The sequence below is a fragment of the Panthera leo genome, chromosome C1, assembly GCF_018350215.1.
Source record: "Panthera leo isolate Ple1 chromosome C1, P.leo_Ple1_pat1.1, whole genome shotgun sequence".
NCBI classification, from domain to species: Eukaryota; Metazoa; Chordata; class Mammalia; order Carnivora; family Felidae; genus Panthera; species Panthera leo.
Genome location: NC_056686.1, coordinates 101,905,534 through 102,186,845, shown reverse-complemented (window position 1 = coordinate 102,186,845; position 281,312 = coordinate 101,905,534). Strand labels below are relative to the sequence as shown.

The following is a 281,312-nucleotide window of genomic DNA, read 5'->3' as shown; positions in this document are numbered from 1 at the left end:
GCAAAGTCATGAGTAAAAGAGTGAGGCCCATTTTGGGGATTGTAATTCTGTTGCTTCAACCCAACTCCTTGGGTGAGTTTGGGCACTTGAGCCTTGAGGAAGAACTAGACTGGTCACTGTAATAAAGAGATACATCTACCACGCTTAACGAGTTTATAGTACACTAACGTCAGTGACAAGAGATGGCATCAGATTTAGGGTTTCGGATGATCATTCTGGCCCAAGTACGAGAGAGCTGTTCGGGCTGAGCCTGAAAGTAGGGAGATGAAACTGAGGAGGCAGCAACGGTAGAGTGAGACCTAGGAGACGGGTTTCAAGCCATTTTCAAGAAAAGAGTTCTCCCAGGTACCAAATAAGTAATACAGACAATGTTTTCTTACATCTCACATTCACATTTTGAAGCAAGTACTGTTTACACCGTACGAATGAAGAAACTTTACAAAGGCTGCTTCTCTGACTCACAGAAGAGCTAAGTGATTCGCCCGATGTTGCAGAGCTAGAACGGGACGCAGCTGAGATACGAACCTCGTCAGTTTGGCTCCAGACTCTGTGCTTTTCTCCACTCTGCTGTCCAATCAAGAGATCAAAATAAGTTCCAAAAATGTATTTTGTTTTCCGGAAGGAGATGTTGAATTTTAGAGTTATGGAACTTTGTCATACAGGCAGAGGTCATTCAGAGGAGTGGGGCAGACGTCAGGTCACAGCAGGTTGAGGGTTGTGCGCCCTAGGGACTGAAGGTGGCGGACTACTTTTACAAAGTAGTAGTTAGGGCACTGAACTTCATAACATGCTTTTATTAGGAAATCTCACAAATGTTAAACAGTAGTAGTATTTGGGGCACATTGTACATCTGTTCATTTAAATGTCTAGTGGTTATTAAGCTTTCTGGGAAATCTTGAAAACCTAATGAAAGGTATGTGCCTTTACCCCAGAGAAATGTTCAGTGTATGTGAATTCATGCATTCATACAATGAGTATTCAAGAGCCCCACAAAGCCTGTTTGCGATGTAGTGGTCTATGATCCCCAGTTAAGTACTCAGACACGTAGGAGTGGAATTCAAAGGTAAGTACCCAGAAGCCTTGAAAACTGTCCAGCTATGGTGACTTGGAAGAATTCTACAGTTTGAACTAACTTTGTGAATGAGATGTATTTTTGAAAAATTCTGTAAACCGCCCCCCCCCCCCAATTCTATCGAATATTTTCCTGTAATACATTCAGGGATCTGGTTCTATAGAAAAATTTTAAAACTTTGGTCTTAGTTCCTCAAAATCACATTTAAGGATCTCAAATTTTCTATTCTCTACTTGTCACTAGGAAGTCTTGCAAAAGCAAATTAAAACAAATGGAGAATCTTTTCTCATACACAGTATTTAAGAATCATGTATAAGAAAACATCTCCTAATTTAAATTCCTATCTTGGGAGTTTTCATAACTAAGGGCTTGAATGTTGGTGGCCACACAATTAAGGCTTTTGGTTGGTATATTTAGCAGAACCGAGAGCCCATCGGGTTGTCTGCAGACAGTTCAGCAAAAAGGCAGAGAGCATGGTTGTACAGGTGTACTGTAAAGGTACCCAAAGAAAATTTTGGAGCATGTATGACATAGTTTGAAATAGAATGGACAAATTGAGTCAACATCCTGTTCTTACATGGTTGACCCAACAGTATAAAACTGTCTCAAGCAATTTAATCACTCCTAACTAAGTTGATTTCAAGTACTGTAACTGAATCCATATTTTAGATTAGATTTTTAATTTTTTTTTTAAATTTACTTCTCTGTCTCCCTTTACAACTTTTTGATATTTCTGGCTCTTGTGTTCTTGTTTGCTCTTTTTCATCCTTGTTTTTTATACATCTTTATTTGCTCCTTTTTCACTTGATCTCAATGTTAATTTACCATTTTTCTACATCTGATTTACTTAAAGGTCAGCAAAATGATTTTCAAAAAGCAAACCTCCTCTTTTCTTCTATGTCCTTTACCTGTTCTCTGCCTCCCCCTAGTTTCCCCTCACTTTATATTCCATTTTACTTCACTTCCCTAGATGCTGTTTTTGCTTAGGAGTTAATGTAATGCTCCAACTTTGCTTCTGTAATTGAGAGCTTCAAAATCAACTTCTGTTGACTCTATTTTCAGACCTTATTTTATTTTACCTTTTACTGATTTTTTTTAATTTAATTTTTTTTTAATATTTATTTTTGAAGGAGAGAAACATGAGCTGGGGAAGAGCAGAGAGAGAGGGAGACACAGAATCTGAAGCAGTCTCCAGACTCTGAGCTGTCAGCACAGAGCCTGACGCGGGGCTCAAACTCATGAACCGCAAGATTATGACCTGAGCTGAAGTTGGACGCTTAACTGACTGAGCCACTCAGGTGCCCCGAGTTTTTTATTTTAAGTGTATTTATTTGAGAGATAGAGCATGAGTGGTGGAGGGGCGGAGAGAGAGGAGAGAGAATCCCAAGTAGGCTCTGTGCTGTCAGTGCAGAGCCCAATGTGGGGCTCGAGCCCATGAATCGTGAGATTGTGACCTGAGCCGAAATCGAGTCGGATGCTTAACTGAGCCACCCAGGTGCCCCCCTTTTACTGATCTTATAATATCTGGTATTCTATTATCAGTCAATACAGATATCCCTTTATAAAAAAAAAGCAAAGAAACAAAAAAAACCCCGAAAACTGCAAGAATTTAAGAACAAGCTCCTCTAGTTTGTCTCCTGTATTTAGGGCTTCAACCGTCACTGTATTACAGCTCTAAGGTACACCTGTGTATCCTCAAACTGAAGGTCCAGCCCCAATATTTGCTTCTTATTGGGTATCTGTGTTTGCATATTCCATATACACCTCAGTGCATCTAGAACATTACCTCCATCCCATTACTCTCCAAGGTGAAAGCTGACCTCTGCTTCCAACTGTAGATCTGATTTTTTGGCATCACCTGCCACCTCTACAAGTCATGAATTGCATTTGACTCCTGTTTTCTCCTTTCACCTCAACTGTTACCCAAAATCTGTTTTTCCTAACTGCCAAAATACTCCTTATCCATCACTTCCTTTCCTTTTGGCCTTATATTCAAGCTCTCATTTAACTTGGGCTCTGGCAGTAGACTCCTTACAACTTTCCTTATACATGTTCCTCCTTCGGCTCAGTACTACCATGTTAATACCAGAAATTTTTTTTAAGAGCTAATCATACCCCCGTTTCCTTTGGGGTAAGATCACCAGTTTGCTTTCATGGTCTGGCCCGCTGTACCATTCCAGACTCATCCGCCGCCCCCCATCACCTCTTGTTTCACTCACACCAAATTAGCTAGCCTTCTGTAAATAGTCAAGCACTTTACCTTTGCCTTGGCTCATTCGTGCCTTCTCTCTAGACTTTTTTTGTGTGTATCTTACCCCTAGCCTTTTCACTTTCAACCTACTAAAGTTCAGCTCGCCTTTCAAAGACCCACTTCTGACATCTCCTTCGTAAAGCCTTCCTAACATTCTCACGTCCTCCTTCCCACCAACCTGGGAGAGGCTCTTGTCTCCTCCTCACGGCAGCTTGTTCCTGTTTCCAGTGTGGAACCTACAGGCTTAATGTGCCCTCGTGTCCTTCACTGTACGCTCTGTGATGTCCCTAAGGTAGATACTGGTCATTACTCGTGTGTGTTTCGATCCTTGGCACTCGATCTAATGGCTGACGTGTTGGAGGTACTCAGCAAATATTTGCAGAATGAGTAAACCCACCTACAAAAACGTATGTTCAAGTTTTCTGGAAATGAGCTGCTCTGTAAGTCATGGATATACATGTATTTTGAGTGAAAGGAGAAAACCAAAATGAGATAAAGTGGTGTAGGCCTAATAAGGGATGGGAAGGGGAAAAGGCATGTGAAAAAGTCAGAGCAAAAGAGAGGAACAGGAAGCTTCTAGCAATATATGGTGAGCACATTGGAGAAAAGGGAGGAAGAGAATACAGCAAATGAAATCGATTCTTTAGGGGCAGAAACAGTTGGAAGGCAAGAAGGTGGGGGGGGGGGGGGAGGAAACTAAAACATGGAAACAAATTTGACTTGAGAAAAGTGCAGAAGTCACATAGACTGGTCTGGAAATGTTTTCAGTTGGCCACAGAGGCATCATGCTTTAATGTGAGGATAATATTGAGTGAGCCTTTCACGTCACTGAACCCCTTTTGTCATCGAAAAAGTGACTCCAGATCAATGATAAATACCTTGAACAACATGCCATCTACAGTAAGACGTATTTTAGCATGCTGGTTTAAGACTTAGTTGTGACCAACTGATGGCAGTTTGCATGTGCCAAACTCTCCCAGTGATTCCCTTGCAAGTAGTGTGTAGGTAGGCAGTGAGGTTTGTTGGGCTGGGTATGCAAGGGCAGGTAGTAAGACCTAGAAAAGTCAGGACCGAAGAGGTATCTATTTGTATGCCTCTTGTTTGGCCATTTGCATTAATATGCAGAGTGTGTTATTTGCACACTTACAACTTTGGAATGAAAGTAATTGGACTCTCAAGCTGGTTCTTCTCGATGGTGTTTCATCTTTACACTGCTTTTTCTTGCCTCTTTCTCAAAACTCAGTTTTCCCCAATAGCAAACAATATTAGAAAACTCTGCTTGCTAAAGACTTAAAAAAAAAAAAAAGACACTAAAGAACTTTCGAGCAAAAGTTTAGGAAGTTCCGCAATAACCCATCCACTTGCTTGTGGGATTTATGTAGTATATATGTTTGTTTTTGTCGTTTTGGTTACAATAACAGCATAGCCTTGCTAGAATTAGATACAGAGCAGGATATTTATTTTCATCAGTTAGGTAAACGGTGTAGCATAAAATGGACATTGCTGAAGAAGGATAGAGATTTACATGAAACCACAACAGAGACCAACCACGTCACATGCAGCAGTGGTCTGTGGAGGTGAAAGGGTTCAAAATACTGAACTGAGGGCCAGGAGACTTGGCTTCTAAACCCAGCTTCTCAGTCTTTGGCTGTAAGACTGGAAGCAAGTTACTTTGGCACCGTGTGCCTCAGTTTCCCATGGCTGAAAAATGGGAATGATACCTGCTTCATCTACTTCCCCTGGACTATTCAAGGATGAAAGGAGGTAAAAATGCAATAATGGTTCTGAAGATTTTATGAAGTGACCTGTAAGCATACCGTATCACTATTATAATTACTATTATAACTGTTCCAGGGAAGCATTTGTGACCAGTGCAATTCTGCTCCTTCCTCTGGAAACTACCAGAGTAGGTAACAACCTAGTTCTAGAATAATTTTCCTGCTGATGGGGCAGTTTCTTGGTTGGGTTGCGGTACTTAGGAATGGGCTGCACGGCGCATTTGTGGGGCCATGAGTTAGTGTCCCCAGTAGAGGGCAGCAACGCTCCAGTCCCAGGAAGGCCGCTGCCTCAAAGCGGCTAATGCAGCGGCCGCAAGAGGAAAACTAGACCAGAAAAAGCCTTGGAGAAATAATGGCCTTTAGGTCACAGACAAGGCAAATCTCATTATTATAAATACCGTAACAGAAGTTCACTCATTTAAAACAATGTTTTGCCTTTTCTCTGTCCTCAGAGGAAAATCATTTGGGCTGTTTCTTTAACGTCACTTTAATGATTTGACCTGTGCAACCAAAATCCTCTAGCCGTGGTTTTCCATGTAACCCCAGATTGTTAGATCTCACCTAGCACCGGTTCTTAAATAATCAAAAAAAGTTTTTTAATGTTTATTTTTGAGAGAGACACAGTGTGAGCAGAGGAGGGCAGAGAGAGGGAGACACAGAATCCTAAGACTGACTCAGGGCTCGAACTCACGAGCTGCGAGATTATGACCTGAGCCGAAGTCGGATGCTCAACCGACAGAGCCACACAGGCGCCCTGTTAAGTAATTTTTTTTTTTTTAAACAAGAGGAAAGTAAGTTGTTCAGGTCTAATGCTTTCCATTTAAGATGCCCAGCTAAGTCCAAAGAATGATTCCCCATGGTGTCTGAAACACGTCATGTGGAGTATGTCATCTGCCTCTAATCTTATTCTTTCGTAATTCAAATTTGTTTCAAAAATATCCTTGTGCTTTTATATCCTGTAAGAACATCACCAACTAACATTCGAACTGTTCTTAAGTAGCATGTAAGGTGCCTTCGTACATGTTTTCATGTAAGTTGATAGCCACTATCCCCATCTTACAGATAAATTTTCTCATCTGTGATCAGAATGGCTGTCCTTCACTTGAAGAGAAAAGTGCAGGCGGATGCCCTTATGGCAAGAGAGTCCTGAAGGGTTGGGTGTTTTCTCTCTCCTAATAGGTGGTACAAGAGCCAATTCTGAATCTGATCCCCCTTTTTTGTCTGCTTTACTACAATCAGAGCTGGAGGAGAAAGGCTTTCAGGTATAGTTTTTCAATCCCTCCTGCTTTTGTCAGTTCATTTCTGGCTCTCCGCTTTTGGAAAACAACAACAACAACAACAACAACAACAACAACAACAACAACTGTTTCCCACTCCACTCCCTCTACCACCACCCCCACGTCAGAGTCCCCATCCCAGCTAAACCTCTTCCTGTTCTTAAGAATTGCATCACATTCTTGGCTTAATGTAGACCAACACCCCCACACTGGCACCAGGGAGCGTACGGCCCTTCTTTATTGGTTGAAAGTTCTCCTCTAGTGAGCACGGAATAAGTCACCCACTTCCTGACTTCCAGCCCTGGCTGAATTTGCCTCTGGAAAGGAAAATATTCCTTGGATTTTTGTTTGCTTGTTTATAAATACCCTTCACTTCAGCCCTACCCTGGAATGAGCAAGACTTTACCAAGTAGGAACAGTATGGAAGGGCATTTGAGGGACAGGAAATAGTCTGCACACCTTGCTGTTTCTGATTCTTCACTTCTCTCTCTCTCACTTTTCAACCCGGATTCATCTGGCCTTGACTCCCACTGTACGAAAGGGGCTTTCAATAAGGGCAGTACGTCCCCCCCCACCCCGTCCCGCCCCGCCATTACTAAATGTGGTGGACACATCTCCTGATCTTACCTCACTCTGAGCAGCGTCTGATACCATTAGCCTCCTTGGTAGACTCACTGTCTTCCTGTGTTTTCCACACACTATTTTTTTTTTTCCTACCTTACCCACGGATCTTCCGCATCCAAGCTCTTCTTTCTCTACCAACTCCTTAGGTGTTGGTGTTTCTCAAGACCCTTTCCTATGTCAGCCTGCCTTCCCTCTACACATTCTCTGAGAAATCTCCCATGGCTTTAGCTGAGATTTATATGCCAGTGACTTCCAAATCTCCACCTCCCCTGTACTCCAGACTTACCTAACAGCTGCCTTCTAGAACCTCTCCTATTGCCTATCCCTGAAGCCATATTAATCAGCTCACTTCCTCAAACTACCCCTCTTCTAATGTTCCTTTTCCCAATGGATGCCACAACATCCACCCGGTTGCTGTAGCTGGAAACCTAGGATTCATCTTTGATTTCTCTTTTGCTCGCCCTCTGCATTCAATCAATAACCAAGTCCAAGTACACGCTACTTCTTTGAATCTACCCAGCTATTCTCATCCCTGGTCTAAGCATTCACCTCTGGATTTTTGCAAGTCTTGGCTACTTTCCTGCCTCTAGTTTTTCTCCTCCCCTTGGATCATTTTCCACCAGCTACCAGAAAGTTTTTTTTTTTTTTTTTTTAATATATATAAACGCAATTCTGAAAAAACTCACCTCCTCCATTTCAAATCATTTAGTCGCTTCCCGCTCTCCTTAGGCTAGAGTCCAAACATCCAAACATTATGAGCAGGGCTCGTAACCTGCCTACCTGCCATCAGCCTGCACTCCACTCATGCTGGACTCCAGTATTGCAAACATACCCTACTTTCTCTTGCTTCTGGGCCTTCACAAATGCTCGTTCCTTTGCCTGGAGCAAACACTCTATTTTAGGACCTCAAACATGTCTAGTCTAAGTTCTACCCCCAAAGAGTCATTTATCTTATTCCTGAATCAGAGCTGAATTTGGATACTTAATTTTTAATTAATTCTTGACTTAAAACCCAAGTTAACCTTATCTTATTTCTTATTTCTTTGAAAAATACCTCCAAGGGTATGGTCAAATGAAAATATACTTGAGCTGATTAACTTAGACCAGGATTGACTTTTACCATAGCTGAATGTGAGCTGGAGCATATTTTTTAAATTACTGGAATGTTTTCTGGACTGTTATTCATCATGACATTCTATCTTTGGAATTTTCTGTCCATTTCCAGCTGGCTTGTACCGCTCTTCCTTTCTTACCTCTCAACCCTCCCTTCCCCTCCGGTTGCCCTCCACTTGCCCCTCGATGGATCCAGTTTGCACGCAGTGGTAGCTGCTGTGGGGCTGCGGTTAAATAGAACTGCTCAGACTGCAACAGGAAAGCACTGAATCGAAAGCAAAGGGGAGGAAGCACAAACCGATACCCACCACAAAGCTGCTGAGTGCCCAGCATGACCCAAGCCGCACCCTCTGATGAGGAGCCTTGTGGAGGAGTAAGAAGCCACAGAGTTTAATAAATCATCAGCACAGCCTGTCCTCCACTTCCCCTGATCTACCCTTCCTGGGTCACCCATGAGTGTCCCAGGTCTGGGCTAAGAAGGTGGGTGATGACAGAAAAGCCACCAGAGAGGTAGAGGCTGGGGGAAAGCCCCTGATATGAATGACTGTGGCCCATTCATCTCAGACTCTCCACATGGTCCAGCTCGGTGAGGGATTTTAAGGAGCTTTCTACCTGGGACGATCCCCACACGAAGCTCGCATGTTCCCTAAAAATCCTTTTGCCACCTGCCTGAAAAGCTGTCTCTGGTGTGGCCAAAGCATGTTTATAAGTGAAGATAAAGTCCTTGTGAGATCCGATTCAAAAATTTAAAAAGAATTTTTTTTAAGGGTTACTTATTTTTGAGAGTGGGGGGGAGGGGCAGAGAGAGAGGGGACACAGAATCCCAAGCAGGCTGGAAGGTTCCGAGCTGTCATCCCAGAGCCCGACGCGGGGCTCGAACGCATGAACCGTGAGATCATGACCTGAGCCAAAGGTGGTCGCTTATGAGCCACTCAGGCGCCCCCGATTCAAGAATTTTACATTCACATTAATGTATAAATGACTATTTCCAGGTTCTTTCCTGACTTCAGTAGAGAGGGAAGGAGAAAGGAAAGGGCTGGCAACATCAGAGATCTATCTCACCTACATTCTGATTTTGCCCATGGCCTCCCCTGACTATTTGGGCTTATTTCCTTTGTTGTCAAAGGAGATGCTAACTCTTCAGCAGCCTGAATTATAGGGAAGGGGATGAAGAGTGTGGGGAAATGTGTAGTAACTGTGTCTAGATTTTAAACCCTGGTGAGGTTGGATACTCCTCGGAATTACAGTCTCCCGGCGGCTCATCACCTCTGGATCTGGGGAGGTGAGAGCCGGGCCCTGCTTTCACAGCTGGACAGGCAGAGCACCGAGAAGAGGGGCAGCCATCTTGGTCAGAAGGAGAGACTGCGCTGTGTGGCTGAGAGCGGGCACTGTGTCTTCACAGAGTGCCAGACTCACACTCCGCGTAACAGAACAGGAAATACGGTTAGTGCAGCTGGGAGGGGAGTGAGAACTCACTGTGTGCCCAAGACCATGAAGCCACTCACGGGCTGCTTTCACTGCACTTTCCTATCCTGTAAGTGACCAGGACTGCCTCTGGGGAGCACGGGGTGGGGGGTGGGGGGGAGGGGGCAGGGTAGGTGGAACCTCAGGGACAAGCCCCCTTCCCTCCTACATCTCACCCCTGCTAGCATGCTCAGCTTCTGTGCCTATTCATCCCAGAAAATCTTTCAAGTTCTAGATCACCAGTGAGGTTTAAATGGAGGAATGGTAGGCACTTTGATAGGAGGTGAGGGAAACCAGTTCTCTTACGAGGCCAGATCTACAAGTGGGAGAAATGCGGCCTCTGCTGTAGCCACCTCCACAGCAGCGAGTGGGAACGGACCCTGCTAAAGGAAAAAGGGAATAGAGTTTGTAGTCAGATGACTTTGTTTTGAAACTCTCCCTCCCTCCCTCTCTTCCTTTCTTTCTCTCTTCTTTCCTTCTTTCCTCCCTTCCTTCCAGACAGGAAGGAGGGGAAGTAGCCATTGAGTGGGAAGCTTCTTGAAGCTCGGAGAAATGCTACAAACTTCCCAAGCCTGATGGCCTGCCCGGAGTTTGCCCGCTGTCTTGAGTGGTCAAGGGCACTCCTCTCGTTAACCCCTCAAGTTGTTTTTAATAATTAGGCTTGATTCAAGCTGTAAGAGCAGGGTGACTGCGCTCCCCAGGTGCAACCTTTCAGCGTGTGACCTGCCTTTGTACGTCACATTACTTACACAAAGAAGATCGACAACGTGAGTGCAAAGACGGGGAGACAGTGAGTGTGAGCTACTTTTGAAAAAGCTGACTTAGGAAGAAGAGAGATAAATTGGCTGGAGGACACGTGAAGTGAAGAACGGATTTCATTTTTTTAGCCTGAGAAAGGTTTAGGTATGTTTGCAGAGGTCTCACTTCATTCCTAACTTTTGATTCTCTCATCTGGGGGGGGGGGGGGAGGAGAGATTTCTATGAAGATTAAAATTAAATTAAAATCGAACTCAAGGTGGTGGCATTTACACTGCAAAGCCCTTTACACATGCTAATTACTATAGCTCTCAACATCTAGCGTCCCTATGGATGAGTAAGCCCTGGTCACAGCCATTCTGTCTCTGTCTTTTCTGCACTCTATGACAGACTGTGAGGACACATGGGCTCTTTCTTCAGTGGGCAGGGCCAACACCTACAAGCAATAGGCTGATCGTCGGGTGACTTGTATCTTGCCCTGCTGTGAACTTTTGGGAGATGGTGTGTGTGTCCACACGAGTGTGTGTGTCTTACTAGATACAGCGAGTTACCACTGTATTGTTTACCTTTGCCCTGTGTTCTTATTTTAAAATCCTGATATAAAAAATGGACACATTTCAGACCGAACATCTCTCTAAAAAGCTTTAAGTTGGAGAAAACGGTTTTAGAAATTAAAAATACCCTTTTTGAGATGCAAGAGACTGTACAAATAGGATTATAAACGTGGATTTCTGCTGAGACAAAGAAGCGGTCTCCTTAAAGTTACCTAATGTTAGTCCACAGCTTTGTAAGAACGGGCAACACTTTATTTTTTCTGGCTATTTGCAGAATGGCATTATAATTTTGCTTTGATACAAATTTGGCAACGGCAACTGTGATTCCTTTTCCCAATTGGCTACAGTGCTCACATACTTTAACCAAGGAATCCCCATCAGCCCTACACAGCATGATATACACAGCGAGTCAGTGAAGTCTTCATTCTCTTAATTACTTGCTTTGCAGTTTGGCTTTGAACTATCCCACCTCCTTTCCTTTAAAGATACCCTGCAAATTCCACTCCCACATCTCCTCTCCCTTGCCCACCTGGCTTTCCAACATTAAGATGATTTATATCTTCATTTCTGGATGCATCTCTTAGCCTATTCCTTACCAGCCCTCCTCCATTCCTTACTCTGTCCTCCTCTTCCCCTGACCCCTCTCTGCCTCCAGCTTTTATTACTTAGCAACCCTGCAGGCCAATCCCATAGCATGTTCCTTCATGCATTACATGAACAAATTTTTTGAGGGCACTGAACAGAACACTGTGGTGTCATTTTCCTAGAGCAAGCAGCCACTTTTTAAAAATAGCTGTACTGAGCTAAAATGTATATCCTGTAAAGTTCACACGTTTGAAGTATACAATTCAATGGCTTTTAGGATCTAGTGTTGTGCATCTATCACTGTAATTCACTTGCCAACATTTCGTTATCCCACAAAGAAACCTGTACCACTTAACACTGCCCCACCCCCCTCTTTCTGCTCTCCCTAACCACTAATCTACTTTCTGTTTCTATGGATTTGCCTATACGAATCATTTTCTATAAATGAGATCACACAATAGGTGGTCTTCTGTGGCTGGCTTTTTTCACCTAGCATAATGATTTTGGGGTTCAACCATATTGCAGCATGTATCTGTACCTCGTTCCTTTTTATTACCAAATAGTATCCCATCATATGGCTAGATCACATTTTGTTTATCCATTCATCGGCTGGTGTACATTTGAGTTGTTTCCTTTTTTTTTTTTTTTTTTTGGTGGCTATTATGTGAATAAAGCTATGAACATTCACATACGAGTTTTGGGGTGGACATATGTTTTCATTTCTCTTTGGTTGATATCAAGGGCTGGAACTGCTAGGTCATATGGTAACTCTATTTTTAGCATTTAGAGGGACAGCCAAACCATTTTCCAAAGTGGCTACACCATTTTACTTTCCCATCAGCAGTGTGTGAGGATTTCAATTTCTCCACATCCTCACCAAAAATTACTGTCTGCCTTTTTAATGATAGCCATCCCAGTGAGTAAAACTGCATTTCCCTAATGACTCTCTGTGTGCTTATTAGCCATTCGTAATATTTTCTTTGGAAAAAATGTCTATTGTAATTGCCCGTTTTTAAATTAGGCTTTTTATTATTGACTTGTAAGAGTTTTAAATAGTGTAGATACAAGTCCCTTATCAGATTTATGATTTGCAAATATTTTCTCTCACTCTCTGGTCTGTCTTTTCAGTTTTCTTCATGGCGTCCTCTGAATGCAGTAGTTTTTAATTTTGATGAAATTCAACACATCAATCTTTTATCACTAGTGCTATTGGCGTTTTATCTAAGAAATCATTGTCCAACCCAAGGTCACAAAGACTTACTCTGAAGATTTCTTCTAAAAGTCTTAGTCCAAGCTCCTACATTTAGGTCTATGATCCATTCTGAGTTCATTTTTGTGTATGATATTCATTAGAGGTCCAAATTAAATTTTTTGCGTGTGGATATTCAATTATCCCGGCACCACTTGTTAAAAAGGCTATTCTTTTCCTGTTGAATTTTCTTGGCTTCTTTGTCAAAAATCAATTGGCCGTAACTGTTAGAGTTTTCATTATTTATTAAGTATTCATTATTTATTAAGTATTCATTATGTACTAAGAGTGGAGGTATTCTTATTTTAGGATCAGCAGGAAAAAAAAAACAAAAAAAAAACTGGCCCCGAAATCCCTAAGAATGTCTCCACTCTTAGTAAATAACGGGCACATTTTCTTCCACACTTAGAATGAAATTGGAGAGGGACGACTGAACAAGTACATTTTGGAGTTGTGGAAAGCAAGGGGGTCCTTTGACAGGAGAACCAAACTGATGGGGGGAGGGAATAAAGGAGCCAAAAAGTTTGTGAACTTCCCACCCTGGTGAGAGGAATGTTTGTCCAGGGGAAGCAGTTTGATCTAGCACCGGGGGACATTGTGAAAGATAATTGAAATTGTTAAGTCCATTGATCTCCCCAGAAGGAAAAAAAGAGGGTCTCTAAGTAAGCAGTATTGTTAGTTTGTTGATTCTTACAGAAGATTCTCATCTAACCAAGGGAAGCAGCTGGCCCTTTCTCAGGGCTCTAAGACCTTGAGAAAAAAAAAAAAAAAAATCCCTCCTTGTCTTTTCTTACCTCTGTCCACAGCCAGCAATAAACTTTATCTTTGTTACTCCTCCCCTTTGTGAGTTCCCCAGAAGGAGAGGGAGGAGAGGGAGAAAAAGAAGAAAACCGCAGTGGGAGAGAGGGTGAGAGATGCTGGGGACTGGGGAGGAATTCTGGAGCATTTGACCCGGAAGGCCTTGAAGGTACTGCAGGAGCGCTAAGACAGGAAGTCTTTCAGGAGCAGCTGGTGGCGTCCTGGGGACTGGGATAGTACGGACCTGGTGGGGAGGGGGGGGGGGGCAGAAGGATGATGGCGCTCTTGGATTCAGTAATCCAGCCGCAGTGGCTTATCCCAAGGAGACATGGCACGCCAACACCGAGAGTGGCAATGGCAATGAGAAGAGTGTCTGTGTAGCGCAGCTGGAGCAGCCTGGCCCCCACAGCACGTGTCGTATGACATCAAGGCATACACATGGCACGTTGTCATACCGGTTCCGCTGTCAACACACGCCCTCGGTTACCTCACTCCTCACTGCACTGTCCACCACCCTGGAGCCAGGTCCCCTCATGCGTCCACCACCCCGGGGCCAGGTCCCTCGTCCGTCCACCACCCCCGGGGCCAGATCCCCTCGTCCGTCCACCACCCCCAGGGCCAGGTCCCCTCGTCCGTCCACCACCCCGGGGCCAGGTCCCCTCATGCGTCTACCACCCCGGGGCCAGGTCCCCTCGTCCGTCCACCACCCCCGGGGCCAGGTCCCCTCGTCCGTCCACCACCCCGGGGCCAGGTCCCCTCGTCCGTCCACCACCCCCGGGGCCAGGTCCCCTCGTCCGTCCACCACCCCGGGGCCAGGTCCCCTCGTCCGTCCACCAGCCCGGGGCCAGGTCCCCTCGTCCGTCCACCAGCCCGGGGCCAGGTCCCCTCGTCCGTCCACCACCCCCGGGGCCAGGTCCCCTCGTCCGTCCACCACCCCCGGGGCCAGGTCCCCTCGTCCGTCCACCACCCCCGGGGCCAGGTCCCCTCGTCCGTCCACCACCCCGGGGCCAGGTCCCCTCGTCCGTCCACCACCCCGGGGCCAGGTCCCCTCGTCCGTCCACCACCCCGGGGCCAGGTCCCCTCGTCCGTCTACCACCCCGGGGCCAGGTCCCCTCATGCGTCCACCACCCCGGGGCCAGGTCCCCTCATCTGTCCACCACCCCGGGGCCAGGTCCCCTCATGTGTCCACCAACCCCGGGACCAGGTCCCCTCATGTGTCCACCACCCCAGGGCCAGGTCCCCTTATCCGTCCACCACCCCCGGGGCCAGGTCCCCTCATGTGTCCACCACCCCGGGGCCAGGTCCCCTCATCTCTCACCTGAATTATCGCAGTGGCCTCTGGCAGGTGTTTCTGCTTTCACCTTGCTCCCCGGCCCCTCGTCCACTCTCAACACAGAAGTCACAGGGCCCCTTTAGAAAATGAAAAACGTATCAATCCTCTACTCAAAAGCTTCCACAGCTGCCCTCTCATTCAGATGAAAAGCTGATGTTTTTGCTGGTCTCAGGCCCTCCCTCGCCGGCCCCCATCCCCCTCTGACTTCTTCTGCTGCCACTTTCCTTCCTGCACACTCCACGCTGGCCGTACAGGCCTCCCGACTGGTCTTGAACACACCAGGCCTTCTCCTGCCTCTGTGACTTGGAACTCCCCCTTCCCTCTTCTCCCACAATCCATTTGGCTTGTTTCCCCACCACCCTCAGATCCGCTCAAATGTCACAGACGAGGCTTTCCTTCTCTCACCATCCTATTCAAAATTGCTACCTTCGGGGCACCCCCCTCAAAGTATTGTTGGGAAAAGTCAACGGAAAAAAAGGGAGTGAAGACCTGCCACCTAGTTGGTGCTTTCTGAACACGGAGTCCCCCTCTTCTCCTACACTTGATCTTAGCCAAAAGGCTGAGAAGCGATCCCCTCTTCTCCTGAGGAAGAATACAGAGCCAGTGGATAAAAACAGTGGAAGCATGCAAAAGTGGCGGTGGTTGGTGTGTTAAATAGAGTGCTTAAGAATATTTATAAACAGGGGTGCCTGGGGGATCCGTCGGTTAAGCGTCCGACTTCGGCTCAGGTCATGATCTCACAGCTCCTGGGTTCGAGCCCCGCGTCGGGCTCTGTGCTGACAGCTCGGAGCCTGGAACCTGCTTCGGATTCTGTCTCCCTCTCTGTCTGCTCCTCTCCTGCTCACACTCTATCTCTCTAAAAATTAAATAAAAACATTAAAAAAAATTGTTTTTTAAAAAGACCATTTTGTTTCTGTTTTCTTTCACTGCCAATGTGTGGCTATATGTAAAGAGTGGTGGGTGGGAGCAAGTTTCTTCCAATTGCCTCCTGGGTTCTGGCTTCACCTCTAACACTTTCAAGATGTGATATTAAGCAAATCCTAACCTCTCTCGCCCTGTTTCCTTATCTGTAAAACAAAGACATTAAATTTAGTAACTTTTAGTCCTATAGATGCTTAAAATTCCACAATTCAGATAGGCCATCCACCTGGCTTTGCCCTGCTTCAGCCCAGCCTGACTCAAATGCCATGGCCAGATGTTTCTAATCTTAGGCATAAAAGACTCTATTCTTTGGTTTTAAGAGTCCAAAAGAAACTGGAAAGTTTAGGAAAAGTTCTAAGCAGACGAGATTTCCTTCTCTCTGACTCTTCAACAGCCACATTCATATTGTTCAAACTTAAGAAAACACGAAAAGCAAAGCAAAGCAAATATGCACCTTTGAGTCTGAATCCACCATGTGAAGCTTTAAGCCATGAAGGAAAGTGTGTGGTTTTTGGTGAATGTGTGCGTGTGTGTGTGTGTGTGTGTGTTTTAAAGCAACAACCAGAAAGTAGACATCAGCAGTTCTGGACTTGTAACTGTAACCTTGCACCCGCGTGGCCAGGAGCCGAGCAGGGCCAAGGGAGGGGGGATGGCTGGAGACTCCCTGCTCTGGAAAGCAGGCGGTTTTGTTTTCTTCTGGTGGCCACCCTGAGGCGGAGGAGAGGAGGATGTTTGGGTTTGCAGGCCGCGGGCCACTGTCAGCAAGTTTGCGGCCCTGGCCTCACTTCCCTGAAGCTGGGGTGGAGGGGGGGAGCGGGGGGTCAGCTGCCCTGGCCTCCCTCCAACAACCGAGCCGCAGAGGATTCAAATACCCCATCGGTTGAAGGCTCTGACTTTACCCAGCTGAACACTGAAGATCTCATCTGGGAAGGGTCAGTTAAAAAATGACAGAACTGCCCAAAGTAAACAGAGGGAACAGCCACAACAGAAACTTTCTCTGCGATGTTTCCTTATAATTACTGGCCCGGCCCTCCCGAGCTCTGGCCGGAGTCCCCACCCACCGTCGCTGTTGCCCCCACATGGCCTTGTTTGAGCGAGCCCCCAGCTGACCCCAGCAGTGCCTCCCTGTCCTCTGGCCTCTCCCCGGAGCTGTCCCCAGGGAGCAGGAGGAGGCCAGACTGCAGCGTGTTTTGAGACTGGAGTTTGGGAAGAGTCAACAGCAAGGCCCTGTTGGGCTCATTTATTAGGACCCCCGAGCAATGAGTAAACGCAGCTTAAATGACGTGTCCAAATTCGGAGCGTAAGCGTGGGGTGCAACTGGTCTCCCTATGCTTCACCCAGGGCTCTTTCCAGATTCACACACTGTTGTAGGAGACCCAAGATAAGAAGGTTAACTTGAAAGTTCTCTTTCTCCACCTTTTCTTTCCAACCAAATCCTACTTTGTTGACCTTCAGGGCTGTATAGAAAAGCGTATTTTGAATTTAGACTTGAGGACGATGATGAAATCTTACACTAGGTATAATGATACCTTGTGTGTGCCTCAGTTCCTCTTACCTATTTGCCCCCGCCCCCCGCGGCAGCGTTGTGAGGTCAGCAGCGAGCAGAGGGGGTAGGGCATGGGCTTAGTTTCCACGCCTGCAAAATGGGAACGACCACAGCACCTGCTTCATCCTGTTGTCAGGAGGCTTTCATGAGATGATGCATGCAATACACAGTGAAAAACCCAACAAATGCTAGAAATTGCTAACACCCTAGAAGGCATGTATGATTCCTTTTTACAGATGAGAAAGCTGAGGCTCAGAGCAGCTGAAGGACGGTAGTCATACAATCGGCTGGGAAGAGAGCCGGGATCCAGCTCAGTGGCCTGGCTCCACACCCAGGGCACTTGCTGCTCCACTGTTGACAGTGTAGACGGTTAGAGGTGGCTCTGGGCCGTGTGTCAGACATGTTTGTCTGTAGCATCATGGGGTGATGTGTTTTTATTAAGCCCTCACCTGCCTGGGCTGCAGGGAAATGGATGCTTTGGGGGTGATGGAGGCTGTCATGTGCAGCCTGTTTATTGAGGTGTCTTTGCCCGATCACCAGCCACGGAGCTGAAGCCTGGACTAATCCCTGGCCCAAGCTGGGCTCAGGAGCTACATCAGAAGCCCTTGAATATTCTCAGCTTTTCTTTCCTTTTGCAATGCTTCTGTGATGCGCTAAGAATCCCCTGCTTACTCAGATATCACAGCCCTCTTCACACTCCTGTGTATTGTATCTGTGGATTTTGAGGTGTCTGTCTGGTTCTCCTGCTGGAACAGTGCCCACAGGGGTGCCAAAGATGATATACTGAGGTATGGGAAGAAAACATGTGAATACCTGTTTTTATTATTCTTTAATCTAAGGTACTAAGACAATTAAGATTTACCAGTATTTAAAAATGAGTACAATAGAATTTAAATAATTTATAATGAGGGGCGCCTGGGTGGCTCAGTCGGTTAAGCGTCCGACTTTGGCTCAGGTCACGATCTCGCGGTCCGTGAGTTCGAGCCCCGCGTCGGGCTCTGGGCTGATGGCTCGGAGCCTGGAGCCTGTTTCCGATTCTGTGTCTCCCTCTCTCTCTGCCCCTCCCCCGTTCATGCTCTGTCTCTCTCTGTCTCAAAAATAAATAAACGTTAAAAAAATTAAAAAAAAATTTATAATGAATATGCTATTGTTGGGAATGTGTATTTGACTATTATTATTATTATTATGTTTGATGGAGTGGCATGGTGAAAAGAGTTTGGAGCAACTGTTCTAGAAAGTACGCTTCTAGAGGGCAAGAAATATATCTAGTTCTAATTTGTATCCCACCCTCATCCTCATTATCTAGCGTTAAATGACCATTCCCCAAATAAGTGAATTCGGCATCTATATGAACTTGATTGTCTTTGTTTCTTCCCCTCCTATTGTCATCCATCGAGTACTATGTCTTATTCAATATTTTGCCAAGAAATGAGCAATAATAAGGCCATGTTTGAGAAGTAAAGAGTACAAATTGCCGTAAGAAGATAGGAAAGTACAACACTGGTAGTCCCAAAAAAGAGTTAACGGAATATCACTCAGCCATAAAAAGAATGAAATCTCGCCATTTGCAACGACATGGATGGAACTAGAGAGAGTATAATGCTAAGCAAAATACGTCAGGCAGGGAAAAATAAATACCATATGATTTCACTCATATGTAGAATTTAAGAAACAAAACAAAGGCAAAAAAGAAAAAGAAAAAGAAAAAGAAGAGGCCAACCCAAAAACAGACTCTTAACTATAGTCAATCATCTGACTGCTGGAGGGGAGGTGGGTTGGGGGATGGGTGAAATCGGTGAAGGGGATTAAGGGTGCACTTATCTTGATGAGCACTGGGTGATGTATGGGACTGTTGAATCACTGTATCGTACCCCTGAACCTAACATAGTACTATATGTTAACTACACTGGAATTCAAATTTTAAAAAAAGTTGGAGAGAGTCACCATAAGGCATGCAGCGGGCAGAGGAAGACCTCAGGGCAGAACTCCTAGGCACAAAGTCAGGCATGCAGTTCCAGCACTGCTGTCTGAGAAATCAAGTGTGATCTGAACATCTGAACACTTTCAAAGTGAGCACTGCCCTCCGTCTTAAAGTTGCAGAGAGCAACACAATGCAACGAGCAAAGTCTTAGAGAAAACACCCTCCTGTCTTGGTGATCTCGGCAGAAACCTCGAACAACCTCCTTACCCTCACCCCCAGGAAAACAGTTCTTGACCAACAAATGAGGTCGGACTAGGTGATTTTGGAGGTCCCTTCATACTTGGAAGCAGCCCTGAGTGTGGATGAAGTTGGGAGTTTTCGGTGTCGGAGGTTCTAGAAGCGGAGATGGGCATCTGGACGCGGGGTGTCCGCCGTCTCAGCAGCAGTGCCCGTGCAGTGTCTTCACACGGCTGCCCTGCAGCATAATTCTGGAAGTTGTTTCCGGTGAGCCTCTAAACCTGGGTCTCCAGTCCTCCTGCAGGGCCTGTGAACTACCCAATATCCCTTAATAAATTCATCTTCTGCTTAAATTAATCAGAGCCTGTTTCCTATATTTAAAAGCTTGTTTGTATTTATTTGCCTGGGAATTCTATAGATTTTCTTTGTCCATTGTTCTCAGTTGGATTTTATCTGTCTTTGGGTATTTTGTAAGAACTCCACATTTTAAGAAAACTACCTTTTTCATATTCGCTGCAAATATTTTTTCCCAATTTGTTTCTGGTCTTCTGACATTATTTGATTTCATTTTGTCCTGGGCCTCGCAGAAATCTTGAATTTTCATGGAGACAAATTGGTCCCTATTCTGGCTTATGGCGTCTAAACTTGCTCAGAATGGCTTTCACTCAGGAAGCCTCTCGTGGTCTCATCGCTGAAGATACTAATTTAGAAAACGCTTGAGACTTCTGGTTAAAGAGAACAGAATAGACACATGCATTGTGCTCCACTCCCTCCTAGAACTCAACCCAAGGTTAACGTTTGATGAAGTAATATATTCACGTGGTTCTAAAGCCAAAAAAAGTGTAAAAAGACACAGAGCAAGACGTTTCCCTCATCCATGTCTACCATCAGCCCCGGCCCGGTCTCCTTCCTGTGCGTTAGTAAGCTTTGTCACTAGTTTGCTGTATGTGTTTCCAGAGTTTCTTTGAGCATATGTAAGCAACCAAGAATGTAAGTAAATGGATTTTTCTTTTTTTAAGGCTAACCCCACAAGGACAAAGAGCATATGAAAAGGACAACAGCAGGATAATTTTAAAGGCTGGAACGTAGATGAATGAGTGGTAACTGAATCCAGAGACCCAAGTGAGCTGAATCCTGAGGCAGCAGACGAGAAAGCTAACACCACCCGTTTCGAATCCTCCACATGCTCAGCGATTTGCAGCACCAGGTACTTTGGTATTTTGTGAGTAAAGCTCGTAAAACTGTGGCTGCAAACAGTAAGATGAGTCGAAAGTCAGTTCAAGAAGCAAAGAGGTCCCCAGGCCCCCCTTCCCCTTGTAGTGTCAGCTAGACTGCCCCTTCCCCATGATGGCGGATGGGGCTTTTTCTTCTGCTGGGAGAGTAAGACAGAGGGAGGGCCAGTCCCAGTTGTGTGAAAGGATAACGTCCGGAAGAGAAAAGGACATTACTTACAGCCCCCTTGCCCTTTTCCTTCACACGGATCGTAACCCTGAACGTCCTGCCTGGAGATTAGGAAAGTGTTTTCCGAGAGCCTGACATACTGGAGAGAAAGGCCCTAAAGATCTGGAGGTGGCACCACTTCTGAGAGAGAAAGAAAACAAAAAATTATCAATATCCTCAGAGAGATAAAACATGATAGGACATACATGATAAAAACAAAAAGCTATTTTTTTTTTACAGTTTATTCATTTTGCGAGAGGGAGAAAGCACACACATGTGAGCGGGGGAGGGGCAGAGAGAGAGCGAGGGTGAGGGAGAGTCCCAAGCAGGTTCCGCGCTGTCAGCGCAGAGCCCCATGCAGGGCTCAAATCCATGAACTGCAAGATCATGACCTGAGCTGAAATCAAGAATTCGAATGCTCAACCGACTGAGCCACCCAGGTGCCCCCAAATGCTATTTTTTAAAAGGAACAGAGAACAACAAAAAGATCTTAGGAATTTAAATATGATCCCAGAAAAAAAAACTCACTAGAAGATGTGGAAAGTAGAAAGTATAGCAAAAAGATAAGACACAGAAAATAGAAGTTATAAGAGCAAGAGTAGGGGTGCCTGGGTGGCTTAGTTGGTTAAGCCTCCTAGTCTTGATTTTGGCTTGGGTCATGACCTCATGGTTCATAGGATCGAGGCCTGAGTTTAGCTCCATGCTGAGAGCATGGAGCCTGCTTGGAATTCTCTCTCTCTCTCTCTCTCTCTCTCCCCCTCTCCCCTACTCTCTCACTCTCTCTCAAAACAAAGAAAATTTAAAAAAAAAAAAAAAGGAGCAAAAGTAGTTTATTTGGGAGATGATCCAGGAAACCCTACAGGGTCAGGGGAAGTGAAACAAGGAAGCTAATATATCCATCAAGTTACTGCGAACTGGAACTCGATTCCTTTGGGGAATGCTGGGAGACCCGTGTGGAAATTATGCCTTGAAGTTATCCCCACTCAGGGCTGAGTGAGCTGAGGTACTTATTCTGCTAACTCCCATTGGTCATGGGTTAAGAGGTGCTCCCTGGGAGAAGGGGGTTAATTCCCCGACTCTGGAGCATTTTTTAAAAAATGTTTATTTTTGAAAGACAGAGAGCAAGTGGGGGAGGGGGAGAGAGAGAGGGAGACACAGAATCCAAAGCACGCTCCAGGCTCTGAGCTGTCAGCACTGAGCCCGACCTGGGGCTCAAACCCACAAACTGTGGGATCATGACCCAAGCCGAAGTCCAACACTTAACTCACTGAGCCACGCAGGTGCTCTGGCAAAGAGACATTTGTACCGGTAACTTAGACTGCATGGATGTGGCAGGTCCCGAGAGAATACGGCAGGGCACTCATGGCATCTATTATATGTTCCCTGCTTTCTTTCTTGGGAAACTCCTGGAGGATGTGCGCCACCAAAACAATGGAGTGAATCAAGAAAGAGGAAGAGGTGGAATTCAAGGAACCAGACTATTTGACACAAGAGATGAAGGGATTCCCCAGGATGTGGTGAAAGGGTGGCGTGGGGGAGCGACTGGTTATTAATGTAGAGCTATTCGATTCTGTCAACTATGTGCATATTTAGTTTTGATGTAAATAAAAATCAGTAATTTGTCTTTTTTCTTGTGCTGTATGAAAAAGGGAGGAGGTGAGACAGAGAATGTGTATTATTCCTAGCTGATAAGAAACCTGGGAAGGGAAAATGAAACTTTCTTGTTTTTTGGGTCCATCACCCCAGCAGGGCCATTGTCTTTCCATCTCCTGTGGAGGCAGGAAGAACAATTATGAATGGTTGGGAAATAAAGATTTAAATATTTAAAAGAGCTATTGATGCCACACTGACTTGAAATCTGGGGCTGCCCGAGGAGAGCTCGGACCCAAGGAAATGATCCAAGGTAAATACAAAGAAAGGATGCTATCAAACTAAAAACCAAAACCAAGATTGTATTTAGGGGACTATTAATAGCACTAGAATGCCATTGGAATAAATTCTTAATTGTATCTGGGTATGAATTTCTCGAAATTTTACTTTGAATGCCTATTGCCTTAAAACCTACAGTTAAAAAATATGGTTATTTTATAGTTTTAATAAAAATGCCCCCATCTAAAATAAAAATAAACAGGGGCGCCTGGGTAGCTCAGTCAGTTAAGTGTCCAACTGTTGATCTCGGCTCAGGTCATGATCTCTCAGTTCATGAGATGGAACCCCGAGTCTGGCTCTGCACTGACAGCATGGAGCCTGCTTGGGATTCTCTCTCTCTCTCTCTCTCTCTCTCTCTCTCCATGTCTTTCCCCCTCTGCCTCTCCCCCGCTCATGCCCTCTAGAGAGGCTCATGCCTCTCTCAAAAATAAATAAAAATAAACCTAAAAGAAGTAAAATAAAAATAAACAAAGCAATTCTCCTTTTAGCTCTTGCCCCAGTTTTCTCTTCTCCTTCATCATGATACTTCTGAAAAGAATATATGCTAACTTCCTCCTCTTCCTTACTTCCTCCCTTCATGCTACTCGTTCACCCCAGCTTTCACTCTGTTTTTCACTAGCTTTCACTCTGACCATCTCAGAGGCCTCAGAGGACTTCTTGGCTGCCAAATCCTTTGGTCCTGTCTAGCCCTCACCCTTCTCTCTGCACCCCCCCCCCCCCCCCCCCGCCTCTGGCTGGGTCTCTCTTCTTTCTTGGTGTTCCTACCTCTCTTACCCTCTTTCTGACTGCCCTCTCCCCTGTGCCCCCTTCGACAGGCCTCCACAGAGATCCCTTGACTGTCTAAGAGATCCGGTATCTGCCTAGGCCTCCAGCCTGAGGGGTGCCCTGTCCTGCTTGCTCCCCACACTCCCATTACACCCATGTTCCATTCAGTTCCTCTAAGACATCCAGCTCTTGTTGCCTTGGGGCCTATTCCTGCTACCTGGGACCCTCTTCCCTGCCCCACACCCCAGCCCTCCATCTGGCTATTTGCCACTTGACTTTCAGGTCTCAGCCTACTGTCATTTCCTCAGAGTGCCCCTCCCTAAGCACCTCCCTTCTCATCCCCAGCAAACCAAATCCATTCCCCCACCTTCCATCTTAGATATCATTTGTTTTCTCCTTCGAATGAATTACATAGTTCATAATGATAGGCTTTAGCTGTGTGTTTAGTTCCTTAAATATCTACCTTTCTTTCCAGAATGTAAGTTGCATGAGGACAGGAACCATGTGAGCCCTGCTTACCACTGTAGCCTTGGCATCAGCACGGTCCCAGGAACAGCAGAGGGTGTTTGTTGAATGAATGGATGAATGAATGAAGTGCTTTCTTCATGCCCGGCACCATAGCAAGCATTTACACATGTCACCTCATTTTTATTCTCACAACAACCCTGTGAATAGGTACTATTATCAGGTCCATTTTCAGATAAGGAAACTGAAACTTGACTGAGTAATAATGCTCGAGATCTGACAGAAACACGAGAGTCAGAGCTAGAATTTGAAAATACAGTTCTCTGACTCTATGTGAGACTTAAAAAAATTTTTTTTCATGTTTATTTATTTTTGAGAGAGAGAGAGAGAGAGAGACGGAGGGAGGGGCAGAGCGAGAGGGAGACAAAGAATGTGAAGCAGGCTCCAGGCTCTGAGCTGTCAGAACAGAGCCTGACGTGGGGCTGGAACTCATGAATTGTGAGATAATGACCTGAGCTGAAACCAAGAGTCAGATGCTTAACCGACTGAGCAACTCAGGCTCCCCAAGACTTCTTAATTACCATATCATAGCGCTTCCTGGTTGACAAAATTTCTGCAGTCACTGTCCCAAACTTCCCTCACACTTCCTCCCTCTTGTCTGTTTCTGGGAGGCTCTCTTCCAGGCAGCATGATGGTGTACGCATGGGGAGTTGACCTTGGAGGGGCTGGGTGGTCCTGGCAGCTTTCCCTTGCTAATACCTGTTTCTGAGAAGTACTCAGAAAACCCATGACGTAGGTAAACCTGATGATGGTCAATGTTCTCATAGCTCTCCTGCCCTTTCTAGAAGCTCTTTCTATCTCCTGTCTTCCCCCATGTCTTTGGGTTGCTCCCCAGGGGGTGCCCCACTCACGCCTTCCACCCTGCCTACATATGTCCTAGGCATCTTCCAGTTCCTTTCCCTGACAAAAATGTGCCTGTCCCAGAAAATGATCACCAGAGAAAGGTAAGAGAGAGAGAGAGAGAGAAAAGATGAAATATTGCATAAATAGTTGTTATGGGTTGAACTGTGTTCTTTCTTGTATGTTTGGGTCTTAACTCCCAGTACCCTGGAATGTGATCTTATTTAGAAATAGTGTCTTTGTAAATGTAATTATTCAAGTAAGATGAGATCACGGTGGAGTAGGGTGGGTCCCTAATCCAATACAACCGTTGTCCTTATAAAAAGAATGCCATGTGGAGGGACAGGGATGCACGCAGAGAGAAGAGCATGAAGGCGGACATTGCAGTGATGTGGCAGAAGCCAAGGAACAACCAAGATGGTCAGAAAAAAAACCACCAGAACCTAAGGGAGGGAACAGACTCTCCCTCACAGCCCTCAGAAGGAACAAATCCTCACAACACCTTGATCTTAGACTTCTGGCCTCCAGAACTTGAAGAAACAAATTCCTGTTATTTAAGCCACTCAGTGGTGGTACATTATTGTGTTGTGCATCCCTAGCAAACTAATAAAAGTAGCATAATCCCAATTTTGTAATACAAAACAAACCCCATATATGTTAACAATTATTCTCTCTTCCTCTCCCTCCCTCCCTCCCTCCCTCCCTCCCTCTCTCTCTCTCTCTCTCTCTCACACACACACACACACACACACACAATCAAAGGAAGTATATAAAAAAGTTAACAGTTATTCTATTGGGAGGGTGGGTGATGGGTAATTTTGTTTTGTACCCTTCTCCACACCTTTGGGTATTGTCCCAATTCTCTTACAACTCTACAATATTATATATCATTCCATAGGCAAATTTCTGGGCTTCCATTTCGTCATCTGTAACTTGGGAATAGGCATACCAATCTTCCAGTCTTAAGGTGCCTGACATGCCTGAGTACTAGTCAGTTGGCATCCCTCAAGGAGGGAGAGCAGCTCCAAAGAAGTAAAGCAGGGCATTGTAGCCTGCGCTCTCCTATTTATCATCAGGGGATCACTCAGCTCTTACGAGAAGACATCGGTGTGGCTGCTAAGCAGGGCATGTGGGTGCGGTCAGCGTGGGTGTGGAGGGTGAGCTGGCATGAGGGAGCTGGCTGGACACCTTGGGTTTGGGAGGGTCAGCGAAGGAAAGCAAGAGAGGTTGGAAGGTTGATGGGAGAAAGATTGATTAAAAGAGGACAACTTGGGGTGCCTGGGTGGCTCTGTCAGTTGGGCGTCTAACTCTTGGTTTCAGCTGAGGTCATGATCCTGGGGTTGTGGAATCGAGCCCTGAGTGGGGCTCCATCCTGAGCAGGGAGCCTCCTTGGGATTCTCTCTCTCTCTCTCTCTCTCTCTCTCCTTCTACCCCTCTCCCCTGTTCATGGTCGCTTTCTCTCTCTCTCTCTAAAATAAAACAAAGGTTTTAAAAATGAGGACAACTTGGGGGCACCTGGGTGGGTCTGTTGGCTGAGCATCTGACTTCAGCTCAGGTTATGATCCCACGGATTGTAAGTTTGAGCCCCATGTCGGGCTCTGTGCTGACGGCTCAGAGCCTGGAGCCTGCTTCAGATTCTGTGTCCCTCTCTTGCTCTGCCCCTTTCCTGCTCATGCTCTGTCTGTCTGTCTGTCTCTCTCTCTCAAGAATAAGTAAAACATTAAAAAAAAGATTTTGAAAATGAGGACAACTTAATCTGTTTGGGGTAACATTTCTTAGTTTGGGGTGGGGGTCTGATGGAGCAACTGAAAAGGAAAGAGGAACCATGATAAAGTAGAAAACACAGCCAAGGAAGCCAAATGATTCCCTCTGGTAGGAATAATGCCCTGCTTCTTCATTTCTTCCCTGAAAACCCTCCAGGAACAGAGTGGGTGATGTAACTTACTAGAACTTTCCACAGCCCATGGGAACGTGGTCTCTTCCGAGGAGTGGTGTTCCCCGAATATCCCTTTCCCTGGCTATAGCTGTGATAAGGTGCTCTTTTTTGGAGACTGTTTAGGCAGGTGCTACCAAAACATTTAGCTCTGCCTGTGACTTATCTCAACAGGAGGGTTGTCTTGAATCTTCAATTGGCCATTTGTGACTTCAAATTAATCCTTGGTCTCCACAAATTCTGGGCTGCTTTGCTTCTTTGTGGTCAGTTATGTCTTTTCTATCTGCATTTTATTCATTTTTTTTAATGTTTATTTATTTTTGACAGAGAGAGAGAGAGAGAGAGAGAGAGAGCATGAGCGGGGGAGGGGCAGAGAGGGAAACACAGAATCCGAAGCAGGCTCCAGGCCCTGAGCTGTCAGCACAGAGCCCAACTCGAGGCTCAAACTCACAGACCGCGAGATCATGACCTGAGCCGAAGTCGGACGCTCAACCGACTGAGCCATCCAGGCGCCCCTATCTGCATTTTAAATCCTGGCAACTTAGGGAAGAATTGATATCACAAACGATATTCATGATCCATTCATGATCCATTCATGAGAGGTCACTGATAGCTTTTGGCCCTCTTCTTCACCAATCTATATGTCTCTTTCATTTTATATCTGCTAGCTATGTAGCAACATTTAATATAATTGTAAATAGTGAAAGGAAGAGAATACAAGAATTGCATGTAAATTATGATTCTGGCTATGTAAAAACAAATAAACACACACACACACACAAGTATAAAGAAGATAAGTGTGGAAGAGAAAAAACCAAGTAACTAATAATGGTTATGTTATGAGTACTAGGATTTTGGATTTTTTAAAACTTATTCTCTATTTCCTTAAACATTTTAATATAATGGAAAAATACCTTTATAATTAAGAAACAAACTTACAAAGATAAAGTAAGAGGCAGAACGAGTAATAAAGTTTGGTAAAATAAATAAAACCGGTAAGCTAGTCATAGATAAGGTTTCCTAGAAGTAAATATACATAGCTCTTAGCTCGGTGTGTGTTAATTGATGGAGAACTATGACCACAGAAGGCTTATGGAAGACATTTAACCACATGTCACCCCTGTCTACTCCGAGAATGACCCGAAGGCAGAACCATATGAGACTTCAAATCTATTGGGCATTTGAGGAGATCTGGGGGAGGGGCTGGAAGTCCAGGCATTTTAGAGATTTGGGAGCTTGTAGAAAGACTGTGTAGACTTGACTAAACTTGGGGGTTTCCAGGAAGTGCTTCAAGCATGACATGGTGAGGCTCCGATACTGTTTATTTTTAGAAGTCCCGTTGAGAGGAGTATCTTTCACCTCTCACCAAATTAACTATGCTCCTTGGAACCGTGGACATCTTTCTGCTGTAGCAGCAACAGGATCAAAGCACGTGTTTAGAAAGAGAAGTGAAAAACACCAGATGTGAGCAAAACCACAAGGGGAATTTCAGACAGGCAGCACGCACCGGATTACCCAATTTGGAATGTGGCCCAGGTCCCAGGACAGGCGGACCCTCTGAGGATCAGGCTGGAGAGACAGAGGTTATTGGTCCTGATGTCAGCCAAATGCTGCTAACTTGACCTGTGACCTTGCTCAAGCCAGCGACTTCCTCCAAACCACTTTCACCGTCTGTATGTGGAAGGCGTGGCTCATTTCCTCTCAGGAATAGCTAATGGAAACCATGCTAAAAACTAGAGGTAAGAACGAGGCATGAGCTTGAAGACTGATGGTAAATTACATATGAGTACATAAATACCATGCCATAGAGACACTTACAGTGTGTAGATACAAATATTTTGTGGGAAGGATATGTGTGAAAAAAACCCATGAGATTAAAGATTGGGTCACATCAATTCATAGAGTAAATAATTGGAGGGGGTGTGACAGGATAGATATTTTTTCCCTCACCCATAGCTCTTTAGGTCTCCTGGGGTCACCCCAGATCTAGACTAAAGCATACTACCTAGTGTATGGTTAGTGCTGAATAACTATTAGTATAGAATAGAGCTTAAAAAAGGGTAGCGCTTAAGTTTCAAATTTCAGCTTTCTTTTTTTAAAATTATTTACTTATGTATTTATTTTTAAAATTTTTAAAAAATGTTTATTCATTTTTGAGACAGAGCATGAGCAGGGGAGGGGCAGAGAGACAGGGAGACACAGAATCCAAAGCAGGCTCCAGGCTCCAAGCTGTCGCACAGAGCCCGACGCAGGGCTCGAACCCATGGACTGCGAGATCATGACCTGAGCCGAAGTCGGATGCCCAACTGACTGAGCCACCCAGGTGCCCCTGTTTATTTATTTTTGAGAGAGAGAGACAGAATGTGAGCAGGGGAAGGGAAGAAAGAAAGAGAGGGAGACACAGAATCAAAACAGGCTTTGGGCTCTGAGCTGTTAGCACAGAACGTGGTGCAGGGCTCGAACCCACGAACTGTGAGATCATGACCTGAGTGGAAGTGGGACAGTTAACCAACCGAGCCACCCAGGCACCCCTCAAATTCCAGCTTTCTTGACCACTTAGTTGTATAGTGTATAGTTGTGTAGCCTTGGCTAAGTTACTCCATAGGTTTGCATCTCAGCTTTCCTTGTATGCAAAGTGAAGATAATGCTCTACCTCAAAGACTTGTTGTGTAGATTCAATAAAGTAATATAACAAAAGAGCTTAGAAGAGGGCTGGGTGGGTAATGTGTGTTATTATTAACTCCCAAAACCTCCAGAATGGACTATAAAGCTCTCTGCATTTCTTCATTTTTGTCTCAGTTTTCTCATCCAAATGTTTCCCGCATTCTTTCTCCATTTAAGAATATTTCCTGTCTGTCTTATTCATCGATGTAGTTCACTGCTCCCACCAGACTTCAAACCAGCCTTACTCACTCCCCACAGAAGCCATTAATTTATTCTTATTCCTGCCAGCTTTGAGTCAGTCTCTAAGTTGACCCCCCAGTGAGAAATCTGTGAAGCATCACTGAGTCCTCTGCTCTCCCCCTCTTGGGCTTCTTACATAACAAGATGCTTTCTTAACCAGGGGAGATGTCCCACTAGGGATGACAAAGGATGCTTTAGTCCTCTTTAAGAAGTTGTCAGCCACGGCCATCGCAGGGCAGAACAGGGAATCACCTTGGAATCACTGAGCATGGCTGTCTTCAGGAGTCATGGGTATAGTGAACCCCCTGAGACTCTTCGGTGAAAAGTTGTCACTGGAGAGGAAGGGGGATGTGGTACTGGGTCCAGGAAGGCAGATGCTGGAATTCATCCTAGTGCCACTCAGGAAGTGACTGCATATGAGAATGGAGAAAAGAAAAAATAACCTGACTAGTGAGGGTTATGATATTTTGGGCCATTAGAAGATGATGGGGGCACTGCTGAGTGGAGTGTTGTGTTGGGGAGTCACTTTCGCTAAAGTGCCGATGTGAATGGCCTCTACTTTGGCACACACAGAGTGGCGGAGAACTGAGCTACCATAGCCCTTCCCTGGACAATTCTGTCACCAGCTCTAGCATCATTCCTTCCCATGAGTGTCCTTGCCTCCCACCAAAACCAAGTTTGAGTATGCTATCCCTGTTAACTTTTTATCACTGGCAGCTTCCAGTCACTTAGCCTTTTTTTAAAATCCCTCCACCATATCATTCTCTAGGATGTTTTTACTACACGATCATAGGGGTCCCTAAAGATGACTCAATTCTGGAGAAATGTTTGAGCCCCTATTATACAAGGCTAAATGCTAGGGAACACAAAGGTAAGTAAAACATGGTTACTGTTCTCAAGGAGCTGCTATCACATGATTTAGGTGGGTTTGCTAAGTGACACTTAATCCAGGGATGGCCCATGTTGCCCTAATTATCTTCCCTATTGGCCTGCCTTGTCCCTCTTCATTTATTTAACAAATATTTATTGAGCACTGACCATGTGCTAGGCACTGGGGCTAGCCTTAGGATGCAGCAACAAATAAAACAAACACCATCCTCACTTCTAGAGAGCAAAACTACAATGTAAAAGGATCAGGCTCAACACCTGGTTGACTACCAAAGGAATAGGTAAGACTTAGGGTTCCCATCTCTCCTCTCCTAGAGTGGGGTGTGCTGGGCCATACTTCCCTCTCCCAGCCAGTATGCAGTGAAGTTACAGTTGAGACATGTTAAGTTCTTATTGGAGTCTGACTTCAGGAACACCTGGAATGAGGGAAAAAGTTTAGACTAGCTGGTTACTCCATGCCCTGGGCTCCTTCCTCACCAGCATTCTCATCATCTCTCTTCTCAGCAAGCAAGTACCTTTCACACTACTTCCTGGTAGATATGGGTTAGAGTCTTCCAAATAGATAAATGTGGGCTATCTTTGGTTTGTTAATGAACAGTCTTCAACAACTGAGGGGAAAGTCGATTGTATAAATACTAAGTTTCCAAGGAAGGATAAGTGAAGGGCTTCCAAGGAAATGTTTTTCTTATTTGAAGAGGCATGTAGAATGAAGGCAAGTATCAAATTGCTCCTGATGGCAATAAAACTACTTCTTATAATCTTAGGAGGGACAGCTAATGTAACAGTGACTGAGTAAGGGATGTAGTAAATCTCTTCAGGGCCTCTGACTCCTCAGAATAAGACCCCGAGGAATGACTCACTGTAATAGACTCGGCCAACTATTGATTAACTGTGCTCACAGAAGAGCGTAATATTAGAATAGAATGGAGCATTATAGATTGTGTTGGATTATCAAGACAAGCACAAAGTTTGGAATCAGATGGTCCTGGGTTCAAATTTCAACTCAGGTTCCTCTTTGCCACCTGGGCCTGAGGCAATTTATTTATTATGTTTGCATAATACAGATAAAAGTTCCTATGGAGTAGTTTTTTTTTTTTTTTTTAAAGGACTAAATAAAGTGGCATAATCGAAGGCACTTGGCACAGAGTAGGCACTCTGTAAATGCTCCCTTTTCTTCTCCTTTTACAGATTAGAAGCCAAAGACTGAAGAACTGACCTAAGTGGCCTGAGCGCCCGCGATTAACCAAGGTCATGCCTAGACGGAAGCCCACTGGCTTCCTGACTTCTCATCTAGCTGTCCTTCAGTTGTGTTCATAGTGGGAGTTGTGCAAAGATAATTGAAAACACATTTATCTCTGGTTTTCTAAAGCTTGAGGGGGATGACATTTTTAAAAAGTAGATGGGGTGAGCGGCGTAAAAAGCGGATTTACTTTGGTGAGTTTACGTTGCTTGAGCATACACCCCACGTGGTAGAGGAAAATGAGTATAGCCAACATGGGATTAAAGATTGTGTTACATTAATCCACAAAGTAAAGATTCCACATATTCTTGAGTGAGGGGGGTGTGACAGGGTGTCTTTATTTTTTGTCCTCACCCACATAACCCTTTGGGTCTCCTTCAGGCCACCTCAGATATAGACTAGTTTTCAGAAGGTCCTACATAAACATTTCCTTCAGAGTTCTGAGCTTGCTAATGTGTGGATTTGGCAGACAAGTGCAAATTAAAGTAGTTATGCATGAAAAATCACTTGTAACCTGCAAATTACTTCAGTGTGGGATTGGTGCTCCACATGGTTGAATAGAAAGAGCCCTCAGGGGCGCCTGGGTGGCTCAGTCGGTTGAGCGTCCAACTGTTGGTTTTGGCTCAGGTCATGGTCTAGAGGTTCGTGGGATTGAGCCCTGCACTGGGTTCTGCACTGGGCTTTGCGCTGGCAGCTCAGAGCCTACTCGGGATTCTCTCTCTCCCTCTGTCTCTACTCCTCCCTCACTCGTGCAGGTGCTCTTTCTCTCACCCTCTCTCTCCAAATAAAGAAATGGACATTAGATAGAAAGAAAGAAAGAAAGACAGACAGAAAGACAGAAGAAAGGAAGAAAGCAACCCAGCAAGTGAGCAAGCAAGCTCTGGGCCAGGGATGGGATGCCTAGCTTTCCTGCCACTGCCCTCCTAGTCAGGGGGACCCAGGAGGGGAAGCTAACTTCTCTGGGCATCTGTGTTGTCACCTGTAAAATGCCATGAAGTATTGAATGCAAAACACGGACTACATTTTATTTCCCTTTATCCTTACAAGAACGCCATGTGATAGATAGTACTGTCTCCATGTTATAGGTGAAGAAATAGAGGCATATTGTGATTTGCCCAATATCATTAAGCTAGTGAGTGGCAGAATCTGATAAAGTTGCATATTTGAACTCAGAATGGGCTTTTAACCTCCAAGACAGACTACCTATATTGAGAAGGGTAAAATGGATACTGAAGCTCAAAGCACTTTAATGAAGTATAAACAAATGTTTATTACAACATTTGGAGGGGATATGATCCCTAGGCGGTGCCTGTATTCAAGTCATTTTCAGCTCATTGACTTTCTTATTCATTGCTTCTCATCTGATCTGAGAGCATCAAACCACAGTTCTCCTCTCTCACCTCATTTGCTCTGGTGTCAGTTCTCCCTCCCACACTGGCTGCGCTCAGGGGGAGCCTGGCCACTTCTTGCCAAGTGGGGGAGTGTAAGTGTAGGACGCCACTCTCACACACTCAGAAACACGTGCACAGATACCCGCACACAGAAACACACACATAGGTGCACATACCCACATATTCATACTAGTTTGTTATACACATCCATGGTTTCAGAAACCAACAACTTAAGAATCTGTCATTATGATGGCTGTGCAGACACCAGGAATAAACGATTTCCCAGATTTGAGGTTTGGAGTGAGAAAATGGTGTGATAAAGTGATAGAAAGTGGAGACCCACATCCTAAGGAGAACATCAAAAGACTCAGACCCGTTGGCTTCAGTCCCAACCCTGAATTCTGCAATTTCTCTTAGCTCATTCAGCCTGCTGAAAGATGCTTATTCTCGGTGGGCAGTAAAGTTCAACACAAACTTGGTGTCTCTTCATGAACTGATTCTGAGCTTTCACTCAGTTTTCTGTGTATGTGTTCCAGGCAGTGGTGGTCATCAGACTGTAAACCTGGGAGGTTCAGGGTCACATCGATGGAATTCTCCCTTAAGCGGTTTGGCATTACATGCAATTAGCAATTTCGTGATGACAACACTTTTCATTCTTGCTACTGCTTTTTGTTTGGTTTGCTCAGGAGACAGATACAAATGAATTTATTTATTTATTGCATATGCACTTATTGAACACCCTGGTGATACTCTCTCATTTTTGCATTAACCCTTAATGGTTACAAAGCGTGTTCATGATTAGGATCACACTCAGACTTCCCAAGAATCCTTTGGGATAAAAATATTACCTACTTCATGATGTTTGTGAGGATTAAATGTAACAAACTGCAAAAAGCACTTAGCACTGGGGGCTGGGACACAGTAAACATTATTAAATGTTACTATTCGCATCACTATAGACATTATTAAATATCACTGACCTATATTACTGATGAGGAACCATAGCCCAGAGAAGCTAAGTCACTTGCTCAGGTTGGAGAATTAGGCAGCAGAATTCAGTTAAGAATCTAAAACTCAAAACAAACAAAAACCCCCAAAGAATCCAGATCTCCACTTTCCAAGACCATTTTAGAAAATTATCAGTTGAGATTGCAATCATGGAAGGAAGAAAGCAGGGCCTTAGCATACGTGACAGGTTTTATGGTTGGTGAGTAGGCAGAAGTGTTCAGGGACAAAGCACTGCTCAAGGGGGAGGGGGAGGCCCAGGTCACAGACCACAAGCGGCTGTACGATTCATTTTTGCTCCCACAAACGCTGTCTTCCCTCAGTGCCCTCACATATATTGTTCTCCTTCCCTCGCTGTCTTTCCCCTCTCCCCAATCCTTCACCAGAACGTGGTGAAGTTCATGTTTCAAGGCTCAGCCGAAACATCTCTTCCAGGAGGCTTTCCTGAGCCCGGTCTGGGTTCGCACCTACTGATTTAGTCTTCTAAATCAGCACCCTGTCTCCTTTTAGGAATACTGGTCTAGCATCTGTCTTCCCAGGAAGGATGTAAGCCATGAGAAGTCATCAACTTTATCTTACTTGCTGGCTGATGTATCCTCTGCAGCTTTAAGGTGTATCTGGCAGCTTTGTTACCTGCAGAGCAGGTGCTGGCCAGCACAAAGATGCAGAGGAAGAAGACTAAGTGGAAAGACATGAACATGACCTTGAAATGCTTTTCCATTTTGCCACAGAATCACTGTGAGTGGTGTTGTTGGGAGAAGCGAGGAAGCCTAGAGCAGACAACTGGAAGAAACGAAGAAGGACTCCAACACAGAGAGGCATGGAAATCGTAACAAACGCAGGTGTTCTTCCTGTAAAGCCCAGAGGTAGGCCCAGACTTCTGCAGACAAAGGAAAGGGGGCTGGGAATGAGCCATTTCTCCGAAACTGCCGTCTTTGCTGCCTTTTGCTAGAAAAAAAAATCAGGAATCCCTGCTCTTCACAGATGACTGAGCAGGGAGTAAGTAGTCTAGGGATTACCGTGATAAACCTGCTGAGGGCAACAGGGAGGGAAGAAGGGTTTCCCCGGTTGATTTGGTTGATCTATTCGTGACTCTGTCATGTTGGCAGCAAAAAGCAGCGGTGGGACTTTTGGCAGGAAATGTCCAGCTCCGAGGGAGTCCTGATCATGCTGGGAGGTGGCTCCCCTCCCCCGACACCCCAGAGCCCCAGCCTTTTCCCCTCCGCACCCTCAGCGGCGGTGCCCAGACCATCTCTGGCGCCTCCTCCCGGGTTAGGGCAGCGCGGAGGGAGGATGCGGGGCGCAGCTTCAGCCAGGGCCATTCTGTTTACGTTCCCACCCCTCAGCCCTGGGAAGCCCCGGGTTCCCACACTCATTGAGGCAGGAAGGTCGCTGTGGACACCTCATCTGTCTAACTGCAGATAAGCAGCAGCTGCCGCGAGCACGTTGGGGGTCACCTCCCAGACTGCCCACCCTGGAACCACGCGGGAGGAGACCCCTGCCCGTGGCGCGCACGGCGTCCAGGGCCACCTGCTGCCGCAGAGGCCGCTGCAGAACTGCGGGACCCGGCCGGGAAGACGGGGTCTTGGCACAGCGCATATCTGCCAGGCACAGCGCACAGCGCACATCCCAGGCACAGCGCATATCTGCCCAGAGCTGCTGCTGGCCTGACGTTCGGGGAGCCCCGCGGAGTTGCACGATGCTCCGCTGCATACTGTTCTCACATCGCTCTGACCACCGCCCGTGAAGAACGGAGAGCAGGTGTTTTTGCGTCCATTTTGCAGATGAGTAAACAGCCTCAGGATGTGCGACAGACCCGCCCATGTTCTCACAGCTCGTCAGTGGTAAAGGCCGTCTGTCTGCCTCCGGTTCGGGCGGGTCTTTCTGTTCCTCCCTGCCAACACAGGAGGCCAAGCGGACAAGTGCCAATTTTTATCCCCGAAAGAGAGCTCTTCCTCCCAGGTTTAACCTGGGTTTAATCTGTCTTCCACCCGGGCCTGGGTGTAGTGAGAAACACCGTGGCCTTGGAGTTTGACTCACGATTCCTCTTCTTGCCAGCCAAGCGTCTTAGTAGCTGCGTGATTTTGGACTCGATTGCCCTGAATATTTGCTTCCATACGCATTAAATGGGGATACAGTTGTTCTAATGGTTGACAATAACAGTAAACACTCTTTTCCATGCCCGGGGCTCCGTTCTAAGCAGGTTCTAAGTACATTGACTTGTTGAATTCTCAAACGACCCTATGTTATTTCATATATGTTATTTCATATATCCTATGTTATTTCATTTTACAGATAAAGACTCCATGGCAGAGAAGTAAAGAAACTTACCCCGGGTGACACCGCAAACAAACAGCAGAACCAGGATTCCAACCCAGGCTGTCCCACACCAGAGCCAAGTGCTTAATCTCCAAGCTATATTGACTATGCCAATTGTATTTACCGTCTCCAGTGGGTCCTCAATCAATTGCTGTTACTAGGAATTAGGGCAGGATTGGCTTGATTTATAAGCAACAAATAGTGCTAACCACCTGAATTAATTAGATAAACCAAAAGGCCTGTCCACTCCAAAATATATTCAGTGTAGTTGTGCCATGGTTTCTAACTTTCCACCACTAGAGTCTCTGTTTGTTTAAAATTTAATTTAATTTAGGAGAGAAGGGAGTGAGAGGGGGAGATGGAGAGAGAGAGAGTCTCAAGCAGACTCCAAACTTAGCACAGAGCCCAATGCAGGGCTCGATCCCACCACCCTAGGATCGTGACCTGAGCTGAAATCAAGAGTCGCATGCTCAACTGACTGAGCCACCCAGGTGCCCCTCGAATCTCCTTATATGGCAGGAGGACACTTCAGGGACATTTTGGCAATGTCTGGAGACATTTTTGGCTGTCATAACTGTGGGAGTGCTATGGGTGTCTAATGGGTAAGGCTGCTAAACATTCTATAATGCACAGGATGGCCCTTACAATAAAGAATTATCTATTCCCAAATGTCAATATGCAGAGCTTTAGACACTGCTTTACTACTGAGTAGTAAGTACCTACTTACTTAGTATTGAGTCAAGACTACTTTAGTCTTGGGGCGCCTGAGTGGGCTCAGTTGGTTAAGCATCTGACTCTGTTTTGTCTCAGGTCATGATCCCAGGGTTGTGGGATCGAGCCCCGTGTTGGGCTCTGCGCTGAGTGTGGAGCCTTCTTGGGAATCAATCTCTCTCTCTCTCTCTCTCTCTCTCCCCCCCCCGCCCCTCCTCCCTTAAAAAAAAAAAGACTACTTTAGTCTTGAAGGGCCTTAACAGTCATTTGTCACATAGGACAGCAAAGTAATGCTCTATTTACCATCTATTGATGCGTTAACACAGTTCAGTATATGTAATCATTTGTTCTTACCTATTGCTGTCACCACTGTTGCCAGGCAAAGGAGATGTGCCCTAGAAATGGTCAGGCTTATTTGGGGCTTGTGGTAGAGTTAGAAAATTGAAGCTGTTTTTCTGGCAAGTGATGTTACTAACCCGCAGATTGCTGACATTTCTTCCAATATGTTGAAGTAGGTCATAAATAAGCTCACAGCAATGCCATTTCCCTTCAGCACGTAACTTTATGAATTCCTGATATCTCTCAGTTGAGTCAGCTCTTGTTTTTGTCCGCCCTGCAATTTTATAAGCACCAAAAAGATTTTTTTTTTTACAGTCTGATTTTGTTGGCCCCTTTTGGAAACTCCTTTAGCTACTGACATCTTTGAAATGATAAACATTTACTTTACCAATCAGAACTTTGATCAGAAGAAGAATCTTGGTACCTTATGCGTGTATGAAATATCTGTGATGCTTGGCGGCACATCTAGCTCTCTTATTTTGCTGGAGAACACTGTGCCACACATCATTATGACTCACTGATTTCCATCTCATCATACATTAGCTCCAAAGACTCTATGAATAATCTGGAAAGGAGTTGTGTCAGTTAGTTTAGGCTAGCTTATGATGCAGTAACAAATGACCCCAATATCCTAACTACAAAAAGATTTCTTTCTTTTTTTTTTCCTTTTTTTTAAATTTAAATTTTAGTTATTTAACATATAGTACAATATTGGTTTCAGGAGTAGAATTTGGTGATGCATCACTTACATACAACACCCAGTGCTCATCACAACAAGTGCGCTCTTTAGTACCCATCACCCATCTAGCCCATCTCCCACCCACATCTCTCCATCAACCCGTAGTTTGTTCTCTATCATTAAGAGTCTCTTGTGGTTTGTTTCCCTCTCTTCTATTCCCCCACCCTTCCCATATGCTCATATATGTTTGTTTCTTAAATTCCACACATGAGTGAAATCATATGGTATTTGTCTTTCTCTGATTGACTTGCTTCACGTAGCATAATACATTCTAGCTGCATCCAAAAAGATTTATTTCTTGTTCATGTTGCATGTACAACATAAATTGACTGCTGTCAGGGCACCTGGGTGGCTCAGTCGGTTAAGCATCTGACTTTGGCTCAGGTCATGGTCTCATGGTTTGTGAGTTGGAGCCCTGCATCGGGCTCTGTGCTGACAGCTTAGAGCCTGGAGCCTGCTTTAGATTCTGTGTCTCCCTCTCTCTCTGCGCCTCTCCTACTTGTGCTCTGTCTGTCTGTCTGTCTCTCTCTCTCTTTCAAAAATAAATAAACATTAAATATTTTAAAAAATAAATAAATTGGCTGCTGTCCTATTTCCTCTTTTTCATTCATGATTTAGGCTAAAGGAGCAGGCCCTATTTGGGACATGGTGATGTCATAGCAGGGGAAAAGAGCAATGGTAGAACCATCTGATGACTCTTACAGCTTCCACTTACAATTTCTTACAACTACTCTGAACTGGTGTATGTCATATGTGCTTACATTCCATAGGCCAATGCAAGTCCATAGTCAAGCCCGATGTCAATGAGGCAGAGATGTATATTTCTCCTATAGGCTCCATAGACAGGGGCAATGAATATTCTCAACTATAATATAATCTACCACAGGAGTCTGTCTTTGCTACCAAAGTTATGAACTTCTTCAGAGCCAGGGTCTTGGACTCAAATCACTCCCTTTACAAGAGGTTTCTATTCAATAATTGGAAGAAGAATATGAAGTGAAAGAGTTGAGGCATATAATCTGATAATTTATGATTGACTTGATGAAGATCAGAAGTAGATGGTAAGTGTTAAGGAAAAGACAGTGGTCAAAGATGACTTCTAGGATTCCAGCTTGGATAACTGATGAATGATAGTGCCAAAAATTGAGGTAAAGAATAGAGAAGAAGAGGAGGTTTAGAAGGCAAAAGACCAGTGTTGGTTTTGACCCAGAGAACATGAGGTGTCTTTGGTATAACCATGTAGAAATATATAGTAGACAGACGGATGTGGCTCCTGGGAGAGTACTGAGCTACAAAGATCGAATATTGAACAGTATGTTTATTGAGCACTTACTATGTCAGGTATCTTGCAAAGAAATTTACATGCATTTTCTTATTTAGTTCTTATAATAGTCCTACAAGCTAGTTGGTATTATTTATCCTCATTATATAGATAAGGATATTGAGCCTAAATAAGTTTTTTTTAAAAAACCCAAAACTTCACCCAAGCCTCACGGCTAGGTAAAAAAGGACCTAGGTGCTTTGTCTTCACAAACTACTTTCAACAAGTTATGCTTAGCTGGAACAATGATAGCAAATGAGAACATCCAGGTACCATGAAAAGAAAGGGAAGAGAAGGGCAGCAGGTCAAGGGCAGGACCCTGAGGCATATGAATATTTAAGTATCAGAAAGAGGGAGAGCCCTTGAAGAAGGCAGAGAAGGAGCAGGTAGGAGGAGGTCAGAAGACAAGAAGGCCTCAGAAGCCAAGTGTGTAGAGAGTGACAACAGAAAGAGTTTCTAATAGGGACAGCTAAATACTTGAAGAGCTGGACTGGGAAAGGTCCAGTGGTGTTGATCGGTAGGCCTAGTCCCTGACAATATGTCTAACCTCATGCAAGTATCTGTTACCAGCTATATTCCCCATTGGAATGCCAGGAATGAAAAATGAACCACTGTTGGCTGGTCACATGCTGACTTTGGAAACACCAACCTGTCACTGATTCTCTCTCTGTGAACTCTGCCCAGAGTCTGCCTTGGCCTTTTGACCTGTTTAGGTAGTTCTTTGTTTCTGGGTCTTGGTGACCTGGATTTTGGACTCTGTACCTATGTGTACTTGTCTGAGGTTCTGGACTGTTCTCTCAGCTTAGAAAACCCAACCTTACACCACATCCCTACTCTTGGTTACTATGTACTCCCATCTTGACAGAGTGAGGTTGAACCACTGTTCCTTAATTCATAAGGCTGTGGCTCCTGCTAATTTTCTGCAACTCGGCTTCCCAGAAGGAAATGAGGGGTTGTGGTCTCAGCTGGTGGCCACTATATCTGCTCTGTAGATATATATATCTGCTCACTTTGAGATCATAGGTTATTGGTCAAACCTTGCCAGGCCTTGCAATACCTGTTGTCAGGGCAGGCTTTCTGTCTTAAGGTGAGCTCTCCAGTTGTCATGCTTTTTAATCCAGCTCCAGCTGTTTGTGGAGATATAAGATTTACATGTGGCCACAAGAGGACACTCATTAAATGAGATTTCTCATTTCTGCTTGGAAAGCAGGATGCTGGACAACTGTCCAACTATGGCTGTAAGAAAAGTCCCAGTGGCATCCATAGAGTGGCTCTTGTCCTTAATGTTCACAGAGTAGCCAACTACAACATTAGAGTACATAAGTATCCAAATCTGCCTCACTCCCAGTGACTTGAACTGAATGAGCCTCTCCGAGGGGAGGGCACCCTGAGGGGAAGGCACCAGAATCCTCTAGCATCTCTGTTCTTTGTGTTCACTTGGAGATTGCATATATCCATTACCCTCCCATGACCACACCCCTCAGCAAGTGCTATCAGATTTATTAAATAAAAAATACAGGATACCTGGTTAAATTTGAATTTCAGGTAAACAAATACATTTTTAGTATAAGTATATTCTACACAACATAGGGCCTACGTATACTAAGAAATTATTCATTGTTTGTTGGAAATTTAAAGTTAAGTAGGTGTCCTGTATTTTGCTTGGCAACCCTATGGGCACCACAACATCCATCATCTGAGACTCAATAGGAATTCATAGGTCTTGGGATCCAATGGGTCTCCACTTCTCCCAAGAGGTCACTGGGTACTTTGTGAAGAAGGAAAACAGGAAATAGTCTCTGTTAGGACTACTAGGGTCCTGATCCTCTCTGGTTCCCTCATGCTTTTGGGTCAGGGGTCCACGAAATTAGACGTTCTGAGTGCCTATAACCTTTGTTTGCCTCTTATCAGCTGCATTTGGAAAATGGCTTTCTAGAAGTGTCCAGATAGTTTGAAGAGATCATTATGCCCCTTGACCTGTGACAGTACCAAATGATCAGTATCTTGCATGACTTTCTAGAGGAGGTTTTTTGCAATTCCTGGACACTATCCTAATATATCCTTAAACATCTCCACACATACCCTGCCCAACTGTGCCTCATATAACCCTTTAGTCCAGCAATCCTGGGTTACCTGAAGCATCAGCATCCCCCAAACAATCTCTAGACTATTCCAGTTTTGTGTAGCCAGGTGTCTATGATCCTGGGGTAAGAGATTTCCTGGTTACTTGAGGACATCTAGACATCCCAAAGCATGCTTGACAGCATTTTGTTCTTTTTTTTTGTGCAGCTGACCTACTAACGACCTCCTAAAAAAGGAGAAGGAAGTTGGCCTGATGTGCTTAGTGTGGCACTATTTTTTGGACAACTCAAGACTCCTTTCACCTCTGCTCCAGTATAGCACCAGCAGGCACTTAACTATGTGCCAGATATTTATCCAAGGACTTCACTTATATTAACAAATTTAATGCTTATAATAAAAATAACCCTATGAGGTATGTACTGTTATTTTGCTGTTTTAGAGATGAGGAAACCAGGACAGAGAGATGAAATAATTCCTCTAGGGTCGCATGGGTAAAAAAGTGGCTAAGAAGTAGAAGCTGAGATTTGAATGTGGGCAATCCAGCTCCAGAGTCTGTCCTCATTTGTGTGCCAACTCTAGCCAGCCTGGACCCAGCTTGGTTCATCCTTGGTCCCCTGCTGGGACCGGTGCTGCCAACATGATGGAGGGAGCCATCCTGCTGAGGAGGAGTCCTCTATTACCCCCATTTGGGATGGAGAATGGCTTGCTGTCAAGATGTCTTCAAGGCCTAGAGGGTCTAATGAGTGATATAGTCTGTATAGAGCCGAGTCCACAGAAGCCTGGAGAAGCTAGTACAAGCCTAGAAGCTCAGCTCATGCTATGCAAGGCCTATCATATGAGGCTTGGGTGCTCCATCAGCAACACATCCAGCAACAGAACCCCGGTATATGTCATAAGCCTGGATACAAGGTGGCAGCAGAGAGACACAACTGTGGAAGATTCTGGCTTGAATATTTGAATCATTCAATCCAAATGTCTTTTAGACATCTACTTATGGTCCTAATCCAGATTCAGGTCTTCTTGGGAGCAATTCATAGAGGTGTAACATGCTAGGAAGGCCTCTATATGATTAGAATGGTGCCCATCCCACAGCAAGGCCTGAACATAGCATCAGCTCAGCCACCTATCCATCCTGCTACTAAAACACAACATCCCTGTCCAACATGTGTCCTGGTACACTCCCACAACAATACCTGGACCTCAAGCAAAGATAACATGGGCTTCCCAAAGAGCAGCTGTTATGGTCACCACCACAGACTTTGCTTTCAGAATTTGTTTCTCTTCTTCCAGAATTGCTTCCCTGTGCAACAATAACTTTCATCCTTACCATTTTCTTGTGCCCTTCCTTCCTCACATTAGAGAGAAACTGGGAAGGTGTATACCAACTCAAAGGAAACTTGATGAGCATACAAAGTTCTAACTGGCAGCAGAAGTCAAGAGAAGGTTTTCGTATAGGATGTCATCTGATTTTCCTGTAGCACGTTCATCTTATCTACCTAATGTGAAGGCTAGAGGATTGCTAATAATCATAACAACAGCAACAACAGCTATCACTTATTGAGCACTTACTCTGGGCCAGTACTGTGCTAAATACTTTGCACATATTTCTGACTGAATCCTCACAATAATGCAATGGGGAGGATACTATTTTACCTCCAATTTAGCTGAGAAAATTGCCTTGCCAAAGATCACATAGTGAGTAAGTAGTAGAGCCAAATTTCAAATCCCAGTTAACTGAAATCTTGGGCATTCAGCTGCCATTGTTCTATGTCAGCATCAACTGACTTCCTCCATGCCCAATCTCCCAGCTTCTTCTATTCTTTTCTCTTCTGCTAATTCTCCAGCCACTACCCTGATGACAAGGGAGGATAAACATGAACTATCCCCAAGAGGGAGTAGACTCATTATGACCATGACTGACCTCACTGACTGGACCACGGGAAGAAGTGAGGGCATGAGGAATTGCTTTAATTCGGTCCTTTGAAGCAGAGACTCTACCCAAAGTAATAAAGTGTTTGTTATAACTGCTTTCCTGTTTTGTTCACTGATGGATCCCAAACACCTAGAACCATACCTAGCTAATAGTAGGTGGCCGACAAGCATTAGCTAAGGGGATTCAGGAAGTTGGGGTTGCCTGATGAAGAGCACAGGAGACTTAGTAAAGCTGGGTGGCAGGAAAGTAGCTTTTAGTTGAGCCAGATGACAGGATCTTCCTAACCCTGGTATACATTTCTCAGCTACTCTTTGCAGGCTTGCTTCCTGCTATCCTATTCCAACTAACACATTCTGTTTACCACTCATGTTTTTTTTTTCTTCTACTGCAGGATTGATGCTTATTCATAAATTCCACTTTCTTATCATGCTGTTCTGCTTCCTCATAGATTTGGTTTGTATAACCCTCCACAGCTCTTACTCCATCGTATGACATCCTTTCAACTTCAGCTTAGTTTCCATGACTAATTGCCCTCATTATCTCCATGTTTCCCAATTCAAATCCTACAAGAAGAGAATCTGATAGACCAAATGCATCTTTTCCATTCAAGCCCTGACTTTTGGAGGGACAGCCCTAATGTCAGGGGCCAATCCCTGGTCCAATCAGGAGCCATCCCTGGGTAAAGAACAACCTAGCTCTGCTTCTCAGAGCAGGGGGCTGTGGGTGGGGCAGTTTCATCTCGAAGAGGAAGTTGGGTGTGGCAGGCACTTTGTTGACATATCCAGTATAGGAGTGCTCCTGGGAGCCCATCTCTCATCTCTGAAAGGTGACTTTGTAAGTTAGGACTTTTCATCAGGCCTTACCAGGAAAGCCCAGCCAAATGCAGTGTGACCTGCTGAGTTTGGAATTTCTCTTGGCTGGACACCTTCTTGCACTCTTCCTTCTGGGACTACCTTGGTTTGTCAACTTATTACCTGTTTGGAGTTGGCTTGTTTCTGGACTCTTTTCTTCACTTAGGTGAGTTGGCTTCCAACCAGATTGCTGGACTCTTGAATATGGTAAGTTTTGGGTTTCAACTTTTGTTCTGGATCATGCTTTAGCTTGGATGTAAATCACCTCTCTTGCTCTCTTGCCTCCTCCCTTCTACAAAAATTCACTCTTCTTGAAGTTATCACTTACCTGAGGGTGCCTTTCCTTCCCAGCCCACCAACACATTCCTGAGGGAATGACATTAAGAAATAGGTGATGGCTTCAGTGAGAGCAATTTTAGAGGAATGGTTGGGGCAGCAACCAGACAGAAGCAAGTTGAGGAAGTGGAAATAGTGAGTATAAGACTATTCTTCTGAGAAGTTTAGATGAAAAGGAGAGGAAGAAAACAACTAGGTGCCAAGAGGGTTTTTGTTTAATTATTATTACTTTAAGAATTCTTCTGATTATAGAATACATAATTTTGTAAAACACTTTGAAACATTAAAGTTATAAAGAATAAATTTAGAATTCTCCATAATTTAATAACTGTCTACATAATTATGATAGTTATTCATTTTTGAGCACCTACTACATAGAGGACTTCTGCTAGTCACTTTATAAGTAGTGTTTCTATTTACTGTGCAATACAAAGTCCTAGCTGGGCAAGACTTAAGATGAATATATCTACAATACAGAGTAAGACAATATCCTTTTTCCTAAAGCAATGATTGGTATCCATTGATTTACAAGAGGGCTGAGAAGTTTGCTGAGGGAAAAACTCAAATCCTTCGGTAGGGTTTTAGTAGTGCATGGACATGTCCATGGGGAATTCTCGAGGCAGGCAGATTGCTGGCAGGTATGGTGGGGCCCCCAGTGAGAGCATAGCCTGTTGAGGCAGGAGTCTGCAATGGTAAGTCTGGGCTTTAGTTCTGGAAGGCCATGGCCAGTTTGGCTGTCATGGGGTAGGGCCTAGTTCAGCTTCCCTGTATGTGTCTTCCCAGAAGAAAACAAAGAAGGGCCTCTGTGTAACAGAAAGAGTCATTTTATGAAGCTCTGTAATGCCCTGGGGCCTATCACCCGGTGGGTAACTGTGTGTAGACTCTCCAGGAAGAGAGCTTTTCCTTTCTCACTTTGAAAGACGCTGACAGACATCACAGGGGCTATCCAGCCCCAAGTTTCCCACAAAACTAGCATCACAGGGCCAGTCATGGCAGCAGAGGGTTTTTGTCCAATTTACAGTAAGGTACCAGTACCTGACCTCAGTTAGCTCCGTAACACTTTACCTTGAGCGTTAATGCTGAAATAAAAAATGGACTCTCTTACTTCCTGTTTTTCAAAGCATCATTGCCTAGGGGAACAATGCAGGGCTCTGAAAGAGGCATGCTGTGAGCTTCTAGCTCACTGTGGTACTGCCAGAGCCAGGACCATGGTGTCTGGCTAAGCTGTGACAATAAATGATTCAAGAACATGGGTAACATCTGCCCACTCATGACTCACTCAATGTCTTTGCACAAACACCTTCTTAATAGAGCCACTCTACATAAAACTGAATACCCCCTAACCCCTGCTGTCCCATCCCCTAGAAAGTTGGGATAACTTTCTCTCCACTGCACTCATCATTTTCCATACCATAATTTTTCTTATTTCTTCTTCTTTTTAAAAAATTGCCCCTTTTCCTACCCTAGAATGTAAACTCCACGAAAGTAGTATCCATGTATTTATTGTGTGTCCCCCCAGAGCCCAGATCAGTGACTGGCACAGAATCTTCAATAAATATTCATTGAGTTTGTCCACTTTGTGGGTTTCCCAAAAATATTTGGGGGAGGATGAGAACTATTAAGATTTTTAATTAGCATCTAGATTCATAGCATGGGAGAACCTAGGATATTTGCTTACACTGATAATAACCCTGTAATGTGTGTACTATAATATGCCTATTTTACAGATGAATAATGAATTAGAGCAAAAGCAACTTGCCCAGACCTCATAGATAATAAGGGCCAGGGCCTTATCATAAACTGGTATAATAAGTAAGAAGACCATACAGGAGGTATTCCTATAGCTGAGGCAAGAGTTAACAAAAGCCTTCATCGATATGGTAGAAATGGAATCAGAAAAAAAAGGGGGGGGGATGGAAAGGAAAGAAACTGTGCAGATTGATAAGAAACATGGGAGAGAGTATTTAATACATTTTACGGGCTCTGGAAGCAGCCCATAAAAATAAGATGAGCACAAGAAGACTCTTCTAAGAGGGAAGTAACTTCAATTTCTTTCAGAAAGAGAAGATTGGCTAGTTGAAAAACAAGAAAGAAACAGATTGAGTAAATTCAAGTCCTTGCAATGTCGAGCAAATCCAGGACAAAATTATCTTAATATGGATTTCATATCTGGATTTTAACTGCAAAACAGATGAGAGTGTAATAACTTACGGCAAAAAGAGTTGAAGTTGAGTCATGACATGGAGAAGATTGTGGCAACAGTGTCCAAGGAATGAGTCAGGAAGCAGTGCAAAGCCTTGGGGAGAGGGGATTCTCAACAGTAGGACTTGGGGTTGTTAATTAGCAGGTACCTAGGCAATATGAGAGGCCCTTGAAATAGGCCTTGGTTTAGGATGAAGGAACTGCAGGGCACAGTAAAGAGTAGGTCAGGCCACCTCTGTCGCAGACTTTGAGTCTGTTGTTCTCTCTTGTTCAGCAAGAGAGCGGATGCAGAATTAAATGTGAGAGAGGCTAATGTCTGGAAGGAGACAAGAGCCATGAGTAAGGGTCCTTGCTCCGTTTTTATTAAGATCAGAAGGCTTACAGATGTGATGGATGTGCACAAAGAGACAATGAAATAGTGAACACTAACTCATGTGTGAGAGAGAAAGGGGGTTTCAAAGATATGTGGTGTTAGGGGTTTGGATCAATACAAAACAAAATCCCTGCACCCAGCAGATGGTTGTTTATGGCAGGCATGTAGGCAGGCACGCACGCACTAGGCACTGTGTCTGCTTATCTTAACTTGCCTAGGGGATAAGACAGATGGAGCGTGCTACCTCAGGGTCAACAAGGTACCTTTCTTTTGCTAATTAGCTCCGGTCAGGGAAATTTCACTCTGCTGCTGTGGTCTATAGCCCTGTTTACCTGTTTACCTATTCTGGACCTTCTGTCCTGTGAAAGCAGCTTTCTGCTTTTGTTCTATGCTGGGGGTGCTTTTGCCCTGTTTAACTGTCCTGGATGCTTTCATCCTAAGCCTTGTTAACCCACTGGTGCAAGCTCAGGCAATTCCTAAACTTACTCCCCACACATCCCCACCATCCCACTCATCTCTGGCCCATCAGCTGGTATTGCAGACTATGCTGTGATCCCCCCAGGGGTTTTGGAAGGGGAATGAGGGTCAGAAGACTGGATCAGAAGGGCCAACCAGGATGGTCAGTCACACATGGTGAGAAGCAGGTGGGGAAACTGGATTAATGCCTACAGGAAGCCTCAGGAGGATAAATCCATCCCAAGTCACTGGATACTGGTTATGGGGGTGGCAGCCTATTTATTCATTCAATCAATATTTACTGAGTGTTCTTTATATGCTGGGCACTGTGCCAGACATTGGGCTAGGTGCTGGGAATTGAGGTATGAATAAACTATTTCCTGATTTCTTCCCTCTCTTTAGGAGAAAGAACAGTAACAACATCTGGCTCTCATTGGTACAAGGATTGGGCAGGGCTGCGTCTGAAAGAGGCAGACATCGGCTTGGGCAGAGGGGTCAGGTTGGGGACAGCATGGCCTGGCTGATACAATACTTATATTGTACCATGAATTTGTGTTTATTTTCTACACTTCGCTTGGTACTATTTACTTATATTTGATAAGCAAATTGACTACTTTATGTTTTCTTATAAGGAATTTCTAGATACATAGTTATGAGATTGGATGGAGAGAGGGCTTTTGATTTTCAGCCCTCAAAGCAACAGTGTGCCTAAATTGCTGGCCTTGACAATCACCTAAAATAAGTGTATGTCAAATCATTCAGTAGAAGCAGCAGCAAAGAGGGGAAAGGGCATGATCCATCACTCCTTCATCATAAGCTCAAACCATGAATCACAGTGGAGTGTAAGGATTTTATATCACTGCAAGAGTAGAGGTCAGTGTGCAGATGTCTGGAGAGATGATCCCACCCATAACACTTTAAGACACAACACTCGGGAACAACTTAACTTGTAAGAGCAAGCTGGCAATAAACTTCCCAAGTTGTGTGCATGCCTTATTTTACTCAGTCTGTAAGTAGGCCCATAAGATCAGCCCTGTTTTCCCAGGTAGGATTATTCCTCTCAATTACTGGAAGGTAATGGAAGAAACAGAGCTAGGGTCATCCACAAACCTAGGCCCTTGATTTATTTCATAGAATGGAACGGAATACTCATTTTTTTTTTGTCATGGTGATATGGGGTTTCCCTAGTAACAATGTTGTACATAATTATAAGATTCCTATAATAGCCTATCTAATTCTGAATACAGTATATGTATAATATAGTTGACTTCTACACAGCACCTAGCCCAGCATCTGAAAGGGGACAAGAATAGGACAATAAATAAGAGGAGGGGCCCAAATGAAAGTTCATGTAAAAAAAATTTTTTTTAACGTTTATTTTATTTTTGAAGGAGAGAGAGAGAGAGAGAGAGACAGAGTGTGAGTGGGGGAGGGGCAGAGAGAGAGGGAGACACAGAATCCAAAACAGGCTCCAGGCTCTGAGCGGTCAGCACAGAGCCCGATGCGGGGCTCAAACTCACAAACTGTGAGATCATGACCTGAGCCGAAGTCGGACACTTAACCGACTGAGACACCCAGGAGCCCTGAAAGTTCACTTTTAAACCATTTTTTAAATTTTAGCTATATGACTACAGGTTCTAGCTGAAAAGGTTTCAATCTTTGCCTTAATGTAAACAGTGAAGATTCCAGGAGACAGGATTTTAGGGTCAATTTAAAAATTTCCTAGATCTGTTGTCTGTGTTATTTCAGTCTGAATCCTATACCCCATTTAAAATATAGGCCATTCATTGCTACAAAGAATTTTAAAGCAGAATCAATCAGTGTACTTCAATCTTAACATTTATTAATTGCTTCCTCCAATCATTTTACATGTATACCAACCCATTCAAGCCACATGTCTATGAGATATGTGTCATTATCATTTCCACTTTACAGATGAGGAAATTGAGGCAGAGAGTAAGTAACTTGACCAAGCTGTCACACCTAGTGAGTGACAGAGTTCATGCCCAGGATCCAGGCAGTGTGACTCTGGAGGGCACACTTGTGGCCACCACGCTACATTGGCTCTGTGTACTTGGTTATCCCGTAAAACAACTCTTAGATGTTTACGTGTTTGGTACTCTTGTTTTGGATGATTACCTATTACCCATTGAAAGTTGTCAACTTTGTTTCTAAAACTGGCAAGCTTGGTTTTAAAACTCATCTTTTTCTGCCCTCTTTTCCACAAGAGACAGTTGTATAGTAACCTTTTCAGAAACAAAATAAGTGTAGAGTTACTTTTGCGAGGACAAATGGGGGAGGACCGTCCACACATAAGCTGGGCCAGGGTTCCAGTACCTTGTTCTTAACATGTATCAGTTGCCAGTATGCAAAGGCAGTCTTTTTCAATGAAAACCAGATAAAATGTGTTTATTTCCATGCCTTAAAATCTTCCTATATAACAAAGGATAGCTTTTATTTTTCTTATCTGCCATTTTTCTCATCAGTACATAATTTCCTCTCATTTCTTCCAAGGTTGATGTAAGACTAGCCTTTTTACATTTGATACCCTTAGGAAAATCTAGGAAAGAGAAGTGGATGGGGAAGCATTCAGAAATTATTTATTAACTTAGGATATTTTAACAATTGCAGTAGCTTCTATCACGCTCTTTTCTCCAGCTTCTGGGTCTATGAGGAGGAGGAGAAACTCATCTGCAGTGACATTTCTTCATTCTATTATTACTTCTTGCACAGGGTAGTAGAATTTTTTTTTTTTTTTTGTAAGCATCTTACTTTGGAGATAAAGAAAGGAACAGCGAGTCCAGCCTGTATATTTTCCTACAGAACATTATTTTGACCTTCTGCATGACATAAAAGATAAGCTAAAATTATACTCTGTTTAAGTTTTAGATTAGCATATTTTGGCTCAAAATTTGCTATAAATTTTAGAACTTTCTATTGTGTCACGGTGACCCAGACGGAAGACTTTTTTGATTCGTAAAGACTATTAATCTCATACGTCCAAATATATTTCATATGCAGTTCAACAAATGAAAATTAGGTGTTCTTAATGGGTTTAGGGGTGAATGAGCCAATGAGAACAAGCCCCTTTTTACATGACAGCTTCAGGGAGATGGGCCAGTCAGGGACAGGGAGTGCTGAAGGGTGGAGAAAGGAGCAGTTAAGAAGGCTGGAGCCTAGAGACACTCCATATCTTGTTTGTTGAGATGATGTTTTGAGACCCAAATCCATCCTGTTCACTTATTCTCTAACAACAAACCAAGCAACTGAACACAGTCCACGCTTAGCTAAGTCAAAGCCCAAGGGGTTACTGGCATCACAGGCCTCCCCCGCCCACCTGGAGCATGAGAGTGTCAGCGAAGGAAGGGAAGGGCGGTGCCATCACTTTGTGTCCCCCGAACTAATAAACACACCTCTTTTCCTCTTCTAAAGGCTTGTCAGAAAGGAGGTGCAACTCAGTTGAAGCATCTCCAAACTCCTGTGGCTGGTTTACAAGCCACTCTGTAAAATTATGGCCCTGGCACCAATTTATTAGCTATGTTTCACAGTAAAAAGAAACTTAGGGTCACTGTTTATTATGAGAATGTGGTCAAAGTGAGAATTTTTTTTCTGTTTTATGAATAGATAGCACAGTAAGGAATTAGATAATTTATGTATTTGAGCTTAATTCTAGATAATGCATTATTTCTTAGGAATAGGATAATAAAACATTAAACTTCAAAATTAAAAAATAAAATCTCTGATAAATTAAATTTAAATAATTTTTTAAAATCTTTATTTATTTATTTTTAATTTTTTTTTAACATTTATTTATTTTTGAGATGGAGAGAGAGCATGAATGGGGGAGGGTCAGAGAGAGAGGGAGACACAGAATCCGAAACAGGCTCCAGGCTCTGAACTGTCAGCACCGAGCCCGATGCGGGGCTTGAACTCACAGACCGCGAGATCATGACCTGAGCTGAAGTCGGACGCTTAACTGACTGAGCCACCCAGGTGCCCCAAAATCTTTATTTATTTTTAAGAGAGAGAGACACACACAGTGCGAGCAGGGGAGGAACAGAGAAAGAGGGAGACAGAGGATCCGAAGTGGGCTCTGCACTGACAACAGTGAGCTGAGCCCAGTGTGGGGCTTGAACTCAGAACCATGAGATCATGACCTGAGTTGAAGTTGGATGGTTAACAGATCCAGCCTCCCACAGCCCCTTGTTTTCCAATAAAAACAAAACAAAACAAAACAAAACAAAACAAAACAAAACACCTCTGGGTATATGATAGTAAAATCATATCACACACACACACACACACACACACACACACACACACACACACAAAGATATTTTCTAAGAGACTTGAAGGCCATAGTCTTACCAAGTTAAAAATAAAATAATACGAAGGCTAAGAGAAACCATTGTGTTTTTGTTTTTGTAGTTGTTGTTGTTGTTTTGTCAGTAGAAATTGACTCTGTTGCTAGGATCCTGAATTTTAAATTACAGAAATCAGTATTATACTGATGAATCAGAAATGTCAGCGCATATTCTACTCAGATATAAAAGATATAAAAAGAGATATAAAAATTATGAAAGGAACATGGAAAATCTGATAGAGCTCTGTGTATTTTGTTGGGCTAATAAATACAGAACTCGTTATTTAAGGTGGATAAAACCTTTGTGGTCTCTCAAGCTTCTAATGTTTTCAAAATGTATTTATATTATCACTTAAAAGCTTATAGTAATAATAATTTAAGTTCTGGTCGTTTTCCTTAAATAAAGGAATAAACATTTGAGGACACAATTCTGTCCCTCTACAGCAGGAAGAACCCATCATTTTACCGTGTGAATAATTTAACCAGAATTATTGCCCACCATTCAGAGAGTGGTTTATAGAACCTTTGAGTCAACTTGTGCTTTATGGTGCACTAAGCTCTTGACACTCACCTCTATAAACTGGAGACAGATTTGTTATTTGTATTACCAAATATTGACAGCAAACTTTAAAAAAGGGAACCTCCCTTATAGCATTACAGAATATTAGAGCAAAAGAGAACTGAAAGATGATCTTGAGTAAGCCACCATTTTATAGATGAGGAAACTGAAGCACAGAATGACTTGTGATGTCTCACTGAGCTGGGGCACAGTCTGGCCCAGGGCTCAGTTCCCTGGACTCTCAGACCCATGCTGCAGTACCAACACCATGAAGCCTCTCTTGTATCACTTGGCGAATGAGTGTGTTAGGCGCTGGAAAGATACAAATGAAACAGATACCAAGGAGCTCAAAATCTAATAGGGGGGAGAAAGCATTATACTGCACTCTGTACATTGTTGCTAGAAAGATCTTTCTAAAAATACAAATTGGAACATTTTGTCTGTCCTTGCAGTGGCTCCTCTTTGCCTATAAGGAAAATCCTCTTTTTTGTTCTCCAACCTCTTGTCTAACTGCATCTACACTGATTTTCAAAATCAGCCATAGAGGACCAATTACTTTTCCCTAAACATGACATGCTGTTTCATCCTGCCAGGCCTTTGCTCATGGTATCCTCTGCCTGCAAAGCCCTTCTCTAATCACCCTCCAGGAGGGTTTTCTCCTTTATAACCTATCTCCTTAGGTCACTCTCCTCCAATCTCCAATCTCACAGGTAGAATTGGCCATTCTCCTTTGTGCATGGTCCACTGTGGGCTGCCCATGCTTCTCCTACAGCAACTGTGCTACTTTGTAACACTGACTTCTTCAAAATAAATAATGTATTTGCTACTTACACTTGTGTCTTTCCCTGCTAATTGAAGGTAAGCTTTTGATGGTAGGACCATCTTCTTCATACCTTTAGAACACAGCTCAGCATCTGGCTCATAAAAGCTCTATTGAATGAACCGCCATAGAGGGCCTTGCAAAGTACCATGGCAATGCAATGGAAGGAGCAGAGGGGACTTGGAGGAGTCATCCCAGGAGATGAAGCCTGGGTGCCAAGTCTTAGATGATCAGTACCCCATCAAGGCAGAGGGCAGGGGTTGGTTCATACCTCATGGCAAGAATAGAATGCACAAAGGTACAGAGGCCTGAGAAATGATGGAAAAGGTGGCACATTTGATACATGGTGGGTTTTTTGTTGTTGTTGTTAAACTAGATGAGTCTACAAAAGTCAGTCAGGACCTATGTGTGAAAGTCCTGGTAATCCATTCAAAGAAAGGAATTTTGATTGTACTGCAAGGGGCTAGAGAAGGAAGAGCCGTGAAGGGCAACATTCCAGAGTATGAATGATTGGATTGGCCTGTCAAGAGAAAGGGCAGTGGAGCAACTGAGGAGAGGTGGCTCTGGAAAGGGTAGGACTGGCATCTCTGAGTCCAGGTATGACATTGTTGACCTGAGGGCTCAGAGAACTGAGCCTGGTCCTGGTGAGAAGTGAGAAGGCCTGAAGCAAGACAGTGAATATGGAGACAAAGACAATGATTGGGCAAGCACAGCAGTGTTGGAACGGTGAGTGGAGACTAGTTGAAGATGAAGAATGAGGGAAAGGGGAGAGTCAAGGATACCTTCAAGCACTTATCTTGGATGTTGAAATGGATGGCAGTGTTCTGATACGGAATGCAGGAAGAAGAGGTTTTTGGAAAATAACATGAAGTTGAGTTTGTGAGATGCTTACATGAAGATGTTGAGAAAGCATTTGGAATCATAAGTCTTAATATTTAGGAAAGACTCTAGTCCTGAGGATATCTAGTTGATAACTGAGTCCATAGGAGAGGATGAGATCATGTGGAGATCATGAGAGTGAGGGGAGAAGGTCTTGGATGAGGCCCTTGGGAAAAGGAGGAGAGAGAGAAGGTGATTTTAAGGACTGAACTGGAAGACCAAGAAGTAGGAACAAATCCAATGTGGAGTCATGGAAGCCATAGACAGAGAGAGCTTATTCACAGGGAAGAAAGAGTTAATGGTGTCAAAACTAAAGAAAGGATGAAGATAATGAGGATTGGAAAAGAGTCCTGGAAGAGCTGTAATAGAAGGCTGTAAACACTCACTGGGGGCTGGAGGAAGTCCAGCCTAAGCCAGCATCAGCTTTGGCCCAGTGAATCAGACACAAAGGCTCCTTCTATTTCCTAGTCGCATCCAGTTCATAAGCCTGAATTTGGCTTAAAGTAGGAATTATGCTAAATAGCCTCATCTATTTAGGGTTAGTGAAATTGAGGTGGTTGGGCCATTTCATTCAAGAACTTGAGAAGGAACTGAAGAGCTTTCACGTCAATTTTCTTCTTCCTATGTATGAGTTGGGGTAGATTAAGGAGGTAGCTGATGAAAGAAGTAAAAAAAAAAAAAAAAAGATGAAAAGGAAGGGGAAATAAGTATTTGCTCTTTAAAAAGGTGATGTGCCAAACAGTAGTAGTCCCAGAACTCTCTATTCACCTGCCTCTACATACTCTAGGGTCTATTTCTAGGAAAACTATCATAGTAATGCAATCTCCATATAATTTGTTCCAAATTCCTCAAAGTTGTTTTACTAAGGGATTTAGTAAGTGTAGGGATATGAAGTGTGGCCTACAGGGAGTCTTGAAATTGAGAGTACAGAAATCAAAAGGAAGTGCTTAGACATTTTCAGAGAAAATTAAGAATGCTATGACATACAAGTGCATCATCAGTGGACTCATGTGACCAAGCAGGGTATAGATAAGCTTGGGTATTGTGGAATTCACACAAGGAGTCACATGGGGCATGACCTGTGCACTGGTCATGTACAGGAAGACCAGGTATCAGACCACAACAGTTTAGAAGTTCTTAAGAGACAATCCCCCACCCCAAGAAATGAAAAAATAAACAATCCCCCCAACAACCCACAGATAGTTTGAAAAGCACTATTCGAGATCACAGCCCATTTGTAAGACTTCTTATACTTAGTTTGGGATAAGCTAGTTGACAGCTTGAGCACACACCAAGAAGTTTAGATATAAAGTGAAAGGAAATTAGAAGTCATTGTAGAAGATGTGAATTGCTGCTGAAAATGTCCAAAGTTACCTTCTAAAAAGACCTTCTAGATTAAATGTAGGCTAGTTTATTTTTTACACCATTGTGTTCATTGCAATATCCCCAAGGTCTGTAACAGTCCCTGGCATGTGGTAGGCATTAAGCGTCTCTGTTAAATATTGAATTCGTTGTTCTAATGACAACGTACAAAATGGATTGAGGAGGAGAAAGACTAGCATTAGAAAACGTGGCTAGGAGAATTAAAAACAATTTTTTTAAAATATTTATTCACTTTTGAGAGACAGAGAGAGGCAGAGAATGAGGAGGGGAGGTGGGGAAAGAGTGAGACACAGAATCAGAAGCAGGCTCCAGGCTCTGAGCTGTTTGTTAGCACAGAGCCCGACGCAGGGCTCAAATGTACGAACTGTAAGACCATGACCTGAGCTGAAGTCAGACGCTTAACCGACTGAGCCACCCAGGTGCCTCAGACTAGGAGAATTTGAAGACAGTCTAAATATAGGTCGGTGGACTAATCAGCCTACTGGACACAGGAATAAAGAAAACATAAATCTAAGAGATATTGGGAGGGTCCTCCAGCTTTTCTCATCTCAGGAGGCAGCACGGCCATCCACTAAGGTCCAATTCAAAAATCTGGGGTTATTATTGACTCTTCCATTTGTCTTTGTCCCCAGTATTCTGTCATTCTCTGAATCTTAAATACCTCTTTTTAAAAAAAAAAAGTTAATTTATTTATTTTGAGAGACAGAGAGAGAGAGAGAGAGACAGAGAGAATCCCAAGCAAGCTCTGCACTGTCAGCACAGAGCTCGACTTGGGGCTCAAACCCACAAACTGTGAGCTCATGACCTGAGCAGAAAGCAAGAGTTGGATGCTTAACTGACTGAGCCACCCAGGCACCCCCTTGAATCTCTCTTTATTCTGACTTCTATTCACGCTGCTTTAGTCTGAGTTGTGGCACTTTTCCCAGGACATTTGCAATAGCTTCCTCAATAGTCACCCTGTCCCAGGCTCTTCCCTGTTCAACCTTTCTTTCAAAATGGAAAATCTGGTGTTTTTACTTTTTTGTTTAAAATGCTTGAATGGCTCCTGATTTACCTTCTAAGCTTAAGCACTACCTAAGCTCCATGATAGGGCAGTCCCTTACAAGGCTCTATATCATCTAGCACTTGCCTCACACTCCAGCCTTCTCTTCTGTTCCTTACCTGATGATCCTTGAACCTAAGCAACACTAAACTACTTGCAACCCCTGCCCTTAAGGGTGTACCTGCTGGTTTGTGCCTCTGTGCCTTTGCTTATGCTATTCCATTTGCCTGGAATGCTCTAAACCCCTACATCCTGCTTACTGCCCCATCTGTGGCAGTGTCCTTTCACTGTTGGAACGATTACCACAAACTCAGTGGCTTAAAAATGACACAAATTTATTATCTTACTTTTTTAGAAATCAAAAGTCTGAAATGAGTCTTGTAGAGCTAAAACCCTATAAGAGCTGTCTATCTACTGGAGGTTCTAGGAAAGAATCTGTTCTTTGCTTTTTTGAGGTTCTAGAGGCTGCCCATAGTTTTTGGCTGATAGCCATGTCATTCCTCTGTTCTCAGTGTCACATCTTCTCTGGCTCGGACACTCCTGCCTCCCTTTTATATAAGGACACTTGTGATTACTTCAAGTCTACCTAGATAATCTGTAATCTTCCCATCTTCCCCGAATTTAATCACAACTGCAAAGTCCCTGTCACTAAGCAAGGTAACATCTTCACAGGTTTGGGACATTGGGCATCTTTGGGGAGCCATTATTCTTTCTGCCTACCACACCATCCACCTCTAGTTGATTTCTTAAAGCTCAGCTGTCACTTTTTCTCGGAAGGCATTCTCTGCTAATCCTTCCACTTAGAGCCAGTCGCTCTCTATTTTGTATATACAGGCTACCAGCACTGCATGGATTAGCTTGTATTGCATATATGAATTTTTTGAACATGTCTACACTCTCTCTACTATACTTTGAGCTGTTGAGGGAGTAGCTTATTTATCTTTGTATCAATAGCACTTAGCACAGTGCATGACATATAATAAATATGAGCTATGTTTGTTTTGTAAAAACGAATGTGCCAGGCATTGTGATGGCCTGGCCCCCACTTTCGCACCTACTTCCTCTCACGTCACATGGAGTTTCTAATTAACTGCTCTTGATCATACCATGCCTTTCCCATCCCCATCTCTCTCTCTGTCATGCCCTTCTTTCAACTTTTCTGTTTTATGAATGCTTATTCATTCTTCAAGGCACAAATAAAAAAAAAAATTCCCCTCTGTGATACCTTTTGTGATCTCTTTAAGACAAAATTAATGTCTCCTCAGTTGGGTTGCTGAAATATTTTGTAAATATCTGTATTTCATATCTCACATTGTGATTTGCTTGGTTATACACACATCTGCTCCCCCACAAGAGTGTGCAAGGGCCCTATCCTGTTTATACCAGTGCAAGGTGCATCACAAGGGTCCATTACTGTTTATTAAATGAAATTGCATGTGAGCAAATGAGCATGGAGGGGATGAGCAAGGGAGGCAATAGGAAGGAACCAGACGTAAAGGATGCCCTCGAGAAAAGGTAAGGAGGAAGGAGGAGACTGAGAAGACACTTGTAAAGAGTATTCAGAAGACTTAAGGAAGCAGAGTGTGATGAAGACTGGAGTCAGAATGACTGTTCTCTAATTAAAGAGGACAGTGTGAGCAACAGCACCAAATACCACTGAGAAGCTGACCTGGGAAATCAATGAGAAAGGCTGTTGGACTTGACCTTTAAGAGATCTTAAGGGCTTCAGTAGGCACAGCTTTAAGAGGGCTCAGTCAGGGCCCTGGGTCTGCTCCTGCATTTAGGTCAGGAGAGGAAGCATCTCCAGAAGATAAAGGATGAAAAGGAAAACCAGACTTATTATCCAATCACGCTGTCTGAATGTCTGAGGGCATGAACACCACAGCACAATTCCAAGTCAGGTTGAAAAGCTTGGTTCTTTCATCTGATACAGAGGGTTCAAAGTACCGGGAGATGCCAGTGGTTCTCAAGGAATACAGGGACCAACTTGACACGTTCCCTACAATAACCAGAGATTTTCATCAACAGGGCACAGTCAGCTTGGCAGTCTAAGGACATTTTAGAATTCAAGGCAAATGTCTAGTCTGGCTACAGACCTGAGAGGAATTTCTCTTCCATGGAGATTTTCTGGATACTGCGATTTCTCTTTGTGAAGCATTCTCTGACCCAGTGGACCAATATTCTCCATGCCTCTGCCTGCCTTGAATCATGTTGTCTTATCTTCCACCTAAACTGCCTTTTCCAACGTATGTCCTCTTTGGCTAACCTTTATGGCCAGTTGTCTGTCCTGATCCAGATGAAGATTAATTTAGACAAACTCTTATGCCTGTCATCTTCCTGGATTTTTTTTTTTTTCCAAATCGATTTCATTTAGCATTTAGTTCTGTGATCTGCTTCTGTTGTGTCCTAAATCAATCTACTCTGGTCTGACAGTTTTTGCATTCTCAACAGGAGTAAGAATGGTTTTTAGGGGATGAGAAACAGTTTTTTAAATTTATAAATTATAGGTGTAAACACAGAACATAAACTGATAAAACAATATGTCTCTGGTATCAAAATGTCATAGAGGAGAACAATTTAAAAATGTCTGAAAAGGCTCCTTAGGAGGGCAATAATGAAAAAAAAAAATGTTCAGAAACACCATGTTGGGTAACGAAGCTGAAATTCAAGCTACAAGAGAAACACAAGAGTGAATAGTGAGGAAACAGGCAGTCAAGGTTGGTTACTTGACTGAGTGGATTATGGAGAAGATTCCAACCCAGCAAACAAATTTTGAGCATTTATTATGTGCCATGAGTTCTGTGAAACCCTTCCACGTTTGGTAGCAGAAAGCTTCTCCTTATTTGAGTCTCAACGTATGTTTCTTGTAGGAACAACAGCAACATTTTCCATTGAGCCAGTAGTCTACTGACCTCCTCTCTGCTTCAGCACCTTTTATGCTAATCACACAGTTGGAGGTAACTCCTCATTCACATTTTGCAACATAAGAAAATGAAAAACACAGCCCAGCTTGTGTTTGTAGAAGCTCCTTTCATGGCAGCCTTTCAACGGGTTGCGCAATTTAAAAGATGCAATTGTAATCATGACTAACTCATTAAGATGCTTGAGGGAAATCTGAACATCCTTAACCTACTTTTGAAAAGAGAGGCAAGGAAAATACAGGATTGGGGATAATCCAAGGAAAACAATTTCAAGTCTTTGAACAATAGACAGACTCTAGACCCTCTTTAGCTGGGCTTGAATAGGCTAGGGCACAGAACAAAGTGTTGCTTAAAGGAAGCCCAGCAATCATTTGTCTACTTGCTCTTCTAGAGTATGACCTTTACTTGGTTGGTTGTTTTGGCTTTTAAAGTCCTCTTCTTTGTTCTCTCATAGCATTCATTAGGAATTTACCACTGAGTCTTTGCATTTTATCTTAGTCAGTTTGTCTATGCTGTGTACTCATCTTCTGTACTTGACTCCTGAGTTTTCCTTCTCTTCTGCTTTCCTTCTCTTATCATGAGTGTTGAAGCAGGGATGACACTGTTGGGGTGGAAAGCTGACGGGGTAAGATGGATGAGCCACAGTGTCCACTTAGGATCTAGAGCCAACTCTTGGCAGCTTATCCATGGTAAATCTTGTTTTCAGCTTCTTGTTGACTTTATCACCCACTTTGTGTGCTTAGCTCTCTGATGGATGTTATCATCAGCTCTGTTTATTCTCAATGCCAAGAACACCAGTTGAGCAGGGAAATATTCAGGAGAACCTACTCTTTAAGTGTCAAGTTGACCAGCAAAAAAGAAACATCATTGTTTTATTGAATTTGGCATTGTTTTAAACACAAACAGTCATTTACACTTTGTCAAATTAGTTGTGCCTGTAGTCATGGTCTTATTCCTCCTTTCTGGTCATACTTTGTTCTCCAGAGGGAAAAGAAGAAAGGAAGGGAAGATTTTTAAAACACAGCTTCGAGTGGGAGTCTGAACCACAGGTAAATGTGTGACTTTAAGGGATAGGGAAGCATGTCTGCTTGGGTGCCTGCAACTGAAAAGGACAATTGACTATAAGGAGAATAGAAGCAAGAGACACTGGTGGGTAATTAGACAGCTTTTCCAGAACTGGGTCATTTTCACATCAGAGCCTCAATATATTTTTTGTTTCATAAGTTCTTGAAACATCAAACATACTCATTCAAACAATTCTTTTGATATAGTAGATATTTGTAGGCTGCCCTGAAAATCAGGACACCCTGAACTTAATCCCTACAGTGACATTGACTGACTCTATAACCTGCAGCCTTTTCATTTCTCCAAGATAGCATGAATCATGAAAAACATAGAGACTTTGGAATTATTACAACATGGGTTCATCTGCCCCCACCACTTATTCATCCTACCCCTACCACTTATTAGCTTGTTGACCTTGGATAAGTTGTTTAACTTCTTTGAGCCTCAGTATTTGTATTTGTGTGGCTTAACAGAGTTTTTTTGTTTTTTTGTTTTTGTTTTAATTTGAGTGTAGTTGACATGCAATGTTACATCTTCATTTGTTAAATGGAGATAAAGACACCTACCTTGCAGGAATGCTGTGGGGATCTAACAGGGTCATGTATGCAAAATGCCTAGCATGTGGAAGTCACTCATAGAGATATCTACACCCAGAGATGGGAAAAAGCTAGGTGACAAAAGGCCTGGGGGTTCTGAGCTCATTAGATGCTTTCTTAACATTATGGTATCGTGAGAGAATGAGAAGAATGCAGGCTGGTCACATAGAAATCCAGGCCTGTTTTATTTCTGGTTACCACAGCAATCAGAATATACAGGGGAAAGGTGAAGAGGGAGGGAGGGAGAAAAGGAGGAGGGTGAGAGAGAGTGAGAACAAGAGAAGAATGGAAAGGATGTGTTCTTCCCAAAGGCAGAGAACTCTAGCGACCTTCTGCAGTAGGCCAGGAATAAAAGGTAAATGGTTGCCTGCTGGTAGTATGCCCACCAAGCCAAGCAACCAAAGGGTTTGCTGCTCAGTCTCCACAGATGTTGGTCCTTAGCTTTGGACAAGTCCTTTGGAGACTATTTTGCCAAAAGCAAGAAAGGCAGCTGCCTAACTGCCCAGTCCATGGAGGTGACAAACTGGTATGTCATCAAAGAAAGAGAGAGTCATGGAAAATAAAAGCCTGTGGTTCAACCTCTCAGAGAGTCAGGTGGCTGGGAGGTGGCACGTTTGACTCTTGCTCATTAACAAAGTTTGCCTTTGTGTCCACCTCCGCTTTGCCTACCTACCCGCTGGGTAGTGGTTGGGTTCCACTGGGTAGGCAGTGAGTGCCTACTTAAATCACTAATCAAAATAATCACTGAGTGTGGGCCACATACCCAACATTCATTTAGCACATCTATATTGGATGTTTTATATGAGAATAACAAAAATAATAAATAGACTTTGACTACACACTCAAGAAGGTCCCAATAGCACAGTGATATGTTCAACTAATTGTTAAAAGGCCATTTTCACATCATATACTATGTGCATATACTATGCAGAAGCCAGTGGTAGAGGGACTCAGGGAAAGGCACAACAAATCTGAAAAAGAGTTAAGAGGAGATGGCATTTGACCTAGGCCTTGAGCTAGGATTCCACAGACTAAGGGGAAGATAGGGTGGAGGAGGGAAGGCAGCAAAGATATCCAAGGCAAAGGAAAGTGCGTGTGCAGTGGTGAAGAGCACATAGCATGTCTGGAGACGGACTGGCCTATAGTTTGATGTTCTTGAAACATGGGCTGTGTAACACAGGGGCAGGTAGAGGAGGTAAATGTGGCCAGAATGCTAAGAGCTTTCTGCGTCAGCCTATGGAGTCTGGGTTCTAACTACCATAGGTAATGGGAGCCACTGGTGGGTTTTAAGTACAGAGTGATGGGATTATACTTCTATTTTGGACAGTCCTGTGCGTTGTCGTGTAGTGAATGTACAAAGGAAGGTGAGACTGAAAGCTGGGAGACCATTAAGAAAATCATCAATTGTGTCAGATGCTGAATATGGTCAAGGAGGATGAGGACTGAGATGAAGTTCATTGGATTTGGCACTTGAAGGTCTTTGGTGACCTCTAAAAGTAATTTCAATAAAATAATTTGAGCAGAAACCAAGTTACTAAGCCAGTGGTTCTCAAAGTGTGGTCTCCAGACCAAAGGCATCAGTATCACCTGGGAACTTGCTAGAAATGCAAATTACCCAGCCTCATCCCATACCCCACCTCAAAACTCTGGGAGCGGGGCACCACAATTTGTATTTTCATGCCCTCTGGTGCACACCAAAGTTGGAGAACTACTGGCCTGAACAAATCTTTCTCCGTCTCTTCTCCAAGCGGGCTGCTTAGAGAACCAGGAACCAACTCTTCCAATAACTGAGCTGAAGCCCTAAATACGTGTCAATATCATAGTTTCTCAGCCCTTTGCATAAGCCATTCCCTCTGTCAGTGGTAGGCTCTCCCCAACTCTCTCTCCAAATGTACACATAGATAGTTTCTACCTGGCAATATTGAATGCACTGTTCAAGGCCTAACTCAAAAGCCACCTTCCTAGGAAGTCTTTCCAATTTCCTCCAGGAAGCTCTTCTATGGATCCTGCTGCACATATTTCTACTATGGCATTTATTTTATTGTGTTATTTTGTTTGGTTTACTGTCTTCCCCACTAGCTAGAAGTTCCTCAGGAGCAGGGACTGCCTTGTTCATCTCTATTTCTCCATTGTTTTCACATAGGAGATGCTCAATAAATGTAGAAACAGAAAGCTATAATGGGTTGAGGAAGTAAGAATAGCAAGGGAGAAACTACTCTTTTAAGAGGTTTATGAGTGAAAGGAAAGAGAAATTTGTCTGAGCCAACAATAGAAAGTAATTGTGTGTGTGCACAAGCATGTGCATTATGGCTGGAAGAAAAGTTTTGGCTGAGAGGATTAAGCCAGTAGAGGGCAAGAAATGAATGACAGTGACAGTGGGGGCAGATGGATAATGAATGGCAAGACTGTCTTGGAAAAGTCCAAAGAGGATGAAATTAATGGCCAATGCAGAAGGATTAGCAATGGAATATAGGAAAGACTTTTCTCTGAGATATAAGGGCAGGAAGGAAAGGTGGGAACATAAGAGCTAAGTTGTGAGGTTAAGGGAGAGAGGTTGGGGGAGCGCTTTGATGGTCTGCCAGTACAGAAACGGGGAAGGCTAGGGACAGTTCTACAGGGGAGGGGATATTTGAGCTAAGGGATATGTTTATTGAAGTGGGAAGTGAGGCCTTTTGCTGGGGAGGAAACAGGGAACAGAAAGAGGGAAAGAGGCCTGAGGAGACTGGTAAAGGCCTGCCCATGTTTTAGAGGTGGGGGGTGGGGTAGTGAGGTTAGAGAGCAGCAGTGGGGGTGGTGGGTATTTGGTGCTGATCTATTATAGCTGCTGAAGGGGCCTGCCCATTCACTCCACTGTCTTGGGCAAGGGATGCAGTGTGGGTAGACTGTCGGCAGGGGCTATCTCTGCAGAATGACGGACAACTCTGGATACAGATCCCAATACTGACATAGGAAGCATTCGAGCTCTACATTTCATCAATGCTGGAATATAATGCAGATAGTAACAATATTACATGTGACAACTCTGTAGCAACACAGGAAAAGATCTATGATCTATATGAATTAGCTGAGAAAGCAGGCTAAAAACTGTATGCGTGTCATGATTACAACTATTTGAAAGGTGCATAGGAAGGAAAGCCTGAATAAAATCTACCAAAATTTTATTGGCGATGGCATTATAGGGGGTTTTCCTTTAATTTTTAATTATGTATATATTTAAGTGAAAATATGGAAAGAAATAGAATTGGTTCTTTCCCTACTGCCTTTGTCTTTTATTTGGTACGTTTAGAAGACAGCATTTCAAAATAAAAAGTTGTAGTGTGGAACCAACCTGTAGAATTGTCTGAGCTTCTCTCCTCTAAGTGGCAGAGGCAGGGAAATGAAGCCCTTGAGTTGTCCCAGGATTGGAGGCTGACAAGCGAGAGATTGGGCATCCTGCTGTAGGGGAGCACAAAGGAGGTATGTGATCAAGCTGCTCTTTTAATAAACTTGGGAGACCAGGCTTACAATATATGATCAGTGGACAACTTACTCCATGTTCAGGCAAGTTGTCTAAACAATGGGTGGGACTGAAATGCTGTGGCAGAGACCTGTGGGCAGGCAGATGTAATTTGCAGAAGTCATTTGTTGCCACTGGAGGTGGTCAGAAGGACCTGGGCTGTGCCACTGCATAGCAGCTGTGTGCTCTTGGGCAACTTCTGGATTTCGTTTTCTGCCTGTGAAGTGGGAATGATAACATATACTCATAAGCTGGTGGGGACATTACAAATTATAACGCAGGTGAAGTGCTTAATACAGCGCCTCACAGACGTAAGCACTCTAACATTTCCTGCCATTATCATTATTAATGTGGCCAATATTATTATTATCTATAAATATTTATGATAGAGGGAACTGATTTGCATTGGGGGAGCTTTGAATTCTTTGGAGGGAATTCAGGGAGGTGTCCTCAGGGTGGTTGTCTGTCACCTCTAGAGCAAGGCTATGGGTTCACTCCAGGCCTTCAGGAGGGAAGAGGGAAATGTGCAAGGAGGAACTCCATGTTGCTTCTTCTTTTGCTAGTGTTTGTGTTACTTCCCCCCTTCTAAACAGGTGCATATTACTCCAGAGCGCCCTTTCACCTTCCTCTCCCACTCTTCTCTTTTTCTTCTTTTCAACTCTTCATACTTCTCTTTTCTCCTCAAAACCCCAGGCAGAGGACACATAAGGAACTATACTACTTTTTGCATGTTCCAAGTTTGTTTTTTGAAACTTGAAGGTTGTCTCCTCGTTGCAGCACTTGGAGTTTACATGAGCCAGTCTGTGTTCCTGCTGTCCATTCCTCCCCTTACTTAAGAAAGATCTACGCCCCCAACTGCTGCCTTTAGTAAATGCTTTTAAACGATAGTCATCGGTAGACAGGCAGTATTCCAGACCATAAGAGTTCAATTAAGGAAGGTTCTTTTGAGGTAACTATATCTTGCAAAAGAAGCCAACAGAGGTGTGAACTGTCCACAGGGCCCTTCTAGGCAATGAGGTGTATTTTCCCAGACTCAGATGTAAATCTTAATGTGGGAACCATTCTCTGTCTTGCTAGCATCTGTTCTTTTTTTCTTGCTTAGATGTTTAGTAAGTAGGATAAAAGGGAAAAAGTCAAAGTTTTGAAAGAAAAATGCTTAGACCAGTGGTCTGAGCCAGAGAGCAGAGTGGTCCTATTACATTATTCTTAACAAAAACCAGAATGATTAAAAACCAAGTTGGTGTCCAGATCAAGTACAACCACCACTCACCTTCCGAATTCCAATTTTACATTCTGTCCTGCATTCATGAGTAATAATGATGTACTTTCAGCTTTGTTGGAAACCCTATTTGTATATTTTACAAGGTCATTACCTTCAGCAACAGATACCTGGTCTGAGCCCAGCAATTACCACCTCTGTCTCTGCACACATTAGCACACATACACACCACTGATTTGTACTTTCCTATAAAATTACTCTTTCCCTTTTTAATTAGAATGTTTTCAGAAGCAAACCCTATCGTTAAGGCCATGTACGCTTCCATTATAAATACCTGTTGCCAGCCATTAATTATCTCCTGATGAATTACTTTAGAAGATCTTTTTTAATGCTCACTTTTAAAAGTGAGATTTCTTTTCCTTACTTGTGATGCTTCCATCCTCATACTTACTTAACCGCTTTGAATTCCACATAATAAGAAAATGTTCCCCTTTCTTTTGCTTCAGGGGAGTTCGATGTGATCTGTACTCAGAATGAAGATTTTTTTCATACTTTAAGGTGGAAACTTTCTGTGGGCCTGGACCTCACTGCTCAAGAATGTCTTGGCTAATTGTGAGGGAAGAATATAAGAATGTTAGTGGAAACAATTGAATAGTCTCTGGGAACAAACACCTTAACATTTCATAAATATCTACGGTTGCATAACCATTTTAGTGACAGAAGCACTGTGAGTTATCCAATAATATTGTGGTTTGATAATTACACAGTTGTGGGTTTATGCTGCTTTTGAATTGGGGAGATGTCCTGGTGCATACAGGTCAATCCTTTTTGTGTCATTATATATAAAATATATACATCCACTTAGTAATTGAACTATAATACCTCCCAGCATAAAGTACTTAAAAGAAAATTTTAAGTTAAGTAATGCTAAAGTGAGCATTCCTGTACTAACTTAGCTGCTTATCTCATGGATAGCGGAGAATTTGGGATTCCTAGTTACAGTACCATTCATCGTGTAGTACATACATATGAACATTTCATTATACAAGGACAACCTTAAACTTTCCTCTTCTTGACCATCAATTAAAATTTTTAAAAATGTTTATATATTTATTTATTTTTGAGAGAGAGAAAGAGAGAGAGAGAGACAGAGCACAAGGAGGGGAGGGGCAGAGAGAGACACACACACACACAGAATCTCCAGGCTCCGAGCTGTCAGCACAGAGCCCAATGCGGGGCTCGAACTCACAAGCAGTGAGATCATAACCTAAGCGAAGTCAGATGCTTAACTGACTGAGCCACCCAGGCACCCCTTGACATCAATTAAGTTGAGATACTCATATTCCTAAAAGGGTAAAGATATGTCAAGAAGCCCAGGTTACAGTTTCTTATATTATTTATACCCTTAATCAGAGCAGAGACAATTAGCTGAAGATTCTTGGCTCCTAATTCTCAGAGCTAGTTTGAATCCTTCTGGAACCTGTTCTCTGTTTGACTGAACCTGGTGGACCTCTCAGAATGCAGGTCTTCATTGTGCACTTACTCCATGCTCCCTGCAAGACAAGAACCAACTACTGTGGGGTTTACAAACAAGAATAAGAGATGCTTCCTGTGCTCACAGTGTTTACAGTCCAGCTGTATAGGCCACCTCAGTTCATTCATATCTTGTAGGCTGGGGACAGGATGAAATGAAAGCGGCCTTAGAATTAATCACAGTGCTCTCTACTTTCCCACAGCCCCATGCTTCATCTCTGCTGTAGTTATGTTGTATGTTGGCCTTCCTCGATGCATTGTAATGTCCAGAGAACAGGGGCTGGTTCTGATGCACATCTGTATCACCACAGAGTCAAGGATGTGCTTTGCAGAGGGTAGGCTCTCAAAAGATGTGTTTAAACCAGAGAATGTACTCGCTTGCTTAGGCTTCCTAATTACAATGAGTCAGCTTGTTTTGTCCCATTGTGGTGGACTTCACCAATATGGTGAAGCTGTTGGCCCTCTGCCCAGAGGTACCCAAACTAAAGATGGTCTTGGGTGTGCTTCATAACTGGTGTTATGTTTTAGGAAGAGACAGAATGAGACAGAATAAGAAGTCAGAAATAGCAGGGGTTTTGTCTCAGCTGTCATTAATGACTTGACCTTGGGCAAGGCACTTAAACTCTATCTCAGTTTCTTCATCTGTGAAATGGGGGATAATAATGACTGGCTTGACTGTTTCCCATGGTTGCTTTGCGAATCAAATAAGATAATGTACTTAAAAGTGTTCTGGAAAGCCTAAAGCGCTGCACAAATGCAAGGTATTATTTTGCAGAGATCTTCCTTTTAATTCTTGCTTCCACACACACTTTATCACACAACTCTGGGTTCCTGGGTTATGTGGGGAGATGTGTGGAGTACATGTGTTGAGTAGCTCAACCTAGGCTTGATAAGTTCTCCAGAATCGCTTCTTCAACATCTATAGCGTTTAACTGATTCAGCATATGCTTCTCCAAAAGACCCAGACAATTATGCATCTCTCTCCAATTCACATAGATATATATGCCCCTCATGCAGCATTTATTCAATGCATATACTATGAACACTTTATGTGTACTGCTGTGCTAGGAACTGGTGCAAAATGGACAATGTAAGATCCCTGTCTTTGAGTGGTTTCGTACCCTACTGGATCTGAGAGAACAGACCTAAGAATAAATAAGTGCCTAATTCTGTATTTGTTTTGGGAGGCAATTTTTACTTGAGTTTTAATTAGCAAAGACATTTGTGCATATTTTTAGTTTTGACTAAAATGAAAACTAGTGCTGGCCCTTATTCATGTTTTTCTACTGCTAATGGTGTGTAGATTTTAATTGAGCCCCGGAGGCTGAGGTTTTTTGTTTGCTTATTTGCTTCAGATGAAAGTGTGTGGCATCCCATATTTCTTTGATTCAGTGAAGTTGTGAAACTTTAAGAACTAGCACTGGCTCATTACTTATGGGATCACCTGAATATTTTCCTGCCAATTTCTCCTGTCAAGTAGGATTTGCTTTGACTAGAAGTACTGTCCTAGGGAAGGCCATTCCCAAATCCAGCTGAGTAATCAAACTGTTGAGTACATTTAGGGCTGACATCTCCAGGCAGATTCTGGCATTTTATGTTCTCAGCTGCTACTGGAGCTTTGAGACAGTACCACGTGACCCCTGGCTGCTGACAGGGATTAGGGAAATAGTCACCTAACTGCACACGGTAGAATTTAGGGTTAGCTTTGTGGGGAGGTCGACCACAGAAAGTGTATTTCAGTGCAATTCCATCCTGCTAATCAGTCAGGGTCCTAAAGCAATTAACATCTGCAGGGCCCCGCTACACCTGAACATGGCTTTCCCCTTTTCAGCAACATTGGTCTTTTGCCCATTTATCTACTCTACGAAACCTCCTTTTCCTTCTCTTATATTTCCTATGCCTGGGAATAGCCCATCATGCCTCAAGATACCTGGGTCATTGCTGATTCCTTGACCTACATTTCCTCTCTCATCTAAACCATTACTAGTCTTGGGAGCCCATCTTTTCTGCACCCCCACAGCTCCTGCCTAAGTTCTTATCTTCCCACTTTAGAGAACAGGTTCAGGTCTTTATTGTTTGCCTGCCTCTATACCTGTTCCCTGTGTCTGAAATAGCCTTAGACTTCTAAACATGAGAACTTTTCTTCTTTACCCGATTAATCTTTCGGTCCTTCAATTCTTAGTCTAGCAGTTGACGTCTTCCCGGAAACCTTCCCTGCCCACTCCTGGGCTGGGACAGGACTCATCGTCCCTTCTCTGTGAACCCACAGCATTCTACATGTCATGTTGGATCTTCATTGTTGGTTACTTGTCTGTCTTTATCCCTCAGCTACTCACACAGGATCTGGCCCATGGCAATATTCATCAAAATGATACATGATGGGTTGGACTGATTTGTTTTCCTCTCTGTCTTTGCCAACTCGTCTTCCCCTTGATTTTCAGCTCCCATTTTGTTTTGTTTTGACTACTTTATATCCATAGCTTCTTTCAAAACATGTCTTTTATAATACCTCTTTGGTAATGTCCTTCTCCTACTTTCATTCATAACGTTTATTCTTTATTCCTCTTGTCCTTATGGGAATGTGTGCAATAAGTTTAAAATTATAACAAATCCAGCAAAAGTTATATGTGAACATAATAATTACTTTCCTTAAAACAGTCACCTTGGGGGCCCGGGGTAGCTCAGTCGGTTAAGCGTCCGACTTCAGTTCAGGTTATGATCTCACAGTTCGTGGGTTTGAGCCCCGCATCGGGCTCTGCGCTGACAGCATGGAGCCTGGAGCCTGCTTCGGATTCTGTGTCTCCCCTCTTCTCTGTCATGAAGATTTGATTTTAGGGGCGCCTGGGTGGCTCAGTCGGTTGGGCGTCCGACTTCAGCTCAGGTCATGATCTCACAGTCGGTGAGTTTGAGCCCTGCTCTGTGCTGACAGCTCAGAGACTGGAGCCTGCTTCGGATTCCATGTCTCCCTCTCTCTCTGTCCCTCCTTGTGCTCTCTCTCTCAAAAATTGAATAAACGTTAAAAACAACAACAACAACAACAACAACAACAACAACAACCAGTCACCTTGGGAAACTGCATACCTTTTTAAAATAATGTCATAGCCTCAGCCATTTCCAGAGCTGCTTTTTGGGGATGAGTACCTTCACATTTTTCTGAATATATTTTAATAGTGACAAATCTAGTCTCTGCAGGTGATGTTTAAAATTTCTATAGAGCCAAGACACCATGAACTATATTTAATGGGTAAAGAGAATGCCCTAGCTGGTAACACTATGGGTTAACAACTAAAAAGTAGTGTTATTTTCTTTCTGTGAACATATTTGCACAAGGGAAATTCCAAAGCTATTTTGACTAATTATGTTATTTTTGAAAAGAGTTTCTAGCATCCCAAGGTGACTACTTTCAACAACAGTGCTTGCTTATTTATTATAAAGTGCTTATTCAAATCCAGCCTATAATCATACTGACTTGCATTTGTTTAGTGTTGTTTTACATTATAGTTCAACATCTATTATGTGATAGACACTGGGAATAAATAAGGCCATGGTCTTTGCCCATAAGGACCTCCTAATTAGTTGAGAAGACAGAAATAGCAGCAATCCTGTGTAAAAAATAGACATTGCCTGAAAATAAGGAAGCAGTACAGTGGAGAGACTGTCCGTGAGGAGTAAGAATTTGTTACAGTGTCAGCAAAACCTTCTCAGGCCTGAAGGATTAATGATGACTAGAAGTTCACTAAGAGAAGGAGGGAAGGGGATGGCAGGAGTCCTTCCAAGCCCAGGAACAGAAGGTACAGACACCGAAACAAGAAGATATGTTTGGGGGAATGTCAAATCTTTCAATACTGTTATTGTGTAAAGTTCACAATGGGGGCAGAGAGGGTGAGAGATGGGGCCCAACGAAGTAAAGGCCTTGTATTTTTACCGCCTTTAAAAGTTTGGTGTTTATCCTGTAAGGGACAGGGAGAAGCCCCGTGGGTAGAATTCTCCTTCCCAATGAGATCCTAAATTCCCCCATCCAATTAGTCACATAGTTGCACCCCCCATTCCCCCCCTCCCCCAAGATTGTCTCAATTCCATCTCTTCCTTTCCATTCTGACGTTCACCTCATTAGTTCAGGCCTTCATCACCCCAGGCCTGGAATGTTTCACAAACTCCTGACTGGCCCTTGGACTCCAGTTCACCTTTTGCTCCTGACAATCAATTTTGCACAGGATTATCAGAGCAACTTTTCTTTCCACCAAGTCTCACCCCTGTTCAAAAGCCTTCAGTGGTTTTCTATGATCTGAGGGATAACTGGTCCTCCCCCTTTTCAGCTTGTCATTCAAGATCTTACTAACCTGGTCCCAGCTCCCCCTTCCCTCCTGGACTCCTGTAAATGCAAATAGTGTCAGAACTCATCTACTTATTCCCTTATTTGTACCTTTACTTTTATGGTGGCTGTCCTCTGGAATGCTACAACCACACAAACCTTTCTGTTTGTTTTGTTTTCAGCTTTTTTCTTACAAATAGTAAGCCCATATGTACCCAATGCTTGGTGACATCCCCCACTGTCCTGCCCTGGGAGTAACCACTATTCTGGTTATAGTCTATATATTCTATAGAATATGTTCTATATTCTATTTATATTATATTCTATATATTACGATTATATATATGGTGTGGTATATTCCATTATATATATATTATAGTATAGTATACCATATAGTATACTTTATAGTATATATATATGTATATAATGTGGTATATTCCATTATATATATATTATAATATAGTATACTATATAGTATACTTTATAGTATAGTATATATACGTATATAGAGTGTGGTATACTCCATTATATATATATAGTACAGTATAGTATACTATATAGTACACTTTATAATATAGTATTTATATGTATAGGGTGGTATATTCCATTGTGTGTATATATATATATATATACTATATTATAGCATAGTATACTACATAGTAGTATACTTTATAGTATAGTATATATATAGTATATATAGTGTGGTATGCATCTATAAATAATAGATGGCACAGGTCTGAAAAATATTAAATATACATGAATGATATACTTTATATCTCTTTTTGCACCCAGATTTTCACTGTCATCTTATTCTTGATCTATCCCTGACATATATGAATATAGTCTCTTCGATTGCTGTATTCCATTTCATTTTACAAATATACCATGCATTCTTCATCTATTCATCTATGGGTGGGATTTAGGTTGTTTCCAAGTTTTGGCTTTTACGAACAATGTCACAACGAATATCTTTAGCCAAACCTTCCCTGAATCCTGTAGGATTCTCCTTTAAAGTAGTTTGTGCATCCCGCGTCTGTAGGATCATCCCATTGTGTTGAGCACACTGCTACGCCAAGTATGGCGGTTGGGAAATATTTGCTGACTGAATGAATGAATGAACGGTGCAGCACAACCCGGGTGATGGCCACGTTCCTTTTCAGGGGCCTTTGGCGCCTTGGCCCCCATTTCCTTTGACAGCGCTGGCCCTTCTCTACCGCATTCCTCCAGCTAGCCCGAGAGCGTGTGTAAGTGTGGGTGTGTGGGGGCGATACCTCTCTCTCACTGGAGGGGGCACGTCTCTCCCGGCAAGTTCACGATCTCGGCAACCCTGGCGTCTGAAGTTCAGGGTCCGAACACCCACCTCCTTCGGCAGAGGCCCGGCCCGGGGAGGCAGTCCAGCGCCGAGGGAGTTAAGGCGCGTCCAGACCCGACGCGGGTCGGAGGAGGCTGGCGGGGCCGTCGGAGGACTCGTAGTAGATCCCTCCGCGCGCAGCTCGGGCCGGCGCTTCTTCCTGCGGGAAACCCCTGGGTGCCGAAGGCGGCGGGGCCCGGCCGCGGCGACAGGGGGCGGGGCTTGCGGTGGGAGGAGGCGGCTGAGGCGGAAGGACACACGAGGCTGCTTCTCTGCATAGCCGAGAAAGTTTCAGCCAAACTTCGGGCGGCGGCTGAGGCGGCGGCTGAGGAGCGGCAGCCTTGGGGTGCAGGGAGTGGAGGCATTTACGCCCGGGCTTCGGGGCACAGCGCGAGGCCGTGAGGCGCAGAAGCAGGAGGAGGAGGGGAGAGAGAGTGGGGGGGGACCCTTGGTGGGGACCCCCTCCCCATGTGGATCTGCGCAGGCGGCGGCGGCGGCGGAGGAGGCGACCGAGAAGATGCCCGCCCTGCTCCCCGCTCCCCTGTGGGCGCTGCTGGCGCTCTGGTTGTGCCGCGCGGCCCCCGCGCGTGGTGAGTATCGGGCCGAGGGGCGCTGTCCTTTGCGCCGGGTCCCGCGCACCGCCGGCCCAGCTCGGCCGGCCACCTGGGGCGACCATTCCATCCGCCTCCACCTCCCCCACCCCGCCCTCCTGCGTCCTCCTCTCTGCGAGAAGGCCGTGTTCCGAGCGGGGCCGCTCGGTTCCCGAAAGTTTGGACCCCGTCAGGGCCCCCCTCCCCCGCGCTCCCCGCCGTCTCCGACACCCCCGCGGCCCCAACACACGCCTCCTCGGCTGAAGGGGGGCCGGGCCGCGAGCCTCAGAAACTCGCTTTCCCAAGCGGTCGTGTGCGGAGACTTGGGCTGCGTTGCCCTTCTGGTTCCGCGTTTCCTGGGGTCGAGCGAGAGCCGAGGGCCGGCTGCCCGAGACGAACCCTCGCCGGCCGCGGACCGCAGATGGGCTGAGCGAAGGAATGCCAGATTCCGGCGTGGAGGGAGCGGGGGCAGGGCCTCCGAGCCCAACGGCTTGCACCTTCACGGCCAGACCTCGCTCTGCCCAAGGGAGGCACGCAGGACGGGTGGGCGGCTTTGGGGTGGATGGGGACAGGGCTTCGTGGCGTGCCTAGGTTCGGACACTCGGAATCCGTGGTCCCGAGGAACCCGCGGTGTTTTGCTCGAGCCTTTGAAAGGTGGAGGCAGGAGCAGTAGAGAAACTGGTGTGGCTGCATGAGCCACATGATTTAAAAATCTCGACTGCTGTTATTCTTTCCAAGGCGCTGAGCTCGGGCGCTGTTTCAGAGTCTGTGTCCAGCCCCAGGAATGTGGTGTGACGATCACCAACTCCTCCAACCTGGCAGCGGCGTTTGCTGCTCTTTTGGCATTGTTGGGGGTGGGGCAGGGGCGGGTGAGGAAAAGTGGATACGTTAATTCAAAGTGCTTCCTCGGAAAGCGTCTTTATGGTTGGATATTCGCAACAGTCTTTCTGAACACGGTTGGACCGAGGACATCGAATCACGTCTTATCCATCCCACCCACAGTCTCAGACTCCCAATTTCTTCAGGCTGTTTAGTGGAAAGAGCTTGGGTTTTGGAGCCCAGCTCTGTAATCCTGGGTTCAAATCCCGCTCTGCTGTGTGAACTCACCAATCAAACTGGGAATGAAATTACCCAGCTAATAGGATTAATTAAGAGAATGTATATTAAACCAGTGGCAGTCAGAAGGTATTCAAAAAGTCCTTTCGGGGCAGGGCTGTGTTTTACTTTTTATGAACCCTGCTTCCAGTGGGATGGCAGCTTGGTGCATGTTTGTGAAACTCATAGGGACCTCTTCTTTTCCTAGCCTAATCTGAAGGAAGATTTTATGTTTACCAAAACCAAAACCAAAACAAAACCCCCAAAATAACAAAAAAAAAAAAAAACACCCCAAAACATGAACATGAACAATGTCTTTTTGCAAAGAAAAGGTTAAGAAGATGATGAAAAATTTGCTCTTTGTTCATTGTTAACAGGTAGTTGACAGGCCAATCACAGATGTTTGAAAGAGAACAAGGTTATTTATCCAAGTACTGGATTGTTCAGCACGAACCAGATCCTGCTTGGAAAGCTCAAATTCCATACACCTCCATGTCCCTAAGAATTTCAGAAGTGGACCAGGAGGCTATGTGATTGATGATGAACCAAAATTGTTGTTTTAGAAGCATTTAACAAAACAGTATAGGATTCTTGCCTTTCCTTTTTTTTTGAGCGAAAGCTTTACTGTAAGTGTAGATTTAGGGTAAAAAGGAGTGTAAACGATGGGCTACTTTGAGGATTACAAGCCTTGGTTTCTACCATTGACTTGTGTAGTCTCCTCACCTATGAAAAGAGCCAAATAATCCCCTTTAGAGAGTTGGAGGGAATAATAAATATGATTGCAAACAGATTTGCAAAATTAAGTGTTAGGTGATAAGACTGATGTCAAAAATAGAATTACTCTCACACATAGGGCTTCTCTCATTCTAGGAACTCAGTCCATAGAACGATATCCTCTTTTATACTTCTGTACTGATGAGGTATTGCTATTACCAGCTAGCTTTTAGGTGGACAAGGTGAGTGTTAAGTCAGTAAGTTCAAGGGACTAAATATGGATATTTTGATTTTCAGATGGGTGTTCTTCAGATGCTAAACTACTGCAATAAATGAGATTATAAAACCTGTTTTTGGGTGCAAATTTTAAATCTTTTCAGAGTCTGGCAGTGAAGGTTTCTTGAGTCTCCATCTATAATCATGGCATTTTTTTGTCATGTCAATTATAACACACTCTTCCAAATTTTTGAGTGTTCCTGTATTTGGGATTGTGGCCAATTGTTAATTTAAATGTCACTGAGTTCGTAAGGTGAGAAGCTGTCAACCCATCTGTCTGCTTGTTTAAACAGCTATCCAAGACCACCTCTTGCTCCTTTTCTTTTGCTTTGCAGTGGGAAGTGATTCCCTGGTTTTGGTGCCTGCTAGATAATTTCTTAGCTGAATTCTCTTTAATAAAAATCACAAAGAGCAGTTTTCTTTCAGATGAAGATGAAGTTTATTTTTCTTTTTCTTTCTTCTTGTTCTTTCTATATTATTATTCTTTGGTGGGGGGAGGGGAAAGGAGAGTGATGGTTTCTTATCTTTCGTTTCTTTTTCCTGATGTTTTGATTTTTAAAAATACTTACCCACATCTCCTTGGCATCCCTCTGTGCTATTCCCATTCTGCTGTCTATTCTGTTGGCTTCCTGTGGTATAGAGAAATAACTTTTGGTTTACCTGAATTGTATTTGCTGACTTCAGGACTTTTAGAAAAATGTTTAAATTCAGTGGGATATGCTTGGATGCTTCAGAGCAGCTTTACAATACATTTTAAAAATATCACGCCCACAGAAATTCTATTTTGCCCACAAAATTTGCATCGATCTAGTTCCCACTCTGCCGCCATTCCTAGTGGCTTTCCTCCTTCCCCTGTCCACTGTGATAGAAGAAGGAACTCCAAATCCTGGCTCCACATCAACATCACCTGGGGGGACTCTTAGTGTCAACACCCAGGGATTATGATACAGTAGGTCTGAGAATCTGTAGTTTTCCAGGTTGATAGTAACTTGTTGGAAACACTGATGGTTTATTATTCTGCTTCCAAGTGTGTGTTTGTGTGGTGTGTGTGTGGGGGGGGTCTTCCCTTCTTATTTTTAATAATTTCCAGAATTAATCTAACCTTAGATATTCCAGTGTTTAATCCTCTGTCAAAGATTTTTAAAATTGTAACATAAGAGCTATAGAGTATAATACCATTTCTTCTTGTTCATCTGGACACAGTGGGTCCCCATTGTCCCTTTAGAAGGGCTTTATATATTTGAATGATATAGTATAAATCCTCTATCCAACCGTTTTCTTCTCTGTTGTCTTTTATTCCTCAAGCTTCATTCATACATATATAATTTTGGACCCCCTTTATTTGCCCTTAGTGGTTTTAGAGTAAAACATTCTAAGCCATGACTTTAATGAAAATATAATAGGAGATTTTATATTATCCTTATGTTGTGTTTCCACTCATTTAAGTGCTTCCTTTCTTGACATTTCTATCTGGATGCCAAAACTTGAACCTTTCATTTCCTCTCACTTTTTTCTAATTCTCCTCCTCTCTTCTTCCCTTTCTCTGCAAATGACTTGGAACCAAAAGGTCTTATTTTCTTCTACTCTTCCTTTTTTATTGGTCTGCTGTACAAATGATATGTTGGAAAGATCAGTAGACTAGGAGCCAGAAGACCAGCATTCTCCTCCAGGTCTGTATTTAATTAGTCTTATAATCTTGTGGGAGGGATTTTGGTCCTCCATTTGCCCAGGTATATTGTCCATAGTCACCGAGCCATTACAGAGTTGAGAGTAGAATTTCTCTCTTCGGGTCCTCAGTCTGGTGCCTCCTCCACTCTCCGCACCATTTTTGTCTTTTGTACAAATGAGCTTATATACACGAAAACACTTAGAACATTCTCAAGTGCTTCTGGTTAATGTGTACATCTTGAGGAAGAGAATTGTGTTTTTTCATTTATGCATTTTTTCTAAACTTGGCATCTAACTTTCTGTACTTGGCATTTAATAGGCACTCAATAAATATTTGTTCAATTGGACAATTACTTTTAGTCATTTTCTTATTCTGGACTACTATGGTACTCCAAGACAGTTTTTTTTTTTTTAATAGTATTTGCAAGGGTCATTGCTTACCTTACATTTGGGGCAACACCAAATTTTCCCCTTTCCCAGATGTTTTATTTAAACTTGCTATTTTGAATTTGTGTGTGTGTGTGTGTGTGTGTGTGTGTGTGTGTGCGTGCGCGCGCGCGCGCACATGTGTGTGTGGTTTCTTCTCTATTTGATCACTTCTGCAAATCATTAAAAAAATTTTTTTTAATGTTTATTTTTGAGAGAGAGAGAGAGAGAGAGAGAGAGACATACAGTGTGAGGAGGGGAGGGGCAGAGAGAGAGGGAGACACAGAATCTGAAACAGGTTCCGGGCTCTGAGCTGTCAGCACAGAACCCGATGTGGGGCTCGAACCCACGAACCGTGAGATCATGACCTGGGCCAAGTCAGACTCATAACCAAGTGAGCCACCCAGGCGCCCTCTTTTTTTTTTTTTTTTTTTTTTGATGTTTATTTATTTTTTCGAGAGAGAGTGTGAGCAGGGGAGGGGCAGAGAGAGAGGGAGACACAGAATCCAAAGCAGGCTCCAGGCTCTGAGCTGTCAGCCCTGAGCCCAATGCAGGCTCAACAAACTGTGAGATCGTGACCTAAGCCGAAGTTCGGTACTTAACCGACTGAGCCACCCAGGTGCCCCTGATCACTTCTGCAAATCATAAAGGTCACTTTGACTTTGGAATTTAACCTCAAAGGCGCTGACATCCACCCCCTGCCTCTTACTTGAGCTTCTTCTACTGTTTCCTGTATTACTATATTACTAAACTAGCCATTTTATTATTTTGTTCAGAGTTGCCATATTTTATTGTAATTTTGGTCATTTGGGGGATTATTGGAATAGTGTTTTTAAAATTAGAGTTAACTAAGTTTATGTTTTGATGTTTTTTTTTTGAGATTTTTCATTATAAGCTGGATATTGCAAACTTATATTGCAAACTTTATATTTAGTAAAGTTTTTTTTTTTACCCCATCGAGAGCGTTCCCTAAAAACCACTGCAACTCTAAAAACTCTAAAGATGAGAAATGACGAATAAAACCTTGAGAGAACTATATAGTGTGTGAGCTACCTCTGGAACATACTTGCTCCTTGAGGGCAGGCACTATGTCACACACATCCCTCCATAAAACTTGTCTGGCATATGTCCGATGTGCAGAGTCAGCCAAGCAGCAGGTCAGCTTTGTCACAGCACCTGTAATTCCTGCTCTGTCCTCCCAACCTTTGGGGTATTTTGGAGGAGAGGCCAAAGGTGAGTCAGGGGTGTGTGTTACGCTCTTTTCTCCTTTGAAGAGAAAAGATCAGTTGAAAGCTGACCCCACCTACAGACTTTTATACTGTCTCTTTTTATTAGTTAATGGGTAGCTGAAATTTTCCTCTTTGTTGACTTATATGTTGGCAGAAACTTTAAAATTTAACTAGTCCTTCTATCCTTTCCATGCTGGATGTGCTCCTCTTACAACATCCTGGTCAATAGGTAGCTTACCTTTTTTGTGCTTGGACAACTGTTATGGTAGCTCCCTGCCTCTGCAGGCAGCTTAGTTCATCTCTGGACAACTCTGAGTTTTAGAAAGATCTTCTTATATACAGTTGTAGTCTGTCTCCTTGAGAATTGTGCCCATTGGCATCTTCTCAGGGATTTGCCTTATAAAGTTTTAAGCCCTGTGTAAGTGACAGAGATCCAAAAAGGGGTACCTTTTACTGAACGGATGCCTACTCTGCCATTAAAGGAGTTAGACCTAGTGAGGAGCATGGAGATGATTCCATCTGGGGTGTTTTCCTGGATATTCTGATTCAGTGGGTCTGAAATAGTATCTGGGAATTTGTATATTGAAGAAATAGCCACTTATTTTTTTTTTTAATTTTTAAAAATGGTTATTTAGTTTTGAGAGTGGAGAGAGAGAGAGAGCAGGAGAGGGGCAGAGCCCAGTTAATTTTTATATTAGGGAAATTTGGAATCATTGCAGAGTGGATCTGGGGAAAGTAAGGGTGTTTTGGGTTAGCATTTATTTGTTTGTTGTTCTTTGATAGTACTAGAGACAGGTTGCTTTGCCTGGGTCTTGTGGTCATTTTTTCCCCTTGAGAAGAGTTTGATTCTTGCTCATTAGGGAAGCTGCTCTGTATCCCCATAAGACTAATAAAGTGATTTGTTTTATCTTAAAAAAATAATCTACAAACTATTCAGAATATCAGGGCTGGTGTATGTGTGCTGTGTGTGACTTTGGTGGAAGCCTCCTTATCCCTTCATCAGAATGTTACAAAGATGCCAGGATACATAGGTGTTCCACTGTCTTTTTGGTGTCTGCTAAGGAATTCTGTTCTAGTCCTTGTGAATGACACTGCCTTTTAGCATGTCTGCTTTGTTAACCCATGAACATATAACTTGTGTCAGGGATTCCCCTCAGATGTGTTAGTGCAAAAAGATACATGAAAGTCACTCATTTCAGGCAGTCCTGCCTTTGGGCTGTCTGGGCTCTGCAGCAAATGGAATATGGAAGGGAGAATAAAGGAGGAATCAAGGGTCTTTTTTTAAATAAAAATTTTTAGGTTTATTTATTTTTTTGAGAGAGAAAGTGTGAGCTTAAGTGAGGGAAGGGTAGGGAGGGGAGAGGAAGGATCCCAAGGAGTGGGATGTGGGGCTCGAACTCATGAACTGTGAGATTGTGACCTGAACTGAAATCAAGAGTTGGACACTTAACCGACTGAGTCACCCAGGTGCCCCAGGAATCAAGGGTCTCTTGAGCAGAACAGAGCATTCTGCAAGAAGGGGCCCAGGAGTGTTCCTCTGACAAAGACTTGATGTTGCTGTCCCTTATAGGAACTAGAAAGTGGCTTCAGATCTGAAAGGATAGGCTCCTGGCCTCTGGATGGGACAAACCTGTAGTGTTATTTGTAGTGGTAGGAGGTTTGCTATAGGTCTGTTCTTTCTGTCGTCTCCTTTTTGAGGCAGATACCAGCTGTGTGGCAGAAAATACACTCTGATCTTACAGAAAAGAGCAAAACCAAGAAGGGGAGGCGGGGGGGGGGGGATGATAAAAGCCATAGCTTGGAGTGATAATTACTGTACTAATTTATTTATATGTGTAAGTATATAAGTTTCTACATAAAACTCTGGTAGGATCCCTAGTTATTGGCTCTAAGGTTTATTATCTTTGTAGCTCTGCTGTCTTAGTGGTGTGTTAGAGAGGATTGTGGTGTCTTGTCATCCTTAATTTGTGTATTTCATCATGTGGCAGACAGTACAGGGTATTCTGCTCTTGTAGATGTGTGGGAATCATTGACCAAGTCAAAGATAGGGCCCTGCCCCCAAGGAGCTGACATCATCATGGAGATAAGACAGATGAGCACACAATTAGGAATATGAAATACAAGTCATTTAGTCACTTATCTACAGTCTCTGAAAGCAGTTTCCTGCAGTCAGAGTGACTAAGAGCTATAGGGTCTGGGGGAGTAAACTTCAGGTCTACTAGGGAATAGTGACCCCCAGCTCACTCCGACTGGGCTTGTCTGCTATTCTCCCCTTTCTCTTGTAATTTAGAAGTATCTAAACTTAACTTGGGGGAAAAGATAAAGACCCCTTTGTCTGGTATGGGTCTAAATGTAAATTTGGCACATGTTATGGTATCTGTTGTGTCTATCACTGGGTTTGTGGCAAGAGAGAGAGGGCTGTTTTCTTAGTCCTTGATGAGAAGCCCGATCTAGGACAAGTTAAGGTGGAAATATCTTCTTTGGAAGACCTAGTTCTCAGTGGCAGTAGCTGAAGGAACTTCTTGTCACAGCCAGGCAATGACTGAGGTACGGTATGGACACACCCAGAGTTGCTGCCTCAGGTGGCATTGATTAATCATACTAACATCTCCCTCACCCTCTGTGCTTGTCTTGGCAAAACCCTGTCCTACCAGCTCCTCAAAGTTTGTGTTTTATTAGATACGATTGAACAAAGTCTTGGGGGTCATTTTACTGTCCCTTGCCACCCTTGAACTGCAGGCTAGTTACCTTGGTCCAGCTCTGGTGTCCTTGGTCTTTGATCATTCAGTGAGGGGCCTGGGTCTTTCTTCCCATTGGACTGAAGCACCTTCCCAGAGGCCTGCCTGAGGCAGTTTCTGGTCTTCAAGTCACTTCCTTTCAGAATATTGGCAGCTGGGTAGTGACTCTGGTTCTTTGAATACATCAGCCAGACATCATGCCAAGATGGACTCATTGCTTCACAAAGACACGTTGGGTCTATGGGTGTTGCAGAACCTGTTTCTGGGTTAAGAGTAGCTCCCCCACCCTTCTATATATTTAATCATATGAAGAAAGCTTGTGTGTATTTTGTGAGGTAAGGAAAACATGACGATAATATTTTGATTGGAGTCAGATATTGCCTCCTTAATAATATGTTGTCTTTTAACAAATAGCATCATTTTAAACTACAATTTTGCTTGCTGAATAAAGTATTGCGCAAGACGCTGTGGTTACATTCTAAAGTATAGTAGCTTGTTCAGAAGCAGGTGCATTTAAAATGGTTGTTGTTTGCTTCTTTTTCATCTCTTTTTATTCTCATCTGTCTTTTGTGAGGAGATTCTGGGAAGCTTTTTTAAGCCTTGAAGATTAAATAGTCTATTTTAACTAGACCCTAAGAAGGAGAGGTTGCTATGCTGACATATTTATCTAACATTCAAATAATAATCGAATAGTGTTTACTCACTAATGTCTTTTGTTAAGTTTCTGAATATAAATAGTCAGAAAACTAGATCGTGCTAATGTGTTAATTTCTCTAAATCGAAATGTGGTAAGCTGCAAAGAAACTGCCATTTAATTCTCTGCTTTCACATGCCTTGGTCCATCCAGAAAGTGTCGAGACTCGTTGAACTTTGAGGATGTGTATATTTTGATTATTATTTTTAATGTCTTTCTTTGCTCTGAACATGCCTTTATTTATTTGTTAGATCTTTTTTAATTGGAAATGTTAAGGACATTCACTTTATTGCAACATTTAAAACACTTTCTAATCTTTATGAGGATTATTAGAGGAAAAACATATCTTGTGAATCATGCAAGTCCTTGGTAGTATGTTACTATTTAAAGTAAGTGACAATATTTCATGACTCCTGTGACATATACTTCCTAAGAGATTTAAAGAAAATGGTTGTAACTAAAAACAAGCATTGTAATATTTTAAGGTAGGTTTACAAAGTAACAGAGTTATACTTCGTGTTTACACATAATTAACTCGTATTTATACTTTGTTGATTTTCTCTGGCACCTTTACAAGGTTTTTTTAATTAAAAAAATTAAAAAAAAATTTTTTTTAAATCTTTATTTATTTTTGAGAAAGAGACGAGGGTGAGCAGGGGAGAAGCAGATAGAGAGGGATACACAAAATCCAAAGCAGGCTCCAGGCCCTGAGCTGTCAGCACAGAGCCCAACGCGGGGCTTGAACCCACAAACCGCAAGATCATGACCTGAGCCGAAGTTGGACACTCAACTGACTGAGCCACCCAGGTGCCCCCTAATTAAAATTTTTAAAAATTGTTTACTTATTTTTGAGAGAGAGAGAGCCCGAGTGTGAGTGGGGGAGGGGCAGAGAGCGAGGGAGATACAGAATCCGAAGCAGGCTCCAGGTTCTAAGCTGTCAGCATGGAGCCCGAGGCGGGGCTCAAATTCATGAATTGGATCATGACCTGAGCCAAAGTCGGACGCTTAACTGACCAAGCCACCCAGGTGCCCCTACAAGATTTTTTTTGGAGAGGGAGGTTATTTAAAAAGTAATTACATTTAAAAGTAGTTAAGGACATTGAAAAATCTAGAAAACTATGAGATAAAAATATTCATAATCATACTACTGTTAATATTTTAGTGTACTCTTTTGGTTTCTTTTTTCTACCCTTAGTTTTATTTATTTATTTATTTATTTAATTTTTAAAAATGTTTATTTTTGACAGGGGTGGGGGGAAACAGGATCCGAAGCAGGCTCCATCTGACAGCAAAGAGCCTGATGCGGGGCTCAAACTCATGAACTGTGAGATCATGTCTTGAGCCAAAGTCGGACACTTAACTGACTGAGCCACCCAGACATCCCACTACCTTTAGTTTTAAAAAGTTATGGATTAATGATGTATATGCACAGTTTTCTGTACTGCCTTTCTTTGATGGTTATAAATGTTTTTCATATTTTCAAGCATTTTCCATAAATGGATGTTTTTTGGTTAAATAATATTCTTGTTAAAGGGGTTACTAGTTTTGACCATTTTTTGATTGGATATTTAGTTGGTTCCACTTTTTTTTCTATATAAATGATGCTGATCACCTTCATACATAAAAAAAATTCCTCATTAGGATTTTTCCCCATTAAACTAGTTTTGCAGAAGAAAAATTACCGCGTCAAAGGGTAATTTTTTAAAATTGGGAAACAATTTAAAAATAAAGAGGAAAGCATAAGAGAAAATTAAAATCTCCAATAAGTCTATCACTTCCATCCAAAACCCACAGTTAATATTTTGATAGATTCTAGACAGTTTTTTTCTGTGTCTGTTATTGCAGTTGGCATTTTAGCATATGTATAGTTTTATCATTTGCTTCTGCACTACTTAAGATATTGTGAACATTTTCCTATATGTAAATGTTCTTTAAGAATATTAAAGGGTGTATACTGTTCTATCTTAAGGATCTGTTACATATAATTTAAACTGAAACCAATTCTCAGTTGCCAACTTTCATAATTGTGAATAATGCTATAATGAACATTCGTACATTTAAATCTTGGTAGGAATATTTATTTTGTTAACATAAGCTCTCAGAAGTCAGTATTTTGTTTCAGAGTATGGACTTTCCTGTGACTTTGATACACACTGCCAAATTCCGTTCCACATAGTTTGACCAAGTTGTATTTCCATTGGCAGAATATGAAACTGTGTTCCCACCTGTACTCAACCCTAGTTTTTATTTTTAAAACTCTTAACCAATTTGATAAGTGGTAAAGGCTACCTCATCTTAACTTGCCTCCCTGATTATACAGTGATACTGAGTGGTTTTTCATATGGTTGGTGGCCACTTCTTATTTACTTATTTTGATAAATTGTGTCTTTTACCCCTCAAGGTATTCATTTTTTGGTTACTGATTTGAAAATGCTGTTTATATTAAGTGTATTAGTCCTTTGTCTTAAATGTGTTGCAACATGCATGGACAGGTTAAACTGCATAATATCAAATTGCTACCAATATTGATTTCAAAAATTGTTTATCTGATAGGTTTTCAATCCTTTGATTTGCAATGAGCTTCATCAATTTTCTTTTTATTTGTTAACTGGTATTTTCTATAGCTACTTTAAAATTCTAATCTGACTGTATCATAAAACAAAAAGCTGTCAGTTGTATGTGCTCAGGAAATGCACATATAACATTTTATAAATATATACTGGAGGGAAACTGTATATTCTGGAACTAAATATGTGATTTTGGTAGGTTGAGGATAAGCTGCTTATGTCCTGTTTTCCTGGACATCCAAGATCTTTGAAGTATGTAACATCCCTGAAAGGCAGGACTAATGCACTACTAAATCTGACATTTTGACCTAATTGATAATTGTACTGTGGTTTAGCCAGTCCGTTTGGTCAGACAACAGGATGACTAAGATTCCCTCCCCTCTCTCCTCACCAAATTGATTAGTTGTGGGACAGAACTGACTCAATCAACCTGTTGTTTTGGCACCCTGTGGACACCACCTGTTTCTTCCATTTCTCCCTCCAGCCTCCCACTGCCCTAGTGCAGTGCTGTGTGCACAGTGGGTAGGAGATCAATGTTGTTGCTGAAGAATGTTGCAATAAAGAAGAGTAGACTGCTTTTTTTTTCAAGCTTGTATGTTCTTAAGGTACCCTGCTGCTTTTGACATTAAGAGCTCCAGCTGAACTGTTGTATGTGGAAGCCCTGCAGGTCTTAAGTGTTTGATTCAGAGTAATTTCAGGCAATATGAATGCTTTCTTAAGTATCATTGGAATTTACTGGGCTGGTTGTTTGCCAGCTATTACCATATTTAGCAGGAAGAGACCTGGGGAACAAGGACATTTCTGACCAACCAAAGAAGGAAACCTCTCTGAAGAGGATTGTGACTATTTTTTAAAATGGTGTGGTTAAGAGAATGCCAGTTAGAGAGATTCCGGTTTGTGTCCAGTTGTCTTTGTTTCTATGCCCCATCCACAAAATTAATTTATGGGTGGGAAAAGAGATTTGATAGTGAAGCTCTTTCTCACTCTGAAGTCTAATACTGTTTCTGGGAGGAAATTAGAGAATTCTTACACCTAGACTGTGCATTGAGAGGCTTAATTAACAGGTGAAGCTGCTGATTAAAAACAGGTTGAGGGGTGTTTATTTTCATCTTTCTTTTTGAAGGCTTACTTATTTTCTGCTTTGTCATGGTCTGAATTTATTTTGGCCTAGTCCTTTTCTCCATCCTACTTTTGGAACTGCCAGCCTTCCCTCTATGGCTTAAAATTTCTCTGCCTGTTTTTCCATTTTAAAGATGAAGATACTATTTGGAAGGATCATTCAATATAACTGACATACAACTTATTTTCATAAAGTAAAACAACCCCAACGTTTACATAGCAATGTAGAGTTTACAGAGCCTTCTTATAATTGCTTCGTTTATTCTTCATAAAACCTTAGTGGAAACTGAGCCTCAGAGGGGTTATTTGGCTTGTATACCATTGTTTAACCCTAGATAATAAGTGACAGGGCTGGGGATATAAACTTGTGGTTTGACTTTTTAAAGTTCAGCTTTTAAAAAAAAAAACATTTTGTTGAATTCTTACTATGTGTCTCATTCTGCTAGGGCTTTACGTATATTTCCTCACTTAATTTACATGGCTATCCTTTAGGGTAGACAGTATTTAACTGTTTTACAGACAAGGAAATTGGAACTGAGATTCACAGCTTTGGATGATGGGGTGAATAATGTGGTTAATTAAGAATGGAGACAGAATTCAAGCATCTGCAGTCAACGATGGAGCTTTATGTATGTTCATAAAATTACGCCTACAACAACCCTACAAGATGGGGAATAGGTTAAGTGGGGAAACTGAGGGATATAGTAAAGGTGCATTTTTTTTTAGAATTTTGTTTTATTTACATGCCATATACATTTTCTTTCTTAAAAAAAATTTTTTTTATGTTCATTTATTTTTGAGAGAGAGCACAAGCCAGGGAGGGAGGGGTAGAGAGAAAGAGAGACAGAATCCCAAGCAGGCTCCGCACTGTCAGTGCAGAGCCCGATTATAGGTCTTGAACTCATGAACTGTGAGATCATGACCTGAGTTGAGATCAAGAGTCAGGTGCTTTACTGACTGTGCCACCCAGGTGCCCCTAAAGATGCATATTTTTATGATATGTATAACTAAAAATTAATTCATAAGACTGGCAGTTCTTTGTTTTTTTTTAAATTTTTTTATGTTTGTTTATTTTTGATAGAGAGAGAGAGTGAATGAGAGAGTGCAAGCGGGGGGGGGGGGGGGTGGGCAGAGAGAGAGGGAGACACTGAATCCAAAGCAGGCACCAGGCTCCGAGCTGTCAGCACAGAGCCCGACACAGGGCTCGAACTCACAGATTGCGAGATCATGACCTGAGCCAAAATCAGATGCTTAACCAACTGAGCCACCCAGGCACCCCTGGCAGTTTTTTGAATTGTAGAGGTCAGCTATTAGGAATTTTTTGTATCTTCTAATAAACAAGAAATGGATGGACATTAATTGACCAATGGCCCTTGACTTCCTTTAGTTCATTTCTGTCACCAGGAGAAACAAAATGAATTTGGGCTGAGAGGAGGGGAGTTGCCATTAAGGATGAGTCTTTAAGCCAAAATGGGCCACAGCTATGAGATCTTCAGAGGGCTGCCCTTAGCAATGACCTGACTCCTGAGGGCTCTGCTTGGGGACATTCCTGCCTGTGTTTATGGAGACTTCTCTTTGAGAGGGAGTTATTGGCTTATGGGGAGAGAAGATGGGGATACTTTTTAGTCTGGCTCTGAACATACTAGCTCTGTGTCTTTGGGCAAGTTTCTTAAGCACTCTGTGCCTCATATTTGTTAGTAATAAAAGGATTATAACAGCATGTAATTGTTAGGGTTATTATGAGAATTAAATAAGTGTATAATGTGATAATAATTCATAGTGCAGTGCCTGGCACATACTAAGAGTGAGGTAAATAGTGTTATTTTATGTTGCAGTATGGACTTTTTGTTGCTTTCACTTTAATCAAAAGTGGATGAGTGATTCGGCCCTTTGGTGAGAAACAGGAGCTTCATCTTTGCAGCAAGTACATTGTTCACTGCTTTTCAGTGACTGTATACATATTTAGGGGTCTTGTCTTTGAGTTTGTTCCCTTAATGGTGTGTACTTCCAATTTGGAGGAATTTTGTCTATTACACAAATTGCACTGATAGGTGTTAACTCATTTCCCCATTATTTATTAACCAGACATTTGTGGTTGGATGTTATGCATACTACAAAAACTCTGATTTTTTGAAGTGTATCTTTAAGGATAATATCAGATCCATTTCAGTTGTTCCCCAATTTCATATGATATGACAAACATCATCATGTGCCATTCGGTGTCACCATGTGGAATACTAGTCTAAAGCCAAAATATTCAATGTTTTAATTAGCCTTGTAGCACTTAATGGACTATCTCTGTTAGACATTTTGAAATAATAAAAATATCCTATGGTCTGTTAATACGTCTTTAGGGGCTCCTGGAGATTTGGGAATTTAAGGTGGGTGATTACCCATTTAGTCCATCCTTGTTTTACAGATGAGGAAACTAAAGCCCAAAGAAGTGACTGGTGGGGACCCAGCACTAGGTGAAGGTTGGGCCAGAACCCAAGCACTTGTTTTCTGGCCACGTGATCTTTCCTCAAATGATCTATCAGTACATCAACTGGCTTTTTTTTTTTCTTTTTTTTTTTTTTTTTGAGATCTGAAGAAGGAAACAGAGAAGGAGTGGAAAAGTGGGGGAGAAATGTAGCCATATTGGAAATGTCAGTGAGAGTAGAGGAAATATTTGCCTGTGAGCCCCTGCCTGTCCCTTTGGACTTCTCTGTAGTGGTTAAGACAAGCCGGTGGGGCAGTAGCATTAGTGATTCAGAATTGGATAAGCCAGGACTGGTGGAGTTACTTTCTCAGAAAACTGTTTTGTATTTTAACATTTGTTTCCCATGACAGTTTGCTTATTCTCAAGTTTTGGCAGCGTTGAGCAAATGGTTGTCAGGTTTTTGTTTTGTTTTAAGACAAAACTCCACTTCTTATTTTGCTGATTTAGTAAACTGTCTTCTACCTACCACTCCCTTCTGCTCCCTCTATAATTATTTCTAAGACTTTGTTTTTCAGTTGTGGGAATACTATGAAAGGTTTTCTTTTATAGTCTGAGATATTTATAATTATGTGTAAGCACACTGTTTACAGAAAATGTAAGTGGTGCATATGGTAACTCAAATACTCTTAAAATGCTTAAAGTATTTTCCAATATTTAAATCTTTCCAAAAAAGCAGCTGAAACCACTTATAGTAAAAGAGAGGAGGTATACACTACGGATAGCAGCATTTGAATGTAATTAATACAGATAAAAGTGAATGTCACTTTGGAGGAACTGGGAATATTTCATGAAAGCTGACCAAGGCATGCCTCCTTAGTAATAGAGTGAACCAAACTGACAAAAATCTCTGTCCTTATGGAGCTTATATGCAGCAACAATAGCCATCATATACTGAGGGTTTATTATGCGACAGATGCTTGACAGTACTTAGTAAAAGTACTTTACCTGTTTCCTTTGGTCCTTACAGTAGGTGTTCGATTCCTGTTTACTGAAAGGTTAAGGGATGGTCATCTAGGTCAATCAGCTAATCATCGGTATATGCCAACAATTGGTACTCCTTTTGTCCAGCTCCAGAGCTCACACAGTTAACCCATTGTAAGTAATGCCATTTATTTGGTGGAATCCGGTAGTCCCACAGGCAGTGTAACTTTGGATTTAATGATATTTTGTGTACTAAAATGACTTAAGTTTTACCATTCTTAACATCTTACCTCTGAGTGAACATTTGCATTATATAGGAATTATACTTCAAAATTGCAGTTTGAGGATTTGCAGTCCTTTCTAAATCTTTTTTTTTTTTTAAGTGGGAAGAATGGATTTATGTTTGTTGTAATCCAAGGAAAGTTTTTAGCATTTCTTTGCCTTTTATATTTTGATCCTAAAAGAAATTCTTTAGTAGATTAGATCAGGAATGAATGGGTAGCTTTTTTTTTTCTTAATAAAGAACATTTTGGAAGATTGAAAATGGCCATCCAGAATTATATTTGTGGCAGCCTTTTTAGTTACACATAGCTTTTTCTTGACTGTGCACATGCACATGTATTCTTACTTAATTTTGAAAGAGATGTAAGAAACCATGTAAAATGATTGGAATGCCTCAGCACATGAACAATGGACATAGCCAACTACTGAAAGTACCCAGTACTAACCTATCTTGGCCTGGGAAGTTTGAAATTAACTGTGTGCAGCATTTCTACACATGTCATTATAGAAAAAGCACACAGTTTTTCTTCTTTTCTGTGAACTTTTTCCTTATTATTGTCTCCTTTGTTACTGAAAATCAATAGTCATCTGTACCAATAGATAAGAGAATGTGTTTGACATCAACAGATAATCCCAGATAATCCTGTTTTAAAATACAGCCCTTCACATGCATGCTCACACATGTGAGTCCTCTCAAACATACTGGGCTTTCTCCTTAAGGTTTAGTTGTGTTAGCTGCCACTTGAATGGTGAAGGAGAGAATAGAATGCTCGGGGATATTAAGGGTAATGAAAGAGATAAATGACAGTATAGGTTGATTGTTTATTTTTAATTATCTCTTGGAATGACTTTAGATACCCTTTCCCACTACATTGTGATTTTTTGCTTTAGCACAGCTGTTGAGTTTTGGGAACCAGCTAAACCTGGCTCTGATTCTTAGTTAAGAATATTGGGTAAGCCACTTCTCTAAGTCTCAGTTCCCTTATTTATGTAGTGGGAATAATAGTAATACCTAACTTGCAGGATTATTTGCAGATATTAAAAACATCATATTTAATCGCATGGTCCTGGGCACAAAGTAGGCACTCAAGTGTGGGGGGCTCATAGTTTAAACTTCATTAGCCGCATGGTAATTCCCTGCTTTGGAAGATAGGATCTGGACATAACTTGTCTGGCCCTTCTTGTTTCAGTTTCTTTCAAGGATTCCCTTTAGACTCTGTTCCATTGCCAAAGCAAGATTATGGATCACTTAAAGAACAGACTAAAAGCACCACCGTCCAGTAATTTCAAATTTGTAAATTAACTGCATGAATTAAAAGCCTTTCTAACCTTTTGTCTGCGCAAGTTTGCAGTGTCTTGCACCCGTCACCTCAGAAGCAATTGATTCATAGAAAAAAAAATTATTTAGTATTTCAAATTAAAGCTGGAGAACTCTTTTAATAAGGAGGATCTACTTGGTACTTATTCCCATCATTCACCCCTGAGTCTTAATGGAAATCAGGTTTGAAATGTTAGAAGCAGTTGGTTTTCAGCATTGGGAAAGCTTATCTAATCAGGCATGTGAAGTGGCCTATGTTGGATTTCTGTGCCAGAGAAGGCTGGGGGAGGCCGAGGAGATTATCGTTCTTGCTTGTAATTCCTGAGCATTGTTGAGGCACTGGGAGAGCAGTGGGGAAATTTTAAAAAATGTCAAAGTTGGTTATACCAGTCCAGCACACATCCCACCCCATTTGGACTGGTCTCGTAACATACGTGTATGTGAGCTCATTTGAATAATGTAATACTTTGTCATTTCTGGGCTAGATGGTGAGGATTTCCTGTTTCACAGGATTTTGGATTGGGAATTTTACATTAAATAGTGCTTTCTGGTTTATAGTCACTTTTATCTTAAAATTATTTTAAAATTATTTTTTAATGTTTATTTTTGAGAGGGAGAGAGAATGCAAGCAGGGGAGGGGCAGAGAGAGAGAGGGAGACACAGAATCTGAAGCAGGCTCCAGGCTCCGAGCTGTCAGCACAGAGCCCGATGCGGGGCTGGAACCCACCAACCGTGAGATCGTGACCTGAGCCAAAGTTGGGCGCTTAACTGACTGAGCCACCCAGGCACACCTATAGTCACTTTTATAAACATGATCTCACTTGAGCCATAAATGAAGTCTTCTAAGGAAGGAGGGCTGGTGGTATTATTTTAGTTTTACAGATGAGAATAGTAAGTCTCAGATAGCTCAGAGGAATTCTTTAGATCACATGGTGAGTGTAGATCACATGGCAAAGCCAGGATTAGAACTCAGGTTCTGATTTCTAGGGCAGTTCTTGTTTCATTACACCACAGTGCTTCCTGCATAATGTAGCTAAATCTGAATTCTGTTCACCAAGATAGGAAAGGATTCTCTTCCTTTCTGTTTGATGAGCTGTGTCAGAGCATGACAACAACGAAGCAGGAGCTGAGAATTCTTTCCCCAGATGGATCAGTTAGGTTTTATTAAAGCTATTCTGTGCCTGCAGTCACCAGTTGTTGCTGTTACCTATACAGGATGTTGATCCAAAGTGAAATAGGCAGGAGAGTGTGGCTGACTCAGCTGAGCCCATCACAACTGCCATATGTTCTGCCAGTGGGTCCATAATGTCATGTTAATTTACATGCATTTCATGTGCTCTGATGTCTGTTTCTCAGTATTTTTCCTCAGCTGTTTTTAATGTCTCAAGCCTTAGCTCTTCCTGAGTGGCCCGAAGTGACTTTCCTGTTCCTTAAAGTTTCCCTAAATTGTCTCAAGAGCACAAAGCCTGGCCTTCTCAATGTAATTTTATTTCATAGCTCTGGGCAGTTCTCTCCTTAACTTGAGCAGAATGTGAATCGTGAATACAGATAGGTGTGTCAGTATTGCACCGTCACTTATGTAAGTGCCTTTTAGCATTTCTTCTTTCTTTTTAATCAAAATGAGGAAATAGAGAATGTTTTGTTATGGTAGTTTTACACGTACACCCATGAGGAAATGCGTAGTTGGCTTCTGTGGGAAGTGTAACTGATATATTTCGGGGAACAAAATGCATGATGGCTAAAATTTTAAGTCTGTCAAATGTTCATAGGGAAGGAAAGAAAAATGATCAAACTCTCATATGGCACTTCAGTTTAGCTTATTAATCTAAGGTTAATAATTTATATGAGTCTCTGCCTTGTTTACATCTCTTAGTATATGAAAGTATACTTGCCTTTCCACAGAATGCGTTTCACAAGTTGTGCTTTTTATTGAGGGGAGCCATCTCACCAAATATTCCTTCAGGTGTACAGTGTAGGAAAGCTTTCCACCAAATTGGCCAACTGGTTGAAGGTTTGACACCTCTGTATCAAGAAAATGTCAAGTGGACCATTTTGGCCCAGGAGTCCAGCTTTGGCCATGCCCTGTGGCCAGCTGGGAGCTTCCTTGGTGAAGGCCACTGTCATCTAGCCACATCAGCGCCATGTACCTTTCTCATGAGGGAGAATTTGGCAGTTGTATATCCTGAGACCTAGGATTCCCCATTCTCCCATCACCTGAGGAGAGCTTTGATAGCACTGATAGCAGTCTTGCTTCTGAGGTACATAGCTTATCCAAAATGCATATAATTTGTTCATAGAAAATTGGGGATTGATTACAGTTTTTCTTCATGACTGTTTGAAATTAATGGACTTGTAATGTTCACTGCAGTAAAGGAACATTCATGGTTTTCGTAAAGTGTTAAATTTCAAATTTGATAGCTTGGAATTTGAATTAAACAAACATCCCTACTGTGTGTGTGTGTGTGTGTGTGTGTGTGCGCGCGTGCGTGTGTGTGTGCTTTTCAGGAGGGAGAATAGACCTTGGAACTGTTCATAAATTTTTTTTTTTTTTACAATAGGGCCTATTCCCAGTTGGCAAGGAATAGCTATCTAAATGTTGCTCAGGTCTAGTGAAAAGATTTAGGGAAGTTGTAACTAGTTTAATAACCATCTGTGGAGTGACATAGATCGACACACCCAATTACACAAGACCTGAGTCTGAGAACTGTTGATGTGCAATCATCCCATCAGCATCTGCTCGTCATTATCAACAACAATCATGGCTCAACTATTTCTTTGGGGCCACATGAAAAGACAGTGTACCCATAGCAAAGGATAAGTCAAACCTGACAGAAACATAGCCCTCCCTAGCTCTTTGTTCCCAAACTTCTCTTTAAATATATCCTTTTGTGAGCTTTTGGAATATCTTACGTTATTTGTTGTTTGTCATTCATTTTCTGTCTTAAATGGCATGTCTTTCTAGCTCTAATTTTTGCCGAAACCATTAAAGGCCAATGTATGACGGGTCATTTTTCTAACCCATTTCTTTGCATTTGAAAGCCTTCATGTCTCTGGCTTCATGCTACTGTATGTATACACAGAAGTGTTCAGTATCTTTTCTAGTTTACATTTTTTGTTACAATTGCTGTCAAACCACTTATGAGCACTTTCTAATATAAATCATTTTGGTGAATGAGTGAGGGAAGGAATCGGTTCACAGGAATAAATTTGCATGTTGAGAAGATAATATCTAATAGTTTGCAAAGCACTTTCAAGGGCATCATATCTTTTATAAGACCATGTGTTCATTTCTGGAGACTGCGACAGAGACTGTCTCTGAGACCTAATCATTAGCCGCGCTGTCAAGTACCAGGGCTGGCTGGAGCACCAAGGCCAGGTCTTCTTTCTGTCCCGTGTGTATAACTGCATCATTATTTTATTGGCAGAAATATGGAATCTTCCTGATATTAAAAGGTACTTCCTTGCCTTTGGAAGGTATGTTAGCAGTCCTTTCAGAGTGGAAAAAAAATTGTTATGTTTTCCTGCCTTTTGATAAAAATCATTGGTTATCCGTAAATCTAGTTGTTTCTAACTAGAGTCTGATGGCACTGCAGAGCTTCTGACTAAGGTGGCTTTTGGAAAATTAAGGTTTTATAGAAATTAGTGAGCTTTTCTATGACTTTCTGAAGGAACAGACTCAATCTAGTGATACAGTTGTATTCTTGGATCTATTAACATCACAAACTTTAATTTTGGATATTAATATTTGATTATCTTTCTGAAGCATGTGTTTGTGTACAAGATGGATGCTTCACTGGTTCTCATTGATTTTGGCAAGTGGTCAAATGCGAGGTAGGTATTGGTAGAGCAGTGCCATACAGTTTCAGTGCCAGGGTTGCTGTGTGCAGACTGGCTGTGAGGCCTAGCTTACTTCTTGGGAACAAACGTAGATTTTCAGAAAGCGTCCTGAGCCTGTGGCACACAAGTGTTGGTATGGGACAGTGTGAGCCCAGGGAATGTACTTAGCTAAGAGGCCATTTAAGAAATAGGTTTTGTGGGGCGCCTGGGTGGCTCAGTTGTGTCCAACTCTTGACTTTGGCTCAGGTCACAATCTCACGGGTGAGATTGAGCCCCATATTGGGCTCCGTGCTGGGGGTGGAGCCTGCTTGGGGTGTTCTCTCTCTCTCTGTCTCTCTCTGTCTTTTTCTCCCCCCTCTCCCATCCCATGCTCATGCTCTCTGTCTCTCAAAAAAAAAAAAAAAAAAAAAAGTAGGTTTTGTATTCCTTCTAAGAGTTAGGCCTTGTGCTGAATGTTAGAGTAGTTGTTCCAAAGGGTTTTTGTTTTTGTTTTGTTTTGTCCAGTTTAGGCTCTAGTGGTGAGCTAAGGAGAAGCAAAAGAGGAGAAGCCATTCTTGGGAACTTCCTTGGAGGTTGTAGCTGGCTCTGAAGAGTCTTGGTTGAACTAGATGAGTAACTAGTTCCTATGACTAATGAATTTTGCAGGAGTCCCTTTGGTTGTACATACAGCCCCCTGGGATTGCTGTAAGGTTCCAAGCCATCACAGTTTGGAATCGTGGTTTTCAAACTTGAGTATGCATCAAGTTTGGAGGGCTTATTAGAATACAGATTGCTGGGCCCAGGGCCCATCCCTTGAGTTTATGATTCTGTAGGCCTGGATTGGGACCTGATAATTCACATTTCTGACAAGTTCCCAGATGCTCCTGCTGTTTTGGAAATTACACTTTGAGAACGACTGGCTTAAAGCAACATTAGGTGTTTTGAGTTTGGGGGCAGAGGGAACTATGCAGGCTGGCTGGGATCTTTTCACTGCTCTTCCAGTGCACAGAGGTGAGCTTCCAGATATATTAATTAATTCATCCAACAAGTATGTGAGTGTCCACTATGTGCCAGCCACTGTTATAGTTGTTAGGGGATACTGTGAAGAAAGCACACAAAAATCCCTTTGTGGAATTTCAATGAGCACAGGCTGGGATTAACTTGATATCAGTTCTGCTGTTTCTTGATGCTTGCAGGTGAACCTGCCCCTTCTCCTAGCTCCCTTCCACTTATTTTACTTTCTTTTGGAATCTTTGAATTTCATAATAATAGCACTGATGTTATTAATCATCTCGACAACTTAAAAAATTTTTTTTAATGTTTATTTTTGAGAGAGAGACAGAACGACAGAGCGTGAGCTCTGAACAGAGAGAGAGGGAGACACAGAATCCAAAGCAGGCTCCAGGCTCTGAGCTGTCAGCACAGAGCCGGACGTGGGGCTCAAACTCACAAACTGTGAGATCATGACCTGAGCCGAAGTTGGACGCTTAACCGACTGAGCCACCCAGGTGCCCCTCATCACAACTTTTTATTGAGTACTTGTTCTATGTCAGAAATAATGTAGCTAAGTGCTTTACATTTATTATCCCATGTTATAACAACCCTGGTGTTTTCATCTTGATCTAAAAGATGAATTTTGAAGAGGTTGGTGACTTACCCAAGATGATACAGCTAGTTGGAGCTAGGTCTGTCTTATTGCAAGTCTGTACTTTACTTCAGTGCTCTAGTCCAAGGTTTTTAAACTGCACATTATGACCACTAGTGGGGCATGATTTGGTAGGTCTCAAACAGCACTTTTTGGGGAAAATTGGAACTGAATAGAAAATATCACATAGGATAAGCATTGTTTCTTGAAATTTTTTTTCCTGTGTATGTGTGAATATTGAGTTCTGACTTAAAATATGTTTCTTACTGTAGATAACAGTAAAAAAAAGTTTGCAAACTACTGCTTCATTGGCTATGGGACCATAGGTCATCTAATCATCATTTTTGAAAAAGAGATTAGAAAATTTAAGCCTTAGAAAAGTAAGTGATTTTTCAAGGGCACAGAATAGTCAGTGGAGTACAAAGACCAGATATCTGAGTTTTTAGCCCCTGGTCCACTGCTTCCTTTCTCACATCATGCTGCTTCCTTAAAAGTGCACTCTATTGCCTGGGAATTGAGTCTTATCTTTTCACGTGATGGAAATATGCCATGGAACCTTTAGAGATGTTGACAAAACCTGAAAAGGGAAGTTGAATGTCCTTCTGTTCTGGGTAGGTGGAAATTGTGCCACGAAACCCCCAAAGCCTGCAGATGAAGATGTAGCATTTGTCCGGTTAGTTTCTGGTATACTTGACCGGATGAGGATAATAATATGAACTAACAGTCCAAGCTCCACACAAGTTGCTTATATTCACTTGTGTGATTACTAATTATTTGGACAGGGTAGCCATGGCTGGGCCATGAACCCGGTGGTTTGGAGTGAGAGGGGGCATCCTACCAGCATGAGTTAACACTTCTCTATGCTGTCCCCAGTTCCTCATTTTGTTCTTGCCGAGTTCAGAGCTATTTTCCTCATAGCCTAGCTTGTCTAGGCATGGTTTCAGATCGCTCTCTTTCTTTTCTTTTTTCTTTCCTTTCCTTTCCTTTTTTTTCCTTTTCTTTCTTTCTTCTCTAGACCATATACCTTCATTATGTGGGTAATTTAGGTTCCTAATGCTTTCCCCCCTAAATCAGTACATTGCTGATTTGCATGAGGGCAGGGCTCTGGATTCTCGGCATGATCAGGTGGTGATCTATGGTAGGTCCTCCTATAGAATGCTGCCCCAACACTTTATACCAAGGGACTTACAGTCTGTCCAGGAGTAATGGGAGACACTTGAAAATAACTTGAGAATGCTTACAGACCCTTCCAGCAAGTGCCTTTTAGCATCCTACTAATGGTTGATGGAAGCTGAGGAAATGCAAAGTCAAGGCCTCATTGGGGAGGGAGGCAGGGATGGAGATTGATGGGGAGGAGAGGCTAATACATAAGGATAGGATGAAAACCTTAACTTGTGAATCATAAAATTTGAGTGAGAAGGAGCCTAAAAAGGCCTGGAGTAGTGAGGTGGTTGGCCTTCAGTCAGATGGCTGGATGATAGAGAGCAGACAGAGTACCTAGGTCATCAGTCTGTGGCCCCTTTCATTCTAAGATGTGTTCACCAGAGTTGTCTTCCAAAGCATCTCATTACAGAAAAGAATGACTGTCACTAACTCTAGAGTGAATGAAATAGAGGCACCAGGAACATGTACCAGGTTTATCTGCATTTCCCCTCAAATGCTATGTACCCGCTGGGCTATGTGTGTCCTAGTTTGTGAAATGTGGGGGTAAAACAAGAACCTCCAAACTTTTAATAAAATTTATGGCCTGAGAAAAACTTTTTTTTTTTTTTTTTTTTTTAGCATGGACCTGCTCCTCCAAGTAGGTAAATAAATATTTTCAAATTATATGTATGTACAGCTATTAAACCATACATGCATAAGTTAACTCCTAGTAAAGCTTAATTATATGGGTTTTAGACTGTACATGTGTAGATTAAAGTGCTTATGATGCCCCAAGGGATGGCCTTACACCCCTCCACTTCTGGGATACACACGTCTCAGTTTGCAGACTACTGGTCCAGAATGAAAATTGAAGAGTTTAATGTCGAAGCTATTGGTTCTTTCATTAAGCATATTATTTTTCACTCCCAATATTTCTTATTTTTAAAGTTTATTTATTTATTTTGGGAGAGAGAGAGTGTGTTGGAGGGGAAGAGAAAGAGAGAGAGAATATGAATGAATCCCAAGCAGGGGGATCAGTCCCCACACGGGGCTCAGTCTCATGGACCATGAGATCATGACCTGAGCCAAAATCAAGAGTTGGATGCTTAACCAACTGAACTACTCCCAATATTTCTAATGTCCCTCTGCAAAATAGTTTTTGAATGTAAGTTTTGAATTAAAAAGTGATCTTTCCAGAGTTGATTATGTAAGAATGGAGGATGTATGTGAATTAAGTTGAATCCTTTTTTTGAGAAAAAATGGTGTTTTTGATTTAAGGAAAATGGACCCCCTCCCCCCTTGTTTTCAATTAAAAAAGAATTTTTTTTTAAAGTAAACCCTACCCTCAGCCTGGGGCTTGAACTCAGGACTGAGATCAAGAGTCTCATGCTCCATGGACTGAGCCAGCCTGGCACCCCACAACTTTCCCTTTCTTGGTCTGTGTTGGTGCAAAACCCCTGTTTGATGTCTTTAAGACTTCTCTCCCGGGGCTCTTGGGTGGCTCAATCGGTTAAGCGTCCGACTTCAGCTCAGGTCATGATCTCACAGTCTGTGAGTTTGAGCCCTGTGTCAGGCTCTGTGCTGACAGCTCAGAGCCTGGAGCCTGCTTTGGATTCTGTGTCTCCCTCCCTCTCTGCCCCTCCCCTGCTCATGCTCTGTCTCTCTCTGTCTCAAAAATAAACACATTAAAAAAAAATTTTTTTTTTTTTAATAAAAAGACTTCTCTCCCTACCATTGTAGTGATTAACCTCATAATTCACATTAGGGCTTGTTAACGTTTGCTGATTTTTAAAAAAATTCCTTCAGTCTTAACTGGAGAACAAGTTTATTGCTCTGTTGGCCGCAAGAGAATGGACAGTATGCCATACTTTGCTATGGAGTGCTGGTGAATGGTATTGGTACTATGTGAGGGTTGTTGTGTGGTAGGCCTTCTGCAGTATCCCCCAAGGTTGAGCAAGACTTGCAATCAGAAGTAAAGGAAATGAATTTGGTCATTTCAGAATTTGGAAGCCCAGGACTGTGGGGATTAGCTGAGACAGAGATATACTGAGTAAATGCAGTGAAAGATTATTTTGGTAATTAGAAGAAGTTCCATTTTTGTAATGAAGTAAAAAGGAGTAACACTGGTCATCATTTGTGGAGAGACTGGAGAGCAAATTAGAGAGGGATAAAACTCACTTTGGCCACACAGCAGAGCCAGACAAACTCAGGGACATGTATTCTATATTTGTAGGTATTTCCAAATATTTTTTTAGTCATAAGGATGAAAATCATTTCGATATAAGAGCAGCTCATTTCATTATTCTTACTGGAAAAACGAGTTAAACCAAGCACATGTCCTATTGAGGGTGAGTCAACAGTGTCATTTTAACATAAGGAGGGACAGTACTTTAAGTGAGTTATTCCAAGTCCTGTGGTTTTCCTCCAGCTGAGCAGAGACAACTCTTATTTCAGAAGTGAGGCTTACATGCAAAAAAAGAAGTTGCCTTTCATTTCTTTTTCAATTATAGCTAGTTTTCCTTTTGCTCCATACTTTTCAAAAATCCATTTTCTCCTTAGATTTGTATCAGATTTTCTGAATTTTGACGGAGTATTTATTTGTGGAAAGTATATTATTCATTGTAGACCAACTGTATTTTAAAGTTTTATTTTGAATTCATCTACCAATTCATGGGTCAGAGTTGGTATATGGTGTCAGATATCCTTTAAAAAAAAGTTGTAAGAGAAACAGGAAAGCAGTCTATTTTAACGTGTCATTATTTTTGTAAGTTTTTTAGTGGTGTGGACATGAAGTAGGGTAGTATTTTGTGGAACATTATACCAAACTGTAATGATGAAATTTATCCTTCTGACTTTGGAAGACAAGAGTCTGGTGTTTTGAGATGTGTGGAAAAACAGTGCCGCGAGCTGTTTAAGGTTTCCTTAAGTGGGATCCAGTATGATTAAGGGTATGTGTCTGGATAGTTTATTCCTTGGTTTGTGAAGGTGAGTTTTTGTCTTTTTTCCCCTCTCAGTTGATTCCTTTAATTGGAGAGAAGCAGACCAGATGAAGAAAATATTCTGTCTCTTATGGCATTCTTGGTTTGCCACATTAGTTATTACATGCCTTCTCTGACTAGCAGGCCACACTTTTTCTGTTTTAAAGGTTCAGTTTCACTAGCTTAACTGTAGGTGTGTTCTCTGAAGGAATTTATTTCTGATAAATTGAATTTGGGTAACTTGATCAAATGATGATGGGTCACCTACTTTTAATAGAGTTCCACCCTTCTTAAGAGTAAAATCTTGTCAACGTATAAGATGTGATCATTTTTATGATCTGGTTCCATAATTTCCTTTTGCTTCTTGATACTACTCTGTGCTTGAGGAAAGATGGTATGTAGTTACAATTTTACAAAGGAAGAACTCGGTACAATTTCACCCATTCTTTTACCTCATAGGGTAGTTTGTTTTTATGTTTGTCTTGAGAAATAATACATAGCAGTGTATTGAATCCTACAGTTGGCAGGTTCCAAACTGGGGTTCTTTTGTTGTGGAGGTGGGAGTGATACTAATGAATGTATGTCAGTCCTTGTTAGGGCATGTCCATGAAGAGTGGTTCTGAAATAAAGCATTGGTGGCCCCTGTTATCCTAGGAACTTAGTCTTAGTTTTATTTTTGATAAGCATATGGTCATTAGCTGGTCTTTGGCATAAATGTTTTTCATGTACATAGCTGGTATGTGGGTGCTTATCTACATGGGGATGTTATATTATAGAGGTTTGCAGGTTTGGGTAGATATCAGGCTTCACTGACTGCATCTCAACAGATGTAGTGAGTGGAAGGATGCTGGACTGCTAGATAAAAGACTTGTTCTGGTGCAGGCTTGGCCATCTTGACTTGAATGACTTTGGTCAGGTTCCTTATTTCTTTGAGTTGCAGTTTTCCTCTTCTGTAAATGGTGCTATTTCCAATTTGCATGCCTTACAGGGTTGTTGTAGGGATCAAATGAGGTCATTTGTATGAAAATGTTTTGTAAACTAGGAAGGTATTTTTATTGTAGCATTGTCTTAAGTCAGACGTAGCAGGGGCGAGAAAGCAAGAGTTGGGAGCTGACATTCTGATTTGTTTGGCCAGTGTTCACATTGGTCTTAGAATACTTGTAGGTTTGGGCGAGGGAACATGGATGGAAATCAGCTAAAAAATCCCTGCCCTTTGGAAGTTGAGATGTTAATCCTAAATGCATGTTGCCAAGTCAGTACCAACTCCCATCTGTAGGGAGAGCAGATGTTTGTTACTCTCATTTTACTGGAAGGACACTGGCCAGCCAACTAACTTAGGCTATGACTGGCTACTTTCTGAAATTCACATCATTAGAGTTACATAAGATATTGTATTGTAGGAAGGTTGCTGATTTGGGGTTTTTGTGTGTGTGTGTGTGTGTGGTGTTGGAAGGGCACATATAGAAGCCCATTCTGTGCAGATTTATGAACTTTTTCTACTTAATTCAAAAGTCATATCACAAAGAGAGGGAGGATACTTGATTCACTTGACGTTTGTTTTTAATATAATTTACTGTCAAATTGGTTTCCATACAACACCCAGTGCTCCTCCCAACAAGTGCCCTCCTCAATGCCCATCACCCACTTTCCCCTCTCCCCCACTCACTTGACATTTTTAATATAAAACATAAAGTATTTGAGACTTTCTATGGTAATTTATATTCAGGCTTATAGTCAAAGTGATTACAATGCTTTGGTTTTCATATTCTCGATGAGGTCATGTGTACTTTGGTAGGGAGGAGGAGAAATGTTATTTAATCACTAGCACTACCCTAATAACCACATTTGCTTAAATCCTTTGTCCCTTTGCTTGAACTCAGGGTTACTTGCTTTAATACTGGTTTTCCAAAGGACTTAATCCTGTTAATGTGATGAGGTGGCGGTGGGAAGGACATTCCCACTGGGCCTAGAGTGGTGTAACTGGTAAAACTCCCTTTTTAAATCCCTCTTGTTCTACATGAATATCACTCCCATGTCCCCAAAGTGGAATGAATTTTTACTAAGGAGAGTATTTTAAGAGAGATAAACAAAAGAGATGAAAATATCTCCTCTGCCAGGTCTTCTTGACCTTAGAAAGCTAGAATAAACTATCATTTTGCAGATTTTATTTTTGTCTTCTTTTGTGGGAAATTAGGGACTTGTTTATGTTCTCTTGGAGGGAGATAGAAAACTGGCCTGCTCCTTCAACAGTTTGGCTTTGAAAGCATTTTTCGAACATTTACCATATGCCTAACATCGTAGCTGGGTTGAAACTAGGTAGAACAGACATGGCATGGGTATTGTTCAGTCCAAAATCCATCTTTTCCTGGAACCCCCCTGGGCTGCCAGGCAGGAGAAAGGCGGCAAAGCAGATGGAATGGGTGGTGGGTTAGGATATCTGCCTTTTTTTTTTTTAAATTCCTCTAGGAAGTTGTGATTCATTCATAGGAGTTGAGGAAGATTGGGCTCCAGAAAGTCAACACCCCTAATAGGATTTATCCCCTCAATTTTAATTTAATATATTGAGGTTTACATTATTTCTGTAGCTCTTTCTGAGAACTCTGGACTAAAGCTGAAACAAGAGAAGTCTCTTGGCCTCTCTAGAACTAAGAAGACCTTCATGAAGGCAACATAAATTTTGGGTTTGCCAAGCCAGGTGTTGCTGCAAATGGAGAAACCTAGGTTTCCTTCCTTCTTAAAAAATAAACATGGAAATTTCAAGTTCTGGTATGGTCATTTATTAGTGTAGACAAAATTTTCTGCCTTTACTGCCTTTCTTTGGGCATCCACAGCAACAACTGGATGAGCAAGGAGGGCCATGTCCATTTGCACACCAGATTGTGACTGTCAGTGTGTGGGGCTGTTTTTGCTCCATAGAAACCTAAGTAGTCTTAGAGGTAAATTCTTACACTCACAGTAAAGCAGAATATGAGTAGTTGAAAGGTTTGTGTGTCAGAGGAGAGGGGTTTAAAGAGGACCTGATTGAACATTGAAATTATCAGCTCTTCATCAGACACCTTTAAGTGTACATTATTGTTACTTTTTTTCTGTTGACCCTGGGGCCCAAGTTATGTTGGTGTGAGTTGACATTGATCTGTGTTTGAAGAAACAAGTGAAAAGAAGGGAGTGATTGAAAATAAAACTAAATAAAAATTAAAGTTTGATGCTATATTACATGTTTTTTTCTTCCCTCAGTAGTTAATAAAGATTTGATATTTTCCTAGTGTCTACCTTCCTCTGTTCCAAGGTTGTTATCCCAGACATGTTCCTGGAAATGGGAATGGTATACATTTACCATCTCCACATTTAGACATTTTCCTCACAATGAAGGTTTCTGTGCTTATCTGGAATATTCTGGGTAGGACCTTTTGAGCTCTTGGGTTTAGACAATTCTCAGTGATATGTGCAGGAGTTTTGAGTTGAATATTGTCCACAGGTGAGTAGTGGTTTTGGATGAAGATGTGGAACCTCTGTCACCCAGATAATAATGTAGAAATAACCCAAGTGTTGCGATCTTAGCTTCTTCAGGCCCTGGCTTCAGAACAGTTAGCTTAACACGTAGAGGTGCTTTATGCTGGACTCGGACTTTCTGTCATACGGTGACAGTTTACGGTGTTCTGGTGACTTGATTCTTGGGAGTAGCCTTCATTGCTACAACCAAAGCAATGTTTTAAAAAGGCTGCAGAAGAGATACCCATGAAGAAATCTAGGGTGTTCTCTGGATTTACCCCATTTGGTTTTGGGAATTCTCCATGATTTTATAAAATGTAACAGTCTCCGGTTTTTTCATTTTTATTTTTAACATAATTTTGTTCTCTACCTCTAAATTAACAAACAATAGAAATTGTCTGCTCCTTTTAAAAAGCTTTCTGAACAATTTAAGCTAAAAGAGCACTTTTGTTTCTCTTGGGTGGGTAGCAAGAAGATTATATATATTTATAAAATTCTTTTCCAGCAAGGGTACTTAAAAGCATGTATTTAAAATTAAGAGCTTTTAAAAAAAATGAAGCTGTATTTAACAAAATAGTCTTTAAAAAGCTTTAAAAAGGGAGCTTTTACTAAAAGCACAGGAAATTGGTGACAGGCTGAGTTTGTTTCTGATAACAGAACAGATATACATCATAGAACAGAGGAGGTAATAGAAGATATAAGACAATGGAATAACTCCTCAGATTGGCCTTTTTTGACCACTATATATCACTATATATATATTTGTATAGAGAATAATTTAACTTCTAGATCTGATACAGCTTCTTCCTCCCTTGGGTTTTATTTTATTTATTTTGTATTTATTAAAAAAAAAAAATTGAACGTTTATTTGTTATTGAGAGACCAAGAGAGAGACATAGAGAGACAGAGCATGAGCATGGGAGGGGCGGAGAGAGGGGGAGACACAGAATCCGAAGCAGGCTGTCAGCACAGAGCCTGACGTGGGGCTCGAACTAAAAAACCGCGAGATCATGACCTGAGCCAAAGTCAGACACTTAACTGAATGAGCCACCCAGGCGCCCTGCACCCCCTGCACTTGGGTTTTATTATACTGAGATCCTGAATGAACCTTTTAGATATATAAATCCTGTAATTATTTTGATCAGTGTCATTTTCCAAAGGGTTAGATGCTCATAGTGAAGAAATACATCAGGTCTACTTTGGATCAGATTGGTGCTTATTTTTCTGTGGATGTGTGTTAGTGAATCTACTTGGGGAAAATGGTACTATATAATGAAAACATATGATCTTAGCTTACCATTCACTTGGAATTTTTATTATTATGTTTTCTGTATTTGCTGTTTAGATGTAAATTACTTTGGCTTTTGTTCAACTCATTTAAATTAATTCATTTTTTAAAAACTTTATTTATTTATTTATTTTGGGAGGGAGGGGGACATAAAGGGAGAGAGACAGAATCCCAAGCAAGCCCTGCACTGTCAGCACAGAGCCTGACGTGGGGCTTGGCTCACACTCAAGAACCTGTGAGATCATGACCTGAGCTGACACCAAGAGTCGGACGTTCAACTGACTGAACCACCCAGGCACCCCTTAAATCAATTCTTCACCATAATACACATAGCTTAAGATTCATGGGGAAGAGTGGGGGAAGCTGCATCTTTAATTCATGCAAATGTTAAGGCAGGAACTTCCAAATATGTTTAGTTTTGTGAAGATTAGAAAAATAAGGTTCCACTTCCTCAACTTCTCTTCCCTGTTAAAGGCCAGGAAATTTGCACCATTATTTCCTTCTCATTTTACTTTTCTACTGCTTATACAAAATGATATCAGAATTAGGCACAGTCACATTTGGGATCACTATGCTTGTTAAAATTGAGGCCTTAGAACATTTTAAACACAAGTTGGGTGTTGACTTGTTGGCTTTGTTAATAGGTTTTGTGTTAAAGATAGTTCATTGAATAACTTGAGTATTGACTATACCTGCTTACGGTTCTAGCACTGGGCTAGGTCCCAGGTAGACAAAGATGAGCTAATTGTATCTTAGGGAATTTGCACAGAGATGAGGGAGAGAGACAGGTGAGCCAGCACTTAAAAAAAAAAAAAATCTACCTAGGATGTAATGGGAGCACAGAGGGTGAACATCTAAATCAGACTGGAGGGTCTCTGAGGGCTTCTTAAGGAAGGTATTGTTTTATCTATGATTTGAAATATAGGTAGGAGTAAGCTAGATGGATAAGGAAGAAAGGGAGGGGAAGTATTTTCCAAGTGAAAGAATGCACATGTGTGGAGAAGTGATTATTAACAAATTGGCCACATCTGATTTATAAATATATTTTTATAATTATTCATTTTATTTACCTCATAAATGAAAATTTTTCTGCAGTCTTTAAGAAGACAAAAATAAAAAAGTAAATAACAATGCATAGTATATGTCAATATAGCACAGCAAATATTGATGGATTTTGTTTTTTGCAGTGAATCTAATAGTATAAAATAGACAAAATTGGCATTTTTAAAATAAAAGATTATTCTAGATTCATCAACTCATTAGGATGGTTATCTTTATAAAATGAATATTACATTAGTAATGTCAAAAACACCCTTATGTAATTTATTTACTTATTTATTTTTATTAAAAAATTTTTTTTAACGTTTATTCATTTTTTAAAAAAATTTTTTTTAACGTTTATTTATTTTTGAGGCAGAGAGAGACAGAGCATGAACGGGGGAGGGGCAGAGAGAGAGGGAGACACAGAATCTGAAACAGGCTCCAGGCTCTGAGCTGTCAGCACAGAGCCTGACGCGGGGCTCGAACTCACGGACCGTGAGATCATGACCTGAGCCGAAGTCAGACGCTTAACTGACCAAGCCACCCAGGCGCCCCTAACGTTTATTCATTTTTGAGAGAGAGAGTGACAGAGACAGAGACAGAGACAGAGACAGAGACAGAGAGACAGAGACAGAGCATGAGTGGGGAAGGGGCAGAGAGAGAGGGAGATACAGAATCTGAAGCAGGCTCCAGGCTCTGAGTTTTCAGCACAGAGCCGGATGCGGGGCTCAAACTCAAGACGCAAGATCATGACCTAAGCTGAATTCGGATGCTTACCCGACTGAGCCACCTAGGCGCCCCCCCTTATGTAATTTATAACTTCAGTTTCTGTTGGTTATATTTTCTTAAATCAAGGTATACCTCTTTTTGAAAAGTAATACTATTTTGCTATGAACTCTATAGCCTAAGCCTCAATCTTTATGGGTCTGGTATTAGCATCTCTTAAATAGGAAACACATTTTCTATTAGATGATACCTGTAAAGGACATAGAAATCCTTGTAACACTATCAGGAAAATAAAAACTGGTATCTTCCTTGTTGTATTTATTTGCCTTTTAATCAAGACGAATTTCAAAGAGGAAGACAGATGTTTCTCTACTTTGTTTTTATTTAAATGTACCACTTGGGATTTGAAGCTTCTGCACTTCTGTTTGTTTGGATTTTTTTTTTTTTCATGGCTTGATCCCAAAAAATGGAATAAAAAGTTTAGTGGAAGTTTGTTGTTTGAAATCACAGGGTGCTATGAGAATTATTGCAAATCCCTGATGTCTGTCTGTCTGCCCTCAATTCTCCTACTTTTGGTAATAATGCAAGCAGTCATTTTGGAAAACTTTGCTTTGTTCATTTTACCGGGTCTCTTCTAGACACCATGTGCCTGAAGCAGCAGCAGCAGCTAGCTGTAGCCAAGGTCCTAGGGCATAAACTCAGAGGACTTGTCTCTCAAATGCTGGTACTCAAAATTTGCATAAACGTTAAAGAGAAAATTCAAAAGGCCCTGTATACCTTCTCTTCACATATTTTAGGAACCCCACCCATTTAAGATATTAAAACGGCTTTTGAGTGAGCAGTGGATATAAACACAAACAGATACCACACTGCAGACCAGTGGAGCAGGATATGGAAAAAAAAAATCATGTGAGATAGACAACAGAGGCTTATTTGAAGAGGCTACAAAGCAACAAGTAATGCCAATTCACAGCGATTACATGTTAATGCAACAAGTGAAACACACTGAAGGCTGCTCAGATTACAACTGGCTGGGGTGCAGACTTAATTACTCATGTTAGAGATTCGTAAAACAAAGGGAGGCTTTTAAACCAATGATATGTAGCTGGCATGATACCGAAAAGCCCTGGAAAACTAGGCAGACGCCTAGACGAAATCTTAAGGAAGATTTCATCAAGTCAGGATACCTTGGGCCAGTCCCTAAATGGGCAGATTCCTGAAGCCCTGGACCTGGTCAAAATCAATGACAGCTTATTCTGTTTTTTTGTAGTATTTATAGACAAATAAGGCCAATAAACTTGAATCGATTCTAGAACCTTGTCTGGACTGAGTTACACAGTGCTAAACAACAAGGGTTTGGGTTGTATTTCTTAGCGGCTCTTTTTAGGGTGGTCCTGAGATTGATATGAAGAGGGTTTGCTAAAGATATAAAAACAAGTTTTATTTTGTTTGTATTTATCTCAGAGTCATTTGGGTAGATCACATTCTCTTTGCCCCTACCCCTAACTTCCCTTCATTAGATTGTATGGACTGTGAGGATAGGAATTGTTTCATTTGTTTGATTTCCATGCAATGCCTAGTAAAAGGCCATGCTCACAGTAAGTTCTTCAAACAATAGTAATAGAACCATGTTAAAATTGAAAGACATTTTTGCTCATATATAGTGTGTACCTTTAGTGAGTGGCTTCTTATTCCTGCAGTACTATTGCAGTACTATACCTTTTTTTTTTTTTTTTTTTTTTTTTAAGCAGTGACCTCTGCTTTTTCTTTCTTTTCTTTTTTTTTGGTGGTAGTAGTAGTAGTTCAGTATGTCTTTTATTAGATTGTTATCGATGGCAACTGGGAAGAATTTATTTCACCTAATGATATTACATCCTAAATTGCCTGGGGCTCTTCTATTTTTCTAGATTTCTCAGTATGTTTAAACTAGGGTTTGATTGATATAACAAGTTTCCCTAAAGGCACCATTTATCATGCATTTAGTTACCAAGAATTTAAGTACCTACTATGTGAGCTAGGTTTTTTTTGAGTTCTTACTTATGTATCAGGCATTGTTCGAGGCTGTTTAAGTGGTTAATTTATTTATTTCTTACCAGGGTTCTGAGAGATGATTTTACAGGTGAAGAAACTGAAGCACAAAGTGGATACAGAGACAGATAGTAAATGGTGGAGCCAGAATCCAAGCTCAGATGCTGGTGCGTTAAACTATATTGCCTCAAATAGATAGAAAAGAAGAAAGGTCTTCTATCCTCTGGGAACTTAAACATGGACAAGCAGAGAGAGAAGACCGTATAGAATTAAGGGCTAAACTGTGAGTGAGTTATCAATGTCGTAAGACTCGGAGGCTATGAGGGGGAGGCAGGAGGTGGGCTGGGCCTCCAAAGAGTGAGTAGAGTGTAGATGGTGGAGGGAAGTGGCAGCAGAGGAAGCTGAGAAGCAGGTAGAGGCCTGGAGGGCAGTGGTGATCCGTCCCAGGGAGAGACTGCATTTACTGTGGTGGGAGGGCACTGGGCAGGGAAGGTGGGCTGCAGTCTTGAAGGCGAGCCTGAAGGTGTAGACTGGAAGACGTAAGAAAAGGCCTGTCCCTGGAAGAAGTGTGAACCATGGCATTGTGTGAAGGTACTGCATAGACCTCTTGTCTGGTTCTTCTGAAGCCAAACTGAGAGTAAGTTCTGAGAATTGAGTAGAACTGAAAGTCAATGTAGATTATAGAGTGCTGGACCAACACTTTGCAAGTGGGGCTTCTGGGAGATTGGATGAGGTTAGAGTAAAATTCTTACCATTTTGGGGGAGCTAAGAGAATGGATATCTTCAACCTGTTCTAAAAAGGGAAGACTTGAATACATTTATATACACATATGTAAAAAAGAAACCTTTCACTCACTGGAACATTTTACAATCGTCACTGTTTTCAAACACAAATCTGATGGTGTCATTGTCCTTGCTTAAAGCCAAGCAGTACTTACCTTCACACTTAGACCAGAAGTGGGAGTCTAATCCCTGCCTGCCTCTTACCACTCTCTGCCTTGCTAAATAGTCGCTAGCCACGTGCACCTGGAATACCAGTCTCATTCCCATCTCACGGCCTTTACACTTGCTCTTTCTCTGTTTGGGATTACTCTTTCCCACATCTTCATGGTTCTTTTTCATTTAAATCTTGGCTCAAAGATACCTTCCGAGAGAGGCCTTTCCTAGTCACCCTATCCAGCCTTTGTAGTTACTCTGTCTCCCAAATCCAGGTTCTGTTTCCAACAGAATCTATCACTTACCACTGTCTGAAATGACATTATTTATTTATTCATTTATAATCTCTCTTTCCCTTTTCACGGGGACAGGGACTTTATTCTGTTAACCGTGGAATCCCTGAATTTGGGCTTGTACCTCATGGAGTAGATGCTTTGTAAGTGTGTTCTCAGCATTAGAAGCGTAGTCCCCAAATACATTGCCCAGGAAATGTGTGAAAATTAGAAATTGGTGTCTAGATTTTGTATCACATTGCCAAGTGATGGAATGATAAAAATGAAATCTGCTTCTCCTGTTTTCACCCCTTTTTGGCGGGGAGGAAGGCATGCATGCACACACATACAGTATATGAGATTGATTTAAGTCAGCAGTATTTATTGAGTGATCACTGTGGCTTAAGATGAAAATTTTGGAAAAAGTTACCCTTTTTGTGAGTGACTCATTTCTCTGAGTCTACTAAGACATTAGTTTAAGCATCTGTTCTGTAAATGGGGTATGATTGAGCAGTTTGTTTTTTACTCTACAAATACAAAGGTGCTTTCAATTTCACTGTTAAATTTAAATGTTTTACATTGGAAGAAGAGCAAATTGAATTTTGAAATGAGATCTTTCCTGGTCTCACTGCAGTTTTTTCAAATTACCAAAGTTTTAACTTCTCTTTGAATGGCACATAATTACACTATTCATTTACAGATTACTCCTAAGCCAAGTCATGAGTCTCAAATTTTACTTTATTTTTCTTTTGTCTATTCAGGCAACATCTTACTGTCTAGATTACCTGAGACCTCCAGTGGATTGTATAGCCTTAGAGGATTCCTTAAAGTTCTCAAAGTATGGTTCCTCAGACTTTAACATCACTATTACCTGGGAACTTGTTAGGAATGCAAGTGCCCAGGCCCCTTCTAGACCTCCTTCATCAGAAACTGTGGGGCTGGGGTCCAGCAGGCCCTCCAGTTGACTCTGATGCGCACTTTGAGCACCATGGCTTAGTAAACGTTAAAGGGTCAAGGTAGTGTGATCCTAAAGATTAGCCAAATGGCATTAATTTTTAGCCCTGTAAGCCCACCTCCTTTTTGGTGACTGAATTTGATTGGTTCACTAAGGCTAGGCTGTAAAGTTATTTGCTAGATGGATTGCCACATACTGACTTTGGGTTGTTTGTGTTTCTCTGAACTTGTCACTGTAATGATTTGCCAGGACACTTAATAGGAACAGACTGTAATTTTTTTTTTGCACCCGTGGCTTTCTGAGTCATGGGTGGCTAGGTCCTTAATGTCCTTCTGCATAGATTTCTTCAGGCACCAGGTATGCCATTCACATACTTTTGACGAGGGAGGTGTCACTGTTGGATCGCAGGAGACCTTCAGAAGCATTTAGTCCATGCCAGTGTAGTTTACAGGTAGGGAAATTGAGCCCCCGTGAGGTTGTGCTGTACTTGCAGTAGTACAGTAGGCGAGTGCTGGAGGCAGGATTTCAAGTCTCCCCTGCGCCAGGACTCCTGCAGGGGGAGGACAGGGCTGCAGCTTAGCCCGCTCCCTGCCTGCAGGACATTCCTTTCCTACTGACAGGTTTCTTTTTTATTTAAAGAAAAAAAGCAAATAGAAAAAAGTCAGGAAGTTCTCATTGAAACTAATAAAAGTGTCTAAAGAGAATGAAAAAAACAGTTTGAGAACTTTGGTATGGAGGAAATAACCTGACATTAACTGTTTTAATTATAGTTGTAGCATTGGCCTTATCAGTGTGGGAAGAGGGAGCATTTGAGCCCTACAGGGAAGTGGGATATGGACAACAAGATGACCCTCTTCCTGAATCTGTCTCTTCAGGCTGCAGCTTAGTGACTGTGTGATCCCAACGGCTGCCATAGAGATGGGGCTGGACTCACTAAGAGACCTGGGTCCCGGGCCCAGCACTGGCACAGCTAGTGTGGTGTGATGCTCCACGAGGAGGTCACCTCACCTCCTTGGCCTCCACTTTCTAGTCAATGGGTCTAATAATACCTGTTCTGCCTATCCTGAGAAGAAAAATGCCAGAGGTTGGGAAGCAGTGTATCACAGAAGTTAAGAGCACAGACTCTCTTGTAGGATCTAGACTCGCTAGGTTCAAATTCTGCCTCTTTAACTCACTGGTGTGGCGGTAGGCAGGTCACTTACCTTTTTTGCGGAACTGTTATAATGAAACTAACTTCTTCATAGGGTCGTAGGGAGCATTGAATTAGTCTGTGCAAAGTGTTTAAAATAGTATCTGATATTTAGTAAGTACAGTGTGTTAGCTGCTATGGTTATTACTATTTTTAAAATATTATTATTTTAAGGGATGAGATTTCTGTAAACATGTCCTCAAATGGTTCCATCCATTGGTCACAGTACTGGGAAAATAGAGGGTTCTTACTCAGTAATTGTTAATGGAGTTGTTGTAACATGCAGCTTGTGCCTGCCCGCACCATGAAAAGAAGCTGATTTTGATGCCCAAGCAGGGCAGGCCTACAGCCTCTGATATTGAGCAGTTTATTCAGAGAGTAGTATGGCTGGAGGAAACTCAAAGGTGGAGACTTCTCAGTTTTGCTTTCAGGTTTATAACCATCCTAGGAAATGGACATCTTAATAATCTTCCAGAAAAATTAATTAACTTCAATTTTGATTTTTATTGTTTGGCTAGGTTGCTTTCTGACTTGCCTTTCCAGTTGTTATTAGGATTCATGATAAGGATTTTGGGGATGAAAATTCCAACTTTGAAAGCTAAACAATCAAGGTATTGTAGTTAACCAGCAAGTGAGTAGTAGACTTTGGGTAGCCTCCCTTCTCTTCGGGCTGAAATCAATGAAAGTTTCTACTATTACTGTTTATTTCTGAGTAGTCTGTTTTGGGGAGGGATTGTGGTGGTGAAACGCCTTTTTGTTGCCTTATAAAAGGACTGGAGTTTAAGAATTTGAAAGTTATTGTTTTATCTGCATGTATAAAACTTTAACTTTTTATTTTCCTTACTTTGACCCCCCGCCTCCTCTATAATCTGTATTTGTGGTCTACTCCCCATCTTTGTGTGAGCCCTTTAAGGCTAGAGATTATGTCTTATTCATTTCTTATGTATTCCACTTCCCCTTTCACTCTGGATCCTAGTACTGTGCCTCATACATACTAGGCTCTCAATTACAGTTTGTTCAATGAGTTTTGTTGATATTTCTGTTACATATTAAAGTGGCCTGTTTTAAAACTTCACTCGAAGCCTTAGGTAATTCATTAATATCATGGTGACCTGATATCTACCCAGGTCTTCCTAAATATTCATTGATGAATCCTTATGTTTCCAAACTTAAAGGTGCTCATGGCATATCATGGATGTTAGAGCTTTAATTTTCTTAGTATCATTGGGAGATAGGGATGCAATAGCTGAAGAGATAGAGGCACAGATAATTAAGGGCATCGTTCAAGACTACAAAACAGTTATTATAGGAAGAGACTCCTAGGATGAACTTCCATGCTCCTATGACCCCAGAAGCCAAAGGACGAAAACAAAACAAAGCAAGCAAACAAGAAAACCTGATTGAACCTCTAAAGGGAAACCCAGATCAGGTCGGATATAGGAATGGATGTTGACCTAGATTGGGTAACATTTCTTTGCTGTCTGAGGGTTATGATTAGTGACTTATTTCTAATATGCATTTGTTTTTATTTTTAGCATTGCAGTGTCGGGACAGCTATGAGCCCTGTGTAAATGAAGGAATATGTGTTACCTACCACAATGGTACAGGATACTGCAAGTAAGTTTTTCTCTGTTTGTTTTTTTCCCTGTTTATATATTTTATTTTTCCTCAATAGCACACTGGACAAGATTTGGTCCTACTAATTCTATTTTTTTTTTTATTAAAAAAATTTTTTTTTAACGTTTATTTTTTAAGGAGCGAGAGACAGAGTGAGAGTGGGGGAGGGGCAGAGAGAGAGGGAGACACAGAATCCGAAGCAGGCTCCAGGCTCTGAGCCGTCAGCACAGAGCCTGACGTGGGGCTCAAACTCACGGACTGTGAGATCATGACCTGGGCTGAAGTCAGATGCTTAACCGACTGAGCCACCCAGGCACCCCACTAATTCTGTTTTTAATACTTCTGTGAATGTTACTGGTTCTCTAACTTTTCTGGTGTAATTTTGTGAGCAATGAGGATGGAAGGATGTGGATGTCAGATAAATGGTTAACAAGAACTTCTTATCTCATCGTTATCTTCTTAATTATGAAAAAGACTTTTCAGTGAGTGACTAGTTAATGTATATTGGGTACATTCCTAGAATCGCTCCTCAACACGTTAGTTATGATCTTGTTTTTAAGTCAAACCACAATTGATACTAGCTTTAATTCTGCCTAGTGTAAGTGAATATTATAGCCATGCAAAACTATTTTTTCTGGTGTAAAAAAATCCAGTTCAGAAAGAGAGACTGTGAGAAGGATGCATACACCTGCAGGGATGGGACAGAAAGCAGGTGCCGTGGAGAATGTCACTATAGGGGTTTAAAAGAGTAAGAGTCAGGAACAGTACTAGGGAGTGTAGGCTAGTTTCTTAGGAGCAGTTTTTCTTTTTTCTCCAACCACCTAGTTTATGCTTTTCGTTGATTTGAGGAGGCCTGTGAGATTATCTCATAAATAGCTCCTCTTTTCCATCCAGCTCATTTGAAAATTTTTAACAGGAGAATGTATTCGTTCTATTTATATCATGGAAAATAAGATTTGATAATAGGACTTTTATTTTCTTTAACACTTGTATGGGCTGTATCTTTGTTCTGTGCTTTGGTAGCAGTACTTGCTTTATAAGCATTTTAAATGACCTTATCCAACATGTTTTTATTTCTTCTCTGGATATTTAATTGAATACCATAAAAATAATAATGACAATTGTTCCAATCAAGTCCATTCTGACCCTCGGATCCAAGTTCTTTAATGTCATAAAAAAAGAATTTTTGCAGGTCAGGAAACATACTCTTCACCTGAGCGACAATATTTTAAGTGGTGATGATGGTAAAGTTTAACCATAGGTTGTTTGGATTGGAATAAAGACAATACTGGAAATGAAATTTTTTATGTAATTGATAATGAGCTGCTCACCTAGTTTTTCTAGCTTGAAAACAAAAAACAAAAACAAAAATGTGATGTAGTCTCCTCTCAGAATGGTGACACAACTAGAGATAATGACGGGGAGGAACTTAATACCTTAGAACTGGCTACCAAAATCTTCAGGCCCTTTTTGGCACCTGGTGTCTCGGTTACTTGCTTTATTTTATTATTCACCCCTCTTGTGGTAGTTGCCCCATTACATTATGATCATTTGTGGATGTGTTTGTTTCTCCTACTAGACTGAAGGTCCTTGCCTTGTGCATTTTTGTATAGTTACTGCCTGGTGGAGTAGCTGGTAATGCAGCTAGAGCTTAACAATGTATTTCGTGAACTAAAAGATGCTCAATAGATACCATCGTTCGTGTATTTTTTTTTAAATTTTTAAAAAATGTTTATCTTTATTTTTGAGACAGAGAGAGACAGAGCACAAGCAGGGGAGAGGCAGAGAGGGAGGGAGACACAGAATCAGAAGCAGGCTCCAGGCTCTGAGCTGTCAGCACAGAGCCTGACGCGGGGCTCGAACTCGTCAACTGTGAGATCATGACCTGAGCTGAAGTCGGATGCTCAACCGAGTGAGCCACCCAGGCGCCCCAACGTTCACATATTTTTTAAATCCATGTCTTAAATAAGAAGATACTGGTCCTCCCCTCTGAGAATTTTATTTGCTTCACCCAGCATCCAGGATGGTAGTACTATATTGAGAGGCACTTCAGTTCTATTTGGACATAACTCAACTTGGTGACTTATGTAGGGAGAATTTCAAATAGATTCTAAGTGTTGGCCTATGTATTTGTGGTCTGACATGGGAGAGACTAGTCTCTGAGCACTTACCAGGAGAGGACACTAAGGGTCACTTTTGGGAGACAGATTTGTGGGCTGTTAGTCTCAAACTCTCCAACCAAGGTGAGAGAGACAAAGTTGCCCCCAGTTTCTAGAAGAAGCACTTCTAGGGAACAGGGAACTCACTTTGTGGTTGACAAAAATGGGGCTGCATACATTCTGCCCCTAGATGCTTGGTAATTGTTGATGGGTTAGGCTGCTTATGGATATAGTTCTGGGGGGTCCCTCAGCTGTCCTCCAACCCTGAGGTTGTGAGGGAAACAAGCCCCCTGAGAAGGGGGAGTAAGAAAAGAAATGCATGAGGCTGTTCTTTTGGGACACCAATATGAACAATAAAACTTGTAAGAAGAGAGTGCTTCTCTACATCGGGAGATATTATAGATAGAGAGTAGAGAGTATTTCTCTACCTTTTGGCATCATCAGGACTGGCAGTGTCAACATAAGTGGACATAGGAAAAGCAAGGACAACATCAGGGAGGCCAAGTCAGTCATCTCTGCAAATGCCACAGAATGATAAGCAACATTTTAAGCAAAAATAACATCTGGGGCACCTGGGTAGCTCAGTTGGTTATGTGTCCAAGTCTTGATTTTGGCTCAGGTCATGATCTCACGGTTCGTGAGTTCAAGCCCTGCATTGGGCTCCATGCTGACAGTGCAGAGCCTGTTTGGGATTCTCTCTCTCTCTCCCTCTGCCCCTCCCCTGCTCGTGCGTTCTGTCTGTCTCTCTCTGTCTCTCTCTCTCTCAAAATAAATCAACTTAAAAAAAATAACATCTACTTAGCAGACCTTTCATTGTATCTTCACCAACTTTGCCTTTTTCCTTGGGGAAAGAAGGTAATCTAGCTTGTTCAGTAAATATTATTTTCCCAAAATGGTAAATGGATATTAGAACACTTAGAAGTTCTATAAAAATGACGTCAGACATGCAAGGCATATGATTATCTTTTTATTCATGAGATTGCTTAGTGGATTAGGAAAAGAAAGTTGAAGCCAAATTCTTTTTACAAGGGGATGGGGAACGAGAATTAATGGAAATGTTTTAAAGTAGAAGGTATCTGACTATCTGTTTAAAGAGCATAATGCTACTGATTCAGCTAAAATATAATGGTTGTTTATAGAAATTATAGAAATCCTTGATAAGATCACATTGACAGATGAGGATAAGTACTTTTAAAGGTTAGTTTTGTACACAGCTCAACAGTTTTTTTCTCACTGTTAGGAGCCTAAGTACTCTATCATAGTCTATGATGCCAGACAAGGAAAACCTGTGTAATCTTGCATAAAACTCAATTATTGCTCCTAAATAGTTGTTGTCAGATCTTAATAAAGCCCTCTCACTACAGAGAGATAAGACATTTTATTCTCTCCCTTGTCCTACTGGGAGGTATAAATATATAATTAAGTTTGGCTGTCATTAATCACTTTCAAGTTGTTTGTCTCAGGCTTTCAAATATAAACCATTCCAAATCCCAATTTGATTGAAAATCATGGGTAACTCAAATTTGCTAGAATGTTGGGGGAGGAGGGTATGGTTATGATTTGTAAAATTTACAAAGTGTACATTTTTAAAGGCATATTTATCATAGTTATTTGCAGTCCTTATCTGTCAGTTCTTAACATCTGGATTGTCTTTGGGTATGTTTGTATCAACAGCTCTTTCTCTTGACTTTGGGTACAATTTCCCTTTAGTTCTCATTTATGGTAGTATTTGTTATTTACTAGGCATTGTCAGTGATGCACTTTAAAGTTTATCTTCCACCAAAGAGTGGTGAGTTTTGTTTTACCAGGCAGTTACATTACTGGAAGATCACCTTGATCCTATGAAGGCTTGGTTTTAGACCTTGTTTTGCCAGTTCTGTTTTGCCTTTAGTCTGACTAAAGTCTTAGTACTGGGATGTGGTCCTTACTCCAAAGGTATGACTCCTCAAGGGGATCAGTGGGAAGTGTGAGGTGCTTGGTAAGCCTAGTGTTTCCCAAACCTTTCTAATTTAGTAGGACTTGAATTCAAGCTTCTGACTCCCCAGAACCAAGCTCAGCCTTTCAAGCCTTTCAGCCTTTCAGCCTTCCAGCTCTTGCTTTCCTTTGGGTTCCAAAGTACCTTGTTCATGCACAGCCAGGATTTAAGTGGGAGTCGTATGCATATTTTAGGGCCACCCGCTCTGTGGTTCTGTCTTTTCCAGGATTTCTCCTCCTCAAATTCTAGTTTCTTAGACAGTTCCAAATAGCTTTGACTCCTCAGCTCAGTAAGACTTCCATTTTCTGCTTGCATTCTGTTCCTCTTGTGCTGTGTGGACTGAGGAATACCTTCAGGGAAAAAGCTATATAAATGTAGGTTTCATATAGTTTGCTTTTCTTCTTTTGAGGCTCATATCCCTTCCAGTTTCTGCCTGCTTTTGATTACTCCCCGGTACCTTTAATATATTGTCCACAGTGTCTAATTATTGTGAGCAAGAGAGTTGATCTGATATAATTACTCTGCCATTATTTTTAATGATAAAAATTATCATTATAAAGGACTCTTTCAAAAATTTCTACATACCACTTAGGAGGTAACTAGCATAGTGTTTATTAAACACTGGAAAGTCACCATGAGTTACATAGGTACCTGTGGATGGGTGATTGCATTTGAGAATCTCTACTTTTTGCCAAAATACCTAACTAGGTATTTAAAACTACATTTTAAAGTAAATCATTATAAATATAAAATGTTATAAAGTACAACTTTGTTTCACAATTTACCTAAAATTGGTCTACTAGCTGTAAGAAACATTTCAACATTAACAACTAACAGTTTTCCTTGCCAGGATTAGGGCTAATGGTGTAGACCTCCTAAAGCCATTCCAGGAAAACTGGAGCCACTGCCTTCTTTGTCCTCTTGATATGTTTCTATGTAGTCAGGAGAGAATAGAGACACTTGGAATCTTCCAGAGCCTGGCTTATAGTAGAGGAGGTGCTATCAATATTTGTGGTGGTGGTGTTCTCCTAGAAAGGCATTTTCACAAGTCATGGCTGACTCAACATTTTCCCATTTCACTCACCTTGTTAGTGCATTCAGTGCTGTTCAAGGCAACGTCAGATCCAACAGATACACTGGGAAAAATGTCAACTGTTAAATCACTTTCTCTTTCTTCTCTGCTGAACCCGGTTCTGCCAAGAAGATTCCTTCAAGTGGGATGCCCTATTTAGCAGAATATCATATGGACAGTTTTTCTAGCAGATGCTAGCAGAAGCCTGGCCACATTTCTGTAGTTCTTTTATCTTTACCACAAAATGAAAAATACTGTCTTTTGCTTACTAAATACCTTTCACAGAGTAATATTTTTTCAGTGTGATGCTTAAGGAGCTATTAATTCAAGAATTACTTCTTTATTGTATGCTGTTTATATATATCAGTATAACAGATAACTGAAGCCTGTGGTAGTGGTTGCAAGTAATCGATAGTGTTATCACATTGTTTCACACTCTTTGGGAAGTCATAAAGTAATTATCAATTCATTAACCTGGACTTCTTAAAGAGGTTCACAGTGAGTCTTACCAGCCTGTTGCAAAGTGAGTTGTGAAGTGACGGACTGTAATGTCCTTCAGAACAGAAACTGCCAGTAACTGGTAGGGCTAAGGCCAGGGAAAGGTGAGTGAGGGATTCATCTCAGGTATAAAATTAAAGAGGGTATCAGAAAACCCAGTTACCAAGATCAATAACATTTAATGCAATAATTCAGAATGTCAGCATTAATGCAAATAGTTGTGGGTTCATTTCTGGGCTTCCTGTTCTGTTCCATTGATCTACACGTCTATTTTTGTGCCAGTACTGTACTGTTTTGATGACTACAGCTTTGTAATATAACTGGAAGTCTGGAATCATGATACCTCCAGGTTTGCTTTTCTTTTTCAAGATTACTTTGGCCTTTTGGGGTCTTTTGTGGTTCTATACAAATTTTAGAATTGTTTGTTTTAGTTCTGTAAAAAATGCTGTTGGTATTTTGATAGGGATTGCATTAAATGTGTAGATTGCTTTGGGTAGTATAGACATTTTAACAATATTTGTTCTTCCAGTCCATGAGCATGGGGTGTCTTTCCATGTCTTTGTGTCAACTGCAGTTTCTTTCATCAGTATTTATAGTTCAGAGTACATTGGTACTCTTTGGTAAGGTTTATTCCTAAGTATTGTATTATTTTTGGTGCAGTTGTAAATGGGATTATTTTCTTCATTTCTCTTTCTGCTGCTTCATTATTGGTGTATAGAAATGCAACAGATTTATGTACATTGATTTCATATCCTGAGACTTTACTGAATTTGTTTATCAGTTCTCACAGTTTTTTTGGTAGAGTCTTTTGGGTTTTCTATATGTAGTATCATGTCATCTGCATATAGTGAAAGTTTTACTTCTTCCTTACCAATTTGGATGCCTTTTATTTCCTTTTCTTGTCTCATTGCTGTGGCTGTGACTTTCCAGTACAGTGTTGAATAAAAGTGGTGAGAGTGGGACACCCTTTTCTTGTTACTGAATTTAAGGGAAAAGCTCTCAGTTTTTCCCCCTTACGGATGATGTTAGTTGTGGGTTTTTCTTAGATGGCCGTTATTATGTTGAAGTATGTTCGCTCTAAACCGACTTTGTTTAGGACTTTTATCACGAATAGATGCTGTACTTTGTCAAATGCCTTTTCTGCATCTAATGAAATGATCATACGGTTCTTATCCTTTCTCTTATTGATATGATGTATTATATAGATTGATTTGTGGATATTGAGCCATCCTTGCAACCCAGGAATAAATCCCAGTTGATCATGGTAAATGATTTTTTTAAATGTATTGTTGGATTCGGTTTGTTAGTACAGTATTTTGTTGAGAATTTTTGTACATAATCCTAGAGTATTGTATCTGCTTGTAGCTCTGTGAGTATACATGGGCCAGGCTTGGCTAATGCTGCATTTCTGAGAAGTGGCCTTTGACTTGAAAGTTCAGTGCAGTTACTGCAGATGAAATAGAAGAAGACAGTGAAGGTGGGGATAGAGGGTAGTATCCATTAAAATGCTCTTTAGTAGAGAAAACTGAATTGAAAAACTTGAAACTTCTCTCTTCTTTTGCCTAATGGAAAATGAACAAGTCCAGATGGACTAATAAAATACTTAGGAATAAACCTTACCAAAGAGTACCAATGTACTCTGAACTATAAAATACTGAAAACGAGACAGGTCAAATTCAACGACTTCTGATAAATGTTGCTGCCAGCTCAGAAGTCACAAGTTGTTAAACATAGCGCCTTACATTTGCATAGTGAGTTACAGATGATAGAGGTATGTCCCGTGAGGCTGTCTTTATTTAGGACTTGAGATCTGGACCCTTCAACAGTACCATTCTTAAGTGATTCTTCTTATTAACATTATATGTTTGAAAAATCCTTTAGCAAATATATTAGGTGGCCCTGAAGAATTTTTTATAAAGGAAGTCTTGATTATCAGCTTCTTACAATACAGAACAACAGTTCTCATACTCATTTCAACTGATGTTTATTCTTTATGCTGGAACCTTTATAAACTTTGGTGTTAGATAAAGAAGTAAGAGAAGGTGGTTCTTAGACTCTGCCTGTGTCCTTTTGCCTGTTTTGGGTAACTGCCAAAGTTAAATCAACTAATTTTGGCCTACAACCTGGCATGAATAGATGGGAGAGTAGCTAGGCTTCTTTCAGTACAGTTCCTAAGTTGACCATAATCCTCTGTAAAGTTTCTTTCTTATTGTTCCATTGTGTCACGTCAGCACCATTAATTTCATGTAGGAATTCTTTTCTCCCTTTTTTTCTTGTGACTAAGCAGGATGAGAAATATTTTTCTTCCAGCATCTGGAGTAGCTTAATTAAATCCTTCATTTAAAATTTTGGCTGTCTGTCTTTCATCGAGGCTAGCAAGATTGAATACAGAGAGGTAGGGATATCAGAATGTGATAAAAAATTTAATTATCTAAAAATTCCCAAATACTTTTTTCCTCATTGAGCTAGCATAAATGTGTGGGCATGAAGGAGGTTTGCATTTACGTGCCCTTCTCAACATCTTGTAGCTAGGAATAAAATTTGGTGTCTCCTCCACCCCCACTGTCGTGTTTTGTGAGTTTTGTGAGTTTTTTGTTTTCATATTTGTCTTAGTTGTGTTTTACTTTACATTTTGATGTGAGGTAAATTACAGTTTCTCTGGGGGCTTCCCAAAGTTTCCTATATTCTATTTATCCATTGTCAGTAATCTTTACTAGCACTTCATCCTCAGTGTCCAAAAATGTCTTACTGATTTTTATACTGATGCCTTCAGCTTTCCCATATTAATGCAATTACCTTCTGTTTAAAATGGTCCTCTCCTATGCAAATGATTACTTAGATCTTTATGAAAAGGATTTTATGAAAGAAAAGTGAAAACAAAGACTAATAAAGGCACTATTTCAGTGACAGGTGGTATTACATAGTGAACACATCCAACTAGAGCATCGTACCCCATTTTTTTCTCCACATAAGTATGAGGAGAAAGTAGGTGGTAATGAGAAAATAACCTGACTAGGACTTATGTAGGATAGTAGCATTTAGAGTCCTGAACCTGTATAGATTCAGGCCACTTTCCTGTACCCACTGTATCTATCTGTAATCCTGTATCCTGAACACTGAAAATCAGATAGACTGAAGCACTGCAGGATTCTTACTCTTTGTCTCAGTCAGCTCAGGCTCCTGTAACAAACTACCACAGACTGGGTGGCTTAAATAACAGATGTTTATTTCACACAGTTCTGGAGGCTGAGATGTCTAAGATCAAGGTGCTGACAGACTCTGTTCCCTGTGAGGACCTTCTTCCTGGTTTGCAGATGGCTACCTTCTCTATATTTTCATTTGGTGGGGAAAGAAAGCTCCAGTCCCTTCATCCCCTATGTGGGCACTAATCCCATCACAAGGACCCCACCCTCATGATTTTATCACCTAATAACCTCTCAAAGGCCCCACCTACCAGCCATCATATTGAGGATCAGAGTTTCATTATATGAATTTGGGGAGATGCAAACATTCAGTCCATAGCACTCTTCAAAGAAAAGTTTAATTTTCACCAAATTAGTATTTATTGAGCTGGCTACTCTGAGCACTGTGCTAGGTATTGTGAATAGACATAAAGGTCCAAGAGGCCTGTGTTCTCTGACTTACTTTATAAGTATAAAATATCTTTATACTTTATAAGTATAAAATATCTCAGGAGTGTCTGCTAATGAATGTTATGTTTCTCTCACATAAAACATGGTGGCAGTCCTTGCCATCTTGTTAGGGAGATGAGGCACATGTATATGTATAAAATACAATAGTCTGTAACTGCCCTATGTGTCAGCACAGATTAGAAGAACTATGGAGATTCATACAAGGGAGCAACTACTATAGGACAGAAAATTAAAATCAGAGGATTTTTAGTAGATCACTTAGATTATAGATCTGAGAATATTGATGGTACCTCAGGAGGTGGGTAGTAGAAAGATTAAGTGGAGAAAATGAGGGGACCTGAGGGGTTATTGGTTCTTGGAATAATCATTACCGATATCTTCATCATTTTGTTCTTTTTAAAAAAAATTTTTTTTTAAGTTTATTTATTTTGAGAGAGAGAGAGAGCACGAGCAGGTGAGGGGCAGAGAGAGAGAGGGGGAAAGAGAGAATCCCAAGCAAGCTCCATGCTTTCAGCACAGAGCCCGACATAGGGCTTAAACCAACAAACCGTGAGATCATGACCAGAGCCAAAATGAAGAGTTGATGCTTAACTGACTGAGCCTTCCAGGTGCCCCTGAAAATTTCCTTATTTTAGAGAGAGGGAGGGAGAGCATGAGCAGGGGAGAGGAGCAGAGGGAGGGGAGGGGAGAGAGACAGAGAGAGAGAGAGAGAAAACGAACGAACCTTAAGTAGGCTCCATGCTCAGCACGGAGCCCAACGTGGGGCTTGGTCCTATGACACTGAAATCCTGACCTGAGCCAAAATCAAGAGTCGGACGCTCAACCAGTTGAGCTACCAGGCACCCCCATCATTTTGTTCTAATGACATAATTTAAAACTTTTCTACTTCTTGGTTGGTCTTTTCTGTCTATATTTTGTGTGAGGTTTTACTAAACCAGCATGTGGATTCATCTGGTTTCACAGTGACATAACTGATTTAAAAAATCATTCCTGTAACACGTGTTGGCATGAATGCTTGAAGAGTGCCTAGAGTGAGGGGTAGAGGGGAAGACCAGGGGACAGCAATGGAGGGCAGCTGGGAGCAATCACCTCTCTTCCCCCCTGAACTTTTGGGTCTTGACTTGATTTTTTAGCTTCTTCCAGAACAATCAGGTTAGCTGTTTGTGAACACCATTTGCAAGGAAATTCAGAATCTAAGAATCTCTGAAGCAAGAAAAGTTAGGTGAGGGATAGAAAAGCAGACATTAAGAACAGGATCAGTTTTCATATATGGCATAGGGCATTCTTCTAGTTGAAAATTCAGGTGTCCCAGTGTCCGACCTCTCCTGTCCAGCATATCATCGGCCTGATCTAGTTCATTTCGGGGATCCAGAGTAAGCAAGCATCTGTTAGCCAAATCTTTGGTTAGCCCAAATTAGCTCATGTCCTTTACTGCTTGTTTCTTCTGATTATATAGTACATATCCAAACCCTCAATTATCCAGAATAAACCAGAGCTGCCTATTCTGTGTGGAAAACATTTGACAATGGTTATGATTCTCTTGCCTAGACCATAGCCATTTAACTGCCTAGCCCTTTAAGATTTTGAAATGTCTGTTCTTGTGTAAGCCAGATGCATCTCCTTGATGAATTATTTTATTGGGCCCCTCTTGAAACCTCAGTCATCCTGAAAAATACTTCAGGAAATACTTTGACTTTAATTTTTTGTCTTAGTCCTATTTGTATATAATACTTGTGGTATCTGATTCTCTGTTTCATATTGTTAAAACTCATGGCCTTGAATTTCTGGGTCACTCTTAAAAAATGGGCAGAACTTGATTACTAATGAAAAGTTGACTCATTTCCTTCTAGGCGAAGGCTGACACTGACTGTCAGAGTTCATAATTAGTCTCCACAGAAGCAGTCTCTTTAATTATGGGCTATCACTTATTCTTTCTGAAATTTTATAAGAATTAATGAGATTATCGTGAGCTAGGAAAATGATTAAGATAGGCATTTATGTTGTGTTGAGAGGATATATAAAAACGATATCTGGAAAAAGGTCCTACATAAATGTAAGTGGTTTTATTCACTACAAGTTTAAATTTGGAGCAGATCTTCCCAGACCATTGTTTATATACACATCAGTCAGTTTTAGCCTTGTTGAATTTATCAGCAGGTCAGATTCCGTAAAGAGACTTGCAATGTCTGCCACCATTCTCGTCTGAAGAAAACAGGCTCTTAGGTTTTGGAGACTTGTTTTGGAGAACATGGTAAGAAGTTCCTTTCCCTTTTAGGTTCAGGATTCTTTATTCTTTGTATCTTGTTTAAATATATTGTTCTTTGCTTCTCTGCGCTTCCTGTGAAGGGTTAGCTGAAATTTCAGTGTGAGTTGTGCACCAGTTCACTTACACCAGTGAGTATTGAACCATCCGTACGCTTGGAAGGGTGATTGGTAGGCAGTGGGGAGGATGTAAGAGTCAAAGGCACGACACCTGCACCAGGAGCCCCTGCTCAGAGTGGGTCAATGGTCAAGACACACACAAGCACTGACTCTACACACTAACTTCAGCAAGGATTGTTACGTCCTTGGGTGGTATTGCTGAGGGAATTCAGAGTCAAAATTGTAGTGTTATCCTAGTTAGGAGGTTAAAAGGACTTTGGCAAGCACCTCTCTATTCACCTTGTTTCATGTGTGAGGAGCCCAGGGCTTAATGTGGCCAAGTGACTTACCCTGGATTACTTAACTGATTAGAATGTAGACTGGGACTAAAAATTGTTTCTCAGACCCCACTAGGCAATCTAAAAAGATTCAGCACTATTTCTTTTCATTCTTGGTACCAGCCCTCAAGGAACTCATGTGGGTAATCATGTATATGTATATGTGTACATATAGGTGTATGCATGTGTGTGTGTGTGTGTGTGTGTGTAGATGTATCTATATCTCTAGACATATGCATATCTCTCTCTCTATATATCTATCTAACTATATATAGAGAGATAGAAGCAGAATTAAAAACAAAACCTTTAGTACTTTTGTGAGGAAATCTTAAAGACGAAGAATTTTAACTCTAGCTATTCATTATACTTTTTAACACTTCATTAAATGAAACAGTGTGGAAATTCTTTTGAGTTCCTCGTAAGGGAGGTGTAGCCTATATTAATATCCAAGGGGCTATGGAACATTCCTAAAATTGAATCATACAATTTTAGAGCTAAAGGGAATATTAGAGGTTTTTTTGGCCTAGCATCTTGTTTTAATACATGAGGAGATAGAAGCTCAGAGAAGTTAAGTGACTGACACAGGTCAATATCTAGTGGCAGAGCCAGAGCTGATGGAGAGGAAAGGTCTATGAGGTGCCATCCTGGCAAGATCTGGGAACATGATAATGTCTTGGGTGAGAGATACATAAAACAATATAATAGTTATATTTTTATTCTTATTCAGATAAATAAGCTCATGACTTCTTATGTACATATGTAATACATATATATTTCATATATATATATTTGCTCAAGCATGCCCTGAATCTCACCTGCCTCTAGACAACGGTTTTTTAAGCAGTGTGATACAGAAGGATGTAGCCATATCGGATATGGCTTTGCCCCGACTCAGTTTAATAATAAAGTGCTTCCCCAGAGTTAGTGTGAAAACATGGGTTGTGATTCATTTTATGGTGTCTACTGTAGTGTTTTATTGTTGTTGTTGTTTAGATTTGGTAGATTTTATCGAGAACTTCAGCTTGGTTGCTAAGTACACATCCAGCCTGGGCTATTTCAGGTTTCATAATGTCTCTTTTGCCTGTTACTCTTATCTTTTTGGGGTAATGCATTTATCTTCAAGTGTAAACTTGAGTGTACACTTTCAGAATGCTTGTTTGATACTCAGTTTCTCTGGTTTGGAAGGTTATAAATCATTGTAATATCAGATTTTTTTTTTTTTTTTTTTTTTTATTCCCTGGGCCATGGTCCTCCTAAGGCAAGTGGTGGTTTTTGTCTTGAGTCACCACATTAGGGCTATAGGTCATTATAGGTAATTTTTTTTCCATGATGTCCATTATTATTTTTATTTTTTAAATAGGCTCCACAGTGGGCGTGGAGCCTGAAGTAGGGCTTGAACTCACAACCCTGAGAACAAGACCTGAGCTGAGACCAAGAGTCGGATCTCAACCGACTGAGACACCTAGGTGCCCCAATGTCCGTTATTTATTATTATCTTTGGTTCTAATTATGCATAGGTGTGGCAGTTGACAATGATGATCTTTTGACCACTTGACAGCCTTTCTGAAGTTAAACATAGTTCATTACAGTGCTTCTAAAGTAACCTGACTTCTAGTAGACAAAAAAGTTACCTAAATTTCAAGCATGTGTTAAGTGTTTTTGCCTACATTGACTTTAATGCTGTCATGTCCTTAGAGCAGGGATTAGTGAATTTTTCTTAAAGTGCTAGATAGTAAATGTTTTAGGATTTGTTGGCCAAGAGGCAAATTGAAGATATTATGTAGGTACTAGTGTACCCCTTTAAAATGTAACCAGTTAAAAAATGTAAGACCCAGCTCCTGGGCTGGAGGTGTAAAAACAGCTGATCTCCCGGGCAATATTTGCTTGACCTTTACCTTAGAACATAATAGCCACTTGAAATACTTCATGTCTTCCAAGTGCGTGTGGTATAAACTGGAAGAACCATTCTTTGTGGTCAGTTTTTTTTTTTTTAATCATACAAAAGAAATTCTTGAAGCAAATGTTGCTGAAGTTAGAACAAAGGGTTATATCTGAATTCTTCTGTCAGTTTTTGGTTGATGCTGCTTTTTTAGTTGAAATGGTCTGTACTGGCGGTCTGCACAGAAGTGAGATCCTGTTAAATTAATGAGTGGTATTAATAGAATACATGAAAACATGACATTTTTTTCTTTGACAATAACTGTTTTCTTACTGCCATAAAAGTAATAAATGTTGAGATGTCTTTAACTTCATGAAAGTTATCCTTTGTGTGAGAAAGAGTTTTGGGTGATTATTGTAATGGTGATGGTTTTAATAATTATGTTTGTCCTCAGAAGCTTATAATCTAGAAAAAAACATAAATAAACCAAATTCAGTCCTGGCAGTGTAGTCAGTGGTGGAGTGGAGTATGCTTCCAAGTATAGGTGCCAGTGGGCTAGGACGCATGTGCCCAGCTAGTATCATCCATATGAAGAGGGTTTGTGGATTTTGCTCTTGTTTTTGTTGTTACAAGACTGCAAGAATATGTAAGATAATAATAGTGTTGTATTGTTTAAAAAAATGTTTTTTAATGTTTATTTTTGAGAGAAGAGAGACAGAGTGTGAGCTGGGGAGGGACAGAGAGAGAGACAGAGAATCCAAAGCGGGTTCCAGGCTCCAAGCTGTCAGCACAGAGACCGACGCAGGGCTCGAACTCACGAACCGTGAGATCATGACCTGAGCCAAAGACGGAAGCTCAATTGACTGAGCCACCCAGGCACCCCTAGTGTTGTATTTTTAAAAGAAATCATCTTTCTGGTGTCTAGATGTATGTCAGATAAACTTTCTCATTAGACCACTATGTAGCTTTGCAGTTTTTCACTTTGTTCCTATGGAGGCACAGACTTTGATTTCATATAGCAAACCAAGTACAGATGAAGGAATTTCCAAAACTGAGGAACACTATTTTCAAAACACTTGAATTTGATTATATAGTTGACCCTTGAGCAACACAGTTGAAGATCCACATACAACTTTTGACTCCCCAGTAAACTACTAATAGCCTACTATTGGCCAGAAGCCTTACTGATAACATAAACAGTTGATCAACACATACTTTGTATGTTATATGTATTATATACTGTATTCTTATAATAAAGTAGGTTGAAGAAGAGAAAGTGTTGTGAAGAAACTCATAAGGAGAAACTACATTTATAGTACTGCACTGTATTGGAAAAAATCCACACATGTATAAGTGGACCTGTGCAGTTCATCTCATGCTGTTCAAGGATCAAGTGTGTACCAATATAGGCAATGTTTGTGGGGAACTTTCTATCCAGTTCAACCAACATTTATGAGCATTATGAAGTGCCAGATAATAGGCTAAGAATTATTTTATTTGTATGTGCTGTCTCAGAGTTTTTCAGTCTTTTCATCATTACAACTCTGCCCAAAAGGAGCCTTTTTTAGACTTTTTATCCTAATTCCTGCATACTCCCAATACAGTTTTAATACCATAGATATACTGTATATTTATTTATCTACTGTGGCTCTTTGGAAGGTCACAAACAATTGTAATATCTAAGAATGACCCCCAAGAACCAATTTTTTATCCCTTGGGCCATGAACTTAGTTTAAGGAAAGTTTTTGTTTTGAAGTAGGGTTAGACACTGTTAATTTCTTTTCCCATGATGTCCATTATTTTTATTATCTGTGGTTCTAATTAAGGAAATTTAAGTGGGATTTTGCAGTGTTTCAGAGCATTCTGAAATTATTTTGTTTTCCAATTATCCATGGAACAGTTTTGCATACTGTGTGATTCCCACCCCCCCCTCCTTTTTTTGGGGAGAATAATTTGTTTAGAACCTACAAAGAAATATTTTTTATCCTTTTAAAGTGTAAAGAAATGCAGATTTTTCTCCAGCCTTCTCTTACATTTGGGTTTGGCTTGATAGGATTTGGGTACAATTATTTTTGAACTAGGAGTCTTTTCACACCAAGCCATACGCTTTTGGAACTCTTTCACTTTCAGACATTTTTTGGACTTCAGAACTTTGAAAGCAGTCATCCACTCATGCTGGAGAACAGAAAGCAGGCACCCGTATTCACTTTTCTTCTCCAAAATCTTGTTTAATTTTTACTGCTCAATCTCTTAAGAATCTAGCAGTTCATGCTACTGAGGCTACTTTGTAGGATATTCTGTTCCTCAGGACTCCAGGTTCCTGGTGGTTCATATGATCAATGTTTTCTCAAAGATTAATAAAAGATTTAAAGTGCAAGAGAGAAAAAAAAAAAAAGACTGTGTGTATGTGTGTGTGTGTGTGCGCACGCATATGCATGTATTAGTTAACTTCATATTTGGGGGGAAAATGTGATTAAAAAATCCACTCTGTATGGGGTTGGCTAGCCCACTTTGAATGATTTACGGGTAAATAAGGGTTAAGAAGTCCCCTATATATTAGGAATCCTAATTAGGTTTGATAATCCTTTGGATAAATAGTTTAACTTGATGGTTCCCAAACTTTGAGTGTAATTAAAGAACTTTTTTAGGATTCTGTGGATCCTTGCATTTTGTCTTTTTACTTCTATTAAGAATGTGAGTGCTGCATAGTTGAAAGCCTCTATGTACCAGTTACTGTGTTAGTATGGTGGTGAACAATTCTTTGTCTGTTTGAAAGACAAATAATCAAAATAAAGGATAATGAGTGATATGTTAGGGTTATGGGAGTGTGCAGTGGGGAAATCAAGACTGTTTCTCAGAGGAAATAACATTTAAGCAGAAGTTTGAAGGAATTTTAGGGCTTAGCCCTGAGAAGAGGGTCAGAAAAAGTGTTTTGGGCTGAGTGACCAGCATGTATAAAGGTCTGGATGTGAGAAGCGGTGCACTGTGGCATCGTCTGGGAACTGAAGGAAGAGTATAATGCATAAAGGAGAGATGATCTTGAGTTGAAACCATTTTTCTGTCTCTTGTGAAATACAATGCATAATATCAAAATCCACTAAAAAATCAATAGCCACTTTATAATACCTTTACATTTTAATAATCATAGCAGTATCTACAGTCCATTTAGATATAGACAGGGCGTTCTTTAGTAGTCTGGAGAGCGCTTTCAGTGTTTGCAGACTCCTTGCAGTAATTGTACAGTGCATAGCTTGGGAACCATTGGCTTAAGTCATTCACTTTTGCCTATTACTGTGGAAGGTGCTTTTTGTAAACTCATATGTTTAGAGTATATTTGCCATGTTGTAATCAGAAGTAGATGTTTTCTCGGGGTCCAGTGCCACAGAATACAGTAGGGTAGTGAGTAGGTGCTAGAAGACAGAGGGAAGACCAGCTTCCATTAGAGCAGCAGTGCAAGTCTTTCAACACTGTTTGTGTGCCCTTGCCCCATCTTTCAAGTGATGATTGAAGAGCCTGGGTGCTCGGTTCAGCTTTTGAGTTCTGATAAATGAGCCCCGACTGTAAACTGGAAGATAAGGGTGTTTGCAAATTCTTGTGTAAATAAAGCATGGTTTCTCATTGCAGTGGTTACTGACTTCATAGTCTCTGATGAACGATGATGTGAGTTAACAGCTTTAAAACTAGTACCACTGCAGCTTCTTTTTGGTTTGGATTTATTAAGATACGCGTGTGTTTATTGTTTTATTTGAATGGGGGAGGGGGTGAAAAACCTGAACACATGGAAACCAAGTGAGGTGGGGTTTGAGAAGATAATTCCCAGCCTCACAATTCCCTGTAAAATTCTTTTCCTGTGGGAAACTTTTAATTTGGAAGCATTCAGCCTAATGTGGGAACCAAGATTAACATTTTCTGAAATACTTCTACAAGAAAAGCAGAAATGTACTGTTCAGGAAGCTGAATTTACATAGTAGAAAAATGGCCTGTCTTGTAGTATTTGGTAGTCTTTGTTTATTAGTTGTGGCAAAAAGTTGTGTGCGTGTGTGTGTGTGTGTGTGTTTGAGAGAGAGAGAGAGAGAGAGAGAAAGATAGAGATATATTGATTGTGTATTTGTCTTTGTTTCCTTTACATCAAACCAGCAAAGCCCTAGAAAGTGTGTTTTACCACAAACCAGCCCAGTACTGGGCTCTAACTATATACAAATACTTTTTTTTTTTTTTTTTTTAGCTCTTTGTTTTCTTGCTGAGTAAGCTGTAGTGTTTCCTTTTTCTTTCTTTCTTTCTTTCTGTTCTAGGGGAGGGGAGTGAGTGTGGGAGTAGGAATGGCAAGAAGTCAACATGACAGAGAGCTTCTTCCCTTTTCTTCCCTCTTGACCAGGAAGTTAACTAGGAGTCTTCATGTGTTGTTTTTTATACTGAGTCAGTAATTAGCACAACCCAGTTAGTTATCTTTACACAGAGTTACAGAATTAAAAAATTGACAGTCTGATGAGCTATCAAACTGGAGGTATGGGAGGAGGGGGGCAGTGAGGTTAGACCAGTGGGATGGTCCTGTTGAATGCCAATCTGTAGGCTCTGGGACATCTAGAAGTTTGTAGCTGGAGCCTTGGGAATTAAATGTTATGGAGGAACTTTCACTGGTTACAGTTAGCCTTGGCTGTTAGCAATTATTTTTATCTACTTTAACATGGGGAGAGGGGGAAGGGGCAGGAAACTAAGCTGGCATTATGGTCACAGGAAAGAACAGACTGATTTGGGCCCTTTTCAAACTGCAGACCTTTGTTACTGACCAATGCTTAATTTGGTTTCTGGGTTTTGTTATTTTCTCCCCCTGCCTTTACCTCATTTACCTTAACGACAGCTCCCCCCTCTAGAGCCCAGCGAGGGCAGGCTGCCACTGCGGATTGGGGGGCCGAAAGGTCCAGAGCAAGAAGAAAGTGGGTTGAAAGCAGAGTTCTGTTTAAAGAATTTTCTGCTGGAAACTAGCCCAGAGGGAGTAAAGAGGCGCTTTAATGAGGAGCAGCTGCGGGGCCGACGCAACCCACATGAGACATTTTTTTCCCCTCCATTCCACATTCTGTATAGTTTTTTTTTTTTTTAAATCATGATTTTGAAATAGCTGTTTTGTAAAGCATGCCTCTCTTTTTCTTCTTCTTGTATGTGATGGGGTTTTGCTTTGTTGTTTTATTTTTTTAATGACCAAATCCTCACTAAAAAAAGCTAAAGGCAGAGCTGCAGCAAAGCCCTGGATGCAATTTGGGCTCACCCTGCTGATACAGAACATTCAGTGGAGAAAACAAGGAGAGAGAACACTGGCCTTTATTTGGAAAAGGGGGCTTATTTCCTGCTCAGACTTCAGTCATCTTGGAGCTGACACAAGCTGCTACAGTGTTTTAAGCTTTTCTCTAGACGAGTGGCTATTCACTTAGGAAACTTGAAAGAACAAAATTTTCTGTCCTGTATTACTAGGGAGACCGATGCTGAACGGCAGCCATTGCCAGATAGATTGGAATTGCTATTCAGACCCCAGCTTCGTTGAACTCTGTAAAGTGGCTACATGCAAACGCATCCAGGCTGCTGGTGACATGTGAGAGTTGGGGGTCTGTTTTTCATCTGTTTTATTGAAGGGGGACGACATGGGCATCCTTCCAGTTGGAATGTTTCCTGGTTCCATGAGGAGGAATTCCTTGTTTTGTTTTGTTTTTTTTTTTCCCTCTTTTCCTCGCCTTCCCCATTCCCCATGTGTGTTCGAACATTAACAGTGGAAGAGTGGACTTCATGTCAGGATTGGTAGACTTTGTCAGAAAAAAGGCATGCATATATCTGTATGGGCCTGATAAGTTTAGTTCGTGGAATTATTCATATTAGTTCATGGAATTATTTTATAGGGAAAAAGCCCCCAAAACTTTTCCTGTATTCACAGCCTCCTCTTGTGACTATATTCTTTTAGAGTTCCAAAACTAGAGTCACTGAGAAAACTACTAAAATAAGTGATAAAGTCCCTTCAGGAGGAAGGCATTCATACAGTTTTGGGAACAAGAGGCAGCTGTTAGATTTATTAGGTTATTTTTAAGAAAAATTTTAACACATACCTCTAGTTCAAGATGTAGGCTATTTTCAAAAAATTGTACTGAGGTAATAACATAATAGAACTACAGATTTCTGAGAGAATTTGGACGATTAGCCCATGTTTCTGGCCTCTGACCAAACTCAACTTGAGCCATCTCAAGAAGGGAGCTATTGAAACTCTTATTTTTAGGCAGTGAGTCTTAATTTCCACTCAGGCTAATAGGGTATATGGTATACTTGTATTACAGTTGAACAGGGATTTGCAAAATTGAAAGGTCTCCTGCCTTAGGAAACAGGGCTCCTTTATTTCTGTCTGTCTCACTTACCCATTTATTTACCCCTTTTCTTCCCATGTCCATAATTCTCCTTAGCCTCCTGGGGCATGAGGGATAATCTGTACCTCAGGATGATTATTTGGGTTGATTTGGCCTGTGTTCTACCAGGCAGAATGCAGTGTGGGGTTAGTAGGGGATTTGGGAACCTATTTGGATTGGGAGACTGACTTTATCCATCACATTAAATTTAGCCTTTTTTGGAACCAGTTGCTTAATGGAATATAGGTAGATGTTCATGGTATTCAAGGTACCTGTACCAGTGTCTCAAGACATGTCCTTCCCCACAACAAGATACCAAATTGGAGAGGCACAGGAAGGACGTAACAATGGCTTAAACAAAGTAGTGCCATACTGGTAGAAATAATGTAGTGCTTAACACGGCATTGCATCTGCTGTTGGAGGGACCAGAGATGGGTGAAATGGTGTGGAGGAGGCTTAATGGAAGATCTCTGAAGCAAGGATGGAAGAAAAGAGCAAAATAGAGACATATCAGATGGAAAAGTATTAGAAGATTTTTACACAGGGAGCAGTAGACAAGAAGTAATTATTTGCGAAGGAGTAAGATAGTTGATGATAGTGGGGCAAACAAGTAGGCCATAGATTCTGAGAAACTTGGATTTGAAGGGCTGGATGCTAATGCTAGTTTCTGAGCAGAAAAGTGACATGATCAAAATTATCCTTGAAAAGTATTATTCTTTAAGTAGTGTGTTTAGTTTTAGCAAGGGATTTCCTGGCTATCCTTCGGAGAGGTGTGGATAGGATGCAGGTGCAGCTGAGATGATAGAGTTGACTGAATAGGTGCCAGGGTTAGGGCAAGACCTAGTAGAGTACTTTCAGTTAAGTACTGTTTTATCTTTTGATAAAAGATCTAGGTAAAGGTAGAGATACAGTTGTAGATGGTACAAAACTGGGGATACAGATTACAGACAGCAAATTTGGGTCAGATCAGAACAATAGGGGTTTTGGACCCATTGACTTCTGAGATATTGTGTGGTGCTGAAATTCTGCGATTATGTGAATAGAGTGTAAAAGTTATCTCAATCAAAGAAACTTGGAGAGAAGATTCAGCATGGTGAATTTAAAAGGAGCAAATGACAGGTCCAATTATTGGGTTCAAAAGTGTGTTCTAGAAGCATAGAGTGACTAGTTCATTTGAAAAAAAAGATCTGGCATTTTAACTGTGTGTTCAGTAGCTCATTCAGTAGTAGTATTTTGTAGCTTCTGAAAAAGTGAACACAGCTTTACGCTGCAGTAGTAAAAATACAGTATCCACGTAGTTCAAGCTCTGTGCTGTGCTGGTAGGATCACGTGTGTTATGTTTGTTTTTTGTTTTGTTTTGTTTTGTTTTGTTTTCATTTCAGGCCCTGTGTTTTAAAGAGGTTTTTGATGAACTAGAATCATCTAGTAGGAGGAGGCCAGATAGCCCAGTGTTGGGATACATGGGCTCTGGAGTCATATGTGGGTTTGAATCCTGCCTTTGCCATCTCCTAGGTGTGAAATCTTAATCTTTCTAAGCTTCAAAGTCCTCATATACAGGATGTGGATCATAATATACCAATACTGTTATACAGAGTAATAAAAGAGATAATAGCTATAAAGTGCTTAGCAAATACATAATCCACAGTAAGTGCTTTGAAAATGTTGGTCACTATTATTACTATTATTATCTTAAGTATAGAAGAGCCACTGAAATGGTGAGAAAGTCTGGAGATAATTTTATATTGAGGAATAGTCCAAAGTACTGAATCCTGTAAAAAAGAAAACAAAAGGGTCAGCACAACCATCTTTAAGTTCTTGAATGGCTACATGTTAGAAAAGTAGAAGACTTGTTCCTTTTTATTCCAGAGAACAGGACAGCCAGTAAGTGGAAATTTTAGGGAGGCCAAAAAAGTTTTTTTAATGAGATATAATATTAAATTTGCCCTTTGAAGTGTACGATTCAGTGGTGTTCAGTGTGTTCACAGATATGTGTGAACCATAACACTATCCAGTTTCAAAAACATTTTTGTTATCCTCCAGCTCCCAAGAAGCTCTCTACTCCTTAGCAGTCACTCTGTTTTCCCCTCTTCCCAGCCCCCTGGCAGCAATAATCTCTTTTCTATCTCTATGGATTTGCCTAGTCTGGACATTTCATAAAAATGAAATACACTATCTGGCCTTCTGTATCTGGCTTCGTTCACTTAGCATGATGTTTTCAAGGTTCGTCCGTGTCATAGCATGTTTCAGATCTTCATTCCTTTTTATGACCAAATAATATTTCATTGTATGGATATACCACATTTTACTTCTATCTGTTCATCAGCTTATGGACATTTGGGTTGTTTCTACTTTTTGCCATTATAGATAATACTGCTATGAACATTCTTTACAAATTTTGTGTGGACTTATATTTTCACTTATTTTGGATATATATACCAAGAAGGGGAGGCAGAATTTAAGACATCAGAAAGAAGGAGCTTTCTGATCTTGGGATCCACCCACACTGAAGACTGTTCTGTTATTGAAGTAGTGAGCCATTAATTTTATTTTACTTAACAAGTGCATGGTGTTTATGCGCCAGATACTGTTCTAAGTGCTTTACAGTTATTAAAAAACCCTATGAGGTAAGCACTATTACTAAATTCATTGTTACAATGAGTTTAGTAACTTGCTCAAGGTCACCTATCAAGTAAATGGGGAGCCAGAATTGAAATCCATGTGGTTTGGTTCTAGGGTCTGTACTCTTAATAGCAAGAACAATAAGAACTTCAAGCATTTATTAAATTCTTACTACTACTCAGGCACTGTGCTTAACTGCTTAGATTCAAGTAGAGACTGGTGATCATCTTTTAAGGATATTTCAGAAAGAACTATCTCATTGGGTAGAAATTGCCTTAGGGTGTCTTAAATCCCAAGATTTATTTTATTCCAAGGGTGCTATCTGGCCTAAGGCTTTTAAGATGATCAGAATTTGTATCAAGAAGGAAACTGTGAGTGTGAATGATAAGTATTATAGGAATTCAGTTAATAAGACTTGTCAGAACATGGTAATTAGTTATATATAATTTAAGAGCATTAACTAAAAGTGACTTTTGAGATTATGAGTGGAAACCTTGGAAAAATTGAAGAATTAAAGTTCCATGGGAAAATGATCCCACTTTTCAAATGTTCAGTATCAAGTACTGCAGAGTAGATTAGAGTAAGTAGACGACTTTTAGTAAACTGAGCATATGCAGGTGGAACTGTTTATGGGGGCACATGAAGGTAGTTGTTCAAAATCAGATGAAGAATGACAACAGTAACACATGTACATGAGAGAAAAGAGCAGTGCAGCTCAAACTTAAACTTTAAGCTGTCTGTGATTGATGGGGAGGAAGGAGAAGAGGAGTCAGCAATCTAGACTAAGAATTTACCAAGCTCTGAGATGGAGTCCTAGAAACCAAATGTAAAAGGATTAAAATGATAGAAGGTCTGGTCAGAGACACTTCTACAGGAAAGAGAATTTCTTTATGATGAAATTTCAGACTGAACTTGACAAGGGGAAAGAAAGTCATTGTTCTTAGAGCATAGTTTCTGGGCGATAATTGGGATGCAAATTTTGTTACTAAGGGACAAGTAAGAAGTAGATGGAAGAGAAAGGGAAAGTATCTGTGAAATTAGGCCACAGTTAAAGAAGTTTGTGACCGAAGAAGAATTTGGAAAGGGAAATGGGGCTTAGTGAAAAATGTAGGTTAAGAGAGATTTGTATGTGTTTTAAGGTAAAGAAATAGACTGATTGATATCTAGCCCTCTAGAACATTTTAAATAAGAAATTAAGTCTTTATTAACAGTATGTCTAGTTTCACATAAAAATAAGATGTAGTTCTATATATGGACTTTAGGAGAGTAAGTCAGTTGTATATCATATTATCTCACCTAGAGTAAAAACCTCAAGCCTTCTTCATGGTGGTCTGCAGGCCCCTCAAGATCTGCGTCCCAGTTAACGGCTCTCATCTATTTTCTGCTACTCTTTTTCTTAATCCCTTTGGTAGAGCCACAGAGGTCTCCTTGCTGTTCCTCAAACATGCCGTGACTGTTTCCTATTTTAGGTCCATTGCATTTGCTGTTCCCTCTGCCTTGAACACACTTCCCTAAGTTACCTGCATGGCTAGTCCCTCACTGCATCAAGGTCTTGACTCAAATGTGCCCTCTAAGTGAGGCCCTCCCCAATTTTCCTATTTAAAACCAAAATACTTCATTTTATCTACCCGCTACCATTCCCAATTCCATCCCTTCCCATCCCCCTTTCCAATTTTATTATTTTTTTCATAGCACTTAACTTGACTGAACAAATTATGTATTTGTCTTTGTCTTCCCTTTCGAGAATTTAAACTCCACAAGTTCAAGGACTTCCCTAGCATTAAGACAATGTCTGGCATATAATAGGCACTTATAAATGTTTGTTGGATGAATGAATGAGTGCAGTATTCTTTGCAGAAACTGATGTGAGAATATTTTTCTTCATCATCATTAACATCGTTATTAATAAGCATGTTGGATGCCATATATAGAATTGGGTTTCATACATTTTCTTACCCAGGAGTTGGCAGATTTTCTATAAAGCACCAGATAGTAAATATTTTTGTGAGCTAAATGGTCTCATCACAGGTGCTTAGCCCAGTTATTGTAATGCAGAAGTAGCCATAGACAATCCATAAATGAATGAGTGTTGCTGTGTTCTAATACGACTTAATTTATGGACACTGAAATTTGAATTCTCGTGATTTTCAAATGTCACAAAATATTAATCTTTTTTTTGACATTTTTCTAGCTATTTAAAAATGTAAAAACTATTTTCAGCTCATAGGCCATACAAAAACAGGCAGTGGGCCATAGTAGGCCTGCAAGCTGTATTTGCCAGCCTCTGCTTTCACCGGTTTCTTAGACATATCTTAGTTGAAACTTATTTTTCTGTACTTGCTAGGGAGCAAACAATGCAGATTAAACCCTAGTCTCACGTAATTCGGGAATACTCTTGGTTGGCTCCAGAAATGTTCATATTGTTTCATTTTTGTTTTCCTGGGAGCCTTATGTTTTCTTTATATGTTTATGATACTAATATTTAAATGAATCTGCATTCTCTGAGCAGATGCCACATGATAGTGTTGGGGAGGCGGTGGTGGTGCAATAGTCCAGGAACAAAGATGGGCAAAGCCCACCCAGGTTTAACAGTTTTCCATTATTTACAAGGTAAATAATTCCCATATGGGTAAATCAAGAGTTGTCAGCCAGGCATAACGCCCATAGGACTACCATTATGAATGAGAATTGTGTTCCAGTTTTGAACATCATCCATAACAGACTTCTTAAATAAGTTACAAATGCTTTTAATAATATAGCTCAGGGTTAATTTTAGCTATGCTACATTTGCAGTTTTTGTTCTTCCACTTAAAAAAAATCAGAAAATAACGTATTCTATTATCACATCAAGCTGTGATTTGCATAAAGCACCATATTTTCCTCAATAAGTACAAAGGGAAAAAAAATGGTTTTCATTTGCAAAGCTTTTTAACATAACCCATAACCTTAACATTAGGCTTTCACATACTTGATTTTGTAAGTTTCTTACACCTGTCCCGCAATGTGGGTACCCTTTTCAACTATTTAAAATGTGAGAGAACTAACAGTGAAGTTTAGCAACGTGTCCAAGGTCGCCACATCAGGACTCACCCCAAACAGGTCTTCTGACCATATAAAGTGCAGACTCCTTTACAGAAACTTCAGCCAGTCTTTGGTTTTAGTGCTGTGCCCTCCCCTTACTACCTCTCCATCTCCTAGCTTCACCCGCTCATGATGATGCTCAAAACTCTAGCTGCTTCTGGCTCTGCCCTGCTTACTGTACACAGATCTGGGAAGAGGAGAGGAGGCTGTCACTAGTTACATGACTACCACTGGAGCTACCCACCAGCTCTGTTTCCTCCTCCAGGTGTGTTAGCTACTGCATACTTCTTCTGGGCAGGTTCGATCTCAGTTCCTTAACATCTGGTCCTCCTCCTTTTCTTAATAACTGGGACCTCTGAAGACCTCACCTTGCCAACTACTGGCTAATGAGACATGTTGGGTATGATTGAACAAAGGCAGGAAGGAGGAAAACACAACCCCAGTGCTTCACGTCTGGGCGATAGGGAGAATCAGGACCCAGAATCTGCACATTGCGAGCTGTGTTGGGAGCTGGTTTTGAGGGGAAAGATTTCGAGTTTGGTTTGTTTGTTTACTTATTTTTCCTTAGAGTTTGGTTTAAATGTGTCATCTTTAAGGTAATGATGGAGCAGCCTTGTAGACTTAGTTTTCTATCCTCCAAAAAGTAAAATAATGTAGAAATAGGTTTATTCAAATATCTGGGGCAATGGCCAAATGGTAAAATTTACAGTTAGAATCAAAGTCTTTGTGTTACTTTTAAACACTTCTTAAAAGCCTGTGTGGCTCAGACCATGTTGGGGAAAGCCTTTTTTAATGCTGTTTAGAGAATGTAGTATTGTCATAAATACTACACACAATTTGGGATGGTTGTATATCTTATGATTCAGTGGGTGGCATATAAAAAGCTCCCTCAACACACCATGTGGAGAATGTTACAGAATGTTATTCTTAAGTTGTTGTGCTTTCTTCACTTTGGTGTTCGTATGGTACCTTAGATATTTTTTATGTCATTTTAATTATATTTTGTGCTTTTTTAAAAATTTGGTTAAAAGAGCTGCCTCCTGTTTATATCTTAACAGATTTAAGTTAAACAGAGAAAAAAGCCCCTTTGAACCCTTTCCTATTCCTGTACCTCTTTTTTCTTTCTCCATCACAGGGAAATGTAACTCCACAACATAACCCAGAAATCTAGGTATAGGCCAGTCGATGTCTCAGTGGAAACACGAAAAGAAGAACTTACTATTTCTCAGTGCCTAATTGAGAGAAATCACATGGTATTTTATGTATTTTGAACTGGAGAGGGTAAGAAAGTCAGTCCATGCATTATCATGTGAATCTTACCTTAATCCTATCAGATGGCTTAGTCAAAGTGAGAAAGCTAATGAATTTGAACAGGCAGGAATCAACAGTGGTGCACAAAAAAGTGGTGCACAACAGTTACGCCAATACCAGCCTGTATCTATGTGAAAAAAGCTGTGGCTCATTTTGCCTTTGATAAGGGTTATGCTGACTGGCCATGGCAGACCATGCTGGGTAACCCACCTGGTATTCTGTCACCTACCAAGACTCAAAAGGACGTGAGAGTGTGTGGTTAAGTTCTCTAAGCGCTTCTGAAGTAGGGCAGTTTTTTAGGTTGTACCTTTAGATCTCTCAATTCATGATCTAGTGTTTCTTGAATGGACTGCACTATCTTGTTAAGCTTTTGGACTTACAAGAAGTCAAGTGTTTTCATGGACTCTTTTCTTTTCCATGCAGATGTCTGGAGGGCTTCTTGGGAGAATATTGTCAACATCGAGACCCCTGTGAGAAGAACCGCTGCCAGAATGGGGGGACGTGTGTGGCCCAGGCCATGTTGGGGAAAGCCACATGCCGATGTGCCCTGGGGTTCACAGGTGATGACTGTCAGTACTCAACTGCTCACCCCTGCTTTGTGTCTCACCCCTGCCTGAATGGAGGCACCTGCCATGTGCGTAGCCGGGACGACTATGAGTGTACCTGCCAAGTTGGTTTTACAGGTAATGATGTGACCCAGGGCCACGTTTTCCTATTCTCAGCAGATACCTTTCTTTATCGTCTTTTAGATCTTGACATGTTGCTCTTAAGGATCCTCTAACTCTGGTGCCTGTTTAACGTTATGGTAAGGAACTCGAGTGTTCCAGACAACTATCTTTAACTTCCTTTTGAGAGTTCTAAGAGGGGAGAAAGAGAAAGTGTCCAATACTCAGAAGTATTTGACTGCCTAAAGTGTATATATGTCAAGATGGGGGATCAGAACCGTACTTCACTGTCACTAGAAGAAAAGCCATCTGCACTATTGATTACTTGCTTCTTGAAATCTCTACCTAGACATTCAGGCCACTGGCTTTTCTGGTTTTCTGTGCTCTGTTCCGTTATGATTCTGCATTGCCTTGTCCTCATCCATTAAATTTTTGTGTTCCTTGGAACTCTGTGGTGAGGCCTCTTTTGAGCCATATCACAGCTTCCCCCCCCCCCCCCCCCCCCCCCCCCCCGGGAACCTCCCTGTCTCCAGTGGCCTCAGCTGTCATTGTCTTCATCAGTTGCTGGTGACTCTTACAGTCATCCTTTTCACTCCACCCCCTCCCTGACATTCAGGCTCATACTTCTGACTATCTGTTGCATATTATCCTTGGAAATTTGACAGGTACCTCATACTCAACATGTTGATATAAATGGGTCGTAGTCAGATGAGGGACATGTAAAAAAATACTCCAAACTAGACTCCCCCTTTCCCTTATAACACTTAGACTCAGGCACCTGACCCAGTCCTTGAATCACCTCTCACCTGACTACTCCTCTCCATTCCTTCTGCTCTGTAGTTGAGGTCTACCCCGTCCATGTTGGTGATAGGTTAGCTCTCCACCTGGGCTCCTGCAGTCATTTCCTAACCGGTTTTCTTGCCTTTAGTTTCTCCCCATCTTGTTCACCTGTCACATTGCCACATCTTTGACCATAAATGCAAATCTTCTCACAAACTCACCTGCTTACAGTGCCTAATGACTTTTTATCATCCGCAGAATAAACTGCAAACTCTTTTATATGGCTTCCTTAGCCCATCATAGTCTAGGCCTTACATCTTTTTTTTTTTTTTTTAAGTTTATTTATTTTGAGAGAGAGAAAGAGCACGAGGGCAGGTAAGGGGCAGAGAGAGAGGGAGAGAGAGAATCCCAGGCAGGCTCCCTGCTGTCAGCACAGAGCCAGTGCAGGGCTCAAACTCATGAACTGTTGAGATCATGACCTGAGCTGAAATCAAGAGTTGGATGCTTACCCAACTGAGCCACCCAGGAGCCCCAGCCTTACGTCTTTTTATAGCTTCACTTCCCACAAGCATCTAGCTCTAGTCACACCAACAACATTCTCATCATTTCCTGAAAATGTCGTACTTACTGTTGCTTCTATGCTGTTGCACACCCCTTTGCCAGGAATACCCTTTTCTGCAGTTGGTGATTGCCCAATGTTGTTTAAAATTCTGTCTTAGTGACTTTTTCCTATTCCTTTAGGCAGTTAGTCTCTATGTTCCATTATTTGATGTGTCACATTTTATTGTAATAATTTTTTTACATGTCTCTCATCTGCCTAGATCATGAGTTCTCCACATGAGCTTTATTCAAAATGAACTGTAGATATTAATTAAGTTAGATGAGGAAAGCGGAACCATTCACCAGTTTGTCCCCCCCGACACCAGCAATTATGTAAATCTTATAAGCAAAAGTTAAAAACATACTCAGTAAACCAGATTGGGTAGGTTAGTTTGGAATACTTTTTCTACTGATTTGTTATTAAAAGGTGTTGGTAAGGGTAGAGGATAGTTAGGATGATCTGTTATCTTCATCATGACCATGACAGCATCGATGCTATGATTCATTAAAGAGATTTGGTGGTTAAGAGAACATTTTTTTCCTGATTGTCAGTTTGGAATTGTTTTGCTCTGCAAGCAAAGGGAAGGCATACCTGTTTAAAACATTTTAATCCTCACTAGTGGTAATGGCAATAATGTCTTCTTAATAATTAAGATGTTAACTCTGAAATGATCCCCAAATTAAAGCTTCTTCTTTTGCCATTAAAAGGATCCTTTCTTGGTGTTCTGCAGGGCTCTGATCATTTTTACACATCTGCCACTTTTGTCTGTCTTCAGGAATCACCACAGGTTAAGTTACCCTTTTCTTTTTGTGGTAGCCCTATACCCCACCTAATCAGACCTTCTTAGCTTATCTGCACTTATAGTTGAAAAAACAGAGGTAGGAACTTAGTGCCTGTAGGTATCATATATGGGAAGCCAGGTTCAAGGACCTTTCTGTTTTAGTTATAGGCAAATATTCTCATATACACAGTTGCTAAAAGGAACCATTTTTATCTCTTCTCCACTGTAGATGTTCCTCTCAGAGGAATGAAGAAAAAATAGGAAGAGAAATTTCAGTTCCTCCTTTTTCTCTCTGCTTAGCACCCTGAGATACATGTGCTATGCCCAAAATTATACTGCACCTCTCCTGTTTGATTTGACATTCCTTGACAGACAGCGAGCACTTCTCTGTGCTTGTGTGTCACCTCCCTCTTCTTTTAGAAAAGCTGTCATGGCTCTTGTTTGTTTTAGGTTTTTTTTTTTTTTTTTTTTGGTTTATTTTAAATTAAAAAAAAAAATTTTGTTTTTATGAGAGAGCACACGCGCACTAGAAGTCTATATGAATACCAAATTTACTAATAGCATGGGAATATTTTTTTTTCTCTGTCTTTCTACCTCAGAGAATTTGCTTTGCTTTCTTGGAGTCATGCTTTAGGATCCAGCATATCAGTCTTCTGACCTCCTCTCATATTTTCCTATTTGAGAGTCCACAAGACTTACCTTTCTAGACCCTTTATTCTCACGATAACTTACAGCTTTTTTCATATATAAGTAGCTAGAGATTTTTCATCCTCTTCAAACACATCAAGCAATAATGTAGCAAGACCACAATTAAAATATTTCCCAGAATATGTATGTGGGTTTTATTTAAAGGAAATAGAAGTAGCACTGACTTGGTTCTGTCATATAAGAGATCTGTTTAGTAACTATGTATTATGGAAAAGATCAATGCATTTTATTCGCTCAAAGGACATGATTTGAGAGCCTCCTGTGGGGATCCAGCCCCTGCCCGTGTGGTAGGTGATATAGTAAAAGGAAACAGCAAATTTGGGGGGTGTGTATACATGTGCAGATCCGTGTGAGAGAATGAGAGAGAACAATTTAGGGAGCTGAGAAGGGCAATAAGGTAACTTATGAGTAGAGTTGTCAAGTGGGAGTTTACTAGATGAACAAAAAGGAAGATGGCATTCCAAACAGAGGAGCAGCCTATGCAAAGGCAAGGTGTGAGACAGTAGATAGATCCAGACCTTCTTTGCCACCAAAGGGACTGATGGGCTCCTGTGAGGATGGGCTTCATATGACTAGCCTACAGTCCCCTCCATGTGCTCCACTGAGGCTTTGTGTCTTGGTTGAGGGCCCGAGGGAGTGCCTGTGTCACATGATCTTGAGGAAGCTCTGATTTGGGCTTCCTGTGAATTTCAAAGAGCTTAGGACATTCTGTACACAATAAATGATGTTGGATGGGTGGGAGATGTGGGATGTTGAGGATGAGACTGGCTCCCACTTCAGTGGGCAGCACTGAGTCTGTTCTGTTTCCTTAGGTAAGCTGTGCCAATGGACCGATGCCTGCCTATCTCATCCCTGTGCAAATGGAAGTACCTGCACCACTGTAGCCAACCAGTTCTCCTGCAGATGCCTCGCAGGCTTCACAGGACAGAAGTGTGAGACTGATGTCAATGAGTGTGACATCCCAGGACAGTGTCAGCATGGTGGCACCTGCCTCAATCTACTGGGTTCCTATCAGTGCCAATGCCCCCAGGGCTTCACAGGCCAGCACTGTGACAGCCCCTATGTGCCCTGTGCACCCTCCCCCTGTGTTAATGGAGGCACCTGCCGGCAGACTGGTGACTTCACATTTGAATGCAACTGCCTTCCAGGTAAGGAGAGCCTCCAGTGTCCTGGGATTGGGGGATACACCTCCAGCACAGAAGGAGGGTGGTGGGTGTGGCTCAGTTGCTGCTTTAGGAAATACCCTTCTCAGCAGGGAAAAGGGGAAATAAGAATTTTGTGTGGAGTGGGTTGCTGGCGAGGGAAGAGTTTTATGGGCCAATGTGGTCCATAAACTGAGTAGGGGGTAATTTAACATGTCAGAGTTTATGATGATGAGTGGCTAGGAAATTGTTTATTGTCCTTTTCGGAGGAACAGTAAGAAATAAAAGAAACAGTTCTGAGAAAGAAATAGATAGGCCTGTGGAATGGAAGGGAACAAATGAGAATTAGATGTTGAAAAATATGTCTGATTAATAAAGTACTGTAAACTGAATTGACAGTAATAGTAGGTGAGCAACTTTCCTATATGCTTTCACTTCTGAAGGAATAATAGATTATTTTCCTACCTACCTAGATGCACCTGCCTGTCCTTTTGTAATGTTCCCTGGGCTCCTGGCCCTCTCCATATGCTCTCTGTGACTTGGGGTAACCTTGCCCTGACTTGAAGCTAGAAAATTTTGGAACTGGGGTGGCGCTCTCTTACTCAATGGGCACTTTTTGATGAATGCTGATGAATAAGGTATGGCACAACCATACATAACTCCAAGATAGAAGCCAAAAAAGGAGCAATGTATGGAAGGAAGCTTGGAGCCCAGCGTTCCATAGAGATGGAGAAGGGAGCAAGCCTGGCCAATTCACTAACCCCTTATAAAATGATGAGGAGGCTGAAAACAGAATTTTGATTGGGAACAGAACACAAGCAGCTGGAGCAGATGAGCAACAAAGCTCTGTTGCAACTAAGCAACAAAGATTCTGTTTTCATACAAATATCCTTAGTACAAAAACAAAAGAAGGAAAACTGTAGGGGGGAGTAATGTGCTAAGTAAGCAGAATTGCCTCAAAAAGAAGTTGTTCTAGCCACTATTTCAGAATGGGAATCTTAGAATCTGGTGTTGTGGATATGGTTCACATATCATGGGATTGTGTGTTTTATCTTTTGGGGATTAAAGGTCATATGTTGGTCCTTGGTACAAAGCCAAATGGCAGTTTATTAATTTCATTCAGTAAAAATCTATTAACTGCCCCTGTTTTCTAGGCACTTGTACTGTGTGCTTGGGATAGGGCGATATAAGACACTGTCACATAATAAAAAACTTTATACCATTTAACTGTAAGCCACAAGAACAAGTTTTTAAATGTATTGCTTTCAGTTTCACTTTCAATGAAGAATAGATAAAGCAGTCATTCTAGACACTAAATAAATTTAATTGATAGAGTATTAATGTCATCCATATTGTCTTGTAGAAGAAATAACTGAAAGATATCTTTCTCCACTCCCATATTTGTTGGCTCTATTTTAAGGGTTAAAGAAGGAAACAGAAATGTAAACAATTTAACTTTATACATATTTTAATAAATAGTCCAAATGGTTAATAATTGAGGTGAGCACAATTTATTGTTGAAGGCTAAATGTGTTTTTTCAGTTTCAAGAAAATTACTTTTAATAGTTGCCCAGAACAAAAAGGTTGATTTGGCAGCGGAATACTGACGGGAAGTTAGAGAAGTCAATAAAGGAAGTTTTTAGCTAGGAGAGAGTGATTATTCACTCCCATAGTCTCTGCATTGTTATCCATTAGCCATGATAAGAACCTTAGGGAATTCTGAGAGTGTGTCCAGGAAAGGATCTGTCAAACGAGAATAGTATCTCCTCCTTGAGAAAGGAAATAACCAGGGATTCCACAGCTGAGAGGCTGCCAGGGCTCGTGGGATGGAGTAAGGAGATCTTGGCTATCTTTTATGCTCTGCTTGTAATTTAAAGCAAGACATTTGTTTACTCACTGATGAAGTGTGTGTGTGTGTGTGTGTGTGTGTGTGTGTGTGTGTGTGTGTGTGTGGGTTGGGTTTTGGGATGAGGATGCAGGGGCGGGGAGAAGAGTTGGCAAAGAGAAAACTAACATTTATTCAATGCCTTTTATGAGTCAGGCACTGTGCCAGGTACTTCTGCATCCATTAGCTCAATTACACAAAAACCTTGGGAATAGGTATTATTTTCTAGTTTTCCCAGGTGAAATAGCTCAAGTTTGGAGATGTTAAGTCATTTACCCAAAGTTGCACAGCTGACATGTGGTCGGGCTGAGTCTTAAAACCCAGACAGGTTATTTCCAAAGCCTGTGCATTTTACTGAATCACAGTGCACTGCTTGTCTATCCCTGAAGGTGCTTTGAAAATGTGTGAAACTTTTTGTTAAATGCTTTTGAGATGTTTGGGTTAAAAAAAAAAGTAGAAACTACTTCGAATTATGATCAAATAGTTTTTGTTACATTCCAGCCTATGTATGGCACCATGCAGACATTTATAATAGTTAAGTAGGCTAGTTCTTGCCTTTCAGGGTCCCATGATCCAAAACAGATGACATTAGCTTAGACAATGGATAAAAAGAAATTTAAAAAGAATTCAAAACAATAGATGATGCAGTAACACTGTGAATAAATATGTATTTACACAATTTGTAAGATTTTATGCTCACTGTTTTTATGTCCCAGGTAGAGTTTGGAGAGTATTAACCTTATTTCCATACAGAGAAATCGTGTCTGGAGATTATTTTTTCTTAGCAAGTCCTTTCCATAATGCAATATCATTCTCTTTGCCCCACCTTCCATTATGCTCCACACTATTTGAGAGACTAAAATGTTACTTAAAATAGTAATCAGTCTCTTGGGGCGCCTGGGTGGCTCAGTCGGTTAAGTGTCCAACTTTAGCTCAGGTCAGATCTCATGGTTTGTGAGTTCGAGCCCCATGTCGGGCTCTGTGCTGACAGCTCAGAGCCTGGAGCCTGTGTCTGTCTGTCTGTCTCTCTCTCTACCTCTACCCTGCTCGTGCTCTGTCTCTGTCAAAAATAAATAAACATTAAAAAATAATAAAAAATAATAATCACTCAATGTAAATAACACCCTTATTTGAGGAGAATCATTATTTCAAATGAGAAATATTGAATTGAATTGAATTGAATTGAAAATATTCCTCTTCAAAGGAGAAATCAAGTCAGCAGGAGGGGAAAAGGTTTGGTAAGGTATTCTGCAGCTCCTGTGTGTGCTTCCTGCCACATTTCAAGTCTTTGCACTTTTAATTGAGGCCTACCCTGATCACCCTATTTCAGATTGTAACCAACCCCTATCCCCTTAATTATTGGCCCTGGTCTACTTTTTCTTTTCTTTTTCTGTAACACTTATCATCTGCTTAGTATATAATTTGTGCTATATAATTTACCTCATTATGTCTATTGTTTATTGTCTGTCTTCTCTAAATTCTGCTGCTTCTTTCTCTCTTCAGAGTAAAAGCTAGGATCTTTGTTTTTGTTCAGTGATGTACCCCAAGCACCCCAAAACAGTGCCGGGTTCATAATAGGCATTCAAATATTTATTGACCAACTGAGTTTTAGTATAATATCATAGTGTTTTGTTGTTGTTGTTTCAAGTTTTTATTTAAATTCTAGTTAGTTAACATATAGGGTAATACTGGTTTCAGGAGTAGAATTTAGTGATTCATCACTTGCGTATGACACCCAGTGCTCATCACAACAAGTGCCCCTCTTAATACCCATCACCTGTTTAGCCCATCCCCCACCTACCTCCTTCCATCGAAGGAAACAATCAACAAAAATATAGTACTGAGAATGTAATTTTGATCTCCTCATTTTCTTCCTGGAATCATATTCTCCTTTTGTTCTTGTGTGATATGATACTGGATAAGAAGAATTTTAGAGTACTTTTCAGCTCTGAAAGTCAGTGAACCAAGTTGGTGATTATATTCAAATGGTCAAGTTACAGTTCTTTTCCTGCAAAGGACAGACACTATGATTTCTGTGAGTTGATTTTTAAATTTTTATTATTGAAGTATAGTTGACATACAATGTTATATTAGTTTCAGGTGTACAACATAGTGATTTGACAATTTTGTGCATTACACACTACTCACCATGGTAAATGTAGTCACCATCTGTTGCCATACAACATTATGACAGTATCACAGGCTACATTCCCTGTGCTGTACTTTTCACCTCCATGACCTTATTTATTTTATTATTGGAAGTTTGTATGTCTTCATCCATTTCACCTATTTTGCCCACCCCAACCCCACTTTCTTTCTGGCAATTACCAGTTTGTTCTCTGTATTTAAGAGTCTGTTTTGTTTTTTAGGTCCCACATATAAATGAAATGATATGGTTTTGGTGTTTCTCTGTCTGACTTATTTCACTTAGCGTATACTACCCTCTAGGTCCATCCACGTTGTCACAAATAGCAAGATTTAATTCCTTTTTATGGTTGAGGAATATGAGTTTAGTATTTTAGTATCATTGTAAGACTCAGAGGGAATTAAAACTGCAAAAACAACTCCTCTTATGTGACAGAGGAAGAAGTGTTTCTCCACAGAGGAAAGAAAAAAGGAATATATTCAAGAGGGAACTAATAGAATCAAACCAAGGAACCATGTTTTCGTCTTCTTGGATGATCAGCTGTTAATAATCCAAATCCTTCATGGGCTACCATTAAGTAAGTCTTTAGCAGAAGCCCCGAGGAGGGGCACTTAGCCAGAATAATTTTAACATAACAACAAAATAGAAAATAAATTATTGAATCATTGATTCCCAATACTTTTGGGTTAGGACCAGTTAGTGGGGAGAGAATGAGTTAGGCTGGTTTTGGGAAGCAGTACAAGTAATCAGAGAACAGTGGGTTGTTTGAATTTATTGGCCATGCCTTGTGAATTTACAGTTGGATTGGCCGGTCCCCAATGTACTTTCCCTTTTTCGTTCTCTCCCACACCTCTCTATTCCTCTATGATTTTTAAAAAAATTCATAAAAAGCTGTCTGATCTGTCTACTCCAAACAACGGAGGTTTATTCCTTATAAACTACCTCTGGACTGCACAGGGTGATCATATGTGATAGCCCTGTATCATTAAAATAAAGCTTAAACACATTTTGTGGTTTTTGTGTCTTCTTCGTTCTTGGTGAGCTTTAAAACTGTTAGAATTAATTCCCTCTTGCATTCTCATACGCCAGGGGCATGTGACTTTCTCTTGGGTATTATACTAATCATACTTTGGCAGGTTTCTCTGGAGCAGATGCAGAAATGATCATACCACTTTCCAGGGTGCATTATTTCAGTTCCAGTTTTAGTTGATGTTCCTGGAAGTCTTTCCTATTCTCCTGTGCTCAGTAGTTTGGACCATACTATCTCCTCAGCTTTCTATCACTTTCTTCCCCCTGTCCACCCCACCTTTTATGTAGAACACCTTTTTATATAGAACTCATGATGTGTCAAAGGCACCTATTTCACTGAAATTCTTTCTATGTTCCCAGTCCCCACAGGGATTAAAGACCTCCCTAAGGTCTTTTGGCAATCCATATACCTCTGGCACAGCACTTACCAAACTGATTATTTGTTCATCTTTCCCGTAGACACTCTCATTTTAACTCTTCCTGCCAGTACCCAACTTATTTGTGCCTGGCACAAAATTGAGACCCAATGAATAGTTTTCAAATGACTGAATTGAATGTGATAGAAGAGAGAATTCTTGTATTCCAGAATTAAAAAAATTAAACATATATACTGAATTTATTTCTCTTGAATTACCTTATTAATTTCTCTTTTTTGGTGATCAAGTTTGAAGAGTGGAGATCATTAGGGAGATATCGAGGGAGGCGTGTTGGACCAGCAGCCTGGGAGGGTGGTGGGGCTGGGGGATCCATGGGCTGGTCATGAGCATCAGCTAGCTCATCTTGGCTCATTCTGAGCACGGAAGATGTGTGCCAAGAAAACCCATTGGACAGAGATGGGACCAGTTTGTTTTTGTGACAAATTTCTTCTTGGGAGGTTGGGGTGGGGGGTGGGGGGGAGGTAGCCCTATAGAACGTTTTTGCCTTTGTCCAGGTTTAGATATTCCTGGTTTTTTTCCTCACTCTTTCATCCCTATGGACTGAAGCTGTTCCTGCGGACTTTTAGCCTGGTCTGAGAGAATGCTAGTTGTGTCCTCTTCTCTTCTTTGTGCTCTCTTCTTTGTGCCTCTCCACAAGCCTTTCCACCCTCACACATCCCGGGCTCTGAAAATGGAAAGATATGGATGCTTTCTTGAGAGATGCTATTCTCTGTGTGGGATGACAAATTCAGAAGATTCTTTTCTGCTCCCCACCCTTACTGTCATCATTTATCAGTTACGTGGGCCATGGTTTTATAACAGCACAGTCTTAAAATGTTCCTTCTAAGTTTAATTTGTCTTCTTTTGGCCTTTTAAGGATGTGAATTGGCTTTAAGCAGTAGACTCCTTTTAGTACGGTCATGTGAGCCTCTTTGTAAGTCTGTTACACCCATCCCACCCACAGGTCTGGAGACTTGTCTGTTTCCCTTTCCTTTAAAACTTTAAAATATATTTTTAAGAAGTGATTGCACTGTAACTTATTCATATAAGCCTTTCGACTGCCTCCCCTTCTTGGGTAGACTTTCTTACAAGAATTTGCTAGCTGTTTCCAAAAAGAGGTCTGTATCTCTATTTTTAAAGCATAAATCCTCTCTTAACTCTGAAGGAGAACTAATTTGGCTTGAGTTTTCTCAGACATGGGAACTTTTAACCTTAGGTCAGTTTTTCACATTTTTGTAAGGGAACTCTGGGGTCCGCAGACAGCATACTGATTGAAACTGGTTCAGTACTGACTCCTACCTATTAGGCATGTAAACTTGGATAAGTCAGCCATGTGGCCCTCAATTTCTTCATCTGTAACGTAAGAGGATTAGAGTAGGTAAGTTCTAAGGGCTGCTTTGATTCTATACATATATAGTAGTATTAATATGTGTAGATTACTTATTTTGCATCAAGCACTGTTTTAAGTGCTTTCCGCCTAATATAATAGCTTTATTGAGATATAATTTGTATACAATATAATTTACTGTCTAAAAGTGTAAAATTGAGTGGTTTTCAGTGTATTCACAGATGTGTAACCATCACCACAAGTTTAGAGCATCTTTATCACTCCAAAAGAAACCCTGTACCGTTAGCACTCACATTGCACTGGCCCCTGATTCTCCCCCAGCACTGGGCAAGTACTAATCTACTTTGTCTCTATCGATTGGTCTGTTCTAGACATTTCATGGGTGATGATTGCATGGTTGGCTTCTTTCACCTAATGTTTTCATGATGTTTTCAGAGTTCACTCATGTCACAGGAGGTATCAGTACTTCATTCCATTCATGGCTGAAAAATTTTCCATTGTACATACAGATTTACCACATTGTTTCCCACTTTTTAAAAATTGAAGTATAATTAACATACAGTGTTGTATTAGTTCAGGTGTAAAGCATTGATTCAACAATTCTACACATTACTCAGTGCTCACCACATTTTATTTATCCATTCATCGGTTAATTCACATTTGGGTGACTTCTGCTTTTTTGACTATTATGAATAAGGCCACTGTGAACATTGTTGTACAAGCTTTTGTGTGGACATGTTTTTCTTTCTCTTGGGTCTATACTTGCTGGGTGATATGGTAACTCTGTTTAACCTTTTCAGAAACTGCCAGACTATTCCAAAGTGGCTACACTATTTTCCATCCCAACCAGCAGTATATGAGGTTGTTACTGTCTGTCAATAACACTTATTATTGTCTGTCTTTTTTATTACAGCCATCCTAGTTGGTGTGAAATGATATCTCATTGTTGTTTTGATTGGCATTTCTGTGATGGCTGATGATGTTGAGCATCTTTTCATGTGCTCATTGGCCATTTGTGTATCATATTTGGAGAAATGTCTATTTAGGTCCTTTACCCATTCTATAATGGGCTATTTGCCTTTTTATTATTATATTATTTATATTGTATTTTTATTATTGCTGTAAGAGTTCTTTATATATCCTGGACACAAGTGTCTTATTAGATACATGATTCACAAATATTCTTTCTCATTCTGTGGTCTGTCTTTTTACTTTCTTGATGGTTTCTGTTGAAGCCCAAATGTTTTTAAAGTTTGGTGAACTCCAAACTTTTTATGTTTTCTTTTGTTGCTTGTGCTTTTAGTCATATTTAAGAAAGCTTTGCCTAGCCTGAGTTATAGAGATTCACTCCTGTGTTTTCTTTTGAGAGTCTTAACAGCTTTAACTCTTAAGAGTTTGAGTTGGTGTGGGAAAGGGGTTCAATTTATTCTTTTGTCTGTAGGTATTCAGTTGTCCCTGCACATTTACTGAATTTAGAGCAATATATATCTAACTTGTTTACTCTTTATAGTAACCCTTTGAGGTAGGTCCTGTTAATTCCCCCAGGGAGGAAAGAAAGGTCACGTATCTTACCCATGTTCACTCACCTACTGCATGGGCAAACTAGGCAGTTTGTCCTCAGAGGCCATGCTCTAATTACAAATTGACTCTCACTAACCTGCCTTCTTACCTACTTACCTTTGACAGGGAAGAATAACCTTGAAAATAGTCATAAAAAGAAAACATTTTATTTCTTATATGTTGTGGTTTACTGAAATGCTTCTGCTTTCTTAACCTGTCTGTGGTTGGTGAATTCGGTTAGTTGTAGCACTGGCTAATACAAATTCAGGGTCACAGTTTCAATTCCTAATAGTTTGACGACAAGGGCTTTATCACCTCTCTGACACTGTAGTCAACCGTATTAGTCTTAGTCACCAGACAGATCAACTTAGAGGGAGGATAGCCATTACTAGTTCTAGAATACCACTGGACCACACAGGTTCTAGCAGTGGTGGGCCAGGAGCCCTACTTCCCTCTCACACTCTAAAACTGTATTTTTAAGTTTTCTAAAGAATGTTTCCATTAAGGGCATGAGAGTAGGAGCAAAGACCTCAGGTCTTGTTCAGACACTGCTACTTGGTGGCTCTGCAGATTTGCCCTCACTTTATCTTAATTAGGGGTGGGCTTAAACCAGCATTGTCTGACCTAGTTCATTTGTAGGACTTTCATATGATTAAACAGATGTGAGTAATATGATAAATTTTTAAAAGTTGGAGTCTATAAAAATTTTCATAGTCTTTCTCAAGCTTGCTTAGTGATTCATCTGCTTGAATGGACTGAGTACCAAATGCCTGGAGAAATAGAATTCTCTTTAGTCAAGCTTTCAATTATCCCCATCTTCTATGAAGTAATTTCCTTTGGTCTCTCGGTAAATTTTTTTTTTTTTTTTTTTTTTTTTTTTTTACCATTTGGTTTATACCCATTTACATGACTGTCACTTTATTCAGAGAAATCAGCCATGTTGCAGTGTAACAGAACAAATGTAGAATATCACAGTAGCTCGTGGTAGGGATGCATAAAGCAAGATGTGATTGATGTCTGTCCCGCTCACCAGGCTGTAAATAACCCAGAAGCAGGGACACTCTGTCTCTTTTTACTCACAGCTATATCCCCAGTGCCTAGTTTAAGACCCAATAAGTGTTTTGAGTGAGGAAGAGGAACCTTAAGGGACATTTTGAAGAGGCAAATAGTTAGTCATACTATATTTCAAACAGGAGACTGTTCAGTTGAACATTCAGTTTTAAGGCTGGTAGTCTTCTATTTTAATAGCTAAGGGATTTGGCAGCAAGGAGAAAGAAAAGAAAAAGCTCAATATATAAACTACAGAGAAACACACTGTGGGCAGTTAGGATGAAGCTTGGTGTGCTGGTTTCACTTTTCATAAAAGAGAAAAATCAAGAGAAAGGAAATAATGCTATAAATGTGCAGAGCAGGAGGAAGAATTTGAGAGGCTGGTAAGTTTAATTAGTAATAATGCCATCCCATTTTCAGACAGCTTTTTACATATATAATGTACTCGTGATACGACACTCATAACAACCTAGGAAGACAGGTTGCTCAAGTGGAATCAGCCTCATTTTACAGATGAGGAAGCAAATTCAGAGTTTGTAATTTACCGTGTTCAAAAGCTTGTAGGTAGTGAGATTGGAACTTGACCCATATCTTTAGACTGTGAGCTTAGTATTTTTCTTATGTTCCTCACCCCAACCTCAAGAAAAAAGTAACTGAATTTAAATTTAATTAGGTGATCTTTTATCTGTTCTCCCTATTAATCCAGCATCGAGCAGGGGAAAATCTACTCCCCTCCCCCGCTTTTTTTAAGAACCAGTGAATAGTTGTCCAAGTAGACATTTATCTTCAGTGGGATTTTATTTCATAAAAATACTTTGAAGTACTTGTGAGGTAACTGTGAAGGCATGTCATGTCATTGGCATAATGAGTCACTTTAACCGTCTAGCTATTCTTGAGGTAAGAGAAGACAGAAGATTGGGGGATTTTCTGTTTGGTGAGTCTGTATGGTGAGCAGATACATAGTTGGCCAGCTGCTGGCTGTTGAACTGAAATAATGAAGTAGGTCTGTTCTGATGACCGTGTTCTGTGGAAGAGCTGATCACTTCTGCCTGAGAATTCATTATTTTTTCTTGTTCTTCTGTAACCAGGTTTTGAAGGGATCACCTGTGAGCGGAATATTGATGACTGCCCTAACCACAAGTGTCAGAATGGAGGAGTTTGTGTGGACGGGGTTAATACTTACAACTGCCGCTGCCCCCCTCAGTGGACAGGTATGCACGCTGTGGTGACTCAGTCAGAAGGGGAGGTGGGTTGGTGACCAGAGGCAGGCTGCTAGTGAAGTGAGCATCTTTTACAAGGCTCTCTGTGCTACATCATTGGGTATAGTGCTAACCCCATATGTTCTCTTATTATGTTCATTTAAAGAAAAATCTTTTTACAGGTATTTATTGGGCAGCTGCTCTGAACTCAGCACCATGCTGAGGTGTTCTGGCAGGTATGAGGGAAGGGCATGACTGACAGACTCTGAGGTCTGGGAAAAGCAGCACATTGCCTGGAACATAGCAGATACTTAATAAATATTTGAGAGGAAGAGAACATAATTAACTATGAAAATATAAATGTTCTTACCACACTTACAAACAAATGGTTACTATCTGAAGTAATGGATGTGTTAACTCACACATATATCAAATCATCACATTGTATACTCTAAACTTCTACGATGTTATATGTCAACTATATCTCAGTAAAGCTGGGATAAAACCTACAACTCGTTAAGTTTTGGTGTAGTATCAAAGAATAATCATAATTGTATGAAAAAGCTATTGAAATACTCTTCCTTCTTCCAACTAAAAAGTGAAAATAAGTTATACACACTACAAGAGTTCAGAGCTTATTCATGGACAGAAATCTGTTTCATCTTATTGTCATGTCCTGTAATTATGCAAAGGATAATTGCAGGGCAGGTACTGTTGATGACATTATTATTTAAAAAAAATTTTTTATTTTTAAGCTTATTTATTTTTGACACAGAGAGAGAGTGCAAGCGTGAGCAGGGGAGGGGCAGAGAGAGGGGGAGACACAGAATCCGAAGCAGGCTCCAGGCTCTGAGCTGTCAGCACAGAGCTCGCCGCGGGGCTCGAACTCACGAGCTGTGAGATCATGACCTGAGCCGAAGTTGGACATTTAACCAACTGAGCCACCCAGGCTTGATGACATTATTTTTATGACACCCGTCTACATTTCTAATTTTTTTCCTTTTTTGTATCCCCTTTTGCACATACGATAGATTTTTCGGCCTCTGACATTAGAAGAGTAGTCTTGCTTAATTTTACAGCCTCTTGGAAGTGTCTGATGTTGTCTCAGGCAGATTTTCCACTTATTTTTGAAAGTTAAGTGATTTTATGCAGACATTTGGTTCTAATTTCTGTTTACATCTGTTTATCTAACTGAAAGTGGAAACAATTAAGAGCTGATTAAGTGACTAAGAACTGAGCCCTTTTGAGAGAACTTGATGATTTAATGTGGAAACCCAAGAATAAGCTAATGTTATAAGGAAGAAACTCCAGCACCAGGGAGGGATTTTGCCCAGCAAAGAAGTCTTAATGTTGGATTGCCGCCATTACTACCTGGTATTCTTTAGTCTCCAAATTGCTTTCCCTTATCTGTAGCAGCTAATTATTTAGAGTACTCTTTAGATCTGTACACTATGAATAGAAAAAGATTAAAAGGGTTTAAAACTTTAATAACATGATTTCCTGGAAGGGCACACATTTTTGCTTTTAATCCCCAGATTGTTCTTTTTAATACTTTTCTACTGGGTTTCCCTAGTATTGGACTTCCTCTAGAATTTCTTCTTGGTGTCTTGATCCTAGGACCTCACTCTCAACCCTCTGCTCTTTCTGTCATATTCTCTCTCCTCTTTAGCTTTTGCCATTTCTCTGGTAGGTTTTTTCAGAGACCATTTTTTTCAATTCAAAAAAATTACTGCGAAGTAATGATAATAATAACTGGAAAAATTAAAATTTTTCTCTTTTTAATGATCCTTACAGTGATATTGGACAGGATGAGATGCTTGTTGGGAATTTGACCCCATTCTAATAATCTCCTTGCCCTGTGGGAGAGTGTCTCTTTGTTATATTAGGTACTAAGGCTTCTGATGCCAATAAAGATTAAATGCTATCGTGATTTCATTGCTGAATTTTCTTTGATACTACACTCAGTTTTCTGCTTTGATATTAACTAGGAAGGTGCACTCTTGGGGAAAGCTCTGCCAGTGAAATGATATTTTAATACAATTTCATACCCCAGGATTTTTAAGAAGTACCTCTTTATATGAACATCCTTATAGGATGTTTCTTTCTCCATGTGTGTGTGCATTTTTTTAGAAAGGTTGGCAGAAATGCTGGATAAGTTCACTGTGGCAATATTTATTTCTTTTGATGTGCTGTCATTTAATGTGACTCTCAGTCTTCGGTTTCCCACCACAGATTTCCTTCCTCTTTTTTCACTCATGCCAATTCTTTGATTTCTAGTGGCAGCCTTGTTTGTTTTTTTTTTTTAATTTTTTTTAACACTTATTTATTTTTGAGAGACAGAGGCAGTGTGAGCAGGAGAGGGGCAGAGAGAGAGAGAGAGAGAGAGAGAGAGAGAGAGAGAGAGAGAATCTGAAGCAGGTTCCGGACTCTGAGCTGTCAGCACAGAGTCTGACGCAGGGCTAGAACTCATGAACCGGGAGATCATGACCTGAGCTGAAGCCAGACACTTAACCGACTGAGCCATCCAGGCGCCCCCAGTGGCAGCCTTGTTGTTTGCTATCCCCATCACTGACAGGGTCAAGTCCAAGGTCCTTCCTCTGTTATATGAATTCCTTCCTGGCCCCAGCCCTGTTTGCTTCTCCATTCTTCTCATGTATCCAACAGCGCTTCATACTCCAGCGATAAGAACTGCTTCCAGTTCTCCCACATCTAACCACATCCTATGTCTTCACTCACACAGTTCTTTTTCTACAGCTTTCCCTTCTCCGCTCCTTTCCCTGTAGTCCTCACCAGTTTTGCCTGCCTGGTTTAGTTCAGGTGACTGCCTCCTTCGGGGAATTTTCCATGACCTCCCTCCAGGTTGAGCTAGGTATTCTCTGGGTTCTCTTACTACCCCATACATTCATCGGTGACAGTGCTCGCCACATTCGTATTGGCTTTATTAAATGGTTGAGGTGAGGAAGATACTGAGTTATGGGGTGACTGAACTATTGTTGAGGACACCACTTTCTAGAACTCTTTACAGACCTTTGTTCTCAGTAGCATACAGCTGAGCTGTTCACCATCCCAGCCCTCACCTCATTCTGAGAAGAATAAAAAGAAAATTGGGCATCACAGTGTTCCTATTTCTATTGATATCAGAGCTATAAATTCAGATTAATATTTTCTGTTTTATACAAATTAAAGAAATGAATGGGACTGGGCTGGGAGTTAACTAATGTTTGTTAGTAACCAGATAATGTGCTAATTACAGTGTTTTATTTTGTGTGTTCTTTGTGATAACTGTATTAGGGGTAGTGTTTATTAAATATGATGATGGATATTTAGAAGGGTTAAACAGTTTACTCAAGGCACATAGTGGTTGGGTTAGGGTTTGAATCTAGACTTGTTGAACTCCAAGTCTGTGCTCAAATCTGTGGTCTTTTTTCTATACAAATTGACTCTATGGGTTGTTTTTTAAAATTTTTTAAAGATTTTGAGCCTTTTTATTTTATTTATTTAAAAAAATTTAATGTTTTTATTTAGTTTTGAGAGAGAGACAGACAGACAAACAGAGCGTGAGCAGGGGAGGGGCAGAGAGAGAGGGAGACACAGAATCCAAAGCAGGCTCCAGGCTCTGAGCTGTCAGCACGGAGCCCAACGTGGGGCTCAAACTCATGAACTGTGAGATCATGACCTGAGCCTGAAGTCAGACGCTCAACTGACTGAGCCACCCAGGTGCTCCTGAGTCTGTTTAATAGACTAAGTTCAATTTACAGTTCTATTATTTTAGAAAATGGTGATTCATTCTTTGATTTTTTTTCCATTTTAGAAATTTTCCTGGTTACTTTGAAATTAGAAGTCAATATTGAGTTAATATTTTATTCAGTCTGGTGATTTTTTTTTTTTTTTTTTTTTTTTTTTACTATATCCAAGAGCCTTATTGCAGCTTTGTTCAGAACTCCTCCTATAATTTGTAGCTGTAGAGTTGAAGTATGAACTGTTATTTGATCTGGCTTTTGATGCAATAGTAAAGAAGGGTTGGAGTTATCTACTAGGAGAGGAAATGAAGTTCTAGGTATCTGAAAAAGAATGGATGGGATTAGGGGCGCCTGGGTGGCTCAGTTGCTTATGCATCTGACTCTTGATTTTGGCTCAGGATGAGGTCAGGATCTCATGATTTGTGGGTTCGAGCCCCATATCACACTCTGTGCTGACAGTGCAGAGCCTGCTTTGAAATTCTTCCCTGTCCTGCATGGCACTGTCTCTCAAAATAAATAAATAAATAAACTTAAAAAAAGAATGGATGGGATTACATAGTTGAAGAAATTAGGTATCACTTTGAAATAAAGGAGATTTGTAAATTTGCCATGTTTTTTTAATTATGTTTTTTATTTTAATTCCAGTGCTGTTAACATACAGCATATTAGTTTTAAAATTTTTTTTAAATGTTTATTTATTTTTGAAATAGAGACAGAGCATGAGCGGGGGAGGGGCAGAGAGAGAGGGAGACACAGAATCCTAAGACGGCTCCAGGCTCCGAGCTGTCAGCACAGAGCCTGACGCGGGGCTCGAACTCATGAACTATGAGATCACGACCTGAGCCTAAGTCGGATGCTTAACTGACTGAGCCACCCAGGTGCCCAGCATTATATTAGTTTTTAATGACAGGAGCCCGATAGGTACTGTGTTGTTTTATAACTGCACAGATGCAGAAGGTTTGGTCTTTTGTAGCAAGTTCTGGGCTTCAAGATGACCAGAAATGTTTTCCAAGTCTTTTCATGGTTTGATTTGGGATAAATGAGTCAGCTTCCTTTTCTTCAGAAGGCTTTATTTGCTATCCATGGAGCTAATATCTCTTAGTTACTTTATTGGGGTATTGGGAGAATAAATGGCTCAATGAAAAGCTTTTTGAGCCTTTCATTTATCATGTAAATTAAATTTCATTTAAATGTAATGGTAAATTACAATTACAACTGTGAATTGTACTTTTCATGTAAAAAACATTGTAGATCCATGCTGTTTGATACGGTAATCATTAGCCATATTTTGCTGTTGAGTATCTGAAGTGTGGCAGGTTGAATTGAGATGTGCTACAGCTGTAAAATACCTGATTTTGAATTTTTTAAATAGTTTACTTATTTTAGGGAGAGAGACAGAGACAGAGTGTGGGTGGGGGGAGGGGCAGAGAGCTAGGGAGACACAGAATCCGAAGCAGGCTCCAGGCTCTCAGCTGTCAGCACAGAGCCCGACGTGGGGCTTGAACTCATGAACCATGAGATCATGACCTGAACCGAAGTCGGATGGTTAACTGACTGAGCCACCCAGGTGCCCCTAAATACCTGATTTTGAAAATTTAGCATGCAAGATAAATGTAAAATGTCTTGCTAATAATGTTTTAAATATTGGTTAGATACCAAAATGATAGTGTTTGGGATATATTGAACTAGATAAAATAAGATATGAAAGTTGGTTTCATTGGTTTCTTTTTCCTTTTTTTTTTTTTTTTGACAGGAGACAAAGCAGGTTTATTAGGGTTCTGGGGCCAAGGATGCCTAAGGCCTGAGTTAAGGCAGCTCAGCTGGTTCTCATGGCCCAAGGGGCAGGTCAGGGCAGTGAGAAGGGGTGTCTTTTTCCTTTTTTTAAGTGCTAGCAGAAAATTTTAAATTATATCTGTGTGTTTCATGATACTCCTGTCAGACAGCACTACGTCAGGTGGAAGGGTGTTCTGTAGGCATTACCATTGCTGCTACTGTGCTGGAGCATCATCTCTGATCCGGGGGAGTAGAAGGATAGACTTGCAACTGTCTGCACAGGGGGGGTTGGGTTGGCCTCATCAGAAGAAAGCATGTCGGCCTTGTTCTGGTGTGATTTCCACATCAGTTTGGGACAGAACTGTGTTCTGATCTAGTCTTTTCACCTGACATGGCCGTCTAGAATAGTATCAGTTTGTACCTTCAAAAGCTACCACTCTTCTGGATGAACTAAAGCCCAGGTGAAAGAAAGAAATTGGTGTTGGGGGTTGGGCAAATGGTTTCCTTTTTTATAGGGATTTTATTGTAGAGAGAAGTCTGAGTAGTTGGATATTCCTTTAGGAAATGGAAATAAACCTAAGGATTTGATGAAGCCTGAGCACAAATGTCTCTACTATTACTGTATTTGGCCCCAAGATATCTTATGAGAGAAGTTCTGCTCTGGCAGATATCCACTTAAGAGAAAACAAAGTTATAAAAGGCCCCCAAATTAATTAAAGCAGCGTAGATTAATGTTTTGTCTACATGGATAGCTATTTGGATTTTCTTTTTAAAGGTTCATTTCCTTCAGAATTAAAGTTGCCTCTAGACTCAACTCACAAATTCCTCTCTGGCAACTCTTGGTTTGGGTTCACTCCTAGGGCAGACGTGATTTATTTTCCTGTGCTTGTTATTAACCCAGAAATGTAATTTCAGCTTGGGCTTGGAATAGTGCTCTGGGACGCTAAGCAGAAGTGAACAATGGAAGTTAGGTGGACATGAGTCAAATAAAACCAACCACATTTTCTCTCCACTCTCCTTTTATAACATGATGAGCCCGAAGAGTTGGTTACAATTCCCTTTATTGTTAGTTGCTCCAATTTCAGTAAAAACTTTTGGCATGAATCAGCAAGTACATATTGCCAAAGGTGGTGCGTGAGCTCCTGTGTCTGGGAATGGAGTCTTTTCGTGGCAGTATTTTGATTTTGAATTAGATGTCTCATTTCAGTCTCACCTCTGGTTGGTGACAAGCTGCTCCCTAGGATGAGACTTTTGTCACAACCACTTCTCTGTTTGTTAAATATTGTAGGATTGGAGGGTTTTGGTTGAGAGTGGAAACTATTCGTATCTGGGACTACACAAGTGTTCTCATTTGTATTTTGCATGAGGGAACGGGAACGTAAATCTCCCATTTCAATTTCTCTGCTGTGAACTTGATTGTGAGGACTTGATGAAAGCCTGTTTTCTGGAATTCTCCTTCCCCACCCAATTTCAGTTTTCTGTCAGCTGGGCAGACTGTCAGGGTGCTGACCTGAATCACCCTCGTCCCAAAGGTCTCAGAGTTGATGAGTGGTCATGTTGGTGTGAACAGGGGTGAGTAGTTAGGATAGCTCCCCACAAAATGCAGGAGGCGAGAATGAGGGATTTTTTGTGCCCCGGTGGTCCATGACTCCATGTCCGGCATTGGCTGTCTCCAAGGCTAGATCCATTTTCACTCCATGGCTTTTCAAGCTCCCACAGAATGGTTGTAAGATAGCTTCTATAACATATTTATTGAATATACTGTTATATCCAGTATACTATGCTGGATGCTATAAGAGACACAGAGAAGAAAGAAATCAATTCTTTTAAGAGTGGTCAAATTCGCTAGGAAGAAAGAAGAAAGTCTATATGTAACCACAGTAGGAGGTAGAAACTATGAATCAACATGAGTTTGAAAGAAGAGATGGATAGGAATTGGGGGCCATCTAAGTAGTTGGTTGGATGAAGGGGGAAACAGAGCAGAGTTAGCTTCTGTTTTGAATCTGCATAATGGGAGAATGTGGATTCTACTGACAGAGACAGAAATGGACTAGAGATGCTGGTGAGTTTTCCAAGAGGAAAACACTTAACAGTAAGACCCAGGAGGTCAAAATTAGAGGCAGGGGCTCTAGACTCAGATTTTGAATGTTGCTTTTGTTTGCCCTGGGAATGTTTCAGGTCTGTAAGGGAAGTGTGTGGTGTGAGAACAGAAAGTTTGGATCTAAATTGTGAAAAATGTTCACATTTCAGAAAATGGAGGAGGAAAGGGATCCAAAGAAGGAAGGTGGGGGAAGGGGATGTGTGCCTGTTGGGAAAAGCTTTGCCATGACAGCATCCCTGAGCCAGGGGCTGCATTTTAAGACTGTGCCCTTGACTCAGCTCTGCATGCTTCTGTGGTGGCATCTGTGATATTTTACCACTGTTACTGGTTTATATGCTTACCTCACCTGAGAGACTCTCAGCCTCTGGAGGATGGGGGTGGTCTTACTTATTTTGGCATTCTCAGGACCAATGGTAACAAATAGTAGTTTTTGAATGAATGACCACCAAGACACTGAGATAAGAATGATAACTGCAAAGTTAGTAAGCATTTTTGAGGTCATTGGAAATCTTCTAAAATGTAGTTTCAGTATAAAGGAGAGAAGGAAGCCAAATTGCAAGGGGTTAAATTGGGAGGGGGGGAAGGTGGGTGTGGAGGAAGGGGGAAGAGTGGGTGTAGATCACTTACTCAAGAGTTTTGTGAGCTAAAAAGGGGAGAAATGCAGGGCAGTAGCTGTAGGGGACAGAAACTTCATTCATTCATTCATTCACTAATTCATTCATCATGCATTCATATGATAGACCATAGAACCTAGGCTAGATGAAGTAAGGCAGCTAGAAGGGGGTTGGCTAATGAACTGGGTTATTTAGGAGGGCTTGACTCTTACAAGTGTTAGTAGGGGATAATTAGGTGAAATGGTTGTTGGGAATGGGAAAGGAGGGAAATGGGAAGTTATCATCAGAGTTGAAGTACCAAATTTGAGAACTTAGGGTTGGAACAATGAGTGTCTCATAATTAGATCCAAAATGTGAATGTGCTTGTGATATGGAGCAGATATGGAGGCTGTTGGGTTGAGAAAAATAAGAACTCTTGGCTTAGATGACCTTATTAGTCCTCAACTCAGGTATTTAATTTAATGGGAGATGGGAAGGGAAGGGGTAAGATTTTAAGTCACATGTGTAAGTCATTCAGGGAGGTGGAGATTGGTCTATGAGGACAACAGAAAGATGTGAGATGATTTAAACTATTAGTATTTAGGGGCACCTGGGCTTCCGACTTCAGCTTAGGTCATGATCTCGCTGTTCATGGGTTCGAGCCCCACATTGGGCTCTGGGCTTGGAGCCTAGAGCCTGCTTCAGATTCTGTGTCTCTCTGTCCCTATCCCCAGCTCATGCTCTGTCTCTCTCTCTCAAAAATAAATAAACATTAAAAAAATTTTTAATAAAAATAAATTATTGGTATTAGTTTTTTTTAAATATGCCTGTATAGAAAAATTTGCATATGAATCCATCTCTACTTTTTAGTGTCAAAAGTGAAACTTTTGCGTATACTAACTGACTCTTCTGTAAGATGAGGAATAAGCATACTTTTAGTTTTATTATATCTTTTTTTCATTCTCCAGATTTTGTTTATATGATCTGGGATTTAAAAATTCATACTAGGGGCGCCTGGGTGGCTCAGTTGGTTGAGCGGCCGACTTTGGCTCAGGTCACGATCTCGCGGTCTATGAGTCCGAGCCCTGCGTCAGGCTCTGTGCTGACAGCTCAGAGCCTGGAGTCTGCTTCGGATTCTGTGTCTCCCTCTCTCTCTGCCCCTCCCCTGCTCAAGCTCTGTGTGTGTCTCTCTCTCTCAAAAATAAATAAACATTAAAAAAAATTTTTTTAATTCATACCATAGTATTGCTGTTGAATTTTAAAATCTTATGCCTTTTCTTTTTTTATTTAAACTCAAATTAGTTAACATACAGTATAGTCTTGGCTTCAGGAGTAGAACCCAGTGATTCATCTCTTACATATGACACCCAGTGCTCATCACAGAAAGTGCCTTCCTTAATGTCCACCACCCATTTAACTCATCCCCCCACTTACCTCACCTCCCGCAACCCTCAGTTTGTTCTCTGTATTTAAGAGTCTCTTATGGTTTGCTTCCTTCCCTGTTTTTATCTTATTTTTTCTTCAATTAAAAATAGAACCACCCTATGACCCAGCAATTTCACTACTAGGAATTTATCCAGAGGATACAAAAATGCTGATTTGAAGGGGCACGTGCACCCCGAAGTTTATAGCAGCACTATCAACAATAGCCAAATTATGGAAAGAGCCTAAATGCCTATCGACTGATGAATGGATAAAGATGTTGTGTGTGTGTGTGTGTGTGTGTGTACACATACACACACAGATACACACACACACACACACACACACATACATACAATGGAATACTACTTGGCAATGAAAAAGAATGAAATCTTGCCATTTGCAACAATGTCGGTGGAGCTAGAGTGTATTATTATGCTAAAGGCAGAGAAACAGATATATGATTTCACTCATACGGAATTTGAGAAACAACAGCTAATCATAGGGGAAGGGAAGGAAAAATAACTTACACATTTTCTTTTAAAATTATTCTTGATATTTACATTGTTTTATAATCTACTTTATAATATTTTAGACTTAATTTTATATGTAACTTGTTTTTTGTTAACTACCAGTACATTTATGTAACAGCCTTTTCATTCCTGGATTCTTTATTTTGGTTTATTTTTTCAGTCAAATGAATACATCTTTGAGTAATTTTTTCCAAATGTTGCATGTTGGCATGTCTTCAGAGCTCTTAGATATTTTAAAAATACCATTTAATTTAGTTGCCTTCATACACAAATGGCATGTATTCTAGATATTGAATTCTTGGGTCACAAATCAATCTTAACAGGTTCCTAGACATTGTTCCTTTGCATTTTGCGAACATTATAGGGATGTCCAATGTCAGACAAGTCATTCTCTCTCCTTCCCCCCTCCTCTCCTTTCCCTTTAAAATAAAATCTTTAACCAGCATGGGTCTAGATATACCCCTATTATTTTTTCTCCTAGTACTTTTGCCCTTTGGATCTGCAGACTTAGGGGTATTCTCCCCTCAGAAAAGATTATCTTTTTCATTTTTTTTCCATTTGTTTCGTGTCTTCTATTATCTTTAATTAGGTCTTCATTCTTTCTCGTAGCTATGATCTTCTCTCTTGATATTTTAATTTTCTTGTCTTTCCTTTGCATTTGATGAGCGCTTCTTAAGCATTTCCTTCATAACATTAATTTATTTTTCTTCATTGTCAGTTTGTCCTTCATAGCTTCCGACTATGATATTTATTTGAATTGCATTTTTATATTCTTACAATATTAACTCGTTGTATCTAGGTCTTCTCTATTTCTCCCTTTTTCTCAGCCTGTCCTTCTTCATCAGAGTCCAGTGTCCTGTATTATTTTTCATCTCTTTTTAAAACCTACATTTGTCTACATTTATTGCGAATGTAGAGCCAACTCTTTCTAAGATGTATTAATTTCTGGAAGTGAACTTTTTCACAAGTACGCATCTTCCTCTACATTTACATTCTCCGTCTTTCGGATTGCAGAATGTTTCAATAGGCCCCATGTTGGTTTTTTCCATTTTACTCATTCTGCTCACAGTCACTGCTGCCCATAGAGTTGGTTGATTCTCTTTGGAAGCCCCGCTGCAGTGAGGTGAGGGGCTCTTTATGTAAACTGGTTTAACAGCCCAGCAACCCAAGAAGGTGGTGAGAGAGCTGGAGTGTGGGCCTCCTAGCAGGGGGACTGAAGCTTGGCACCATTCTCCTCTTCTTGTGTGGAGAAGCCTTTGTGCCAGGGGTCAGCTTTCTGAACATCCAGCATTGGCACAGCATCGATTGCTCTCCATACAGGGGCTAACCCTGGGTGCTCTTTGGTGCTGCTGCATCCGGAATTTGCCCCAGATGTACTGCAGACTCTCTTGTTGCTATAGCGGCCACAGGAACCCCAGGACTCCCCAGTGCTTTAAATTGCTATTGACCTGGAGGGGTGAGGTGGAGTTCAGTCCATTCTCCTCACAGCAGCCGAGTGGGCTTTCTGAAACACAAATTGGATCGTGTTGTTTCTTTGCTTAAAATGCTTCAGTGGGTCCTCCTTGTCTTTGGATAGAGCTCCAAGGCTCTGTATGTAGCTCCCTCTCCAGCCATACCTCGCCTGATCCATGCCTTGTAAGTGAACCACACTGACTTTTTTTTCATTCACTCAAATGAGGCATGCTTTCTCTTCTATTCAGACCCATATACATACACTTACTTCTGCCTGAAATACTCCTCACTCTACCCTCTTTCTACACACGCTTCCACACACATTCACACTCACAACCCGGTTAACATATAAAATCTCTTTCTTTCCTGTTAACACAATTTAAAGTTTATTCAACTGTATTGCAAGTGTGACCTTAAGGTAGCATCACATGGCATACTTCTGAGTTTATTCCCGAGATATTCTGTTGTACTTATCTCTGTCTGTTTTATAGATCCATGTAGTCTCTGGAGCTAGGGTCATCTGGGTTTGGGTCACAAAGCAGTGAACAAATGGGTAAAAGAACTTTAGAAATAGTTAAAGCAGGAGATCACTGATCTTCAAATACCAAGAAAACTACTGCCATTGCTGTTAATATTTAGATATAAATTCTTGTTGTAGATGCAACCTTACTTAGGTGGTTCGAAGGGGTAGTTTGTAGGAAAATAGAATGTCAAAAAACATTACACTGCTTTTACATGGGCTGTCATTAAGTCCCACGATTGTAGCTTGCCAATGAAACATACTATCCCCAACTGGACCTTCAAAACATAGTTCTTCTCTATTCTCCTACTTTATGCTCCCAAGGCAACCTCTATCCGTTAGAACATTTAGCACTCTCTATTATAATTGTGTTTGGTTGTAAAACCCCTATTTGCAGGGTAGAAGCCCCAACTGTTTTGTTTACCAGTATAACCTCAGTGTATATAGGGTCAGGGCCTGGCACATGGTATATACGTATTTATTGAATGAATGAATGAATGAATGAACAAGAACATTAAAAATTTCAGTTGTTGTTGGCCCAATCTTATCTTTCCAAATTCAGGGCTGTTACTGGGTTCTGTCAGAGCCTCTTCTCCCTACTTCCTGAGATACTTTAGTATTTTTCTTTGGTGTAGACCAGGTCTGTACTACATCTGTGAAACCAGTCTAATTGTATGAGAAGATTACATTTGACAACAATATACGTATGTATCACAGAATCTGGTACCTAGAAATTACTTAATAAATATATTTTTACTATTTGAAGTCAGTAGCAGCGTTAAGGAATAAAGAAAACATGGATTCTTTGTCTACTTACCTTCATGCAGATGGAGGTAATTAGAAGAGGAGGGGGGGCATCTACTGAAGAGGGCTGACTGGGGTATAGTCTTTAGGGAAATCTTAGGTTTCAGTTGAAGAGGGAAGGTATCTGCCATAGTGTAGAATTACTTTTGAGACAGTTGAAGGATTAGGATCAAAAGGCAAGATGAATTGGGTGTGTCATAAATGGAATGGAGTTCAGCAAATAAGGAGGGGATAGAATGAGAAGCTTGGGTATTGACTGGTTAATGTCAATACAGGGTAATGGAAACTTTGGGAGTATGAATAAAGGTGCAAGGGAGATGATTGGAAAGATGGTTATTATTTTGGCATTAGAATGACCTAAGTAAAATAAGACAGGTCCAGATAAACTTTTGCTTAACAAATACTTTTGAATACTTCTCAAGAAGTATTATTAGCTGGCCACTATGCTAAGTGATGGGGATTCACTGATGAAGTTAATAGCTACCACCCATTTCTTCAGGGAACTTATAGTCTAGTGAGGAACACAGACATAAATCATATACTTAACTATAAAATTTTGAACTGTAATAAATGCTTTCACAAAAAGCAGGGGTTATTAGGAGAGCATATTAACAGGCAGAACTAGTTGATTTGGGGGTAGCCCTGTAATGTCTTTTTGAGCAGGTGACATTTTAGCTATGGACAGTGAGTAAGAATTAGTCTGGGAAAGGTAGAGATGAGAGTGTTCCAGACATGGGGAACACCATGTGCAAAGACCCTGAGGAAAGACTGTGATCATTTTGAGAAATGAAAAAAAGCCAGAGTGGCTAGAGCTAGTGGTGTTCCCAAAGGAGAGACTAGAGAGATTGGCAGAAAAAAATGGATAGCATTTAGAATTTCATCCTAACTATAATGAAGTCATCAAACCCTTTGTCATCAAAGGATTTGATCAGGCAAATAGTATACATTGAGATCATTCTGGTGATTCTTTAGGAAATATATTGGTCAGGATACAGGGAAACCAGGCTTTTGAGGAGTCCTAGAAAAGCTGATGGTGTCTCGGATTGGGGCAACATTCACTGAGATTCTTGCATTTATCTGTATGTATATCCCCTCCTCCCACATTATCCCCTTAGCCACTTGCATACCCCCAGGCCTCTTATACACATTTATGTTGTTTGTGCATTAGTGCACATGTTTTCTCAGGCAGAACCTGTAGATTCCAGAGTTTATACAGAATGTTTCAACCAGCTCTAGACCCAGCCAGGACTAGGACAGTCAAGCTTATCCTCTGATCTTACACTTCTGCAGTGGAATAGAGCATCTGTGCATAGAGAAGCTTCTGTAGGACAAGGTTATGGGTGTGCTCTGCTATGATATGGAAAGATGGAACCTCCACACTTAGGAGCTTGGGTGATCGCTGGCTGGAAGGAGATACTGGAGACTGAATTCTCTTGATTTAACCACAACAGAGGAGGTAGCAGGTCCAGAGCAAGGGCCTGCCAAACTCATTTTTTATATTATTCTTCATGTGCTGATTGTTGTTGCAATGAGAGTTGACCCTTAACAGGGCCACTGATGTGATAAAAGTTTTTCCCACGCACTTCACAGTTGAGAGATGACTAGGCAGGGAAAGGACTTTATCCTGAAGTGCTAAGGGTCAGTGATCATTTCTTTTCTGTTTTTCCTTTCCTCTCACTTCACAGTCACTTGTAACTCCAAGTCAGATTGGTGGTTTGTTTGTGGTACCTTGAAAGAGCCATAATGAGCTGTTTGTATCCCAGTGTGTTGTAACTCATAAGTGGTGTCTGTTTAGAGGTCCATGGCTCACTGGGCTAGAGCTTGATGCTGATGAAGCCTCAGTCATGGTTTCCATTTCAGTACAGCTCTCTTGGGTTCACTCTCTTATATTAACTTCCAGAGGCTGTGCCCACAATCTAACTCATTCATCCTTTGATTTTAAGACCATAGGATGAGGCAGTAAGAAACGATCGACATGAAGGTGACCTACTCCAACAAAACTAATGCAGCAGACATATTTTCTGATGGTGGGTCTTTAGTATTGTCTTCCTTAGTAGCACTACTGAAGTGCCTCGCTTTTCCCCTGTGTTTCTCAATCCTGCTCTGTCTCTCAACAGCCAGCTCAGAGTCCCCTTCCTTATTCAGACGACTAACTTGATCTGCTATGACCTCACACCCCCAACATCCTTTTCAGCACTTGATGATTTCCATTTTTTAATTTTGTCTATTTCTAACATTCCTCCAACTCGTTGTGCAAATGTGGACAAGTCACCGCACCTTTCTGGCCCTAGTTTCCCTGTGTGTAAAATGAGCACATTACATTAAATCTGAAGTCTAAGGTCTGTTTTACCCAGTGCCTGGTAAAGTGCCAGATACATAAACTGAGGTGAATGGCAGCCACAGTTCCTGTCCTCAAGGAGCATATAGTCTAATAGGGGCAGAGAAAAGAATAAATAAATATATTCTTTATTCTATAAAGAATAAATATATGTATTTATTCTGTAAAGAATAAATAAATACAAAAGTTCAACTTTTGATGGTGGCAGGATAGAGTGAATTAAATAGATGCATATGGAGAAAATTGGGAAGATGTGAATTTGGATATCTAGTTAAGTTATAAGAGAAGTCAAAGAATGGGAAGTTACTAGCCATATAAATAAGAGGGAGAAGAATATTTTGAGGTGGTGAGAATAGGATATGCAGAGGTTCTTTGGTAAGAAAGAACTTAATGTTTGAGCCAACAGTAAGTCATTGTGTCTGGAGTAAAATATAGCAAGGGAAGGTGTAGATTTGAGATATATTTAAGAGGCAAAAGTGATCAGCCAGAAAATTATCAGGAGCTACGGGTGGCCCTAAGTGTTTAAGGTATCAGCCAAGGATTTGGTACTGTGACATTTCATACCAAGTTAGCCGAGACTCATGGTGGCAGTAGAGAAGGTAGTTGCTAATAACAAGTTACTTCTTTTGTCTTTTGCTGATGGGAAATGGGAAGGGCCTAGTAGCCCAGTTCCTTAGCCTCAACATTAAATAGCAGTAGCTTGCAATATCTGGCAGGTGGAAATTACTAAGAGGGATAATTGATGCCCTCAAAAACTTGCCTAACAGAGCTTTGTGCAACATATTTTGGGAGTCACCAGCCAAGTGTGTGTGTTGACACAGATGATCTCCATGCTGAGACTTGTTTGAGTCGAACATTTAGTAGCTTGGTAGGGCATGGATACAACATAGCTCTCCCTTTTCACCAGATGCGTTTGTATGCTGGGTAGCTCATAACTTAGTTCTGTCTCCTTCTCTCCCTACTAACAGAGAGCCATTTGTTTTAGTCCCTCCTATACCCTAGACGAATCTTCAAATGCAGTTTTGATCATGTCTTCCCCCATGTGTGAGCCTATAATAACTCCCCCTTGCTTGTTGTATCACATTCAGAATTCATACTAGAATTCAAAGCCTTAAATGATCTCCAACCTTTCCTCTTTTTAAACCCCAGCCAAAGAATACCCTTCAGTCATTTTGATGTCTTCAGGACCTAGTCCTACCACCCTCAGTGAGCCTTCTGCCTCCAGCTCAGGTTAATGCTTTCTTGCCATGGAGTAGTGGGGAGAGCCAAATGACCTCAGACCATGCACCAACCCCTCCAGATGACCACCGTAAACTCTTCCTATTTCAATATTCAGTGACTTTCCGCCTTTATTCTCATCTGTACCAAGGGTGTTCTTTAATTATCACATGCTTCCTGCCTTCTCAGTGTGCTTTATGATCCTAGGATCAGAGATCTAGCCTGCAGATCTTGTTGATTGAAAGCAAGGCTGGAAACTGCTGTAGTGAGAAGGGCAGTAGATTTGGAGCCAGACTGATCTGGATTTGAATGGCAGTGCTCTCACTTACTAGTTTATGACCTTTCTGACCCTCATGTTTCTTATTCTTAGGCTTCTGCATTGATTTCCTCCTGTGCCAAGAAGTGGTGGCCTGAAGGAGGGGCAGTATCTTAGCAGGCATTCCAATGGGAATTTTGGAGCAAGCACTTGTAGTGGCCTCCCAGCTTACCATTTTCCTCATTCTGGTTTGTAGAATTGGAATGAAGAGTAAAAAAATTCTGGCAGAAATGAGTCTGAGAGGGAATGTTTTTCTGGAGAAATGTTCCTGAATCTTAGAGAAAAATGACCCATTTTGTAGAAAGTAATTTATAAGCCAGTGCGCTTTTGGCTCTCTACATTTGGTTACTCTGACAAACATTATCTAACAGATAGATATACAGTTCTCAGGTGTTCTAATCTTCAACAACAATCCCATTCAAAAAATAGCAAACTGTACCTAAAAGTACATTTGATTTTTGGATAATAATTTGAGTGTTGAATTTTTCCAGTAATCTGATCATGTGAGTAATGATTTGAGTCCTTCCAATCCTTCTTCACCCTCTTCACTTCCTCGTGCCTTCATGAACTTGGGAAACTGAGGCACACAAAGACAGTTTTGATACGGTCAGACTCACACCTCAAATCTTCATTAAAAGTTTTAGGGGTGCCTGGGTGGCTCAGTCAGCTAAGCATCTGACTTCGGCTCAGGTCATGGTCTCATGGTTCCTGAGTTCAAGCCCCGTGTCAGGCTCTGTGCTGACAGCTTGGAGCCTGGAGCCTGCTTCGGATTCTGCATCTCCCTCTCTCTCTCTCTGCCCCTCCCCTGCTTGCACTCTGTCTCTCTCTCAGAAATAAATAATAAACATTAAAAAAAGAAAAGAGTTTTAGAGGTAGGCAGCTCTGGTTTAAATCCTGCTTCCCCTGCTCTCCCTGCCTGACACCAGTTATTTTACCTCTCTGAGCCTATTTCCTCGACTCTAAATGAGATAAATTTTGTGACAGCTCAGCACAATGCCTGGTTCAAAGCAGGGAAACAATGACTCTTGGTTTCCTTTCCCAGGGGTACCAAATATCCATTCCAAGCATTGTTTTATTTACCTAGTCTGTCTTACTATAATATTTAAGTGTCTGAATATTATGTTACGTAAGAAATACATACGAGATATTTTTAAACGTACAGTGTCCTATACTCAGAACTATCACAGAGCCAGTCAGAAAGAAAAAGAACATCCAAATTGCTCAGATTCACCACATAAGTTTGGTTTGAGGGTACCCTAGATATTTGAGTTAGCTTAAGAGACAAGACTCTCAGTAATCTCCAGGTTACAGTACCTCTTTACCTACTTCTTAGTCATGTTTTCATTTCTAAATCCCACCTGTATCCTAATTACATGTCTGTCTTTACTCTGATGCAGCATTTCTGCCTGTAGAGTAAGGGAGCAGCGCTTTCTGCAATAAATGACATCATGTGCCCTGGGGGAAGTGATTGCCTGTGCGTGTATGCAGACTCACTCACTCACTCACTCAGTTCGTATTAGTTAATACTGGGGGGTGCAGTTGACAGATCCCCATCTGAAATTAGGGAAACCTACTGAAAGGGCCATCTCTCATTATGAGCATTTGGGCTTCAGGAACAACTGGAACCAACAACTTGAATGCCACCATGATTCTGTTTTTCTCTTTGCACTTCTGATTCACCCCTATCACTTTGTAGACCAGCCACTTTATCCTTTTGGTCCATGTGGCAAAGGGTCCCTAGTCCAAAAATTTAGAAAAGGGACATAGTGATAACAGCTTGTGTCAGATGCCCATCCTGGGTCAGTCAGCTAGATTAGGAGGTCATGATCGTGTAAAGATATGGTGACTCCTTCAAGAATTATATGGATGAAGTGGGGTGAGGAGAAGCACACAGAATGGGGGTGATGAGCACAGAGTTCCAGAGATGCCCACACACCCATCCTGCCATCCTGGTCAGTGAGATTTTAGCTAGGGATACAAAAAAATATTCCGAACTGAGGTTGTTTACAGCCAAGTGATGGGAGATGGATGTAGAATCAAGTAAGTGCAATAGAGTAATGCTAGTTCTTTTTTTTTTTTTTTTTTTTTTTTGAGAGAGAGACAGAGTAGGAGTAGGGGAGGGGCAGAGAGAGAGGGAGACACAGAATCCGAAGCAGGCTCTAGGTCTGAGCTGTTAGCACAGAGCCCGACACAGGGCTCAGGCCCACGAACCATGAGATCACGACCTGAGCTGAAGTCAGTCGCTTAACCGACTGAGCCACCCTGGTGCCTCAGATGGTAGTTCTGTAATAATGGGTGTACAGGTTAGATTAGGGTAAAGAATAGACAGTCAGTTAGGTTAGATCAGATACAACTAACTTCTGTTAGCAGTGATGGCTACACAGCTGGGCACATTGAAGGCTTTCTGAAAAGAGCCACTTGAGTTATTGTTAGGAATTCTAGGGACTAGGGATAGCCTTGGCATTTTCTGAGTATAAACATCATGTGCTTTTTTATTGAGAGGCCTCTTCACCAGCAGGCCTTTTTAAATTATTCATCGAATTCTTTAACAAAGATAGAATTAAAGGACACCTTGAGGGTTTGTTTTTTTTTTTTTTTTTTTTTTTGAGTTTCAGCCACTTGTGTTGTGTTTTGGAGAATTCAGATGATCTGAACATGAGTTCCCTTTGATAGCTGTCTAAACTGATATTCATTAATTTGTTTCATAATCCATGTGGTCTGGCACTAAATTGCTTGTTAATCACAGATTCCTTGCTTGTAAGCTGAAGACATGCTTTTGTTCCTTATCACAGAGCCCGAGAGCTTTTGTCATAGGCCCCATCCTTTGCTGTTATAGTGACCTGCCTTATATCCATAAGTGGTCTCGCATATTGTCCTTCAGTTTGGTCTTTTTCAGACAGATCAAACCAATCCTTTTTCCGTCTTCTATATCACTGGGTCACTTTTCTGCATCTTATTCCACAAATCCACATCCTTGAAGGTTGGGTGCCACAGGCTGTGCACAGTTTGCTCCAATTTCGTCCGTCATCTTGGTGTTGCCTTTCACCTCTACAGTTTACCAAAGCTTTTCATGTCCTTCATCTCTGCTGCCTACCTTCTCTCATCCTTTCTTTTATTTCTTAATTAAACTTTTTGTTTTGAGATTATCATAGTTTCACATGCAGTATGAGAATTAATACAGAGAGATACCCTATATTGTTTACCAAGGCTCCCCCAATGATAACATCATCATGCAAATCTGTTGTACAGTATCATAACCAGGATGTTGACGTTGATACAATCAGGATATAGAACAACTGCCTTGACATTTTGACATTTAGATTCCTTCTAATCATTCACTCCTGTTTTTCACTCCTCTCCTATATTCTTCTTCCCACTTCTCAGTTACATATTCATTGCCCCAGGGATTTAACTGAGTTAAGGATGCTGCAAGACTAATTTTTTCTTTAATAGGTTGGCTAAATTCTCACGTCAGAATTTCTAGGAATGGCAGTTTCCATTCCTCTTTATTTGTCTGGAATAGATATCATGTGGATTGTCTATGGTAGCCCTAAAATTCACATGAAGACCTGGTCCGCTGTGAGTTCCACTTGCCTGAATTTCAGGCAGGTCACATGAGGATGAGGCATGTGCGGGAGCTGGTGTGGTACTAATTCTTTGGGACTTCAGAGCCCTAATCAAAGGCACTTTCTTCCCCCAAAGGACAGTTCTGCACAGAGGATGTAGACGAGTGTCTGCTGCAACCTAACGCTTGTCAGAACGGAGGCACCTGCACCAACCGCAACGGCGGCTATGGCTGCGTGTGTGTCAATGGCTGGAGTGGAGACGACTGCAGTGAGAACATCGATGACTGCGCCTTCGCCTCCTGCACTCCCGGCTCCACGTGCATTGACCGCGTGGCCTCCTTCTCTTGCATGTGCCCTGAAGGAAAGGCAGGTGAGGCCAGCAGGACAGAACTGGAGTTCACGGAAGGGGCCGGGGAGCATTCAGGATCTTTTAATGAGCATCTGTAGGAACATGTTAGTCAAGTGTCAATTCTGGAAGTGTAATTGCTAGCTCAAGTGCTATGAAAGTAGTCTTCTTTAGGGCTTTTGGCTCTCATCTTAAATCTTCATACCTCAGTTTTTCATCCCCCTAAAATGAAAGTTAGTAACTATTGCCTTGGGAACTTCTGTTGACCTCCTTAAGATTTGAGGCTGAAAAGCACCTCAGGAATTAAGGTTAATTTCTCAGAAATGAAGACCAAATTACCAATAAATGGATTTAGGAACTTCATTTTGAGAAGAACTCTTTTACTCAGAAGGAGTTGGGAGGAGAGAAATATTTGAATGCATTCCAACTCTCAGTGTCTATGGAAATATTCCTCTAAGGGAAGAATTTTACTAACTGCAAAGTTAGTTGCTCTAGTCTCTGAAGGTAACAGCTCCCAGTCCTAGGGGTAGATAGCAGTGAAGGGAGGAATGTGACAGAAGAAGATAGCTTAACTGAGAATTTTGTACCCAGCACTTCTGAAATGTTCTCATTTCGGCTTTTGGAAAGGCCCCACCTCTAGCTTTGTAGACGAAGCATTAGTTACCTGTTCTTAAGCTAATTGCAGACTGGAAAATCCAGTTCCCATGTGAATTACATGGAACATGGGACCTAGTAATACCTTTAGAGTCCTGGGGGCACTTGAGCCAGGAATGTTGACACTATTAAAAAGCTACTCTAGTATAGGCTTATGATGTTCAGCTGTTTTTTGTTTTTGTTTTTGTTTTGTCTTCTGAGGCTAGTCAAATCCTGGTGGCCCCATGATCGTCAGGTAGCAAGCATAATTTTAGGAAAGTAGTTGCTAAATAAAATATAATAAAATATAAGAGACATGCAGTATTTGGAATATGTAGTAAAAAATTATTTGTTGTTTATTTGAAATTCAAGTTGAACTGGACATCCTCTATTTTTATTTGCTAATCTGGCAGCCCTCTCAGAAGGCTCTCTCCATTTTCATGTCACCATCCTCTGACCATCTCACTTTATGGCCTAGGATGCCTGTACCCTTGAGGAGAGGTCTACCTGGGGGCTTAGGGTCAGAGCACGAAGGTTGTCCACAGAAGCTCCTTGCTTGCTGCTGGCTGCAGCATGTCCCTAAGGTAGGATTAGGCAAAGGGGAAGTTGCCTCTAAATCTCCATGTTGGACTTTGGTGAGGTGAGCATAAGATTTTCCCAACTCCATGAAAGAGAAAACTCTTCCTCAAGTAAGGGACATTTTTTCTTTGTTCTCCTTGCCCCACCCTGTGTGACAGGTCTCTTGTGTCATTTGGATGATGCATGCATCAGCAATCCTTGCCATAAGGGGGCACTGTGTGATACCAACCCCCTGAACGGGCAGTATATTTGCACCTGCCCCCAAGGCTACAAAGGCGCTGACTGCACAGAAGATGTGGATGAATGTGCCATGGGTAAGTACATGGAACCTTCCCTATGCCTCATGGTGTCTGTCGAGCTCAGTGAGCATTCAGACAGAAGCACATTTTACTCTAGGAGCATGTTACACCCAAACCTCCGATCTCTCCTGTTACATGCTTACTGTTTATAACCCCCCAATGTAAACATATATTCTCTTCTAAGAACTGAGTAAATGGAAAGTCTGTACCTGATTCCTAACAGGAAGCCCTACCCAAGTGACAGTTCGGGCAAAAGAACAGAGATGCACAAGAGTTGAAATTGCTTTAGTCTTGCCTTGCCTTGGCTTCTTCCTTTCTTCTTTGTATTTTAAGGAAGAAAATAGTAAATTGAGAACCGGATTATTAAAGGCCTAGCCCTAATGCTATCATTATGCAGAGTCAGATCCACTTCTGCAATCCATATTTGTGGAAATTCTATCAAAGTACTTTGATTCCAGTAATTGGTGCTTGTGTTTTCTAGCCAATAGCAATCCTTGTGAGCATGCAGGAAAATGTGTGAATACAGATGGTGCCTTCCACTGTGAATGTCTGAGGGGCTATACAGGGCCTCGTTGCGAGTTGGATATCAATGAGTGCCATTCCGACCCCTGCCAGAACGATGCGACCTGTCTGGATAAGATTGGAGGCTTCACGTGTCTGTGCATGCCAGGTACATGGGCCCGTCAGTATGTGGGATCTAGACAAGAGACAGTGCCCTGCAGTTCTCTTAGGCGGAGCACTCAGTACAGGGTGGCAATCCCATGAGCTCTGTCAGCATTGAATTCCCAATAATGACAGGGTTCCTAGCCAAGGGGACCCTTAAGGAGTAAGGCAGTGCTAGAATTCTTAGAGTGATGGACACTAAATTAAACAAGTCCATATATCAACATCAGTTACATGTAAGAGAAAAATTCAGAAGTGATTGTTTTTATGCAAGTATTCTTTGGTTTAACAAAGGATTTACCATAACAGTCCTATAAATAGCAAGGTTTCCTAATCTCTTGATACATTATAAATACCATACTATTCCATTTATAAAAATTATTTTACCCGTAATTGTTTAGGAACTTGCTATTTATCCGTAGTAATGTGCATATTGTTAGTTGTACTCTGGAGTGCTTCTACAGAAACCATTTCTTGAATTCTCAGAGAGCACAGGTAAGTCCAGTTTAAAATGACGTTTGAGGGGCGCCTGGGTGGCTCAGTCAGTTGAGTACTGATCCCAGTATTGTGGGATCAAGCCCCTTGTCGGGCTCCACGCTGAGCATGGAGCCTGCTTAAGATTCTGTCTTCCCCTGCCCCTCTGCCCCTCTCCCCCACTTGTGTTCTCTCTCTCTAAAAAAAAAATAATAATAATTTAAAAAATGAAAAAATGACATATGATAGTGGCTGCTTTACTTGATTAAACCTGCTAGCCAGTCTAGCACTGGAAGGCCCTCCTGACCTTGACTTGTACCCTGAGAGCAACAGGATCGCCAGGTCAGCGGGTCTGTGTGAACATTGACTGGGGACCCTATGGGCCTGGCACTGCTCTGAAAGTGAAGCAGGGCCTGGTCAGAGAATGTGGGAGTGTCTTTGCTGGCATGCTATATTTTACCAGTGTCTTTGGAGGTAACCTTTTCTCCCTCTTCACAGTGATGTGCGTTTCTCACCGTATGCTCCTATCTCACTGATACTTGCAGTGACTATTTCCCATCAGGGGAGACTCCGCTTTGCCTTCTGCAGAAATGTTCATGCTCATAGAGGATGTAGTCATCTGCAAATTTGTGCTTTCTTGGCTAGAATATGCCTTTCTTTCTAAGCCACTTGTGTGGTCTAATTTGTTCAGGTTTCAAAGGTGTGCATTGTGAATTGGAGATAAACGAATGTCAGAGCAACCCTTGTGTGAACAATGGTCAGTGTGTAGATAAAGTCAATCGCTTCCAGTGTCTGTGTCCGCCTGGTAAGTGCCCACCACCTGCCCCTGTTTTCTTTGAAAGCACAAAGCTGACTGACCACAGGGAAGGGAGGAGGAGAGAATGTGTGTGGGCTGTACATGAGGAAGTCATTAAAGTGAGCACTTCGGAATCGGAGTGTGTACAGAAACGGGGAGTTTGTTTCAGCTAGTGTATCATCCAAATCCTTTGTGGCCAGAAGTCCAAGTCTATTCTGAATGGCCCATGACCTCTCTGTCTGTGTATATATTTCAGAAAGTTCATACCTCACAGAAGCCTTAGTTGTAGGCTATTCAGGGATTTTCCCCCGCCATGGGTCATATTCTTCAAGCCCCTCTGTGAGACTTTTATTGTTAGATATTTCACCCTAGGTCCAGAAACAGACAACACAAGTCAGTTTTTTCCAAAGAATGCTCTGTGTCTCCTTTTGCCCCCCAAAGCTACTGTTGAAGACATGCCAAATTTTCTGCCACAGACAATAGCCTCTCCTTGTTATTTCTCCAGAGAGAAGGTCCCGGTCCTCTGAAGCTACCCTCACTTGTTTGAGGGCTCCATGTATAACCATTCTGTCCCTACTTCAGCTGCAAGTGAAATCTGTACTGGGAATAAACAGAGGTTGAGACACACACAGTTGTCTCTGATGCCCTGAGCTTCACCCGGTTATCCCAGTTACCTGCTGGGGAGAATAATTTTATGTTTGCTGAGCCACTGGTTTAAGCCCTTTGTAGACCTTAGATGGATAGACATAGGGGAATCCTTTGACTCGTGTCATCACTCTGCCCTTTTAAGGTTTCACTGGGCCAGTTTGCCAGATTGATATTGATGACTGTTCCAGTACTCCGTGTCTGAATGGGGCAAAGTGTATTGATCACCCAAATGGCTATGAATGCCAGTGTGCCACAGGTAAGATTGTTCTCACTTTCTGTTCACCTGATATGTCTGTCCGAACAAAATAGGAGGCTGTCCTCTACTCGCTGCCCTACCAGGCCAGTCCACTAATGAGCTGCTCTGTGTTTAAAGAGAGCTGCTTCCAGCATAGTTTTTGCTTCTCTCACGGTTTTCTCCTACAACACCTGCCTCCTTCTCCACCACAATAGTGGCCTAGCTTGGACATTTCCATTTGGTGTCCAGGTCTTTCTGGGATAGATTTTGGCAGCGGTGAGTTTCCAGCTGGCTTGACTTACTCCTTTGGGAAAGGGAAGAATTCCAGCTGAAAGCTATTTTTCACTAGGGCTTCTCAGCAGGAGACCTGTCTCTGTGTTTTTTGAGGCAAGTGATTGAACAAAGGCCCAGAAGTCTAAGGGCCATTGTGTGCAAGTGCAGAGGTTTTCCGAGTAAAAGACTGCCCAGCCCGAGAGTCAGGTGTGTTATCTGAATGGGAGAGAGAACTCTGGGAAAGTTTAGGTCCTCTTTCCTGACTTCTGCTACTACAGTGAAAAAGAATCTGTTTACACATATTCTGCATTTCTGATCTGTGGCCACATTTCTCATTTGGGAGTGGATTTGATTAAGTCAAACGTCCCTTATTACACATTTGCTTTTACACAGACCAGTATTATAGAGAAGGACTAGAAATTATTAGAAAAGATGATTTCTCAATTTATTTTTTATATGACCGCATAAGGGAAAAAGAAGTTATGAATGTAATTCCAGACCTGTTTCTTATTTTGGAAGATTGATTCTTAAAGGATTTTAAACATCATGTGCATGATTTCTTTCTGATGACAGAAAAGCAAACTAAGTCACAAAAATAAACACAGAGAATTAGTGTTTCAGTAGTACTGGAACATTACCATTTACTGGGCCTCTTTAGATTAGGTCCCGTCAGATGAACCAGTTCACTTCTTTCTCTTTTTGCAAACTGTTGTTTTTGATTGGAGGAGTTCCAGATTTTGTCCTCCTCTGGCCAGATTATCCTCATGGACAATAACCTCTGGAGAGAGTTTAAAAATCTTGAACTCATGTTTGAAAGGAAGAGATCCCACCCCACCCCTCGCCTTTCTTTAAAATCCTTTAAAAGGGATTTAAAGTTGAATGAAGTCTTATTTTCCCTTTTTCTTTTAATGCTCATAAACTTTCATTCATTTTAATTAACAGGTACTTACTAAAAACTTAGTATATATGTAAGCACAGTACTCTGGGAGCGTTTAAGAGGGATAAAGAAAAGTTCTCTGTATACTAAGGTCAGAATTGGGAAGATAAGATACACGTAACCATTAATACAGTATCTGTATGTTGGGTTTTGGAAGAAAGGGATAGAGAGGTAAAAATATAATGGAAAAATATTGAGAGCTAGTCCCCACTGAAGCCCAGTATGAAATGATGATGCAGTTAAAGTATCTCTGCAGTGAAACCCACTGATCATTTTGAGAAAGGTATTTGAATTCTACAAATTTTATTTGAAAAACTTTGTTTTAAACACAACTCTCTAGGATTGCCTTATAAATGGTTTGTTTCAGCTGCTCGTTGGCTGCAGTAGAAATGTTAGGACATGAGGTCTATAGTGGATGTGGCCGCACTTATATTCAGGTGTGGAGTCTGCCTTGGTTTTTAAGCCTTCTTGGTAAAATTCCTTTCAAGGATTCACTGGTGTGTTGTGCGAGGAGAACATCGACAACTGTGACCCTGATCCTTGCCACCATGGCCAGTGTCAGGATGGGATTGATTCCTACACCTGCATCTGCAACCCGGGGTACATGGGTGCCATCTGCAGTGACCAGATAGATGAATGTTACAGCAGCCCTTGCCTGAATGATGGTCGCTGCATTGACCTTGTAAATGGCTACCAGTGCAACTGCCAGCCGGGCACGTCAGGTAAGCCTGCTCTCTTTATGTCTCCTCTGGAGTTTTCACTCTTTCTCAAAAACAATTTGCACAGATATCTCAGACTTTCTTGGCATATGCTTCGATACCTGAAAAACAGTCCTGATTCTGAAAAGCACAGCCAAAGCTTCAGCCAGAAACATCTCAGTCTCTAGTCAGTGGAGAAATTAGAGACAATAGTTTTGCAAAACTGATGACTCTGTGTGTGTGTGTGTGTGTGTGTGTGTGTGTGTGTGTGTGTGTGTGTGTGTGTGTGTGTGTGTTTTATTAGAAGAAGACACCCCACCTCAAAAAATAGAAATTATTATTTAAAATTGGAAACCCTCTTGCCTTTGTGTCTTGATTTGATTGTCCTTTTCCCTTGAACTTCCACCCCACTCAGAGTAATGAAGCTGGCCCTTTTCCTTCTTGCTCCCTCCTGTCCTTCCAGTTGTGTTTTTCTCTGTTTCAGAGTCCAGTATCTTTAATGTGACACTTTTCTTCTGCCGTGTTTCGGGTGGACCTTGGGCATTTGGGGGAATTCTCAGGGAGAGCAGAGACTTCACAGCACGGTCCAGTCATTGTAAATTAGAATGCACAGCCACCGTTTCCCACCCCTGAGTTCAGTGCTGTTTCCCCGACTCTGGTTGAGTGACTGCTCGTTAGTTGGGAGGGCATGCTGCTCCTTGCTGGGGGAATGTTGAGTTATTTTCTCAGGCGGCAGCATTTCGCAGGTCTCACTGGAGTCTGTTTTACTTATTTGAGGAATAATTATGGTCACAACTGTGGTTAATGGACAGAGAAGTACTATGTCTCAGATCAAAGAAAATGTATTAGTGGAAGATTAACTAGTGTGTGCCTTTGTTAGAAGGGAACCTGCCAATACAAGAGAGTGATTTATTGAGAACTCATTCTTGATTTAAGGAAAATGGCCTACATAGGGGGCAAAGGTGGGGGAGGTGGTTAACTGCCCTCATTTTATTTTGTTATTTCCAAATCCATTTCTTCAAACTTGTCAAAGGCCCTGGTCTTCGTCCAGGACCTCATACATGCCAAGTTTGAAAACAAAGTCCTTTTTGAGTTGCTCAAGCATACGAAAAACATCCCATGCCTTCACAGTTGAAAGTGCCTTCCCCCTCCCCACGTTTAGATAACTCACTAAAAGGGCTGAATAGATCTTTGTGAAGCCTTCCAAAAGCAATTTGCTTCCGGGCTGGTCCCCAGACATGAGAAATTGCAGTACGAAAAGAAATTTGAGAGATTTACAAGCAATTGAATGGACGCCTTTAGAATGGTGGGGCTGTTTTAGGCTTTGCTATCATTCCCATTATAACAAACATACTAGAAACCTGGGTGAGTGGTGGGTTGGCAAGCACTTTGTTTTCTCTGGGATTATATCATTATGCCAGGATGTATCAGGTGTATTCCCTGGGGAGGACAGAGAAGGCAAGGTGTAAGTAGCTGTCACTGAGAAATGCAAGAAGTAAATATGAGTGGTGTGCAGGCAGCATAGAGTGAAGGCCCCAAAACCTCTCAGAAAACTGCCAAATCTCTTCCTGTGGCTGTTGGGAGAATTAAAGCAAAGAGATGTAGGCGTTATAAAACAAATCTTGGTCTATAATGGGTGGAGAAAGACCTGACATGTACTGCGGGCCTAGATGGACGGGTCTCTTTTAATTAATCATTCTGAATAGACTTTTGAGTTCTAGAGTGAGAATCCATAACCCATTCATAACTTGGTCCTAAGTTGGTAGGTTGGATTTTGGATGAGTATAAACAGAAGGGGTACTTTACCATGTGCTAGTTAGAATTGTGGTTTCTCACTTACTGGGTACTTAAAGTGAGATAAATAACCCAGAATCACTTCTGAGGCTTCTTTCACCCATGGTCTTATGATGGGAAACTGTTTTAAGTAAGTTTCTTAAGGTTTTAAGTCACAGAAACCAACCTGACTAGTTTAAGGATTCCTTAGCAAACAAGCAAACGATAACTACAGAATAGACAAAAGATCTAGTGAAAGCACACAGAAGTATCTTACAGATTCCAAGTGAGAATTGATTGGTAAAGCTTTGCAGAGATTATCAGGAAACAGAGCAATTTATAGACCACAGTTCATATAGTCCCACAGTTCATATTCCAGTGTCCCAATGAGAAAATTACATTGGCTCATCTTGGGCATGGTGTCTGGTCCTACTCAAATAAAATATAGCCTCCTGCGGCCTGCCATGGTTGATTGTAGGTGAATGGGGGTTATCAGTCAAGGCTAGACACATCTCCTAAAAGTATCCAGGAGTATGGAAACTCTTGCCTCATTTGTGGCTAGTGAGGCAGCATGGCCTCGTTCATCACAGAGTGACTAGTATGGTGTGGTGAAGGGGACAGAATCCAAAGTGCCTGGTTCACATCCTGGCTGTACTGCCGTAGTTGTGCAAGTCCACGATACGGTGGGTGTATTACAACTTGATGTACCAGTTGAGTGAGAAAACTAAAGAAAACTTATGTGAAGTGGGAGGCAGAGTACTTGCACATAATAATGGCTCAATAAATTTTAACGTAATTATTATTAATAAATATTAATACAAAATATGAGTGAATCAAAATTTTTACAACTTTCAATGGAAATTTTGTTAGTTTAAAGCCTAGTTTTACTGGGCTTTAGTTTTAGAATTTTTAAACTACCAAAGCGTTTTTCTATGAATGGGAAATAAGACATCACTAAATTCATGTTAAGTACATAACAAAGTATCATGAGTATTTTTATAAGATGATGGTAAAAATTATGACTGCTATATCCTTGCTGTTTAGTTACCCATATCTACAATTACACCTTTATTAATATAGCTCTATCTAGGGTTGGCTGTATACTCTTTAGATTTCTTAACACCTAGCATCACATGCTATTTTTGTGGTAATACTGCATGGTTTCTTTTCTACTTTTATCTTTGCAGGTGTTAATTGTGAAATCAATTTTGATGACTGTGCAAGTAACCCTTGTGTCCACGGAGTCTGTATGGATGGCATTAATCGTTATAGTTGTGTCTGCTCACCGGGATTCACAGGTAACACCTTTTTTGTTGGGAGGTCCCTTCTTCAGCCCCATCACTTTGGGAAAGGGGCATATGAAGGAAAATCACTTTTCAAATGTTTCCTATTTCTTTGTCTCTTTGAAGGTTAGAAATGTGTTTCTGTACTTCTCTGGCCTAGTTTTCTACTAATAGGCCTTCCATAAATCATAACATGAAACTTTTCCTCAGTTAGGGTTTTTAGACCACATGTTTTTGGTGTTTTTTTTTTTTTACATTTTATTTATTTTTGAGAGAGAGAGGGAGACAGAGCACAAGTTGGGGAGAGGCAGAGAGAGAGAGGGAGACAGAATCTGAAGCAGGCTCCAGGCTCTGAGCTGTCAGCACAGAGCCCAACGCGGGGCTTAAACTCACAAGCCGTGAGATCATGACCTGAGCCAAAGTTGGATGCTTAACCGACTGAGCCACCAGGTGCCCCTTTAGACCACATGTTATAGCTACCTGAAAAGCATTTCTAGTCAGACCATGAGTTTCTGTCACTGTGCTTGAGTTATATAGCTTTTACTGCCACCTTTAATTTGCTACACTTAGTGAATGCCTTCCACAAAAGTATAGCCAAGATAAAATTCTATGAAAACACTAAATGCTTTTTTCTGAGTACTTCCTCTTATGGGAGATTGTTGGATGAGGCCAGAACTTGGGAGGACCAATGTAATTATTAAAAGTAGCCAGAACATTTACACATGCACGCTTGTGTGCACACACACAAACACAAATCTCTTTCTCTCTTTTTTGTTGTAAGATTGCCTTTATCTTTTACCCTTCCGATCCAAAAATTGCTAGAGGCTATTGAGAAATCTGAGGCACCTTACTGAGACACCTGTTTGTTAATGACACCATCAGAGGGCATATACCGTGCCTATCCTATTCTTTCTAGACGGTCCCACACGCAAGCAGGCACTTACATAATAATGTTACCATTTAATAAGTACCATGTGATCATTTGCAACCAATGTGAGAAATTTCCCTCAGAGCTTTTTAAACTATGACCTCCAAAGGCATTCAGGGCCAACTGAAGTGAATGTCTGCCTCTTGCTTGCCGGGAACTTACTTTCCGCTGTATTTCACAAACCTTTTTCCTGTTTGGGTATGATCGCGGATGCTAGGGAGTAATGTTTTCGGCCCACATGGGTCACCGTAATGTCTTCTCAGTGGAAGATCACTCAGAAGACAAGTATGATGACAGCCGTCGTATCTAGTGCCTAGCAGTGCTGGTAGTAGCCAGCTGTACTTCTGGTCCTGAAACTTGATACTACAAGATGAAGTGACAGCCAACTGAATACACAAAAATTCCTGCTAGGTAGGATAGTAGGTGCATTTTTGTTAAATAGGTAAGAAGAGAATAGCTACCATTTATTAAGAGCTTATTTTGAGCTAGGCGTTAGGTACCTAATCTCATTTAATTATCCACAGCTATTATCATTCCTATGGTATTGATGAAAAATCCAGAGCTTGGAGAGGTTAAGTAACATTACCAGTGCACTGTGGCCAGGATTCCAGGCCAGGTGGTCCTACTCTAGAGCCTATGCCCGTTCTCACCTCACTGGGCAGCCTAAGTGGGTGCCTGTTGTGACTTCTTTTTAGACATGTAAGCCTTACACTGGAACTTTTTTTTTTTTTCTGAAATGCCAGTAAGTCATATTCTCTCTCTTTTTAACATTCAGCAAACCAAGAAGGTCAAGGAGGGAGGACATAAGCTAAAATATTCTAAAATAAACCTAAGGTGTAGCATGAAATTACATAACCAAGAAGTGGAATGTTTTGGTTACTGGGTGGTACTCTGTTCTTGGAACAATTTTCTATGTCTATTTTTTTTTCAGTTGTTTTTTGCTTTTTTAATCAGCTGCCCAAAATACCACAGACAACTGTGGTATTATATATACATGAGCTTAGATGTGAGATGTTTTATTCTTTCTTTTGTTTTATTTTAGCACTACTACTTTTTTTTTTTTTTTTTACAATTCTCATAACAGCTTTGACAGATTTAAATGAGTTTTTCTTTTTAAGACTAAATTCTGTATTCTCTGCAGACCTCTTGTTTTTAATGTTTATTTATTTGAGAGAGAGAGTGCACATGTGTGTGCATGCATGCAAGCAGGGGAGGGGCAGAGAGAGAGAGAGAGAGAGAGGGAGAGAGAATCCCAAGAATGCTCTGTGATAACAGCCTAGAAGCCTGATGAGGGACTTGATCTCAGGAACCAGAAGATCATTCTTGAGCCAAAATCAAGAATCGGACGTTAAACCAACTGAGCCACCCAGGATCTCTTTATACTTACTGATTGAATGGGAAATGTAAGAAATCAAGTGATACTTCTAGAAGCTACTTCTCAGTTTACAAACTACTTTTTCAGTTTTGTCTTCATATTTATTATTTTGCTGACTTCTCATAACAGTCCATAAAAGCAAATAGGTTGAATAAGAAACCAAAAGCACAGGTAACAAAAACCAAACTAAACAAGCAGGACTCCATTAAACTAAAGTGCTTCTGCACAGCAAGGAACAATAAACTGAAAAGGCAGCCTATAGAACAGGAGAAAATATTTGTAAACAATATATCTGAAAAAGGGTTAATATCAAAAATATATAAAGAGCTCATACAACTCAATAGCAAGGAAGCAAATAATCCAATTTAAAAATGGGCAAAGAGCAAGAAAAAAAATTTTGAAACTATGTATGTTGATGGATATTAGCTAGACTTACCATAGTGATCCTTTTGCAGTATATACAAATATCAAATCATTACGTTGCACACCTGGGACTAATATGTTATATGTCAGTTATAGCTCAATCTTTAAAAAACACAGGCAGAAGTAGCTAAACACAACTTTAGAAACTGTTATTGGAAAATTCCCAGGAATTTCCAGATAGAGGATACTGGAAGTATCTACTGTAATTCTCAGAGCTACATGATTTAACCAGAGACTGATTGTATTTTTAAGTTATAAATCATTATTTGTACTTAGAAACCCAACATCATCTGAAACAGGTAAAGTTTTGAAAGCCTCATAGTCTGCCACACCGTAGTGATTTTCAAAAAGCATTTGAAAGGCTAATCATGAGTAACAAGTCTACCAAAATAGCTAATCCTCACTATAATGTCATTATAAAACTAATCACGAAAATACCATAAGAAAACATATATATGAGTTTTGTAATCTCTTCTCTCTCTAAATTTCTTTCTTTTTTAAATTTTTTAATGTTTATTTTATTTTTGAGAGAGAGAGAGTGACAGAGTGAGAGCAGGGGAGGGGCACAGGGAGAGGGGGACACAGAATCCGAAGCAGGCTCCAGGCTCCAAGCTGTCAGCACAGAGCCCGACGCAGGTCTCGAACTCACGAACCAAACCATGAGATCATGACCTGAGTTGAAGTTGGACGCTTAACCAACTGAGCCACCCAGACGCCCCTCTAAATTTCTTATAGTAGTTTCTCATCAGTAGTGAAGTGTATAAATGTTTATAAAGTATAAATTTATAATATAATTACGTTTATAAGTTATAAATTATTTAAATATAGAATCACTAGTCTAGATTAAGAGACCCTGAATTGTTTTCTCAGTTACCAGAAGACAATAAAGTTATGCTTAGAATACTCTTCTTTCTGAGGCAGAAAATGGATTAATACAACTCTAAGAATGAAAGCAAAATGGCTTTCTTTTTAACCAATATAATCATTAAGTTAAATTATATATTTATAATTTGTAAACGTTGAGCATGCAATTGCTTTTTGGTTCTTTGGCCCTCAGTTAACCTAATAATGTCATATCCTGAACAGGCACACTGCTAAGAACAAGGAGTCTTGCAGTAATACTAAAATCAATTCATACTACTCAGCCACAAAAAAGAATGAAATCTTGCCATTTGAGACAACATGAATGGGCTTTATGCTCAGGGAGATAAGTCAGAGAAAGACAAATACTGTATGATACCACTTGTATGCAGAATATTAACAAGCAAAACTCATAAAAATAGAAGAAAATGGTGGCTAGGAGGGGCAAGGCTAATTGGGGAGATGTATTTAAGGGTGCAAACTTGAAACTAGTAGGTAAATAAGGTCTGGAGATCTGTTGTACCAGCACAGTGATTATAGTCAGCAATACTGTATAATAAACTTCAAAGTTGCTAAGAGAGTGAGTCTTAATTGTTCTCACCACAAAAAAGAAATGATAATTATGTGACATAATGTTAGGTAACATTAAAGTGGTAATCTATTGCAATATATAAATGTATTAAATCAGTACGCCATATACCTTAAACTTATACAGTGTTATACATCAATTCTATCTCAATCAAAATATTAACAAAACACAAAAAGTAGATAAGGAAGTTTTATTATTCCCATTAAACAACTAAGACAACTGAGAGAGAGAACTTGATGTGTCCATGCAACGTATACAAATATATTTTGTATATTTTGAGCCCCCCAGCTAGTGAGTCATACAGCTAGGATTGTGAGTTCCCAGAAGGCAGGAACCTCCCTAATCATCTTTTTAGCCGGTGTCTAAACACAGTGTCTAGCACGGAAGAAACACTCAATAAATGCTTCAGAATGAATGACTAGAACTCAAACATGGGACTTCTGACAGCCAACTCCAGACTCTCCAGTCTGGACTGTAGCATGCTTTCATTTATTAAACACTAATTTGTTGAGTACCTACAAGGTGAGAAACATTGATTAACTTCTCATTCAGTAGTTTCTGAGTCCAATAAGGTCCATAGCCTTGTGCTGGGCATTTCTGATGCTGGGTGGAAACTCCCTAGGGGTAGGACCTTGCTAGTGAAGCAGCGGTCAGTCCACATGGTAGACTGCAAAAGGAGGCACTTAACCCTCCTCATTAAAGATGGCTGGAACATTGATTCTGGGAAGGGTTTTTAAAGCAAATGAGGAAAACGTGAGAAGAGTGGCTTCTGAGAAAATGCTTCCTAAAAAGGATAGAAAAAGAAGGCTTTTTCCTCTTATTTTCCACTGAAGAGCAGGCTAAGGATAGCTGTGTAAAGAGTTCTGGCTCATATCTTGGTGCCAGTGGCAAATGTCTAAAAAAAATTCTGAGGTTGAGGCTAAGAAAATAGTACTTTAAAATAAGTTATTAATAAAACACTTAAGAGGAAAACAGCAACCACTACCAGATTATGGGACTTTACCACAAGAACCACCAATAATGGTTTAGAGAGCAACAGAGAGTGAAAAAAATGTTAATACCCATACTTTAAAGGGGTGTGGATCTATTTCATTTGGAATTTCCTGTTCTAAATGCAGGGTTGCTCTTTCTTAAATAAAAGTGCATGTTTTTATCTGAATCAGAAAATTGTATTCTTTGAAACTTATAAATTCCTTCACAGCAGTTGCTTGTTGCCACTCATTTACAGAATTATGGGTTATTTCAAAATTTTATATCATTTTAGAATATATAGTTAAATCTCAATTGTTCAAAATTTAACAAAGCTAAACTCTTATAAGTGGCACGCTTTCTTCAGCTTAAAGCATCAAATGTCAAGGTTATAGCAGACATCTTTTCAAAGCGCAGTCTTGGGTAGGTTTTAGAGGAAGAATATATTCACTTAATTTCATATATTCTGAGCATTTACATTATTACATGATGATAAAGTAATAATTGTCTATGTTATAGTTTTTCAAAATAGAATATTTGAACCATCTGCATTATTTAAAATTGGTTTTCTGGACTCCATGCATCATAATCTGTGGTGAGAGGGCCTAAGAATCTCCTTTTAAAACAAGTATTTTAGGGGCACCTGGGTAGCTAAGTCCGTTAAGCATCCAACTTCAGCGCAGGTCATGATCTCACAGTTCGTGAGTTCAAGCCCTGCATCAGGCTCTCAGCTGTCAGCGCAGAGCCTGCCAAGTATCCTCTGTCTCCCTCTCTCTCTCTGCCCCTCCCCTGCTCACATACGCTCTCTCCCTCTCTCTCTCTCTCAGAAATAAACAAACATCAAAGAAGAATATAAAATAAAAATAATAAAACAAGTATTTTAAATGATTCTTTTTGCACATTAAGGTTGAGAACCACTGGTCTAGATTAAGAGACTCTGAATTGTTCTCTCAATTATCAGAAGACAATAAAATTATGCTTAGAATACTCTTGTTTCTGAGGTGGGAAATGGATTAATACAACTCTGAGAATGAAAGCAAAATGGCTTTTTATCTACTATAACATTAAATTAAGTTGGTAGCTTATTCACTAAGTATTCCAGGCGATTGAGCTATCCCATATGTGGAAATGTAAGAGGTTGACTAACTGAAAAAATTAATGCGCAGTAAACCGGTGATAAAAGCTTCTTCGAGAGTACTCAGAACAGCAGCAAGAGGAACAGCCAACTTTGGTAACATTTGATGTTCTCTTTTTGAATCCTTGTGGAGTTTCCGTTTCTAAGATGGAGTAAAGAAGAAATACATATCAAAACAGTGCAGTGCTGTTCCAGCATTTCGTTAACTTGGCTGCATTATCAAGACTGTGCTGTTTACTACTTCCTCACATGGTGCTAAGTGCTCTTGGGTGTCTTATTACTTAAATCCTGACATTTGGTGCCCAAGGCATCTTACAGCCTGTGCAGAGGAAGTTGTCAACACAACATCTCCCATAGTTCTGGGTCTATTCCCTAAACATTTTGGATTTGACAAATACTGTTTCCGTCCTCTTCAGGGCAGAGATGTAACATCGACATTGATGAGTGTGCCTCCAATCCCTGTCGCAAGGGTGCGACGTGCATCAACGACGTGAATGGTTTCCGCTGTCTATGCCCCGAGGGGCCCCATCACCCCAGCTGCTACTCGCAGGTGAACGAGTGCCTGAGCAGTCCCTGCATCCACGGGAACTGTACCGGAGGCCTCAGCGGGTAGGTGGCTGCCATGTATGAACAGTTCCTTATTGACTTGTGTCAAGCTGGTTGGGTTTCGGAATGGGCCATGCCCTGTGGAAGTCTGTCAGGGACCTGAGCTGAGACTGAGTCGCAGATTTTGGTAGTCTCCTTGAGTCTTCCAAACCACCACTTGTGCTCTGCCTTCCATTGCTGAATAGGTAGAAAATAGGGTGGGGCGGGGAGGTAGTCAGTTCATGGGAGAAGTCCAGCGTTATTTTGTGAGCCTTTGGCAATTGTGCTTTTAGTAGTTATTATAAGATTGAGTTCTGAGGGAGGTTCTATTTGATTTTTCCCCTGCTTAAAAAAAAGCTCCTTTCTGTTCTATCATGGTACCAACGTGTGCCACTGAAGTGGGGCTGGTCTCACCTGACTTTAGACGTGACCCTGATAAGACATCCATGGTTTGCAAGCCTCTGAGATTGTGTGATGTGTTGGTAGGTACTTTTCTAGAAACTCAGAGTGTGATGTTAGGTCACAAGAGATAGATCTGTACTCTTGTATGCTGGCCGGAAGATAGGGCTCTGGGCATTGCCATTTGCCATACTTAACAACAGGTGAAAGAACAAAGAGTGTATTTAGAGGTAAAGGAAAATCAAATTATTTCCAGATGAATTACCTCGGTATTCCTGTTTCAGACTATGGTAGCCTGCAAAGCATCGCAACCCATGTACCTTTTTCCTAAAGATCTCCAGACAAGAGAGGCTTTTATTTCCTGGTAACATAGTATAAGTGTTAATAATGTTCAGATTGTGAACAATGTATATATATTTTGCATACCTTCATTTTTGTTCCTTTTCCTGCTCAGTTTACCTTAGGTGCTTTCTGGGGCAGGGTTTTAGGAGAGAACAGCAAAGCATGTCTTGGAAGTCAGACATCCCAGGAGCTCTCAGAGAGGCTTAGAGTCTCTGATACTAACCTACTTCTTGGGTGTCTGTTTTGCATTAGAAACAGATGATCCTAAGGTTTGCTTTATTTTAGTTTTATATATAATAAAAGTGCAGATTTATCCATGTTAATGTGCCTTTCAAAAATTTTTTTTTTTTTAACGTTTATTTATTTTTGGGACAGAGAGAGACAGAGCATGAACGGGGGAGGGGCAGAGAGAGAGGGAGACACAGAATTGGAAGCAGGCTCCAGGCTCTGAGCCATCAGCCCAGAGCCCGATGCGGGGCTCGAACTCACGGACCGCGAGATCGTGACCTGAGCTGAAGTCGGACGCTTAACCGACTGAGCCACCCAGGTGCCCCTTGTTAATGTGCCTTTCAGATTGACCCAATGTATTGTACCAAACACTGTTTACACATGAAAGCTCACTATAATTAATTAATTTCTCCAGCATCTTTGTGAGCTGGGAAGCACCAGAAAAGTCTGTTTACTGAGTAGTCCAGGTGGGACCACATAATTCATACTGTGTCCATGGCAATCCAAGTATAGGTTCAAAGAAGAGTAGAAATGAGATTAGCTTACCCATGAGCTCCTCTGTCCCTCATTTCTTCACCAAGTCTTGGATTTCATCTAAGACTCAATTGTACATTCATCCTCCACAGTCAAGAATATTATCTGTCTCCTTTCAGATACAAGTGTCTCTGTGATGCAGGCTGGGTTGGCATCAACTGCGAAGTGGACAAAAATGAATGTCTTTCTAACCCATGCCAGAATGGAGGAACTTGTGACAATCTGGTGAACGGATACAGGTGTACTTGCAAGAAGGGCTTTAAAGGTGAAAGCCGTAGTGCATATTTCTATCTCCCTTCATACAGTTTTCTTATTGCATATTCTTTGACTTACCTCTTCCTTTCCCTTTCTCTATTCCTATTCGCTCATATAGCAAACATAACTTGAGAAGTTAATATTTATAAGGCACTTGGGGAGTAAAAACATAAAGATACATAGATTCTACTAGCAGAGAGGTGAACTACAGGACTATTTAAGCTGAGCAGCTAGGACTCCACTAATACAACTTTGGAAAGATGTTCTAATTGTAAGCTTCATGGTGCTGGTTTGATTCTGTTGGAATTCACAAGAGATCTGGGGAGTAGCATGAGAATATTGCCTTACTATAATTATGATAGCAATAATGCCATGGAAGAATCCATGCATTCCAAACTCTTCCAACAAATTATCTTACACATTGAGATAAAATATATAGCCAACTAGGGCCTTCTGGAAACATGTATTATAATGGGTGTTGTATAAAATCATTTTCTGAGTTGTTATTGTTGTATTTCCACCATAAATTTTCACTTAAAAACTCATGAGAGTGAAATCTGTGGGTAAATCATTTATCTTGTACTCCTCTATCCACTTAGTCATTGATTTCCCCACTCAAAAATTGTGCCAGGCTACCAAGATACATCAGTATGTTTCAGAGTCAATTTACTTATTTGAAAGCTTTCTGAGAGTATATATATTTTAGTCATTAATTTTCTGATATATTACATTTGCAAAGAAATTTAAAAGCACTTTTACTTCTTTGTTTCCTTGAGACTTGCTGATCAATGAACTAAATAAAACTCAAAATGTAAAATCCCAAATTGTACGGCTGGTGAGTAGAAGAGTACAGTGTGAGCCCAGACCTCTGTGCTCCCAGACCACCGTTTTTTTACAGTGCTGTAGTTGCTCTATCTTGAGGCTCTGTGTCAGGCTCTATTGAAGATGCAAAGGTGTGTAATATTTGGGTACTGGTCTATCCCATTAATGCTTCCTTACTTTTGTCTTTTTCACAGTAGGAGTAGATTCCATGTCTTGGATCAGGGGAAAACAGTTTTATGGCTTCAGAAAGTACTACCACATCAATGGTAGAGACTGTGCATATGAAAGAGTGGGCATAAATCAGAGGCTTTGATTATGCATTAAAAAAATATTGTCCCTTGATAAATTATACCCCCTTTTTAGGCCCTGACAGCCACTTTGTATAGAAACAGCTGATAGATCAGCAGATTTTTAACCTCAATGAGCTTCTTAGTCCATTGTTGAGAAATTACTTATATTTGGAGGTATATTCAACCTTTCAGCTATTAGAATATACTTACTCCATTCATCCTTTTAACTGTCTTTTACTGACAGACTATATGTCAGGGACTTGTCACTGAAATGAACGAAGAGGTATTCCAGGAGCCTAAAGAAATTCAATTTCTAAGGTAGTTAATATTTGCCATGAAGAGGATTGCTTAGTAATTGTTAAAAAAAATTTTTTTAATGTGTATTTATTTTTGACAGAGAGAGAGACAGAACATGAGTGGGGAGGGGCAGAGAGAGAAGGAGACACAGAATCTGAAGCAGGCTTCAGGCTCTGAGCTGTCAGCACAGAGCCCAACATGGGGCTCGAACCCACGAACCACGAGATCATGCCCTGAGCCGAAGTCGGACACTCAACCGACTAAGCCACCCAGGCACCCCGCTTAGTAATTTAAATAATGAGGAGGCTAACAGAAAGTTTCACTGTTTTGGGGTTTTCTCCCTTTCTGTCTATAGGCTATAACTGTCAGGTGAATATTGATGAATGTGCTTCAAATCCCTGCCTGAACCAAGGAACCTGCTTTGATGACATAAGTGGCTACACTTGCCACTGTGTGCTGCCATACACAGGTGAGTTCTGCAAGTGAAGGGACCAGAGGGGACCTGTGTTCTTGCCTTGTCATTCTAAACCTCTGAGTCTCAGAGACAAGAGTCTGTGGCCCAGTGACGCTTCTCTGAGGAATCACTCCCTGGTCACCATCCTGCTCTCACTGACTAGATCTTGAGCTCTGAGAAAACACTGTGGCTTCCCTAGATGCAACTGGTAGGGAAACTCACATGCCTTCTTTGTACTTGAGGGTTTAAATGTTTTTTGTTTTGTTTTTTTTAATTCTGTCTGACTGCTGGTTTCATTCATTATTTGACTGGACCCAGTGTTGTCATGGCCTGTGCTCTTAGTCATAGTTCAATAATAACAACAACCACCACTTATTGATAACTTACTATATGCCAGACACTTTGCATATTTTGGATTTCTTAATCCAGTGCTCAAAATAATTCTGTAAAGTAGAAGTTCCTATGACCATTTTATGCTGAGGCAAAGAAAAGTTACTTGCTGAAGGTCACAGAGGTAAGTGGTAGATCTAGGATTTGCCTCTAAGCCTCTCTCAGTCCAAAGTGTGTCTTCTTAACTGCCCTTCTTCTCCTTACATTCAGTACCACTACCTCTCATTCAGAGAGGTATTGCCCCTTGGATGACGATGACACACACAGAAGACAAGGGTGTGACTTCATTTCGTATCAGGTGTTCTTTGTTTCAGGTGGTATTTTAGGAGTGTGCTTGGACGTTTCTTCTTTGTGTTCTCCTGCCTCATTACTGCCGTCTTGTGATTGGTTGTATTTGTGTGGCTTATTTACCTCCTTATCATCCATTTTCTTCATCTGTGGAGAACAAAACAGAAACATGGATGGTGGCTTTGCATGTTTCTCTAGTATGCAGCATGCAGGCAGGAGCATGGCTGAATTCATACTCCCGTGATGGGCTGGTTGTAGTAGCTGTTACCAGTGACTGCGGCTGTTTAGAGTGACAGAGTGGCCAAAACCAGAACTCTGTTACCTGAAAGACTTGATGTGATGTTGTTACCTTGGCCCCTCTTGGGAAGAAATGTTCATGTAGGCAAATAGCGTTTAGTCAGCCTCACAGATAAAAAATCAAAGTTATTGGAGATCCTTAGCTATTCTCAGACAAAGGAAGTCTAAATGATGCAATTCATAATGACAGTGCTGATCACATTTGCTAATAGTAAGAGCATCTCCCAGCCATAAAGACTGAGACTTGATGGCTGCAGAGAGATATAAGCAGGTCATATCATTATGCTCAGTCATATCATAGTCTTACCTGAGTATAATTTAGGTGTTCAGCTCATCTTGAAAATACTTATTTTATCTTCTTGCTATCCAGATCTCTTAAGAATATTTGGCTGTATGCTGGCTGTTGGTTTTTCTTCAGATTAAGATCCCGATAAAAGAATTTACTATTATATTATATTAGACTGAAAGCCTATGCATATTAAAATTTTAGTGCTGAGTGTGGCTAAAGGTTCTATCATTGAGCTTTGCCACTATGAAGGGAACTAAGCAACATTGCCTTCCCTAGTGAGCCACTCTTCTGACCCAGATACCTTAAAAATGGGTTGGGTATGTTGGTGAACATCTGTGGTAATTTTTTTTTCTTCCTGAATATGAAATTTTAGGATAGAATTTTAAATTGAGTTAGCTGTAACTTGACTTTAAAAACACCCTCATCTTCTTTTAATAAAAGCATTCCTTTCCTTGTTTGCCTGTGCTGGAAGCTTATATTCCATATGCTAAGGCAGGAAATATTGATGTGCAAATTTCAATGTCATGTTGTTGATGTTGGTATGAGGAGGTATGTTACTAGCTGATCAGAATAACTTCACTGTTTCCTACCTCCCATGGCCTTCTGATCAACTCCATTGCCTCTGGAACAGGCCAGCAGAGGTGGTGGGGAGTAGAAGGCTGTATTGTTGCCTCTTCCTGGCCCACATGAAGGAGGATCTGTGTGGCTGAGCCTCTGAGCCACACAGACTCTTAGCTGTGGAGATGCAGAAAGTATTGCACCAGATGGACACAGGTGTCCAAACCCATGTAACCACACATGATAATATGGATGAGAGCAGCCCAGCAGTTGTTGAGTGCTCACTCTATATGCTAGGCTCTGTGCTAGTGAAGACTTCATGAACATTTTGTTTTTCATTTAATCCTCCAAAAGCCTCTGTGAGTTACATACCATCCTATTTCTCATTTTACTTATGTGTAAGGCTCAGAGCAGAGTAATAACTTGCCTGTTGTTAATATACCAAGTTAGAGCTAAGACTCAGAAGACCCTAAGTCTCTCAGATTCCAAAGCTCTTAACTGCTACCTTAGTCTTGAGTTCAGAGAGCATCCTTTGGTTTAGAATTTGCAAAATTTCAGTTTCCTTGGCTATTTCTCTAAATTCTGTCATTTGCTTTACAGGCAAGAATTGTCAGACTGTGTTGGCTCCCTGTTCCCCAAACCCATGTGAGAATGCTGCTGTTTGCAAAGAGGCACCAAATTTTGAGAGCTACACCTGCCTGTGTGCCCCTGGCTGGCAAGGTAACAACATGAGAGTTAGAGAAACCAGAAGCTTTAAACAGAGTGGTCAGATCATCAGATTAACATGGAAGGCCCAGGTCTTCTGAGGCCTGCTTGTTGTCATGAGCACTGGCTTTGTACAGGAATGACCCAGAAAGCCTTTTCATTTTCATGTCTTTGGGGCCCTCTAGTGGCTGGAAGCCTCCAGCCTGAGTCTGAAACCATGATGTTCTCACAGTCCCTGGGCCCTTTGTGCCAAGGGCACAAAGCCTTATGGGACTTCCCAAAGTGGGAGACAAACCAGAATATCCCCATCTATCCCAGCTGAAGCTTGGATCTCCCCATGCATTTCTGTGGGACTCACTTTCCAAAGACAGGACCATTCATCGCCCCTGTGTTTCTAGGTCAGCGGTGTACAGTTGACATTGATGAGTGTGTCTCCAAGCCTTGCATGAACCACGGTCTCTGCCATAACACCCAGGGCAGCTACATGTGTGAGTGTCCTCCAGGCTTCAGCGGTATGGACTGTGAGGAGGACATCGATGACTGCCTTGCCAGTGAGTATGCCGGCCAGCTCCTAAGCCCCCTGAGGCACTTAGGGAGCAGAATAGAGCCCAGTCGAGGCAGCTGCCTCTCAGTGCTGAGACTGGCCATCCCAATAGCTTATCACATGTTTTTAATATTAGTATTTTTTATTTTTTTAAATGTTTATTTATTCCGGGGTGGGGGGGGAGCTGCACACATGTGCACATACGTGGGGGAGGGGCAGCGAAAGAGGGAGACAGAAAGACTCCCAAGCAGGCTCTGTGCTGTCAGCGCAGAGCCGGATGCGGGGCTCAGTTCTGTGAACTGTGAGATCATGACCTGAGCTGAAATCAAGAGTTGGACACTTCACTGACTGAGCCACCCAGGCGCCCCAATATTAGCATTTTTTAAATCTTCTTTGCAAAGCCAGTGGCTTTAGGAGTTGAGGCAGTAGAATCTCTTTAAGAGGTTCCTAACTGATTTTTGTATACTGACAAATTGGGGACAATGCTATGATAGCTTTTTTTTTTTAAAACAGATCCACTGAGGTATAATTAGTATATAGAAGTATACTACCAATATTTTAAATGCACAGTGTTGACATTTAAACCATAAGTAAACATAATGAACATATCCATCCCCCTAAAAATATTTTATTTTGTAATTTCCTTCTTCCCCCTTCCCTGTCCCAGGCAACAAGGGATCTACCTCTGTCATGACAGACTTACTTGCATTTTTAATAATTTTATATAAATGGAATCATCTAATGCAAACTCTTTTTGGGGGAGAGGGAGTATGACTTATCATTTAGCATATTATTTGAGACTCATCTATGTTATGTGTATTAGTAATTCATTCTGTTTTATTGCTAGGTCATATTCCATTATTTGGATATACTTGAATTCACTAGTAGGACATTCAGCTTGTTTTTAAGTTTTGAGATACTATAAATAAAGTTATACTCTCTTGAGTAAATATCTAGGAGTGGAATAGCTGAATTATGTAGTAGGTATATGTTTCACTTTTCACCAAATTGTCAAAATGTTCTCCATGGTGGTTCACCATTTTCATTCCCACAAGCACTGTTTGAGAGTTCCAGTTGAACCACATCCTCAAGAACACTTGGGTGTGATTGCTCTGAATTTTAGCCTTTGTAGTGGCTGTATATGGTATTTCACAGTGGTTTCAACTTGAATTTCCCTACCTATTAAAAATTTTGAGCATCTTTTCATGTGCTTCTTGGTCAGCCATATATATTACTTGGTATAGTATCTATTCAAAACTTCTGCCCACATGAAAAATTGTATTATTTGTCTTATTATTGAATTGAAAGAGTTCTTTATATTCTAAATACAAATTCTTTGTCAGATATTTGCCTTACAACTATCTTCTCCCAATTGTACCTTCTGTTTTTTCTTTTGAAGAGGAAGTTTAATTTTGATGAATTTCAGTATATCCATAATCTTCATTCAGAGTTCATCTTATCTTATTTAACAAACCTTTACCTAACCCAAGGTCACTGAGGTTTATCTTCTTTGATTTCTTCTAAATGTTTTATACTTTAAGGGGCACCTGGGGGGCTCAATGGGTTAAGTGTCTGACTCTTGATTTTGGCTTAGGTCATGATTTACTGGTTTGTGGGATCGAGGTCTGCATCAGGCTCCTCGCTGATAGCATGGAGCCTGCTTTGGATTCTCTCTTTCACTCTCTGTCTGTCCCCCACCCCGCCCTGCTCCTCCCCCCACCCCCCCAGCTGGCTTACTCTCTGTCTGTCTCTCTCAAAATAAATAAATAAATAAACTTTAAAAAATAAACAATAAAAGTTGTATACTTTTAGCACTGACCTTTAGGTCCACAATCTATTTAGAGTTAATTTTACATGTAGTGTGAGTTTTAAAGATTTTTCTTTTTAGACTTTAAAGAGTAATTTTGTGTTGTAATCTTGCTAACCTCACTTATTAATTCTAGATTAGTTTAGCTTCTAAGTTTAGTTTAGATTTCTGGAATTAAAAAAAAATTTTTTTTAAGTTTATTTTTATTTCTTTTTAGAGAGAGATAGAGAGCAAGCAGGGGAGGGGCAGAGAGAGAGAGAGAGAGAGAGAGAAAGAGAGAGAGAGGGAGACAGAATCCAAGCAGACTTCGCATTGTCAGCACAGACCCCGATGTGGGGCTCAAACTCAACAAACGATGAGATCATGACCTGAGCAGAGGTCAAGCATCTGATGCTTTACCAACTGAGCACCCAGGCACCCCAGGAATTTTTTTTTTAACAAATAATCGTGTAATCTCTAAATAAGTATAGCCATTCTACATTTTAATTCTTTTTAAATCTATATACATTTTCTTTTTCGTACATTGTTGCACTGGCTAAGACTTTTAGTAAATGCAAAATAGAAGTAGTAAGAGAAGCAAATCTTTCTTTGTTCTTGATTCTGGTGGGGGAAGCATGTATGTAGTTTCTTGCCACTAAGTATGATGTTACTTTGTTGCCACTAAGTATGATTTTGGGGTTTTTTTGTTGTTCTTCTATCAAGTTGAGGAATTTACCATATACTCCTAGTTTGCTGAAAGTTTTTTTCTTTTTATGATGAATGAATGTTGATTTTTTTCAAATGATTTTTCTGTATCTGTTGAGGTGATAATATATTTTTTAATATATAAGTGAATTATGTTAATTAATTTTCAAATGTTAAACCTTAAATTCCTGGGGTAAATTCTGCTTGGTCATGATATATTCTCTCTCTCATATGTTATTGGATATGATTTCCTAAAGTTTTGTTACAAATTTTTGTGGGTATATACATTCATTAGGGATATTGTTCCCCAATTTCTTGTACTGTATTTGTATGGTTTTGATACAAAGGCAATGCCAGCCTCAGAACCACTTGGGAATTGATTCCTTTCTATTTACTGAAAGAGTTTGTATACAATTGGTATTACATCTACTAAACATCTAGGTCTGGAACTTTCTTTCTGGGAAAGTTTTAATTGTAAATTTAATTTCTTTAATAGATATAGTTATTCAGGGTATCTATTTCTTTTTTATTGAGCATTGGTAATTTGTATCTTTCAAAGAATGAGTTTTACTCTAAGTTGTCAGAATTATTGGCATTCATAATATTCCCTTATTGTGCTTTTAATGTCTGTAAGATCTGTGATGATTTCCCTTCACTGATTTCAGATATTGGTAATTTACATCTTCTCTCTTTTCTTTGTGATTGCTACTGGTAGAAGGTTACAGATTTTAGTAACCTTTTCAGTTTCATGATTTTTCTCAATTATTTTACTATTTTCAATTTCATTGATTTCTGCTCTTTATTCTTTCTATTTTGGATCTAGTTTGCCCTTCTTTTCCTAGTTTAAGATGGAAGCTTAGACCATAGACATAGTAGGCATTTAGTGCTTTTTTTTTTTCTCAAAACACTGCTTTAGCTGTATTTCACAAATTTTGATATATCATGGTTTTTTTTTCCCCCAACTCAGAAAATACTTTTCTAATTTCCATTTTGATTTGTTTTTTGACTCATAGATTATTTACAAGTGTGTTCTTTAATTCCAAATATCTTTTTTAATTAAGTTTCTAATTTTAATTCCAGTGTAGTTAACATGAAGCATTCTATTAGTTTCAGGTGTACAATATAGTGATTGAACACTTCCATACATTACTCAGTGCTCATCATGATAAGTGTACTGTTTAATCCCCATCACCTATTTTACCCATCCTCCCACCCACCTCCCCTCTGGTAACCATCAGTTTGTTCTCTATAGTTAAGAGTCTGGTTCTTGGTTTCTCTCTCTCTTTTCCCTTTGTGCATTTGTTTTCTTAAATTCCACATATGAGTGAAATCATATGGTATTTATCTTTCTCGGACTGACTTATTTTGCTTACTTAGCATTATACTCTAACTCCATCTATGTTGTTGCTAATTCCAAATATCTTTTGTTGCTGATTCCTTCCAGATAGTTTTTGTTATTGACATCTAGTTTAATTCCATTGTGATCAGAGAACATACTTTTTTCATCTATTGATTGGATTATTTAAAATGCATTAAAGCATGTCTTATGGCCTAGTCTTATGGTCTGTTTTGGTAAGTGTTCTGTATGCACTTGAAAAGAATGTTTATTGGGGCGCCTGAGTGGCTCAGTTGGTTAAGGGTCGGACTTCAACTCAGATCATGATCTCACAGTTCGCGAGTTCAAGCCCCGCATCGGGCTCTGTGCTGCCAGCATGGAGCCTGGAGCCTGCTTCAGTATCTGTGTCTCCCCCTCTCTCTGCCCCTCCCCTGCTCATGCTCTGTCTCTCTGTCTCTCAATAATAAATAAATGTTAAAAATTAAAAAAAAAAAAAATGTTTATTTTATGTTTTTTTTTTTTTTTTTTTGGTGGAGTGTTCTATAAATGCTATTAATTCAAATTGGTTAATAGTATTTTTAGGTCTTCCCTGATTTTCTGTCTGCTTATTCTATAAATTATTGACAGAGTGATATTGAAATCTGCCACAATTATTTGTCTATTTCTCCTTGTAATTCTATCAGTTTTTGCTTAATGTATTTTGAAGCCCTGATATTAAGTATATAAACATTTAAGATTATTATGTCCTCTTGAAGAATTAGTCCTTTGTCATGAAATGACCTTGTTTAACCCTTGTAACTGATATTTCGTACTCTGAAACCTCCTTTACCAGATATTAATATACCTACTTAACTTTTCTTTTGTTTATTGTTAGAGTATGCATTTTTTCCATCCTTTTAGTTTTGGCCTATGTGTGTCTTTAAAGTATGGGTTTTTTTTGAGAGCATATATTGAGTCTTGCTTTTTCTCTTCGCTCTGATACCCTCTGTCTTCTAAGTGAGGTGTTCATGCCATTTAAATTTAATGGTTGATGGCGATATGGCTGAGTTAAATATTTGCCATCTTACATTTTACTTTATCTTTTTCCTTCTTTTTTGCCTTCTTCCTCCCCCCCCCCTTTTTTTTGGCCTTCTTTTGGAATAATTGAGCACTTTTATAATTACATTTTATTTCTTCACTGGCATATCTTTTTTTTGGGGGGGGTGGTTTTGAGTTTGCAGTATGCAACTCTAACTCATTAAAATTTACCTCAACTATACTACTTTGTATAGCACATAAAAGCCTTACAACAGTATACTTAAATTTACACTACTGCCCTCTGTTCTATTGTTGTCATATAACATATATATCATAAACCCCCCAAAATATTATCTTTGCTTCAAATGGTCAACTAATTTTTCAAGAAATTTAAAAAATAAATTAACAGCCCTTATACTTACAACATATTTACAGCTTCTGGTGTTTTTCATTCTTATGCATAGATATGCATTTCCACCAAGTGTCATTTTCCTTCTGCCTGAAGAAATTCCTTCAATATTTCTGGTAGTGCTTATCTCCTGGTGATTAATTCTTTCTGCTTTTGTGTTTTTGAAAAGGTTTTTATTTTGCCATAGTTTTCAAAGATATTTTCATAGGGAGTAGAGTCCAAGTTGACTTTTCCCTCCAGCACTTTCCAGTCATCCTTTCATTGTTTTCTGCCATGCATTGTTTCTGAGGAGAAATCTGCAATACTTTTTACATTTGTTTTTCTATATGTTATTTTCTCTCCCATGGCTATTTTTAAGATATTTTCTTTCCACTGAGTTTTAGCAATTTGATTATGATGCCCTTCATTAGTCTTCATGTTTCTTTTGTTTGGGGTTCATCGACCTTTTTGGATAGATGGATCCAAATTCAAAAAATATTGAACTACTATTTTTTCAAGACCTTTTTGCTTCCCCTTTACAACTTTTATATCATACATCTTTTAGGTTGCTTGAAATTGTCTCCCTACTCACCAACATGCTATTTTACTTATTTTTTAGAGTTTTTTCCTCAGTGTTTCATTTTAGATAATTTTATTATTTGAAGATATCATGATCTATCTTCAGGTCGCATAAACATTTCCTCTTTAGTGTTTTGTTTGCTGTTAATCCCATCCAATATATATTTTTCTCTTCGTTGTATTTTTATCTCTAGAAGTTTGATTTGAGTCTTTCTCATAACTTTTTTCTCCTTGTCATGTTCATGCTTTCTTCTTCTTGAACATACAGAGTATATTTATCATAGTTGTTTTATTGTCCCCACACTTATTCTACCATATGGGAAATTCCTGGGTATGTTTCTGTTGTTGATTTTTATCCTCATCGTGAATTATGTTTCTTCTTTGCCTGCCTGGTAATTTTTTATTGGATACTAGACTTTAAAATAATCTTTAGAATATATTGAAGCTTTGTTTAAGGATCATTTGGAAACAGTTTGATCATTTTGGGTCTTTTCTTCAGGATTTGTTAGGTCCAGAACAGCCTTTAGTTTAGGGCTAAAATAACTTGCTACTGAAACGGTACTCTCTGAGGATCCTACTTAGTGCTTAGTTAGGAGGTCTTTTCATTTTGCCTGTCATGGACATGAGCTATTCTCAGCCTAGTATAAACTCTTGGGATTGTTCTGCCTACTTTTTTCTGGCTCTTTCCTCAGCTCTAATAGTTTCATCCTATGCATGTGATATACTCAGTTACTTATCAGTACTCACTGCTTAATCCGCGCTCAGTTATCTGTGTGGTGATTAAATCATTAAGCTTCAAACAAGGTTATCACAGTGAGTTAAGAATAATGGCACCTGGGGCGCCTGGGTGGCTCAGTTGGTTGAGCGTCTGACTTCGGCTCAGGTCATGATCTCACAGTTCATGAGTTCCAGCCCCACATCGGGCTCTGTGCTGACAGCTCAGAGCCTGGAGCCCGCTTTGGATTTTTTGTCTCCCCCTCTCTACCCTTCCCTGCTCATGCGCTGTCTCTCTGTCTCTCAAAAATGAATAAACGTTAAAAAAAAAAAAAAGAATTTAAAGATTAATGGCACCTAATTCACAGCAAACATAATTTCAGACCATCATATGGATGGCACTAAACTAGGTCCTGGCAGTGCTAAAATAGATAAAAACCCAGTGCTTACATTCATGAAATTCATAGTATATTAGCAAAAAAAAAAAAAAAAAAAAAGATACATAGACAAATTCAACATTGTGTAACAAATAGTGAAGAAAATTAAGTCCATGGCACAGTCGATGGAGAAATTTAAGGGACTGAAATCAAATTATTTGGAACCCTTTTCCACATTAATTGTTACATCAGTCAAAACTTTCAGTACTTAAAAATTTTCCTATTTGAAGTAAAACTAGCAATATTTACAGTTAGCTTAAAATAATCCAGTAAATTATGGTGAGTTCCCTGAAAGATATTATGGAAATTACAGTAGCTGTGTGCTATGTACTGTGGATAAGAAGGGATAATGTGATTTTTGCAATTTTTCCACTAAAGATCACAGATGGGCCTTAGAGTAGAATTAGCATAATAGATGAATAAGGTAATAAATATCCCTCGTATAAAAAGGGGCTACATTACCCACCTGATGTTTAGTTCTCCTTTTATGTAAGTGACCTGTCTTTGCAGTTTGATTTTAAAGTCCTCAAGAATAGGATCTACCTCTTATTTTTCTTGTTCTGATTTATATGCCATCTGTATTTCAGAGGACCATGCCATGATAGTAGCTCAAAATTCGTTGATTAATTGCTGTGAATCTAAACTGTTCTAAGATTGAGCTATGTGTTATTTAAAATTTTTTTAATGTTTCCTAATTCTACCTAAATCTAGAAAATAAAACAAGAGAAAGAAGAGAGAAGGAAAGGAAAGGAAAGCTGAAGGGAGGGAAGGAGAGAGGGAAAAGATAGGAAAGATCGAGAGATCGGCACAGGGGGCTGATTAGTATATATCCTGTCCTACCCCACCCACTCCATCACCACATGGACCTTTTGAAAATTTGTACTGATAGTTTTGAGATTCTGTGTATTGGGGGCACATATTTGATTAGCAAGTATGTGGGGGACCAATGTAAGTTTTAGGACTGTTAATTTTGCAAAACTGTTAGTGGTGTATGTTTAGTTCAGTCCAGTTGTCAAACAGGTTAAGAATCTCAGGCAAGTGTTAACTGCATTCATTTTTGTAAATGGAGAAGTCAGGGCAAAATAGATGTAAAGAAAAGTCCAGATAGAGACAAGGCAGAATTGTTACTGTTATTAGTGTGATTCAGTTCAGGTCGCTCATCTTTATAGGTCTAAGATGAAATTGATGCTGTAGTTCACAGCTCTAATTCTTGTGTGTAATGACTTAGATCCTTGCCAGAATGGAGGTTCCTGTGTAGATGGAGTAAATACTTTCTCCTGTCTGTGCCACGCTGGCTTTATTGGGGATAAGTGTCAGACAGACATGAATGAGTGTCTGAGTGAACCGTGTAAGAATGGAGGGACCTGCTCCGACTATGTCAACAGTTACACTTGCAAGTGCCAGGCGGGATTTGATGGAGTCCACTGTGAGAACAACATCGATGAGTGCACTGAGAGGTGAGCAAGCCATATGCTGAGACACCAGTGTCTTATGGGGAAAAGGGAGAAAGGAGCACAGTAATGGGATTGCAGGAATAAGGTGTCCATTTGGGTCCAATTCCATAGTCCTCTCCTGTTGCCCCGTTCCTGATTCCCTTTGGATGTGTAGTTAGCAGGTCAAAGGTCAGAGGTTGAAAAGCTTAGTGGGATGGGTCTTCATTTGTTTCTAATGCTTGGGAACAGAAAGAGTTATAATTCTGTTCCATTCTCCTCTTGGTCTCTTGTTCATTTCAGCTGACAATTTAAAAATTCCTGTTTCTTCGCAGATTTTTCATCACTCTTTAGTAATTTCTGAGTGGTTTCTTTCTATCTTTCTTTTTTTATTCCAACAAGTTTATTCAGTTTCTCTTTCAGAAAGAAATCTGGAGTCAAGAGCTATTTATGTAGCACTTTTCTTATAAGTTAAATTGACTTAGGGATAAAATGAAATGTGATACATGGAAAACCACAGAAGGACTGGGTAAAACCTGGAAACCTTCGCTTTCTCTAGGAATCTCTAATAAACTCAGCCTTTTAAATACTCTGAGCTTTTGGGGTGTAGAAAGGAAGCCAGGAAGCTGACTGGCACTCGGTGTAATTTGGAAAAAGAAAATTTACTAGATCTAGGAGTTTAAGATGCTTAGGAGCATTGGCCTCTGTAACTTGTTAGCTTCTAGGAACCTTACTTTTTGAGGAGCAGGTGTGAGGAACCACATTACATAGCTGGAATTGCTCTCTCTGCTTCTTAGCTCCTGTTTCAATGGTGGCACGTGTGTCGACGGGATTAACTCCTTCTCTTGCTTGTGCCCTGTGGGCTTCACTGGCCCCTTCTGCCTCCATGAGATCAATGAATGCAACTCTCATCCATGCCTAAATGAAGGAGTATGTGTTGATGGCCTGGGTACCTACCGCTGCACCTGCCCCTTGGGCTACACTGGCAAAAACTGTCAGGTAATTACATTTCATCCCACTCTGCTGAATATTACAGTTCTCTTCTAAGCAGAATAAACCCCTCCTAAAAAAGAAAATTTTGTCTTGGGGGATGTCTCTGAGATAAATCTAATAGCTGGTAGATTCCAAAATGGTGACATTGGCAAGATTATACAGATTAACAAGCGTAAGACTGTTGTAACAGGCTAACCAAGAACTACAGAAAAACACATGTGGGAAATAAGCACATAGATGTTTTTTATGTTGGAAATACAAAAAGGGAAGTAAAGAATAATTAAAATAGTCTTTAAAGGTCAGATACAGTTTCTAGGGGGATAATGATAATAATTACCATGTCTTGCAGTGTTATTCTCAAAACCAAGTTAGTCACATGTCTTTTAAATTCAAATATATAAATATACATTTTCATATACTGTTAGGATGGAAGGACCCCTCAGAGCCAACTAGGGCAGCTTTTCATTTCATGGAAGAGGAAACTGAGTCCCCAAGGAGCAAAGTAACCTTTCCGAGGTTTCATACCAAACAGCATTATGTTTAATTTTATGCTGTTTTTACCTCTTAAACAATGATGGGATGATAGAATAACAGAACTCCAAAGAATTTAGGATTAAGTGGCCAAATTTAACTAGCCTTACAGGGTACGCTTCCATAAGGCTTTGGCTGTATTGGTCATGCAAATAACCACCACTGCATATTAAACAGCTTGATGCTGATTCTGTGGATCAGAAGGACATTCTTCCTCGGGCTTTTGTTCATTCTCACAGTGTGAGGTTACATGTGCCAAGAGAACTCTCCACCCATACCCACTGGCACCTTCTTTCATGAACACTCCATGTTGTGAGTGTGACCTTGCTCTGCCCGGGGGTCAGGTCACCACATGTGAGCTAGGGAGAAAGGGACTAGTCTGCTCATATTCTTTGCCTCATTTTTCATAAGCTCGATTTTCTCCCTCCAGGTAAGCTCTGTGGCAGCTTTTAGGTTTAACAGGCTTTAAGTCCTTTTACTCATATCCACCATGGACAGATTTGATTGAGACCCATGTAGATTTGTCCCACAGGATTAGCACAGGTGTCACGGACCTGTCTGTTAGCTGTAACTTTCTTTCTTTCTGGCCCTACGGGGAGGGGGTGGGTCACAGATCTGGACATAATCATAACATTAGGAAATAACTTAACCTATTAAATATTAGACTACCTCAAATTCTTAAGCTTCTGTCGTAACAATTTTTTTTAAGTAGAGCCAGAGGAATTAGACTATATAAAATGATGAGATTACCTGGGAACACTGGACTATTTTAAGGCTTGGGTGAGGGATATATATATATATATATATATATATATATATATATATATATATATAAATTTTTTAAATTAGTGTGCTTTCCTTTGATTCTTAAAATGCAGTAATGCAGTGTGACATTTTCTTCATTTCTGGTATTTGGATATTGATGTACATGTATGCTTCCGTTTTCAGACCCTGGTGAACCTCTGTAGTCGGTCTCCATGTAAAAACAAAGGTACTTGCGTTCAGGAAAAAGCAGAGTCCCGGTGTCTGTGTCCGTCTGGATGGGCTGGTGCTTACTGTGATGTGCCCAATGTATCCTGTGAGGTGGCGGCTTTCCACAGAGGTGAGCTCTGCCCCCTTGGGCCCTGGGGTCACTCCCTGAAGTATCAGCCAACTAGCAGTGTTTTAGAGCAGGTATTGTTATCGTGGGATGAGAGGGAAGAGCGGACAGGGGTGGGTGGGCAAGGCTCTACAGACAGGGTCTGAGACGGAAGGTGAAAGGGCAGAGGCACAAGCTTAGAGGTTTCAAAAAGAAATGTATTTAAAATGAGACAAAGGCATATTCCACTTTCAGAGCTTATTTATTTTTAATATAAATCTGGTGCTAAGTGTCATAAACTATACAATAGTACAGTTAGTTGGTCTGAACCTGATGTGTTGTGTGCTCTTCTGTGATATCTGTCCTGTACTGGGCTTCCTAGGGGTGTCCATTGACCACCTGTGCCAGCACTCTGGCATCTGCATCAATGCTGGAAACTCGCATCACTGCCAGTGCCCCCTGGGCTACACTGGGAGCTACTGTGAGGAGCAGCTCGATGAGTGCTCATCCAACCCCTGCCAGCACGGAGCCACTTGCAGGGACTTCATCGGCGGGTATAGATGTGAGGTAAGATGCGCTGAGCAGGCAGAGGTCAGAGACCTCCCAAAGATGGCTCAACTATTGTGAGCCCTAGCATACTGAATTTAGCTGCTTATGACTTATTTTTACAGTTTATAATTTTTTTTTAACTGATCATCATTACATTGTTTACTGATCACCATTTCTTTCAGTTCTCTTGTGTAATAAGTTAGCATAGAGATCTGCAACCGTCTCATTCCACAGAGTTGCCTTAGGATTCAGAGCCAACATTCACTGCCAGAGTGCATTTCACAGGCCAGCAGCTCAGTGGCCCCTGGCACTTCCCTGAATAGCAGCTGAGATAGGAAAAGCCACTTTGAGGTGTGTCCCAAGTTGCTTAGCCCGTTCCATGTAGCATCACACTAAGTATTACATGTATATATTTGAGGAAGTGTGTGTCTTAAGGAACATGTCGCCATCTTCCTATTGGCTGGGCTGATAATGGTTACAGCAAGATGTTAACAGAACACCAGAGACTTGAATTTGATACCAGTTCAGGCCACCTAGGAACACCAAGAAAAGCGTTACTTCTCGTAAATGAACCAAAGATGGCCTCTTTATATTGGCCCTGCAGTTATTTCCTCCCGTTAGTTCAAAAGCCACCAATGCCAAACTCAAATTTTTACACATCCAGTTGTTTTAAAAATAGCCCTAATGAGCAGATTTTTAGCCATTCAGAGCCTTCCTGTTTTGTGTATTCTGCAAAACTGTACCCAATATCCGTAAGCCATAGGTAAGCCCCAGGGCATAAGGACCCCCCACCAAGCCAGTGTTGCCCTTCAGAGCTTTCTGACCAGATACTCTGGCTTGGCTGTAGAGTGACATCACCAAACATGTAAGCCCCCTCTCTGTTACCCCCTTCCCTTGGAATTCACTTGCCCTCCTCTCCCTACCGTCCTTCCTGCTCTGGACAGTCTTGTGCTGTGAGGGAAGCCCTCACATGCAAACCTGTCAAAGCACTAGCCAGTAAAGCCACTTCATGGTCAAGGTCTTTTTCCCTCAATCAGCCCTGAAATCGCTCAAACCCCATATTAGCTAGCACTGCACACCCCATCCCTGTCTCAGCCAGTTTCTCACACATACATGCGGTTTCCTGAATCTAGAGGTCAATAAATGCAGTGTGTTAACTACATACCATTGGACTGAGTTATAGGGTCCTCATCACATAGCAAGGAATGTGTATTTTAAAGATGGAAAAACCTGCACAGAGGAGCAATGAAAGTTTTGTGCAGGGGCAACTCTTGAAATATCCCTCAGAATATTCAGTCCTTGCCTTTGCTATAAAGTGGCCTTTCAGCTGGAAGATGTAAATGCCAGTAAGCTGCAAGTTGGCCCGGCATAGGATGATTGGTAGGACGTGTGATAGTGCCAGAGAAACGTGTAAGAGCTGGGTGGGGGCCGGGGGGTGAGCAAAGGTATGCAGCAACCTTTGAGATCTCATTTGCTCTGGTGGTCTGTTTCCAACAATGCTCCAGTGTTTCTTCCTTTTTGCTTGTTCCTGTCAGTGTGTCCCAGGATATCAGGGTGTCAATTGTGAGTATGAAGTGGATGAGTGCCAGAATCAGCCATGCCAGAATGGAGGCACCTGTGTCGACCTTGTGAACCATTTCAAGTGCTCCTGTCCACCAGGCACTCGAGGTATGAAGTCAGCCCTACCTGTCCTCCATCTAGGACATTTTCTTAAGTTATAAGTCCATTTTTGTGTGGAAGACGTTTTTAAAAATTAACTATTTAGTTCTGGATTCTGGTCATTCAAGCCATTTCCTTCTCTCGTCTCTTGCCTAGTTGTGATGTTCTGACTCATGTTCTCAGTTCTGTCTGGTGGTTGTTGCCATCTGATGTTCCGTGAAACACAGAATGTGGAAATGATACAGTGTTGCAGCAAGATTAGCCTGGTTAGCAGGATTTCTTGGTGCTTCAAGGGAAAATAACTAGTGGTCTCTTGAATAAATAATTCACATTTACTAGTTTATGTATTTGTTTAAACCTGCCAAGTTTTGCCTCCATAAGGTGGGGGAATGAATGAAATGAAAACATTTGCTTATTTCCATAAGCCCAGGGGAGGAAGTTGATGGACTACAGCTGCAACTAAGAATTGCAGTCAAGCCTGTGGAGTCCAGCCCTAGACTGAATGATGGAGCATCGGCCCTGCCTCCAAACAGTCTTCTGGAGAGAGCTCGGAGTATTGTTTGCTAGAAGAGGTGTACTTATAACCCTACCTGTTCTGAGCAGCCTGTAAAAAAAATTAAAAAAAAAAAAAATGCTGCTGAAGCCATCCACGATGGTGAAATTCATTCTCAGTGTCAAAGAGAATAGAATGTCAGGGAAGTATTTACACTTAGACCTTTATGTTCATGAATTTTGACAGTTTACCTTCCTTGAGTTCAGAATTTGGCTAAATTAAAATAGGAGAGCACCCCCACTAATAGGCTAGTCACTGAGCAATGAGGTTAAAGAGGAAGAGAAAACTCAAGAGAAATGGGTTTTTAATATCTGAAATTTGTCCTGTGAAAAGGTGAGTTGTTCTCTGCTCTAGAAATCAGTAGTTCAAAGGGAAGTAGAAGTGATTTTGATTCATTATTAGTTTGTTCCTTTTAGTAATTTTACCGTTTAGGACAAGCTCTGATTCTGGTGGTGGTAGATCAAATCTCAGATCTCATTGGCTTAACACAACAATGTTTTTCGTTTGTTTGTTTTTGTTTTTGTTTTTTTTGGTCACTCAAAGTCTGAGTGTGTTGAGCTACCTCTCTCTCTATTTTAGATATGCAGTTGCAAGCCCTTGGCCTCCAGGGCCTGCAGGGCAGAGGAGGAGAGACACTTGTAGGGCCATGCAGCAGCTCTCACTACCTCAGTCTGAAGGTGACGCACATCATTACTGCTCACAGCACACCAGCCAGAATTAGCAAAATGGTCTCTGCCTAACTCCAAGGGAGACTGGGAATGTGGGAGAGTACATGGATATTTGCTGCACACTAAGATTTGTCCTATACCATAATCATTTTATAAATTACAGATGTCAGTCTTAGAATGGACCATTTCATAAAGCAAAAAAGTTCTCTCTTCTGTTTGTTAAGGATAGCTTAAACATAGTTTTGCTATTATTATTGACAATCTGTTTCTTTCCGTACTTTGTACCTGTCATCCAACTGCTTTTGACCTCCAGGTTTTTGTTTTTTCATGTGAAATCCTTATTAAGGATCCCTTGTGCAGGGCAAGTTGCTTCTCTCTTGGTACTTTCAGAATCCTGTCTTACGACCTTTTGGTTATGATGTGTGTAGGTATGGATCTCTTTGAGTTTATCATCAGAATTCATTGCGTTATCATACTATGTGTGCTTGCTTAGGTATGTAGAGTGGTATTTACTTCTCCCGGCTTGACTTCTCTGTCCATTGGTAAACACTCAGGACCCTGTCAAATCCTAGAAGCTCATTGTGAGAGTTATCACAAAGATTGTTTTTATTTCAGTATTCCTGACCTTTGGATCCTGGCCTGGGGAGCACCTCCAGTTGCAGGTCGAGGGCTGACTATTCTTCCTGTCTCTGCTATTTTCCTCCAGGCCGAGGTTGAGCTCATTGCCACTTGACAGGTCTGTCCACTACTGCTGGTTCCCTCCTGACGGGAGGCATCAGCGTCCATTTTACTAGCAGTCCCTAATTACCAGATATTCTGTGAGAGTGGAATCACAAACTGGTTTTGTTCTTTACTCTTGTGTTTTTGATTTAGTTTGTGAATAGGCAATATATGCACATGGTCCAAAATTTTATATGTAGATGCACACGCAACAAATATATACACATGTAGCAAAAGCGTGAGGTGAAATCTCCTTCTGTTCTCCTTCCCCATACCTAGTTCTTCCTCTCCCACCACCAAGTAACCTCCACTTTATTTTACTTTCTTGTGTATCTTTCTAGAGTTTTTTATGTGTCCTTCAGAATTTCTTTATGTGTGTAGTAGTCAAACACAAAGATATTTTTACTTACCCACTTCTTACTCTGAAGATAGTGTATTATTAGTTACCCTCTTGCACTTGATTTTTTTTTTTTCTTTACTTAATTGGAGATGTTTCCATATCAATTTGTAGAACTTCCTTAATCTTTTTCATCCTACAGAATTCCCTATTAGCATACCATAGTTTATTTAACCAGTGCCCTAGTGACAGGAATTTGGGGTTTCTTGCATGTGTACATTTGTAGATAAATCTTCAGAAATGGAATTGCTGGATTAGAGAATATGTGCATTTTGATTCATACTACTGAATTGCCGTGTATCAGCATACTGGCTTCTCCACAGTGTGTGAGGTTGGACGTCTTCTCATCTACAAATCATTTGGTTTTCCTCTTTCAGTGGTTTCTGTTTGTCTCTATATCCTTTTTTCCTGTTACATTATTCATCTTAATATTTAACAGAGATTATCTATGATACAAAATATTATCAATATGTTATTTTTTGTCTTTGATTTTCTTTATGATTTTTTTCATGCAGAGCTTTTTCTTTTTTCTTTGAAAGATTTTTTTTTAAGTTTACTTATTGATTTTGAGAGAGTGTGTGTGTGTGTGTGAGCAGAGGAGGGCAGAGAGAGGGAGAGAGAGAGAGACTGCCAAGCAGCTCTGCACTGTCAATGCAGAGCCTGATGTGTGGCTTGATCCCACAAACCATGAGTTCATGACCTGAGCTGAAACCAAGCCTCCCAGGCACCCCCAGAGCTCTTTATTTTTAATCAGATTGGAATTATCAGTCTCTTTTTATGGCTTCTGGATTTTGAATCCTAATCAGCAACACCTTCTACACTCTAAGACTGTAAAGGAATTCTCCCATATTTTCTTCAAGTACTATAATACTGGAGCATTTTTCCATGTGGCTGCTGATTTGTCCCAACACAATTTACTGAATATTTGATCTTTTATACAATAATTTGAGATGGCACCTTTATCAAATTATAAATTCCCATGTGTTTTTGGGTGTTTTTCTGGAAGTTCTTATTTGCTTTATTGTTCCATTAATTTATCAATACCACTCTGGTTTAATTATTAAGGATCTTTGTTTTCAAGGTTTTCCAGGCTATGGTTATAGTTTATTTTTTCATATAATTTTAGAATCAGATTGTCTGTTAAAAAATCCTTATGGCATTTTTTTTTATTGTGGTCACATTAAATTTATGAATTTGTGTAGAGAAAAGTAGCATCTTTACAAGGAGGAGTCTTCCTAACCAAATCATAACATCTTTTCATTTATTCACATCTCTTTTGTGTCTTTCAGGACTATTCTAAAGTTTTCATATAGGTGTAGTACATTTCTTTTTAAGATAATTCCTATAATTAGAACGCTCACTCTCAGTCTCTCAAGTAAATATTTTAAAAAAAGAATATTCCTATAATTTATGTTTTGCTATTGCTATTGAAAATGAGGTATTTTCTTCCATTTTTCTTTCTTCTTTTTAATAGTCTTGCTTGTATTAGTGTATGCTACAAATGCAAGTGGCGGGAATACAGAACTGTTCTCCTTTATTTTGTAATTTTTTTTTAAGTTTACTTATGTATTTTGAGAGAGAGAGAGTGGGACAGGGTCAGAGGGAGAGAGAGTCCTCAGCAGGCTCCACACTGACTCAAGACTCAATCTCACAAAACTGTGAGATCACTCCCTGAGCTGAGATCAAGAGTCAGACACTTGGGGCACCTGGGTGGCTCAGTCGGTTAGCCGCTGACTTCAGTTCAGGTTATGATCTTGCACTCCGTGAGTTCGAGCCCCACATCGGGCTCTGTGCTGACAGCTCAGAGCCTGGAGCCTGCTTCAGATTCTGTGTCTCCTTCTCTCTCTGCCCCTCTGCCTCTCATGCGCTCTGTCTCTCTCAAAAATAAATAAACATTTTTAAAAAATTAAAAAAAAAGAGAGTCGGACACTTAAACTACTGAGCCACCCAGGCACCCCTCTTTTGTAATTTTTTTGAATCATTCATGGAACCAGCTCTAGAATTTTCATTGATTTCTTTTGTAGTTTCTCAAAAATATTTACAGATATTCATACTAGACGGCTCATTTACATCTATAGCACATTAAATGAGTTCTGTTTTAAATGGAATAACCTTTGAGCTCTCAACAGGATATTTTCCCTATATTTTTTAAAAATAAGAAACTAGTACACATTACTTTATAGAAAAAGTCAGTGGTCTAAAACTTAAAACATATCACTCCAAAGTTAGTTCCATTCTTACCAATGTTTTTCCATACTCCTAATTTATGTATTTATTGTTATAGTCTCTTTTGAACTGTTTTTATAGTTAGAATCAAAGGAGTAAATTAATGAAAACTCCTGGGTTTCTCTTGAGCTCCAGATTCCTGGTCTCTCAGGTGGGACAAATAATGCCAGCGACCCCACAGGTGACCGCTTGGGTGGGTTGTGGCAGAGAGTATGCATGAAACACCGAGTGGGTTCTTTCCTTCACTCTTTCTGGTCACTGGGAGCATGGCAGCTGTCATGGATCAAGCGTGTGCTTCGCCTTGCCCAACCTAAAATGTCCCGTCACAGATGGAGCCGTGTAACCTGAATAACTATAAAGTGCCAACAAGGGTGGCTGTCTTTTTGCTGGAAAGCAGCTTTCCGAGGTTGTCATCATCCTTTGTCTCTTCCCTTTCCTCCAGGCCTGCTCTGCGAAGAGAACGTTGACGACTGTGCCGGCGGTCCCCACTGCCTTAATGGTGGTCAGTGTGTGGATAGGATTGGGGGCTACAGTTGCCGCTGCTTGCCCGGCTTTGCAGGAGAACGGTGTGAGGGGGACATCAATGAGTGCCTCTCCAACCCCTGCAGCTCTGAGGGCAGCCTGGACTGCATACAGCTGACCAACGACTACCTGTGTGTCTGCCGCAGTGCCTTCACTGGTGAGAGCCTCCCCGCCGCCCCCCGTGCTCTGAGGCCCTCTCCGAGGGCCTTTGAGTGAGGAAATTGGGCTCTTAGGTCATGACCTAGACCCAAGTGAAGCTTTTCCTACGTCTGAAAAACTAGACCAGGTTAATTCAGAAGCTCAATTTTGCCTTAGGTCTGTGCTTCATGAATGTTATAGTCTACCTCTGCCTTTTTTTTTTTCCCCCTAAGAGATGCTTTCTCTTTTGTTATACATTGATTATATCATACTGTAGCAGAAATATAAAAAAAGAAATAGAATGTTAGGAGTGGTTGAGCAAAAATCCATTTTTTAATTGGGGCAAAAAACGTATAACATGAAGTGTATCATCTTCACCATTTTTATGTGCACAGTTGAGTGCTATTAAATACATTCACGCCGCCATGCTGCCATCACCAGATCCATCCACAGAACTCTTTTCATCTGAGGAAAATAACGTCTCGTGTTCAGAAACCTTACATCTACTCTGGTTTCATCACGCTGCCTCCCTTGGCATGTGATGACCTGGGTTACTGGTAGTCACTGCCACAGTGACCTTCTTTCCATCTCTGGAACCCAGAGAGGCTCCGGATCTTCTAGGTCACCTAAGGGGAGTAGGTCCACATGGGGATGTGTTTAAGCACAGATCAGTTCACGAGAGTACGTACTGGAAAGCTTCAGGGAATGATCTGCACAGCTGAGAGCTGACCAGGTCTCTTCTCAGGCTCTTCTCCAGAGAGAAGCCTTCTCAGACTTCTCCAGGTCTCTTCTCAGGCTTCTTTTCTTCACACATTGTAAAGATGGCCAAGCTCTGCCTCAGAATAGGGGCTTGTCATAGGCATGCGTTAGTTACTTCTGAAGATGGGCAGCTTGGTGACTTTGGGGGGAGTAAAATAGTTTCTAACTGTGGCAGTGTCATCAGATACTCAGAAGTCTGCCTGGCATTTGTGGAGTCATTCTAAACCTTATGCTGTAGTAGTGTTCCTTGGGAGTCGGATAATAGGCTATAGCAGTCTGCTTAGTAATAATTTGGCAAGTTGGACTCTGCTACATTCAGAACCCATCTCTAGACTTTTAATTTTCAAGATATGTTACCTTTAAGAACTTTGGTAATTTATGAAGAATGGAGGGATTTTGCCTGGATGCAATATCAAAAGAGAAACCATCCATTATGAACATCATACGTATTGAGGCAATGCTGGACAGAAAGAGTATGAGCAGTCTCTCCACAGCCTCATATTAGCCACGATGTGCTTTGGAAGCCAGAGATGCAAAACTGGCTGCTGTTTCTTTCATTGTCTCTGGGGCTTCCTTTATCTGGAAACACTGAAAACACTTACAAAGAAAGGGGAAACAGATAAAGGAAGGACTGGAGACCACCTTGAATTAGGATCCCACCACCAGGAAGTAGGGTTAATGCATTTTCCACACTTGTGATTGAAAAGAATCCCTCAAGCTCATTGCTTGTAATTATTGTGGGATGCTGTTGCTGAGATGAGCACTGAGGGGCCGTCTGTCCCTGAGCCCCATGTCCATGTGATGGCTGCTCTCGGATAATGGCTGCTGCTGTGATTTGAAGAGACAAACACCCGTAATCCTTGCCTCTTAATTCTGGCTGGCCAAAATTGTTACTATTTTAATTTCCTTTTATTTATTTTTTTAATGTTTATTCATTTATTTTGAGAGCACACACAGGCACGTGAACAAGGAAAGGAAGAGAGAGAGAGACAGAGAGAGAGAGAGAGAGAGAGAGAGAGAGAGAGAGAATCCCAGGCAGGCTCTGCACTGTCAGCATGGAGCCCTATCTGCAGCTCTGCCCCCCACGAACCGTGAGATCATGACCTGAGCTGAAATCAAGGGTCGGACGCTTAACTGACCGAGCCACCCAGGTGCCCCTAATTTCCTTTTAGAAGCCCCTCTTTGTAAGTGACTTCAGGCCACGTGGGGCCCACTTCCTGCTGGGCCTCCAGGTGTCCCCCCCGCCTTTGATTTCAGTTGCTTAGTTCACTTTATCATACAGCAGTGGTCTCGAGATGCCATCTGTTTTAGAACTGTTTCTAGAAGAAATGAACTCTAGAAATATTAAGCTGTATTTTAAAGCAGTGCTGATCAAATTCCAGAAAGGCTAGGAAGTGATTGAAAAGACATATTATGGATGAAAATTCTCTTAAGCCACAAATCAGCACTTGAATGCATTGGTCTGGTGTAGCCTCTTCTGTGAAGTTGACAGTTTTAACAAAATGCAGTGAACAGTTTTGGTAAATATTTCTTTTGGCTTGTGAAAGCTAAAGTTATCTTCAAAGGAAAAAAAAAAAAGCTGAGGTGTCCTTTTCTGTTTCTTTTGGTCAGATTAGAGAGATTTTTCACGACTATGCCCATCTTGTTTTGTGAGTCTCTTTGGGAATCTGTGCCTTGTGTACCTATTGTATAGGCAAGACAGAAGGGGTACTGGCTTGCGCCAGGGGTGAGCCAGTCGCATGGGGGTCCAGGGAGTGTTTCCCTCATCTTCTGTTCCTTTGGCCTTAGGACTGAGCTCACACCTCTTGCCCCATCCCTCACCCTTCGGCTAGCTCCCATCCCAGCAGCACTCTGCTCAGTATATTGCCTTTTAAAATCCTTTTCATTTTCTGCTTTGAGGTCGTCACTGTGAAACTTTCGTCGATGTGTGTCCACATATGCCTTGCCTGAATGGGGGGACTTGTGCTGTGGCCAGCAACATGCCCGATGGTTTCATTTGTCGTTGTCCCCCGGTAAGTGCCACGTTGCCTATCGAAGGGGCCTGCTCTCTTTCACACAGTATGGACAAAGCTGAGATTAAACCTCGTTTTTCCAAGCTCCTTCTGGAACTTTCTTGGTGGGGAGATTTCTTAATTTTAGCTCCTTCACCAAAAAGTGCTGGGGTTTCCCGTGTAAAAGCTATTAAGAAACTCCCGGAAATAGTGAACTCCCTGATCTATGACTCAGTCTTCAGAAGCACTTAGAGAAATCCACAGGAAGTGGTGGAACGTTCCCATGAAAACAAGACTTGTGTCTCTGACCTCTGGGTCCTGTGCTGGGGGGTAGTCTTGCCCCCAGATTGGGGCAGAGTTGGTTGGGAATGCTGCTCCTTAGCAGGGACTATTTGGGAGCAAGCTGCCTATTACACTAGGAGGAAGCCTATTTTTAGCCGTTTGCTGTGCAAACTCTTTTGCCACTGCCAGAGGCTGAAACCCTCCCTAAAACAGAGATCACTATGTGTGAGGACAAACCAAAAGGAAACCTGTGCTGTCCCCTTGGCCTCACTGAACAGGAAGTATAGGAACAAAATGGCACGGATAGCCTGTGAGACTCCCCAGACTCCTGAAGTAACTTCTTCCACCATAAAGCCATTATATGAGTGGTCTAATGACGTTAAGGAAGGTGCTTATAGGTACAGTGCCACCTCAGTGCCCCCCCATGCCCAGTTGACTTATTTTCTAGAAGTGAGCTCTTAAAGTGAGAGAAGTCTTCACTCATCCCGTGGGACCTCTTGAAGAGGCCTCTTCCTAGGACGCGGTACAAGAGGCTACGTGGAGGGATCTTAGCCGTGTGCCTAGTCTTTATCTTTCTAGAGGTGGGGCAGAGAAGGGATTGGGAGGGAACACCGGGCCTGCTGTCCTTATCTGTTCACTAATCTCAACAGGGATTCTCCGGGGCAAGATGCCAGAGCAGCTGTGGACAAGTGAAGTGCAGGAGAGGGGAGCAGTGTGTGCACACGGCCTCAGGACCCCGCTGCTTCTGCCCCAACCCCCAGGACTGCGAGTCAGGCTGTGCCAGTAGCCCCTGCCAGCATGGGGGTAGCTGCTACCCTCAGCGCCAGCCTCCTTATTACTTCTGCCAGTGTTCTCCACCATTCTGGGGCAGCCACTGTGAGCTTTACACGGCCCCCACCAGCACCCCTCCTGCCACCTGTCTGAGCCAGTATTGTGCCGACAAAGCTCGGGACGGCGTCTGCGATGAGGCATGCAACAGCCATGCCTGCCAGTGGGATGGGGGTGACTGTTCCCTGACCATGAAGAACCCCTGGGCCAACTGCTCTTCCCCACTTCCCTGCTGGGATTACATCAACAACCAGTGTGATGAGCTGTGTAACACAGCCGAGTGCCTTTTTGACAACTTTGAATGCCAAGGGAACAGCAAGACGTGCAAGTAAGGGTCCAGGGGCCCCAGAAGCTGAGGGAGACTGTCACTAACACACCTCGGTTCCTCGTTCTTGCTCCTAACCACTCCAGGGCTTCAGCCCAAGCTGCCTCTGCTTTTCAGACTGGCGCCCCGAGGCCCTCTTCCGGGTGTCAGCCTTGCCCCGTCGCACGCTGCCCTGTGTTCTCCCTTGCTGACAGAGGTCCAGGAATGCTCATGCACAGCCACCCTCTCTCTGCCTCTCTCTGCCTTCTCACCTGCTGCTCTCACGACCTCCTAGGGGAAATAACTTTTGGAAGTGGTGTTACCCCACTCTCAGGCAGCCTCTCACATAACCTGCCTGCAGGATGGATGGAAAGGTCTGTACCTCTATCTGTTCACCCCATTCCTTTCCCTCAGACAGAGTTTCCCCTTTTAGACTTATGAGGAAGCATAAGCTAGACCAGGCCACTTAACCGTCCTCGTCGTCTCTGTGGCAGTTACAAGTTGCTTTATAATTTACATAGCAACGTTTCTTTTAGCAATCCCATTTAATTTAACCCCAGTGAACTCTCAACAACCTTAATGAGGTGTAGGTACTGTTAACAGGTCTTTCACAGGTGAGGAAACTGAGACCTGGGAGGTTAGAGAATGTGCCAGAGCACATACAGCTGTTGCTGACTCCCAAGCTCTTTGTTGAGCCAGTGTGGCAGGTGATACCAATGGCATAACCACTATCAAGGGGTGAGAGTGGGGAGGAGAGTGAGGATGAAATAGTTTGTGTATCATTTAGGTTTGGGGACTCGATTTCCTTTTCCCAGTATTTGAAAGAGGCTGTACAGTTTAAATCTGGTATCTTGTCTGGGACACACCTCTTCCCCACCTGCCTTCCAGAGCTAGGATTCAGTCTTGTTTGGGGAGGAAATGGGCCATATCGACAGGGTCCTCTGTGGAGCCCTGATGGCTCAGGGCTCTGTACCCGGTTCCTGGAGGCCCCTTTTATTTCCAAAAGCTCATTCTTACCGCAGCAGGGACAGCGGATTAAAAAAAAAAAAAAAAAAAAAAAAGAGGAAGCATGCACCTGGTTAATTTGTTTCAGGCATGCAGCTTTGCTTACAAAGCTGACTTATGAAGATTACCAGCTGCCTGGGTGGCTGTAAGCCCGTGCAGCATAGCGAGCACAGTGTTGTTTCTCCTTTAGAGGGTGCTCACATTGAGTGGCATAGATGGGATATGTACTTTGTGCTGTCAGAATGGGAGACTCAATGAGGGGACCCAATCTGGGCTACAGAAGATAGGCGGGAAAAGCCACAGTAGTTCCAGGCAGAAAACCAAATAGTACTGCAGTCTATTCTGAGCCCTGCCCTTGTTCTCCTCCTCTTCTGCCTCCCCCTGCCTAGGTATGACAAATACTGTGCAGACCACTTCAAAGACAACCACTGTGACCAGGGATGCAACAGTGAGGAGTGTGGCTGGGATGGGTTGGACTGTGCTGCTGACCGGCCGGAGAACCTGGCGGAGGGGACCCTGGTTATAGTGGTGCTCATGCCCCCGGAGCAGCTTCTCCAGGATGCCCGCAGCTTTTTGCGGGCACTGGGCACCCTGCTCCGTACCAACCTGCAGATTAAACGGGACTCCCAGGGGGCATTCATGGTCTACCCCTATTATGGTGAGAAGTCGGCTGCCATGAAGAAGCAGAGGATGATACGCAGGTCCCTTCCTGGTGACCAAGAACAGGAGGTGGTTGGGTAGGTTTTTGGTTTCTGAACTTCTTAAAGTTTATAAAGCTAAGTACTCTGACACACAGAGGAAGTCATAACTGAACCTATAAGAATGCAGAGCTCAGGCAAGTAGAACAGCCACCAAGTACAGTAAATCCGTGATGCCAGTACGTATGTTTAAGGTTAAGGTTTTCCTTGGGCTTGGTATCCTGAAAGGCGGGCTGGAGCAAGCAGAAGGCGGGATGTCAGGACGGCCTCCTCAGATGCCAGAATGTGTAACCTTTTGCCAGGGTTGCCTCAAATCCCTTTACTCCTGACCATTCTTTTTATGTTAATCATTGCATTCTGTTCAAGGCCATGCATTTATAACAGAAGGCTCTCTGTAATAATCTTGAATTGTTCTGTCATTGCACCCCACTATTTGTTGCTGTATCCCACAAGTTTCAACTGTATAGCTACCTCAGATGCAGATGCAGAGACCACGGAGAATAGGGACCCGCTTTACCCAGTGTCCTCCCTTTGACTTGGGTTGCCTAAGTCAGAAGGCGCAAACTCAGCCAGACCAAGGAAGGTGAGACATAGTCCGGTGGGAACTCGTATTTAGGATCTAATTTCTGAGATCTTTTGATGGCCCCATCACAGAGATAGGAGAGCCCAGTGCTGATGTGAGGAAGGAAGGCTCATGCAGTCCTTTCTAACTTCACTTGCTTGACTGGCACCCTGTTTTACTCACCATTTCCCCTTGGCATCCTACAGCTCTAAGGTGTTTCTGGAAATTGACAACCGCCAATGTGTTCAAGATTCAGACCAGTGTTTCAAGAACACGGATGCAGCAGCAGCTCTTCTGGCCTCTCACGCCATCCAGGGGACCTTATCCTACCCTCTTGTGTCCGTCGTCAGTGAGTAGCACTGGTGTTAAAGGAAGAGTTTGGGGCAGGAGAGACGTCACTTGGGGCCAGTGAGAAAAGGGCACACTTTTCAGTGTGCAGCTCTGTTTTTCAGTGCCAGTGAGGTCAATCAGTCAATGCCCTCTAAATGAATTTTATGCTAAGATTGAGAGGTTTATTCAGCACATTCCCTGTCTCCTTGTACTTCCAGGTGAATCTCTGGCTCCAAAAGGTACCCAGCTTCTCTATCTACTTGCTGTTGCCGTTGTCATTATCCTGTTTATTATCTTGCTGGGAGTTATCATGGCGAAACGAAAGCGTAAGCATGGCTCCCTCTGGCTGCCTGAAGGTTTCACCCTTCGCCGAGACTCCAGCAATCACAAGCGCCGTGAGCCAGTGGGACAGGATGCCGTGGGGCTGAAGTAAGACAGTTTGCCAACAAGCCACTATTCACAGTAGTAATAACAGGGATAGAGGAGAAAGGAAATCTTGTTGCATTATGATTTTAAATTTCAAGCTCTGGCCACACCACATTGTCACACCTAACCATGATTCTGAGTGCCTGCTGAGCGACTATGAACTAACAGAGTCTGGATGCTTCTATTCTGTATATATTAAAGCAGTGGTGCTTGGCTTATATGTTGAGGCACCCTTTTGTTGTAAGCTCTTGATCCACAGGAAAGGAAAAGATGTTTACTCGGGCAGTGGGATGGAAAATACTGCCCATCCTTTGTGGGCCAAGGCTCCTGAAAGTCTTTGAGGATAGCCATGGAAAAAGTATTGAAAACCACTATATGAGTTTATGACATAACCTCTGCTCTTGTTTTTCCCCTTCATAATCTTGTCCTATCAGAAATCTCTCAGTGCAAGTCTCAGAGGCTAACCTAATTGGTTCTGGAACAAGTGAACATTGGGTTGATGATGAAGGGCCCCAGCCAAAGAAAGCCAAGGTAAGCTGGCCATGGTAGATCCACTATTATCAGCCACTATCTGGTCACATCAAATTTCTGTCCTTTGCTATCTAGAGTGTCCTGAATGGGTGAAAAGGGTGATAGTCTTTATGTGCTGCCCAGGCAATGACTACCCCAAGTTGTCATGAAAGGCAAGAATCATTAGGTCATTGATGGCCTTGGGTTACCTCCATATGCGCTTCAGTAAGAACTCTTTAGAGGCGCCTGGGTGGCTCAGTCAGTTAAGCATCTGACTCTTGATTTCAGCTCAGGTCATGATCTCATGGAGTTTGAGCCCCACATTGGGCTCTATGCTGGCGGTGTGGAGTCTGCTTGGGAATCTCTCTCTCACTTTCTCTCTGCCCTTGCCCCATTTGCACGCGCTCTCTCTCTCTCTCTCTCTCTCTAAATAAAAAAATAAATAAACCTAAAAAAATAACTCTTTATTAAAAATAATAAAACAAACATGATTCCTTCCTTAAGAATCATGCTGATGGTAGCTGAATAAGGAATGATGTGTGTAAGTAGCAGTTTCCTTTATGACTAGCTCTCCCCCTTATCTTCTCTGGATACTCCCCCTTCAGGAAGGAAGAAAGCCAATGACCATTGAGTTTGGAGGTTCTGCATCTTGAGCGCAGGAAACTAGAACCATAAAGTAAGAGGTAGATTGGGCTGAAGCTGATGTGAAAAGGGAGACAGTCCATCCATAGCTATACATGGCTGGGATATGCATATATCCATGAGTATTCTAAAGCAGCTTGAGGGGATGAATGCTTGAGGAATATAGACATGCAGTACAGCATGATGGTTTAGAACATTGCTTAGTTACAATCAGAACTGGATTCAAGTCCAAAACTCTGCTACTTAGTAGCTGGAAAACTTAACCTCTTTGTACCTCATTATCCTTATCTGTAAAATAGGGAGTTGTTTCAAAGATTAAATATATATGTGTGAAGCATCTTACCCATTTTCTATCATGTAGTAAATATTCAATAAAAGGTAGCTGCCTTTTAAATTATAGTAATAGTTATTGCCCAGCAAATATTTTCTTGGGTGTTTGCTATGTGCTGGGCATTGTATTAAGTACAGGGAGGTGGTATTGAACAAGGCTTGTTTCCTGTTCTCATGAACCTTACCTTCTCGTGGTAGAGACTGTTACATAGTGCCTTGTGAGCACTTAACACAGAGTCAGTTAAATAGAGGTAAGCAGAGGGTATTTTCGAACCCACAAGAGGAATTAAAGTCCCGTTGTATTTGAATGGTAGGTAGGAGTTAGTCAGACAAAGAATTGGGAAAAGATACGGCAGGCACAGGGGACAATCCAGGCAGAAGTCCAGAAGCAAGGAAATGGTGTTTTGGGGATCTGTATCTAGATAGCGTATTTGGTAGATGAAATAGATGGTATATTAAGGCTGAAGCCTGGAGTTTGGAATGGGGAGGTCGGGAGAGTGGTACAGATGGCACAGGAGAGGGTGACAGGAATCACATCCGGCAGCAGCAGGAAGGCAGTGTGGATGACACCCTGGCAGGTAGAATAGGAGGAGACTACAACTGCCTCCTTGTCCGCAGCTCCTAATGGTGGGCCAGGTCAACAGAGCCTTGTTTTCTTGTCAGGCTGAAGATGAGGCTTTGCTCTCAGAAGAAGATGATGCCATTGATCGACGTCCATGGACACAGCAGCACCTTGAGGCTGCAGATATCCGCAGGACGCCATCGCTGGCACTCACTCCTCCACAGGCGGAGCAGGAGGTGGATGTGTTGGACGTGAATGTCCGTGGCCCAGGTCAGCACACACCCACTTTCCAAACCTGCCCTGCCTGCCCTTGGTTCTGTGATGTGCCTCGGTGATCTGCCCCCTGCCAGTTGCACAGACTAAATTAGCATGAGGAAATGAACACTTAGGGAATACAGACATGCAGAACATGTAAACTTCTGTAAGAAGAGGGAAGGATTTTATATTGCCTCACCTACAGCATGCTTGGGAATAGATAGGCTGATTACATGGGAAAGAGTTTAGTGGGATAGAGAAATAATATCCCAAAGCAGAAGGATAGAAAATTACTTTAATTGATACCTTAGTGCATATTATTGTTAATACTGGATATTTTTAAATGTTGCCCAATTTAAAATAACATAGCACTTAGGAACTCAAACAGGAAGGCTTGTTTAACTTAGAGAAGAGCCCTAGCTTAAAAACACTCTTATTTTCCCATAAAGGGCATTATCAGGGGAAAAACAGGTGGCAAATGTAAAACGAATTGCCCATTACCACAAGAAGCTCAGAGGGTTTTTTCCCCATAAGAATAACTTTATTCAAACAGAACGCTTCCAGCCATTGGGTTCATTGAACATTAATGTCCTTCTCCTCCTTAAATATTTTTTGGAAAATTCCATTCTTATAGATGGGTGCACCCCACTGATGCTGGCTTCCCTCCGAGGAGGCAGCTCAGATATGAGTGATGAAGATGAAGATGGAGAGGACTCTTCTGCCAACATCATCACAGACTTGGTCTACCAGGGTGCCAGCCTGCAGGCCCAGACAGACCGGACTGGTGAGATGGCTCTGCACCTTGCAGCGCGCTACTCAAGGGCTGATGCTGCCAAGCGTCTCCTGGATGCAGGTGCAGACGCCAACGCCCAGGACAACATGGGCCGCTGCCCTCTCCATGCTGCAGTGGCAGCTGATGCCCAGGGGGTCTTCCAGGTAAAGAACAGAGCTGATTCCCTATAGATCTATAATGGTTTCTCTTTGCTAAGGCACTTAATACCCAATTATGCTCATTCAGTAGTTCTCTGAGAAAATAGGGCGGATGGTGGATCTGGTGGATCCAGGATGGTGGAGTCCTGCTTGTCGGATGCGAAAGCAGGAAAAGAGCAGCAGAAAACTGACCTAACCAGAACAGCCAGATAGCGATAGAGCTTACAGCAGATCCCACCAGTTTCCTGATTCTTCATCACTGTTCATTTTGATGTGCCAAAATGCCTCCCAAATGAATAGATCAGACGGCAGTGATACCTGTTACGAAGTTTTTGACTAGTATCAGCTTCTCCCTGTAGATTTATCTGGCCATATGGGCTCCCAGCTGTTCCTTGGTGGTTTCTTTGACATGAATTCACTGTGTATTCCTTTTATTTTACCCTTGTGAGGAAACTGGAAGCATTCTGATTAATCTTAAACTCTATACACCATAACTGAGGTTATGATATTTTCCCACTTACTCCTTTCTTTAGAAAGCAGAAGACATCACTCTCCATGAGATGGCGTCCCCTAGCACCCTTTGTTCCTTCATTCACTCATGCGTTCATTCAGCATTTATTGATTGAGGATGATAGAATCATGGACACAAAGACAACAAGCATTCCCTGCCCTCCAGGAACTTACAGCATTGCCTCAGCTCTGATGCTCTTGTTTCTTCTTTTAACTTCATTATTTTCTTTTATCTAGTTGACTATCTTTTCTGTACTTTCTCATCTTGTAGATTCTGATCCGCAACCGAGTAACTGATCTGGACGCCAGGATGAACGATGGCACTACACCACTGATCCTGGCTGCCCGCCTGGCTGTGGAGGGAATGGTGGCAGAACTGATCAACTGCCAAGCAGATGTGAATGCAGTAGACGACCATGGTAGGGCCGAGAGGCAGGGAGCCAGATTCTTGCCTGCAAAGCATGCCTCTAAGGGAGAAAGTCATTATGTGATCTTTAAAGAACCATCTCAGATTTGAATCCAATGAAGATTCTATCATTCATTTATTCTTCTTTCAACATTTTAAGTCCAGAGAACTAAGCCAGTGGGAAGTCCATAGGCGAAGATAGGAAGGGATTTTTAGTGAGGGTTTTTGGAACCCAAAGCCAGTCTATGAAAGGCTTGCCTCTGTAGGTTCCACTCTGGATATGAGGACTAGTGAGCTTGTCCTCACTAGGGAGGGATTATGAGCAACATCTTAAATAGACATTCTGGTGTGATAAGTAGATAGATTATTGTCCTCAGTATGGGATTCTACCATGTGGAGGACGTGGGTACCCTAGACAAATGATCTTTTTACCTACATGTCTTTCTAATGCTAGGCAGCCTGTATTAAAGTATTTCTAGAACAGGAAAAGGAAGATAATACTTTGGTTTTTTTCCACAGGCTGTCACTGACAACTGGCTTGCTTCTCTCTGGGAAGTTCAAGGTTTCCTTATATAAGTCATGATGCTTCCTTATACTGGGAAGAGGACATGTTCCTCTACTCTGTCTGCTTATAAAAATGTTTCTCCCTGCAGGAAAATCCGCCCTTCACTGGGCAGCTGCTGTCAATAACGTGGAGGCAACCCTTTTGCTGTTGAAAAACGGGGCCAACCGAGACATGCAAGACAACAAGGTACAGTCTGGGCAGACCTAGCAGTGCCTCAGATTACGAAGCCTTCCCTTTTCTCCTATAGCTCCTCTTGTGATGAGTATAGACAAAGAGGGAGGCAGCGTGGACAACAGCTGGATCCAAAGAGTTTGAGGGGAAGGTATTGGGTTATGCAGGGATGTGTCAGGAGGTGAGTCCTCTGCCTACGCAGTACTCAGTCTGGATCAGGCTGTCCTGTAAATAACTTCAGTGTAGCCTTTTCTGCCTTTCTCTTTGACATCGTCCTTTCTCCTGTTCTCTGTTCTCTTCATGCTCACTTGCTTTTCTCTTGTTCTTGTTCATTTTCTTTGTTGTGGCTCTTGTTTTCTGTTCTTGGACACCATGGTATTTTCCTGGTTGCTTTTCTTCCTCTGGGTTTTGGGTCATACTTCTCTTCTCTTGTGTATTTCCTCTTTTCTCTAATTTTAATTCTTTCTTAAACATGTTTTGTTTCCTAGTGCTTCTGCTTCCCCTTATTTTTCTGCTTTAGGTTCTTGCCCTCCTACTTCTCTTATTTCTAAGAAGTCCTTTTCCTCTTAGAACCCTATTTTGATAAGCTCAGTGCTCTTTTAAGCAAATCTCTGGCTCAGGAGAATGCTTTATTTCACACATTCCCAACTAAGGAGACATCACCCTCAATGGGGCAAAATTGACTGTTGAGGAAGGGTAGAATGATCTTACTCTTTTTATGTATAAAACTACAGATATATGGGGCACCTGGGTGGTTCGATCAGGTAAGCGTCCCAACTCTTGGTTTCAGCTCAGGTCATGAACTCACCGTTCATGAGTTTGAGCACTACGTTGAGCTCCATGCTGACAGCACACAGCCTGCTTGGGATTCTCTGTCTCCCTCTCTCTCTGCCCTCCCCCCCACCCAATCTTTCAAAAGAAATAAATACATTTTTATTTATTTATATTTTTTTAAATTTTCTCTTTTACATTTATTTATTTTTGAGAGACAGAGAGACAGAGCACTAGTCGGGGAGGGATAGAGAGAGGAAGACACAGAATCCTAAGCAGGCTTCAGGCTCTGAGCTGTCAGCACAGAGCCCGACGCAGGGCCCAAACTCATAAACCGTGAGATCATGACCTGAGCCGAAGTCAGACACTTAACTGACTGACCCACTCAGGCGCCCCATAAAAAAAATTTTTTTTTAAGCTACAGATATACATTCAGTACCTAGGTAGATAGACATTTTATCTGTGCTAGTAAAATTTCATATGGGGAGGCAGTTAGGGAAATAATGTCTAAGGGGTTGATAATAACAAAAAGTTTGAGAAACACTGACGTATGATCAAGGGTGTTACTAATTTTCATGTGCTATGTGGGTCTTTTCTGTAGGAAGAGACACCTCTGTTTCTTGCTGCCCGGGAGGGAAGCTATGAAGCAGCCAAGATCCTGTTAGACCATTTTGCCAATCGGGATATCACAGACCACATGGATCGTCTTCCCCGGGATGTGGCTCGGGACCGCATGCACCATGACATCGTGCGCCTCCTAGACGAGTACAATGTGACACCGAGCCCTCCAGGCACTGTGCTGACTTCGGCCCTCTCACCTGTCATCTGTGGGCCCAACAGATCTTTCCTCAGCCTAAAGCACACCCCAATGGGCAAGAAGCCTAGACGGCCCAATACCAAGAGTGCCATGCCCACTAGCCTCCCTAACCTTGCCAAGGAGGCCAAGGATGCCAAGGGTAATAGGAGGAAGAAGTCTCTGAGTGACAAGGGTCAGCTGTCTGAGAGTTCAGTGACTTTATCCCCAGTTGATTCCTTAGAGTCTCCTCACACATATGTTTCTGACACCACATCCTCTCCAATGATTACATCCCCTGGAATCTTACAGGCCTCACCCAACCCTATGTTGGCCACTGCTGCACCCCCTGCCCCAGTCCATGCACAGCATGCACTGTCTTTCTCTAACCTGCATGAAATGCAGCCTTTGGCTCACGGGGCCAACCCTGTGCTTCCCTCAGTGAGCCAGCTGCTATCCCACCACCACATTGTTCCCCCAGGCAGTAGCAGTACGGGGAGCTTGGGTAGGCTCCATCCAGTCACTGTTCCAGCAGATTGGATGAACCGCATGGAGATGAATGAGACCCAGTACAATGAGATGTTTAGTATGGTTCTGGCTCCAGCTGAGGGCACGCACCCTGGCATAGCTCCCCAGAGCAGACCACCTGAAGGGAAGCATATAACTACCCCTCGGGAGCCCTTGCCCCCCATTGTGACTTTCCAGCTAATCCCCAAAGGCAGTATTTCCCAACCAGCAGGGACTCCCCAGCCTCAGTCCAACTGCCCCCCACCTGTTACAGGCCCTGTGCCCACCATGTACCAGATTCCAGAAATGGCTCGTTTGCCTAATATGGCTTTTCCCACTGCCATGATGCCCCAGCAGGATGGGCAGGTTGCTCAGACCATTCTCCCAGCCTATCATCCTTTCCCAGCCTCTGTGGGCAAGTATCCCACACCACCTTCACAGCATAGTTATGCTTCCTCAAATGCTGCTGAGCGAACACCCAGTCACAGTGGTCACCTCCAGGGTGAGCATCCCTACCTGACACCATCCCCAGAGTCTCCTGACCAGTGGTCAAGTTCATCACCCCACTCTGCTTCTGACTGGTCAGATGTGACCACCAGCCCTACCCCTGGGGGTGCTGGAGGAGGTCAACGGGGACCTGGAACACACATGTCTGAGCCACCGCGCAGCAACATGCAGGTGTATGCATGAAAGAGTCTGCCTCCAGTGTAGGGACAGAACTGCCTATTGTAAATGCTGCTGAGGAACAAATGAAGGTCATCCGGGAGAGAAATGAAGAAATCTCTGGAATCAGCTTCTGGAAGCAGGAGGAAGAAGATGCTTTTATCTTTTAGATAATGCAAGAAGCAATTTTGTCAGCTTCACTGGGTATCTGCAGGATTTGGGGTGTGAGGAACATGGTTCCTTTCAGTCTCTTACCCATCAAGCCAAGTTTGTGGAAACTCAAGATGAATACAAGACTTGGGGCCACGTTTACTCTTTTCTCTTTGGAGAAAAGAATGGATGCCTGTTGTAGCCCAGACATTCTTGCAGCCTGGACTGCATTTTAAGCCCTGGGGGCTTCTGCCATATCCATGAGAAGATTTTACGTACAGTCCTGTTGGGAATTGTACCTTGGAATTCTGCCCAAGTTGACTTATCTCATCTTCTCTTACTTGGAAATTCTTCTGACTTCATTTGGTGCTTTAATTTTTGCACCTCTCTGTGGTTGTACTCCCCCCACACCCCCAGCATGGTATAGGGCAACGTGCTTTTAATCATTCCTGCTCTGAAAAGCAATTTCAGCCTCCTTTCCCCTCTTCTCCCAGTGTCCCCAGGAATATCACAGGGTTTGCTTCAGTCATGGTTCTCAGCATACACCTTTCAAGTATGTTTCTTTAGAAAACGGATTCATTGCAGTCTCCTACATAATGTCATTCCTAGAAGAGGAAGGGGAGCAAGACATTTTTCTTTGAACCCATTTTGGAGACAGAAGTCCTTTTCAAGAGACTGCACCTTAGTTCTCTTGCCTGCATGCAGGGCTTTACGTAAACCTTACCAGGAAGAAGGATGAGAATTGGTTGTTTTCCCATTTGTGGGCCTAGTCAGTGGGAAGTTTCATCATTGGCAGTGCAGGTACTATGAGCCCCTTGAAACAAATAAACAAACAAACAAGAAACACAAAGATGTGGAATGTTGGAATGACCAAGAGATAAGCTAACTCATGTGAGAAGTGGTTATCCACTAACAAGTCCCTTTCCTTCTCTCCCAGCATTCCATTGACGGCCTGTGCAAAACACATTTGTTCCCAGATCTCAGAACCCCTGGCCTACTTCACTCACTCATCCAGCAGGGAAAGCTAGCCTTAGTTGTTGAGACTTTCCTTCCATAGAAGAAAATGTCTCAAACGATGCTTCCTCGCCACTCAGAGCTGAACTCTGTTTGGGTCGAGGGACCCCGTGCCAGCTGGGTTCCTTTTGCAGAGGGATTGCAGTCTCTGCTTCCTGAGGCTGTTTCTGACCGCAGGCCTGCTCACCAGCCCTTCACTGTGCGTGCAGTCTGAGTTATCAGTGCACCCAAGTAGGTTCTCACCGAACGCATGGATTTTTCTGTGTTCAAGTGCAGGAAATAGAAAGCTAACCTAGTTTTCTGGGATCCAAGCCAGCCCTGTACAAAGGTTGGAACTATGAGGCAGCCTTTGCTATTTTTTGCTACCATTCCTTTTGTTTTGAGGCAGTCGTGGCGTTCCCTTTTAGGCAACTAACATAGAAACTTACTGGGGACATTTTCCTTTCCCAGAGTTGCCTTGTAGATAATGATGGACAATTAAAGACTGTCTTTGTCATTCTCATGCTCAGATTATGGTTCTATTTTACTTGAGTCGGCTCTCTGTATTTGTGGTCTTGGCACCTTCTGTGACACTCTGTCAAGGGCAGAAGTATTCTAGTCAACACTAGAAATAGGAGGAATATCGTTTTCTTCCTCTTGTCCCTGAGTCATCCAATAGTGGATCCTGTGGCCACACTGTCATCTCTGCCCGGTGCTGTGATGTCATGACACCTGGGAAATTAGTTCTGCTGGGGCATTTTGTAGATAATAACCAGTGAATTGCCTACTCTGTTTGAATGGTAGTCTTCATTCCTGCCTTGGCTAGGAGTACCCGTCAGAGCATTCCACTTAACGTGATTTATCTGTTTGTGGCCCCGTATGGAACCCCTGAGTGTCTGTTAGCATGGCAGTCTACAAATTTTTTTTTTTAGTCCTGCCCAAGCTCATCAACAGAAATAATTAGTACTGCCCCAGCAAACTGTATTCTCTCACGTGGCAACTCTTACCAGCCCTTTCATAGCAGGTAACGTTTTATCTTCTGAAGAGTGACTCTCTGTCCTTGGGCCCATTTGTTAATTCACAGATGGGGAGAACCTGTGTGGGCCACTGTGGACCTCACCACGTCTGCCCCTGTCATCCTGTTTCATCCCCACTTCCTGAAAGTATCAGCCTCTGACCCAACAGCTTGGATCCTCTATTGCCTCCTCCTTCCCCAACCACAATTTAGGCCTAACTTGCTTCTTTTTCCTTCTTGGGATCCTTTGGGTTTTGGGAAAGGGAATGTGAAAGCTGCCATTACAGACTACGGGCTTCAGTGATGAGGAGGAAAACACTGCCTTTCAAGCATTTATCAATCCCTTAGATTTTAAGAACCCTTCAGTTGTATAGTACCTAATAAAAGTGAAGGTGAGATGGAGAATCACTTTCTTATTTGGGTTCTGAATTAGAGACTAAGTTTTATAGGACACGTCTTTTATGCCATGTATAGGTCACCCTCTCCCCAATTCTGGTTTGTTTTTATTTTTATAAATTTTTCTTTTGACTCCTCTTCTGTCTGCCTTTGGGGATAGATTCTTCTGTTTGTTTCTTCTGTTTTGTGTTAAGCATCATTTTCTGACTTACATGATGGTGAGGGAGAGAAACGTGTAAAAGAGAGTTAAAGACTTTGATGTAAGCAGTCAGCCATGATGCTCAAGCCTGCTATGCCATCTTATTACGTTCGCTGGTACACAGTTCTGGCACAGAAAAGAACCAAAGGTATAATATTTTGTGGGCAGGCAGTTTGGATTTTAACCAACACATTGAATGTATGATGACTATTTGAGAGAACACAACTATATGACCTGACGCTCCCACTTGTAACTGGTACTACGGCTCCTTCCTTGTGTACATTTCTCTCAAAAGTGATACTATATGTTTGTATGAGAAACCCAGTAACCAGAAAAATGACTGCATATTCCTAACTATACATAGTAAGGAAAATGCAAACTGTTTTTACTTTTCAAATTTTCATTCTAAAGTAGTTAAGATGAAATTTATATGAAAGCATTTTTATCACAAAATAAAAAAAGATTACATGTCAAGCTCTGTGACATTGCAGTTTTTATTTTCCATTTTCCATTCCAGCGTCCCTGGTCTTGCAGTGACCTCCTTTGTGATGTCATGATAGGCTGAGAATGAAATAATTTTCTCTTCATTCTGAATCCCACAAAGCCAAGCACTAGGCTTCTTTTTTTCATTCTCCCAAGCAGATTGCAAATAAATGCTTTTGAGGAAAAACTTCTGTCAAATAGGAAGCACCACAAGACAATCACTTTTCTGTGCACTAGTTAGTGGCAAACAGACACTGAGGACAAGGTACCTTCCAGTGGGAATGGGGAGTGTTTGCTAAGGCCAGAATTGAAAAGTGGGATGTAACTGATAATATTGATAGTGCTGTTACCTAAACCATGAGTTTTCAATATTATTCCCCAAATTAAATTTGTATAGAACTTTGTTGCAGGGAGTATGGCTGGAGTCGCAAAAGATGAGTCCACAAACAAAATGCAGTTAAGTGAAGGTCCTCATACTTGAGTCAGAATGAGGCCCTGACTCCAGAATGAAGCTTCTTTTTATTAGGATAATTGCTAAAGACTATGTGCATAAAGTCAGCTGAGCAAGTGTGTTAATCAATCTAATGGTTTAGCTTTTCAAGGTTGAATTTCGAGTTAATTGGTTTCTGTAACACTACGAAGGGTCAGGTGTGAAGGAGGATCCAGCCCTGGACTATGTTAATGGCTCTAGGTGTCCCTTACCAGCCGCAGCCTCATTCAGCTGTGTAAACATGTCCTAAGGCCTTGCACCTTCTCCAGCCCTTCCCTTTTGAAGTCTCTTCCTTGGATGCTTCTCTCCTGCATCTCCCACAGAACTTTATACAATTCTAAAGTAGTATTTTGCCTATAAATATGTTACCAAGTTCCTTTATACATTTACTTGTGAAAGTCCATCAGGGAGACGTTTGAACACAAATATTTGACATTGGTGATGCTTATGTCATGACCAGTCTTGTGTCAACTTCAGCATTGAGTTTATTTCCATATTCTGTTAGTTTTGCAGAAACTTTTTTTTTTTTTTAGTTTATTTCTTTTTGAGAGAGAGAGGGAGAGGGAGACACAGAATCCAAAGCAGTCTCCAGGCTCTGACCTGTCAGCACAGAGCCCAAGGCAAGGCCCAACCTCATGAACCGCGAGATCATGACCTGAGCTGAAGTCAGATGCTTAACGGACAGCCACCCAGGCACCCCTGCTTTGCAGAAACTTTGAATCATACATATATAATTCTAAATGGTAGAAATACTTGCTTAAATGACTGGAAATCTTAGGATATGCTTCAATTGAATAGATGAAGGAGTTTTATTCAAAATCTGCACAAATATATTTTAACACAACTGACAGCACATATTGGTTAGCCTGACAGCTTTCTAATTTCATATAAAACACATTTGAGTCTTCATGTTAGGCTTTGTAATGGCATAACAGGAAAATGAATTTGAGAGCTAAGGAATGATTTGCCTAAGTCTGGTCCTCTGCAGGCTGGCATCTCAGAGCTGGACTGGCCTCTTCAGACTATTTAGGAGCTAACTTGCTGGAAACCTGCTTTCTGGATCTGAGCTGCAGGCCACTAGCTTGCTCTCCACATCCTACCACTGCAATCGCAAGCCTAAAAACCTCACCCTTGATTGTGGCGGGGGGATCCGGGGCTCTCCCAACTATGATCTCCAAAGAGGGAGGGCAGGGCTGGAGGCCAAGGCCTGCCACATCACACAGCTGGGACAGTAGACTTGGACACCAGGCCACAGTCAGGCCAGGGGTGAGACTGGGGCTTCCCTCAGTCCCACAGCTAAGAAGCCTCATAGCCCAAGGAGAGGGGGCTGAGTTCCCCTTTCAGAGCATGATGAATACAACAACCATCCTTAATGCCTGCACACAGTCCAGGATGTGATGGGCAATGGGAGAACTGAGCTCCTTTACTGCCTCTGCTTCTGCAAGCTCTCCCAATACGCACTGCCCTGGGCCAGCAGGGCTCGATCTCCTCATCTGCCTGACCGTATTTTAAAAATGAAATGACCCCTTTCACGAAGATGGCGCCGAAGGTGAAAAAGGAAGCCCCTGCCCCTCCCAAAGCCAAAGCCAAAGCTTTGAAGGCCAAGAAAGTAGTGCTGAAAGGCGTCCATAGTCATAAAAAAAAAAGATCTGCACGTCACCTACATTCCGACAGCCCAAGGTACTGCATCTCCGAAGGCAGCCCAAATATCCTCAAAAGAGTGCCTCTCGGAGAAACAAGCTTGACCACTATGCCATCATCAAGTTCCCCCTGACTGCAGAGTCAGCCATGAAGAGAACAGAAGACAACAACACACTTGGGTTCATTGTGGATGCCAAGGCCAATAAGCACCAGATCAAACAGGCTGTGAAGAAGCTCTATGACATTGACATGGCCAAGGTCAACACTCTGATCAGGCCCGATGGAGGAAAGAAAGCATATGTTTGATTGGCTCCCGACTATGATGCTTTGGATGTTGCCAACAAAATTGGGATCATCTAAACTGAGTCCAGCTGGCTAAATCTAAATATAAAAGTTTTCACCATAAAAAAATAAAAAATCATAAATAAAAATAAACATGAAATGTGAATCAGGTGCTTGCAAAAGCCCTGAAGAGGGAGAGGGTGTATGTGAAGTATGTGAGTAGGTGAGGAAGTGTAGGCATATGAATGTGTGTGAAACAGAGAAAATACAACTTTTCTTTCTTTGCCTTAGGCTTAGCAAAACACGTCGAGAACAATGACAGCAGTCAAATCTGCCTGCCAAGTAGGAGCAAACCCAAATGAGGATAACTCAAGAGGGGCTTATTTACAAAAGGACTACTGAGGAAGTGTGCATGTGTGAGGTGTAGGGGAACTCTAAGGAGCGGTGCAGAAAGCACTGGCTAGTCCCAGCAGAGCTATGACTGCTGGATACAAAGGGATGAGACCAGAGGAGGCTACCAGAACCTGGAAAGAGTGTAGAGCAAGTTACCTCAAGAAGAGCTATGCTTCAGTTAGGGAGTCAGTGAGCCCCAAAGCTCCTTGACAACAAGGACGCCAGGGAATGAGTACTCTGACCTCATTCCCCACCCCATTTCTGCCCAGACTTCCTTCCTCCCTTCCTTCCTTCCTTCCCTCCTTCCTTCCTCCCTTCCTTCTTCCCTCCCTCCCTTCCTTCCTTCCTTCCTCCCTCCCTCCCTCCTTCCCTCCCTTCCTTCCTCCTTTCCTTCCTACCTTCCTTTCTTTCCTCCCTCCCTCCCTTCCTTACTTCCTTCTTTCCTTTCCTCCTTCCCTCCCTCCCTTCCTTTCCTTCCTCCCTCCCTTCCTTCATTTCCCCCTTCCCTCCTTTCCTTCATCCCTTCCTTCCTTTCCTCCCTCCCTCCCTTCCTTCCTTCTTTCCTTTCCTCCCTCCCTTCCTTTCCTCCTTCCTCCCTCCCTTCCTTCCTTCATTTCCTCCTTCCCTCCCTTCCTTCATCCCTTCCTTCATTTCCTCCCTCCCTTCCTTACCTCCCTCCCTCCCTCTCTCCTTTCCTTCCCTCCTTCCTCCCTCCCTCCCTCCCTCGCTCCCTTCCTTCCTTCCTTTTTTCTCCTTCCTTCTTCTTCCTCCTTCCTTCCTTCTTTCCCTCCTTCCTTCTTTCCTTCCTTCCCTCTTTCCTTCTTTCCCTCCTTCCTTCTTTCCCTTCTTCCCTCCTTTCTTCCCTCCTTCCTTCTTTCCTTCCTTTCTTCCCTCCTTCCTTCCTTCCTTCCCTCCTTCCTCCCTCTCCCTCTTTCAAGAGTGCACAGTGGGGTGGGGGCAGAGAGAGAGAGAGAGCGAGCAAGCCCTAAGGGGCTCCATGCCCAGCACAGAGCCTGACCCAGGGCTCAATTCCATGACTGTGAGATTACAGCCTGAACCAAAAACAAGAATTGGACACCCAACTGACTGAGCCACCCAGGTGCCCCACCACCCAGACTTTCTATCTGCTGGAGCCAAATGGAAGTCTGAAAATACAGGAGGCTGTTGAATTTGATCCATTGATACATGTCAGCTTTCTGGGGTGGGGAAGTTGGTAGAGAAAGGAAGAGAGTACCTGCAGGTGTGAACACATCCTTATCCAAAACATTCTCTCTACACCTCTAACGTTTCTAAGAAAGTTCTACTGGCAGCCTGCTATTGATGTGTCAAGGCAGGAAACACAAAGTAAAAGGAATTATGTATTGGTAATCCTGACTTAATTTATTTTCCTGATCTACTGGTGTGTTTCTTCACCACCTTGGCTTTGAGCACCCAAAATTAAGACGAGCATCAGCAGTAGGATGGACAAATTATGGTACCTCCTTTCAATGGAATACTACACAGAAATTTTTAAAAAGAAAACCATGCAACAATATGGAGAATTGTTGCTGACATAATGTTGAGGAAATTAAGCCAGACAAAAGAATACATTCTGTATGATTCCATTATAGAATTTCACGAAAAATAAACCAGTGGCAAATGGGGATCAGAAGAGTGAATATTTTTCTTGGAGAAGGGTCTTGACTGAGAAGAGGGCAAGAAAAATCTTTCTGGAGTCTTAAAACATCTTGACTTGGGTGGTGATCACATGAACGTATACATATGTAAAATTCTGTTTAGAATATGCTTAAGATTTGTGCATTTTACTTAGGTAAATTGTACTTCAATAAAATGTATAATAACTGACAGAAATGTATAAACACCTAATATAAAAGTTATAGCATATAATTATATATAATTTTATATTATAAAATGTAAATTTTTATATTTGTTTCAGATGCTTAAAGATGACAAGATACATATAGCAAAGACTCCTGTATTTCCCTTTCCTTTCACTCCCCTCCCTTTCTTCCCTCCTTCCCTCCTTCCTTTCCCAGTTACTTGTTTTCATAACTTTGGTTCATGGGGATTATTTTATTCTTAAAAACATTATTTGCAATACTTAACCCACGAAGGAAATATATTTTCAATGCAATTGTATAAAATGTGGGATTGCATAGTTGCAAGCCTCACTATGTGAGTGAGGTGAACCAGCTATTGGCTAGCTGGATAAGCCATCTCCGTCAGGGTCCTGGCTGCCATTTGGCACTATCTGGTGGCACTTGTCTGCCTCAGCACAAGTATGTTTGAGGATTCTAGGTTCTGTAGTCTGGCTGGGATTTGCAAGAACATCACTGCAAGTCATCCTCTGCTTCATATGCCTACTACAGAAACTTTGGGTCAGCTAAATGCAGAAACTTTGGGTCAGCTAAATGCACGCATAACCACTCTCTCTGTACTCCCAGAGGTTTAAGAACATGGACCTGGCAGAGGCTGGACACCAATCACCAATCCTGTTATATCAGAATCTGTGGTTATTATGGGGTTTTACATATAAGAATTGGAAAGGAGGAAGAGAAGCTATCTACACCTGAGGTTAATAAGACAACTTACTGAAAAACTACACCATTAGGAATTTAGTAAGTCAAACGATGTAAATTTAGTTCATAGAAAAACCTCTGTTATGGGGCGCCTGGGTGGCTCAGTCAGTTAAGCGTCAGGCTTTGGCTCAGGTCATGATCTTGTGGTTCGTGGGTTTGAGCCCCACATCAGGCTCTGTGCTGACAGTAGGAACCTGCTTCGGACTCTGTCTCTCCATCTCTCTCTGTCCCTCCCCAACTCACGCACGCGCTCTCTCTCTCAAAAAAGAATAAACATTAAACAATTTTTTAAAAAAAGAAAAACATTCTGTTATCAACAAAACCGACTGAGGGATGAAATGGAAGAGAAGATCACATCTACAGTAGCAAACACACACACACACACACACACACACACACACACACACACATCAATAACCTTTTAAAAATTACTAACTGCAAATATTACCAAACATCCAGGACTCCTGAAAACTTGAATGACCACTGCCTCTTTATAAGTTGCAGTTTTAGCTCTGCTCTATTCTTCCACCTGCTAGATAAAAATCATAACTCTATCTGGTCATCCCCGCAATTGGGACAAAATTCACGAAGATACTCAATTCTTTCAACCCATCTCAGTATCACCTAACACAAGTCCTAACACCTAACACAAGTCCAAATCTATAGTAAACCCACCCACTTCCTGACACACCCACATTTCCCGCCTGTGTGCAGTTTTCCCCGCAGCAAAGAGCAGTGATAAATCCATCTTTGGTTGATTCCCAGGCTTGCCCCTGATGGCCTTAGACTGACAGACATCAGGGGCGCCTGGGTGGCTCAGTCGGTTAAGCGTCTGACTTCAGCTCAGGTCATGATCTCGTGGTCCATGAGTTCGAGCCCCGCGTCGGGCTCTGTGCTGACAGCTCAGAGCCTGGAGCCTGTTTCAGATTCTGTGTCTCCCTCTCTCTGACCCTCCCCTGTTCATGCTCTGTCTCTCCCTGTCTCAAAAATAAATAAAACGTTAAAAAAATTAAAAAAAAAAAAAGATTCTCTCTCTCTCTCTCTCTCTTTAAAAAAAAAAAAAAAAAAGACTGACAGACATCAACAGAGGCCTGTGTCTCTCCAAGACAGAGAGAATCCCATTTTAACACCCTGTTATACACAGAGCGCTGACTGTGACAGTGGGAGTTCATGAATTTATTTTAAGAATATCTGGAACATTCACAAAAATTAAACACAGGTGAAGCCATGTCAAGATCTCAGAGTTTCAAAGAATCAGTATTATATAGACAGTTATCTCTGAACACAATAGTTTCAAACTAGAAACAAAATAGGAGCTCCTGGGTGGCTCAGCTGGTTGAGTGTCTGACCCTTGGTTTTGACTCAGGTCATGACCCAAGGATTGTGGGATCAAGTCCTGTGTTGGGCTCCATGCTGAGCATGGAGCCTGCTTGGGATTCTCTCTTCCTCTCTCTCTCTGCCCCTCACTGCTGCCTGTGTTCTCAAATAAAAAAGATTTTTTTTAACTAAAAAAAGAAGGAAAATAAAACTGTAACCAACAGCCCTATGTGTATGAAAAATTAATACAAATATAAGTTAGAAGATATTTAGAAACTGCACAAAAATATTTATCAACTAGTACCACTACTTTTGAAATACCAATTAAAAAAAACTTATGGAAAGCAACTAAAGCTTTAAACAGAGAAACTTCAACCTAAATACTTATAGGACAGCAGAAAGGCTGAATCAATAATCTAAGCATTTTATTCAAGAAATTAGACAAAGAACCATAATCTAAATCTAAAGAAATAGAAGGTAGGAAATAAGACAAACAAAAGTTAATGAGCTAACTGGAAAAAAAAAAGTAATAGAGATAATTAAATTAACTAAAATCTGCTTTGCTGAAAGACATAGAATACTCTCTGGCAAGAATCAACAATATAAAGAAAGCACAATTAACAGTACTAGGGAGATAAAGGATTTGAGGCAGACACGGCAGGTTAAAAATCATGACTATAAACAAATATATTCTAATATATTTGGGAAAAAATGAGGCCTAGGTTCTATAATGGGTAATATGTATTGAACCTTTTTTTTTCTACTGAACTTTAAAAGCACAGATAGTCCTTATCATAAACCTTCCAGAGAATTAAAAATAAAATACTCCTCAGCTCATTTTGTGAATCTATTTCTTTGACAGTAAAGCCCTACAAAGATGATACAAGTAAGGAAAATTATAGAACTATCTTACTTATAAACACAAGTGCAAAAATTATAAATCAACTATTACCAAACTGAAACAAGCAGTAAATAATATATAAAGCCATCAAGACTAAGAATTTTTTTTTCCTCAGGAAAGAAAGGATGGTTAACATTAATTAATAGATGTCACCACATCCAGAAGACAACTTGTGCAACCATTTCAATAGACTAAATAAAGTGGTCAAATTAAATCTTTAAAAAAAATTTTTTTTTTAAACATTTATTCATTTTTGAGAGACAGAGAGAAACAGAGCATGAGCAGGGGAGGGGCAAAGAGAGAGGGAGACACAGAATCTGAAGCAGGCTCCAGGCTCTGAGCTGTCAGCACAGAGCCCGACGCGGGGCTCGAACTCACAGACCGTGAGATCGTGACCTGAGCCGAAGTCGGATGCTCAACCTAATGAGCCACCCAGGCGCCCCTAAAATCAAATCTTCATGACAGAAATTATAAAAGATAACATCAAATTAGAAGCCAAGAGGAACTTCCTAAAACTAACAAAAGGTATCTACTACAACCTACAGCTATCACATTTAATGATGAATTTACAGATTTGTTACCTTTGAGGTTAGGTCTACCTCAGATGCCAGCTCTCACATGTTCTATTCAACTCGGTCTGGAAGTCCTTAGTTCTGGCCAGGAACACTGGAAAGTCATTACTTATAGACCATTTCATAAAAAGTCCAAGAAGAAATATAAACTATTAGAACCTGTTGCCATTAAACAGGACGAGAGAGTTGTTAAAAACAAACAAACAAATGAAGGAACAATCCTTTCCTGTTAGTGATTATTGGCTCTAACCAAATGGTAAAAGAAATCAGATGCATTCTGGCTGTGGGATACAGGAGTCTATGAAGCCAAGTCAGCTGAGAAAAACTGGGATGTTGGGGACTATGGATTTAGAGGCCTCTGTTAACCTCATAGAGAACCCTGGAGAGAAAAAATGGCTCGAGCAATTCCCTCTGTGCCTCAGAATCACCCTGTAAGGAGGTAGCCCTCATTCCTTGTCCCAGCCTCAGACACCTGTGTGACAGCGAAGCGAATGCTGACTAGAATTCTGTAATCTTGCCTCTCCCGACTGGCAGATCTGATTCCTTAGAGCAGACTTGCTGATTTTCAGTTCATCGCCTCTTAGCTCTGAAATCATCCTCACTGCCAACTCTGCCAAAATGGGTCTTGGTCCTCTAAGTATGTTTGCTTTGCCAGCTGGCACTGTTTAGCTTTATCAGGAGAGGGTGCTGGAGAGATCTTGGAGGAGGAGTAAGAGGTTTTCCTTCCTGGTTCCAGGCTTCCTTCTGGCGTCACCCTCTCTTCCCTCCCCACCCCCAGCCTTAGTGTAAGTAGCTTCCCAAGTGCCAGGCTCCTAAAGTGCAGGCAGCTTCTCCAGCATCCAGCATCTGCAGTGTATGGCAGCCAGAGGCAGCTAGCAGCCGGTGGCAATGCCAGGCAGCCTCTGTTCCCAGATGGTTTTGTAGCAGAGTGTATTCGAGTGCCCAGTGAGATGCCTTTTCTTGAACAGCTTTCCCCAAGTGCCCTAGAGTGCCTGAGTGAGACACCTTCCTGTGAACAGCTTCCCCGGTACATTAGAGGTTGGATTTCTGGCAAGATCCACCAGAGTGGATCACTCTGACACCACACTGACTTCTCTGCCATTCAGTGTCCAAGGCTGTGGCATCTGACAATATCTGATCTCAGCCCTAGGAGGAGGATAGCTCCTCCTGGGTGGCCTGTTTCACCCCTAGGGTTGGAACGTATACTACATTATATAATACACATATTATATTTTATTTTAGACCATATCTCATATTTCTGCATGTCTGTCGTATTAAGTATTATAGCCACAATTCCAATATTCTTTAGAATTCCCTTTGCAGTTTACCAGCAAATCTCTTATTCCTCCAATTCCCTGTTGAGATTAATCATTATATTACCTTTCCCTCTTCACCTCTGATATGGATTCTTTCTCCTGACTGAACCCAGACTGATACAAAAAGTAACTTTTGTAGAGAAATAAACATTGCTCTGTGTTGTGCTTAGGTTTATGTTAATGCCAAGTCAGAAGCTCTTTATAAAATTTTCTCTTAATAATTCTCTTCCAAAAGGGACATTATGAATGAATGATGGCCCTCTCAAAACCTTGGGGATATTCTTAAAAAAAAAAAAACATAGGAAGGGACAAAATATATCAGTGATATAAAATCTTACGATGTAAGTTAAAAAAATATATTGGTCATATTTAATCTACTGGCACTATCCTTTCAACAGTATCTTTATGACTCCAAGCTAATCTGTCAGCCTAAAGATTAAGGATCCCAAAGCATGTTTGTTTCATCTCGGAAAGTAGACACAAATTTCTACATTATTAAAACATTGTTTTCATTGTGAAATATACACAGAAATAAGCATAAATGTTTAGGCACGGTTTAACAAATATGTACAGCAAACCCCAGTGTATGGTAGACATACACTACCAACAGGCTAGCACTCTAGAAGCTACCTGAACCACACCGGCCCCTCCCTCATCCACTCCTGAATACAGCCCCTTCTGTTCACCCTAGTCTTAGGGTGACGGTCGTCGTCACAGCTCTGGTAATTATTTCCTTGATTTATTTTACCAACAGTGCATGTCCGTTACCGCGGTTACCCCTGACGGAAATTTGAATTGTTTCCAATTTGGGGAATATTGCTGCTTCCAAATACCCGGGCGAATTTATGCACACATTTCTGTAGGGTATCCATCTAGGAGTGGAATTGCTCCATCATATGGTCTGCATGTTTTCAACCATGTGAGATACTGCTAACCAGCTTTCTAACGTGGTTTAGCCTATTAAATGATTTCTGCAGAGTTACCATTCTACGCCCTCATCAAAATTTGGTATCTTCAGTCGTTTCGGGATCCTCTCGATCCGTGGCCCTTTTTGGTCTCCTCCCTCCCCCTGCACGCATACTACAAACATAACCACCTATTTGCCTTTCTCGGAGAACTCTGGGGGATCTGCTGTCGCAAGTGTTTTTCTCTTCCTAGATTCTTCCACTCCCGCACACCTCTCCCCACTAGTCGCCCCAATCCCGCTAGTCCCCGGGTCCCAAGGACGCACGACAAAAAGAGCCACCTGGAAACTTTTTCTGGCCTGCAGCCCGGCGCTGGGTGCCCCGCGTGGGGGCGGGGATCAGACCCTACCCTGAGGTTCTCCTGCTGCGCAAGCGAACGCAGCGGAAACTGGGAATGGCGTTGACTGTGAGGCACGCATAGTGGCCTAGAAAACATCAGATTCCCTCCGACGGAAAATACCAGATGTGTCCTAGGGCGTCTGGAAACGGGCGACTTGGCGCAGGACGTAGTGACCCTTTAACAAGATCTCTTTTGTTCCTATTTCTCTATTCCTTCTCCTTTCCCCAAGCTGTGCTCGGCCCTTCCCCACCCCTCGTGCCGGTCGCCCCTCTTCCCAGTTTTCTCCTCGCGCACCTTTCCCTCCGTCCTCCCGCGCGCGCCCAACGGCGGCACCGCCCGGAAAACCGAACTGGAGACTCCCTGGGAATGTCAACAGACCCGACCGAGCCCGGGAGGCCGGAGATCCCGCCGCGCCTGCTCCTGCCCCGGGAGCTCCGCGCTGTGAGCTCTCACGCCCCTAGCGGCCGCCCCTGGAACCTGACTCGCAGGCCGGCCGTCGGGACTGACTCCCTGGGGCTGCTATGAGGTCAGCGAGGACCTTACGCTCCCCAGGCCGCTCGCTCCCGGTGCTAGTCCTCGTGGGGCTTCTGGCTGAGGCTCTTGGCGAGGATTTAATTTTTCACCCTGAGTGGGGATTTGAGTCGTATGAAATCATCATTCCCAAGCAGTTGAGCTTCCGGGGAGGGCAGCAAGGCCCGGTCAAGCAAGTGTCCTACCTCCTGCAGGTTAAAGGCCAGAAGTACGTCCTCCACTTGTGGCCCCGGAGGCTTCTGTTGCCCCGAAATCTGAAGGTTTTCTCCTTCATGGAACAGGGGAAGCTCCTGGAGGATCACCCTTATATACCCAGGGATTGCTACTATATAGGCTTGATCGAAGGAAATCAGGATTCCGAAGCTACTTTCAGTACGTGCACTGGGGGTCTCCGAGGCATACTGAAAATTTATGACGAACGTCACCAAATGGAGCCCCTCAAAGCCTCTTCCAGTTTTGAACATGTCATGTATCTCCTGAAGAAAGAGAACACATTTCAGAATGAGGCCTGTGGCTTAACTAATGACGAACTAGAAAAACAGATGGCCCAGGGTGAGAATATGGCTAGGCTTAGGGACTTTGCTGAATCCTATTCCCATCAGAGGTATGTGGAAACAGTCATGGTCTTTGATCACAGTAGATATATTTTTTTGCAATCCAATGCTACTCAGATTGTACATGATGCCATTCCTTTGGCTGGGATTATGGATGCCTTGTTTAGGGATGTCAGTCTGAGGGTACATCTAAAAGGTATTGAAATATGGACCAGTGGAGATAGAATAAATATTCGCCAAATGAACACAAGCCAAATTCTAGAAGCGTTTTTAAAATATCTTAGAATACACGTCTCTCCTCAAATTCTAGCAGATTGGACACATTTGTTTGTCACAACTGTTTTTATTCATTCTCTTGGGTGGGCCTATATCGGAGGTGCATGTTCAACGAACTCTAGTGGATCAGTCAGTAGTTTTAGGAATCTAAATATCCTTGAAGCCAGCCTATGGTCTGCGCATGAACTGGGCCATGGATTGGAATGCAACATGATACAAAAGACTGTCGTCGTAAGGGTAAGAAAACTTGTATCCTGGGCACTGGGATTGACGGGTTTAGTAATTGTAGTTACATCAATTATCATAGTTACATACATTCAAACGGCGACTGTCTAATACCCCGGGACTGGGTTATGTGATTACCAGATGTGGGAACAGAATTGTGGAAGAGGATGAAGAATGTGATGGGGGTTCAATAGAGGACTGCAGGAATGACAAGTGTTGCAAATCAGATTGTAAACTCACACCTGGTGCCAGCTGTAGCGCCGGACTTTGCTGTCCTAATTGTCAGTTTCGTCCACTTGGGTACACTTGTCGGAAGAACGAAAATGATTGTGACCTTCCGGAGTACTGCAGTGGCATCTCCGCTTACTGCCCAGAAGACACGTAGAAGCAGGATGGAAGCCCTTGCAAGCATGAGTCCCAATGTTACAGGGAAGGGGTGCCATTCCAGACACAGGCAGTGCCAAAGCATTTTTGGACCTGGTGCCAAGGAGGCTCCCAATCAGTGCTATGAAGTAGTTAATATGATGGGTGACCAGTATGGGAACTGTGGGATTGTGGGAGTCAATGCCTATAAAACCTGTACTACGCAAAATGCAATGTGTGGCATTGCACAAAGTGCAATGTGTGTATAAGTGTCGAAATCGTCCCTGATCTGCCACATCATACTACTAGTATCTCTACTTCCCTGCAAGATGAAAGCCTCATTTGCTGGGGGACAGGCTACCAGAAATCCATGATGCCCATGGGAATACCCGACATAGGTGTAGTAAATGACGGTACCCTGTGTGGCGTGGGCCGAATATGTATGAACGGTACTTGTATACCTAGCTCAGTCTTTGAGTTTGACTGTCAGCCTGAGAAGTGCAACCACTGAGGCACTTGCAACAATAAAAAAAACTGCCACTGCCTTTATGGCTGGGCCCCACCCTTCTGTGAGGAGACAGGGTATGGAGGAAGCACTGACAGCGGGCCAGCGAGAGCGCTGGGAGAGGAGGTGTCCGCCCCAGTTCAGATTGTGTCCATTATGTTAACCCGCCTTATTTTCTTAGCCCTCTCCGTGATCGTTGTGTTTTTCAGGAGAGTGATAGGAGAATGTTTAATACCCAGACAGGGAGAAACAGCACCAGTTACCACTGGAGCTCAATAATCCAAGGCGAAAAATGTCAAGAACCCAAACAGGTAATCAGGCAACCCACAGTCATTTTACAACACAGAGCCATACACTCAACAAACTTATTCATGTAGCCAGACAGCACTTTGTTCTCCTTCCAGCTCCTTTTTTACATAATTTTCCTTCAAGTTTGGATCAGCAGATAAACGATATTCTTGTTTGGGAAACGAATCAGTGTTTTTTGCTTTTTTGGTATTCACCTGCTCCTTCATTTGTGATCAAGTCTTGGATATCCTGAAAAGTCTGCCCCAGTGTTTTCTGAACACTAGAGCTCTGACTATTGTTTTCACAGGATTACACTGGTTTTCACAGTAGAGTCCTCTGTCACTCAGAATCACGGTAAACAAAGCCATTCTCTCTGCCTCTCTCAACGTGCTCAGTGAGGGCTCTGTACGAGGGCCCCATGCTGACTGATAGATTTTAGAAATTGACTACCACGTTTTAAAGAAATAGAAAGCGATACTTTATAAGGGGTGTCCCTCAGGTAATTCTTTTCCCCTGTCGTGGTCATTTTATGGGTCCCCGCGGCTTTGTAGATGTATGGTCTCTGACGGGCGTTTGGGGCAATCTCAGCTGGGTGAAGGACACTAATCTGCCATAACTCTTGCATTTCACCCCAGTCTATAAATGATGAGAAACACTGGCAGCATCCTGGGGGCAAGACTTTCAACAAAGTTCAGTGCTTTGGGCTTTTTCTTGCAGGAGCAGGTCTTTTGTGAATGGGTGGCCCTAAGTTTGTTACACCCGTAAGTAGAGCAGAAGTAAGGAACGCCTTTCACCATGTACCCCCATATCTGCCTCCAAATATTGTCTCCCCTTTGCCCAGTGCTGAGGGTGGGAGGAGAGGAGGTCTGAGCAGCAGCTTTGGAAGAGTCAGTGCCCACCTCTCAGGCCCAGGGAGGATCTCACGCCTCCCAGACCTGTGTCAGCCCAAGAGTTCACCGGCTGCTCTAGGTCAAGCCTTCCTGCTGTTGTCTCGCCTCACCCCTGTGCTCCTCCCTCCCCTAGAACCACTGCAGGCTCACCAGACCCGCTTTTTCTCAGCCACTTTGTTTTTCTAATGGAGGAAGTTGCAGGAAGTTCGTTGTAAAGAGTTGTCCCCTTGGACTTTGGGGGGACTGTTTTTACTCAGAGGAGAACAAGAAAACACTGACCTTGTGATGATCATAATTCTAACATTTTTCAGGCTCTGCCATCACCAGGAAACATCCTGCGAAAGCGAGGGCATTTAATTATAGCTGCAACACTGCTAATGATGGCTACCATATCGAGAGCTCGCACTGCACTAAGCAATGTTCTAAATGCTTCATGTGTATTTAGGTATTTTCACTCCTGAAAATAACTCTGTATGGTATGTGTTATTATTATCGCCCTTTCCAATAGAGAAATTAAAGCACAGTGAGGTCAAATAATCTGTTCAAGATTAATGACAGTATAACAAGAAGTAATGGCAGTATTACAAGAAGCATCATGTATGTGTGGTCTTAAGAAGACTGCTGTTGCTGGGTGGAGTATTCTATAAACGTTAATCAGGTAAAGTTTGTTGATCGTGTTGTTCAAGGCTACTGTATCCTTGCTGTATTCTATCTGCTTGTTCTAGATGTGAATTTGTCTATTTCTCTTTGCAGTTCTATCAGTTTGCATCATGTGCTTTGGAGCTGCCCTCAGGTGTGGAAACTTGTGGGATTATTATGTCCTCTTGATGAACTCACCTCTTTATTAATATGAAATGACTATCTTATTCTAGTGATAGATCTTGCTCTGAAATCTATTATAGTTGATATTACTAAAGCTACTCCAACTTCCTTCTGACTATTGTTCAAACAGCATATCTTTCTCCACCCTTTTATTTTAATATATTAGTATCTCCATATTTAAAGTGCTTTCCTTGTAGGCAACATATAGTTGAGGATTTTAAAAAATCAAGTCTGACGATCTCTGCCTTTTAATTAATGTGTTTTGACCATTAACATTTATTTAAAAAAATTTTTTTTCAGTGTTGATTTATGTTTGAGAGAGAGAGAGACAGAGCATGAGTGGGGTAGGGACAGAAAGAGAGGGAGACACAGAATCTGAAGCAGGCTCCAGGCTCTGAGCTGTCAGCACAGAGCCCGATGTGGGGCTCAAACCTATGAACTGTGAGATCATGACCTGAGCCGAAGTCGGATGCTTAACCGACTGAGCCACCCAGATGCCCCTTGACCATTAACATTTAATGTGATTATTGAAAAAGCTAGGTTTGAGTCTATTAGGTTGCTATTAGTTTTTGGCCTGTCCCTTTTTTCCTTCTTTTTCTTCCATCTTTTGTATTAAGCGAATATTTTTTTTGTTTTATAATTCCACTTACCACTATTTATCAAATCTACCTTCTAGTGATGTTACACCACTGCATACATAGTGCAAGAATCTTAGGCGAATGTACTTCCATATTTCCCCTCCCGGCCTTTATGTTATTGCTGCGGTCATTTTATTTTCACAAATGCCATAAACCTCATAATAAATTGTTATTATTATTTAAATGTTCAGTCATCTTTTAAAGAGATTTAAATAAAAAGAAGTCTATGTATGTGCCCATTTAGTAACCATTTATGGTGCTCTTTCTTCTTTCATGCAGATCCAGAAATCTATCTGGTATTATTTACCTTCTGCCCAAAGACTGTCCTTAAGTTCTTATAGTGCAGACCTGCTGGTAATAAATCATTCCAGCTTTTGTATATGTGAATACATCTTTATTTCACCTTTTTTTTTTTTAAAAGGAGTTGTGCCAGGTATAGATATCAATCATCTTCTTGCTTGCACTGTTTTTGGCAAGAAAGCTCTTATTATCCTCCCGCCCCACCCCCCCTTTTTTTTCTTAGTAGGTAGTATGTCTTTGGCTGCTTTTAAAATGTGCTCTTCATCATTATTTTTAGTAGTCTGATTATGATGTTCCTTCGTATAATTTTTTCATGTTTCTAGTGATTGAGTATGTTCAGATTCTTGGATCTGTGTGTTTATAGTTTTTATTATGCTTAGACAGTATTCAGCTATTATTTCTTTAAGTGGTTTTGTGTCCTCCCCACCCCTTTGTGGATTCTCATTATCCATGTATTAGCCCAGCTGAAGTTATCTCACAGCTCACTGATGCTTTTTTCCCTGTACTTGCTTTCTCTCAGTGTTTCCTTTTGGATATCTTTTGCTAGGCCTCACATTCACTAATAGTTTTCTTCTGCATTGTCTAATCTGCTATTAAGCTTAGCTGGTGGATTTTCCATCTCAGATACTGTAGTATTCATTCCTAAAAGTTGGATTTAGGTCTTTTTTATACCTTCCATTTGTGTATTTAACTTTTTGAACTTATAGAATATAGTTATAATAACAGTTTTAATGCCCTTCTCTGCTAATTCTGACATCTGTATCAGTCTGGGTCAGTTTCAAATGATTGGTTTCTATCCTCATTATTGGTTCTTTTTTTTTTTTAATTTTTTTTCACGTTTATTTATTTTTGAGACAGAGAGAGAGCATGAACGGGGGAGGGTCAGAGAGAGAGGGAGAGATAGAATCTGAAACAGGCTCCAGGCTCTGAGCAGTCAGCACAGAGCCCGACGCGGGGCTCGAACTCACAGACAGTGAGATCATGACCTGAGCCGAAATCGGACGCTTAACCGACTGAGCCACCCAGGAGCCCCTCCTCATTATTGGTTCTATCTTCCTTCTTCTTCAAATGTCAATGGTCAAGTATATTTGAATGGTGCATTTACTTTTCTGGTTGCTGAATAGTTTTATCTGCTATAAATTTTGAGTTTTGTTCAAGGATGCTGGTAAGTTACCTAGAAACAATTTGATCCTTTCAGGTCTTGGTTTAATTATTTGTTCAACGGTCCAGAACAATGAGCAGTCTACTGCTTTATTTCCAGCTACCTTCCTGAGTATTCTTCCCCATTTTCTGTTAATTGTAAGATGCTCCACTCTGGTTGTGGGGAATAGATAGGCCTATTAGTCCCCTAATATCCTATTTTATCTTGACCTTTGGGTAGTTTTCTTACCTGGATGTGTTAATCAGTACTCTACTGAGTAGTAGAGGTAATTCCTCTGGGATTTTTCATTATTTTCTCTTTGTAGATCTCTCCTTCTGGGACTCTGCCTTATGGATTATACCTGCTTTGACCTCCCTAAACTGTCAGCTCAATCTCCTCAACTCAAAAGAGTCCACTGAGCTCCTATTCATTTTTCCTCCCTGTGGCTGGCTTGAAAACTCTCTTAAGGCAGTAGGTTTGGGACAGTAGTGGGACTCATGGATGACTGTTCTCCTTTGCCTGATGTCCAGTATCATGGAGAGAGTCATTTCGTGTATTTTATCTGCTTTTTTTTAGTTATTTCAAAAAGTAGAGCATATCTAACCATTGTTAGTTATTCTTGGCCACAGGATCATCTTTTAAAGAAATCAAAGCTGGGGGCACCTGAGTGGCTCGATCGGTTAAGCGGCCGACTTGGCTCAGGGCATGATCTCGCAGTCCGTGGGTTCGAGCCCCGCGTCCAGCTCTGTGCTGACAGCCGAGAGCTGGAGCCTGCTTCGGGTTCTGTGTCTCCCTCTCTCTCTGCCCCTCCCCGCTCACGCTCTGTCTCTCTCTGTGTCTCAAAAATGAATAAACCTTAAAAAAATTTAAAAAAAAATAAAGAAATCAAAGCTGGAAAATATAAGTCTAGATTTTGAATATATAAACTTACAAAAATACAGAGAGAGAAAGAGCCACAATCAGGTTGAAACCACAAATTAAAGAACTCTTTAAATCTTCCTTTAAAAAGCACCATACCAGTTGTAAAGACAGTTTCTGTTTGACCCATGACAGAGAGCATACAAACTCCATTATCCCTCCCTGCCCAAAAACTGAGTGGATGTTTCTGTGCAGACTGTAGTGACTTTAAGGGGATGTCTTGGTAATGTCTGCTATCTCAAAGGTCCTCCAAAGAAAATCTGAGCAATGATTACAAAGCGGCCTCATATGGAGTACCGTCTTCCTCTGCACTTACTGTGAGTCGAGTCCATTTTTGAAGCTCTCTACTGAATTCTTCAGTTTTTTTCATTGTATTTTTCAGCTCTAGACTTTCTAAGGTTGTTTTTTGTTCAAAGGTGATTTCTATGTCTTTGTTGAAGTTCTCATTTTGTTCATGTATTGTTTTCCAAATTCTGTAAAGTTGTGTGTCTGTGTGTTCTCGTAGTCTACTAAACTCCTTTAAGAAGATTATTCTGAATTCCTTGACTGACACTTCATAGAGCTCCGTTTTTAGGGTTAGCTAAATGGTGTCCTATTTACCTGATTTTGAGTGTGAGTGATCCTTGAGTCCCTATGTTGGTATTTGTTAATGTGAGTAAATGGTCTCCTTTTTCAGACTTTGCAGATTCGCTTGGGCAGACACAGTTCTTCAGCAGTCAGCTTACTCTGGGTATTCAGACATGTCTACTGGTAACATCCTTGGGGCCTGCTATCAGGGTCTATTTTGGGACAAGGTTAATGCCCAGGCTCTGATGTCAGCTCGTGGGGGATGTACTGCTGGCCTGAGAACATTTTAGATGAGATTGTTCCTTGTTTCTCTGCCCCAGCAAGGCTAAAGAATGGTGGCCTTGATTCTCTGGTCAGGTTTACTAGATGGCTGGGAATGAGTACTCGGGAGTAGGTGGGAATATGAGTTAACTTCTCAGCCCTGGTGAGGCAGCAGAACGAGACCCAGGGCCTGCATAGCTTGTTTGAGTGCCCAGATCAGGCAAGAGTATGACCTGAATTCCCTGGCCCAGCAAGGCCACTGATTTTGTTCAGCAGATGGGGGAAGCCAGGGGCTGTGTTCTCCGTTCAAGTGTCACTGGAAGCTGCACTCTTGGACGGGCTACATAGCTTTCTGTGTATTCTGGTTTGGTTCCCTGATCAGGCAGGCTGAAGGCTGTATTCAGCAATGAGTGAGGCTATGAATCAGTTTCCCTGCCCAGGTGCAGCAGGAGAACCACCTCTAAGAATGGTAAGGCTCTTTTTTTGTTTGTGGTCTTGACTCAAGCCAATCTTTGCCTACGTTCCCTGGTCAAACAAGTCCACTGGTTTTGATCTGCACACTATCAGCTCTGCCTGTGCAACTCTTGGCTTGAGCTCACTGGACTACATAGCCTCCAGACAGTCCTGCCAGCCCCTCTGGCCAGATAGGCCAGGAGCCACACTAAGCAGGTGGGGCTATGGCCCAGCTCCTATGCTTGGGTAGGACAGGAGGGTCCACTCCAAGCTTTCTGTCTGGAGAAGACAAGAGTTATACTCAGCAGTGGGGGGAGCTATAAATTAACTCTTGTTGCCTGGGTGCAGTAGGGAAGCCCTCTATGGCCCATCCTGGCTTTGTTTTGGGGGTGATTAGTTCTGCTTGCCCACCTCTCAGCCTGAGCATGGCTGGTCTATGTAGCTTCCATATGTTCACACCAGCCCTGCTGGTCAGATGGGGCCAGAAGCCATACTTTGGAGCAGGTGGGGCTGTGACAGCCTGTCTGGGTTGGGGTAGATCAGGCTCCAGGTTTGGTGAAACCCCTCATTCAAGGGCCTGAATCCAGTGGATCTTCCCTCCACCAAGTTCCCTGGTCAGATTGCACCACTGACTTGGTTCTACAGGTGAGTAAAGCCGCTGGTTGGGACCACCACTTGAGCGCTGCAGGTTGGAATTCAAACTGTCAAGATCCCAGTGCAGATTCTTGCAAGCCCCTCCCTCTTCTCTGTCACAATCAGATTTCTAGTGGTTGAGCCCTAAAGATTCCCCTGCAATCCCTATAGGGCAAGACCTGAGCAGGGACTCCCACAAAGTGACCCAAAGTGGTAGGGGGACTGGATGTCCCCACTGGGCTCTCTTTTCCCACTGGAAACCATAGGCTGGGTTTAGCATATTATATGGTACACACAGAAAGCTATGTAGCCCATTCAAGAGTGCAGCTTCCAGTGACACTTGAACGGAGAACACAGCCCCTGGCTTCCCCCATCTTCTGAACATAATCAGTGGCCTTGCTGGGCCAGGGAATCCAGGGTTTAGTATAGCCACCTCCGCTCTCTTTTGGTTAATATTTGCATGGAATATTTTTCTCTGTCACTTTCAGCCTATCTGAATCCTTAGAGCTAAACTGAATCTCTTCTAGACAGTAGGTAGCTGGATCCTTTATTTTAAATACAATCTGACAGTCTATGTCTTTTGATTGAGTACTTTATTTGCATTTAAAGTAATTACTAATGGGGAAGGATTTATTTTTGGCATTTTGTGATTTGTTTTCTGTGTGCCTTGTAACTTTTTTTTTTTGTCCACTTCCTCCATTAGTATCTTCCTTCATGTTTAGATGTGTTTTTTTTTTGTAGTTTATTTTCTCATTTCCTTTTGTGTATATTCCATATATAGTTTCTTTCCATATCCAGTTATTGTAATTTCAATAGATACATCCACAAGATTTCCTGTAAACTTAGAACAAGGCAAGCTGACTTTTTAAATGCATAATAAAACAATAAATAAATAAATAGTATTAACTCTGAACTGTCTGAAAAGGTTTGAAGGTGCCTAGCTTACTGTATATTATTTACAAAATAATTAAAATAAGAGTCAACAGTTATTTAACATTTAGGTACAAAAATAATCCAAGTATTTATGCATATGTCAACTCATTCAAAACCAAGAAAACATCTTTTTGTAATGTTTATTTTTGAAAGATAGAGCACGCGAGAGCAAGGGGGAGCAGAGAGTGGGACAGAAGATCTGAAGCAGGCTTTGCACTGACAACAGCAAACTCAGTGCAGGGCTCGAACTCACAAAACATGAGGACATGACCTGAGCCAAAGTCAGATGCTTAACCAACTGAGCCACCCAGGTGCCCCAATACCAAGAAAACATTTTAAAGTGATGATAAATAAATGTAATCTTCCTATGGAATAAAATACTGAAAAAATCAGTAGATCAGAATGAAAGTCCAGAAACAGGCCCAAAGAATTTAGTAGACAATGAGAGCATCTTTGGAGTAAATAAGAAAAAGACACAGTAGAGAAAGAGTGACGTTGAAAAAAAGTGAGCAACATTTGAAAAAAACGATTCACTGAACGGTGTATTGTTGGCAATAAAGGCTAAGACACTGCAACAAAGAGACCTCCAAGTATAGTGACTGAGAACATATCACATCTTAGAGTTAACTATTTATATACCCTGTCACCGAGCAATCCCACACCCAGAATATTTACCAGGAGACATGCACAGTTCACGATAGGAAATAACCTGGAAATCGCTCAGATGCTCACCAGCGAGGGAGTGGATGAACCCGCTTGCTATGTTCTCACAATAGAATACTAGACAGCAGTGCAAATGAATGAGCCATGGTGGTGTCCTACAGGGCATGGCTCTTAGCAATCTAATGTTAAGTGGAAATTTAAGTGTCGACATTCACTAACACATCCAAAAGAGAGCCACACTTCGAGGAGTTAATGTCTGTGTGTATATCAGCCATGTGCATAAAGGTGAGGGATGAGGGCATTCCCCATAGCATCTTTTTCCAGAACCAAACAAAAAAGGAAACAACGTAAATATTCATGACTTGATAAATAAAAAATGGTACTTCCATGCTACTGAATACCTGCTGTTTAAAGAAACAGAGTTGATGGGTACATCAAAGGTACTCCAACTGTGGTCCCCAGAAAGGCCCCATCGACATCACCTGGGAACTTGTTACCAGTGCAAAGTCTTGGGCCTTATCCCACCAGACCTACTTGAATCAGAGAGTCTGGGGAGTAGAGCCCAGCAACCTGCATGTGACCAAGCCTTCAGGTGATTTGCAGGCACACTAAAGCGTGGCGCACCTCAGGTACATCTGCTGGGGTAAATCTGAAAGATTTACAGAGGTTATCAATGAGAAGGTAAGTCATGCAATAATTTGTAAAGTATGAATCAATTCATATTTGCACAAGAAGCAGATATTTCTGGAAAAGAAAATTTGCCATATAAATGTACAGTAAAGAGACTTAAAAGATGAGAACCAAAGGTTGCTAATGGGCCACTCGGTACTTTGAGTTTATTGGGAGAGGGGGCAACGTTACTACATTTCTTTTTCTTTGTTATGCCAGTATTTCTGTGTGAATGGAATATTCTCAGTAAGGACATGTTCACCCGTCACACAGGTAATTTAAGTGTAATAAAAAAGCAAAAGTGGAACCAAAAGAGATTTCTGCCTCATTTTAGTTACTACATGGTAAGCTTGCCAGAAAAATTGGGTCGCATCAGGATAACATTTTGCTTCCCCAGTAGACCGAAAGTCTTACAAAGGCAAGGATGTGTCTCTTTAAGTCATGGGTATATCCCTAAGAACTTATATGGGTCCACTCACACAAAAAAGGAACTTAATAAACATTTGTGGAGTTTAATTGTACATTTCCATATCTAGAAGTCTTCTTAGAGATAACCTAGTCTAATTACCACAAAATATAGATGAAGAAACTGAGGTCTAATGTTGAGATACCCAGCCAATGAGGTCACACAGCTCATTCATAATAAGGTAACAAAAAGCTCATTAGCAATAAAGTAATAAGTAACAACCTCCCAACCCCCAACCGGACTCTTTCTATCATAATGACAACTTTGTTTTACAGCTGGGTGGATCTTGATTTCAGGAACAGCAGACTCAGGTACAGTTTAAAGTTAAATGATCTGAATAAGAAAGCACTATTCTCTAGTGGACAAAAGTCTTTCACTGCAAACAAATAACCTAAAAGGAGAAGGCCATCTCATACGTGTTAAATTGAGTATACAATCACTTCTCCAAGACAAGACAAAAATCAGTAAACTACCTACATTCTCAATATTTGCATTCCTTATTTGACCACTCAGTCTTCCTTGGGTTTGGAATTTGGAAAATGGAAAATCTGGGTTTCGGTGTAAACCAGTGACCATGACAATACAGGGACTGTTCTAAGAGCTTTATTCTGTTATGTAACTTACAGGAATGTTCCGCTACAATAGGGTTGAGTGTGGGCTGGACATTTGGCGTGAGAATGGTATATAACAAAGAGAGTTTCCCTGAGATTTGATAGACTAAGAGGAGTGAAAAGCCAAGAGTGGAGTCACAGTGAGGGATGGGAGGAGGCACAAGAGAGGACATGTGGTAGTGATTCATCATCCTGGGGTCCCCAGGAATGAAATAGATGGGAAGCCTTCTACGACCTGCGGTGACCATGAAAATAACCACTCCCATCTCCAGCGGCAGGAAGCATAACTGGTCAACAGCCCCAGCTAGTGTCCACTGAGTCCAGGCCTCTCTGACATCTCCCCACATTCTGTTCCAGCCTGTGAAGAAGAAAGACTCACACTGGGCCCTCCAACAGGACACTTACGATGAATCATGAGGATATCAACTGTTTTCCTGTCCTAACTCTGACTTTTCTTTCTCCACAGTCTGGTTTATTTCTACACATTAACTTATTTGTGGGAAGAAGAGAAGAAATCATTAGACCCGCCTCAGTCTCTTTTATTGAATTTTGCAGTCCGATAGAGTGATACCAAATTCAAGGTGTTCTTGTCTGCTCTGTGCCTTCTTCCACAGGATCCATTCTGCTGCCATATCTGTGTACAACTGCTCACCTTCAGAGCTCATACTAACTAGACGAGGAAGGAATAGGCCCAATTTAGCCTCGTCAGTACACAGGCATCCCTGCTCCAAAGTCTCGTGCTTGTCACCCCTCCAAGGTTTTTTCCATTTCATATTTGCTTTGCTTCCAGCTGCTGTATAACAAATCACCACCAACTTAAAGGCTTGAAACAACACCTATTCATTATCTCATCATTATTATCTCTTGTAGCTCAGAAGCCCAGGCACGGGTTAGCCGGGTCTTCTGCTGAGGGTCTCACAGGCTGAGAGTAGGTTGTCATTCAGCTATTTCTTTCTGGATGTTGTGAGCAAGAATTCATCTCCAAGTTCGTTTAGTGGTCAGCTGAGTCCAGTGTCATGTGTCTTTAAGACCCAGGTCTCTATTTTATGCTGGCCATGAGCCAGGGACCTCTCCCAGCTCCTAGAGGCCTCCCACATTCTTTGCCACATGCCAACTCCACCCAGCAGGGAAGGGACAGCTTGGCCAAGGGTGGCTTCAAATTCTATGTGGCTGTTTCATAGAAGTACTTTACCAGGGACTGCGCTGCCCCTGTGCCAGAGACTAACTGAGATGGAGCAAAGAGTGGCTGCTACAGGGCTGAGTGAAGACCAGAGATATTTGAATTCCAGCAGTGTGGGGAACTAGATGATTAGTTCCTGCCCATCCAGGGTGAAGAGACCTCACTGACACCTCATTAGCAACCCAGGTATCCAGCTGAGACACCAGAAAGGCCGAACTTCAGGGCTAAGTGCCATGCTTTAGAATAAGAGCTATTCTACAGCACACCTGACAAAGTCTAGAAACATCCTGCTACATACTACAGGAGTCAAAGAAGAAATCACAAAAGAAATGGAAAAATAGTTCAAACTTAATGAAAATAAAAGCACAACATACTCAAATTTGTGGGATGCAGTTAAAGTGGTACATAGAGGAAAATGTGTAGCTTTGAATGTCTGTATTAGAGAAGAAGAAAGTTTTAAAAACAGTGATCTACATTTCCATTTTAGGAATCTAGGAAAAGACAACCAAATTAATTAAACCTAAAGTAAGTAGAACAAAAGAAGTAATAAAGAGCAAAAATCAATGAAATAGAAAATAGGTAAACAATAGAAAAATTAACAAAGCCAGAAGTTGGTTTTTGGAAAAGTTGAATAAAACTTATAAACACCTACTAAGATGAATCCGGAAAAAGAAACATAAAAGAGAAAACATAAATTATCATTATCAAGAATTTAAAAGGTGATAACCATCAATTCTATAGACATTCAAAGAATAATGAAAAATTATGATGAACCTTATGCCCATAAAAGCAATAACTTAGATAAAACCCACAAATCTCTTGAAAAAGACAATTCACCAACATTGACCAGAAGAAATTGAAAACAAGAATATTTCTCTACCAATGACTGAAATTGGATCTATAAAAAATAAATAAGCAAAAAAACCCAAAACCAAGCAAAATCCAAGCCCATATTATTTCTTACTGAATTCTTTCATTTATTTAAAGAAAGAATATAAATATTACACACATTCTTCGAGAAAATAGAAGAGGAAGAAACCTCCCCATTTGTTTTTGAAGCAAGCATAATTCCTATGCCAGAAACTGACGCTTTAATAACACAAAAATTATATGCAATCATTACTCCTAAACATAGGTGCAAGAAATTCTCTATAAAACACGAGCACATCAAATCCAGACATATGTACCTGGTAAAAGACATCCTGACCAAGTCTGGTTTACGCAGGAATACAAAGTATGTTCAACATTTGAAAATCAGTTAACGTATATCACTCTATTAAGAGAATGAAGAAAACATTATAGAAATTCTTTCAACAGATGCAGAAAAAGCATTCAACAAAACTGAAACTTATTCATGATTAAAAATCAAAAACCTCATGGCAAACAAGAAATAGAAGGAACTTTCTTCAAACTGTCAAAATGCATCTATGAAGAACATAGTTCATGATTAATGGTAAAATGCTGAATGCTTTCTACCGGAGACAGAGAACAAGGTAAGGATGCTCTCATCACATCCGATCAATATTATTCTGGAGATCTTAGCCAATGCAGTGAAAAGAGAGGGAGAGACAGAGAGGAGACAGAAACAGGGAGACAGAGAGAAACAAGATGAAATAAAGTGGGGAAAAAAAATAAACAGTCTCTGCAGAAAACATGTAGGAGATTCTAAGAAATCTTAGACTCACTGTAGTATTAATCTGTGAGTGTAGTAAGGTCACAGGGTTCATAGGCAATGTACAAAACCAAAAGTTCTCTACAAATGAAGAGCTAGAATATGCAGAGGAAGTGGAAGACTTTGATGTCATCAAATATACCATCGTTTTCTTGATATCTCCTGGATTTCCAAGATTAGTTGAAAATTTTCTCCCCATACCAAAATTAGACACATACTGAAAAAAAATTTTATTATTATATTTTTATTAAAGTTTTTAATTTTTAAATTAAATCTTTATGTTTAAGGTTTAAATCTGTTTAGAAATTACATTTTTGAGGGACACCTGGGGGGCTCAGTCAGTTAAGTGACAGGTCAGTTAAGTCTTAACCAAGGTTAAGACTCTTGGTTTTAGTGCAGGTCATGATCTCATGGTCTTGTGAGTCTGAGACCCCCATCGGGTCTGCGCTGGCAGTGCAGAGCCTGCTTGGGATTTTCTCTCCCTTTCTGCCCCTCTCCCACTTGTGCTGTCTCTGTTTCTCTCAAAATAAATACATAAACTTAAAAAGAAGAAATTACATTTTTGAGTATGAAGAGACAGAGGTCCAACATTATCTCCTTCCAAAATGACAGACAACCTAATTGTGCCAGCATCGATTCTTTTTTTTTCAATTTTTAAAAAATGTTTATTTATTTTTGAGAGAGAGAGACAGAGAGCGAGTGGGGGAAGAACAGAAAGAGAGGGAGACACGGAATCTGAAGCAGGCCCCAGGCTCTGAACTGTCAGCACAGAGCCCGACACGGAACTCAAACTCACGAAGTCAACCACAAGATCCTGACCTGAGCTGAAGTCAGATGCTTAACCAACTGAACCACCCAGGTGCCCCCAGCATTGATTCTTTTTAAAAAATTATCATTTTCCTACTGATTTGGTATATCATTACCATATATTAATTTTTTATAGACTGTGATCTGTTTCTGAGTTCTCTATACTCTTCCACTTACCTGTTATCTATCTATCTAGCTATCTACCTGCCAATACCACATATTATTCTTAATTGACCTCATGATCTATAATTTTAGCATTAAAAATGTACCTTTTAAGTGTATAGTTTAATGCATTTTGACAAATGTATGCACTGGTGTAACCACAACCTCAGTCAAGACCTAGACATTTCCATCATCTAAAGAGTTCTCTCATGCCTGTTGGCAGACAATTTTTCACCCAAGCAAACAGTGATCTGGTTTCTGTCATGGCTGATTAGCTTAATCTACTCTAACACTTCATAGAAACGGACTCATATGCTATACACGCTTTGTTATCTGTCCTCTTTCACTCAGCTGAACATTTTTGAGATTCTTCATTGTTATTGTTAGTATCAATAGTTTCTTCCTTTTATTGCTTTGTAGTATTCTACTGTATGAACATAGAGCACTTAGTTTATCTGTTCACAGGTCAATGGATGCTTGTGTGGAGGTATAACAGATATTTAACATCATATTAGTTTCAGGTGTACCACAGAATGATTTGATACTTGTATACACTGTGAAATGATAGTAGCCTAATAGTAATCATTCTTTTGCATGTGGCTGTCCAGTTTTCCCAACACCATTCATTAAAGAGACAGTCAATTCCCCATTGTATATTCTTTGCTCTCCTGTCATAAATTCATTGACTATATATGCACGGGTTTATTTCTGAGCTCTCCATTCGTCTATTGATTGTGTGTTTGTTTTTATGCAATACCATACCGTTTTGATTGTGATAGCTTTGTAATATAGTTTGAAGTCAGGGGGTGTGATGCCTTCAGCTTTGTTCTTCTGCGAATGGACATTTTGATTGCTGCCATTTGGAGCCACTGTGAGTGATGCAACTGAGAACATTGTGCACACGTCCTTTTGTAGCTTGATGTCCTTATACATCTTGAGTAGCATTGATGGTTCACACAATAAGCATATATCTACCTTTATCAGCAACTGCCAAGCTGCTTTCTAAAAGGGTCATAGGGGCGCCTGGGTGGCTCAGTCGGTTAAGCGGCCGACTTCGGCTCAGGTCATGATCTCGCGGTCGTGAGTTCGAGCCCCGCGTCGGGCTCTGTGCTGACAGCTCAGAGCCTGGAGCCTGTTTCAGATTCTGTGTCTCCCTCTCTCTGACCCTCCCCCGTTCATGCTCTGTCTCTCTGTCTCAAAAATAAAATAAACGTTAAAAAAAAAAAAATTTTAAAGGGTCATAGGATGTTACCTTCTCCTCGACAATGACCAGAAAGTCATTTGTTCCACATCTTCTCCAACATCGTCAGTCTTTTTAATTGTCGCCTTTTTAGCTGATGTGAAGTGTCTCACTATGGTTTTCACTCTAATTTTCCTGATGGCGAATGGTTTCCAGCATCTTTACATGTGATCACTTTTTCTATATCTTTTGTGTAGTATTGGTTGAAATATATGGACCATCTTTAATTGAGTCATTTGCCTTCTTATCACTGATTTTTTATGATTATGATACAAATTCCTTTTCAGATATTTGTATTGTGGATATTATCTATGGCTTACCTTTTCGTTTTCTTGAAGGAATCTCCAAACATCAGAAGTTTTAACTTCTGATGATGTTCAATTTATCAATCAATGAAATTTTTTAATGTTTATTTTTGAGAGAGAGAGATAGAGTGCAAGTGGGGGAGGGGCAGAGAGAGAGGGAGACACAGAATCTGAAGCAGCCTCCAGGCTCCGAGCTGTCAGCACAGAGCCCAACATGGGGCTCAAACCCACGAACTGTGAGATCATGACCTGAGCCAAAGTCAGATGCTTAACCAACTGAGCCACCCAGGCACCCCTATCAGTTCTGTTTTATTTCAATGGCTTGTCTTTTTTGTTCCCGATATAAGATATCATTGCTTATTTCCAGTCATAATGATTTTCTCTTTAGTTTTCCTTTAGGAGTTTATAGACACAACTAAACAATAAATGAGTGAACTGAGAGGTCAAGGGTGAGATCTTTGTCTAAACGCAGGACAGATAACAGCTCCTGTTCCGAGGATAAAATAATAAGAGGTATAGAAGGAAGGCCCAGGAATTAAATGAGGAGTAATATGAGTCAAAGGAAGGAATAAAGACGTTGGAGGAATACAGACAACATTACATTATATTACATTACATAGCATATTACATAAACACAGCAAAATTTCCCTGACTTGTCTTCAGATACAAAGGATCTATCAAAACTTCCAAGGAAAACTACATTTATGTATTATGTTCTGGTGCTGGCCACTGTGGTTCATGCTGGACCTTGGGCCTGTGCTCCAGCTGGAAGCCAATGGGGACTTCCCTGATCCAGGACCACTCCATTCTGTCACTCACCTGCTGGCCATCCACATTGTCCCAGGTGCCTGGGGCAGGCTTTTAATGCCCGTCCCGAGTGGGGCTTTGACTACTATGAGATCACTGTCTCCAGGAAGCTGAACCCCAGAATGGAGAAACAGGCTGGGCCAGGGAGGGTATCCTACCTCCTGAACTCTTTGGGTGGGAAGTAGGTCCTCTCCCTGATGCCCCATAGACTCCTGAACCCCGCACCTGTGACTGTGCTCCCTCACCGAGGAGGAAGGCCTTCTGGAGGACAGGCAGTATGGACCAAAGAGACTGCAACTAGAGGGGCTTTGTGGAAGGCTCCCAGGAGGCCAAAGTCATACTGAGTACATGCCTGGGGGCCTCTGTGGTGTGCTGACCATGGGAGACCTGCTTTTCCAAACTGAGACCCTCAAAGCCTCCTCCAGCTTTGAGCACATCTGTTATCTCCTAAAAGACGGGGAGGTGAGCACTAAGGCCTGTGCTGTAACTCATGAAGGACCAGAAGAGCACATCTGTGAACAACGATAGCGGCTGGAACATTCTGACACCCCTATCTACAGAAAGTATATGGAATCGCTTCTGGTATTTGATCATAAGAAGTTGGTATTACATTGTAGGGAGCACAATGTAACCCATATCACTTGTGAAGGACTTGTCCCATCAGGTTTTACGGACTCTCCATTTCAGGCACTGAATATACAGACACATCTAGCAGCCATTGGAATCTGGATCAGCAGTGGTAAAATAAATCCTAGTAAAAAGCAGTTACTTAATGGTCTCTGTTTCTTTTCAAAGTATAGAAGAGATGTCCAATATCCTCAAACTCGAACAGATTGGTCACACATCTCTGTAAAAGAGTCCGTTGGTAATGCATGCAAGAGGGGCTGGATCCGAGAAGTTTGTGATAAATATCACAGTGCATCAACTTGCACTTGGAACAGAAAACATGGTGTCTTCTGCTTATGTGTCTACTGGGACATGCTGTAGGGATGATGGGTGATTCTGCACTCTGTCAACGTAAAGGAGGCAGTCCTAGGTGTATCATGGGTTTTGGGCAGAATGGGTTTAGTAGTTGTAGTTTGGTCAGTTATTTTAACTTAATATGCCAAATACTTGATTGTCTCAATAATATATCAGACATGACATTTTCAGTGAAGGGATGTAGACACAAAGTAGTGGGGGAAGGAGAGGAATGTGACTGTGGCTCAGAAGAGGCCTGTCAAAACAATGAGTGTTGCCAACCAGACTGTAAATTCAAGCGTGGTGCAACCACAGCATGGGACTCTGCTGTTCGAAGTGTCACCTACATCCATCTGGACACATATGTAAGCAGGAAAAAAATGAATATGACCTTGCAGAATACTGTGATGGGAACTCAAGTCTCTGCCCAGTTGATTCTTATAAGCATGATGCAACCCCTTGCAAATGTGTTCCCCTTTGCTACAAAAAGGGGTGCTACATTCAATGTCTATTGGTGTAAAGACATATTTGGAGAAGAAGCCACGGAGGGGTGGCTAGGCTATATAACATGTACAACTGAGAGTATGTTCTATAGAAACCTGCAGTGTATCCGTGTCAAGGCCATCCCCAGCATTCCTGAGCACACTACTCTAATTTCCACTCATATGCAGAAGGTACATCTCTTCTGCAGGTGCACGGTAGGATGCATCTTTAATAGCCAGCGGATTGCCAGATTTAGGCATGGCAAGGGATAGCACTTCCTGTGGTGAGGATGTGGTATGCTTCACAGACAAGGTGTCAAAATCACAGCCCTGCGAAGGGCTGTTGGCTTGAGAAGTGCCACGACCTGGGTGTTTACAACAATAGAAACAACTGCCACTGTTTGTATGGTTAGGCCCTCCTTTCCGTGAGGAGGCTGGGTTTGGAGGCAGCAGGGACAGCGAGGCTCCAGGTGAGATCAGGGATCAAAGATCACCCATCCAAGAAAAAGCATCCTCTGCTGTTTCTGTTAATGTGCCTCTTCCTCCTCCTACTGGCTGCGATTCTGATGTTGTCTGGGATAGTGGTCGCAAAATGTCTTCAACCAAAAAGGAAGAGAATCAGTAAACACAACCCAAGCCGGTAGGAAAACCAGGTCAAAGAGATATGACAAATAAACGAGATCTCCATATGCACTCAGTGACACCAGATTTTTAAAATGTTTTTTATTTATTTTTGAGAGACAGAGCATGAGCATGAGCAGGGGCAGGGACAGAGAGAGAGGGAGACACAGAATCTGAAGCAGGCTCCAGGCTCTGAGCTGTCAGTACAGAGCCGGACACGGGACTCAAACTCACGAACTGCAAGATCATGACCTGAGCCGAAGTCGGATGATTAACTGACCGAGCCACCGAGGCATCCCAACCAGATTCTTTTTTGAATGGCTTAACCTAAAGATAAGGATAATGAAATAGATTTAGAAAACTCAAAAGAAAAATACGCTAAATACACCAACCACGACAGTCATTGTTTTTTGAGAATACCATTCTACAGTAACTCAATGAAAAATGACTATGCTTGGAGCCCCTCCTTTTATTTTTTTATTTTATTTTGGGGAGGGCGCGAACGGGGAAAGGGCAGAGAAAGAGGGACACAGAGGATCCCAAGCTGGCTCTGAGCCCAAGTCAGACACTCAACTGACTGAGCTACCCAGGTGCCTCCAAGGCACCTTCTTTTAAACGATGCTCCCGTAGGTTAGTGCTTGATCAAAGGTGCTGATTGTATGGCTATCATTCTAATTTACTTTGGTCTGTCAGGTCTATGTAATATGAGTTTCCCTTGGGTTTTCATTAGCAAATAACTTTTCTTTTCCCTAGAGTCCCGTATCATTTATCTGAGCACTGAACCTCAGAATGGCATATGCTGTTAAGAAAGTACATTCTCTGAATACAAGTGTCTGTCCCAGAGCCTTCACTGGTATAAAGTATGTAAAAGGGCCTTAACTTCCGCGGCCATCTGCTATGAATATCTCACGTGTATCTCTCCTCCTTCCATTTGATCCATGGGACTTCCCAGTTCTAAGCCCAGAAAATGAAAGCTGGCTACATTCATTTCAGAAAGGAAGAAATTATAAGAGGAACCACAGAACTGACTACCTCACCATTGCATCCTGGCAACTCCAGGGGACTTCAGACAAAACAGTGAAACTAAGCCAAAGTGGCCAATGTGGTGCACCCGGCCAAGGGCCTGATGGTCCCTTATAGCTCTGTCTACAGCAAGTCACATTTTGGGTGTGAGTTCAGCAGGATCTTGATATTTATACGTTCCTTGTGGGGCTGGGGGTCATGACTAATGCCCCCCTTTGCCAATGACAAGGAGAATTACGCAGGGGCCTCATTCCCTTCTCCTTTGGTCCCCACATCTTCTTTTTCTCTGCCTGTCCTAGTGGATGCAGGAAGGGTACGCAGAGCAGTTCAGCTTAAACGTTTCTTCCCCTATGTTCAGGCGCAGGTGAGAAATGTGTGTATCTTCCATTGTCATGTGATCCAGGGGGTGCATAGGTCTTGTTCCAAAAATGTTTTTGGAACACGAAGCCCCATTGCTCTCCAGCTGAGCATGGAGCCTCTCCTCTCCTGTCCCTCCCCCAAGGCAATTGCTCAGGTCTTTTCTCCAGAAGGTTAAGCACTGTCACCTGTCGCCTACTTTTCCAGGATCCTGTGATTCCCACTGACATCAGGAAGCCAAATTCATGGCTGCATCTCTTGACATTAGTTGCAGCCTGCAGAAGGCACCACAGGGCCTTTTCCTGGATGCCAGTGTTCCTGTTACCATGCGCTTCTTAGAGTCTGGAAGAAGAGATGGCTTCTGGACCGTTGTTTGTGGGAGGCAAAGAAACAAGGTGAGAAATGCAGCTACTCAGAGCTCCTGAGAATTAGGACTGCGGAAGAGGGCCACAGAAATAATGGAAGGATGTAGGTACTTCCAGAAGGTCGGCGTCAGTGCAGGGAGGGCGGAGAGGGAAATACTGACCTCACTCTCCTCTCAGCTTCCGGGTCCCTTCTGGTGACTCCCATTGACCAAACCTACCTGGGAGCCTGTCAACAAGAGAGCCCAGGGTATGCACTCTGAGGAGGACAAAGCAGGACAGAGATGCATGGAGAGTGGCTCTGGGGGCAAGCGGTGGAGGCGTCGACAGGGGGAGAGCAGAGGGAGAGTACTAGCTAATAACATCAGGCATCACTAACAGCATACGCCCTGGGCATTGTTCTATGCTAAACGAATTTAATCACCACAAAAACTCTGCGGGGTAGGAACATTATTATTCCTGTCTTGGCAACGAGAAAACTGAGGCAAAGCTCTCTCACTGTGCTCATGTTCTGAGGAGCAAGTTCGGCATAAATCACTAAACCAGGAGTCAAAATATTGGGATTTCAGCTGTCTTTCCAACAGACATGTTTTAAAGAGCCAGCCACTTCACACTTTTTAAATTTGACCCGAAGGTTCAGGTAGCATGGGGACTGGGACAGCGATGTTCAGTTTCATGTAGACGAATATGCAGGGAATGCCAGGCTGAGGGAAGAAGCAGGAGAGTAGAGTAGACGCCCAAAGGAGACAACAGACCATGTGACCCCAGAGGCAGTGGCAGCATCAACCACCAGTCGATGGCTTCTCACTTTCCTCTCCAGAGCCCCCAAGGTCTAGGCACACTTCGTTTCTGCAAGGTGCTTCTTTATCTTTTCAACAAACCCACTTGACTTTGAGCTGGCTGGAGTGTATTTCTCCTTCATCATAAAAAAAAATCTTAATCGTGACAAAGTCCAATGAACTGTGAGCACAGATGTCAGGCTTATTCCTGCTTTGTTCCACTATCTCCCTTATCAGAAGGGGAGGAGGCATCAATGAGCTCCATGTTCTCCTCTGGCTCTGACATTCTGTAATTCTGGTTCCTTCCCAACGACTTTGCTTTTGAAAGCATATATCCTGAAGTAGTCAGCTGAATGCCTTCTGTCTCCTGTATGCAAGCGTTCATTCCCAGGGCTATTCCAGATAAGAGGCTCTTACATAACTGTACTCACAAACATGGACCCAACTCTATGACCACCTGTGTCATGGCCAACTGTTTGCTCAGGGAAGAGAGAGCAAGTTTGCATATTATAAATTGTGTCATCTTAAAAAGGAAACAGAGGCAAGACTTTGCAATAAAACCATAAGATTTAATCATTTTAAAGCTGAACCCCATGAAGGATGCTCATAAAATCCTTATCTGATGAACGTTTAGGGGATTGTTGAATAAGGGACATCGTCATTCAAAGAGATATGAGGAAGCATATGGGCTACATGAGGTAGAGTGTAAACAAAGAACCCATTTCTACTCAGGAAAAACAACTGGTAACTTCTTACAAAGAACTTGTGCCTTTGACTCCCTACCTTTACCCATAGAACTCAAATTTGGTGCCCACTGGCTGCTCCTTGGCATTAACTCTGCATTCCTGTATTTTAAATACTACTGAGATCTGGATTTCTCCGGATATGATATTATTTTGTTTGATCATCCTTATCTTTAGGAGTCACCAAGAAGGGATAAAGAATGTATTTATCTGATAGATGGGCACAGGTATAATGACTCACCATGGGACACTTCCCTACTAGTGACACCAGGGCCTCCCATGCCCTAATCAGTTGAGTACCCTGTGTGGTGTGACAGGAACTCATGCTATTCCTAGGATTCCTTACACAACTAATGTACTTCCTAAAGCCCGGTGGGATGGTGGTGGTGGTGTTCCTGTATCCCATACTCATGCTCCCGAAGTCATCAGCCATGTCTCCAGTTAGGAAAAGCCATTTGGCATTAAAATAATAATAATTTAAAAAAATTAAAAAAGGGACGCCTGGGTGGCTCAGTCGGTGAGACGTCCGACTCTACCTCAGGTCATGATCTCGCAGGTCATGAGTCCAAGCCCCGTGGCGGGCTTTGTGCAGACAGCTCAGAGCCTGGAGCCTACTTCAGATTCTGTATCTCCCTCTCTCTCTGCCCTTTCCCCATTCAGGCTCTCTCGCTCTGTCTCTCTCTCAAAAGTAAATACACATTAAAGAAATAGAAAAAAAAAAAACCCTTTTCATACATCATTGCTGAGAATGTAAAATAAGTCAACCACTTTGAGGAAAGTCTGGAAGACTCCTATCAAACTAAACACGTACCTATTCTATGACTCGGTGCTTCCAAGGTATTTACCCCAAAGAAGTTAAAACATGTCCACAAAATGACTTATTATACAAGAACGTTCACAGCAGCTTTATTATTAGAATAGCAAACACTGAAAATGTTCAGGTACCTACCAATAGAATGGATAAACTGAGATATTCATTCTATGGAATATTAAAAAGAACAATAAAAAGGAACAAATTACTGACACACAAAACAACATGGACGAATCTCAAAAACATTTTGTTGAGTAAAAGGAGCCATGTACAAAAGATCACATACTCTTTAATTCTACTGATAGAAGTTCTGAAATTTAAAATTAACCTATGATGAAAAAAATCAGAACAGTCCTGGCCTGTGGATGGAGTAGGAATTGATTGAGAAGGGGCACAGGAAACTTTCTAGGGTGATGGAAATGTTCTGTATCTTCATAGGGGTTTGGTTTACCCATTTGTGTACCCTTGTCAAAACTGAAAGTCTTTTAATTTTACCTCAAAATAAAAATCTGTAAATAAATATTTAACTTGGTAAATGATATGTATGCCAAAGTATTTAGAGGAAAGTGTACTGATGTCTGCAATCTACTTTGAAATGCATAAAAAAATCCCAACCTGGATTGACGGGTACATTGGGATTTGGGTAAATATTTATATAGAGGTGTATTTGATAAATCAAGGATAGTAAAATGCTAATGATAGACTGTAAGTGATGAGTATACAGGTGAAAGTACACTACTTTTGTAAAAGCCCTTCAACTTTATGTTTCAAAATTTTTGTGGTAATGAAGCACTGTACTTTCTTTGAAGACCCCACAAGTTGGAAACTGCCATCTTGTCACGTCAGCCACACTAAGGACTTATCATGTCATTGTAACACCACCTTCTCCTGAAGAATATACTTTAGAAATTGTTAATAGGCAGAGGAAGGCCAGTAAAGTATCCTCCAGACTGAGAAGGCACTTTAAGATGGAAAAATGAAGCAAGCTACTCCACACCATTTGTACAGTTTACTAACTTACTAACAAGGGGTAACTTGTTAACTTTCTAACTTACTAACAAGGAGGAGCCGGTGGGCAGAGATCTAAGTGATATGAAGCCATTGTCTGCCTCCCCTCTCTGCCCCATTTGGACCTCAAGCCACAGCTTTTATAGAGCAAGGGACATAGTGGTGAGGTCACAGGGTAGTTATCTAACGTGGCACCATCTGTGGCCCAGGGGGGAGAACAAGATGGAGTCGGTGTCATCAGCGTGCCTATAGAAAGTGTCTGTGTTTTTATAATCGGACATTTATGAAGTCTTCACTGTGTCCTATGCAAAACTCTTTGCATTCATTGTCTTATTTAATTTTCAAAACTTTCCTATGGTAGACGCACAATTCATGTCTGATTTTATCAGTAAGAAAATAGAGTGCTCTTGAGCCTAAGTATCTACCCAAAGCCCTCCCTCCAGCTAATAGGTGGCAGAGCCTGGTGAGAACCTGAATCCTGATGCCAAAGGCCATATGCCAACAATACACTCGCCTGCCTTCCTTCCTAATCCACTGAGTTAGAAATGCCTCAGAAATCATCCACTCCAGTGCTATCTTTTTGGAGATAATTAAGAGGCCCAGAAAGGAACTGATTCTCCCATGTATGAATTCTCTTCTCATTAAGCTCTGAGTCATTTTCTTTGGGTAGCTTCTAATCCCTCACTTTGTGATAAATTATAGCATAGGAAATAGTATCTTACTTTTTGACTTAGGATGAGAGAACTAAAAGACTGACAATAGCAAGTGTTACTGAGGATGTGAAACCCTTGGAACTCTCACACAGTGTACGTTGTACTCACACAGTGTAAAATGGTTCCAATGCTCTGGAAAAGTTTGTCACTTTCTAACAAACTTAAATGCACACTCATCCTGTGAGCCAGCAATCCCATGCCTGCTCCTGAAATGAAAACATGTATCCACCAAAAGACAAACAGCACTCATAGCAGCTTTAGTTCAGAAGCTGTAAAGAGTTAAAAGGTCCACCAACCAAGAATGAGTAATCATAAATCATAAGAACGATGGCCTATGCTGTACTTATGCAATGGAATGCTACCGGGCGTTAGAAAAGAACAAATTATTAATCCAGGCAACAATGTGGAAGAATCACAAAAACATTATTTCAAGTGAAAAAATCCAGACATGATAGAGTATATATGGTATGATTTTACTCACATAAGACAAAAGAAGCAAGATTCTTCTGTAGTGATGAAGTCCAAATAGTGTTATCTTGGTGGGAGGGGGCAAGAGACAATCTCCCCCGGGTGATGGAAATCGTCTATATCTTGATTGGGGTTATTGTTACACAGTTGTATAGATTTGTCAAAATCCTTCAAGGTTGGTGTGTAAGATGCATGCATTAAACCTAATATAGTGATGTCATCATTAAAACAATCTTTTTGAAATGTGAAACAGAACACAATTAACAAGGAATCTGGCAATAATGGGAATACATTTTCACCTAGTCATCTTGAAGAGGTGATACGACAAGACCCAAGAGAAGAGAAGCAAGTAGATAGCACCGTGGAAATAAAATGACATAAAGAAGAAGGGGAACGAAGGAAGGGAGGTATGGAGGGAGGAAGAAATTCTGAAGCCACCAGAATCCAAAATGAAGTGAAAAGAGAAATGAGGGTGACCCCAAATTACATGCTATTGACCACTTGGAACAATGCACAGCTACGTAAAAAGTGAAAGCTCTTCCCTTTTCCCATTCCCACCTCTCTCTCCTGGGTAATCACGGAGTAGTGTGGTTTACATGCTTTTTCTAGGCTCATAAATACATATACACACAAATACCTATATAGCTTAGTTCTTTTACAAAAATGGGATCGTGGTCTACATATAATACTGGAATCTTCCATTAAGATTATGTGGCACAATCCTAATATAAAAATAAAATCAAAGCAAACCAAACCCCCAGTCTGATAAGGTCTCTGTGAATATGACTGAATGTACAAAGCTCTTGGGGAAATGGAGAGCAGTTTATGTGGTCTTTTACAAAAATTGGGCCTAACATTAGGCAAAACCTGTTTTTAAAAGTCTTTTGGGCACACCACAATGCTCGCTAACCTCTCTCTTTTCTTCCACCCTCTCCTCACCTCTTTCTGCCGCCCACCACCAAATTTCATGTTTATTGCTCAAAAACAGAACTATTTAGAAATATGTTTTATGCTTCCGTCCTGCTAATCAATATGGTTAGGATCTTACTTTCCACCCCAATTTGCTTATCAAGGGAATGTCTTTGAAGACACCTCCCCAAATGAATTACATTGCCTGCTATTATAACAATCTTTCCACACCTTCACATACGTATCTGTAAAATGTGTATGTTATGCAGATAATGAGCCCAAACAAGTCAGTGGAAATCTTTAGAAGAAAGTATAGAAGATGCGAGATAATGTACATTATGTGTCTTCTGTGTGTCAAGCACGGCCCTGGGCATTCCGATATATTGAGTTTAGTTCTGCAAACACATCCTGCACACCATCTAAGCTCCAGATACGCAGATAGAAATGGAAAGTCACATCCCTGTTCTTGACAAGTGGCACCCTGTTGAGAGCAACAGGCCCATAAACAAATAATTTCTATATCACAAGAAGAATGTTATTACAGAGAAGAGGCTGGTTTGGGGCAGGATTCATGGAGGAGATGAAGCCTGGATTGAAAGTATTGAAGAATGAAAAAGGAGCTAGTCAGGTATGGCATTTCTCAATTAACATCTCCGTGCCATAACTCCCTTTGTGCCTCTTGAGCAAATCAGCTAATGCTTTCTAAGTGGTAGAACTTTCCAGAATCTATGGATAGTACATTCCCAGAAAATGTGGAGATAGGGAGATTACTCTATGCCATGAGTCCTCCACATCAAGACTGAGTGAGCAGACACAAACTCCTCTGTCCTCACAGCAGGAGTTTCTCCAAACTGGCTGTAAAAGTTAATGAACATTTCCTCAGTGACTCATTTCCTCTCTCCTGCTGATAAGATTTGGTCCAGTATCATGGGATGTTGCCTGCAGTACTGTTCATGGTCAATATCTCTGTCAAATATAAAAGGATTAAGCCCAAGACTCTAAAAGTTTGCACCCTAACGGGGTGAGGAGGAACTCTTCCATAGTCTTTTAAAGTAATAAGTAGCTTATGCTGTTTTCTTAAGATTCAGAATTGGAAAAAATTTCAAGACTCGTCTTCTCATTATACAGCCCCTTCAGTTTTTTTTCCAAACCCCTCTGCTAGACTTTGTTTTTCACATACCCCTAAAGCATTTTGCTTTGATCTCTTTCTCATATTGACCATCCCATTAAGAGCTCCCCACCTCGTTGCACCTGTCTGGCCAAGGGTCCTTTCTCATGCCAATCTAATAGTATTGAGATGTCTAGATGTCAAAAAATTGACCCTTTCAAACAACTTCCAATGGGCACCAACAGTAAAGTGGAAACTGTTCAATAGTTAAAATGGGTACAAAGTGAATTGCTGTCACTCCAAAGCTGAAGACAATTCATCTGTGACTTCAAGTGAGGTAGCAATGAGAAGCTTCACTCTTTGACTCAAAATGGAGGTCATAGCTTATTTGAAAAGGAAGGCGGAGGGATCACTGCCATCTGAGCTTCCATAAGGGAAACAAGAGTCAGAAAACTGCAGATATGACAAAGTCGTTTTTTTGTCTTTTGTTTTTTGTTTTTTTTACTGAAGTATAATGTAGGTGTCAGCTTGGAGATCAAATTAAATTTGACTCAAATCCAACCTCTACAGCTTTCCCCACAAACTCCCCACAATTCCTTCAAGTTCTCAGGACTTATTTCCGGAAAGTTTCACTGTCTCTAGAGCTTCCTCAAAAATAGGAACAATCTTTCTTTTGTTTCACATCAGTCTGTTTCTATAAGAAATCCACTCCTATCATCTTAGTTTTACTGGTCCAATATGGTAGCCACTAACCACATGTAGGTGTTTAAACTTAAATTTAGTTGACAAAAATTAAATACAATTTAAAATTCAACTCCTCATTCACACTAGCCATGTTTCAAGTGCCTGTGTGGTTAGTGGCTGCTGCATAGATAGCACAGATTAAAACATGTCCATTCACAGAAAATCCTTTGGGGCAGTTGTACTAGTGGGCCGTGAATTGATGAGAGTTTCCTGAATATTAGTGAACACATGCCAAGAGGTCATACTTTTATTTTCCATCAGTAAGTTCGCTTTGATCAAAGCATTTATAATCACCCTCATCTTTTCAGAAATGCACCATCTATGGAGATATAGTAATGTCTATGTTCCCCCTTGGAGGAGTCTTTTAGGAAGTAAAGTACACAGATGAAGGCAAAATGCTTGAAGTGGGTTTAGAGCATGAATTTTTCCAGAAGAGGAAATAGAACAATTCTCTCTGAGAAGGAGGTGAATGTATTCTAAAAATTAATTACAAAAAAAAAAAAAAAAAAGCTTTTATTTGTGGGAAAAAGAAAGGCATGAGTGAGGTTGCCTGTCCTCTGGAAGGAAACACCTAAGAAGAAAAGGGGCAGGTTTGAAAGCAGCTGCTCTTTCTTAGGTTGCTTGTTAGTTTAGCGCTAAAACTTCCTGAGCAGAAGGTTGTAGAGATGGGGTAGGCACAATCTCTGACCTGAAGTGGCTTAGAGATTTATTGGGAAGACAGACAGAAAACAGAATTTAAACACAAGCCTATGGCTTTGTGAGCATCAATGAGGCATGTCTACCGTCCAAGAATAGAATAGGGAAGAGCTTCACGTTGTGAACCAAACCAGGCTGAGCCGGGGACCAAATCAGGGCTCTTTTTCTTACCTCTTGTTGCCTTCCCCACTGGACCTACCCACCACCCCCAACCAGATCCTTGCACTTAATAACATTCAACATTTGTTGAACTAATTAATTAAAAGATGAATAAACAGAACTAAACAAATAAAGAGAAGAAGAACATCAACACTGACAGGAGGTGTTGATAGAGCTCAAATGAGAGTGGATGAAGCGTTAGTGTTCCAGGCTACAGCAACAGAAGGGGCTAAGACCTGGAAGGTGTTTCCTGCTATCCTAGAAGTTTGGATGGAGGTAGGGCTCAATTCTAGTATTTGCTCAGAGATGTAACAACATTAAGTGTGCGTTATACATATAGTATTCTGGAAATCACATACTTACATGAAAATTTTCTAATAAAGTAAACTTAATTAGCATCAGATCTTAACTATATATAATCCTTGTTGTTATTGACTGGTATTTTCTTTTTTTTTTTTTTAATGTTTATTTATTTTTGAGACAGAGAGAGACAGAGCATGAGTGGGGGAGGGGAAGAGAGAGAGGGAGACACAGAATCCAAAGCAGGCTCCAGGCTCCGAGCCGTCAGCACAGAGCCTGATGCAGGGCTTGAAATCGTCAACCTCGAGATCATGTCCTGAGCCGAAGTCAGACGGTCAACCGACTGAGCCACCCAGGTGCCCCTTGACTGGTATTTTTGACCTGACTTATCTTAAAAAGAAAAAATAAAAGTCACATTCAATCTTATTCTACACATCATTAGAATTCTTATTCAACATCAACACCTATCTCTTTATGGTACCACATTCTCTTCTTCAGGGATTGTTTTCTTTTTTGCCAAAAGACATGTTTCAGCAGTAATTTCAGTAATAGACTATGGACAATAACGTTTCTACATTCTGATAATTTTCATATGTTTTTACTTAGTGCTCCCCCTTCAATGATTGGTTGGCTGGGTATAGAATACCAGGTTGAAAGTTGTTTCCCTTCACACTTTATAGGTCACCTAAATTTGTGTGACTTTCATTTTAATTACTCTAGTATGGTGCTATTCTGATACTAATTTTGGAGGTAATTGCTGCTGATTTGCTGTTTTTAGGGTTCTAAGTATCATGTATGACACTCTACATATAGAAACATTTCAAATAATTCTACTCAGTGTTCAGTGGCCCTTTTCAATTCAGTTTTATGTGGGTTGTATCAATGCCCATCCTTGGAGCTAATGGGGGGATTCAGTGGAAGACCACTTAAGGTCCTGTAAGCCTTTAATTCTCTTGTCTCATGTCCTTCTCATCCCATTCGCATCTCAAGACCTTAAAATCTTTATATAGTGAATGAAGATAGCAGAGTGAGGGGTGTGGGGTCGGGAAATCTATCTAAACATATAGTTTGTCAAAACTTTTCTCTCTGACACCTTGGACCACTGCTTTTGAACTTAAAAAACTTGGAATTATGGGGCGCCTGGGTGGCTCCATTAGTTAAGCATCTGACTTCAACTCAGGTCATGATCTCATGGTTCCTGGGCTTGAGCCCCACATTGGGCTCTGTGCTGACAGCTCAGAGCCTGGAGTCTGCTTTGGGTTCTGTCTCTCTCTCTCTCTCTCTCTCTCTCTCTGCCCCTGTCCCACTTGTGCTCTCTCTCTCTCTGTCAAAAATAAATAAACATAAAAAAAGAAGAAATCTGTTGAATTTCTATCTTTAAAAAAAGCTTGGAATTTATATATTTGCTCTTTGTTATGGCATGAAGCAATGATGAGTCTTATCCAGCCACCTAAAGGGGAAAAGTTTGTGTTTAACAGGTAGAGTAAAAAAATAAAATTCATCTGGTAACATCCTACCACATACAGTTAGGAAACTGAGCCTCAGAGAGATGTGGGAGAATGTCTGATGTTACACAGTGAGCGGGTAATGGAACTGGGACCTGAACCAACATCCATCAGAAGCCAGGCCTTGTGTTCTTTCCCCAAAGCATCATCAGAATGGCAGAGTTTCTCTAAAATACACTTTGCACACCATGGAAATATTACTTTCTCTTTTCCTACCGTGAATGCATATACAGGCTAGAAAAAGCCAATGGCAAAGCCTGAGTAGCAGTGTAAAAAGAACCCTGCGTGGAGAGTAAGAAAATCCACTTCTGACATCAGCTTCACTCTGAACTAGCTGTGTATTTCTAGGACTTGAGAAATACCATTATCCTTTCCAGCCTTAAAGTTCTAGACCATTGAGATTGAATAATTGGTGACATCTTCAACATAGTTTGTTATCTA

General features: G+C 41.5%; 2 protein-coding genes, 1 long non-coding RNA gene and 2 pseudogenes across 10 annotated transcripts; 3 read left to right on the top strand and 2 right to left on the bottom strand.

The window, feature by feature from the left end:
• Positions 1–56,804: 56,804 nt before the first annotated feature.
• On the bottom strand, positions 56,805–67,430 carry LOC122228567. Of its 3 annotated transcripts, none has more exons than XR_006206663.1 (4): positions 66,796–67,430; positions 65,159–65,342; positions 64,958–65,064; positions 56,805–61,070 (listed from the first exon to the last, which is right to left on the bottom strand). It is a non-coding gene; the product is annotated as an uncharacterized LOC122228567 (long non-coding RNA). The 3 variants fall into 3 exon arrangements; XR_006206664.1 differs by having other exon boundaries at positions 56,805–60,946; XR_006206662.1 differs by having other exon boundaries at positions 56,805–65,064.
• A 6,414-nt stretch (positions 67,431–73,844) lies between these two features.
• NOTCH2 (notch receptor 2) lies at positions 73,845–237,438 on the top strand. 2 transcript variants are annotated; one of them, XM_042953671.1, is made up of 34 exons: positions 73,845–74,130; positions 114,698–114,779; positions 142,529–142,788; positions 146,453–146,788; positions 157,305–157,427; positions 177,928–178,161; positions 179,508–179,663; positions 180,130–180,318; positions 181,477–181,590; positions 182,372–182,485; positions 184,163–184,396; positions 187,333–187,443; positions 194,125–194,317; positions 195,916–196,061; positions 197,816–197,929; positions 200,337–200,456; positions 200,840–200,992; positions 209,176–209,404; positions 210,175–210,376; positions 211,850–212,003; positions 212,362–212,546; positions 214,064–214,196; positions 219,194–219,430; positions 222,070–222,182; positions 223,094–223,599; positions 224,970–225,317; positions 226,047–226,189; positions 226,389–226,599; positions 227,031–227,127; positions 228,742–228,910; positions 229,530–229,831; positions 230,607–230,754; positions 231,395–231,492; positions 232,850–237,438. In XM_042953671.1, exons 1-34 carry the CDS (start codon positions 74,058–74,060, stop codon positions 234,236–234,238), a joined length of 7,416 nt encoding a protein of 2,471 aa, XP_042809605.1. In that variant the 5' UTR covers positions 73,845–74,057; the 3' UTR covers positions 234,239–237,438. The 2 variants fall into 2 exon arrangements, with proteins under 2 accessions (XP_042809605.1, XP_042809604.1); XM_042953670.1 differs by lacking the exon at positions 73,845–74,130 and adding an exon at positions 109,546–109,977.
• LOC122228566 lies at positions 167,572–170,555 on the bottom strand (annotated as a pseudogene).
• Positions 237,439–239,366: 1,928 nt separating the features above from the next.
• LOC122227342 lies at positions 239,367–239,938 on the top strand (annotated as a pseudogene).
• Positions 239,939–248,149: 8,211 nt separating this feature from the next.
• Positions 248,150–252,836, top strand: ADAM30 (ADAM metallopeptidase domain 30). 5 transcript variants are annotated; one of them, XM_042953665.1, is made up of 4 exons: positions 248,496–249,841; positions 250,907–251,008; positions 252,187–252,320; positions 252,629–252,836. In XM_042953665.1, the coding sequence occupies exons 1-4, from the start codon at positions 248,765–248,767 to the stop codon at positions 252,726–252,728; spliced, it is 1,413 nt and encodes a 470-aa protein (XP_042809599.1). In that variant the 5' UTR covers positions 248,496–248,764; the 3' UTR covers positions 252,729–252,836. The 5 variants fall into 5 exon arrangements, 4 of the variants coding, with proteins under 4 accessions (XP_042809599.1, XP_042809602.1, XP_042809600.1 ...); XM_042953666.1 differs by having other exon boundaries at positions 248,500–249,841; positions 252,187–252,351; XM_042953668.1 differs by having other exon boundaries at positions 248,498–249,378; positions 252,187–252,836.
• The last annotated feature ends 28,476 nt before the right edge of the window (positions 252,837–281,312 follow it).

Bases quoted from the DNA above. Each gene is read 5' to 3' on its own strand.
- NOTCH2 (XM_042953670.1), top strand. From the start codon at position 109,890: ATGATTTTACAGGTGAAGAAACTGAAGCACAAAGTGGATACAGAGACA. The intron at 146,789-157,304 runs GTAAGGAGAGCC...TTCTGTAACCAG, and splicing joins TGAATGCAACTGCCTTCCAG to GTTTTGAAGGGATCACCTGT. The intron at 182,486-184,162 runs GTAAGATTGTTC...ATTCCTTTCAAG, and splicing joins TGAATGCCAGTGTGCCACAG to GATTCACTGGTGTGTTGTGC.
- ADAM30 (XM_042953665.1), top strand. From the start codon at position 248,765: ATGAGGTCAGCGAGGACCTTACGCTCCCCAGGCCGCTCGCTCCCGGTG. The intron at 249,842-250,906 runs GTAAGAAAACTT...TGTGTTTTTCAG, and splicing joins AAAAGACTGTCGTCGTAAGG to GAGAGTGATAGGAGAATGTT. The intron at 252,321-252,628 runs GTATTTTCACTC...TTCTCTTTGCAG, and splicing joins AATGCTTCATGTGTATTTAG to TTCTATCAGTTTGCATCATG.